This window comes from Patagioenas fasciata, chromosome 9 (assembly GCF_037038585.1).
Source record: "Patagioenas fasciata isolate bPatFas1 chromosome 9, bPatFas1.hap1, whole genome shotgun sequence".
Lineage (NCBI taxonomy): Eukaryota > Metazoa > Chordata > Aves > Columbiformes > Columbidae > Patagioenas > Patagioenas fasciata.
In genome coordinates, this window is record NC_092528.1 from 26,726,147 (window position 1) to 26,962,259 (window position 236,113).

Consider the following 236,113-nt stretch of genomic DNA (forward strand, 5'->3'; position numbering starts at 1 on the left):
ACATGACATGACTTTAGTGCGTGGCACAGAGAGGAGCTGCTGGTACCACCTGGCTGGCAGAGGGAGGGGGCAGAGAGGGAAGGGGCAGAGGGGATGGGGGCTCCTGTGTCCCCATTGCCCCATCTCCTGCCCTTGCAGGTGGGTGAGCTCCTTGCTCCTCAGTGCAGCAAGAGCAGCCTGGAGGGGCAGTGCGGGCCAGCCCTGCACAGCTGGGGACGTGCCATGGCCGAGCCTGAGCAGATGCCAACCGCCTTGCTTCGGCAGTAGCTGGGTGAGCAGGACACGGGGGTGCGTGTGCTCTCCCACTCAAAATGTGATCCCCCATGGCCATGCTCTCCCTGGGGCCATCTCCAGTGGAAATGGTGTCCATCCTCCATTTTTGGGGCTGGTGTGGAGCAGCTCCTGTGTGGCTGGAGGCTCTGCTCGCTCGGAGGGGTCTGCTCCCCTCCTCGCTGCCTGATGAGCAGCAGCTGCATGGCCAGTGTTCGCCCTCAGCAGCTCCATCTCAGAGGGGTCACTGCGGCTTCGTGGAGGCTCAGCAGTGCTGGGTGGGAGTGCGGCTGCGGCGTTGGTTTGTGTCGGTGGGGCTGGTGACCATGGGTTGTGCCACATGCTGAGCAGATGCGGCCTCGTGGGCTGTAGAGGTAACCAGGATTGTGGCACCGACCCGCAGGGTCAGGAATAAGCACCATGGGTCAGGTGTCCTCCTCAGACCAAGTAAAGGGGCAGCACAGCCAGCCTGCTCAGACCCACGTTCCTGCTGAACTGGGGGCTCCACACAGCCTTTCTGCACCAAAGCCCTGCTTCCCCCACTCCTGGCGAGGCTGCTCTCAGCAGACAGCTCAAACAGGGTTGATTGAGGGTGCTGTGAGGCCAGTTTATTGCTCTTCAGTTCTTTTTCTGGCTGAAGATTTTTGGCAAACGCAGCCTGAGTTTGCAGGGTGATCAAACCCCCTACTCCCAGCCAGCCAGCCCCTGGGTCTGACTCTGCTGTGAAGCCCCGTGGGAGCTCTGCAGGCACAGGAGGAGTGGGGAGTAACAAGTCCCAGCTCCTGACTCTGGTCCCATGCTTTAATGTCACCCTCTGACGCGAAGGCTCTGACTTATCCTCGAGGGGATCAGGCCACTGCTCAGCACCACAAGCTGGCCATTGCCCGGGTGGGTGGGCTGGAGGACCGGCAGGTTCCCTGGTGCCCAACCCCAGTGCTGGGGCAGCGTGAGGGGCACAGGGACAGGAGCCGGTGCCGCTGTCCCCTGCGGTGACGGTGATGCCATGTGGGTGTGAGGGATGCTCATCTGTGCTGCCTCTGGAGGGAGAGGAGCAAAGCTCTGAGGGTTTCCAATGGGTCAATACCAGACTCAGATCTTTACAATATCAAATCAGCTAAACTATATATATATCTGTATATATATATACACTATATTTATGTGTGTATATACATATATATATATACATACACATTTTTTTTCACCTATCTGGCTGGAAACTTTGGCTGAAGCAGGAGAGCTGGCAGAGAACTGGAAGAAGCCATCCCAGAGGCCTCAGCCGTGCTGGAAGGAGAGGAGGGGTCTGCAAACCCCGGGGACCAAGGTGACCTTGCAGGCTGGTGACAACCTGTGCGGACCTGCCGGGGTGACAGCACCTCCCGTCTGCACCGCCCTGGCCCTGCGGGGACCCCGGGAGAGGTCCCTGCTCAGCCCCCGCAGGAGATGCCCCAGCCGGGGTGTCTGACCGGGGGCACCGGCCTCAGCCCCTCTGGAGGCTGCGGAGACCCCCGGGTCCCCCTGCCCACCCCCCACCCAGCAGTGCCCCCGCAGGGCCCATCCCGAGGTCGGTCCCCAGGCCCGGTGCCGCACAAGCGGCCCCGGAGGATGTCACTGGAGGCCGCCCGGGTGTCTCCCCGCCCGGGGACCGAGAGGCCGGGGCTGCGCTGTCAGGGAAGGGAGCGAGCGCTTCGCGCGTGAGGCCTTCTGAGCCCTGCCGCGGCCCGTAGGCCGCCCCTGACCCGGAAGCGGACGGCGGGGGCGTTGGGACATTTAAACGGCGCGGCCGGCGCGGTGGGGGGAGCGGTGTGGCCGGTGAGTGGCGGGACCCGGGGCCTCTTCGGCGGGACCGGCACCGGGGGCCGGGCAGGGAGCGGCTCCCCGGCTGGGTCCGGCGGCGCTCAGGCCCTGTCAGCCCCGCGTTAGGGCTGCAGCGCGGGGCCGGGCCCGGCGGTTTGCGGGCTGGTGGGGCGGGCGCCGCCGGCTCCTGTCCGGGGTGCCGCGGCAGGGCGGTCACAGCCCGGGGGGCGGCGGGGGCTGCGGGCGGGAGCGGTGCTGGTGGTGCCCGGCGGGCGAGGGGGTGGTGCCGCGGGTGCGGCCCCGCAGCCCCATCTCGGCCGCGCTGCCGGTGCTGGGGGCGGTTGTGGTGCTGGGACACCCCGGGGTCGGGCGGGCGGGGGAGCCCGGGGCCGCTCCTTCCAACCGGCCGGGGGAAAACAAGCGGGGTGGTGTTCATGTCGGGCCTCGCTGAGCGAGCGTCTCCCCCCGGCGCTGCCGTCCGTCCGTCCGGCTGTGCCCCCCGGCCCCTGCCCGCCGGCTCTTGGGGAACGCTCCGTTCTGGGCTGCCTATGGAAAATGAAGCTATAACGTGTGGGGGCTTGTAATTCCATCTCCCCCTCTCCCCCCTTTTATTTTTTTTTCTGTCTATGCTCCAATTCCAAACTATTAACATAATTAAAGTTGCAGAAATTACAGCGGAGGCGAGGTGCAAATGTTTATTCTTTGCTTGTAAATAAAGATGGCAAACTTCTGTATCCCAGAACCAGTGTTTGGAGAGTAGTCCTGCTGGCTTTTATGAATGTTATCTACTTCTGTTGGCAACGGCAGAAGGTGACGTTAAAAGCAACCTCACTGTGGACCTACCCGCGTGAGGGTTTTGTAATAGCGCTGTAGCAGGTCAGTCTATTAGAAGAGTTTAGCTATTGGCCAGCACCGATGGAAAATCTTAGGAACAAGAATCACAAACCACACAAAGAATTTTTCCTATGTATTCAGGGATTTTTGATTTTTTGCTTTGTGTTACAAAGCCTATTCACATCCGTGCTCAATTACTTAGGTAAATCTCACTGCAGCATGTGTTGTTTCTCCGAAAGGGCCAGAGCAGGGACTGTGGGGAGGAGCTGGTGCTGCGGTTCTTGGTCTGTGTCGATTAATGCTCCGTTCCTGGGCAACATGTGCATGGAGCAGACTGCCTGAGTGCTGGTCTCTGCAACTGCAGCAGAGGGGAGAAGAGGGCTGGGTTGGGTTGAAGCAAAATTCCGAGCACGCTGGGATTGGAGAAGGGAATATAAGTTTCTCATCTGTTGGACTCTGTATTCTGCCCTGCCAACACCTCTGTGCTTGCAGAAGTGAAGAGAGAGAAATTTAATGGACAGTATCCTATATTTTAGAGTCCAGTGCCCCTCAATTCTGGCATAGAAGAGATGATGGTGAGCCCTGAAGTTCTCAATGTACCAGCCAGGGCAAAGTTCAGCTTCAAGCCTGCCTTGAAAATAAAAAATGAGGTGTTTTTATGAAAACCTGCACAAGACAGCATTTGCACTGGGCTCCACTATCCGTATATTTTTATTTTGCTCTTGATGTTAGCTACAGCAAAAGACATTGCTTTATCCTGTCCATACCTATAATTACCTTAATAGTAGCTGAGGATAATTTCCTACGTTGTTTCACTCCAAAAACTTAGAAGTTAGAGCAGATTAAACAGGATTGGAAGATGCTTGCTCAAGTTCCACACTTGTGTGGCAAAGGTGGAGGCGTAAAAACCACCTACAGAAACTGGTGCTGGATGTGGCAGCAGCCAGTGTGTCTCAATCACTAAGAATTATGAGGTCTTGCAAGATATTTAGCTGTGCTAGGGAATTTATTGTATGTCAGTTGCACCAAGAGTGAGTTTATGGCTAGAAAGACGTGCTGAAATGATTGGTCTTGGTATTTGAAGCAAATGTTCTATATAATCTAAAAGCATCAGTCACTGTTGGAGGACAGGTGGTGTATGCTTTTCATGGCAACGCTGAAGCCCTTCAGTAAGGATGAGGTTGTTTTTGAAGACTCCACCTTGGACATTACAAGATTTGACTCCTGATGACTGCTAAACTGATGCAGCTGATACAGTCTGTGAGTCACTGCCTTAATTTACCCAGCTTTTTCAAAGGCATGGGAGAGTGGATTAAAGGAATCCCTTATATTTGGGGTGTCTGCATCAGGACAAAAATCCTTGTTGTGTGTGGCATGTGGGCAGGTACGGCTTACGGGCCATGGTCACTGATGGGGATTCGGTGTGGGACAGATGATGAGCACATGGTGAAACCCCTTCCTCCGTTTGAGCCCAGAATTTCTGTGAAGGTCAATACATTCTCATTTAGTACATTTTTCTGTCTTTTAGCATAATCAATTATTTGACACTTTATTCCAAGGAAATAATCCTTTTTTCCCCCCTGTGTCTATTTATAACTCTTTGAAGTCTGGCCCTTTTACTGCCCTATGGATCAGCCGGGGTACGCAAGAAGTTCTCCTTCTGCCCAAGGTGCCAGAGAGGGGGTGAGCAAGCCCGCTGCTCCCCAGAAGAACGCGTACGCCAGGCTTGTGCAGAAGCACCACAGCAGCCGGTTCCGCTCCTATTTGAACCACATTGCGCAGAAGATGCAGCTGGAGGAGAGCACGTCCAACGAGCCCAGCTCGGATCTGGACTCACCCCTGAGGAGAGGCCTGGGGAAGGATAACCCAGCCAGGAATGGGTTGAACATGCATGGTTACTCACCAGTCAGAACATCTCACCTGGAACAGCCCATGCCTGGAGGATTTGAGAACGATAAGCCCCAAACTGCTCTGAACAGGTATCCTCATAAAAAAAATGCAATTGTTAGCCCAGAAGGAGACTTGGAGGTGGAGGAAGATGACTATGTGCATCAGCATGGAGCTGCAGCTGACTTCTTAAGTATGAGCGACGCCCTGGGTGGGAGAGTGTCGAACAGCCTGAGGCATCGCGCGGCTCTGCAGAAGTCCTCCGGTTCTGATGAAAAGGAAGAGGAGGACACATGGAGGAGGAAACACAAGAAACGAGGCAGGTGTCCTGCCAACACAGATGCAGCAGCTGGACACTTGTTGACTGAGCAGTTTAGTGAGGATGTGCCGGCAATAAATTCCAGGAGGAACAGTCACTTGTCTCCAGGTCAAGTTCAAGGTGAGTTCCTGCTAATGAACTCTTTGGTCCATTTGCTACAATGACTGTGGGATTGAATGGGATGTTTTGGTCATGAGTGAGTTAACATGAGCCAGTTCTACTCTGTCCAAGTTAGTCAGCCCTTAGTTACCTGTGGGTGGCTTTGTCCTGGTTTACAAGTAAGCCGTCGGCATGTGCGAATGGCTTTGTGTGGAGCCAGCTCAGTGCTGGCAGGACCTAATCCCCTGGCCTGGGCTTTGTGAATGTGGCTGTGCTGCTTCCAGGATCAGCTCAAGACTAGGAGAGCCCAATTTCTGTGTTGTAGAGTCCAAATTAAGAAGACTGCTGACTCAGAGCAGAGTCACGCTTTCCTCTGTGCTGCCTCTTTGTATCTGGAGTGCTGGTTTGCCTTTGTGGAGGGTCCAAGTCCATCTGTGCTCAGGAGCTAAGGTGCCTGTATAATATCTAATTCCTGATACAGAGTGTTGACTCCAGTAAATTTTGCCGCTAGGAACGAAGAGACCACATTTTGCAGTAATAAAGTGAATGTGTCTCTTAAATGCGATGTTCAAGACAAAAAGCCCACTTATGAAGAGTAATTAAACCCTTTATTAAAACAAACAAACCAAAATCAAACCCCCAAACCACAGCATCAACAAGCAACTAAAGCCAATTTAAATTGGATCTCTCAGTGCGATGGGTTAAATCTGTCTCTGAATGTTGTTAATGGTGAAATACTTGTATAGCCTGATCTTATGAGCTGCTGCTGAAGGAACTCATAAATGTCACAGCATTGAATTCTCTGTAACAAGTGGAAAAGAGATCAATTTCTTAGATGGGTACGATGGGCCTGAGGCGTATTACAGCTCTTGGATTGGAAATCAAGTAAATCTTTAACTAAATCAATCTTACAAGACTATGCTCTGTCACTCAAGAGTGGCACGTAATGTGCTTTTTACAGGATTTGTGGCATTTTTGAGGCTGTGACAGTAGATTATGTGCTACAGTTGGTAAACTTTCACAAGTTCCTGCAAGACAGATCATAGAGATTTAACACAAGTAGGTTATGGTGTAATTTGTTGATGAGCTTGATTTTTGGGAGGGTTTTTTTGGCATGCTTTACTGTAACACTGTTAAACAGACTTTGCTACCTTTCCCCTGTCAGCTTTTGGAGAGGAGGGAAGAGCAGCTGACAGAGGTGGATAGTCTGCAAGGCTTACAATTTGTAGGCATGAAAATGAGAGGCACCTACATGGCTTTTAATCTAAAATAGAAATACCCTGGCTTTCAAAAGCAAGCACCTGCAGTTCCCTCCTGCTGTAGCTGGGAGTAGGGTTGCACAAACCCTTTGAAAACCAGTTGTTTGTTTAGTGTAAAGACCTAGAGCAGAAAATGTTGACCCTCATGTTTGACTTCCCAGGTGGAAAACTCACACTGTGTGGAAGGTTATTGGAAAATTATTTGCTTAAAAGTGACACCCTTCCTCTTCTTCCCCCCCTACACTCCTGTGTAGCTGAGACTGGTTACTCTCCTGAACACTCGCAGGGACATGAAAACAGTTTATTGGGGATGAAAGAAATAGGAAAACAAAAATGTAATTCAATTCAGAGAAATGTCTTTTCTGCTGTTCAGTTTTAGTATATTTTAGTGCTCCTGTTCAAGTGAACTGAAGGTTTTACAGTATGCAAGCTTAGGTATAAGTACTCACACATCACAGTCCCAGATTAATATTTTCTGACTTCAAAGGTTGTCTTTCTCCCTTGATGCTGATATAAGTCATATTACTTTGCACAGGCAGGTGTCTGGTTTGATCAGTTTAAATCAAGGCTTGTGAAGCTGCGACGGCAAGCATCACTTCTGTCATAGCGGTGAGGCATATAATCTTTTCAGCAGTGACATTTCCTCACAAATTAACTCTGTTCAGGCTGTTGTAGGCTTTCCAAAAGGCTCTTTGAGCTAATCTCAAAGCCAAGCATCTCTCTTTATATCGCTTCTTTTCATTGTCCTCCTCTTAACAGCTCTGCAGCTCAGGCTTTAACCATGGTCAGGTTTGCAGCGATCCTAAAACTGAACGTCCTAAAATTGAAGGCGAATGTGGAGGGCTGAGAAACGGCTTTGAGTGCTCTGGGTGGGCTGTGGGCTGCGAGGGGCTGAGAGGCTTGGAAGACAGAAATAATTTCCTAGCAGATAATGAGGAGATTGGCCCTGGTGGTCCCTGCTGGTGTTCCACATAGTAACTGCTTTTAGTGACTATTGCGAAGTTTGCAGTTGAGAGAGCTGAGTGTGAACAAAACTCCATTGTCCCTCATCTGAAACAAGTGGCACAGTCATGAAACTACGCATTGGATTCCCTGTGCAGCATCAGCACTCTGAGATTTGGGAGGATATAGGTACGTTTTGCAGATTGTTGCTCCTTCCTGTGCAGCTATAACCTCTGCAAGGAGAATTGCCATAAAGCCTGCTCTTCTGAAGTTTCTTCTCAAACAAGCCCCAATAAGACAGAAAATAATCCTAAAATGCCGATTTAAATTATGATGCTTATAGTTTTTCATCTAATACAATTTCCCTGCTGGTACTTTTCCCTAAATCTCCAGTCCTCTAGGTTCTTTGGGTGTTAGAATTCAGTTAAACTTCCTTAACAGTCTTTTCTGAAGTCCCCTGGGTTGTTTTCTGGTTTTGATGGAAGTCTCTAAGGGTTTTCCCACTTCAATACAGAGTTAGTCATCGAAATCTCTTTTCAGACTGACTGATGTTTCTGTTGTAAAAGAGCTTAAAACTGCCTTTTCCTTGAGGACAGAAGTACCGACTCCTTCTGTGGCATCTGTCTGTCACATGCTAGTAGTTAGGATTTGCATGGCTGCTAAGTGGAACTTCATCTTAAATGTCTGTGGTGCGTTACTTTATCAGTAAGTAGTTTAGACCAAGCGATGTGTTTTATTCGGGGCAGCGCAGTTTTAGTTGCTTTCTGAGTATGTGAGCTTCTCAGCCTGGTTTTGGAGGAACGTTGCTGTTTGATAGCACAGTCCTGAGCCTGCTGGAAAGCCGAAAAACCAGACATCTGCAGAAGAGAACTGTCCTCTGAACATGGAGCGCAGCGTGGTCTTTGGGAACACCACCTCCTGGCCACGCTGGGTTTCAGAGGATCTCAGGAGGTGGAATAGCTGGGACTGAGGTGGCTTTGTTGATGCTGAAAATTTGGGTGGAGCAGGACGCTTGTGAAGGCGGGTTGCTATTGAAATAGGCTCAGGTTTTGCAGGGCTGGATATACAGTCTCAGCCTGTATCTGCAGACATCCTCCTTGGGAAGAACACACCACCAGCTTTGCTCGGTAGCCTCCTGAGGCTCCTCTCGTAAGAGCTTCGTGGGTTCATGACGTGACACAGGTATCTTGCCCAGCTGTCAGGGTCAGCGTGCCCCATGAGCAGAAACAGATAATTCCTGGGTAACAACTCTGAAACAGTATAGGATTTCCATGGCTCTTTCTGATTTATCGTCTGACACATTTATTTGCCCAGCCGGTGGTGCTTAACCCACTTGGGCAGCTTCCACGGAGCAGTGTCGCTCGCTGGCAAGCGGCGGGTGTTGAGCATCAGAGCTTTAAAAACAATCGTTGCTGTTGGATGGTGGTGTTGTGTTTGTGGCTGCAACCCTGACATTGGAAGGTTCAGGGTAGGTAAAGGCCATGTCCTGAAATGGCTTTCCTGTGTGCTTGATGGGCACAGCTGATTAAGAAATACCAAGATGAAGAGATGACAAAATGCTGGGGGTTTTGTCTTTCCATTGTACACTGCAGTAAATTTTGGATTTGCCTTTGTTTCTCTGGGGGAACTTTGGAGGAAGAGCCAGAGCTTCTGATTTGCTTGTAAAGCAAATTTCAGATTATGCTGCTTTTTAGTGACGAGCCTTCCAGTTCTTGTGTGGTGGAATTCATACTTTAAAATGCTGTTATCTCCCTATCTGGCACCAGTAAATGTGAGCCAGCGATCTAGTGAAGGCTGCAGCTCAATAAATGAAGAATGCTGGTTGCTGTGGAAATCTTTAAATCACAGTTAATCTTGCCAGATCCAATGTAACGTTCCTTAGATGCCGTTAATCATAGTAATAAGGTATGGGAGAGGAGGGAAAACTGGATTTACTGTATGCCCCGTCTGAGAAACACATGAAAAACAGAATTCTCCTTTCTCTAATGGTTTAGCAATGTCATCGCAAACATAAATTTCTCTTGTTTTTGATAGAGAAAAATGTTGCATTCCTGAATCTTGCGCAACCAATGTTTTTTGGCTAACATCGGCTATAGTATGTGAGTTAATATCTGATGTATCCTCTCTTGGGGAGATGAGATCCTGCCCTTGGGTTTTGTATGTGACCTAATGAGTGTCTTCCCTGCCCGGTGCCAGATCCCTGAACACACTGCGGTGCAGCGGGACCGAGTTCCAAAGCAGGAGCCCTCGCACTTGGCAGCAAAGCTTTTATCTCCATGAAGCAGCTTCCTTCATGTGCTAATGCTCATGTAAACATGCTCATCAGTGGAAATGCTTGTTGCTGTTAACCTGCTATTTTGTTTTTTTTAATTAGTTTTTTTTACTTCTCTTTGGCTCCAATCTCTGAAGTTAGACCCCCATTCTGTAGCTCAGGTAACTACGCTTGTCAGTGTGATGTTGTTCCCAGGAAAATAATAGGCTTCTAGAAGAATGGAATTAATTTTTTAATTAGTTCTAAAGATTTTCTTTAATGCAACATGTCGTCAAATTATGCAACAAAAGGTCCCGTTGAGCTCCCTTAGTGTCAGTTTCTTATGGGATTAGGAGTTTGGTGATAAAGGTGTGTGGATGCTGGGGTATTAGCATAATAAATTCACAGCACATGTGTAATGGTTTAAAAGCTGTTTAGCTGAGCTAATTAAAAGCAGCAATAAATTGAGAATTGTTACCCACAGGTGTGTCTGGTTCCCACAGTGTCGTATTTTGACTCTGTGCTATTTAGTACTTTTGTCAGTCATCAGGGAGAAAATGTACAAGTAGGACTGAAGGCGTTTTGGGATGACTTGGAGACCACAGGGAGTATTGAATAATGGTGGCAGTTACTGGAAGCCGTCTGGATCACTTGGTGGACTGGGAGCAGGCAAAGCAAAATCCATTTATTGGCCCAGCACAGATCCATGCTGATGGTGCGAGGAACCCAGTGTGGGAAGCAACAGCTTGGAAGAAAAGTTTTGAGGTTTTGATGGATTAATCAGCTGAGCATCCACCTCCTGTGAAATGCAGCCAAAAGCGTAATGTATGAGCATGGGAACTGGAAGATGGAGCATGGACCGCGTGTGTCTGGCACGGCAGCAGCTTCTGCAGCCCCGTATCCTGCGGTGATGCCCTCTGTTCGGGGCGGAGTGATGAATTGATGAATACTCAGAGGACAGCCACAAGGAAGATTAAAACACTGGGATCGTGAGTGAATGATTTGAGGAACCCTGCTTTACTTATCAAAGAGACGCTTGGTGGAAGGGAGCTTTCAGTAAATTGCCTACATGGGGAACAGATGTTCAATAATAGGCTACTCAGCTGAGCAGATTATGATATAACGTGTTTGAGGCTAAACAAATCCAGGCTTGAAATACAGCACGATTCAGCGGTGAGGGTAAATGACCATTGGAACGGTTTTACCAAGGCTTGTGGTATGTAGGCTGTTACTGACACATTTAAAAGCCCCGATAACAAATTCTACCCCCAAAAGATGCTGTAATTTGCATGGGAATTAATATAATAAAGCTGTCCGTCCTCTGCTGTGGGTGAGGTCAGCCAGCCTGTGCACCCCACGCAGCTCCGGCCCGTTGTTCAGATAATCTCCGAGGTGTCTCCTTCGCTGTGGGTACCCGGGTGGGTAGGACAGATGTGTTGCAGCTGGTGCCAGTGGCTGATGGTGGTTCCTCTCCAGGCCATACCTGCTGCAGGGCTTTCACCGCTGCCCTGCTCTCCAGCCCACGCTTCTGCGTCTCCTCTCCATGTCCTGGTGTCTACTCCTGCCCTCCCACCCCAGCCCCTGCTAAGAAGCTTCATGAAGTGCTGTGGGCTACATGTCCCTCACTCCCTCTTGTGGGGAAATCCGAGTGACAGGAGAGTTGAAACTTGGCTGGGGCAGGGTGGAAAACAAAATGTTGGGATCTCTTGCATAAAATAACGTCTTCTGCGACAAAAATTAAAGTTTCCAGGGTGCTGAAGGAAAATGACAACACCAGCAGCTGCAGCCCACAGATGCATGGGGTAGGTCATGCCTTGGAGAATTCTTCAGGCTCTCTACAGATAGAAGCCTTGCAGCAATAATGTGTTTTTGTTCAGTTTGTGTGTTTTTAGGCATTTTCCCCGCATAGTACTAAGAGTCGTGAATGACATACATACTACACTGAGTGAGCAGGACAGCAGTTCATCAGCAAATTGTCTTGTTCTGCAGCACATTTGGTAACCTCAGAATATGTATTAATCTGAAAGCAGTTCTTTCGTTTCCTGCGCTGTTAATGTCTTCTGGTACGTTTGCACTTGCCGTCAGGTATTTTGCCTTACAAAGCCTCTCGACTTCCTCTGATCTTCAAGCAACTTGCTTCCCTCAAACAAGCCCAGAGAAATCAAAAGGAGAACTTCTGCAGTATTGCGCTTTTAAGGTGTTTTTTTTTTTTTGAAGAAGCCTTTTCATAGCGTAGTTGCTGGATAAAACCAACAGCAGAAGGTATTGAGGGGGCAGCGTGGAGCGGTGCAGTCATCAGGCGGAGCAGGTAGTGAGGAGGTCAGGAGCAGGGTGGAGCAGGTTCACAGAGAGTCCTGAAAACCAGAAGAGCTGTATCCCCTCCCTGACAACGCCGCTGCGCTGCTGCACGCAGCTGGAGCGCAGTAACTATTTTGATAAACTTTTAGTCTATTGCTACTAAATGAGTTTCGTCACCAACCCTTCGTGCAGAGCCTGGAATGGTATCTTTGGCTCTTTCACTCCTGTAGTGTTCCTACAACACAAACCCTGCTGAGGAGTTGAATAAAACTGCAATTACTGTCTGAGTTATTGAAGTCAAAATCCTGTGAGCATCAGGATGCTTGGAAGTGTTTTGGAAGAGGAATCGTCGTGTCGTGGGCACATGATCTTGGTGATCAGGAACAGTTCCCACAGCATTGTTTTCCACAGCAGAAAGAATCCATTGTCCATTTTCCTTCATTTCAGTTTTTCAAAGCATGGGCCCTTTTACAAAGCTGAAGTCAGCAAGAACACTTTCATTTTGCCTAGTTCATACTGAAATCTAGGGGCACGCAGCACATGGGTCTGGAAAGGAGCATCTCTCTCTCTGCTCCTGACTTTCCTGAGTAGCCATGGACATGGCACTTCACCTTTTTGCTCCCTCCATCCCTAAATAGGAATGCTTCTTCCTCAACGTCTCATTGTGAGAATGTTGGATATCTGAGTCTTTTCCAACCAGCTGCAGTGATGTGGTCACCTCATGGCCCCATGAACTCACTCACAGACCATGACAACCTGTATTTCCCCATCCAGGAGTCACCAGCTGGGGGCCAGGCCGCCTTTCTGCAGCCAGCTTGTCCTCCATGCAGCAATAATCCCCTTTGTGCCTTTTTATTTGTGGACATTCAACTCTTCTGTGCAGATTTTGGCAGACTTTCTGCCGAAAACGTTTAGAGAATCGCCTTCTCCAAAGAGGCAGGGCCAGAGAGCTCTCCAGATTTGTTCCCGGGTGCACAGATGTCTCGCAGCCCCACCATGTCCTCATTTATGGATACATAGACAAGCTGCTGGCTGGCACGGGCAGAGGAGCCGTGTTGCATTGTGCCGAGTTGCTGGTAACCAGTTGGGCTGCTGCTGGAGGAACTGGTAGCTTTACATCACTATTAAACCCACATTTAGGAGCTGTGCAGACAGGGCTTCACTTTAAGCGCTGTCTTCTCACTTTATTTTGATTTGTCTTGACAGTGGAAAGCTACAGTTCAGGTTTGTGCTGTGACTGGGCTCTGGTGGCCCATGGAAAAGAGTCAATTAGTGGAGACTGATGGGCATGGGAGCTCGATCTGGCAGCTGGATTTCAATACATTATCCACTCAGTTCGGGACGTTTGCATAGAATTTACGTTTTGGCTGAGCCCGTGCATGTAAATGTAGGTCTGTGTTGTTTCTCTTCTTTGAATGACTGTTTAATTAACTTTAAGCTTAATTATGCAATCTGCCATCTGCCAAAATCCCTACAGTGCTGTTGTATCACTGTCCTATTCCACTTCTGACAAGATGTTCCCTTTCCCAGAAGTTTCCTGTACTTTTCAGTTATTGAGATAATCTCAAATCATTCACATCCTGGGTTATTTTTGAGGAGGAATCACAGCAACATTGTAGGAACTGCCTCTGTGGTCGGGCTTGGACCGAGCACACGAGTGGGCTGCAGAACCTCCAGTTCAGGATTCTTTGAGTTTACACTTCATCAGAGATGGGGCATCTCATTCTGTTATTTGCTCATGAGAAGGAAAATGTGCTCTCAGACTTTCTCTTGGACTCCAGATTGAGCATCTGAAATATTGCCTCCCAGGTTTATCTCCTGAGAGCCTCTTTGCTGCAGTGAAACCTCACTGAACTGATAACGTATCTCAAAGTCTTGCCTTTCCACTCCTACATCTCTAATGAATTCCTTCCCATGACATCCTCATTTCTCTCTATTGCTTTGTCTTTAATCTCGAGCCATCTCTATTGTTTAACCATTTTGCTTCAAGATACTGCAAGATGCATGGAGGTTGTTCTGTTCCAAGGCTATCGGAGAGCTCTGAACTCCTTTAATCCATGTTGAGAGTCGTGTTGAAGCGCGGCTGTTCCAAGCACGGGCTGGAGCGCAGCTGAGGATGAGGTTTGGTCCTGTTTGTGTTATTTAGGCTCTATCACAAGAGTTTTGCTTGAGATATCTTCCAAGGAGTGCCTTATTTCTTCCTGATACAACACTCTTTCCCTGAGCAGCTATACCGACTGCTGTCTTTATGTATTTCCTTTTAAAAGAAAATAGAACAAAAAAGTACTTGGCGGTTACCATTAGTGGGACATTTAATCTCGTAAATCCGCACAATATTTTGTGAAACATAAATAGCTAGTTACTTCTGGCCTGTCTATGGGCGGTGTTTTTTGTTGACATAACTTGCATTTGAGATCACTTTGGTGTTTGTTGGTTTTGCCTGTTGTTTTTACCCATGTGTGGTAATTTGATGCCAGATACTGTAGTAGTCATTTAAGCGCCTGCAGTTTCTGACTTAGTCACTTATATAATATGGCATATACTGGAGGTCACTGGCGAGCTGGAAATCAAAAACAATCTAATAAACGTGTTTTGGCTTTCAAAATTTGAGAGGAAATTACTTGAGAGGCTTCTTTGAGCAACAGAAAATATCAAATAGTGCTTAAATTGCCTGTTTAAGCATATGAAAGGGAAGGACACGGGGAAGTTAGCAAAACTGCCTTGATGTTAATGCGGTTTGTGCTGGCAAAACGCGCTTTTGCTTGTAGGGTTTATGTGGCTTTGGAGAATGAAACGAATAGTTGCCTGGTACAAGAGTATCTGCACTAGATCTGCGTCCATCCGGAGTTACCAGCCAGAACCGCATCCCCCAGCTCATCAAAGCGGCAGAGTTGGATTCACAGAAGTACCTGGAATGGGTTGTTCAGGGACTGTGTAGGTTTGGGGATTTTTTGGGTGCTAGACGTCTTTGCAAAACAGTTGACTAAACTCTTGTATTGAGACTATTAATATACCTTGTTACACATGGGCATCCACAGTGGCTCATAAAGCTGCAGGTAGAACTGCTTGGTGGGGTGGTGGGGAGTATTTGTTTGCTAAAAGACCAAAGCTGATGGTTTCTAACATTTGCTTTGCCAGTTCCGCAGAAGCCGAGGGCCAACCTGAAATTGTAGATCTGTGAGGTGATGCCTTGGGCTGCCAGATGGTTGGACTCTAATGCCTTGGGTCTCTAGCAAGGATGAGCAGGAACATGCTGTATTTAGCTTTTTTGCGATGCTTAGCCTAGTCTGAACTAAATGGGAGTGTAGGACTAAGCTGGAGTTGGCATCAGGGTAGTTCTCATTGCCTTTAGTTGGTTAATTCCTGCTTTTGGAGGAAAAGCTGCCTTCCAGCTCATGGGTGTATCCTTCCAGTGTTTTCTGAAGTGCATAGCTGGGCCGTCTTGAAGAATTAAATGTCAGGGAACCTCTTGGAAGGTTGGAAGGAAATTGGTTTAAGTCATTGAAATGTGTCAGCAATGAAATGAAACATTTTAGAAATATGGACAAATATTTAGTCGAGAGTGTCTCATTAACTGATAACAAATTGTTCTATTGCATGTTATCAGTTCTGGGGCTATGCTTCTGTTTCTTCTCACGCTTATGCTAACTGTAAAGCGGACGTATTTGAAAGATTCCTTTGCATATCTAGATCATGATCTAATGCTGGGAAGCAATGGAAAATCCTCTCAGCAATAGCAGAGTTAGAGGAGGTGTTGATGCCCAGCCATGGACGGATAAAGGTAAGTAGTAGATGGAAGTATTTTGTGTTGGAAGAGTTTGTAACGACACCGTTCCATCCAACACTTTCAACATCATTTTGTTTGTTTGTTTGTTTTTTGTTAAGATGTAAAAGGAACCTTTGCATGTCGACATAGCCATCAGTGGGGTGAGTCCTAAACCTGTAGAGGCGTCACCAGCACAAACAAGACCTCATCACTCTCTATAACTACCTGAAGGGAAGTTATAGCCAGGTGGGAACTGGTCTCTTCTCCCAGGCAGTTAGCAATAGGACAAGGGGACATGGGCTTAAACTCTGCCAGGGGAAGTTTAGGCTGGATATTAGGAAGAAGTTCTTTACGGAGAGAGTGATCAGGCATTGGAATGGCCTGCCCAGGGAGGTGGTGGACTCACCGTCCCTGGAGGTTTTTAAACTGAGATTGGACATGGCTCTTAGTGCCATGATCTAGTAAATGGGCTGAAGTTGGACCAAGGGTTGGACTTGATGATCTCTGAGGTCTTTTCCAACCTAGCCAATTCTGTGATTCTGTAAATGTGGTGCTCTCACAGTCCTGCCCACCCCAGAGAACTGGGTTAAATATAAATGATGTAGATGGAAGCTTAGTTAGAGGTAAAAATGCCTAGTGACAAGGTAGATACCCTTTGACAGCAAAGGGGAAAGCTGTACCAAGTTGTCCATGTCTTGGAAGTCACTAAGATTTCTCAAGTTAAACTAGTTCTTACTGTATCCTGGATGAGGGGTATCCAAAAGGGGATGAAAATTCAGTGAGGAATATTTTCCTTCTGTGTCGGTAGTAATCAAATAACTTGACAGGTGTTAGAGGGAAGTTGGAAATGTTTTAATTTTGGTAGACAAAATTGAGGGTCTTGGTTCTTTCTTGTGTAAAGCAATATTCAAATTTTTATATAAAATTAAAGACTTTCAGGCCTTGCTAACTTCATGTTCAGTTGAACATTTTAGTTGATTTAGTTGACCATCTAGTTGATAACTGACTAATAGATGTAAATTTAATTAAATGCAGTACTTTCCAAAACCTAAACCATAGAGTAGCTTTGTATAAATGATGTCAGAATACGCTGATTTAAAACATCAAGCCTCCCCTTTTGCTGCAAGCCAGGTCAATTATTCTGGGAAGCTGCCCGCCTGCATTTTTTTTCCAAAATAAGAAAAGATTAATAGGTACTTAGGTATAAAGACTAAAATGTGCCGTTGCATGATGTCATTGTTGTTGTGACAGAGATGAAGCGCGATGGTTTGGATTCTGGACCGAGCTCCAGCGGAGCCCAACCGGCCACTGCTGGACTGGGCTCCTGCCTCGGGGGCACCCCCAGCTCCGTCCTTCCCGCTCCATGTCCTGGTTGAGTGTTTCTGTGTCCCACAGGTGCTTCCCCTTCTGTAGTTTGAGGTGGTTCACCGCTCCATGTGTGCAACACCATGTCCTGTGTAGATGTTCCTCAGGCCTCCTTGCCTCATAGAGCTGTTGGGGTTATTTCAACCTGCGTCCCTCCAGAGGACTTCACATAATGAAGAGTCAACCACCTTTCCTCAAATTGTTACTCCTGTATTATTGGAAATGGGGGGGGTTGGTTGCTTCTCCAAAGTAGCAAGTGATAGGACAAGAGGAAATGGCCTCAAGTTGCATCAGGGGAGGTTTAAATTGGATATTAGCAAAAAGTTCTTCATGGAAAGGGTTGTTGGGCATCGGAACAGGCTGCCCAGGGAAGTGGTGGAGTCACCATCCCTGGAGGGGTTTAAAAGGTGTTTAGATGGGGTCCTAAGGGCCATGGTTTAGTGCTAGGGTTAGGTTATGGTTGGACTTGATGATCCTGAGGGTCTCTTCCAACCGAAATGATTCTATCATTCTAAATAACAGAATGTCTAGAAATCCCAGGCACGTGGTGGCTGCATCCACAGAGAGCAGCTCCGTGCAGCCAGACAAACGTTCCCACACACGTTGCGTTTGCTGTGCGTTGTAAACGCGTCTGTGCCTTGCGTTAGAATTGCTTCGCGTTCAAGCTGGAGTGGTTCTGCACATGCAGACGTGTTTGGTGCATTGTGGTTGCTTCAACCACCCCCAGCTCCCACTCACTGCCCCTTAGTCTCCCTTATACTGAAGTTATTTTTAATTTTTTATTACATTTACTTATTTATGCAGTCACTGATTATTTTAACGCCTAGAATGTGTTGTTATTTTGTGTGACATCTTACCTTAAAAGGTTTTGTTCTATATTACAAATCACGCAACCGTAACACTACAGAAGAAGTCAGACTTCTGACACGTCTGGTGCTGGAACAGAGTTTAACTAAGCTAGTGATAGCGGTTATTTCAGAAAGAGTAGTCTCAACGTATCCCCTGCAATCTGTAGAGCTGACAGGATAGAGTTTGCTTTGTGGAATAATGTCAATTTATCCATCAGAATATTAATGCTGGGCGATAGGAAAGCCCATCATGAGAAGTATTTCTGACTTCCAGTTTTAGGGGACAGGTGCATTATAGAAGCAAATATTGAATCTAGTCGAAACAGATGGCAACCTGTAGTTAGCTCTCTTTCTTTTAACAGGAGAAATACAAGAAATTAAGAGTCATGCAGAATTCGATGTGTTCCAGTTGAATGCTAATTGTGACAGTTGTCTGTGGCTTTGTAGCAGGGCTGGTTTTGTTTAGCTGTAAACATCATGGCCAAGGGGGTCAAATACTTACCCGAAGTGGCCGCGTGTGGCTGGCTCACAAACCAGCTCGATCAAAGCAGAGTTTGTTCATTTGAGTCAATTCTTTTTTTCTTTGGGTTTGTGTCTGAGCCTGAGCGGATGAAAAATCCCACCAGAGAGCAAGCCAAGGGTTTCAGTGTTGAAAACGGGCGAGCGCCTCGCTGCCTGTCTACTTTTCGTCACGGAAGATGCTTCTCCACCCTTCGCTGTTGCTCTGCATTATTTTTGGCAGTAGCGGCCCCAAACTTCTGACCTGATGGCCGTGGTGAGCGCTGGGCCAGCTCTGCTCGGTGGTGGCTAATTCTGGCTCTCAGCTCACCTCCCAACTCACGAGATGTTTTATTTTCCCTCGTTTAATTTTCTGCTGGTTTTCTTTTTTTTTGGCTCCTTCCTAATTACATGTTAAGATGTAGCCTCTTTTAATCCCAAGTTCTTCAATTTGTAGTAGTATTTTCTGTGAGCTGCTGTCATAGAAACGAAGGCTTTAGAGGGCCTTGCAAGCTCGTGTAACCCATTTCACTACCTCAGGGAAAAACCAGTCCTTTCAGACCAACTCTGGCAGACGTCTGCCTCACCTATTTTTAAGAACCTCCAACAAAGCAGATTGTGTGACCTCTCTGGGTGATCAGCCTAATGCCTTGCTCTTTTAATAGTGTACCCAATATCCCACCTATTGCAGATTAAGTCAGATTCCTTCACCAAAATGTCTCTGGTGCCAGTTCAAAAGCTGTTCTGCTCAGATCTCTCCAGTCCTTATTTTTACTTTCACTGGTTTTGAACTTCATCTCTTGACCCTTGGGGCGTTTGGAAATCAGTTCATTGAGCATTTGCGAATCGGTTAATTTTACTAACGGTTCCGTCTCACCGTGAGGTCCATACAGGTTATATTGCCTCATTCACATCGGTTGAAACCTACATTTGGAGCTGTGCTCTTGCTGTGTTTCAGCTGCAGCCTCCCTGGGACAATCTCTTCTCTGAAAGCACGGGCAGACTATGAGAAGTTTGATGACGTTGCCCTTATTGTCACTGAACACAGCAGCCCCCTCTTCATTTCAGTGTCCTATTTGGGGACACTCATGGATCATTTAATCTCCTCCTGGGCTGGTCTGAGCCAGCACCTCAAGTTGTCGCTCTGCCTGTCTTGGTGTCTCCCCTCCTGAATTAGGAGGATTCCTCCCTCCTTCTGCTGATTTGCCTGTTATTATATATGGAAGTTGGGTAAAGTAGCAGTTTTCTCTTATGGTATCATATTTTTTAAGATCTCAGCTTAAGTACAGCTTTTTAAACCTTTTTTTTTCACTCGCTGCTTTGGTGAGCAATCTGTGATTTCATTTGTGAACGATACCATACGTTAAAAAAAAAATAATTAAAAGAATTGCCTTGTAACTTGGATAGCCCCATGGCGAATAAGTTGGCATCTCGCATTTTCTGACTTGCAGGTACAAGCTCGGAGCCGGGGCGCGTAGCCAGGAGGGGCTGGAAGGCAAAGCTGTGATGACATGTTCGGTATCCAGGTGGAGGGCCAAGAGGGCAGCTGCGCGGCGCGGGCTTGCATTCCAATGTGCTGATCCGTGGAACAGCGTTGGCACACGCTTTGGAAGCCGCTGCTCGCTCTCCTGGCTGTAGGGAAGGGGCTGAGGTGATGGCAGGGAAGGAGGGGGTGAGTCTTTGCAGGATATTTTCATGTGATCGTGGCCTGTTCTGAGCAGGCGGGACATTTGGAGCCTTGGCATTTCTTTGTGGTGTCATCGTGTACCGTGGTGCCTCTGGTAGCTCCAAAGTTAATTAGTCCAGAGTGGATTGCTGAGATTTTTTGGTTTTTGTCCTCCGTGATTCCCGAACTTCTTAATTAAGTTGTAGGGAAGTTATATTTTCTCACTACTTGGGGGCTTAATGGGGTGGAAGTTTTGGAAACAGTTTCACAATTTCACATTTTATGTGCTCTAATGAATTTCCCAGGATTTTGGAAGGGTTGTATCCAACTTTAGTACTGTAATTTCCAGAGTTTTATTTATACTAAAAGAAGTCAGTGGTGGATTAAGAGGCACAAAGAGCCAATAGATTGCAAATGAACTAATGAAGACATCATTTCTTTTGGTTGAAGAGCATGTCTCTCAGTTGTGACTTGTACTGAAGTACTGCAGACCATGAGTTTCACCAGGACCACAAGCTGGCAATGTGGTTCCTCTTCCTTCCCCTGTTACTTCAAACCTGTGTTTGTTTTCAGGTCCAGAAAGGAGAGGGTTTGGAAGGACCAGAAACAACTCGGAATCTGCAAGAAGTCCCCAGAACTTCGATAGGAAGAGGCAACTCTCTGAATCACAGACAGAAACAATGAGCAATTCAGACAGCAGAATAAGCCCTAGACAACTGGGAACTCCCAGAGGTATTAAAGCAGAGTGTGTACATGCTTCAGGAATAAGCTGCCTTGAAGCCTGTGCTCAGCACTGTTAAAAGATGGGCTGGGATGAATGCTCTTAACTCTAAAACGAGCTGTAAAAGACTGTTGATTATTTGTAAAATGTGATTATTCCAGGCTTTTTGGTGCTCTGAAGTCGGGTGCCAGTATTTCTAGGCAAACTGTTCTCAGAAGTTCAACTTTGAACACAAAGCCTCCGTACAGCTGCTGTTAAGATATGTAGACAAGTTCTGTGGGCAAGGTAACACTTATGAATTTTTGTTTGCAGGAGGATCCTATGCTGCTGTCCCAACATCAGGTGATAGGAAGAATCGAAATAAACCCACACGAGGGAGGAGGAAGAGTATATTCGAAGCCTACATGTCAAAAGAAGATGTTTCAGCAGGACTGAAAAGGGGAGAGCTGATTCAGGTGCCTGGAACATAACACCACCCGTGCTCTTGTGATAAGCCTGTGGAAATCACAGGCCATTTCTGGAAATCAGTGTCAGCTGGTTGCATGACAGGGAGTTGATGTACTGCTTCTAGATGCTACAGGAAGATTTTCTTTCCCTTTCTCAGAAGGTTCTAGAAGTGCAGTTAAATCTTATCTGTTCAGCTGAAGTATAGTTTTTGGTTTGATTGCATGTTCTGTGAAATTCCACGATCGTGATGAATTGCAGAATTCTGTTTGGATGTTCTGCTAGCCATGGTAGTCATTATTGTGGAGACACTTGCTTTTACAAATGATGCTCCAAAACACAGCAGATGCTGGCGGCCTCTGTGTCTGTCAGTTTAAGTAGAAATGAATGCCCTTTGCAAGATACTTCTTGCTGATATTCCTCACAAAGATGTTCATTAGTCATCAGCAATGAGGTGCAGACGCCTCTGCGTCCAGTCTGTTCTTTTTTTTCAATCTATCAAGTCTTCCCAGAACTCTTCCTCAACAAAAATTAAAGGGAGAGTGATAGTGCAGGTAATAGTGTGGTCCCTGGGGTCTCATAGTGCTGTGCCTACCAGGACATTGCAATAACTTGTTATAAACTCTACTACAACTGGTTAAATTAATATCAAATGGCCAGGCAATGGCACTGGACCCTTGGTTTGCTTTGCAAACCCCTGAGGTCCTAGGGCTGACCCAGCCACTGGTGACAGTGTGTGGTTTACTGAGGTAAGGCTGGAGCTGAAGAGCCCATCAAGGTACAGAAAAGAATTTGCATGTATGTGTATGGTTATTTGCCTTGAACAGCTAGCAGCAAGCATGTTCTCATTTTACCAGTTCTGAAGATCAAAGATTGGACTTTGTGCTTCCATTTGGAGCAGCAAAACTGTAGCCATAATTAGGCAGCAGTTCTTCTCTGAATATTTAGCAAAATGTGTGGGTGGACCTGCCATTTGTGTGGGCAGCTGGATCTCTAAGAGTTTTGCATAAAAGCAGGCAGGGCTGAGGTTCACTGAGATGTAGAAGAGGACAGTGTCCTAGAACCACTGCTGTAGCACTGTCCTCAACGTGCTGTAATGTTCTTCTGGGCACGCCTGGTGTCCCAGTGAGATCAGTCTGGCTGGGGAAAAAAGGCAGGTGGAAGTCAGTGAGGGCATGAAAGACACTCATGCTGAGGCATCGTTTACCCAAACACACAACTGCTGCATTGCCATTTCATTAGTGTTGTAATGCTGATGAGGTGATGATACTTTTATCACTACATTGAAGTTGCAAATGGCATCACCTCACTTTTTGTCTGATTTCTTGTTATAATTGTATAGTAATTCTTGTTTAGTGATATAATGATGTAATTTCTGGAGCTGTAATGAGGATTCCATATATAAGATTGCCTGATTCTGTCCTGAAGACCAACCTGATGAGCTCTTAGCTTTCAGAAAAAAGACTATGTGGCATAACCCTGCTGATGATCAGAGTGGTCCACTGGGCTACCGAGACCTTCACACGACTGTTGTGGACATTCACAATGGGAAGAAAATGGTGAGGGAAGAAATGGGAACCTCAAGCTGTGACTTTTCCCCCACGGCTGTAGCAACATATAGCAGCAACTACAGCTTCTGCCTTATCTTCAGGAGTCTGTTTTTGGTAACGCAGCCTGATAGCATTAAGTGCAGCGTGTGTAAACTGCCGCTGAGGTCGAGTGCAGCTGTGGATGAGACAAACCAGACTATGACTACTACCTGAGAATCCCATTGAAATGCTGAGTCTCGGAGGACCTGTGATTGCATGCTCTCTGGCAGAAGAATCCCTAATTCTTGTAAATGCGTAGTGTCTACTTCAGGTCATGTGCTGCGTAACTGGAAGAGTCATACGTGCTCTCTTAGGCTGTATCTGTTTTCCTTTCATCCAGTTCCACATCTCAGGGAAGCAGTAGAAGCTGGACTTAATCATTTAGGGCTGAGTCTCAGATCATGAGCATCCCAGCTCAGTGTCTCTCATTGTTAACTCATTCATCCTTATGATCTCATCAAGACCATTCATCATTGCAGTCTCAACCAGGACAGATGAGAACCTGAAAGCAACTGTAGTGAATGGACAAATACTCAGCACTGTTCTGTGCAATGGCAAGAGACTTAGTGAATAAATACCTGTTGTGTTAATCTCCAAAAGCAGGGCGTTGGTCTGGCATAGTAACCTACAAAAATGCTCCACAAGAGCCTGTGGAAGAGGAGAACAAAGCTATTGGTCTGAATCTGGTGGTCCTGAGCAAACTTGAGTGCTAGTCAGACAGAAGTGTGACTCTCTGATCAAGGGCCGTCCCCTGGAGCATCATGGAAATGCTGGATCTGCATATATTTGTGTGAGAGCTTGAGAGATCCGTTAGAGAGAAGAGACCCTATCGTGAGCTCTGAGGATGTCGCCGGACTCTGGCAATGCAGCTATGCAACTGAGTGCTGCTGAAAGTCCAACCCACCGAAACTACCGGCAGACGTGGAGATCGCTCAGATAAAACACAAGTGCCACAAAGATCAAGCAGTCCTGGATCAGGAAGAACAAATGTCTTATCTTTATGGGTGCTGACGTCTGTCAGTAATATTAGTCTTAATGGCTTCTGGTACTGTATCTGACATAACTCAGTCTTTGATGAGCGGCGTGGAGAAGTGCGCCCTGCGGGACTCCTGGCTTCGTTTAATCCCGCGATGTGTGCAGCAGTGTCCTTCCAAAGGAAAGGGGATCGGAGCTCAGGTGCTTCGGGGAGCGCAGAATTCCCGCTTCCCTCCCAGTAAAGCGTCCTGCAGTGAACAAACTCAGGCATCTCAGGTTGGCTGGAATCACGTCGGCCGGTCTGAAGGCAAACAAGATGGAATAACTTCTGCGTAGTTATGTAAGCGGACGGTGTTGGCGATACACAACAGATGAAGTCAGATTGTGTATTAAGGAACGTTGACCCAAAGGACCGTAATCATCTTGTGAAGCACCAGCCAGAAACTCGTGTCTGCTTCTCAGCTCCAGCGTCACCCAGACCCTCCCTGCAGGGCTGCTGGGCGCAGTGGAGCGAGAGCGCGGCGTACGGAGGTGCAGAGCCTGCAGAGAGGGTGTTTTTCCTTGGAAAGCTCTTCTTTTGTGGGTGTGAAGGCTGGGGTTTCCCTGATTTTCATAGATTCTTTTTTCAAAGGTGCCCTTGGTAGCAAGCAGATGCTTGAACCCTGACCTCTTTTGGTATTTCATACGTAGAAACAAATCTAGGCATAAGTGTTGTGATAGCTGTTATAAACTGCTTGATTTGAGATGCTTGCAGTTCAGTCTGAGTGTTGCCTGCTGCGGTTCTAGCAGAGCAACTTGAAAAATCATGACCCTTCTGTATCTTGCTGGGGAAGCTCAATAAGATTGGAAACTATTTTGGCAAGTATGTGTGAAGCTGACTTGAATCATCAGAAAGTGTTTTAGAAACCTTCCTGCAAACCTTTGTCTTCCCTTTGAAAACAAAGGTCCTACTGACATAAAACCACTGATAAATATAGAAGCTATTATGTGCAATGTATTGTAAAATAATACAACATAAGTGTGACATCATGAGACTCCGCAACCAGATCCTCACCCCCTAATACACATATGAGAACAGTTGTTCATTGCAGATGGGGAGAGTGACTGGTTCCAGATATGATATCACAGCGTGAAATGTACAACATCGTAAATAGCATTTTCATAGGCACAGATAATAGGGCCCATCTGCTTTCTAAGATAAATTTTGGGAACTCCTTGCTTAAAGGAGGGAGCTGAAGTATTTTAATGCTGCTTGACGTAAGAATCCTAATGCTGATCATAATTAGGTGCTGCATATAAAATGTAGAGAAACAATGAACGGTAAACGTGGTGACACTTTGCTCCTCTTTGTGTTTGCTGGAGCTGGGCATCCATGTGCCTGTAGCTGCTCCGGCGCCTTCTGGGCCATGCACGAAACTCCTGATTTTTCATGCGTGTTTGCACCTGGCTGATTGACAGCTGTCCCAAACTATTCAAGGGGGTTCTGCAGAGTAGCACAGGATATCCCCTCATCTGCTTGATGCTGGTATGGGAATTGTTTGACTCGTCGTCAAGCAGAGCAACCATGCCTTTTCATTATTTTCCTTCCCCTCTGTAGCAGCTTCCTTTACTAACAGAGCATTGTTTTTGATGGCTGATTCTGGGAAATAAGGGGAGAAAAAAGACCATTGGGAGTTTTCCATCAGTGGGTACCAGTGCTTTTAGAGGCTGGTGACAGCGAGTTTGCTCTCACTTTGCCTCATCATAAAGTATCCCCAGGGTTGCTCCCAGTGGGTTGTCTTTGTTTTCGTGCTGTTGTCCTGGGTTTTGCCTATCGTGTGGGTAATGTGCTCGTTAATACTAGTTACATAAGGCGCAAAATAAGACATCGCAGCAAAGTACTCAAATAATGCCTGAAGAATATAGAATGCATGGTGGTGGTATTTCCAAACTCGAGCAAACAAAAACAACGGAAAACCTTCATAAATCTGCACATTCTTCATCAAGGCAGCAAAACTTCCACATGTAATCAGCCTTATTTTCCTATCGTCTGAGTGTTTCCCAGAATACATAAAAAAAATTATATGCCGCAGTAAATTTTTAAGGAAGCAATTCCTGTGAGAGGTTCCTATGATTGCCTAACGCAGAAGTACAAACAGATGGAATCTGGTCATGTAACAAATTGGCCAGCGTTGTTTCAAATACACAAGCGGAGAAAGTGTCACAGTTTCAGCCCAAAGCAGAAGCCTGTCTGAAGGCAGATTCCTCATTGCGCTTCCGTAAGAATCAAATGCTGACAGTTTGAACTGCAGTCGCTTGGATCAAGATTCCCAGGCCCCTCTTGGGATGGGAATGGCACCATTACGTAGCCTGTGAGTCCTTTCTGCCTTTTTCTTGACAGAGCAGAGCATGAGCAGCGAAACTGGTTGTTTTACTTTGGAGGGGTGATATGAATTTGCTGCAGGTGACTTGAGCTTGGAGTTGGCAGATGAAGCAGAAATAGATAACCATAGAGTTCCAAATGTATTTAAGATAGCTTGACTTCAAACAGAATTTAATCCTGTAGGCTTTAAATGTTTGGTTTTTTGGAAAATCCTTTTGATTCTTCTTTGGAAATGTTCTTTATCACAGAGTTCCTGGTACTGTCTGTTTGCAGGAACGGCCTAAGCAGCCAGAGCCCCCCGAGCCTGGTACCTGCTGCCATGTGAGCTCGGCAGGTCAGCTTTTCCTCTTTCCCCCCGCCCTCCAAAATAAGCAAAACCAACACTCTGCTTTTCCAAAACAGAGCAAAACAAACTGTTTCTATTGTCTCTGTTTGGTAACGAAGTGGGTAGATGCTCAGCAGAAAATGTGTGAAGGGAACAGATCACCCAGTAGCAGCAACAAGTAATGACTCAACATCTCTTTGATGACAGGCTGCACATCAGCTTAAGTCTATCATGGAACTGCCTCTTGGCTGGAAATTGCTTGGATGCTAAGTTGTCAAGACTTGAACTGTATAATGGAAATTTAGATGTATCTCCTGTTTCAGAGTAGATATATTACCCACAGCTCTCTAATTTAACTGATGTTATATAAAATTAATAAGATGCAGGCATAATCTTTCTCCTTTTCTACTTTTTTTTTTTTTAAGGGACCCTTAAGAATAAATCCTAAGAAGTACCATGAAGCCTTCATTCCATCTCCAGTAAGTGTAATTGTGTATTGCTTTAAAGTTCATAAGTGAAGGTGCATTAAGATAGGAGTTATACCGTGCACCAAAGGTCACTCAGAGGTGAATTGAGTCGGAATAAATGAAAGTGATCTAGATTTTCTTTTAAATCAAATGTTTCCAAACAAATCCTGCTTTTTCCTACCTCGAAGAACTACTTACTTAGCTTGTGGAGAAATTGGGGATGCTGCTGGGTCTCACAGAAGCCAGCTGAGTTCAGGTTTGAGGACCACCAGCTAATGTAATCGGAAACCCTTGGTTTATGGCTGCAGAGGTTTTATAGATTTTCCACTGATTTAAGTTAATCTTCCCTAAACAAATATGCTCTCCATTTCGATCTGCTGCATGAGCTAATTTGAAAAGTCATTCCAGAAATAATATGCGTGATTCCTTTTCATGTGCCCGCTTTTGCACGAACTGGATCTCGGTTGGCTTGGGATGTGCTTCTGTCACATGGGACTGGCTTGTGCCTCTTATTTTGACAGAAAAGAAGGGCTCTCGCGATTTCGGGGGCTTCCAGTAGGGGTGGTGACCTCACAGCTGGCACAGCCAAGGCTTTTTATCTGGAACCAACTTGGTCGAAATGTTGCCGTCAATGAGAGAGTTTCATATTGAGATGTTTTGATGGTGCGGGGGAGAGAAGGCAGAGCCTGCCCCGAGACACTGAAACACTGACTCTGTTGTCCCTGCTGCTGACAGCGCTATTGTTTTGGGGCTTGGATTGAAAATCTCGAAATTTGTGGTGTTGTCAGTTCACATTGTTGATTTGGGATGGTTTGGAGCCCGCTTTGTTAGAGAAGGCCGGCGTTACAGGGGTGGAGGAAGGCTGGGGGTGCACAAAGTAGATCGAGATTAACTATAGGAAGAAGTAGAGAACAGCTCTTGGGTACATCAGCTGTGTGTGTAAGTGAAAAACTGTGATTCTCCATTTACAGGTGTCCTTGTAGGAGTGCTAAGCGTGAGCTGTTACACATATTATCTGAAATTAAAGAATGCAAGGTTAAATGAGAAACCCAGCTACTCACATGAGTTTAACTGGACATTAGTCCAGTTAATTTACTGCTAATCACCCCCAGTGTCCAGCTGTTGCCGAGTGCAGTCGATTGCTCGCTGTTCTGCATGCAGGAATACGTACATTAAGGAGGGTTAGCCAAGGCTGTTATCTCAGCTATCTTTCTACTTTCCTGCCCTTTGTGGAGCTGAATACCAAAACCAGTCTTGTCTCTTATAACAAGCTGAATCAACACCTAGATGAAGGTGACACTGGCTGGTGTGGACACAAACCTCACTTTAAGACAGATGTTTTAGGGAGGTTATCCTTTATATAATGTTATTTGCTGTAATGGAGGGTTTGCAGCCCTCGTGTTCTGCAGGACTTCCCATCATTGCCAGATGCTGCAAGAGCTGCAGCTGTGAAAAATCTCCCGTTCTCTCCTGCTGTTGACTAGGGCACTGTATCCCTTTCTCTTCTTGGCTGTGGCTTCATGCAGTTCAAATGGCACAGCTGTTCACCTTCTAACACCAGAAGTCCCAGGGGGTTTCTTGCTGCAAATGTGCTCTGTCTGCTCGTCTCATTGTTGCATGAGGGGTTGAAGAGAATGCCCAGGGCCTTTCTCTCAAAAGCTGCCCAGAGAATGGACCCAGGCATTTAAATCTCTGCCTCGCATCTCGCGTCTTCCCTGCGCACAGTGGCGTGGTTTGAAATGCCAGCGTTGTCAATGTGAAGAACGGTGCTGCTGAGCGTGAGTGATGGAGCGAGTGTGCTGGGCTTGTGGAAGACACATCCAAAGCAGATGAAAACACTGCAGGGGATGGAGAGCACTGCTGGTGATGCTCACAGGTGGCCACGGAGCAGTGAAAGCCCCTTGTTCCCTGGAGGGGGCTGTAGAAGCCTCAAAGCCATTCTATATGCACCCTGGGGGCAGTTAAAGCTTTGCAAGTGATTTTGTTCTGTCCTGGTTCGGTGCCATTTTAATTGCACTGGTAATCTGAAGTGCCAGCTGTGTGGAGCTGGGGACACTGAAGGAAAAAGTGGGTGCACAAGTGTTCTTGGAAGTGCTTAACTTCATCTAAAAATCAGGACTCTGGAGCTCTAGACACAGAAGTGTTTTGTTCTGGAGAGAAAACAAAGCCGATTGCAAATTCACATTTACAGCTTGCGTGCACGTATTGAAACTAACTGCTGTAAAATAGGTGCGTGTACACGTATTTAACTGTATATATATATATATATGTATGGGTATGTTGTTTGAGAGTGGCTGTAATTCAAGACAAGGCCCTTGCAGAGTATGGAGATACAGCTTTACCTGGGCGGTGTGACCCATCAGGCACCTTCACAGGGCTGGGAGAAAGGGTCTGCCTTGTGTTTTCTGGGATGTAGGAGAAAAGGGAAAAAGTGTAGAACAACCAAATTATGAATACCAGACTGTCCTACAGTGCAGAGCAACTGCATATACGGACAAAAAAAATGCAGTCCTTAAAAAGTGACTTTGATCTTTTAATGTATGTAGTGGGTTTAGGTAAAGAGTTGGGGCAGAAGAGGGAGGGCGAGGAGAAATGAGGAATAAGGCCATGTGTAAAAAATCTGGCTTTCTGAAAAGAACAGTTTCCAATTTGAATTATGTTGGTCCAAGAGGCTTTGCAATTTTTCTGCATCTAGTCATGGGAGGCAGCTTTCACACAGCTGTTGAGCTGCTGCTGCTTTTCTTTCTAAGAGTAATTTGGTCTCTTGGAGGATGTCCGTAGTTTCACATCATGGCAAGGTTCTGCCGTTTTATTGTATTGGTATCTAAGCAGAGTAAGATATTTATGTGATATTAGGGCTTTGTGTTTTCAGGTTATAAAAGAAGTTTTTCTTGGAGACTGAGCACACCGGTAGTTCTGATTGGATTTACTCATGCATAAGAGTCTCAGGGTTGTGTATTTGAGAGGTGACTGAAGTTGCAATTAAGATTTTAATTTTGTGAGGCTGCTTTTTTCATCGAAAGACAATGAAATACTGATCTAAAGAAATTCATCCTCTTGTTGTACCTCAGAACAATGCAAAGATAGATATCTCTAGAAAAGCTATGTTGACTGCTTATGTTGATATTAGATGCTCACCTTATTTAGCGTGTTCATGACGTGTAAACAGACACATGAAATTTTTCATCTACTGAATTATGGGGAAACAAATGAAAGCAGCAAGAGCACTGTCAATAATTAGCCAAAATAAAAAAGGACAAAACTAGCAATCCTTTAAAAACTAAAACCTTTGTGTTGGCATCTTCAGGAAAGTTCATCTTTATTCAGCCCATGGAGAAAATCTTCCAAGCTAAATCTAGATGAGCCGAATGCCAAACATGTCTGGGGTGGATAATCATAGTGCGTACAATTACTAGAGGCTCTTGTGCAAGGTTGTTAACCCAGAGTCTTGAGAGAAGGTGTCCTAGCATGTCTGTTACAGTAAAAGATCTTCTGGCTTGCAGTTGGCATCTGTAGTCATCATTTTTTTGAACCTCTTCTAACACTGGTTGTGCCAAATGCAGAATATATGGTGTTAACTCATTGAAAAAAGAGGCTGCATCCCCAGCCATTCTCCAGGCCGCCTTCACACACCAACCTGCCGATCCCTTGTCCCCGCTTTCCCATCGCACCAGGACGGCAGCAGCAGCTCTGCATGGGGCGTTTTGCAGCAATGGTTTTGAAAACGTGTTCTGAACAACAGGTTTGAGCGCTGGGGTTGGGAACTGAACCTGTGAGGAGCTGTGACTGCAGAGAACTCCCTCCCCATCCCAAGAGCAGCTGTAGAGGAGCTGAGCGGAGCCTGCAGACAACACATATTGAAGGCTTGGCTCTCTTCAATAAATAATGTGGAACTACTGTGCTGGCACATACATAAAAAGGAGCTTATTTGAGCTTATTTGCTGAAAGGTATTGCCTGTTGAAGGGCATATGGTGAATCCATTTCATTTCTGTGCGCAACCGCAGGATGTTTGTCTCGGCAGGGTGCGTGTCTTTTTTGAGGACAGTGTTCTAAACCTCATAATAACTGTAATTTAATAGGTTTTGGTCTGGCATTTATTTTTCTTCCTCTTTCGCTAGGATGGGACTCGCGATATCTTTATTGATGGAGTGGTTGCTCGCAACAGAGCCCTGAATGGTGACATCGTGGTAGTGAAGCTGCTTCCCAAGGAGCAATGGAAGGTGAGTTTGGTATATTTTTCTGTGATTTGGCAGAAAGAGCTTTTTACCGTTTTATTCCCTAAACTTAGGGCCTGAGACAGAGAATTTCCTACAAATCAGGTTAGCTAAATTGCAGTCTATGCTGCTGTAGATGGACTCCATCCATTGCAATGTTTGGAAGCAGCAATACCTAAAATGTTGAAACCTCACTCTTTGCACAGAACGGCCTTTTTTGCCACTATGTGGAGAAGTCACACAGCCTCGATGACAAGACTGGTTGAAAGCATGGTTGGCGGAGGTGACTTCTGACATCTGTTATTTAGCCGTCTTCATGCTGTGGCATTTGATAGCTTCATAGGTGTTTGCAGTTGCTTAAATATTTGACAAGTGCTGTTCACAAAGCTTTATTAATGATTAATTCTCTCTAATCTGTGGGTCTTCAGTCCATGGAAAGCTTATCTTGTCACAGCTCCAGATCTTGTGGTAATACCCTTCTTTACATGAATGAAGAACGTGGGAAGTGACTGGAGCAGTGCAAATATGGGACAATACTTTTTTCGTTTTCATGTCTGAGAATTTCACTAAGATCACTCTCTCTGGGTTTTTTTCTTTCACTGATCAAGCTCAGAGCCCTTTCAAACATCTGGATAGGTTTATCTTGTTTGTGGGTTTTCTTTTGACACCTCTATGCAAAAACAAAGTCCGTACTGCTTTAGTTGCTGGGAGATGTAAGCTACGGTAACACAGGTTTTTACACGTAAGTGCAACAGAACTGTCAGAGATTGTTTTCCAAACATATTTTTGAATTCTTATTGAGAACTAAAAGACTATGGTGTATCTTTGGGACAAAAGTAATAACGAGGATGATTCCAGCAGTGTGGGAACTGGTCTGAACAACTTTGGGCTGATGCTTTTCAGTTGCTGTATCTGCCTTCTCTGCCTGTTGTTGATTGAAGTTATGTGATTTTAGTCTTGCAAATGCAAAATCTTAAGTCTGGTCATTCGCTGGAACTTCTACCATCTCTATTCAAATCTAACAGTAATTGGAATGATAGTTTGAAACATATTGGAACTTGTTTCTTCCTCTTAAATATGCATAAAATGAGTAAACCACCTAGGTATTTATTGACACAGGTAGGTGCTAAACTACCTTATGCAAAAGACAATCGTAAGTGGGATCTAAGGTATCTATATACAAACATAGGGAAGAGGTCTACTGCAATCTTTGTAACCTCTGAAAACAAATTTTGAGGGTGAAAGCAAAATTCCTTTGATAGCTATTCGAGAGTCCAAATCAGAGTTCACTAAAGCTGTGATGATTACTGTATGTTTGGATCACTAAATCCATAGACGTAAATTATCTTTTATGTTAGACTATTTCATATAGTTGGAAAAATTGAGTTGTTTGGGTGCTTAGATCCTTTGCCAGGACCTGCCAGCACAAGGGCTTCTTTGAAGGCTTGATAAAGGTTGCCTGAGCTGGAAGCTTTCTCTGTGGTTTTCCATTTATATCTGGCTCTAAACAAAGATAATGCCCCTCTCTCTCGTATATCCTTATTCCTTCATATGTTTAATAGTAATGCTTTTTTATGAATACAAGAGGAAAGGTTCAGAATATCCTCCCTGCCCTGGGCAAATGCTGTAATAAATAGAACCGGTGGAGAAGTGGTGTCTGACTGCAAGGAGACAATTCAGAAGACTTTGCTGTTTGTAGTATGATTGTGATTCTTTGGTGAATTTAACCTTGCCAAATGAAGTAGCTGGAACACGCCAGTCATGTTTTTCAGCCACTCAGGTGCTATGTAGTCTCATTTTTTGTTTCTTGCTATCAGCGATGACATCCCTTTTCCCTGTTCCCTGGATCTCTTGCTATGTGCTTGTGTTTGTGTTAGTTCTTTGGGAGAGGTGCCACTAAGTTGCACTGAAAGATATTGCATTCTGCCAAGTAATCCCTACTAATTAATGATAAACTGTCGCAATCTATTTTAGGGTTTTCCATTTGTTTAGTCTCATGCTGCTGCAAAGCTGCCACGTAAGTGTCTTGAGGGTTTTCTCCTTCCCATTGGACCTAAGCTGAACAATTTTCCTTGAAAAATGTAAATGTATGGCATAAGTGATGCTGTCAGAGGAGACTTTACAGGCTCTGTACCTATTGGTTTGTTGGGGTTGAGATGTGCGTGTGGATTGTTTTTATGGTTCGCTGTTCCCGACCCATTAGCCTGCGCTCCACCAAGAGCTGAGCTGGGTCTTTGGCTGATACACCCGTGTCTTGCACAAGATGAAGGTGCTGGTGGGTCTGTACCTGCTGAGGTTCAAGGACCCTGGGGGCTCTGGGGGAGACCTTCCTCCTGCTGGTGGAGGTGATTCCTGCCATGGACCTCATTGTGCAATGGGACACTGTAATGCTGCATCTCAGCAATGGCAGGACTTGGCTGGAACCTCCGTTTGATTTATGCTTGTAAATGGGAGGGGGAGAACCTGTGACTGATAAAACTGTGGGTTTTTAGATAGGGAAATCTGTGTGTTTGCTTGAAGAGTTGAAAAAGGAGCTGCCCTGTACCCGGTGAGTCACTTTGTGGGTCAGGTGCCTGTGGGGCAAAAGCACCGGCTGGAGAGCAGTTTATCCAGGGATATACTGTGTTCTGCTGCACCTGTAATGGCGATACCTTACACAGGTATAAATGCCACAGTGAAATCTAAGGGGATGGTGAAATACTGTAGAAGCCTGGTTATACTGTGTGTAAATACAGCAGTATTTTCTTCCTCCAGCCCTCCCCTTCCTGGCTCAGCGGTGGGAAATTTATCAGGCTTGAATTTCTCACCATGGTGTCCTTCCTTCCCAGCGTGTGCACCAAGTGCTTGGATGGTTCTCCCTGTGTTTATTCTGTCCGGTCTTCGAGCTGCCTTTGCTCATCCATCCTCCAGGAGAACCGCTTGCTGTTTGGTGATGCTCAGTTTGCCCAGTTCATATTTCTGCGCTTACGATTAGTTCTGATAGAGCGCCAGCGATTCCAGTGTGGCACCACCGGCTCAAGGGAGAGACGTTTTGTCCCTGAAATCTGTTCCCTTGCCCTCCTGAAGAAGGTGGCCGTGGCTTCGTGCCTCGTGGTGACCGCGTTCAGAGGGTGGATTTCAGAAGTTTCTCTCCTGTCCTCTTGTGTTACATCTTGGGAATATTGAGGTGCTATGGCAACTTTCAAATATTTAGCTTTTGCGAAGTAAGGTATTTGACTTAGACTGTTTTTCCAGGTACTTAACCTACTCTTAGCGAATGAAGTCAGAGTATTGCTGCAGTCGGCTAGACCGACCTCTCCTTACTTGAAGCTGTAGGGCTTCCCTGAATTTGTGCCTTTATCCTCTGGAAAAACATCGTGATAAAGGGTCACCAGTGACAGAGGATTTACCTCAGACCTTGTAAATTATTCTGATAAAGACGACAAATGGTGCTTTATTTCCTGACTGATTTTCACTGCTTTAACTTCCACTCATGGTTTCTTATTATATTTTATGGAGCTGAACTTACATCAATTTCAAGAGCTTCAATTATACAGTGGCGTAATTACTGGAAGGAGAAAGAAATGTTGATATGATGGTTACAGCAATATTTCTCAGGCTCATCAAGGAGGGAAGCGGCGTGTCAGTATAAATGATAAACCCAACCCATCTTTCCTCACAGCCTCTTTTTGCTTTTACCGGCTCCTTAATTGCCAGACAGAATTTGTTTAATTTCAGTTATCTGCTTTGGTTTTTCTTGCAAGATGTAATTTCTTTGGTGGAAGGAAATAGCATAATAAGTCATTTGATATCACTTGGGGCTTGGATTCTTGGCCCAATCTCTGGTAGTTTTAGAGTAGTAGTTTATAACGTGGAATGTTTTTCATGACAACCGTCTCACGCCTTGCATGCTATGGCTGAAATTTTAGAGTCATAGTCTGAAAATAATACACTGACAAGGACTTTTTGCTGCTCAAAACTGCCTGAAAGGGATTTGGGGGTCCAACCCCCTATTGCTTGCTACAATATGCAGGAGAAATCACCAGTTCTGCATCTGCTTGCGGTAGCGATGTATAAAAATAATAACAACATATACTATATATGTACATAAAATAATGACAGAGTAACCCTCCAGTTTCTCAGAAATCAGTGCCTGCAGGTCGTATCTTTTGTTGTTGTTTCATGAATCATTTCCTCCTCAGGTTGAAGTGCTCCTTTGCACTATTTTCAGCTGGTTCGTTTGATCTCGTCAGAAGGTCTTAAAGGGCAAGGATGTGTAATTCTTCATTTACGTACAGCGTGTGCTGCGGGATAATGGGCCCAGCATTTTAGTCACGAAGTGCCTGAAACTGATAGAAATAGTTATTCTTTATAGCTCCTGAAAGCACACGTTCTGCTCAACACCGAGATGTCGGATACAATACAGTGTGACGGGAGATCTTAGAGCTGCCTCTTCTCGAGCCATACATCACCGATAAATATTTAAATGCTTTCTCTACAGAAGACATAAATTGCAATTCACTCTTCCCGGCTGTGAGCGTTGTTGGCATAATTACGAACAAACGCAGAGAAGGAACATTTTGATTCAAGCAGATGTCACAAATATGACCGCGTATCGCTTGAACAGAGCTACGTATCCTGGCAAGTCACCACCTCCAAATGGTGGTGGAAACCTGTGAACCGTTAGTTGTCCGGAGGGATATGAGCTTTGGGTTTGCCCTGCTGAATAATTCACTTCCACCAAATTCTTCTGAGAGTCAGTTTCTTCTCAAAATCTCACAGCTAATGTAAGGATAACAGTAGCTTAGGAGGAGATGGGGTTCTTAGAGGGTTATCACAGCAATGCCGTTTGAGTCTAACAATCAAGAGTGTTGTTTGGAAATATTACATTCATAATACTAAAAAAAAAAAGCTTTGGAGAAGTCATTATTAAAATAGCAAATGTTCTGGCTCCTTGAAAGCATTCAAGTGCAATTCATGATATCCAGGAGTAGAATGGGAAGTGGGAAACCAGCTAGGAAGATGTCCAGAGAAGCAAATCTGAAAGGTTGATGGATGCTTAGGGAGAAAGGGTGGATGGTGGTGTGGTGTGTGTGTTGCTTTTATTTATTTCTTTTAATTTGTGTTTTGTTTTAATTTGTTTTGCTCTGGACTTTACACCGAGGGCTGTAAGTCGACGCTAACACACAGGTGCATGCGCTCCCTTCCCCATCCCGGAAAATCCCCACACAGCACACACGGGTGGGATCTGGAGAAGCTTCATTAGGTGCTCGCTTTGTGCTCGTGCCATTCTCCGTATGGCCTCACGTTCCACGCTGCTGGGGCCGATGGACCTTGGCTTTGAGCTGGTGTGGCTCTTTCCAGGCTTGGCTTAGCTCCAAACTGGCTTGATATGGAATAGCAATACAGTAGATTGATAGCAAAAAAGCTGATTAAAAAAAACCAAACAATAGAAAGTGTTGCTCGCTGAGACATATGTGGCATGAAATTTGCTCTTCCTGCAGATGTTGCTTTCACGTTTTGTTAATCAAATGTCACTTGAAGTGAATCAACCGTCGTCTTAAGACAGTGAGTTTTAATAGCAAGGCCTGGCATGCTTTTTATGGTATATAATGATAAAATTACTATAATGATCTAGGTTGCTAGATCACTATAATAATCTGAGATTGCCGTGGCCCGATGCTGCGTTTATCCCGTGCCTCCCTCTGGATGTGTAAAAGGAGGAGACAGAAATACAAGATTTTTGGATGTTGTGAGCAACCTTACCTTTGTGAAAAGGACCTTTCCTGTCAGTACCTGCCTCTTTCTCTTTGGGAAAGCCGAAACAAGTTTTTGAGCAATTTAATGTCCTTTTTATTCTTCTGCCTTCTGTGCTGGGTAGGAGTGATATTGCAAAGCAAATTGTTTAGGTAGGAAGGTGAATTTCATTCTATTGACTGGCTGCATCCTGTCCTACCAGCACAGAATTTTATTGCAGATGTGGTTTGGCTGCACAGATGCAAAATAAGATAAAAACGTTACCTTTAGGTCAACAGTCAAGTGCTAAATAAGCATTCATCTCACATGTGGTTGCTTGTCATAGTCCCAATGGAGCGATGGCAGATGTGTCCCTTGGGAGGGGGTGACTTCAGGCTGAGATGCCACTAAATTTCAGTGCCTGTTCCTGGAAGAGCTTCATCTTGAATGGAAGAAAATGCTCATGGGGGCATCTGATCTTGCTTTAGAATAGGAGTCAGGCCAACATTTAATACCTCATCTCTGTTCCTTCTCACTTTTTCGTGGTACTATTTTTTGACTTTCTTGGTCACATGAATATAATCTAGTACAGCAAATTGTTTCCTTTAACAACTACCTTTTCTTTAAGTGATTGTTTTAAACTCTATTCTTCCAAGTCTTCTGTAAATACACACACATCACAGTAGATTATTCTTAATCCAATCGCTTATGTAACCACTATCATTTTGGATTTTTCTTAGTTCTTGGTTCCTGTGGAATTAGTATTTCTTAGAAATGTTCGATTTTTGCCAGTTTGGAGACTTATTTAATGATATCACATGAGTATTTGGAGCCTGTACCTTAAAAGAGAGAGGCAGAATACCTGTTGTTGTGATGGGACTGCTTTTTGGAATGTCACACATTAAATTAATTCAACTTTTTATAAAAACACTTTCTCGAAAGACTGTCCAGATTTTCAATAGTCTGTGTTTCTTTCAGGGTTACAGAGTTAAGGATAAATTCAAATAAAGTGGACTGATAGTAGAAGTCCCATCTGCCCTAAAATTTGTACAATGAATGCTATAATCTGGTTTTTTTTGAGAAGCTTGTACCCCTAATTAATCTTGATAGCTGGAGAAAGGAAGAGCTACTGTGATGCCGAAAAGCTGTTAATGTTTAAAGTCCCTCGGTGAGGTGGTTTTGGATTGCATCCTGAGTTCTGAGGAAAAGGAGAAGTGCTACTTGTCTGTTTGCGTGTTTATTCTTGTTATCGGCTGGCAGAGAAGCCACAATTGGCTGTAGTGTTTACATGTGGTCAAACCTACTGAGATTGGCTCATAAACTATTTTCTCTTATTTCCTTAACTCATGTTTATTTTTCTTGAAGCCATAAATCAGAAGGACAAGGGATCTAGAATAGGGGTGGTTTATGTAAATGGAGAATTGCAGCGGCTGGAGGAGTGACAGGGCTTTTTCTACAACAGGATCTTTGGGGTGAGATGTGGGACCTCATTTATAACCACGTGGTTCCCGGAGATCAGGAAGATATTTGTCATCGGGGATGGGATGCCTTAAATTTGTTGTTGGCACAAGGTAATTTGTAACCGTCTAAGATAAAGTTGTCTGAAGCCTAATAGGTTTTGAATCAGCGTGCCGCCAGCTCCGGAGGGCTGGGATGGTGGTTCCTTCTCCCAAACTCTGTTCCTTTGCTTTCCTCCAGATGATGCAGAAGATAACCAGGCTGAGGACACATCCTGGCCTCCCACTCCCTCCTCTCCCAGCTTTTTGACGTTATTTGCTATGGGGGGATTCCCTTCTCTTCAGGTTTCTGAAGCTACACACAAGAACTGGGAACAAGTCTATTATTGGTGCGCTATCGCTCAGTGAAAGGTGCCCAGTGATTTATATGCATCAATAGCAATTTTCTTAATACTGCTAACATAAGAAGTCTGTCTTGCTTGCTACTTGGTATTATCCTTCACCCAATTAACATGCAAATCAACGCCCTGGAACCTCTAACTATGGCAGCACCTCTTTCTGCAGCATCTTGAAGAATTGCAAGTGATGCTTTCAACCAAGTTTCTTGTTTGAGAGACGCCACTCAAAACACTGAAAGATGAGTTAAAATTCATCCCAATTATCTTTTCCAACTAATTCCTCACTGCTTCAGCAGTCGTGTCATTTATCGATATGTGTTTACTGATAAGACAACTGGTGTTTTCGAAGGTCCCAGATTCTATCTGCAGTTTCCAGCCTTAACTACTTGGAAAAAAGTTTTGGTAGCGACTGTAAGAAAATACTGCAGGATAGACTGTTTCTCTGTTTTCCCGCTGTTTCTATTGTTTTATTTTTGTTTTCAGTGTTCTATCACGTTAGACAATAACTTCCATGAAAGTAGGTCTGTCTGTCTCTCTTACGAGTTTGTTAGGTTTGCAGTACGCTAATGATTCATCCGTCTGCAGCTGTATCATCTCCTGGGGCTGAAGCATTTCTTTGTTTTTAGCTTTGTCTCAATTATTTGAAAATAGAGAGCAGTGCCAAAACACATACTTTTAATTGAGCGGCTTTGGAAGTGTGAAAATGAAGACTTGGCGTGATCTAATTAGCGCTTGTGTATTTTGGGTTGCAAAAAGTGACTGATGAAGAATTCCCCAGACATTGTTCTGTCTGAAAAAAAATCCTGCATAAAGGTATATATATCCCACTTAGTTCTTGTTAGAGCTTGGAGGTCCTCACTGTAATGCTTTTGCTAATTAGCTGCTGCCAGGACTCCTTCTGTTCTTGTCCTCCTTGCTTTTTGCTTGTTTGCTGGGATGAGTGTTGGCTGGTTTTGTGGGCGTTTCATTTACTGTGGTCTCTTTAAATCCCCCGTGGCATCGTGTTTGCCAGGTCGCTGCTGTATGGGGAAGGTCCCAAGGAGCTGTGTTAAGTTATCTCAGCAGTTTCTCTTTCTTCCCGACCTAATGGCTGTTCAGGGCAGTGGGGAGGGCGGTTCTGGTAAAAGCCTTTAGTGCCATAGCTGGGTCACTCACCTCTGTGCCCTCCTTGATTTTTTTTTTTTGCTGTAAAGTGAATTTCCTCTAGGGATTTATCATCCCTTTTTGTGGCAGATCGCCTGATTTTTAATTTTCTGTGCAGACCAGGTCTGCAGCCCCTTGTAGCAGCTACAGCTGCAGTGATGATCTGGCTTAAGTTTGGACTTGTAGCTCTTCTCCCCTGCCTACCATGCTGAAGAGATGCACAGGATCACCCCCGCTGCTCCTGCGTGAGAATAAATAGAACTATAGAATCATTTTGGTTGGGGAAAGACCTTTAAGATCATAGAGTCCAACTGTTGACCTGGCACTGTGAAGTCCACATCTAAACCATGTCCATAGGACCCTCATCTATGTGTCTTTTAAACACCTCCAGGGGTGGTGATTCAACCGCTTCCCTGGGCAGCGTGTTCCAATACCTGACAACCCTCAAAGTGAAGAAGTTTTGCTTAATATCCAATCTAAACCTACTCTGGTGTAACTTGAGGCCACTTCCTTGGGCTCTGTGTGATTTTCTGGCTGAGCCAGGGGTGAGTGCTGTGCTGGCAAAGCCATTTGGTGCTTGATCTCCCCTCTTCGGATTGCATTGTACCGTATAGACATACACAAAGTTAATAGATGGCCATTAGTTTAATCTGATTTAGTTCGGTAGCGAGGATTCATGCACAGTCATAGCACTGTTCTGACATGACGGCGTTGCTTTATCTCCTGTTCCTGTTGTTTTTTCCCCATATTCCCGAAGCTTTCTCTAAAACTGTTTATTCTTTTTTTTCTTCTTAGTTGTTGAACTGTGGATGTAATGTTTATCAGCTCAGATTCACGTCTCGGAAACTTAATTTACCTTTTTATGTAATGCTTTATCAGTAACGCGCGGTAACATTTCCTGGCAGGATATGCGTTGTTAAAATCCATTTGTAGAAGAGAAAAAAAAACCCCGTAGAAACGGATGGCTCCCCTCTTGTAAGGTTCAAAAGTTTGTGAAGCAAAAAAGGAAAATGTTCTTCATGGTACCTGACATCATTTTGGTCCCACCGTGCTGCTTTCCCATGGGGTGACTCCTATCAGTGGCCAAGATACAGCAGAGGCCACAGGCGAGGTGTGGTGGCCACTGCTGTCAAGTCAAGGAAAGGCTGGGAGGGGAGCGCTGGCCTTGTCAGGGCTGTGTCTCCATCTGTGCAGTAATTTCCTATGAGCCGACTGGGACACTGGGCAGACTTTTTGTTAACAAAACCACTACCACATGTCAAAATGGATTTATCTTTTTTTTTTTTTTTTAACTCCATTGTCTTTTTGTCAGTGAAGGAGTCAGTGTTATCCAGTTATTCAACTGTCTGCCCTCCTGCTCCGGCAAAGCCATTCAAACCAGTTAACAACACTGGTTTCTTGGGGATGAGTGGCCGATTTCAATGGCCTGGGAATGGTCCTGGGGCCTGAGGGTTGTGTTTGAGCAATTAGTTGCTGTGATCATAAATAAACTGTTAGGCTGTGCTTCAGAACTCCAGTTCCCAAGCACTGATTTCTGTTAAGTGCTTTGTGAGAGAAAGAAAAACATTAAAACAAAAAAATCTGCAGTTCCACTGATCTCCACTAACAATGTGTAATGCGTTCTGAGGGCCAGTGCTCGAGGGAAGGGCATTGTGCACAATGACAGCAACATGTACATAACTCTTTGTGCAGGGCTTTTGTGGTAGTAGGAAATAGAGCTCCCAACGCTGGCGTCTCACCCTCTCTGATTAAACACCGTGCTTTCACCAGCTAAGGATCGATTACTTCAGGAAGCGCTAAGTATTTGTGAAATGCTCTTCCTTGCGATATTTCACATCTGGATCCTTTTGTCTTCGCCCCAACACCTCGGCAGGCTGGGTGTGCTCCCTCCTGGTGCCCAAATGCCATCCTCTGCTCCTTGCCTCAGCCTTAACTTCTTATATGAAAGCAGCTGCTTGCATAGGTTGATCATTTAGGTGAGGTGAGTGAATCCTCTACTGAGCAGCTCCGTGCCCTTATGTCTGTTAAAGAAAAATCTCTTCCCTTTTGCAGATGTGGTGTGAGGAGGCTCCTGTGTCCTAGCAAGAAAACCGAGGAAATGCTCTTTGTTTAGGCTGTATCAACCATTTTTAGGGTCAAGTATTTTTCCAGCTGAGTCCATGGCTGGATATACGGTACATTATAAGATTATGGTATAAAACAGAGTGATTAAAAGCATGAACGTCAAATTTTAAATTCATCATGGGAAATGCATTATTAGTTGCTGCCACCTTTTAGATTTTTTCGAGTCCCTTTATTTTCCAGGATTAGTTAGAATGGCATTGGAATAAATGTATTCCTGCCTGCGTTGCATCCCCTCAGCTCTGAAATGAAGAATACTCTGGGCTTAGCAAACCCTCCGCTCTTCCCCAAGATATACCAGGGCAAGCTTGCTTTATATCTTTAAAAGGTATACATAACCTTTTCTTCACAATAAAAACACCCCCACCCCCAGCATTAATTATCTTGGATGCATAATTGTGAAAAAAATTATACACAAAACCTGTCACATTTTGCCAGCACAGTCTTCCTGATATTCTCCCTGTGCAGAAGTAAATACAAAATAAATGAGTGAGTTGAGAATAGAGAATCGCAGTTCATGTGTCTTTGATAAATGACAGTGAATACAGACAGGGATGGTTTTAGAAGTTTTCACTGAAGAAGGTTTAAATCATACCTGAATACATTATACGTTACAGGATATTTATGCTTGTTTCAACACCATAGTTAAAGCTGAGGTTAGTCAACCTTGCTGTGTTACAAGCTTAGAGAACTGAGTGCAACCTACAGTAAAACCTGTTCTGGGCAGAAAACCGGCTTTAGAGGTTTGTTTTGAAGTTGGTGTTTTATGGACAAAATTTGGTAAGTCTATTCAGTGATTCTTTTCAAAGTAAAATACTGTGTGTTGAAATGGTTTCATTTCATGTTGTACTTGTGGAAAGACTTCTGTGAAGAATTTTCTTGTAGGATGAACTTTGCAGCCGATGATTCCAGGATGAAACTTGACAGACGTTGCTTCTGCTTGGTTATAAGGGGGGAAAAAAAAAACAAGAGGAAAGACCCAAAGTCTTTAGGATGTGTTTAAGCTTTTGGGGACTGCTTTGGAAAGGCTAATACTCAGTAGAGGCAGATACCTTTAGAAGCTAGGGACACTTCATCTTCAGCAGTTGTTGGCGTGTTAGACAGGAATGAGCCGCTCCCCGTGGAGGTCAAGAGTACGTTGGTATTTGTGTGGCAATTTGTGACTGTTCAAGGGTGGCTGAAATTCCCAGGTTACATGAACTATACCTTGCAAAGTTTCAAGCTACTATGCTGGAGCAACTCCTAAAAGCTCTGTGTTTTATTATTAAAGGAAAATAAGACAGACTATGTTGTGTATTGGTGGCTGTAGCACGCTTGTTTCTCTGTACCTCTGTTGCAATATCCATATGTTTTATATGACTTGCTGTGAAATATTTATACAGGTGAGAACGGTGTCTATAGTGAGACTGATTTGTGTATGAATTTACCGTCACCCCTAATTTTAAAGCACCATAGCAACTTTCTACTCTTCTTTTAGGTCAGGTCTCAGTGCTTTTAGAGCTTACTGATCCTGGCTCATTGTTTTGTATCATTGGCAGTTTTGAAGCTATTAAATGTTTATCTTTCAGTTGCAAACTCATCGCTTGCTTTGGTGCCATTTGAAGTGGAGTTTGGTGGGAGCAGCTCATAAAGTCATGAGCTGAGTGGTGTGAGAGTTGAAACCGGTTTCCATCCAGTTTTTGAAGTGTTGGTTTTGTTTTTAACTAGCCTGCACTTGATAAATTGGATGGTCTATGCTGGTCAAAGGAAGGAATATGCTGTTAAGAAGTTATGAAAGCCATTCATATTGCAGAGCTTGGATAGAACATTTTAATTGTAGTCATAGGACTGTGCATAATACAGTAAAATAGCACAGGTGTGTTGTTACGGAGTGGGAACCAGTCCCTCCCTGGAGCTGGAAGACGCGGTGTGAACTGGTAGGTTATCGATAACCTTGTGTATGTTTAACGAGACAAGTCCTTCCTTTTAATTGTTTCACTGTGAGCAAATGCTTATCACCGGATATTTTTGGACTTGTATCCCTTTTAATTTGTTTTGGACCAGGGACTGTAAAAGCTGTTTAATCATCTGCAACATGCAGCAAGAGCTTGAACTTCAGCAAAGGGCAGTGAAGGGGGGACGGGGTTTCTGGGGGTGCTGGTGCCACGGAGCAGTGCGGGTGTGCAGGGTATGGAGCAAGTATTCTCCAGCTTAGAATTGCTCATGCAAGAGCTGCAGTTACTCGTGGTTCATAATGTGCAACCTTCTGGTGTTATTTGACTCCTAGCGCTGTGTAACTAGGGGGTTATAAAGTGGTTTATTCAGTAGTTTGTGGGTGAGAATGGGTAGAGTGAAGTGGGAGAGTGTGTGCACGCTTCATCAGTTCACATGGCCGATCTCTACCCCTGTGTTACCTCCTTCATCTGCCTTTCTCTCCACGGATCTTCCAGTGCCAGGGCCCAGAGCAGCTGAACTGTGGAGGTGGAAGTGGTGACTTTGGGTCCCAGATTGAGAACTGGGCTTAGAATTTGGATCCTGAGCACAAACTGCTATGTGAAGCAGTTTCTTCTTCTGCTGACAGTGTCGTGGCGCAGGTATAGCAAATTAGCAACAGCGATTAGCTTGAAGGGTGAACAGACATTTCAAAACAAGGCAGAGAATTTAAGGAGGTATTAAGCAAAAAGGAAGTGGAGGATTTAGTGTTTACTTGGGAGGGCATTAACTTGCTTTTCACATGACCTCGAGGCAACTAGATGCTTTGGGTACTAATAGTCTTTGATGTAGTAACTGTCATGTATGGGTAGAATGGGAGTAGGCAAGTGGGAAGTTTGCCATGTCAGAGCTATCAAATACACTGGTTTTGCTGGTGAGAAAGCAAACGGAAGGGGTTTCCTAAAGCTGTGGCTGCCTGGGTAGGATATGAGAACTTGCCCTTCTTCCTATTCTGTTTTATCAGCTTAAGATGAATGGCGAGTCCTTGTGTTTCATTATTGGAGACTTGTCAGAAGAGTCGATTAACAATCCAGAGCATTTGGATAAAACTAATCATAACAAAAGTATTTCAGTGCCTAACTTGAAGCTGTGAAGAAAATCTCGTTATCTTAGGAGTGTGTGTATATGAAAGGGCTAACTTTTCCTTTTTTCACAAGATAAACACGAACTCGGTTGGTGAGTTGCAGAGCACGGTGCTGTTTCCAGAGGCTGCTTTCCAAACTTCCCCGTGATGAAGTGGAGCTGAGATTTAGTCCTGTCCCTTGTGCAGTGTCAAGAATATACTTCTCAAGGCCTCTTAAGCTGCATGACAGAAGGTGTTATGGCAACAGCGAATTGAATGATACATAAATAATTGTGCTGAAGACAAATTGACTGTCTTCTCAGTTTTCTGGAGTAGCCTGCCTTTTTGCTGAGTGCAAATTTGCGTTCTTTTCCCTTTGTCAAGTTACTTAAACAACTGCATTACAGTTTACTTTTGTAGATATTCTTGAAATAACTGCTTCCAGGTAAGGAAAACTGTTAAATGTCATCCCATACTTACTTTCACCCAGAGGGAAAGATTGAACAAGTGAAGATTGCTTTGAATTCAGCAGATTTGTAAGAAGCAGCTTTGAATTTACTGAGCTTGTTTAAAGTGAAAGCCCAGTGTGGGTGCCTGTGTCAGAGTCCAATAATTGTATACTACGTACTGCAAGGGGGAGATACTCCCTTCCTTTTGCTGAAAAGGACTAGCAATCTGTAATTTATAGCACTGAACGTTTGCAGGTAGCACAGTCCAGACTTAACGTTAGAGCTGGTTACCTTGTAAAGGTTCAATTTGATTTCCATGTCCTGTAATTTCCAGCGTTGAAGTGCGAGTTCTTGTTGGATGACTAACACATTTCAGCGCCGCTTAGCGCACTTCTGGAGACCCAGTGTTCTTCGTGTATTAAATGCTTTATTAATGACATAACCAGGTGTCAAGGGTTGTTCACAGTCACATGGTTTTGAGCCACGCTTCTGAATTTTGCTGTTCTCAGATTCATTTTGCAAGAGTGTTAGATGGGTTAACACTTGGCACTGTGCTACCCCTCAGCACCTCGGCTTTGTACCTCTTAACACAACTAAACGCAGAATTTGCCTTGTATTTCTACTTTGCATTTGCTGCGTGTTTGTTGGGAGAATTGGGAGTGTATCCAGAACATTAAGAGGAATATATTGCTACAGGTGGACACTGATTCTTTCAGTTTGGGGTATAACTCTTGCAGGCAATGTCACAGGTGGGTCACCACAGCTTTTGTGTCACCTATGAGGTTCAGTGTGTCACAGCGTGCCGGCATCCATTCCATTCCTTGCTGGAACATGAAGTTTACCCTGAGGCGGAGGGGAGAACTCGTGGCAAGTCACAGGGCAGAGCTTTAGTGTGTCAACAGGGGATTGCTGCATTTTGTGTGTCCGAGCATCACATATACAGCGGTGGGCTTCATCAGACTGGGCCAAAACTGGCAAAGCTCAATATCAGTAATTCCTGGGAATGGCCAAGCTATTGGGATTTGGAAGCACAATTCAAAGATTTTTCCAAGGTAGCCTGTGCTGACCGCTAGGAGAAGAGTTTGCCCAGGAGAAATGAGCTATAAAGTAATTCAAGACTTACTAAAAAAACCTCTTGCAGAACCAGAAATTAGTGACCGAGGTGCTGGCTTTATGCTGCCATCACCAGTGCTTAACTCCCCAGTATTTTTTGTTTGCACCTGTTTTACTGATCTCATAACTGGCCATTGTTACAGAAGGAACGTGGAATTTGGTTGAGACACCGACTTTTAGTTTTGGATGGGATGTGAACTCTATCACAATAATGTTTCTGCACTTGTGATTATGGGCACTGTCAGTATTTCCATTATAAATTTCTGGATTTTTTTTTTAAAGGAGCTTAAAACTCAGTTGTAAAAATTTGTTCTCGGCAGAAAACTTGTATACAAAAATCTCAGCTCGAATAAGGCTTTGTAATGAATTTTCAGAGAGGGAAAGAAAACCTGGACTGCTCTGCAAGTTGAGGTTACAGAGGAAAAGCATACACCGAAATCTCTTGGTGGTGGTACCCAGCTTGTAGAGAAGCAGTACAACAGAACCCCCCCCCCGTGTTAGTCCCTTGACCTGCATTAAATTGAATTATAACAATATAACTTTTGATTCGTTCTGTGGAAAAGCTTTTGATAAGCAGCATCCACTGCTAGGCAGGGAAAACAGACCAGAGGGTCCCAGAGAACTCTGTGGTCAATCCTGCTCCATGCAGGGAGAAGGTTCTTGAATTGCTTGTTGCAAAGGTGAGATGTGCCTTGTTTATGGTAACGGTAAATCTTATTCTGAAGGAAAGAAGTAAAAATACGCCATTGCTATTTACTGCATTTTTTGGTGCTGCGGGAGATGCTCAAAGGCCATGTTTAATCAATGTATGTTTTCACTGGGTTAAATAAACCTGAATATTGACGTCATGAAAATAAGCTGAGAAGCCTAGTGAAGGATGCTGATTTGTTTTACTCTTCTCATAAACACTACTTCGAAATTTAATGAAGCATAATATGTTGCTAAAGGTAAATCAAGCAGGCTGAGCTGCAGACATTTCACTTGAGGTGCTTGGTTTTTAATAAGATTCGTCACGAAGCAACGTGAGCAGATCCACATGACGCACGTGCCAGCAGTCGTTTCACTGCCACCATTTCAAGAGGAAACCTGGGGATACTGATTGTTTTCACTGGATGGAAAGAAAACACTGCAGCAATACGTGTCCTCTGTAAAACCCTGAGCATCACCCACCTGTGTCAAGAAGCGTCTTTACTACACCTTGGGCCTGTAGTTTGTTTTAACTTCCATTAAGATGAGCTCCTTTCAAAGGTGATCTGTGTGTAACTTCCTTGTTCTCATCTGTTCCCTCCTGTTAATTTGTTTGGTGTTAGCTTCCTAAAAGTTCTACGGAGCATTAACAATGTTGAAAACGTTTTGGTGCAGCCCTCGCTATGGTGTGTCCCTGGTTCTGACTGGGGCAACTGGACATGACTAGAAAACACATAACCCTGGGAAAGATGCGTTTTTTCGGAGGTGGTGATGTGTAGAACCTGCCCCTTCAATGGGCATTTCCTTGACTTCTTAGTAGGAGAAGACAGTGGAACCTGTTCCCCAGAGATACAGCAGTTTCTGTGTTCTTGTGCCTTTCCTTCCAGCTTGGCTTCTGTTGTGGCAAGTTTGTGACTCTCTTTTAGAAAGAGGTTAGTTCTTTGGTACCATCGCTGTTGCTTTTGTATAGATGGAGCTACGTGACAGGTCACAGCAGACCAGTAGGTATGGAGAGCACCTTGGTGAACTGGCTTTGGTGCTGGAGGTGAACTCAGTGAAGAAGTTTCTAATACAAATTTAGTTTTCTGTTATTGCGATAGTCAATTATCTAAACACAGAATCACAGAATGTCAGGGATTGAAGAGACCTTGAAAGCTCATCCAGTCCAATCCCCCTGCCGGAGCAGGAACACCCAAATGAGGTTACCCAGAACCTGATAATTTGGTTCTAAAGTAGTTGACATTTCATTTTTAAATGTTTTGATCAAGGTATGAACTAATTTTGGGAAGGCATGATTAACCAAATTGCCAAAAATTGTTATTAGTAAGCACCTGAAACCTATGGAGAGGGAGCAATGCTATGGTTATAATTGTGGAGTCATTAATGTCTTTGCTTCTGTTTTGCTGTTCTAATGATATTCCCAAGTGCAATACAACAGAGTGATGTCTCAGGTCATCTTTAAATAGGAATTCAATAATTGCTGTGATTAGCGGTAAGCTTGTTAGCTTTATGTGTAGAAACAGGGATTGGATTCCTGCCAGTGACAAAAAGAAGTGATGCTTTGCTTTTGGAACTGTGGGACGTTTGTTTCCATCCTGTCTTAATTTCGCCTAGCAGCTGTAAATTAATGCTGCCTTTCGTTCATGTGAGTGCCTGCTGTGGAAGTCTGATCTGGGGTTGTGAAGCCTGAACGTGGTCTGTGTGGTTGAGCCTCAGTCCCAGGGTGGGAAGACAACAGAAAACCTCCCTCCATTCATGGAAAGCTAAGTGGTGTGTCAGTGTGTCTGATAAACCCCTAAGGGTTAAGTAACTCTTTAAACCCAGGTGAAGTGTTTGGAAACATTAATCCTCGCCTCTGCACATAAACCAAGTATCATCCCCATTTTCTGAGGGGAGAAATACCCCCCTTGCTTTTTCCCGTGTCCCCTGCCTCCCCAGCTGCATCAATGTGTTTCTCTTTGACATGCTCTTGCTTTGATACCCATGAAACAGAGCCACCGAAGGTACTTCATTTATTAAAACTGTCAGGTATTTGTGTGTGTGGCTCTACCACAGCTGCTTTGCTATTTTCAGCCTTCTTTTCACACTCGGACTCTGCCTTGCTAACCGTGCGAAATTCAGCTGTAACATCTTCAGGACAGAATACGTAGCTTTGCCTAGCACAGTGTCAAGTAGCGAAAAACAGGCAAGATGGATTGCATGGCTTACCAAAAGTCAGGAGTGATTGAGAGCAGGATTGTTTTCCTTATACACTTCAAAAGGAATCTGTTGAGAATCTAGGATAGATGTGGAAGTCTGGGATTTCCTGGCTGTAATAGATTTAATAAGAAGGCAAGTCCCACCTGCGCTTTCTAGCTCGGCATTCAAGGACTCCTCTGTGTGTTAGAGTGAAACAGTCCCTAAGTCAGGAAGCCCAAGTAAATGGATTTGCAGCAGTTTTAGGTCACACGTGGGGAAAATTCCCTCTTTGAAAACATAGACTGTGTATTTGTGGGAGTCTTTGAGCAAAATGTGCTGCTGTCACCTCGCTCTTCTCCTCCACAGGCACTTTGGTTTTATGTTGCAGCGAGATGCTGTCCAGAGTCAGAATTTGCTGATATCAAATGTGATGGAATAAGTTTGGCTCACAGTCTTCAGAAATGACTTGGAGGGACACGGAAAGCTCTGAGCAGGAGAGGAAGCTGTTATCTTTTATCGCCGGTGAATAGTCTGATTTTCTTTTCCCTGATTTGCAGGAATTCTCTCCTCCAGTTCCTTCCCTCATCAGCTGCCCCTGGGCATTGAGCCTTTTCAGTGCCCATCTTGGGGTGACGGGGAAACTGCTGAATTCCCAGTGGTCTTGGTGTGCCTGACTGGAACTGGCAGCAGCCCAGTGTGCCAAAATATAGCTTAACCGCTGGTCAGTTGGTGTCTCAACCCATTTCCTAGAGGATGGAGTCGACCATAGTGAGAAGCCACTCTGGCAGATGGTACCTCCTGGCTCCTGTATGGAAAATGTAGTGTTAATGTGGACTTCTAGTCTTCTGCTGCTAAAAGTCTCAAAGTTTTCTGGCATAAGTCTCCAGCACCTGTTATGAAATCCCTTTACCTTCACACCAAAACATGACAATCTGCAGGGGAAGCACGGATGGTTTTTGTGTGGTTTACTTCAGTATTATCATGCTGGTATTGGGGGAGGCGGCTGTTCTTGGTTGGAACTGTATTTTAATACAATTAAAATCTGATGTAGGAATTAACGTAGGTGCCGGTTTCCCTGGTGTGACAGGGTACAGTCTGTAGGAGGAGGATCTAATTTTGCTGAGCTTGTGTGATGGGATTGAGTCAGGCGTAGCAGGATGCGCTCAGCTTTTGGCTTCTATGTCCTCAAAGGAGCAGTTGATCTCAATGTAAGTGCAAGAACGTTCCTGCAGAAAATAAAATGAAATAAAGATACGGTGGTCCACCTGTTGACTGAATCCAGCCATAAAGATGGGTAACTGGAAAGATTAAGGAGCTGAAAACTGCTTGAAGCGCTCCTGGAGTGGGAGTCTCGGTGATACTTAAGCGTTTGTTTAGGTTCCTGATGCTCTTCACCCACTGTGTGAATAAATAAGCAGACCTGGGCTGACAGAACACACCAGTCAAAGGAAGTTCCCACTGGGGCTTATATAGTCTGAAAACTTCCATAAATTGTTCTGTAATACGACAGTGTCCAATTATGGGTTTTCATAACAAGAGGCTTATTGGCAACCAGTAATGCAAGTTAACTGTGGAAATTTCTATTGCTTTTCTTGGCCTCCGTGCGCTTCCTGCACAGTGTGCGCTGTGTCCCAGGTGTGCCATTCTGCGCTTTGGAAGTGTGTCTGAACACGGGCAGGGCTGGGACCCCAGGAACCGGCACTTGGAGCCCCAGCGAACGGAACAAAATAGGAAGGTGAGGGGCTTAAAGCACGAGCACCAACCTGTTAACTCTCCGGTGATTTGTGTGTTTCCTGCCTCGATGAGTTAAAGTGCTGATCACCAGTAAGACATCTTTGTAGGCACGTGGGAAATGATTTTTACAAAGCTTCAAATCTCTATAGCCTTGGGAGGTATAGGTGTGCAAATATTCCGAATAGCCCTTCCAGTACATTTCGATCAGTTTGCCGTGTCAACCCGCTTTCCTCTTGCGGGCACGTGCGGGTGCAGGCTTGTTCGGTTTATGAAATGTTGAATAAGTCTTCAAAGAGGATCACTGTTTCCAGGAAATATGTTTTTCATACATACTTGTATTGTTTAAAAAAAAAAAGAAGGCAGTAATGGATAATACTTTGGGTTAGCGCGAGCCAACAGTGTGGATTTGCTTGGCATTGCAGCTTTCAAATGATACACACTCAGCACAAGTAGATTCTTTTCTGATTACATGCAAGCACTGTGTAATAATGACATCTTTTAAAATATATATTGATTCCTGGTATTGTCTTGAAGCTGCAAATAATCCAAAAGCCTGGCTGCTTCTTTAGATCAGATACAAACTAGGTATTTTTCTGCAGTAGTTCGCTGAAAATGCAGTGATTTCAGAGAACCATACCTTCGAAGACGTAACCTTGCGTTGCTCTCTTTCTCTAATCCACCCCTCTTGAGTGATTTATTCTAGGGACTGTGCATCATAGGTTTTGTTCTGGCACCCACTCCTGTAGTGTTGCGGTGCCTGTCCACATCACCAGAAAAAGATGGCTGGGAGACAGTTGTTTAAAGAAAAAATTAAACCAAAAAGAAAAGAACACACATGCAAAGAAAAGAAAGCCAGCTCCAGTTAGTAGAGAGGGCTTTGCTGCCAGTATGGATGGGGCATAATTTGATTTAAATGACTTTTGAAAAACAGTTCTCAAAATTGTTCCATGCATTTTCTTCCTGGCTACTGTTGAAAATATGGAGCCGAATATTTTCTGTGATGTTTCAAACCAATATGTTCTGGCAAGCTCAGCGCTGGGCCCTGCGCGTTACGCTCTCGCTTCCAGTTCGCTGTGGCCTGGAGTGCAACGCGCGGCTCATGAGATGCACCAAAGTGGGAGGTCTTGCGAGGAGCAGGCAGCGCAGAGACCCAAGGTACAGGGAACATTCCGCTGGGGTCCAGCAGGGACGCTGCCAGTTTTACGGGCCTCTTTTATGAAAAGAGTTTGCTCGTAGGAACTGCGTGTGCCTCGTCAGATTTTGTGAGCGTGGAGGAGATGGTCGATTCCTGGGTGGTGTTAAAGGCTGGATGCTGAACTGGATCTTTTGCACCTCCCCGGGGTGAAACTTTTCTTGCTAGTGAGATTTGCTGTACAGATGAAGAGCTATGACTAAATATCACTGCTCTAAGTGTGACAACATATACCTGCATAAAAGAATAGCGTGTGGGTCGGGAAGGCTGGGGCATGAGGTGTTTGCCATTCTGCTTCTGCTCCAGGGACACCTGTGTTTTGGGGAATGTGCGTGGGAAGGTTCGTGCAATAGCAGTAGGTATTCTGAAAATAGAGGCTGTTTTTTTAGCACCGAATCAAATCCCGGGGGTGGCAGAAGGAGTGGAAAGCGTAGAACAAGTTTGTTGATCTGGCTATAATAATACTCAGCTCTTTTTAACGCAGTTGGGAGTCCTCACCAGGTTGGTTTGTCTGCAAAGGAGATCGTACAGCGTTCCCCGCGAGCAGGCATGGGGACACTGTCCTTCCCATGTCTCCTTGACACCGTTACCCTCAACATGTCTAAATACCACAGAGCAGCTCTGAAGTGTGAATCTCCTCAAGCCCTGAGAGAGATCTCTGAGGAATTCCCGAGTAATCCTTGGGAAAGGTTGTTCAGACCTAGCAGGAGCCTGTTATGAGTCTTTACCAGCTCTGTTTTCAAAGCAACTCAGGGGAAAAAAGTCCACTTTGAGCTCAGATATTTCATCTGCAGGCTGCAGAGTGCTCCTGTTTGGAGTTTTGGAGTGGGGTGACCCACAGCACTTGGGGAACAAAAGGCAGGAGCATACAGGTGGAGCGGTGCAGTTTATCCCGTTGGGAGAACCAGGTGAAATGAACCCAAGGGAAGACAGTCCTGATTCTTGGACTGTGTATCCTTGGGAGAGATGGGTCTGGGGAGACCACAGATGCGGCAGGAAGGAGGTGAAGGCAGGAGTAGGCTTGAGCAGAGACAGGGACAGAAGCAACTGTCTCCTGCTTGGTGATAATGAGGTGTTGATAAACATGTTTGGAAGCAAAGTGTGGGTGTGGGATGCAGGCCAGGGAACGCGAGCAGGGAGCTTCCAGAGGCAAATGACAGGTCAGAGACCAGGTAAGGAGTGGAGATACATGGTGAGGAGACCTTTCTGGTTTTGGCTTTAGGATTCAGAAAGGTCAGTATTGAGAATTTTCCCTTTCGATGCTGTGCCACTTGTTGTTCTGGTTATTTGTGCAAGGTGGTAGGAGAAGGGCTTGAGCTGGACTCGGAGGGGACACGCTGTAACCTGTGATGTTTTGGTACAGCCTGAAGCACAAAGAGATGAGTGAACAGTTCAGGAATGAGGCTTATTGGTGGAGGCAGGATGAAGTGGTGACAAAAGGTGGCTGTTTTGAGATTTTTATTCTTTTTTCCTGCAGTTAATTCTGTTGCTTGTGCAGCTGCCCCACAAGCCGGGGTGTGGGGCTGTACCATGTCTGCTTGGGCTGGACTAAACCTGGATGCTCAGTCCCGTTACTTGAATTAACTCTGTAGTAAAAAGTCACTTTGCAGGTGAGTCTGAGCATAGAGGACGCAGGATGCTGGTGAGGGCAGGGGAGATGCATTTGGGGATTCAGTAGGTGTGGTGGGCACGTGGCAGGTCTGTCTCTATGTTGAAAACACACACATTACGTTTCATTTGTTTCTCTCCTGCCTCCTGCAATGGGAGTGAGTCAGAGAAGAGCTCTCAAAAGTCACTGTTTCCAAGAAACTTTTGCATGCACAATATTTTTTTTACCCCTTTGAATCCATGAGCAGGATGGCTTTGTAGCAACCGCTGTGACAAAACTGCATGTGACATCTGGGAACAGCAGAGCCCACTGGGGAGGAGCGAGTAGCCTTTTCCTAATCAAGAGGGAGAGGTTTTAGTTTGGATGTTTATATGGTTATTGCATCCACTGTGATGCCTGGAATGTAAACTATAATGTGCTGTTTAATATAAAATAGCTATCCTGTGGGCTGTTAGCAAGCCTTTCCAGTGATTTAGAATGAAAAGATTGTTAAAAAAAAAAATCAACTCGAAACCATGACAAAAAAACCCAGTCTAACCTTGTTTTTATTTTTAAAGCAATGCCGTAACTACTCCTAGCAAGACCAGTCATCCTTACTGAGCTGTCCTCTTTGCCAGAGCTGTTTGGTGTATGTGGGATTATAAAGAGAAGGAAGGGTGATTGGGACAGGTGTTTTTTCTCTTATTGGAAGTGCCATCCTTTCGTTATCCAAGCAGCAGCTAGAGCGAGCCAGCCGTTGTTTAGCTGCTCTTCTCAGAAAAGCAAAGCTCTTCCTTGCAATATTTATGGTAGCTTGGCTCTGGGACGTATGTATGAGCTGTGACAGCATCCTCATGTTAGCCAGGCTCCGTTCCTGCTCCCTCGTGAGTGAACATTAGCGAACTGGCTTTTAAGTGAAACCTGTTTAATATGGCAAAAGCTGGGAGGCTAATAGATGCAGGTGTTCGCAGTATCGGTATGAAATATGGTGTTTGTATTAGTGTTGTGGTAGCAACGGTCTTTTTAACGGTGCGGTGGTAATTTGGTCCAAAGCCCCTGTTTTCAGCTGTCTTCCTTTTGAAATAACCGCTTTCAACCTGTTTCTCAGGCTTGTTGCTTAACTCAGGCTCAGCTGCAGAGAGGACCGATGACTCTGGCCTAAACTTTGTTTCCTTACCCAATATTGAGCATAATAGCCTATCCATAGCTAAAGCAGGACCTGTGCTTGACCAAAGCATTTTTCTGCAGAAAGATGTATTTCCTTGGTTGCAGACCTCAGGAGATGGGCTTGTGCTGAAGACTTTATTTCCCTTATAGCTGTTCCCATGTTTAATCCTCCTTGTTTACTGTGAGCTCGCTGCCTGCTGGCCGTTTGTCTCCAGCTTCCATCACTGGGGAATCCTCTGCACCTTCTGTAGCAGCTTGAGGAGCCTCTTTGTGCATCGTACGTCGACCCCAGTGAAGAGCATTACCATTAATAGCTTGTCACTTCTAAAATCTTTTGGATAAGCTACACGTTTTGGGTTTGATTGCTCATTATGAGGCATTTTGCTGGATTTTGACTGACTTGGGGAGGTGTTGTGTTATATTGTCTCCCTTCTTTCCCAGTATCCTTATGAAAACACAGGCTGGACAAGGCTGACACCAGTGCAGGATTATAGAGCCAAGATTGGTTTTGCTCTTTATAATACTAAGAATCTTTTTGCCGAGATTCTTGTTCATTAGAAATCTTTCCCATTCTTTTCAGAGTCAGCAATTTCCAAGGCAGACCCGTTCACAGGCATGTGTTGCGTATTCTTAGATATTTGACTTTACTTTTGGCTATTCTCAAGCATTCTGGATTCAGATCAACCGCGCTCACCAATTGGACTTGACTACTCCGCAAGTCTTTGTCATCCATGAATTTTATTACCAGTGACTTAATATTTAGTTTCAGATTATGTGGAATGCTTGGCCCACTGCAGAACTCTGTGGAATCCCACCGAAAACCTAATACCCAGTGCATTGTTCTGCGTACTTGTGGGTTTCCTACTGTGTGTTCATTGCAAGGCATCCTTTGGGGGCTTTGGTGAATTCTGGAGTGGTAGGCAGGATCCCTCCAAAGGGATCTAGCTGACCAAGTTTGGCTAATGTGATAAATGTCATAAGCATACTCCTTCATTATAAAATCTAAACTCTCTTTTTTTTTTTTTAGAATGAGTCATGTATCTATTTGTTGTTTCTTTTCTAAGTGAAAGCAAATGCTGTGCTTGAATTTCTGTAGCAGTTCTGCTGTGGAAAAAAAGGGCAGTGAAAACTGGGCACAAGTTGTTGGATATTTGAAGAAGAGTTTAAGATACCTCAAGTAATAGTGATGTCCTGGAGTGTGGTCGGCAAGTTTGACCTGAAGAATCCCAGGACTGGTATGATCTAGTGGAAATATCTAAAATTCAGTGTTTTAGTCCCTCTTTTTAATACCAGTATTTTGCGTGAGATGAAAAATTGCACTTTTATTGGATCTGTGTCCAGCTGTAGGGAAGATGATCCCTCTTCCTTAGCTGCAAGGTGCTCTCAGTGAAGGAGCTCCCTTTGCACAACCTTCTCTTGTTGGAAACCGTGACCTCAGCCATGCAAGGTGCGTCCGTCCAGCTGTGTCTAGTCCAGCAGTCATCCGTGTCTCATCTTCAGATCTAGGAGGGTTCCCGAATTGCTTGTAAAGATCACAGATAATAAAGAAGAAAAGCAAACCTATCAGTACTGGGCTTAAACACTTTGGGAGCTTGGTTTATTTGTTGGAAAAAGCCTGGGGGTTAATGGCTCAAAGATGATTGAAATTACTGGTCTGGTTCAGTAGTTTGAGATTATAGACTAATGTATGAGTTGTTAAATGTTGCCATTGAGGAGACAGCAACAAAAACCCCATAGCTGATCTGAGAATAAACAACTCTCAGCTTTGTCCATGCGTGGATGTGAGGCTTAAGTGAAAAGCCTGTGAAAAGCTTGGAACTAACAGGGCAGGTATAAGATTGCTTCTGGCAGAGAAAGCTGTTTCTCCTGCAGCTCGGGGTCACCCTTTCACTTTCCGATACACGCACTCCTGGTCCAGTTTTCTGTTGAAACAAGTTCCTTCCAAATGAGGGCAATTGCTCGTTTGATGGCTACTTCAAGACTGGTCTGGATGCAGCAAGATAATCACTGTGCTCTCCAGATCGCACATATCCATGCCAGGCTGTACTTGCCCACTACCTGGTTTTTATTACATTTATGGTTGAAATGGGACTTTCATTCAAAGATCCTGTGTTCAGTCAGCTATGACTTTACAAACTGATCACTGTGGGGCAGAAACTTGATGCTTGTTCCGTGATAGATGTTTGTTTAAAGTTGGAAGAAAACTTATTCGCCTGCTATCTTAAGGATCAGATATTCAAATAAGCGACTGACTTCCATCACAATGCTTATTAAAATATTTTTTTAATTAAAAAGCATATGAAAATAATATAACCGTAAGGTTGATGTTTGACCTCCCAAGTCAGGGAGTTAAGGTCCTTTGAGGGGCTTAAACTGGTTTGCATGGTAGTGGGGTTTTGCATTTAATGCATCTGCAGCATGGAAAATCCCCTCCTTCTGTGTCCGTGCAGAATCAGCTGCACTGGCAAAGAACGATTGGCTGTTCTGCACATGTGAATATGTGATCGACTTGCCCAGTTGTGTATTTGATTTATTCTGCATCTCTGATACACCCCGATATATTCTAACTGTATGTGTTATGCCGTGTATGAACTTCAATAGCATAATAAGGAGTAGGAGAGTGCAATATCATCCGTTGTTGGTTTCCAAGATGCTGCATGTAAGAAATGCTTATTCTGTCATGGTCCGATTTGCTGCTGCTCACACACAGAAGGATCCTGCTTTTTGGAATCTGTGTGATGAGCTCATGCTGGCCAGCAACTCTGATCATCTTAAATGGAGTAATTGTATACGCTGAGCTCCTGATTTTGTAAATCCTTATGCAGCTTTCCAGTCTTGTGATCTACAGCTTCCCTGAATTTTTGGTGTGATGTAAGAAGTCTTGGGTGAAATTCCCGGCTCTGTTATGTATGAGGTCAGCCGAAATGATCTGTCTTGGCCTTAGAAAGAAAACAAATCCTATCGCCCATGCTTGCCAGCATCTGGACATTTTGCTGCTCTGCGCCGCATGGAGGTCGTGATTTTGTGGACTCTGGAAAACTTTACTTAAAAATGCATTTGCAAATCCATAAGGAAATGTGTGACTGGAGGCTTACGTAGTCACAGCTGGAGTATCACACTAGCTAGTGACAGCAGCGTGTATCTTCTAGCTTGGGGGAAGCATGGTAATTTGAGTATATGGCATTTAAAATTAAATCTGTATCTGCTGCCATCTTTAATGCAACATAAACTCCTCAAGCATAAGCTTTTCAGTGCTGCATCTTTAGAGAAGCGCTTCCTATTATTCAAATATATCCGATATTTGCTGCATTACATATAGAAAGCTTTGTAGTTTAGCACCTGAAACACATCTCTCGCTCTCCAAAGACCGACTTGGAGAGAGAGCGAAATTCAGGCAAAGCCTGCCGGGGTTGGAGAAAATGAGCTCCTGCCGCAGTTGCACACTTGCACACATCTGGTGCAATCGAAATTTAAGAGCTGAATATATCCACATCTGCCCATGGTAGGGTCCAGACATTACTGTTGACACTGGTTTACTTCTTGGATAGGCACATTGGCAGAGTCGCTAGCGTGTGGAGCCTTGTCAGCTCTCTAATCTAATAGACTGTTCTTGCCCAGACCATTGTGTGTCAGTATTTTATGTACCAAATGTAGCCAGGTTTAATAATCGGCCATTTTTCCACCTTCTGCCAAACTTTTTCCCTTTTTGTCACAATTTAATGTTTGAATCAAAATCTGCTATGGCAACAAATTGTATGCATATTAAAAAATGAAAATAAAGATGGAAAGCAGAGTCACAAAAGGTAACAAGAGTTCAAAGTAATGTCATCTGAGGGTTTTCTTTTAAGACTTGAATTCAACCCCATTTTAAAATTGATTTTATTTCTGTTATGTATTGTGAAAAGATTACAGAGATGTGGGTACTGTTAAAAAGCATGACTGTAGCTCTATATATGTAAAACGTGAAAGTCTTCCCTGTTCAGGTCTGATTTGATCTATTTGCTTTTTGGTTATGTGGAGCTTTTTGGTGATTGTATTTTTCTTCCTTGGCATGGTTGTCTTCAGCTAGGACCTATTGAGGCTATTGATGCTCATATCTCCTGACTATATCTATCAGATAAAGTAAGTTACCAGAAAGGTGTTGTTTTTAACTGCATTTCTTTAAAGGGCCCGTCACTTGCCTTGCTGGTGGCATGAGTTGGGTTAGTGATGCTGAGGACTTGGGGACCTTGGGGCAGCATCTCTGGGGAGTGACCTCCCTGGTGAGCACCAGCACCAGCTGGGGTGGAGCCTGGTCAACCAGTTTCTTTGTAATTGTAATGTTTAGTGGGTTATTTCTTATTCCATGCTGATTTGGATCTCTCACAGAAGTACCACAGCTTGAGTGAAGCTTAAACACTTTTGAAACTAAAACCTGGGTCTATGTTCCAGGGCCAGGTGGGTGATCGCAGCTCGCTGCTGGTGGCATGGAGAATGCTGGTAAAAGCATTTGTAGCCACTCTGTGAACCATTTTGATGGTTATAACCTGATGTGGAGCAGTTCCCGCCTCTGTTACATGCAATGCAAGTCTGGTGTCTGCTGTGCTGGGGCAAGTGTTCTTCATAATTTTGTCTGACATGATTTACATGTATGGTTTCTCCTTTCCATGTGCCATCGCTGCATTAAAGTGGGGACAAACCCATAGCAATGGTCAGAGTTATTTATCTGAATTATCAGTTAGTTAATGGTTAAGTAATTTGTACTGTAATTGAGTTCATTCCTCTTGGTAATATAATTAGCAGACTTGTGTAAGTTACAGCAGTAATTGAGTGCCTTTAACAAAAAGACCGGAGCCTAAAATAAATGTAAACCTTGGTGCCTCACCGAGCCGCTGCGGTCGGGTTCCTCCGCAGGTCGTGGGGCACCGTGTTCCTTCTCTGTGCTTTCTCAGCCTGTTCCTAATTGTGTGCGGGGGGTGCTCCCGGAGATGTGCTTTGACATGGACCCATCGTTCGCTGGAGCCGCTCTGCGACTTCCCAGGATGATTGGTGTATCTTGGTGAACAATGGTATAAGCAACTCATTAAATGATAGCGTTTCCTCCTCCCTCCCTGCGCTCGCTCCCGGCTTCTGGAGAGCCGATTAGAGGCTTGGCAGGAACAGTATGGTTATGCTCTAGATACGCTTTGGATACATTATTGTCACAGTTGAGGTATTGCAAAAGCTGTGTCATTCCCATCTTTACCCTAGCGAGGCACCTCTTTTGATTGTGCAATGTCTGTGGCTAATTACACGGCAATTTCAGCGTGCCACCAGCCACCCACAATTCATCGCCAGCTCCTTGGGGATGCAGATGAAAAAAGGAAAGATAATGTTTTCTTTCTTCAGTCCAGTGATTTAGCTTGCCTCTTTTTTTTTTAATCCCCTGCTCCTTCAGGTAATAAAGCCAGATGGTAGTGACAAAGAAACAGAAGCCACGCATGAATCAGATGTCCCCGAGGAGGTGTCGGGGCCTTGCGTTCCTCAAGAGACGATGAAAGGCGATGCTAAAAGTCCAGATGTCATTATAGAAGCTCAGTTTGATGATAATGATGCAGAGCATGGACAAGACCACTTGCAGGATACGTTGACTGATGACATCAAGAAGCTTTCCCTGGATACCAGTGAAAAAGGTGAGTAGATCAGGTTGCTGATTTAAACCTTTATTTGAGCGAGGTAGTGAAGTATTACTTTGTTGCCTTGCTTTGCTGCAAGATGTAAAATGCAGACATAAAAGCTTAATGCCTTATCACTTCTATCCCTTTGTGCTAAACTGCCTTCGTAGATTTGAATGGATATTAAGGACTGGGTTTTATGTAGTTTTGATGGATACAAGGTAAGTCTGTGAAACAGAAGTCACACCTTTAGATTTGCAGCAATCAGGGCTGTCTGGGGACTGCTGGGTGCTGTTAAATTCAAGATGCTGCTGTAGCGGTTTCCTTCATCGCAGCTTGGCTGGCCAATCTACGTGTCTCAGTTTGAGGATAAGAATATATTTCCTTGAGGGCAGTTTTGTTGCTGTTTTCAGACAGTTGAGTTATGAGCAACTTAAAGATTTGATCCATTTAAAAAGAAAATGATACTAAAACCTAAAGCCAATTATGAGATCTGTTTTGAAGGCAAACCTATTTCGTTCTGAATCTGAATTTCATCCAAACCATCAAGTATTGCTTAGGGCAGAATTAAAATAGGCTCCCCTGTCCCAAACTGTGTTTATGCTGCTCTTTGCATGTCCTTTCTAGTACTGAATCCCTTCCTGAAGAGCTCCGTGTTGAAAGGATACTGACAATTGGCGCATTTTAACATGTACCTCCAGCTGCTGGTGAAAAACTCCCCAGGCCAGGTTCTCTGTGTGTCTCTGATGTGTATCCCAGTTGTCCAGAACAGATGGCAGTAACCTTGGACATAAGTAGTTGTCGGTCTCTGATAAATCTCGGTGGTGGTTGTGAAACTGTTCTATGTAATACCTGTGTTTTCCTGTCGCTTTGGAAGAAGCACAGACCTCTGCCTGTGCTGTTGGTAGACTTCCATTTTTCACGCCCATCTGTTAGTAAAACAGGATATAACACGTGAGTGAAAGTGGTGTAGTTTTTATGACAAAATGTTGGTTTCAGCTCATGAATGGAGCTGCCACCTCCCCGGTTCATGGTGCTATTTCCTTCTCGGTACCTCCACTGTCTTTGAGTTCCTGCCAAGTTACGTGAACCAACTTCTGTCCCGTTCCATTGCTTCCCAGCATAGGGCTTGAGTTGGGAGTTCCTTGTCCTGGCTGTTGCTGTTTTATGCAGCTGCTTATTAACCCTGTCTTTTTTGCGGTCCCAGACTCTCTGTGATAGCTGCACCCTGTCGAGCTGCCACTTAGACTCGGCAATTCTAAATCTCACGTGTTACGGAATCACGCGTCGTGTCTCTTGCGTCTCTGGTTTTGCTTCTCATAGCAATGCCAAATGGAGAGAAATACCTTCCAGTTTGATACTGTCATCTAGAAGAGATACAGACTTGAGCCAATGTATTACTTTGTGTAACTGTGTGTTATTGTAAACACTTAATGAGAGTTACTTTTCTTGATGCCTCATTGTTCCTCAAGATGCTCTGGAGTGACCCGTTTTGGAGGTTACCAAGTTATCTCTCAAAATCTGTGTCATCTGAGTGGTTTTTTGCCATTTCATTCTATCTTTGGAGAAGGTTTGCAGGGGAGATGTTAGATCAGCTTATTGTCTACACAGTTGAAATCCAACCTACTTTTCCATTGAATTTCTGTGAGCCAACTATTTTCTGTTGTTTTCAAGGCCTTTCCGTGTTGATCCTTAACAAGCCCTGTGGTTGGTGTGAATGTGCCAGTTAGATTTCTTCTGAGTTTGTATTTTGCTATCGCCTCTTTTAATAGCTGCTTCAGTTTCTTTGGCCATATAACCCATATGGATTTTTCTCTAGTTTCTTCTTGCTCTGCTTTTTAATGCCCTTGTTTTTTATACATATAAAGTTTACGATACTGCATATTCTGAAGGTGTTTTTGAGCCGTTGATGATTGCTTTGGCTTGTTTCCTGTCTTTCATGCGATTTCTCATATCGTCACCTATCCAAATTTTAAGTCCTGCCTGGAAAACAGCTATAGTTATTCTAGCATCAGTGATAACTGTCATGAAGAAAAGAAAAAGATCCTGCCAAATTCAGCCTTCGCAGGTGTGGCTCAAAATGGTTTATTAAAGGGACCAAACATACAGTTTTCAAGGCAGAACTTAATTAAGGGCATCAGCTGGAACGTGGGACCGGCGTGGGGGGCAGAGAGCTCCGCAGGGTTGGATTGTGGTGAATGGAGGTGTCGTCCCCGTGTATCGTGGGCCTCCCCAGGAGGGCTCCTTGGCTGGGGCCGCCTGTTTAACTTCCAAACTAACGGCATGTGAGCCTTTTATTTTATGTTACATCCCTTCTGCTGGCAACAACTACTGCAGCAAAATACAGGGGGTTGGTGGGAGATGAGAGCCCATGGGGGGATGTCTTGAGCGTTGTTTTGTAGGGTTTAGTACACAAAGCCTTATGCACAGAAAGGAGCAGGAGAAATAATTAGTGGCCAGTGCAACCCTTAAATGAATGCTTGTGGTGGGCTTTCTTCTTTTTTTCCCCCTAATATAGGGAAGTCTGAAAGTTTCAAGCCAGACAGAGATGCCATCAGGGTATCGTATGTAATAAAATAAAGGCAAGAAACAGTCTGTCATGTTCTCATGTGCACCTTATGTATGTTTGTATATGCATACGTGTGTGTGCGAGTTGTGTGTATATATACAAAAAGATCCATATATGTGAAAGATCTAAACAAAATCCAAACTAAAGAAAAAACCCACCAGATTTCTGGGGGTGAAAAATACCCGTAGCTGCTCTTACAAAATCAAAAGTAAAACTTCACTCGCTCTGGGGCAAAAGAAGAAAGCCACATTGAGACAGTGCTCAAATATCGATGCGTATACACAAGCTCTGCAGATTGCTGCCACTCGGTTGCAAGATGGCTTTTGTCCCTTCTGACAGAGGAGCAGAATTGTGCAATGTCTCTGCTGGCTCGTTTGTTCTGCTGCTGATGGTCAGAAGGAACCACGAAGAATAAAAGCAGATGTGTCGTTCAAATAAGAGCGCTCTGCGTCACGCTGGGGGTGCAGGCTGTTTTGATATCTTTTCTCCCCTGGCCCGTGTCTCATCTCTCATTTTGACTCTATTCCTCTTCAGGGCACTGGTTATCCCCTCCATCTCTAGTTACACGCTGGGGCAAAGAATTTGGGGTTGGCCCTCGCTGTCAGCACCTCTGAAGCGTGAAACATTGTGTATTACGGCCCAGATTTGCATGGACTGAATTTCCCTGAAGTTATTGTGCGTTGGGCTTCCTATGCATTGGAGGGGCTTAAAGCAAACTGGTAGAAATTATCTTTTGTTGTCTCTTACCTCTTCCTAAGACCCAAGAAGGGATGGGATAAGCAAGAGGGAAATCCACAGCCTACTTCTCAAACCACGTACTTTCTGAAAGTTCTTGTGCTGATAAAAGTGCGTCGGTCTCGCTTTGCTCAAGGATATTTAAATCAAAGTTCATGACTGGTGTCGCTCTGCCAGCAGCCGTCCTGGTCAAATGAGTTCCCTCTGCTTTTCTGAACTCTTCTTGCAAAGAAGTTGGGTTAAAGATCATCTTCAGAAAAATCTCTGGTGTAGGAAGTGATGAGCCATTTTCCTCTCCAGCGTGCTGTTCCACACCAAGAGCAATATTGTCCTGTTCCAAAGTTAGATTGCCTTAACGTTTTGTTCATTGGAGGTAGGTCTTTTTTAGCGAAGTTGGAAATCTTTTTCCACTTGAATTTTCAGTTGTATTTCCAAGGTTTAAATATCGCTACATGCTGAACAAACTTTCTCTGTTTTTTTACTTTGTGAAAACTGTAAGAATTAACACCCCGAAGAAAGATTCTCAACTCCCTTACCAGTGTCCTTCAAACCCTCTCTGGGGTTTCAATGTTGCAATGCAGGCAAAGAGCAAAGCAAGAGCATCCTGGCACCAATCTGAACACTATTGTGTATAGGGAAAAGATTAATTCTCTGTGGTGCTTTGCATTGACGTGCAAGTCCTCTGTGTTTTACCCTGAGAGCTCAACTTATTCTGTGTCACCGTGTCATCTGCCACTCGCCATGACCTTTGCCAGGTCTGTGATTCTTTTCCTTGTTCCTCGTTCACGTTGACGGCTGCAACAGAGGTAACGCAGCTTTTATCTTACCACTTAGTACTGAGCTGGGATACATTCTTTCTGTGACTTGTCACTGCAGTGGAAGGATTTTCCTTATAATCTATTTCAATATGTAATAAAAAGGTAGAAACTTCTCTGTGTCCTCCCAACCCAGGAAAAGTGCAAAGTGTTCTGTACAGAATAGTTTACGATGATGTATCCCTACACAGACTTGAGTGTCACGTGAGTTTCATACAAATGTGAGCTGTCTCTTGTTAAATACTGGAGTCAGGTTACTCTGATAAAGCAGCATCAGCAATCAAACAGTAGCAACTACGTGTGCTCTTTAGAATGGCTGCTGTGCTCATAAAAGTACCTCAGCCTTTCTTTGCGAAAGGATATTCAAATAAAAGTTTATAAAACTGTGTCACTATGCCAAAAGCTATCCTGGTCAAACTAGTTTGCTCAGCTTTTTTCAGCTCTTCTCAGGAGAGATCTTACTTTACCAGACTCACGGAATATCCTGCTTCCCACGGGGTGGCTCACAGAAGTCATCAGGCTGGTGGACTGGCTGCCCTGGCAGCAATCAGGGAGTTGTGTTTGTTCAGGATTTCCACTTCCACCTACACTTCTGCAAGTCAAGAGTTCGAATGCATGAAAGTCCCGGGCTTGCTCACTGCCTTGACGTAATGAAGTTTGAATAGAAACAGCTCATTTACAGGCAGAGTAAACGGATGGAGTAAACTCGGCCAGTTGTGTGGTGGAAAATTGAATTGAATAGCTGATAGTTAATAGGTAGGGTCAACAGAATTTGGGTTGGAGCTGCTGCAGAGTTTGTTCCTGTCTCCCTGTCTGTTCAGTGTTGGCCAAGTGAATGCTGGTTGGTCTCTTTTCAAGTGTAATGTGACTGTCAGTCTCTAGTAGCACTGGTGAAGTTAGAAATTATAACCTGAAATTGCTTGCTGTCCATCCTGCTGCTGACTGGAGACTGGTATTGAGTATTTGAGGATTGCTTGGCTCAACAGAAGTGGTGGCATTTGATAACTTCACTGTATGGTTGTGTGATAACACATTAAGCCATTCTTTCCTTAAGATGATGTTCCAGAGTAAGTGCTTAAGAAGATTTTTGTATCCTGCTAGCAAAAGAGAAAAATACATTTATAATCTAGAGTTTAGTTTCTGGTTTGCACTTTCATGCCTTCTCATGCACTTCCATGCCCCTTCCTTTGTCTTCTTTTAAGCTTGACCAGATGCCCACCTGCCTTTTGTGTCTTCCTCTGGCACCTGGAGCCTTTCTGCAGTTGTTGGCGTAGGCAGAGTTTAGGAGATACTGCTATTCCTCTCTGTGGCCAAGCCTGGTAGGGAAAGGATGATGGTGACAAGAATCTGGAGCACACGCTGTGGTCAGGTCCCCCTTTCTTTCAGTTTAGCGACCATGGAATCTCTGACAGATTGGAGCCCACCAACATCACTGGCTGCTGGAAGGAACAAATGTTCTTCTCCCTGCTCTTCAGAGGCTCCCGTTCGCTCCCAGTGCTTTTAAGGAGCCTTCACGCTTCTTTCCTAGCCTGCAGCTTTCCGGAGATGGATCGTCTCCACCACGGAGCTCTTAACATCTAGGCCACAGCAGAGCGAAAGCTCACCAGGAAATCATCTCAGTTACATGGCTTTTAATAGCAATCCTTGGGGTGGAACTGTCAAAAATCAGATCTGTTTCACTCCGCTGAAGCCTGGAAAACCAGCAGAGAAGCTGGAGCCGTTTCAGCTTCTCGAGACAGCTCTCTATTAGCTTATCCTGAGTTCATGTTTGCGGGTCTCTGGATCAGGCTCTTCAGGTTGTTGCTATAACTTTTCTGAAATGAGAGCATAGATTTCTTGAAGAATAAACAGTGTAGCAACTTAAGCAAAATGTTCTGCTCGTATTGAACAAATTGGGCTTTAGGGTTTGTGTTGATTAAACGCTATGGGCTGAATAAGCTCCAGTTATTCTTCTGCACAGCTGAAGCCTGCAATGGAAGTTAATGTTGGGAAAGCTTATGCTGTTCTTCCCTAGTAAGTTATCTTGACCCTCAAATGACTTATTAAGTAAGGAAAAAAAAAAACCACCACCCAAAACTTATGCAATTAGGTAACAGGAATTAGATTAAGTTCAGCATATTACCATATGTTCCTGAATTCACCTGCGTTTCTCCTTTGAGTTACAAGTTTGGGTAAAATAAGTGAGAGGGCACAATGCTGAGAATGAATGGTGGGTGTGAAGATAAACATATTAGAGTATGGTCATTGTTAGCAGCAGGGTTTCCAGCATGAATCAGATTAGGATTCATTCAGCTAACATATTTTCCATGCAATAGTAAAATTGGACACACACACTTCAGGAACAAATGCACATGCAGGAAGGAAGAACATTAAGTAGATAGACAAAGTATTCAATTGAAATGTTTTTGTAACATTTTAGTTTTACTTGCTGTTAATATAATAAAACTGTATTTACATAGACTGTAACACCACCTGATTTTTTTTTTTTTTTAGGTTTAATTGTGTTGCAATAAAGCTTCCAACCTCCTGTTGACTGGCAGTTTGTCAAGGACATGAGGGAGCTGGGAGGGCTGAGTACCTGGGCTCTGGGGTCGTCCTAATGTCATCTGGCTACTGAGACAGCTACGATTTGATCTGTTGAGCTATATGGCAGCTTCCCAAAATGATGTTGAATCTTTGTTGTGGATCAGGTTTGCAGGGTTCTAAGGAAAAGTGACACTCCTGTCTCAACATACTGCTGTCTCCTCCATCCCTTCTTGCAGAGGTGGCTAAATATAGGTAAATAATTATATGCCTGGCTGCATTGGGTGTGTAAGGAAGCCAACCATACTCACCTCTTCATATTGCCTTTGCTCTGTGTTATTGCAGATGTTTGTCTCTCTGTTGTACACATATTATGCTTTTCCTCTCCCTCTCTGAGTCTCCTTCTGCCTGTGCATCTTCAAAAATCTTCTTCCTAATCATCCAAGTCTCCTGGTCCTTGTCTTCCATGAGCCCCTGGGCACACAGGTGTGTGAGCTCAGGTGTTTAGCATGAACAGCTGTGGCAGGGTGAGTCTGCTTAAGAGTATTTAAAATAAACATCTCTGAGGAAGTTAGTCCTGTTCATTAGACACCAGCTCTGTGATGAGACAGCTCGGGGGCGCTTTGCTTCTTACCTGCAGAGCCCTCTTGAATGGTGGAGAGCTCTGTGTGTAGAGATATAAATACTCACAAAATACGGCTTCTTGCACAATATTTTCCTAAGTGAGCCTTCTTAGAGCGTGTTCAAAATAAATTCTGGTTTTGGATAGTACCCGGTACCAAGTGAAATGGCACTTTCCTTCCTCCCTACCTTTTGGCCAGGGAGGAGAGGCTCTTCAGTCTGCCTGGTGAGACGTCAGACAGAGCTCATTTGGACCTCTGTACTGGGAAAACCTGCTGAGATCAGGAGAAACCTGGAGTTCCTGCCTCTGTAGGTACCGAAATAACTTTGTAGGAACTGAGATCATCCAGGTGTTTCTGAGGAAACCAGATCTGTTTGCTTTGATCCTCAGAAAATTACCTTTTTGTTTACTTGGTGAAGGGAGGGCCGAGTATGATGTGAACCTCTGGTTCCTACCATCAGCTTTGTGTTCTGGAGGAAGAACCACCACCGGTGACACAATATGGAGAGCACTTGTACTGTCTTCTAAAGAGCAACATGTTTTCTTCTCTTTGTTCCTTAAATGAAGATTATAGCAGAATAGTGTAATAGTGTCATCCAGGGCAAATCTATACCTGCATTTGTATCGTTTTTGGGTTGAAGTGAGTTTTCATTTCCACTACTCTTGTGTTGAACTTCCAAAAACACGAAATTTTTGAGTGTGACACACAATCCTTGAGATATTTATAATAAATTGGTTTGGGTTACACCACTTTCCTTATGTATTTGGTACTAAAACATAATATGCTGAAAGCTGCTTATTGAAGCAGACATCAGAGAACCGAAGCATTGTCACTTCATTAAATAAGTAGTAGCTTTGCTATTGAAAGGTTTACAGATGTGCTGGGATCTGCGCACTAAGGTGAAGAGCAGTGTTTTCTATTTTAAAAGCTTCATATCAATAATGCCTTCTGATGGGATTCTTAGATGTGCCTGTGTAGGATAAGCCAACTAACTTCTCAAGTAGATTATTTTCCTAGCTGAAGTAGCAAACATTGAATTGTTCTTTTCAAACACTTGTTTCTTTCCATCCAGAGAGGAATATGATTTTTTTTCCAGTGAGTTGTTTTTGAGATCTGAAACTGCGATATATTTTCATTTGCAAGTGGATATTGCATCTTTAATTGTATTCTTTTTGGACAGAGCTGCAAATTTCCACAGTGACAAATGCAAACCTGGTGCAAATAATTTTGGATCTGTCGCAAGTAATTAGAATTCTGATCTGATGACTTTTGGTCCGCTTTGGCCACCTTTTAATGTCGTGGTGATTTAATTGTAGAAAGAAATTTGGGGGTCTTTTTAAAAGAAGTTTGAGCTAGGAATGCCTGTCAGGCAAATCTAAGTGTGTGTTGAAGCTGCCTAAACTGATCTCATACATGGGGAGGCAAATTCCAAGTGTTCTGGATCTACTTTGTTGGTAATAACATAACTAATTTGAGTTGCTTTTTGTATCTAGTGCCTAATTTTTTTTTAAGTAAGGCTGTTACAGTTTTGGTTTGTCAGATAATCGCTGAAAGGAAAACACTGAGATTATAATGCAGTTTCACTGGATCTTAGCTGCTGAAGTGTGTTTTCACTGTAAGATAAGCTTATGAAGTGTTGCCCAAGCTAACATAGTAAATCTTTCTCAGAAAACATGTCTTTGCCCAGGGTGGAAATATTGAATGGTCATTGGATAACCACCGCAGTAAAGGGGTCAGGATAATTCATTTTTCGTTTGGCATAATACGAAGAGTTTTTTTCCCACCTCCCCTGCTCAGAATCCTGCTCCTCTCACAAGTTAACTCTCCTTTAGGATTGTCTCCGTGGCTCTGCCCTGCTGTGCCAGATGTTTGTGCCCTGATTCCTCCCCACTCTGCCCACCCAACTAATTCCAGTTTCATTGAAGGGAAGGGGGATGTCCAACGAAAGCCAGGGACTGTCAGGAGTTTATTTAGGGAATGCAGGTACCAGACTCACATGGCAGATTATTGCTGTTGACACTGAGGTCTCTGTGCATTAATTTCACAACCGAGCCAGGCGGACATTGGATCTGGACAGCTGTCCTTTCTGAACCCTCATTGCTGTAGGGCTGTAGACGCAGCCCTGGCACTAACAGAGTTTTAACTTCAAAAGGAGCAGCTACAAACTATACAGAATCCATGTCTCTTGGCCCCAAAAGTGCAGAGTTCCTCATGCATCTTCTTCCCTATCCCTTGTCTCCGGAGCATCGCCCATCAGTAAATGTACACTATGACCTTTTAGATACTGAAGTTGATTAAGAAAGATGGATAGAAATAAGTAGATGGCTGGGATTTGCTTCCTTCTTTCCTTCTGTTGACGGTAAAGTTGTAGATACCAACCTCTGCTGGAGTTTCTAATAGTCCTGGGAGGGGTACTGAAGCTGGAGAGACCCTTGAGGAAGAAGGTACTCTTTAGCCAGCCAAAGGCCCCTGGCTGATTTTGGCTGTGAAGGGAAAAAGGCAGGTTCTACCATGTGCTACAGTGAGAATTTAGACGCTTTCTGGTACCTGTACTGAGTTCACATGGGGCTCAGCTTCAGCAAATGGGGGACAGTGCCCCAGCCATGCGTGTCCTTCATCTCAAAGGAAGCTGTGGTGGCCCATTTGCTGTGCTCCCCCTGACAGCTCCTTCTTGGTGCTGCTGTGCTTTTGCATGTATGTGTGTGTGATACCTCCTGAGGACACCACTGCTGACTCCTTTTTGACAGGGGAAGCTGCTTCTGCGAAAAGATGGGAGCAGCGTCGCAGAGTTGGAAGGAGAAGTGGAAAGCAGGCAGTGCTGACGTGGGCACGGTCCTCGCCTGGCTCCTGGCGCTTGTCTCGCCCTTGCCTGTTGTCCCTTGAGTCGGTGCCGTCATTTCTGCGGCGCTGGGAAAGCGGCGAGTGCAGCTCCTGTTTTTTTACAAACACATTTAGACACATTTAAACACATTTCCCTTCCAACCACTACGTGCTGTTTGGTGGGAGAGGGCTCGCTCCAGCAGAGCCCTGTGCTGGTGGCAGGTGTGTCTCAAGCATGGCCTTTGGAAGGCCACCAACCTCCCCTCGCCCTCCGCGCCTGCCAGTGTTTCTTTGTTCCAGATCGTCCTGTTCTTTGTCCCAGCTGCCTTTATGGTTGGCACACCATAAACCCACGACTATTAACCGATGGCTTGAAAATTTTTAAGAAAACAAAGCAGCTCCTTGCTTTTATTCTTTGCTAACTGATCGCTTGATGTGACCTTTCGCTGGCAGAGATCTTAGAGGAGACAAGCAAATGAGGTGTGTAACTTGGGTATCCCTACTTTTTAAACTATTTATAGTCATCCAAGCAATGTTTTTCCTCAGCTTGTTTGTCACTGTGAAACTCTGGGTGGTTTTGTCCCTTAATAACCCTGTTTGTGGCACATCTGAATTTCAGTAGAAGTAAAAGAGAAAGGGGTTGGTGCTGCTGTTACTGCTGCTTTTTTGAGGGAAATAGATTTTTATTTAAAGCCCTGAATATCTGTCTGTTCTCCTCTCAGCCTTGCTAGCAAGTCAGCAAAGATAAAATAAAAGTCACTTAGATTCTTCTGAAAAAGATGATCTCTAGGGAGAGGCGAAGTCTGAAGAGCTTTGTATCAGAAGGCAAAGCTGGGGATAATTAGCAGCATATGAGAGCCAGAGTTTGTCATTAGAGCCGTCGCCGTCACTGTCAGACGACTGCTGGGGTAACGTTGCCGAAGGCAACCCAGCCCGTCCGCGGTGGCGGGACCATCTGTGAAGGTGCCCTGGTGGCGGTGGCACACAGCCGGTCCCCTCGGGGCAAGCTGCTGCCGCCACGGTGCCCCAGCAGCCGCAGCCTGGCCCCCGCCATCCGTCATGTCACCAGCAGCCTCTGCCGAGGATCCCCACGGGACAGATGGGTGTCATCTGGGGGCTGCGTGTCACCGCGGTCCTCCCGCGGGCTTTCTGGCGTGCGTGGGCGCCGCTGGGCTGCTGGAGCACAGTCCTCAGCAAAACGCTGCTTCATCTCGTGTCTTCTAAGGGAAACGGTGACAGATACGTCCCTTGAAAGTCGCAGTTGGTGCCGCGGTCGCTCTTTAAGAAAGCAAGATTTCTTTTGAAGGCTCGGGGCTTGGTTTTAGCACATGTGCTTGAGATGGATGTGATCGCTATATAAGTGGAAAAAGGCATCCATCCTCCGCGAGCCCTCCAGAGAAGAGCACGTGGATATTCCCATCTGAAGAATGCTCTGCGCAGAGATGCAGCTCAAGAAGGGCCCGGTCCCACCCTTCTCATGGCGAAAATCCCTTCGGATGTTTGTAAGCCCTAAATGCATTTGATGTGCCAGCCACCTATAGCAGATATTTTCAAACTGAGATACCTGAGTATTTAAAAAAATGCAAACTAGAAACTGACAGTTGATTTAAATATTCTCAGTGTCCGGTGAAGAAGTTTCAGGGAGAGGGAGCTGTTTGTCGTGTGTAGCGATTACTTTCAGAAGACTTTCTCATCATCCTGGTCCACAGACAAAGAGGGGCAGCTTAGTAGATAAGGTTTCAGTTTCGAAGATAAAAATTGATTTTTGTAACCTTGCATAGGGTTTTGAAGGAAATTAAGTGTTAAATGAATGATGTACTTAACAGACTATTTATATAATGTTAATGACTCCAACTAAGAAATGACAGGAAATTCATGTAGCTCTTAGTATTTAATAAACAGAATGTGTTTTCCACCATTTTGTATATTATGGCTGATGCAGTTGTACTAGTAAAGGTTGGATTTAGTTTGATTTTTTGTCATTTTTCAGCAGATCTACATGTTAGGCGAACATATATCTGTTCTCTGTGGTATTCTGGAGAATAATAACTGTTTCATGCTTAGCTATCCTAACACTTGGGAGATCTCTCTCCTTTCAGATAAATCAACTAGATTCACCTTGTATTGTAGTTTACAGCAAACGCCCAATACAGATTTGTGATGGGGATGTGCTACAGTGACTGTTGTGTGTGTTCGATGCAGAGAAGGCTGTTGGCATCGGCGCTGCGCACAGAGCAGAGCAAGATGATGGACCCAAGGTGAATGATCCCCGGCTCTTACCAGACAAGGTTCTCCAAAGGACGGCCAAGGTAACTCGTGGAGAGGGACAAGAGACATGGGTGTCCCCCCAAAGGCTGAAGGAGACTGGCCCTGGCCTCCTCGCAGTCTCCATCTGCTGATCTTTGCACCTCCTTCCATTTCAAAGAGAGTAGTTGTCCTATCTGATAAAAATCATGTGTCTTGTTATTTTTACCCATTATCCAGTTTAAATTCCCTCTGTTTGACTACTAATACGAGTGTCAGGATATCCAAAATTGTCAGAATTAATTCGTACAGGCTTTGGAAAGGGTGTTGGTTCAAGATTTGGATCAGTCTCTACATGCTAAGAGACCATAAGAGGACTACAGGGTCAGGTCTCTTCCTCGTCTTTTGCTTTCGCTTGCAGGCTCCGATTCTGGTCCCTGTTGTGAACTGGGCTGCCCTCTGGTCTCATCCAGCGTGGCAGTTCCAGCGCTGAGAATCGCACAGAGGTGCAGCTCCTGAAACCTTCTGGAAGGGCTCTTCTGTATAAGCTTAGAAAACCAGCTATAATAATACTGTTATCCAGTGATTTATTATGGTCTACAAAAATATAGCCTGAATGAACACCTCTCTGGAACAATTATTTAGTGATATTGCAATTTATTATTCTTTTCAAAGCCATCTTGTATAAAGGTAAAATAACCCCCAACTTCAGAAAGCACAGAGAGGAGGAGAGAGCTGCCAAATTCCCCACAGCACATCCTTTCCTGTGGTTAGCGTTGGATCTGCCAGCGGCACCGTTTCTGGACTGGCCTGTTCTGTGCTGAATGTCGAAATCACAGGCCGAGGATACAAATGAAAGATTTTACAGGAGTTGCTTGTATGTTGTGGCTAATTCCCTGCATTTGGAAGCGTTTGCTTCTTGTCTGGTTTTGTTCTGTAATCAAGAAAATTGCTGTAGAGAGCTAGCACTTGGAGGGCACTTAGCTCTTCTATAGCCATGAGCAAGATGGCAAGGAAAATACATTATAAATAGGCATTTGGTTAAAAAATGCACACACACATATACACATGCAGGGAAATCATGATATAGGCCTTGTGATTTTTCCGGATATTCCGTTAAGCCTCTGTGTATTCCTATTCTGTTAAAGAAAATAAGTTTCTCTGAAGGTATTAACTGTAGGAACCTTTGCCTCTTCCAGGTGGTCTATATTTTGGAAAAGAAACATTCCCGAGCAGCTACAGGCTTCATCAAGCTTCTGGCAGACAGGAACAGTGAACTGTTCAGGCGGTGTGCCATGTTCTCACCTGTGGACCACAGAGTGCCCAGGGCCTACGTGTCCTTGGCTGATTGCCCTCCAGACTTTGTGACCAGGCCTGAGGACTATTCGAGTATGCTCTTCATCTGCCGCATAGTGGACTGGAAAGACGACAGCAACTTTGCAACAGGGTATGTGGCTGCCATGGGAAGTAGAGATGACTGAGATTTCTTGGTTTCACTTAGTTTGATGCATACAATAGAATCATAGAATTGTTTCGGTTGGAAGAGACCCTCAGGATCATCGAGTCCAACCATAACCTAACTCTAGCACTAAACCATGTCCCTAAGAACCTCGTCTAAACGCCTTTTAAACCCCTCCAGGGATGGTGACTCCACCACTGCCCTGGCAGCCTGTTTCCAAAAACCCTTTCCATGAAGAATTTTTTCCTAATATCCAATCTGAACCTTCCCTGGCACAACTTGAGGCCATTTCCTCTTGTCCTATTACTTGTGAAATAGAGGCAGGAATCTTTTAACAAGATACGTGTCTTGTAGCCCTCTGGTATTTGGTGGGTAAGCTGTGATGAGATTAGTTGATCTCATGGCTACATAATGCTGGTTTCTTTTGGTGCTTTCTTCAGTGTGCCTGGACATCACAGCATTAATGAGCATACAGTCTTTGCTCAAAAGAGCTTGCAGTCTAGAGGGAACACACACAGGTACTTAGCCTGACCAGCACAAACACCATGAGGTGCTGGCAGCCGTTCAGTCTCTCCTGCCTTTGTGTAAGAAGAGTACAAAGTGTGCAGGCAATTCACTTCTTCTAGGGAGAGATCTGTAGCTGTGAGATTGATCTTGGGTTGCTAAGTCTTTACGGACAAGAAGTAGAAAAAATTCAGAGATTTTTGTGGTTTTAAATCTGCATCGCTTTGAGGAAGCATACTAGAAATTGTGGGGAGATTAATTCACTCCTAAAGTAGATGAGAAGGGCGGTGCACTCTGTGCTTTTCAGGAAGCACCATAGTCTGCTGTCCAGAGCTCCAATGGCAGGGACCACTGTGAAGGAGATTTTAAGCCAGGGCCACTCAAATGGCCTATGCTGGGCTGGATCCAGATTGCAAGTTCATTTTGCCTCTCCTTGAGGAAGATCGTGTAGTTTTCAGCATTTTCACTCCTCCTTGGGCATTGCGGCAGTGTGCCAAGCACCTGCCTGGAGTGGCCATGCTGTTTCCTATTGAGTGGGACTTGTTAAGAAATGGTGGACATTGACGCATCAGTTATCGTGGCAAAAATTGAGTAGTCCTGGTTTAGCTGGTGATCCAGAGTAGGTAACTCTGACCTATGGCAATGGTGTGGTCGAATTTCACAGGTGTTGGAGATCTGGATGTAGTCTGGAGCATGAGCAGTAGTGGGCATAAAGCCCAACTCTTCACCTTGTAAAGCTGTTTGATGAGGTAGCACAACTGATGTACAGTGTCAGCACCGTGGCTTTTGGAATCCTCAACTCAAACTCCTTGTAGAGCTTAAAACTTACATGAAACTTTTTTTGTTGTTGTTTGTTTTTTTTAAGAGTATGTTTGCACAGATTTATCAACCCTAAAACTAAAAGTAAACTCAACTGAAGTCCCTGGTTCTCTGAGTTTGAGTTCACTATCAGTTGTGGCTGTTTTGTGTGCCCAGTAATAGCAAGTTTCACATGTACTCCTTGAGAGCCGCATGAGCCATTAAGTCACTCACTATCTCCCAGCTAAACCATGGTGCATGAACTGGAGTGGCCCCACTTAACGAGGGGCTGGCTGTGCTGTGAACTTCACTATGATTAAGTTTCTTATTGGCAGAGATTTTCTTTGCCTTCTTTGACTCCAGCAGAGAAAAGACTGGAGGGCGATTGTACTGCTTGGCTTCTTGTCACGCACCACCCCCTTTTCAGCAGAAATGGGAAATTAGGAGGATGGGCTAGTGTCTTTTTTTAATTGGCTAATGTGTGTGTCTTTAATCTGACAATATTGTATATTCTCATCTGGCTGTTTTTATAGTTTCCGTGATGTAAAGGGTGTTGTCAGGAAAGAAAATGTCCATGATTGTCTTCATACGTAGCTGTTTCCTCTGGGACTTGTTGCACTTCAGTAAGTGCCTTGTGGGGATGGGAGCATAAAACCTTGATGACCCATTTTTGTTTTTAACTATAAATACATGCTTGTTTAAACACTGAAAGACAAGGAAACCTCTTGAAGGTCCCAAAAATTCCTGTTTCCTTTTGGACTGATTCGTAAGCTTTTTTATAAGCATGTTGCTAGTCGTGGCCCACCTGAAGGAGAGCAGAGCAGAGCAGGGGAGCTGCAGCTCTTATGCACTGCTTAGGTTTTTGAACTTTCTTGTGCACTGCTTAGTTCTGCCCAGAGACTTCATGTTAAGCCTTCAGCAGCACCACCACCGTAGTTTTGAAGGTATCTGGACTAAGAAACCCATAGTTTATCACTCTGCACCATCTAAATCTTCTGGAAGTACAAGGGAAACCCCCTCCATAGTTGACAGTCATTTCCCTTGGATGCCTTGGGTGTTTCCAGGTACTCTCCATCCTGCAACTGAATTCCCCCAGGATGGTCATGCATCTTCCTCAGCTTTCCTTTTCCCTAGGGAAGTTCAGCGCCAGGTTTCCAAGCACAGTTTGCAGCATGTTCTGGTCTTCACAGTGACCACACATGGCTGGAGCAGTGGGGTGTCCTGGCCAAGAGTTTGGTGGTGGCACTGACCACCCAGGGTGGTCACCTGCACTGGGCAACCTGGAGGTCCCCGTGGGGAGGGGGGTGTGTTTCTGTGTCGTGGTTGCCACCTGGTGGTCACCAGTGAGACGCTGTCCCCTCTGAAGGCCACCGTGTCACCCCAACTGTGCTGGGAAGGAGCAGGGAGGAACGAATGGCTCCGTGTCCCACTGGAGATGTCCTGAATGTGTTGTTGATCGACCTCCTGCATGAGAAGTGACTTTACCGTGGCCGTGTAATGCTGTTGAGTTGTACCTGCTTCAGGTAGTAGGTGACGCAAGATATCTCCACAATATTCTCCTTTTCCAGATGAAAATTACAAGTACTGCCATGTATGGTTATTTTCTGGGGACCTTTTCTCAATGTTGGGATCTGAGGTGGTTTGGAAAATTAGTCCAGTCCAGACCTCTCCACACTTTTGGAGATGGTTAAGGTGAAGTCTTTTTTCCCCCACATATGATGATGGATGAGACTGTTAGAAACAAATGTAGTAGTAGAATGTCAGGTCACTGATTTCCTCTGTGTCATGCAGGGCTTGTGACTTTTCTGCCTCAGAGCCTTAGATATTGTTCTGTCAAGGTGACAAGATTTGTCACGGCATTTGCAATAAAATGAAACTGTGAGACGTTCTTTTGCTTGACGCTCTTCCCAAATCCATCCAAGTGGCTCGAATTCCTTTCATCTCTGGCATTTTATTCTGTTATTTTTAATTCACAGAAGTATTTGGTGTGTGGGCAAATGACTGGTTACCTTGGGTAGCTCCTTGTAGGGCTTAAGGGAAGGTCTGATCCCCAAGCAGTGTATCTCTGTTGGAAAAACACCTTCTTGCAGGTGGGACCGTCTCTCAGGAAATGTGCATTTCCACGGCACAGCTGATCACTGCACCACTCTGAAGTGTGGGGTGGTCCCACCGTGATGCTCCTGCGCCCCCATGGAAGGAGCCCCCGCGGGGCCGTGGTTGGAGCGAGGCTGCGCTGCGCTCTCGGGTGCTCTCTGTCTCTGTGATGCTCGGCCCTGCAGACATCTCATCGTCTCCGCTGGGACTTTCTGGCTTTACCAAGCCTGCGAGCTCTGAGCAGCCAGGTGACCTTCCTTGCTGTCCCCTCTGTACAAGCTTCCTCTAGTAGCAGTGGCTTATTGATGTATAGGATGTTCTGCTGCTGAAAGAATCCCTCCATATAGGATGACTGTGGACAAGTCTGTTCCAGGAGATACTGAGTAAAGTTCTTAAGTTCCCGTGGAAGTTATTAATTCCCATTTGGGAACCTGCCTGGCTTTCCAAAGGAAACAAGCCTTATGTAATTATGCCTTGTCTTTTTGGAGAATTCTTATCATATAACCTTTGAACACGTTGTCCGGTTCCAGCTGAGTCTGGGGAGCAGAAAGGGCTGGAATGTTTGTAGAAATGGGCGTCCAAATAGATGTGGTCAGTGTCCCCATGAAGAGGAAGGTGGTAGCATGAGGGTGGCTCTGCCCCAGAGCACAGGGATGGGAGGTCGAGGTCCGGTGAGTGTGCAGCTCAGAGCAGTTCAATGATCTTGCAGCCATGGCTGTTTTGGAGAAATATCCATGGCAATACCCACGGCACGTTCCCGTCAGTGGACGCTCCCACTGTCTCTGACATCAGCCCAGGGGTATTCAAGGAACCCTCCAGCGTGCCCTAATGCTCCCCATCAACGTCACTGAAAAGAAATGTTTACGTCTGTGACCATTATATTTTTTTTTACCTTTTAACGTTAAAAAAAAAGGGAAAGAGGCACACGTAAACCTTGGTGTCACAGACAGAACGTCTCGCTGCCGCTGGGCCCTGTGCCTGTTGTTGTTTATAAGCTTCTTGAACTATTCTGCTGCCCTCGGTGCCCCATGAGTGATTTTGCAGCCTGGCTGTTACTGCGGGGCCACCGGTGATCCTATATGCCTTACCTTTGATCACATGCTGTCCTGTCAGATTTTGCTCTGATGCAAGTCATCACGTCTGCGTGACTGTAACATGGCCCCAATTAGAGTCAGTTGTACACTTTTTATTTCAGGGTACTTGGGAAATGTTCCCTGGAATGCTGTAAATCAAATGTTAATTACTATTAAAAAAATATTAGTCCTATATCAAACCTCTGGGTAAACCCCTTGAGGTTCGTAATCTAATTTCAGTAAACGGATCAAGAGAACATGGGTTTCAAGACAGAGCTGGAAGCACTCTGGCATTCAGAGGCCTTTCCATGACTTGTCTTGCAGACGTCCGGCCACCCTCCTGGTGCACTTCTCAGCTCTGCCCTTCCAAGAGAAGGGGCACCGGAGACTCAAGCTCTTGCCAGTTCTTTTGGTAGGGCAACGTGTCCTCTCTTCTCCATTCTTGTTAATCAGTCCATCCTTGGTGGTGCTCATGGGCTCGTCCTTTCTCAGTCTCCCAGCTCCACACCAGACGCTGGAAATGAAGTGGTGACTACTCTGGTTTATTGTTACCGCTGAGAGAGGGGGAGATAAAACTGATGCCTCATTTATTTACATTAAAATAAGGATCAGACTGGGACCAAGCTGCAGGAACAGAGAACGCAGCCTTGATGCCAAACATGCACGTATTTCTGCCATACAGTTTGTACATAAAATTGAAACAATGGAGGGAAATATCTTTTATCCTTGTTTTCATTTTTATTTTAAAGCTAGGCAACGTGAACTCTACAATTTACCACGCGGTGAAGCGCGCAGTCCTTTCCAGCATATTACACAGCGTGACAGGTTTATTGCACAGCCCTTCCCGTTGTCAGGAGGGCGAGCTTTGCTCCCATAAAGAAGATGGGGTTGTTTGTGCTGTGTGGATGGGGTTTGTTCAGTGGGTTTATGGCACATTTGAGCCCTGAGAGCATCTTGCTCATCCAAATGACAAGTGCACTGTTTTGGCCCCAATTTAGGAAAGTAATTAGTGCCTCTTCTCACTCATTGGAATTAAAGCAGAAGGATCAATATAATGATTGTGTATTTTATGCAGTGGAAAAACACTTATTAGAGTGGCTGGTTTTGCACTGTGTTATTACCCCTCTCTTTTGTATCATATTTTGATGGATTTGCTTTCATTTCAGCTGTAATTTTCTTGGGTCAGGAGTGTTATCTCTATTGGCTGTAATGTCCCATTTGGCCTAATGGCACTATATTAAAAACATAAAAGTATAATCTACCTCTGTGTACTGTAGAGCAATCTAAGGGTGAGAAAGGGGACAAGGGGATGCACTGTGGGACATAGGTTGTCATGTAGTATTTGTAACCAGGTAGGGAGGGGACAAACGTTCATGTGCTGGGTCCAGAAGCAACCGCTTGTTTGACACCGAAACACTCAGACAAACGCGTGCTGGAGTTTGCCCTGAAGCAGATGGAAACTTTCTCTCAGCATAGCAGAGCAGCAGCCTCATCCACACATGTGCAGAATATTTCATCAAAGACTATTAGCATGTGGGGGACAGTTCCCTCTGTCTGTGACTTGTTTCTGGATCGTTGGCTCCTCTCCAGCTGGCTTCTGGTTCAGAGGCTTCTGCTTAGCTAGGAGAGGAGAGACCAACTACTGGGAATGCTCAGGGCCTGGAAAATGGTTGGAAAGATGATCTGTGGGCATGTCCATGTGTGCGACTCCTGTAAGGTTCCTCGCACCCTACGATGTCTTCATAGGGCATCAGTTTGCTCAAGCAGAGGTGCATCAAAAGATCCCAAAAGGGTTGGAACCATCTCCTGCAGAGCCATCTGGGGTCTGGTGGGAACCCGTTCTCCATTTCAGACAGTGGGGAGCAAGTCATGTTTTTCAGTAGTGAGGAGAAGGAGGATCTGGAGGGAACCAGCCACACATAAAGCTAGAGCAGCCTGCATGAAGGGCTGTGCTTTTCTTATTCATATTAGATGTATTAGTTTTCCTAAAATTTGATGCTTTACCACTGCAAAAGCCTAATAATACGAAACATCTCTTTAAAATCAGGTGAATTGTCTGACTCATGTTTTGCATCTCCAGCAGACGGAAGTCATGGTGTGGTCTGAATTCCTGCTAAGTCCTCTGCCAAAACTCAGCGAGAAGTGAATGGGTGAAAGAGTGTGTTTTGAGGGCTCAGCATCCTCTCTGTGGGGACGGTAACAACACAATGGTGGTAATTATACACTAAAAAGAAGCATTTCTTTCTTTCTTTCTGCAGGCAGTTGGCCAAAAGTCTTGGGCAGGCTGGGGAGATTGAGCCGGAGACAGAGGGGATCCTGACAGAGTACGGTGTGGATTTCTCCGACTTCCCCCCCGAAGCCCTGGAGTGTCTTCCCCAGAGCCTGCCCTGGGTTATCTCACCCGGAGAGCTGGCCAGAAGAAGAGATTTAAGGTAAAGACAAAAAGCGCGGTCCGACGCTCCTCCTTGGGTTGGTGCAGTGTTATTTTGTTTTGCTTTCATCACACTGAAAGGCACTGACTCCATTATGTGTACCATGTTACCTGTGCTAGCGTGAAAAGAAACTGCTTTTGAAAATACTTACAAACCCAGAAGACCAGTTATTTGGAGAAGTATTTTGTGAGGCAAAGAGGCGTTTTCTCAAAGGAACTACTGAAAACTTGGTGTTTGGCACATAATCTGAAAGCTTTATGTTTTTGTCTGGAATGTATTACGTATTTGAGTGGTAGTTTTATAGCAGAGATTTTCTGAATGCCTGGCAGATCGAGTGATCTTGGATATCGTTACTTTGAAACTTAAGCGCAGGTAGAGACAGTCCTACGTTTTCCAGTCTAGTCTCAACGTTTGTCTCAGTTTTGAAGACCCAATGTGGAGTTTATGGCGGCCCTTGGTCAGGTCAGCAGCTGCCCAGTGCTGTCCCTCCATCACATCACCCACCCCTGTGACTTAGTGATGCCCCACTACCTTTCAGGAACTGCACTGTCTGTTGGGTAGCAGACACTGACACTGCTGGTCCACACAAAACGAGTGGATTTGTGATGCTCCAAAGTGTCACATTTCGGAGATGTCTTTACTAGAAAAGATTTAAAGACAAAAGAAAATTAATCTGTTTAGAACCTCACTTTGCAATAAAGAAAGGTGCAAGAAGTTGAAGCAGTAAATGCATTTCTAAGATGATACAGAGTTTTCCACTCCCATCCTTGCTTATGCTGGAGCTTCCTGACTCTGTTGGCAGATTCATTGCTTTCTTGCACATTGCTGAGGTGAAACAGCCCCATGAGCCTGATTCCCCCTGATGCTGCACTAAGCACCTGCATGTATGCAGCAAGTTTCTCTCCCTCTTTGTTTATCTGTGTTATTGGCATGGGTGTTAGCAGCTGGAGCGAATAAACTGATAAATGGCAGCTGTTTGTATCTGTACCTGCACTCCAGATGTTCCTTTGGACCGAATCCTGCACTGCAGCCTCCTTGGTGCTTCAGCTTTGCTGGATTTCCATTGCCACACAATGGAATAATTCAGGGGAGAATCACACTCCTGATTGACTGGTGGTAACAGTCAGGTACCAGATCCACACTGTAGGCTTCGAGTAGCTTAAAAAAGAAATTATATATGTATAATATACTGAAAGCTGCAGTTCAGAAGTCACTGGAAAGTGCATATTTTTATATTCCTGACTCCATTTCAGTAGCATTCTCTGTTTGTTCTGACCAAGTTCTTTGAAGCAAATAAGTAGCTTGACTTGTCTCCAGTGAGACAATTAGTTTTGGAAACAAATTCCAAGTGCGTTTCTTGCTTCTGTTGCTGAATTATTACACTGGGACTTATCAAGGTGATAACAGTTTTGCAGTTAAGCCATTTAAATCCCTCTCTGCCCCTTCCCGACCACAGTGCACACTACAAAGTAGATTTCCTTTTGATCCTCTCAAATATAAACATTTAACAGTCAAGGTTTTAAAGACAATTATTTGAGCTTAGTTTACTAATCCTTTTAATGTCAACTGCAACACCGCTGACTAACTAGTCTGTAGTCTAAACACATATGAGATAACATGAGGCTTCTCATTATGGAAAGTAAAATACAGATGGGTTGTCTTTTTTGTTTCCTCACAGTGAGAGGTTTGTCTACCCAGGAAAACATGAGTTTTATTAATAAATGGAGCATGAATTGTAGCTGAGTTGGGGCCTGTGGTTGGAGACCTGGCTGACGTCTCCTCTGCTCTCATCCATCAGACCTTCAGACACTGTTCTTGACAAGTCCCATGGCTTTAATATGACATTACGTGTTATATTGCTTTCATATTGTCAGCAATAAGCGTGTTGTGGTACAAACAGCTGGACAGACCGTCCTGGGATGGCATCCCGAGGAAGACACCTGAACGTGGGAGCTGTGCCTTGTTTTCCCGGGGAGCTCACCCGTGTTCAGTGGCACCGGCCTCTGTGGGTGCCCGTCCTTGCTGTACGTTGTGCGCCTTGGTCTGTGAGGCTCACAGGTACTGTACAGTACTCGGAGTACAATGTAAGATAAATTACAGTGAAATACAGGCTCATCTTTCCTCCTGAAGCACCCACGTTAACACTTCTGAGTAGCTCATCCTAATTCAGTTTACACATTGCTCACCTGAGTAAACATAAATTAGAGTTTGGCTTAAAAATACTTTCATCTATAGTAAATCCTCTCCAGTGCTGTAAATTTTCTAGGGTTGTGCATTAAGCCTTTGGGATTTAGAACTGAGACCTGAGCAAAATCTTGGGTTTTCTGGTGTTTCCTCTTCCTGAGATAACTTCTCCTTATTTCCTTTAACCCCGGGAGGTGACTTGTTCCTCGTCGAACAGTGACCTGTGTTCTGCTAACTGGTGTCCCCGATGTGGTCGGGTCTGACTGTGAGTCAGAGCACGGAGGTAGAAGTTCTGCACTGGAGGCATTTGTGAGCGTGGTTTTCAGTGGAGGTGAGACTGTGTTTTACCAAACTGCTGAGGCTGGGCAAGAAGAGGGAAGGATATTTTGTCCATGCCATCTTGTAAATATGTTCCTTGATCTTCCTGCAAGTCTTACAGTTTTACAGGAAGCCTGTTCTTGCCATGCACAGTCTGTTTGGATAGCAACTGTGATCTCACCTACGTAGCCTGCGCAGAATTGCTTCCAAGGGATCTTTTTTTTCCCTTATTTCTCCAGTAATGGCTTACAAAGAAAGGTTTACATAATATTTTAATATTACTTAGGGCAGAAAAGATCCAAACCTCGTGGATGGCTTTGAAACCTTTTAGGTGATTTAATTCACTACTCTGCCACTAGTGCTCACTGCCATGGACATCTGCTCTCTTACCTGCATGGGTTTATGTGTTTGTAAAATCAGGGACATATTTAATGGGCACTCCCAGCTTACTGGTTTGTAAAGAGCACCAAAACTTGTACTGAAAAGCACTAGGCAAGTAGTAGGGGTTGGCATTGCAAACTGCAGTTGTATTTTTATGGAGAACATGAAGTTTCGTAAAGTATCAGAACAGGTCCCTTCCAGGGACCTTAGATGTGATAATACAGATAGAACCAGAGTTCTCATTTTATTATTCAGGTTGACTGGAACTGGTATTTTTTTTCATGAGAAGTGTGTGGCTTCTGCTTTTAGAGAAACATTGGCGGATTGGTGTCACAGAGACAAATTTCGATGGGTGCAAAGTTTCAGCCATTTTCCGGCCTTTTCCAGTGTTTCAGCGTGTAATTTTCATTTCCTTGTTTGCTCTGCTTTGCACTTAGTGCTTCGGTGGTGTGGATAAAACACAGGCCGAGCAGCAGAGGGGTCAGGGCAGAGGAACAGCCGCACATCTCAAGGTGGGTGCGGGCCAGGGGGGCTGAGGAGGACGAGGCCGTTTGAAGAGGTGTAGCCAGGAATCTAAAAAACCCAAGAGCTATTTCTAAGAGTTGTTCCAAATGTTTCTAATTTCATTCATATCTTTTTGTTTCCTTTACTGCTTAACTGGGACAAGAAACTAAAGCCAGGAAAGTCCGAGCATAGTGGGAAACAAAAACCTAAATATTGGAGAGAGAAAAAAGGCCGTTCTTTGCAAAGCAGTTCTGCCTTTTGCTTGTCTCCCATTGTTGGTGTTACTGTGGAAAATGTATAACATCACCCTTTTGGAAAGCGCTAGAACCTGTTCAAGTGGAGATGGTTTATATAGTCTAACATGGAAGAACTTGAGGATATCTGTTTCTTTACCATTTGCCTAATAATAAGTGAGCCTGTTGACCTCCGCTGGACTATTACAAATGTGAAACTTGGCACTCAAAATTGCTTGCTCTAAATTTTCCAGTTGCTTTCTCTTTTTCCATTTGATGTCATCCTGCCAACTAGTGATTTTATTATTATAAACAGGACATTGTATTCACTTTTAAGAAGAAATATGAAGCTGAAGGTAAAATTACAAACTGCAGTTTCTCAGCTGGCAAAATACAAAACAATGAGCTAAAAATACTGAGCAGAGAAAGGGTGCTGTGGCGAGAAAATCTGAACTATCTGCAAGATGGATGTGGTCTGAAGAGCAGAAACTGACTGACTGCAACTGAGCAGCCCTGAACTCCTGAGAATCACCAAATGGTTGAGATTGGGAGGCATGTCTGGAGATCGTCTACTCCGACCCCCTTGCTCAAAGCAGGGTCAACCAGAGGAGGCTTCTTACGGCTGCATACAGTTGAGTTTTGGATATCTCCAAAGATAGAGATTCCTCAACCCTTTGGAGCAACGTCTTCTGGGGTTCAATTGCTGTTAAAGTAAAAGCTTGGATATTTTTTACCTTTAAGTGAAATTTTGTGCCCATTGCCTCTTGTTCTGTCACAGGATAGCACTGAGAAGACACTGACTCTGTCTTTACTCCCTGCCATCAGGTACATTTTCACATTGATAAGATCTCCCTGCCTGAGCCTTCTCTTCTCGAGGCTGAACAGTCCCAGCTCTCTAAGCCTGGCCTTGTAGGTCAGGTACTCCAATTCCTTAATCATCATTGAGGCCCTTCAGCAAATGTGGACCAGTATGTGGATGTCTTTTTGGTACTGGGAAGTCCAGAAGTGCACACAGCAGTCCAGCTATGGGCTCACCAGTGCCCAGTAGAGTGGAAGGACTGAAGGACTGCATCTCTTGATGTGATGGCAACACTTCCTAATGCAGCCCAGGAGGCTCTTGGCCATCTTTACTACAATGGTTCATGTTCAACTTGTCCATCAGAACCTCAGTTCTTTTTCTGCCAAGCTGCTTTCCAGCTGGTCGGTCCCCAGTTTGTACTGATGCACAAGGTTATTGCTCCCCAGGTGCAGGACTTTGAGCTTCATGAGATTCCTGTCAGCCCATTTCTCTGCGGAGGTTCCTCTGAACCGCAGCACAACTGTCTGTTCCTGCCATGAGGAGCCTGAGCGTTGCTCCTGGCTGCTAGAAGACCTGAAAGGTATCAGACCAGGGGACAGCAAGGATCCACAGCATTGGCAGGGGACAATTAATGCTCACTTGCTTCCCTTGCAGGGCAGAGTTAATGAGTTAATGAACTTTGCTCTTGGAGGCAAACAGCTCTAAGACCGCAATGAAGCTTTCAGCTAAAATTTGCATCTTGGTATTTCAGCATGTGACCTCAATTTCAGCTGACTTGAAGCTATCGGTCTAATCGAAGGCTAAATTGTAATTTTGGCTGCCCATTCAGCAAAGCAGCATCCTTCCTTTGGTTGATAAAGGAGGAAGAGTGGAGCTGAACTGCTGTGTCTCTGTGTCCACTGTGCAGGGAAACTCCACACTTAACACAGTTTGTAGCTGCAAAGCCTTGGCAGCGGGACAGGACTTGCGCTGCACTTCTGCCCTCTATTTATTTCTTTCTTCAGGAGTGTTACAGCTGGTAAGAGGGATTAGCAGTGCTTATAGTAAAGGTTTGACAACGTGCTCTTTGCTGTAGATGCCCAAGGAGATTATTGGTGGATAAAGGTGATGGTAAACATGGCAGCCTTGAGCTGTGCAAGGGGTGTTGGGGGAAAGCAGCCAGCCTCTGAAACAGATGTCTTTTCAAGGCAGGTGGACGGCTTTGGTTAGAAATGAGTGCGAGTCAGATAAAACATCACTAAACAGCTTGTTTCCTGGAGATTTTCCACTACAAAAAGCTAGCGTTAAGTAGAGCAAGACTTACTCAGCTATAATAGGATATGTAAAAATGCTCTGGTTTCTGATGGAAACTGAGAAATGACTTGTTTAGTGAATGTATAAGCAACATTGCTACAGACCTGACCGTTATCTTGGCGTAGAGTAGAGACACAAACAGGGCCAGATTATGATCTCTGCCCTTTCCCTGAGCTGTTCTGTGACTAATTTAATGTTCTCCATTAGGAGGCACAAGGCATACAAAGGATTACTCAGTGGTGTCTGAGGATATCAGATCTAGTCCCCCTCTGACAGGATTGATTCCAGAAGGTGGTGGTGATGGCTGTACCTGCTCTGGGTACTTCAGCTGTCCAGGCAGCCTGGAGAACGGTCTTGGATCGATGGGGAGAGCTCACATTAGCTCCGTCCTCACCCATTAACTGCGTAAGTAGAACTCTGAATAAATACGGTGCTCCTGTCAGAGCGATGTGATTCAGCTCCTTGCTTCTGGTTGGCTTCTTCAGGTCCTCCTCTGTGTTTTCATAACATTTTCTACTACACTATAGCTACGGCAGTTGTGGTGACACTGTTTTGTGCGAAATGATGCATGGTCTTTGCTCGCAAGTGCTGTTGTTACCAGTGGCTGGTGTACATAGACACACTGGCAACCTCACTGGTGTTTTTCCTTACAGGAAGGCGCGTGTGGTCATTGGAAGTGCAGCTTCGAGTGGAATCAGTGGTGTGCAGTTGGATGGGATTATTGTGTTCTGATCTTCCAGGCCATCAAAACTAAGCTTACTTAGTTAGGAATCTGTTTAGTTGTGGAAAACAGTAATAATTTCTGCAACTAAGTTGTTATATATACAGTCTTGTTCCTGCCTGGCTGCCTATTCTATGGAGAGAATAACACAGGGAGATGAGGGTAAAATCTTAAATCAATTTGAGAGTGTTTCCATTTTTTGCTGGATTCAACTGGATCACAAAGTGAGCTTTAACTGTGTGATGAGCAGAACAAAGTGCCCAATCTTCTCATATTTGTATATGTTAAATGACCTGGTTCAGGTGTGCCAAATACTGCCACTTTCCTTAATACCGCGGTGCTTTGCAGAAATCCTTCTCTCTGCAGGTTGGGTAGCATGGGGGTAAATAGGGATGTGAAGGTTCCAAGTACTGCTGTCAGCCCAGGATCTATCTCTGGTGATGTAGATGAAGAAATCCAGAACTTCTACAACAGGTGTGGTAGGATATCCCCACTGTGGTGTTTCGGGGCTGGTCACTGGGACAGGCTGGTCCTTACAAGGGGCAGCATTTTCTGTGTGGCTCCATTCTGATCCCGAACACTGGGAGCTGAGTGGTCTTGAAGCACTTTTTGACCTCTCCATCTGCACTGATGCTTATTTGGTGTTTGGATCCTTGTTTGAGGTTATTCTCAGACCCTCAGTCTCTGAAAAGAAATACAAATAATAATATGGATCACACATATGCAGGTATTCTGTATGAGGCAGAGTTGTACTTGGAGATACCAGAGCACAGATAAGAAAGGGGGCACTCTGGAAAAAAACTAACAAAAATATTCTGGGAGATGAGGGATTGATTTACAAGGAAGGATTAACTGTTCAATGTGCATTTGCCAAGACTGAAACTAGAAGTTTTTGAAAGACATAGTAGTTGATAGTTAAAATATGTGGACCGAAGTGAAAAAATTAGGATCATTTAAGGTGGTGGGAGGATAGAAAGGGGTGTTATGAGGACAAGTAAGGTAAAACAAAGAGGAAAGCTTTCCTGTTCTACCTAAAATAAGCTGTAGCTTAGACTGCTAAAGTAAGTGTTGGAAACTCCATTGCTAAAGATGCTTAATACTATATTGGAGAAAGTCCTTGTGAATGTATTGTCATGAGCAGTCTGGCTCTGACCTATGGGGGTTGGATGACCTAATGTCTCTTCCATTTCTAGCTCTGTGCATCTATGATTAAAGCAGTTTATATAATGCAAGTGCATTTTCAATTACACTCCACCTTCTTGCGTGGGACAGTGGCGGTGCAGAGACCTCATGATATTTGTGGCACAATTACAGCATGACTTGTAGGAAATACTGCTGGTACTCGGGCTCTCCGAGACTCTGATCTCATTTTATATATATGTTGGCTTTTCAAGCCGTTTAGGTATGTTACAAGGCTGCAGTGCTCTTGTTTTCATTCTTCCTCCTTATTGGGAGGCCGTAAACATATAGAAGGAATAATCGATTCTGGTTCGGCAATCCAGTGAGCAGACCTCGATGAAAATGTAAATGTTTATTGTTGAAGATGTGTAACACATTAGGAGTCATTGTCAGCTGCTCTCTTGGACCAAAGTCTGTTTTCTGAACCAGAACAGGACATCAGCTAAAACATAAACACAGGGAAATTAAAAAGAACAGTATTGGCTTGATGGAGAAAGTTGGCCTTTCAGTGCATTTTATGCTGTGCTGGATTTTTGTGGGGCTTATAACAATTAGTGTTTGGAGAGGGCAGTTTTTGCTTCCAATAATTTGGTAATTTCACTTCATTTTGAAATTTATGCACCATGCAAAAGGAGTTTTGTAATGTGTCAAGTATCTCTGTTGGTATGTTACAGGGCTTTGGGAGTGCCGTCAGAGATTTGTCAGGGTACTTCTGTTACATGCATATTTTTGTACCATATTCCCTTTAAGAGTCTGTCTTGGAAGCAGCCACTCTGGGGTTTTAACTAAAATCTGCCAGCATCAAGTGTGACAAATGTGGTAGACACTACACGTAATAGATGCCTTTTAGGAGTGGGTTGTTGAGGTCTCTAAAATGTTCAGGCACTGATTGTTCTCTGAAATTTCTCTTGGAGAGGAGTACTTCATCCTCATCTGAGTGATGAAGATCAGTGGAATTGGTCCCATGCTTATTGGCACTTTATAACAAACCTGCGCAGACGTTGTGGTTGAGCTGGGTTTACTTACGATTGAAGAATGAGATTGATTTTTCTGGTTGCCATAACAATTGGACTGTTGTGTGAAAAAATGTTAGTTGCGTTTGCTGGAGTGAGCTGACAGCTCTAGGATGCCTGTTCCCGAATTAAAACAATTGTTTCCAGCTCTGAGAAATGATGTCTGTTTAAGTTTTGCAAGATGGAGCTCAGCAGGGTCTTACAAATGACCTGAAGAGCTTAAAGATTCGAAAAGTGCCTTTGCTGTGCTTAATTTTAAAATGCCAGCTTTGAGCTGAAGTTAATAAGGGTAAACCAGGAGGCTGAGCCTTCACTCCCACCAGGCTATTGTATGTACTCACAAAGTGGAGAGAACAGGACAATCTAAGGAGTCCCTAGAAGAATGTAAATGCATTGTAAGTGTCTAGACATGCACTCGCTTGCACTGTAAATGTCTTAGCACTGATAGACTCAAGTTTAAAGAAGGCTCGTACTGCCTAAACTTTAATAAACGTAATGATGGCTGTTGCTGTCTCACCTCCAGGTGCAGCAATCTGGTCTTTGGAAAGAAGAGATTTATGGTGATGCTTCGGGAGCTGCTGGGTGACCGGAGGGACCGCACCAAGCCTGGGCAGGGCGGGATGGTCCGTGTGTGGGTGGCAGCCTCTGATACGCTTGAATTTTCAGTTGCGCAGTGGTTGTGTGCTGGGAATTCACAGGCAGCGGGTTTCAGGCTCCTTTTTCGTGCTAGTGAACACCATGGGTTCTTTGTTCTCTTTTGTAGTTGTTTTGGATGGGTTGGTTTTATGAGTGACCGCTAAACACTGCAGGAGGCTGACTCAGTTTGGGAGACAATCAGGATGGGGAGGTAAATAAGGTAATTAAGTTCAGGCACCTTAATTCTACCCAAGACCCTTTGCCTGGCTGGATCTCCTGCTGGAGACCTTAGGGGTTCCCTGCTCAGTGCCTTCCTCAGATGCTCTGGTTTGCTCACGGAGACACTCAGCTCCCTTCTCTCTTGTGAGACTTGGCAACCTGAATTGTACCCGTGACCTCAGCCCTGAGCAGTCCAGCTTCAGGTAAATGGTAAAGTTTGGGCTTCCATCTGAGTGACCTGAGTTGGTGGTGGCTGTGGCAGGGCTGGCAGGGGTGCAGCTCACAGAACGTGGACATGGTTAGGCTGCCCAGCTGGCTTCTGCTTGTGGTGTCTGCGATGCCCTTTCTCCATCGCTGCTCTCCCTGGTTCCTGCGTATCTGGCTTGTCCTCGCTTCTTTAGGACTCTGCCTCTCGCCAATGGTCACTTCAGCTGGTAAGGACAAAAATCTTAGTTCACCGAGGGTTTTCTGATGCTCTATTGGGTAGATGCATTTCTCTGAACGGTTATTTCACGGTTGTTGGCATTTGTTAGAGTGGCGAAAATCAGAGCTGTGGGTTGACTCATCTCTGTGCTGCCGGGGAAGGCCGTCCAGTCGTGTGAGGAGGATTTGCATGGTTGCACGGCACTGCTTTGTCTGCTGGTGCTTTTCTCCGTTAGCAGCACCAAGCTGCTTTCTACAGAAAATCACACTGGTGGCACCCAAGCTTTGCCCAACAACTGGCCATGCCGGGAACCTTGCCTCTAATACAGCCCGAGCCCATGGCTTACAAATGCAATGCTTCGTCTTGACCCAAGTAGCCTTCCACTTAGTGAGGACAGAGCCCTGGACACTGGGACTTGTGATCTCCTAGGTGTTTATATATTATGGCTAAACTAACTGATACATTGAATTCCGAACAGTTTAGCTGGCAAAAATAGATATATTGTACAAAACCTTGCAGTACTAACTGTATTTTCTCTGCTGATTCTTGCGAATGCCTTTGCGTAGATGTACGTATTTGCACAAAGAAAAACAAACTGCTGTTGCAGTCCTGTGATCTGTGAAGGTTTTAATTACCATGGTGGTAATTCCAGCTCACCAACAGACTACTTATCTTACCTCTGCTGCTGCATGAGCCATTTATTTTAGGTCGTGTTAAAGGTAAAAAGACTAACTGCTTTGCAGACACGCTTGTCCGCTTTAATTAGGCTCCCTTAAGCTGTGCAAAGAAGCACTGCACTTAATTAGCTTTCCTCAAATTGCGATTGATATACCAGCCTGTATATGTGCATGCCATCGTTACTGTCTAATAAACTAAGTGCTCTATTCTGCAGTTTTTCCCCCAGATGGTTGGTTTGCAGGCTGGCAGGTTGCGTGGCACCTGCTGTCCTGACTCTTGCTCCATCACACTCGGTGCCAGCCGTCCCCTGGTCCTCCCAAACCCCTGCAGGCATTGCCTGGCTCCGGTGCACGAAACCTCTGGCCATGAGGAAGAGAATGTCTTGTTCTTCCATCAACAGAAGCTCCATGCCAGAGCAAGTCCACCTCTGTAAACCTGCATTAAACATACGTTTTGGACTAAGAGCTTTCTGTAGAAAGGGGAAGTTTCCACGCTGAAATGTTTATTTTTTGATCACTGCTGGGGGTTTCTGAAAGGCCCATGTTTATCCGTAGTCCTTCCCCACATAAAGGCCAGAAAATCTCTTAACTCTCTGTGTGTCTCTATCTCCTAAACCAGTTTCCTTTAACTAACCGAGTTGTGTGTATGTTGGAAGGAGTGGGCTTGGAACATCACGTTACTTTTACAAAGTATGTTTTGACAATTCAAAATGAGTAAAACAGATTTTTATTAGGTGTAGTGACAATGAAAGATGGCACCTTCAGGGCTTTTAAAGAATGGGAGGGGTGATCAAGCTCTGTAACCCACCAGGTCACCTTGGTGGCCTTCCAGAAGCTGGAGACAGCTGCCAATTTGTATTTACCTGTAGTCAGTGCAAATGGACGTACAGTCGCTGGGCCATTTGCTTGTACTTAAGCAACATCTCTGTTAGCAGGTGCATAAAAAGTGCTGTTGCTTTGAGGTTTAGTCATCCACCCCGCTGCAGTTTGGTTTGGTTATCGTTTACGGTCAGAAATGTGGTCTGATCTCTCCGAGATCCCTTTTGCCACAGCCTTGGGGCATTGTACAGCCAGGCGGTGTGGTCAGGGGAGGAATTTGGACGGCTCCTTCCTCTGCACGGGGCGGACTTGCCACATAGCTGGGAGCAATGTTATTTCTTCACCCAGATGGTTTTTGTCAGCTGCCTCCTGGAGGTTTGCACAGGAGCGGGTGCCAAGGGAGGGGACAGCTGGCAGGGGACAGCGCCGGGGCACCCAGCCCTTCCTCCCTTCGCTTTTCGTTGCCTTGTGCCGGTTCTCTCTGGGATGAGAGGTGCAGCGTGCTGGAGGTTAAAGGTGATGGTGGCAGGGCTGGAGGAAGAGCAGAAGGAGATATGAGAGGTGCCTTCCTCGGGGACCTTGCCCCACGGGAGCGTATGTGGGTGCTGCGCCCCCATCGCTCGCTGCATTGTTTTCTTTCCCACATGCCAGCCGCGGTTCCTATAGCTGTCTGAAACTTCTCCAGTAATAAAAACCAAGAACCCGAAATATAATTCATCACACTTAATAAATGCAGTTACTGGCAAGTGGGATGCAGTTAGAAAACTTCAGCGAGGTGCACTCCCGTGTGCCGGGATTATCGCACTGCCATCAACTTTGAGCTCTGCTTGCAGATCGGCTTCTCTTGTCCCATTGACTACCTGGCCACCGGCTCTGCAGCACTTCTGCGGAGTCCTTATGCCAGGGAGGATCATTCCGTGAGTTCCTTGCTCAGTGACTGTCTTACCTCACCTTGCAGTCTGTGCCCAGAATAAACTGCCTGTGACAAGCTACAAGTCCAAGTCCCCTGAGTAACTTTAAACAAGTGGATCTGAGCCTGATGGTAAAACACAGCCCAGCTGTGCTGCACATAGAAATGCTAAATCAGTATTTGTCTGGACTCCTCTTCAGCTTCGCGTCTGTGAGTTTAAGCATCCCAGACGGCAAGCTGTCTCTGTGCCTGCAGTTTGCGTGCTCAGAGGCTGCTCAGAACCCGGCCAGCGTGCCCCGAAGGGCCGTGGGCTGTGCACGGGGGCCTGGAGGCCACCCCGCCGTCCCCCCAGTTTGAGATCACTGAACTGGGGCCACCGCTGACCTCCGCGGTGGATTTCACTGGCCAAATACATCTCAGCAAAGCAGCCCGTTAGTTGCTGCCATTGTATAAATGTGTTCAGAATTTGGCACCCGTGTATTTATGCTCACTTCTTTCCAGGGCAGACTGCAAATATGCACTTCGTTGAAACCAATCTGCTAATTTTTGAGCTGCCTGGAGCTACGATTCGCAATGGGTGGCAGATGCTTGTGGTTGCAGGCCTGAACATCTGGGATAAGCTATCGATTCTCCTGACACAAGAACCCTCATTCTCTTTGAAGAAGCTCTTAAATCTTTTTCTCGCTCGCTTGTCAGATAATGCAAGCCATTAGTGTCTGTTCGGTGCTGTTTGCTCTTTTAAATTAAGTAACTTAAAGGAAGATTTACTAGATGTGGCTGGGGAGCAGTCACAGTGCCAGGATGCTGTTGCCTTTATAGCCTGTGAGTTGGCGGGACCTGGTGTATCAATACGCACACAAGCCTATGTACTGCTTGTGGTATAGGTGTCTGTGTATCCGCATACGTGTGGCTCCCTAAAGAAAGTTGCACAGTCCACTGGAGTGGAAGTATCCTGAAATTCCATCCTTAGGTGGAATTTTAAGGTATATTTATGCAAGTAAGATTGTTTGCAAGCCTTTAGAATTCGATTCCCAGTGCTGGATGGCTAGGCAGCAACTGATCAAAGTCCTGGTGTAGTTGGAAAGATTTTATATCTTTCAGCGTCATGATCTCTAATTTGTTTAGATGCACGTGAAGCATCAGAAACTAATGTGCATCTGGGTATTAAAGCAGCTTTGCCGTCCGATCTGAAAGCTAGAATATTCTAAAAAAATGTCAGGTCTCAGAGGCAATGAAGTGCTTTACTGATTTTTGTGTCTTTGAAAATCTCTATTTAGTGTGCCGGGTGGAATTATATAAATACGCACCGCCAGCTGTCTGACACCAACCGATACCACCCAGAGCATCTAAGTACCGAAGTGATAGGCCTGCGAATATAGACACATTGCTCTTGATGTGTGGGCGGCCGTGCAAAAAGACTGAGACCTGCTAATTCCATGTGACACTTGCGCCTTTAAAAGCGCTGTAATTTTTCCCCTCCCGCCTCTCCTACCCCAGGAATATACGGGTGGTTATGCAGTGAGAAAAGTTATCTGTGTTTTCATTGTACATCTCTAGAAGGGAGTTACCATCATGATACGAGACAAGAAGAAGCGGTGTGAGCTCTGCCTCGGCGCAGCCCCAGCCCGCACCATTGTGCTTGGGGATCTTTTAACTAAGGAGGGGCTCAACACATTCTAAAGGTTGAGATAAAAGCAAAACAACCCCAACAGACCCATTCCTTTGCTGTCTTCACCGCTCTTCAGCTCCAGTCCCATGTTCCATGCATGTCTGTAGCCCAGGGGCCTGGGCAAGGAGTTGCTGTAGGGCAGCCAAGGACAGGGAGAAGCCCTGGAGCTGTTTAGGAAGTTTTGTGTATCGAGTGCTTCAGATTTTGGGTCTTGCTGGTGCCGGGCCCCGCTCTATTAAACATGAGGATTCTTGAGTGAAATGCTCTCTTCTGTCTCATCTCCTTGGCCCTAGACCATTTCTGTGATCCATCTTGGTGTGTTCCTGGTGTCCCTGTCCCCCACTGCTGTCAGGTGTATGTCTGTCTGTCTGTCTGTCTGTAAACCTTCCAGGGCAGGACTGCCTATTCCAGCTACCACATAGAACAGCGTACACAGGGGGGATTCAGCTTTTCCTAAGCACCAAGCTGATTTGCTAGCTCTAATTAGCTGAGTTGGGGCTCTTTCATTCTACAGCTTTTCACACCGTTTCCTATTGAACCCGCTTTTCCCTTTGGTACATGACAGGCAATGTGGGTGTTAGAAAGTACTGCACCTCTCGGGTGTCTTTGCTGAGACCAGAACTCTTGCTTTTGTTATTATTCAGCGTGTTTTGTAGATGTTCCAGCGCCTCTGCTCCATGCCAGCTGGGCTCGTGGGGTTTCAGGTGGTGAGATAACTGCTCCTATGCACGGGCTTGGGGGTTATTTGTGTTCCATTTAGCTTTGCAATTAGGAACAATCTATTTTTACTCTAGCTGCAAGGCATCAAGACTCTTTCGTGCTTGTTTCTTCGGGGTGAACTTGATGGCTAAGTTGTTTAGTTTTTGTGGAGGAAAATCAGTAATGAGATGGAAGCTGTTAAGAGCAAGCAGTTAAACCAAAACGAATAAAAAACCCTCACAAAACAACAAGGAGAGTCACTTGTCTAAAGGCCTTATTTATTTTAAAATTAGATTTACTTTCAGATCAGATTGGAAGATGTTTTAACAGACGGAATCTTCTGAAAACATGGCTGTTGTTGTCTGGATGTCTCTGATGCTCTCTGTGTTTTGATATCTTCTTCATGACTGGAAGATAAATTTCTCTTTTCTTCTTTTTCCCTTGGATAGGAAAGAATGCATTTTTACCATCGACCCATCAACTGCCAAAGATCTTGATGATGCTTTGTCCTGTAAACAACTCCCTGACGGTATGAGATATATTTTATGAAATAACTTCTCCGTGTTTATGTTCATCTGTTGACACATTCATATATATAATTTGTCACAAAGTATTCTTTAACAAATGCGAGCAGAGTAATAAACTAGTTTTTCTCTTGTTGTTTTAATTGCCTGTTTTCAGAAACCTTAGAGCAGATATCTTCAAGCTGCACTCCGAAGTAGTCTTAGTAGTCTTGGGAAATGCAGAACCGTGGTGTTTTGCATAATCAGAGCTGTAATTTGATTTGAGCAGATCTCCGCTGTCTCCTGTCGTTCCAGGAGTTACAGCTGAATAGCTGATCTGCCACTCTTGCAGACTGAAGTCTAGTGAGACTTTGACCTTGAATGCACCGTCACTGGGTGGAGGAATCCAGTTTTTTGAAGGTCACTGGCTGAATTGCTTTTTGGAGTTTATAGGATGCTGGGAATTGTCAGATGAACACAGTGTGCCTTGTAAGTTGCGTTATTCTTCTCATTGCCTTTTAAGCTTTCTGTTCTGCCTTATTTGTACTTTTACTATGCCGTAAGCCAACAGAACAGAAAGTAAAGCTCCAGAAGCCAAATCTTGATGATTCTGACTTAAGGAACTTCCCTTTTGCAAGCTCACTCTGCTATCCAAGTTCTGCTCATTTAGTTTGATGAGATCCAGTAACAGACTTGGTTTAGAAATAATGCATGATTTGATTAGCCTATCCACCACTAATAAAGAAGATAAAGTGACTTTTTGGGGTGTGTTTAGTTTTTCTTGCTCTTGTTAATCATCACAATATGATGATATCATATTGTCAAATGTCATTCTCTCTTTTGGGGTTGATTTCATTCTGTGCAATATGGCCAATGAATTGTACAGAATAGTATTACAGGGCTATAAAACTGATTAAAAAAAAAAGAGAGAAATGAAAGAAAATCTGAGGCAAATAAAATTATTTCTAATTATACTGTACAGTAGCAGTTTTGAGGCAAGATTAAGGAGAAACTGGTGTTCTGTTTCACATAAAATTTAAACTTCTTGAGAGATCCCAAGCTGGACTCTGTTCTTTCAGCTTCGTCACTTGAATTATCTGTAGATTTATGGCAGTGTTGTGATCCCACAGCCCCTCAGATCTGAGGTGTTGAAACTCCAGCTTCTGAGCCTCTACTGTTGACATACACGTGGGTTTTAGATGCTGCGCGACACCATTCACAGAGCTGGTTTGTGGTGCGTACATCTCCGTTTTCCTCTTCATCCATAAGCCATTTGGACAAAGCGTTCAAGGAAAATATCTGAATAAGAATTCTTCTTTCCCAGTGATTCCACAAAGCCAGTGCAGGGCTCTCGCTCATACTTGGCACTTGTTGATAAACCTGCCGGTCAGGGATGTGACCCCGCTCTGCCTGTGTCTCCGACCCCAACTCTAGAAAATGCTTTATGAGACCTCTTTCTCCAATCTATAAGGAGATGTACCGGTGCAGAAGGGATCCTCTACTTGTAAGGTCCAGTTCTAGGTGTTACTGGTACATTACTTGATTGCGAGAGCTCCGTAGCATCACTGCTGACAATCCCCACGTGGTGCAGGGGAGGGCGGCTGCAGCGCTGCCTTGTGCCCCATAAAGCCTCTTGGGAACAAGGTCCTTCTCATGCAATCCAGCCGAGGAAAACAAACGAAAAACACCCATAAAAACAAATAGATATTTTTAAAAAGCTGTCTTCTGAGTGGATTTCATTCATGTGCTTTGCCAGTCTTCACTGCTTTGTTGCTTTTCGCTCTTCTTTGTCCAGACGTGAGGCACAGGAGACAAAGTGAACACCCACGTCCTCTTGGCCTCTTCATTTCGGACTCGTTCTTCTCCCAGGGGCTGTGTCAGGCCTGTGCTGGCTTCCCAGAGCCCCCACGTGAAGGTTTTCACGGTCATTCCCTCATCTTGTGTGAAGGTTGCGAAATATACAAAAGGGTCATGTCAAAGCCAGGCTTTCGGGGATTGCCTGTACCCGTATAACACAGGAGCAGGCGCAGTTCTCTCTCCCAGGATACCCTGTTATTTCAAAGGTGATCTCTGATGCACTTACCTGAGTGGACGGAGGATGCTTCTGCAGTTAAAGATAACACCTCCTTTTCCTAGGAAAACCAGGCAGCTGGGAAAGCGAGGTAAAATGGATCAAACTACAGGGTCACTCTGCGTAGAGCTTTGCAAAGCTTAATTTTTCAAATAGAGCGAAAGTGGAAGGTGCAGGAACCTTTCTCCTATTTCAGCTGCCCGAAATAAACTTCACAAATGTGTTTTAGAAGAGATACGAAGGAACCGGGAAGGAGTAAGGGACAGGTCACAGCTGTTTTCCTGAGAATAAAAGTAAAGATTTGCTTGGCTTGTATCCAGAATTTATAGGATGGGAAATCCAGTGTGGGTTTGGTGCTTTTGAAAGTTTTACATCCATCTCAGATCATTATACACCCCCACCTTTCCTCCAGATGAACCTCAGATGAGAAAACCCAAGGGGCAGACAAGTGAGTGCACCTTGGTGGCTGTCCCTGCTCCAAGGCCTTTGTTCACCCCCACGTCTCGTTTTCCATAAACCGTTAGGTGGGAGCCTGCTCACAGCGGCCCTTTGTGTGCCAGGTCTCCACCTTTTCACTGGAACTGTGTGTCCTGCATCACGCTCGTTCCCCCCTGGACTCCTCTCAATGAATGAGAAGATGCTCTGAGCCGGAGCCTTCTTTGAGAGCGATTTTATCTGTGCCGGTCCTGGGCATTGTGCCCTCTGCCTCTCCTTTGAGCATCCATGAGAGCGGTGCCCACGCTCCGCCACAGCCCAAGGGAAAAGCCAGTTTTGATGTCCCAGAGTGTCCCAGAGACCATTTTTTACATCATTGTGGAAAGAACCGCCACGGAAATACCCTTTATTTTGAAATCTGTGGTATTTATTCTGAGGAAGCCTCGTGGCTCAGAAGGAAGTGCAGGCAGGAAGACAGGTCTGGTTGGTTTTTGATGCAGTTAGGATCAGTTTGGGAGGGACACGAGGGTCTGAGCGGGAGCGAGCGGCGCAAGGAGCCTGCAGGAAACCCCTCCATGTCCTTCGAGCGGGCAGGTGGCTGGTGCAGGAAATCTCAGCGCTGTCTCTGTGCTGCAATGTTTGTTTAAAACATGAGATATCTCTGAAGAAGAGATGTCCAGTCTGGTAGCTGGAACTATCTCCACTTTTAAGGCTTCTGATTGTCATGCAAGGAGATGCTTGCAGAATCTTTTTAGTGAAGATGAGTAATAAAAGCAGCCAAGAACCATACTGATGGACTCCTGTCTATTATCCTCCCAATGTGCTGCTGTTTGAGGCAAAAGCTTGATCCAGCATTTCATGAATCTTTCCTCGGCCAGCTATGCTTTGGTGTTGAAGTGTGAAATTCCCAAGGTTAAATTTTTCAAATAACTTCCTGATCTGAAGAATCCGATCAAAACATTATTTTGTGGGCCTCCTATAGGGGATATCTGTTTCACACGCAGTTGGCAATATTAGCTATATCGTTTCTAAGGTGCCACCTTGGAAAGACAGCTGCAGAGCTTATTGCTCAAGAGACAAGGTGCTAGATCCTCAACCAGCATCACACAGTGTCTGTTCCTAGCAGGAAAATGTAGCAGAAACCTGTGCGTTTGTATTACCTGGCATATGTACTCTTCACTGCTGTAGTTTTGCATCATGGTTGGGCATTAGCATTGAAAGCCATTAATAGTTAATTACCATTGGCCTGTTCTTGGATGGGCTTGGGCTCTACCCAGCTGGGGAGGCTCTTCAGGTTCCAGCACTGGGGACTCCAGCTTGTCCTTTGCAGTTGGCAGGAGACATCCAGATCCATCTTGTATCACAAGTTCCTGGGACGTGTTTTTGCATGCAAATTGAATTTCTGTGGATTTGTTACTTTTTTGGCTCACTGTGAGCTGACAGCTTTACTCAGTGATATTTCAGCCTGTGGTTCAGTGGCTACTATAGCACTACATAGATAACTATTATAGGCCCATGAAGTGCAGCTGGCAAAAGCAGAGGTATAAAACCATCAGAGTATGTGAGATTTTAAAAGATATCTGTACTTTGACTTCAAATTTTTCAGGAATTTGCAGATTTAGAAGGATCCAAAACCAGCGCGGGGAGCCCTTTGAGTTCACTTCTTAGTGTTCACTTGCTTGCAAAGCTACGGCCATCCTCAGCTCTTCTGTGTTAAAAAGAGTCCTTAAGGGAACCTCAATCTTGTGCTTAATAAAGCCTCTTGGTGTATTTTGGAGGTACCCTGAGGATTTCTGGCTTTAAAACTTGCTATGCTAGCTGCAATTGTTATGACAGAGAGTTGTTCTAGAGGTTAAGAGCTTATCCAGGGCTGGCAAGGCTGCGTCTCTCACGAGGGAAAAGTTGTGTTAAGAGTTAACGCTGCTTTTATTCCAAATGTAAACGTGGTTACAAGAAATTATTATTTTTCCATCTTTTTTTTTTTTTGCCCATATGTAAAACACTTTAAGAAGAAAAAGAAACAGCACCAAAAAACCCCAACACGGACAAACCACATACCCGACATCCTCATTGGGTCAGGTCATCTCCAAAAATCAACAGAGAATGCAGAACCCAGTTCAGAAAACGCTTCTCTGTTGGTGCGTAGCACCCGTAATAACTACAAGAAAGAAAACACTAATTGTTTGCACTACTTCTATCAGACAGCTGAATCAGTGCATTTCAGAAGATTGTAAAGAATGAAATTGTCCTTGTCCTCGAGTGTTTGTTGCTCATTTATTCAAGACTGAGACATTGTCTTGAAGGCTCTTAGGCAACAAGCGGAGAGATAAGGGACAGTTTTTGCACCTTGCTTAGTTTTAGAAGTTCCCAGTGTCACCCTTATCGGTTCCAGTCACTGGATGAGGACTTGCCCACGTCACCTACTCAGTAAAAGATGGAAAGGAATTTTCTGCAGAAGTAATCCACAAATCTCTGATGAAGAAACACCCGGTAGCAGAGTCGCTAGCAAATGAAGCATGGGGGGGTTTGTGGGAATAGCTGTATTTTTAATGGAGCTCACGTTAGGATATTGCAGCAATTGGAAACTTTTCAGGAATATACATCTTAAGTGGGCCAGTCTGGTTTTGAGAGGATTTTATATTGGAGTCTGCTTTTGATTAACAGTCGTGCTCCTCGTTATTGTTTAATGATAGCAGTAGGGAGGTAAGCTTGCTGCTCGCAGTTGTGAGTGTATATTTTAAAAGAGATCAGCTCCAATAAAGATGGAAAATAAGGTTATTTATGTAACAGCTGTAGAAGCATGAACAAATTGTACTCCATTTAGATGACTCGGCATAATCTTGGAGTAAAAGATGGATCTGGACTGCACCTACTTTCTGCAGCCTTTGTAGAGCTGTTTCAGGGTAGCTTGAGGTTTTTAGTGAGTTTGTTTCAGTCGATACTCTTTTGTGATGCTTTCTGCACGTCTCATAGCGAGTTACCACAGCCAGGAGCACGCAACAGAGCCCTTCTCCCTTTGTACAAATGTTGCAGATACTCGCAGAAAACAACCATGCTGCTTTCAGGCCTGCGTGTTTTCACCCAGGGTGCAGACTGCTGAAGATGGATTTCACCGTGTGAGAGCACCCCCGGTGACCCGCGTGTCCCAGTGGCACCGGGCGAGTTTCCCACACTTGCCAAACCTCTTCTGGGAATCGCTGGCAACTGCTGCTTGTATTTCTGGTAATGTACACAACCTATGGAGTTGTGTTTGCAGGCTGCTTACTGGTAGGAACAGAAATGGAATTTGACATATATAAGGGCAGACAGTTCCATCTAAGTGAAATGTGATGGGAAAGAAGGCAGCAGGTGCTTTTCTGTGGGATTGTCTTACCGTGTGCAGGTCTTTTGATACTGATTTAAAGCCAGTACTTTGGGCCCTCCTGACAGAGCTTCTGTGCATCTTTTTGTGTGTTTGTTGGTGACTAACACGGTTATCGCTGTTGTTTTTCATTCCTGTATCCCTCCAATCTTTCAAAAAGTAATTTAAGTAAGGAGAATCTTATTCTAGGAGGAATTGTTGTACTGCAGAATAGAAACATATTCCACAGGCTGTTTGCCTTGGGTTTTATGTCCTTAGCGACATTGTCTGCATTTTGGAGCGAGGTCATATGTAGGTACATTCATTGAATCTTCCCAGTGTTTACCTGATGACCTAAACAAATGAGTGTTCTGCCGTGCACTGCTCCCTGGTTTTCCCTTCCTTTTAAATCCATTCAACCCGATGGTGAATTTAAATCAAGGCCAGGCAGGACGGGGCTCTGAGCAACCTGATCTAGTTGAAGATGTCCCTGCTCATTGCAGGGGGTTGGACTAGATGAGCTATAAAGGTCGCATCCAACCCAAACTATTCTATGAATGAGGTGAAAGCCTTCAAACACATTATGTTTCTGTAAGTGTCGTGAAAATGGGGTATAAGCAAAGAGGAGACCTTCTCTTAGTGACCCAAATCTGGGAAGAGTGCAGTGTGACCTTTCTCCCTCAGTCCACTGTGGGAATGTGTTTCAGAAACACATCTGCAGAGAGTGAGGAATTGCATCTCTCTCTTCAAGGAGCCTATTTCACCCATTTTGGCAAAAACAACCAATGTTTTACCAAATATTGGTAAAATTTTTCCTTGTCTACTGCAAGCCCACAGACACTGGGCTACTTTTCTTAGACCTCGTGGACACCTTAGTAGACATCCCTCAGTGCATGAACTCCAGTGTCTTGCACCAAAAACCACTGGTAGAGCCCTGGTAGCCCCACAATGTTCTCTGCCGTCTCAGGTGACATCCCACTCTTCCTCTCCTTCCATCTTTGTTCTTTCCTGATGTAGGTTGCAAACACTCGGGTTGTTTTCATTTTCCAAAGTTGTGTGCACTTATTTTGCTTTGAAAGACGTAAATGTTCCCTCTTCTATTCGATTTTGTCCCTCTGGCCACTTGAGGACTGTCGGGTGCAACTTGCTCTGGCAACATGTGGTACAGGACCTTTCAGCTAATCTATTTGGTTCCTGTATAGGAAGAGTTTGTAACTGGAGACATGTTGGGCTGACTTGCTTAGACTAACACTGGAGAATGGACTAATGTTGAATCAAAAATTGCATTACGAAATTACAATGCTTCCTTCTTTCTAAGATGTTTAAGGTGAACAGATACCAGACTTAGCTTAGAGAGAACATGACAGAAACCCAACTTTGATATATGAGTCAAATGTAAAATGACTGTAAACGGCAATTTACTTAAATTTGTTGCAGGAGTCAAGGGAAAAATAAAGAAGACCTACAAGGAGTGGGATTGTGCATAATAATTGGTTAGTTTTTGCTTTGGTATCAGATGTAATTAGCTCTCCTCTCCTGTTACCTGCTGATTAATCTGGTGGCTTTTTGTTGTGTCACTAGGAAAGTGAAAAAGACATATTGCAGTGATTAGAAACAGGTACATATCCTTTCTGTTGAGGGCTTGCGGTTGCAGATATTTTGAAATATGCAAAATATACTCAGGTCTATGCCAAATCCAGATCCCTGCTGTGTCCCATAACGTAATCCCATATAACGCTGGGGAACTGCAGCGTGTACAGGATATTTTGCCTCTGCATTTAAAGTAACGTGGGGTTATGTGGAGAAACGCACATCACTTCCAATTTCCCCGTGCAGGACTGAACAGAATCAGAGGGCTGGATTGCATTCCTCTTCCTCCATCGAACATCTATCCTGAAATCAGTGAAACAACTTGACAGCACAGGGCTCCCCTCAGCTTGAGCTTGTTCCAAACCAACAGTAGTTGAAAGGGAAACAGGCTGAGCCTAATCCCCAGACAGTGCATTAAACTGAGTGATAAGGTATTGGGGTGGAGATTAAATAAAGTTTGGATTTGATTGCAGCATTGATTGCTGGAACATAATTTGTTAAAGCATTTCTTGCTACTTGTGAGAAGATTGGTTAAAAGCTTGGTTAAGCAAAATAGGCAGGATTTTTATTGATATTCGTATTTATTGCACTGGATTTTTGTATCAAGTATAGCTGTTTCATGAAGATTCCATTCTTATCCCAAAAGCTTTATTTTTGGCAGTACACAAAGAAAGCTGTAGGGGAAAAAGACACAAGATTAATACAATACGAAAGGTAGTTTGTGCATGGAGGACTAATCCAATGAAGACCATGGCTGCACAACATGCGGGCAGATGTGCAAATACCAGTGGAATTACTCGTAAAAGTGAATTTAGTTTCCTGCAGGGAGGAGAGATGCTCCGGGTGAAGTCGCCTTGCGGATCGTTTCAGTTCATAAATTCAGGACCTGGGACAATTCCCCAAAGATTTCAAGGCACAGGATTTTGTCTTAGTGCCATTTGTGGATATGGACTTAAAAACAATAGTGTCTAATTGCATACTAAAGAAAAAACAAAACTAAACAAAAATGCCTTTAAGGAGCTGGGCAATGGGGAGAGAATCCCAACATTCCCATACAGAGTGATTTAAAAGCATTTTGTCTAGCATTTCTGTTCACTGAAATGAACCTCAGGGACCAGGAGAGTCTTTAGAGAAGAACCACAAGTGATAGGTGATGACCAGATAGAGCTAGACAAAACAGGATTTTTCAGTAAATTTAGCAAATAAGACTCAGAAAATGTGTGAGGAAGAGAAACATTAAAAAGGTGCAAATAGCTAGGAATAAATTCCCACATGGTTAACTTCAGTTGTACGCTCTGTTGCGAGCAGGCAGCAAAAAAGGTACTGCTGTATATATTCTTTATTATCGACTTTCTTAAATGACAGGATCCCCCAGAATCACTGTGCTATTGTTGTAACTTTTGATTCATTGCAATGCAGGGGTTTCAGAACCCAGCTGAACAGGAAGAACATCTTCTTGCAGCACGATTCATGGCAGTATTTCTCAATTGTTGAATATAATGCTAGTTACACAGAAAGAGTAAAACCAGGTGCAGATGGAATTATTTTGGAAATGCTTCCAAAAATAAACAAAAAAGTCGGATGGCTAAAAGTGAAATCTCAGTGACCGCCTTCTGTTCTCAAAGAAGTTGAAATGTCAAGGCTATTGGGTGGAAGTACCTGTGTGTGTTTGGCCCAGCACTAAATCCCAAGGTCTCTTTGAATGCCTGGGAACGCCTGCCCAGCCTTGGGTTGCTGTGTTCAGTAGAGATATCCCAAAAGGGACTGACCCAGTGGTAGAGACACGCTGGTCCCTCCCTGCTTTAAACCTTCCTTTCAGGAACAGGATGACATCCTACACCCACAGCGATCGTAATTCATCTTGAAAGCTGCTGGGTGCCACTTCCCATCTCTTTAAATTCAAAGGCTGCCGATTTCCTGAAAGAGTCAGCCTCTTGAATGGGTCTTGGGATAGTGATAGAAACAATGCATTACATAAATATTAGAAATTGTCCTTTTACTTTCGTCATGTTGGCTGGAAAGCTCACTGTTAAGAGAATGCTTGAGAGATTTCAGCACCATTTACCTTGGTGACTTTACCAGCAAAGAGTGCTTTCCAAGGTAGGAATCAGAGTCCACAGCCTCACAATTGTTACCTTGGTGTCCTGCTTGACGTTTTGTCTTGGTGAAGGGTTGAAGATCCATCTGCCAAGTGTTTGCGAGTAGCAAAGATTCGTGTTGGTCTAAGTCATAAGTAGTCATCTAGAGGTTCTCCCAGAGATGTAGTTGGTGTTTGTAACTCCACTTTGCTCATCATACCCAAATCTCACAAAGAAATCAATACAATTTATAAAACCTCTAAGTGGAACTTGCTGTTTTGGCACCTCACAAAGTCTGCTGGGTGCTTGTGCAGGGACAGAGGGAACCAGCTCACCGGTGTAGGAATGGGGAGAAAACCCATGTGGGTGGTAGTTGGGACACAGGTGCTGCTGCATAAGGAACCATTGTGTCTGGTCTCAGTCTGCCAATGTTGGACACGTTTGATCAAAGAAATTACACATTCTCTTTGTTTTCCATCCTTATACTGTCTGTCCCCAACTGTCCTCTGCTCTGACTCCTGCTATTAAAATACTCGTGCTCTGCTTTCATTTGTATTTTCCTACTTGCGTCTTGCTCAGCGATGTGAACAAATCTTTATGCAGCATGCCTGTTCTGTTGATATCGTTCTCCATGTCCTTCAGTCTGCAATTAAATGTTTTATCTTGTACATGCTGTTTAAATTCTGTCCTTCTGAGTATTTAGTGGAGTTTTTTTCCCCTCAGGAGAATTCCTTCGTTGTGTAAGTATCCAACTTAATGATGCAGTGGAACCACCTGCACAGAAGAGCTCTTTCATTCTCCTCTGCAGTTATTACATCGGGTTTGAAGGTGGTTTTCAGGAACGGTGTAGGCAGTAGGTTCATTCTGGATGGCAGCATCTCCTGTCACAAGGTGATGAAGAGCTGATCTGGGTTCACTGGCAACCCACAGGACAGGACACTCTTGCGTTAATGTTTCTCTGCCTTGGTAACGTGATCTGGAGATCTGACTTGTGACCGATCACCAGCTTAGATGTTTCCAGCTTGTGGGAGCTGCAACACCACGGGGAGGGAGATCAACCCCATGTTCCCATGGGAGGGTGGACTCTCCTGAGAGCCTGGAAGGGCCTTGTGCTGACCAGGAACCATCTCTGAGCAGGCCCTGCAGGGCTGGGCAGCGTGGGGAGCACCTTCCTTGCGAGGGCTTTAAACAACAACCTTAGCCAAAGTTATTTGAAACTGTGCTTAACTGATTTGGCTTGTGCTGGTCTGTGTGATGCATGAAGTGCCACATGATGGAGGTGTCCTGGTTTGTTGGTTTTTTTAGGTATAAAAGGTAGCTTTTAAATTTGGTTAAGTTGTTTTAGGGCATCGCTGAATTTATTAGCTGCTACAGACAAAAACTGTATGCAATTCGCATGGAAGACTTGGTGCCGGTGTTTAATTTGCTAATAGATAAAGTCTCCTCTTAATTCTGAAACTACTTAAAGAATTGCCGGTGGCACATGGAAAACTCTGGAAAGTATTCTGCTTAGGAAGGGTTCCTTTCCTAGTGTGTTTTTCTGCTTCTCATCTTCATTTGTCCCTCATTGTGTTTAGTGAACACAAGAGTTTTGTTTTGTGCATTACCTTGAGCCACTCCCGAATTGGTTTGTAAAATCATAGTTGTCTGCATCACGTTCGGTTGATGCCAGAGACAAAATGGCCAAAAGTCAGGGCAGTTGAGACCTGATTAAACAGTGCTTTAGAAGTCACCGCAAAGCAAGGGGGAGTTATTCTGATTTTAGACTCATTGATGTCTCACATTGACCTTTTAACTTAAGAAAAAATAGGATAACAAAAAAAAATATTATGCTTTAGTTTTGTAACATGCTTTGAATATTCCTTGATTCTCTCAGGGTCACTGAAAGCATCGCTTTGCAACATCACTATTCCTGTTAGTAGTTTCTCAGGTAATTCCAGAAATCCACACTTTCAGGATGGGAAGAGTTAATGTTTGAAGATGTTTTTATTTCTAGTTTTGTTTCCCTTCCCCTGTGATCTCAGCCTTTTACTCATTTTGGAATAGCTGGGGCCAATCTCGGTTCTGCTGACACCGAGGATTCGGTCCCTCTTGCCACTCCGGAGTTTGTGCAGTTAAATGAGAAAAGTCACAGATTTTATTGTCTTTACATCAGCCCAGCTCCTGAAGCAAAGAAGGTAAATGAGATCTGTTAAGGCTAAAGAGTGAAAAGGTTGAAAGGAAGCAATGGTTTTAATTGTGATTTAAGAAGCAAAGCAGAAGCCCAGACCCACCCAGTGCTTTTGCTGGTTCCAGTCGGACGCAGCACTTGGAGTGGCCGCTCAGAAGAGCCAGGGGCATGGCTGTGACTGCCTTGCCAGGTGCTACAAACCCAAAAATGAGTGAGTAAGCAGAGTTCAGCTACCTTGAAACCTCGGCCAGGCTGCTCCTGCTGGTCTCTCTGTGGCTGGTGGCTGAAGGGGGCTGTTTCTGAGGACATCTACAGACACCGCCTGGTAGCATGTAGGATTTTGTGGATTGTTACCCTTTAGCGATGCTTATTGTTTGTTTGGGCAGACAGGTTTTCCTCTTTTGAAGTTGTTGCAACATTTGCTAAAGTCATGTTTATGCTTGGATGGAGAAGTTGCTGCTCTGTGCCCCGGGGACTTGTCCTGCTCTCTTGAGATACAGAATCCTGGCTCCCTTTGCCAGGGTCTTTTCGTAAGGTTATGTCAAAGAAGAGACCTTTTGAGAAGGGAAAAGCTATTGAATGCTCTAAGAAGGTGTAATTAGTTGCAATTTGGTTGGCTAAAGGACCATCATGTGATAATTTGAAAAATTTGGTTTCCTGGTAAACAAGTTAATGGATTTATGCTCGGTTGCACTGCACTTTCAAAAAGCAAAATGGCTCTAGGGCACATAAGTAAAGTTTAAGCTCTTTCCTTGTTGTTTTAAAATAAGTAAAAGAAAACACACTGTCAGATTTTCTGAAGAACAGCTTGGCTCCCTGCTGTTGATAAGTAACCTCAGCTTAGAATTAAAGCCACCCACCTTTGTCTTCAGGATCTGGAGCAGACGAATGACTCGCTTTCCCTGTGGTTCCACTTTTATATTAGACTTTTCTCCGCTTCTCCATCTTGCTCTTTTTCTGCTTCCTCGCTGTTTTCTCCCACTCAGTCGTTCTCTTTTCTCTCCCTCTCTTCTCCTCTCTCTGTCCAAGAGGGACACTCCCGTCACACTTGAACTGTGGACTCAGGTCCTTCATTGAAAGACATGTGTTAAAGTTCTGTGACGACCTCTCGCTAACTCCAGCAGCTTCCCCAAGTCTCAGTGCCATTTTCTGCCTCAGTGCAACTTATATTTGTTTCATGTCCACTGCTATTACTGTCTGCAGCCCCTCTGGCCATCCCTTCTGTAACTGAGGCCCTTTGTTGTAGACGTCTCCTTGCCCATTTGCCCACAATAACACAAGAACCTGAGCCTTGATGAAGACACAAACTCTACTGTAGCCCTGCTAATAGCAGCGGAACGTGCATGCAGGTTAAAGGCCTCATTTGTCTCTCTTTATGCAAGTTTTTCATAGTTTTGCAAGGCATTAAATCTTGCTTTGCAGATAAGAACAGCAGCGTGGTACCCCCAGGGCAGGGAAGAGGGGAAAAGCTGTAATTATCTGCTGCAAGAGTTGGGTCTGGCCAGGAACAGCCGCCTACCTTGTAGTACTGGCAGCAGGGGGTAATTGGCTGGTTTTTGGTTAGAGCAAACACTTCGCAATTGGCTTTGAACTCTTCTGTATCTCCCTAAGTGAAGGGTGAATACAATGTGAGAAATAGTGGTTAATATAAAAATACCTTGGTATTAGATTTTAAGTTGACTTAACGCTCTTGCCATGTTTGTCTCCTTTCCTGAGAATGATAATGCTTGAAGGTGAGGTGGAAATAAAGTCAAGTGTGTATGTGTGCTAGAGAATTACCTTCTGTGGTTTTATCCTTGAAAAGTTGCATTTTTAAGTTGCACGGTCCTAAAATGTGCATTTACTTGAGGTATGAAGTGAACTTGCTTGCTCTGTCTCTGCATTTGTGCTGGGACTGACGAGGGCTGCCGAAGACAGAGGAGAGGGCTTTGCTACCAATGTGTTCAAATACATTCAACTCAGCTTTCTAATTCCTGGGGCAAATACTTGATGTGACTTGCTGGGCTGGCAGTTTTTATGTAGCATTTACACACTAAAAAGGCCTTTTCCATCTCCTCCAGCTCTTTCTTGCTAATCCTTTTTTGTTTATAATTTTCCTCAATAAAGACGGAAGAAAAGTTCTTTGAACTGTATTGTCGTAGAGAATGAGATCATCAGTGAAAAAAAAATACAAAAAAAAAGGAACAGCTGGTTCTTTGTTCTTCTGCAAGGTGCCACCACTCTCCTTTGATTTTATCATTGTATCAGTGTTATACACACAGGGTTTTGGAGTGGGTTCAAATAGACCAGGTTCTCAGGTCGAGGAGCTGAACCTTCCGCAGAGCTGCTGTGCACCCAATGCAGCATCGTGCTGGGGGACACCTGCCGCTCATGGCTCTGTCGCCTGGGAAGCTCCGAGAGAGGATCCAGGCTTCTAGAAGGCTGGAAGAATCACAGAATCCCAGAATGTCAGGGGCTGGAAGGGACCTGGAAAGCTCATCCAGTGCAATCCCCCCATGGAGCAGGAACACCCAGCTGAGGTTCCACAGGAAGGTGTCCAGGCGGGTTTGAATGTCTGCACAGAAGGAGACTCCACAACCCCCCTGGGCAGCCTGGGCCAGGCTCTGCCACCCTCACTGAGAAGAAGTTTCTTCTCAAATTTAAGTGGAACCTTTTGTGTTCCAGTTTGTACCCATTACCCCTTGTCCTATCATTGGTTGTCACCAAGAAGAGCCTGGCTCCATCCTCCTGACACTCACCCTTTAGATATCTGTAAGCATTAATAAGGTCACCCCTCAGTCTCCTCTTCTCCAACTCTGGAGCCCCAGCTCCCTCAGCCTTTCCTCACACGGGAGATGCTCCGCTCCCTTAATCAGCTTTGTTGCCCTATGCTGGACTCTCTCCAGCAGTTCCCTGTCCTTCTGGAACTGAGGGGCCACAACTGGACATGATATTCCAGGTGTGGTCTCCCCAGGGCAGAGTAGAGGGGCAGGAGAACCTCTCTGACCTACTGACCACCCCCTTCTAATCCACCCCAGGTACCATTGGCTTCCTGGCCACAAGGGCCCAGTGCTGGCTCATGGTCACCCTGCTGTCCCCAGGACCCCCAGGTCCCTTTCCCCTACACTGCTCTCTAGTAGGTCAAAGAAGTACAGATCCAGTATATTCTGCCATTCTAGCAGCCTGCATGATGGTAGACAAGAAGGGAAATTGTCTTCTGTGCGTGCATTGCCACAAGGGCATCAGCAACTGTGTTGTCTGCAGTGAGGTGGCAACAAATCCTGTCCCCCTTGCACAGAGCATTGGCCCAAGGGGAACACTGGTGGCTGAGTGCCCAGCCCTTTCCCTATTTCTACTTACAGACCTTGGGAGAAGCGCTTCTCTTTGTAAAGGACCTCATTATTGGGTTTTGCAATGCCACAGTGCAATTTCAAATAATACTCCTGTCTCCCATCCATCTCCGTTGCCGTGTCTCTGTATGTGCACAGAGGGGTTAGTAGGGTACAGCTGGGTAATAAAACATGTGTTACTTGATTCTAAACTGCATTCCCTGTTGCTGAACATCTCCTGTATTGCAGCTTTTTTGTGGCGGAGTTTGAATGGGATGACAATTTTGCACCCACTTTCAGATAAAATGGTTTTAAATCCCAGAGGTCCTGAGTGAAAGAGGCCATCCAAGTGCCTTCAGCGTTTTTCATCACAATAAGATACGTCCTTCAGCTCTTGCTTTGATTTCGGCATATGAAGTGTCTTGTTTAATCTCTTGTACATTCTTATGTAAATTCAGATTTTTAAAAAATATGTCCCTAAACTGATAGCGTATACCTCGCTTTAGGGGTTGTTGTGCAGCTTTAGCTTCACTGTAGGAGGATTTTACATTTGGGGTGAAGCAAGGCTGTGGTTTGTAAAGTACTTGTTTCTGTAAGAAATGTAGGTTATAAAGTGCATCATGGTGGAGAGCTACATGCCAAGACTTGAAGTCTCTGTTTGCTGGAAAAGTAGATTTCTTCATCAAAATGAAGGTGGAGTAAACCATGTGTAGCAATCTGTGCTGTGTGGTCCATGTGCTGTCCACCCTTTCCCCTTTTTCTCTGCTCTCTGACAAGACTTTTTCAATACATGAGTGCTGGTTTAACTGTCTTTTCTTTCCTTCAGGCCACATTTTCTTTTTTCCTTGGGAAATAACACAGGAGTTACAATGTGAAATTTTCCTTTTGTGACTTTGTTATAAGAATTAATGAGACTAGAAAAACTGTTTGCGGACCTGGAAGAGAATCCTGGTGAATAGTATCTATCTATCTATCTATCTATCATTCTATGATTCTATCCACAAATCTTTTTCGTTTTAATCAGCAAATAAACCAGGAGAGAGCAGTAGGCAGGTATTTCTGTGCAGGCTTAGGCTGGTGTTTTGTCTAATACATTCAAACACAGAGATTTGAGAGAAGTCAGATTGGTTGATCGTTATGCTATATCTTCAAGTTCTCTTAATCTGAATTTTTTGGGGGTGATGGAGATAGAGTGATTCATACTTGAGCAAGACAAACCCAAGAGCTGCCAGTTTGCATTATGTCAATGTATGTAAGAAAATATTTAGATAGAATTTCCATTAAAAGTTCAAAAGCAGGGGGCTCATGCTGACCCCAGCTTTTAGAAGCTCTGGTGGGAAACCTGAATGAAACTTAACTCCGCTCAATGTGTTTTCGTTGGCTAACTCTATGTTTTATTATCTCATGCAATGAGATCTTTCTTGGTTTGTCGATTTTCTACCGAGGACGAAAAGTTCATGTATGTAACAGTGCACATATTGAATTAAAGTACCATTAAAGACATGATGTAATGACCCTCTCTCCTTTTCCTTTCATCAATATTTGCCTGCAGGGTCAATACATTACAATATTGACTTCAAAGTATTCAATATTTTTTTACCTTTTGAGTGTGTTGGCTTCGAGTACATGTAATATTAGACCTGTTGGTTGAACTGTTGGTCTAAGACTTACTGTCTAAGTAGTTTCAGGCTTGGATGCCTAATCCATGTAGAGCGGCTTTCCAGGCATGTGATAATATCACAACACAGCTGTAGGCAGCTTTCTGAGGTGAACCATTTAATCTGCAGCCGTTTCTCCCAGCTTCCTAACGAGTGGTGGAATTTGTCCCTTGGTGTGCGATGGGATTATTGCCCTGTCCCCCTGCTGCTGTCGTATTTACTCTCTGCAGGACCCTCCAGCGACTGTAGGTTATATGGACAAATCTAAACCCCAGCACCCCAATCTTCCATGTGCATTTCTGTCACCTTTACATCTGTGCTCGGTCGAGTGCAGCTCAGAATGCAAGATAATACTTTACGTACTCAAAGTGCCGTGCAAACGTGGCTTAGTAAAGCTAAGTTTAAATTGTTCCGCATTCAAACGCTTGCACAGGGCGGGTTGGTGCTCACTCTGGGCAGTTCTAATAGGAGCTTGAACCTTCTCATGTCTCCTCTTCACCTGTCTACATTTCCATTCCCACTCTGCTGAGATCTAGCACCGATACCCATCCCATGGGCAGAGCTGGGCTGCGTAGCAATGGCAGCTATGAACCATTTATCCATCAAAAAAGTGGCACTCTAGAGAAATGCTTTGATAATATTCTCTGCAAGGTGTATAAACAAACAGGATTGTCACCCGTGTGGTATCTTATTACTTTGTCTTTTTAAAAAAATTAAAGAAAAAATATTTATAGATACCAAGAAGTTAGTGAATTCCTCTACAGAACCAAATGTTATAATTAGGAACCCGCTGCACTTAGAACTATTCTACAAATAAGCATCTCAAATCTAGTCTAGTCCTTCCAGAGAAAACAAAGGTCAATAGGCTTCTTTGAGGACTAGCAAACCAGAATTTCTTGGACCAAGGTACTAATTACTTCCAAAGCTGAGGGTGAATGCTACTTCCAAATCCAAATGATTGCCAAAACCTCATGATAAACCTCAGTAGTACTCCTCTCTAGCCTAACTTTTGAATTAAGATACTTCTAGACTGAGCTCTAATTAGAGAATAAATGGCCTGATCTGAAGGGAAGGCAGGATGACAGGGGGAATATTCTGTTTGTGGAAAGCTGCACTTCCGGTCCAAAGTCATTGAAGAGTTCCCGGGTCGCCAGCAGCAATTTGGGCTCAACCAGGGTGGAGTGGAAACAAGGGCAGCTCTGAGAACCCAAAGGTGTGTGTGACCTGATGCTCCACACCTGGGAACCCATGTCCTGCATTGCCTGTCTGCTTCTAAGGTGGGACCCCATATTTCTTGCTTACTGTGGTCTGACAGCAAAGGGATGAGGACTGGGCTCACTATTACAAGCTCCTGATTGGAAAGACTTCTCCGCATGGTTTTTAAGGGGTTTCACATACCCATCGCTGTGCTGAAGATTCACTCGTGTGTGTATTGACTCGGATGTTGTACCAACAGTGAGTTTGCTAGTGTGCTGAGAGACCACAGTTTTCATATCAGATGGAAGAGGGGAAAGAAGAATCATTTTTGAGAGGTCTAAGCATAAGGTAAAAAGGCTATGGTAGCAGTGAGAGAGGGGTCAGAGTTAAACGTGTCAGCGTTTCATTTCTACCTGCAGCTTACTGACTTCTCGTGCAATTTCAGGGAACTTCGAAGTGGGTGTTCACATCGCAGATGTCAGCTACTTTGTACTGGAAGAAACAGCACTGGATAAAGTAGCGAGTGAAAGAGCAACCAGCGTGTACCTAGTGCAGAAGGTAAGGGCGACTTTTCCCTTTTTCATGACAACTGTGTCTTCCGTTTACCGCAAATTCATTTTAAAGGTTTGTTTTCAGATGCCTGCAATCAAAATCTGGCTGTTATTGCAGCAAACCTATAAAAATGAGTAAAGTGATGCAAGCACAAGAGCTGCTGGCTACCTTGGAGCTTATGGAGAGAGCACGGGGAGATGCAGCAATTCCTGATCCTGTGCCTGCGGGCCGAGACCCGGCTGTGCCAGGACGTGCCAGCTCAGGAGCAGCTCCGTGTAAACGGGGCTCTGCTGCTCTGGACTTAGTTCAGGGCCCAGAGCTCCATAGCTACGTTTGCACCATGCTGACCCTGAGATAAACGTGACAGTTGCAAGCTGGCTCGTTTGCTCCACTGCTGAGAGCTTGAAATTTGTACGTCTAGTGGTAGAGGTGGAGAGTTTTGTCTTTGTCTTCGATGCAGTGGTACTAGCTAATCCCTTCCAGAAGTGGATGCGTAGCAGAGTAGGGCGTAAAGCACCCTGTGCGATCTCACATCTTGAGGTACAACCGTATTTCACAGATTTTTATCTGGGTATCCCAAATGCTGGAGAAATTATAGAATCATAGAACAGAATCATAGAATCATTTCACTTAGAAGAAACCCTCAGGATCATTGAGTCCAACCATAACCTAACCTGACTCTAGCACTAAACCATGTCACTAAGAACCTCATCTAAATGCCTTTTAAACATCTCCAGAGATGGTGGCTTATGTCTTTTTATCATGTAGTGAAAAGACATTTGAAATTGTTCAGATTTTAGTGTAATGGAATGAAATGTTAAAGTCAAGTTTAAAGTTGACTTCCACACTTTAAAAGTGAACAGGTTCAATTTTAATGTTAATGGAAAGGAAGCATCCAGGTTTTTTCTGTGCCTGTGTCATTTTCAGTTGAATGTGCAGGAACGTTTCCTAGCCCATCCGATCCTGCTGGTGCTGAGCGTGCGGGGAGCTTGGCTGTCGGTGTCCTGTGTTGGACTGAGGCATCGGCCGCATGAAGAGGAGTGCTGAGGCAGTCTCATCGGAGCAGGTTACTTTGCCTCTCCCCACACTCTCATTCAGTCAGGCTGGAGTCTCTGCAGCCCTTTCCCAGATGACAACATGTGTTTTGTATAATAAATAAACATATCCTACTCGCTACTTAGGATTAAGGAGGATTCTTCCCCTCCCTTCCTGGATGTTCACAGAGTTGCTATCTGAGCAGGATCTTGTAATGACGCTTGTTGCATATGATAAAATGATTTATTTTTATGCTATTGAAATCGGATTAGTGGTTTGATGTCAAGCTGTTAACTTCTAGTAGCTGTTCCATAACTTTCCTTGGGTAGAAACAGCAAGTCATAGCTTCAGGGGGGTCTCCTGGTGGATTTTAGGTCTCTATGGGTATGGGTTGCTTGGAGTAACCATGATAGCGATGCAGAAGTGCCCCGGTTGGCTCGGTGGCCACCAGCCCAGCAGCTCACAGGTACAAGGACTGGCTGTGCTGGAAGACACCAGGTAGCAGTGCCTTACTGTTCTCCAGGAGTGGGAAGCAATGGGAACAGCAGTTCTGGCACCAGAGCCTTCCCAGTCCCGCAGCCTCCCCAGGGATAAGCCCTCATCTTCTGCAGCGCTCTGCTCGCCCCTCTGACACACAACTCAACGGCCGTAGCTCGGGGGTGTCACTGCGGGGCAGCAAAGCTGGAGTCCAGCAAGTATTTCCAAGTTAAAATACTGTGGTTTGAAAGCATGTGACTATTTTTTTTTAAAGGGCAAAGGAAGAATTTCATATAGAAAGGAAACATTTCATGAGAAGCGGGTTGAATTCGAAAAGCTTGTTGAATTTTCTTTCAAAGTGCTCTTTCCCACCAACACTACCAGTCAGTCGTGTACGATGCAAACATATCTATTGCCCTTAATCTTCAATTGCTCTTCCACTACCTGTGACCAACAGTCAGGATTAGTGTTTTACCCACACTTCTGCCCTGCAGAACATATATTTTAAGAGCGCAAACTGGGTTAGATGATGAAATGGTCGATGTTTTAATTACAAGAGATGAAAAGGAGAGAGGGGATGGGCAGAGGAAAGCAGCCAGGCTGTCTGATACAAGATGGTAAACTGACTCTTGTAGAAAATATGCTTCCCTTTGATGGAACTGTTTCCTAAGACAGCTGTGATTCTGCTAGAGGTTAGCACTGTACTAATCCTCCCAAAGAAGTTAAATAAAGCCACATATTTAATTTTCCCAAACCATGTTTCCAGGAGGGGAGTTATTGTATAATTGCTAGCAGTCTACTTAATAAAAGTCAAAAGTTTTTTGAAATAGGAGTGTATCAGGTTTTTAGAAGCAAGAAAACATAAACAGTTTCCTCTTTTTTGGCACATCTTATAGTGTTATTTTAGGTGTGAAGCAGCTCGAGTGAGAGGTCAGCCATAAATCCCTGAAATATTTTACTGGTCCTATTTTATACTGGAGATCAAAGATCGGAACTGTAAGCCTATCTTCACGTTGAGTCCAAGGACTTCGAGACATTCACTTTTGACACCAGCAGGTTGTCAGGGTGTTGATGTTTTGATAATCTCAGGCTGAGTAACAAAGAGTTGCTCGACATGTGAATTCATGGAAGTGTTGATACAAGCCTTGAGCAGAAATCTTGGCTCACAAACAAATTGCCTATTTCCTTTGAGTATCTTTCAGCGTGTAAGCAAGAAGTTTGCTGAGCCCACCCCATTGTTGGACCTCGGTGTCCTCCTCCCAGCTCTGGGCAGAGCAGCTGATGGAAACTCTCAGTTAACACCGTCCCTCCCCATCGCACCGGTGATGGGAGAAGGGGTCACCCGGCAATCAGCTGAACCGGTAGCCAAAGCAGGGTGCCGGCAGAATGGGGGTGTGAAAATAAGGGGCTTTCCTAACCAGAGTTTGTTCCCATTTCACTTTTCTTTCACTGATTTTTGCTCTCTGTTCCTTCCTTGGAAACCTGCTCCAGCGAGTCCATTGGTGACAGCCACCCTGGCAAACCCACTCTGAAACTGCAGCAAATGGTTCTGGTTTTAAAGGGAATGGGGAGTTTTATCATCCCAGTATGTGTGTGTTCCCTCCCAGTGACCGTCTCCCTAGGAATGAGTCTGGGGCTGGAAACTTGGTTTCTGGAAGGACTTTATCAGCCAAAGAGGCAAAACAAAACCAAATCAAGGGCTCTCACGAGCAGGAGGTGAGATCTTCCCATGTCCGAAGCAATTCCAGCACGCAGAGGAGCCAGCTGCTAAGCAGTGTGACTGGCCATGGTTACAGGCCCACGTGTTCTATAACCCCAGGACAATGATGTGTAGGAAGACATGAGGAAGTAATTTTTTTACAATGAGGGTAGTAAAATGCCACAACAGGTTCCTCAGAGAGGTGGTGGATGCCTCATCCCTGGAGACATCCCAGGCCAGGCTGGACAGGGCTCTGAGCAACCTGAGCTGGTGAAGATGTCCCTGCTCATGGCAGGGGTGGCACTGAGGGAGCTTTGAAGGTCCCTTCCAACCCAAACTGTTCTGTGATTCTATGAAACATTGTTCTGTGATTCTATGAACATTGTGGGTATCAGCCTTTCGCTCAAAGAAGTGCCCTTTGCAGGATCTCTTGGGCCCTGCTGGGCTTGTGGAGAGAGATGATGTCTTTTATTAGCCTGACTGATAGAGAGGGATGAAAACCAGACAAGCTCTCACCACCCAAGCCTTTCTTCAGCCCCGGTTTCTATGATACATTCATTAGAAAAGGTTTCCTGGGGGCCGCAGGTCCTTTTTTTCATTGTGAAAGCTTCTTCCCTAGCCCTGCTGGATCTCTCCAACTGCATTTCTAGAGCCAACTGAGTTTATACACACCCGTTCCAGTGTTGCAATCCCAGTATAAACCCAGGTGACTACATTTCCACCTGCAGTAAAATCAAGCTGAATGACGCGATCCCCAACATAGTCACAACCGTAGCAATTTGCTGGGGAAAGCACGCTGGAGTTGATCTCCTCAGCAGGGCTTCATTAGCTGGATTTCTGCGTGCCCTGGCACTCCAGGGCACCTGGCAGACCCTGCTGTCTCGTGGCAGACGGTCACAGGAAGGGCAAAGCATTTAAAAGGTGCCGGGCAACCTTGGGATTATTTGAGGGAATGCTATGCAACCCTGATATTTTGCAAATCTAGGCATTGAAGATGTACTTAGGGAAATCTCCTCTTATCCTCCGTCTCCTTCAGAAAGAGGTGGAGGTAATCCTATTGCAGAAGTTCCTTCTGGGCAGCCCCTGGGTTACTCCTGAAACATCTCGCTCTCCAAGTGTGACACGATGGTGACATCTTTTTATGTTAAGTGCCGGGCTCCAAGCTACTAAGAATCCTTTCAGCCTGTGACTGTGTCATGTTAAGGAAAAAGGGAATTTGTGCTTAAACTTCTGTGCTCTGTGATGGTTGATTCTCTGTGTAGAGTGTGAAGAGGAATCGTGATGTTAAAGCAGAAGGAGGCAGTTAGCCAAGACTGTCATGATGTTGAAAACAGGTTTCTTTTACTTCAGGAAGGTAGATACAGTTGAAATACCTTCAATGCAAGGTGACATTGTCTTGCGTTATGCGCGTATTTGCTGAGCCCAGGAAAAGGTTGATTGAATTCTTGCCCTCCTGTGAGGCTTCTTCCTCCATGGGTTGTGTTAAGTTACTTTGCCTAAAGTTTCTCTCCTGTAAAACAAGAGTAATGTGGGTTGATGCTTCTCTATTTAACAGTAAGTTTGTTACAGCTAATTGCTTGGTGAATGTTTAGTGCCGTAATTATGATCTGAGTTAAAGCTTTGCTTGTGTTTCACATCATTGAAAGCCGTTCCATAGAATTATAGCCTCTTGAATCCGATATTAATCCTGCTCAAGTACACTTAAAACAAGCATCCTGTTGTTTCATTCGGGCTGTTCTTCCCGGATGGGCTTTCATGTTTCATGTAGGCATTTTTCTAGCAGACTGTTATTGCTTCAGGAGATGTGAAGGGAAAGAGGATGCACTAAGGCACAAAAATATTCAATAAGTACAGACCATTATCAGATAATCAATCACAGAGGGAGGGAGAGAGAGGAGAGCTAGGAACTGCAGCTTTTAATTTGGGTGAAAAAGGACACGGGAGCTTTTATTAAATTACTAGCACTTTGTTCACTGTGACCTGAACTTCAGGGTCTCACGGTGGCCATGGGCTATCTTGGGCAGACAGGGATTTCCGATAGTCTATAAAAGCTATTTTCTCTCCTTTCTGGTATGGGTTGGCACCACACACGCTGAATTTATAACCCCGTGGTGTGGGTGCTTCCAGGCAGCATGGCAGAGCTCACGTACTGGATCTGTGAGTTATGAACGTACCAGTATTGTTAATGTACTGTTCACAAATGGAATAACAGAGTTGACGGCCTTTGTGTTGCGGGAAACAGCTTATCATAATCTGTGCCCCCGTGACCTTCCAGCCAAACCAGTGCTGCCGTTCGTGTTGTGAGTGACTCCTTGACAGTCGCAGACCATACAGTTAACCTTTTGGCATTAATATGCGCTGTAATTAGGATGGATTTATGGCCATCCTCTGATGCCAAACCACAAATGTGATTAAATATTTTAAGAGTCTTTCCTTCAAAGCGAACGGGAAATAAGAAATATGTGCACTTGAGGAGAAAATGGACACCTGAGACTGACTTTTCTTACTGTTTTGAAGAACGATTGTTCCCGTGGCATCCAGATAGAAAATCTTATCTCTGAAATCACCAAATCGGTGTCTCGATGTTTGGAAGAGGGGTTTGCATGCCAGTTGGCTTGCTGCTGATCCTATATTTACAAGGTGGCAGAGCAGAACAATCAACACAGAAACCAAATTAAATAGCTAACATATTTTATGGCAACTCAGTAGAGCATTTCTCTCTGTGTTTTTATGGGTTGCACACCCCACTCAGCATAAACAGGTAGGAGATCATGGTTGCTCTTTGAGAGCAGTTACTGCTTCTTCACAAGTGTAAATAATGAGAAGGGAAATAAGAAGGTGCAACTCTAATAATTGGGTTTGCTTCATTAAACCTCGGCTGAATGTTATCTTTACTGGGAAATAACTAAGGGGTGGTAGAAACACTTGGAGCTGCTCAAGTGTGCTCTAGTGTCAATATGGTCCAAAACTGTTGCTTTGTTCTGTAATCAGGTGTGTAACTGATGGTTTGGTAATTCAGTGTCCAGCAGCAGAAATATTGATTGGTTATAAGGAATTAACACAGGTTAAAAACTCCCTGCCAAAAATTTCTGCTGGCTGACATTGTGTTCAAACAGAGCTGAGTATAGTAAAATAATAATTGTTCTCTCTCTGTTTGCAAACACCATGTTCATTAGCAATAAAACAGGTGCTTTTGTTTATCTCACCTGCATCTACACGTTCCTGTCTGTGCTGCAAAGCTTGGCTCAGTCTTTATTAAGCCAAGCACCACTCCGCTGATGCATGGGAGGAGTTTCAGTTTTGCTTTGCAGGGAGCAAACTTGCATTACTTGCCTGGTTACACAGTCGTCAGTGGCAAAGGAAGAGACAGTTCCCAAATCCACGCTCTTCAGCTCCTGATGGCCAGGACCATGTTTCTTCAGCATTAAGTTTCCTGATGTGCTGAGCCTTCCTTGTTCTTCTCAGTGTCAAAATGGCCGTGAGGAAGAAGGGGGAAAGCGACCAAATTTTGTGACTGTAAAAGCTGCAGAGTGAAGTGTTTGTGTAACCAAGGGTGCAGGATTCTCCAGCATTCTGTTCCTCAGAGGGGAGCGCTGGGAATGGTTCCCAGGCTGGAGGCTGACAGCTCCCTCCGGTGTCACTGAGGGATGGCGCTGATGCGAGTGCCGGTGGCCTCAGCAGTGTCTGCCTCTCCTTTCAGAGGACCTGAGTCGCTCGTTCTGTGCCAGCATGCTGTTCACCACGTGGTGTAGCTCTGGCATGGGTGATGCATCCCAGAGCTATGACACGACCACAGAGAACGTGATCCTGAAGGTTTAACGCATTTTCTCCTTTTGTGCATTGTTGAGCCTGTCTTTTACCAGCTGGCCAGGGAAGCTTGGCCACAGACAAGTCTCTGCTAAAAGCCCATATCTAACCAAGACTCCCTTCTCTTCCAGGTGATCCCGATGCTTCCCAAGCTGCTCTGTGAGGAGTTGTGCAGTCTCAATCCCATGCGAGATAGGCTGACGTTCTCTGTGGTGTGGAAGGTGACTCCAGAAGGCAAGGTACCTCAAGTAGCAGACAGTCATCTGCTAATCACTTCTCCCTTGGTGGCCAGTCCCTACTCTTGCAAACAGAGTGGTAAAAATGTCATCCCTTAACACCCAGGTAGACAGCAAAGGACTTGTCGGTGAATAGTGGACCATGTAGAACTATCCCTGTGTCTTGTCTCACTGATGATACCATGGAACTTCCAACTGGAATGATCTCACAACATGGTGGGGAAAGGAAGAGTATTTGTATGAATATCAGGACCAGAATTGCCTGCTTCTTGCCAGGTCACCCATTGATTTAATGTCGTACCTCCAGCAGCAATTCAAAGCTAATGCTTTGGGTGGGACGAGCTGTTGACCCCTGATTCCAACCCTGCCATACTCTCACAGGCAGTTGTGCAATTTGGTGGATGTGGGCAGTATCCCTTTGTGGCCTCTCTGGTAAAACAGACTATTTCAGCCTCTTCAGAGCTGCTAATTACATCGATCCAGATAAAGCATGATGGGTCTTCAGCACAGGCACAGCTCCATCCTCTGCGTGTGCTATTTCCAGGGAGCGGCTGCGGATGCTGCCTGTGTGTGCAGCAAGCTGCCCCCGCTCCCTGCCAGCTCTCCCCAGCTCTTCGTTTCTCTGCCTGTTCCTCTCCCACACTTTGTAACCCCAACATTCTACTCTTTGGTGATCACAGCGTCCCCTTGCTAATTGAGGAGGGCTCAAGACTGCCAGTACCAGAAGACTCTCTGATCTATGAGAAATACGCTTTTTGTACTCAGAATCGTTTTTCTTTAACCGGTGTTGTGCTTATACACATCTATCTCTGTGGAGAGTATTTCCTGTGCAAATTTGCTAATTTTTCACAAAGATTAACTTTGCTTCCTTATTATTGTCCCTGCTGCTCTAAAGGATACTGAGTGTTGTTTTGTGCATTAGTAAAATATCGTGCAGTCCAATGTCTCAATTACTCCAGCAAGTCCCTGCTCTGGCACCAAGGTGAGTTTTATTTGTTCGCTGTGAAAAGCGTTTCGCTTCCTATAGCGACAGCATGATTGCTCACAGGGCCTTTTAATAGTAGCTACTTGGTGGGCCTTTTATTGACTCTGAGTGGTCTTTGAACAGCTAATAGTCAAGTCTTAATTAAAATAAGCTTTTAATTATATCTTATGTCTCATACCCTGCAATATATACGTTATTTGCTTTTCAAACAGTGTTCAGACCAACCCTGTCTGACCAGTGAGGAAATGGAGGAGCTGCAGCATCTGCCTTACACCTGCCCAGGGAGCTCATCCCTGCAGGAGCTGTGCCCTTGGAAAGCAAACTGCCTATGGCCATCTGGGTAAAATGCTTCTCCTAGGAGCCTTTCGGGGCTGCAGTCGTAGTGGAGGTCACTTGATTTGAAAATCGGGCGAGGGCTGGAGAAGAATTTACTCCGTCCAAGAGGAAAAGAGGTTGTAGGGTTTTTACCCAGCAGGTCATTCTTGTCAGAGCTTATCTGTGAGTTGGGACAGAATGTGTCTCCTGTGTTTCTAGGTGTCACTCTAGCCTAATCGCAGTGTGAACAGGATCACCTGCTCTCCAGGCTCTGCTGGGTGAAAGGGAGGTGTGTCAGAGGCCCCCACATGGCCTTTGAACCTCAACCGGTGGTGGTGAGACATGAGAACGCTGACACCGAGGGCAGGACATTCCTCGGTGGGGGATGGACGGGGCCGAAGGGCGCTTGGTTGCACCCCGTGTGCGCAGCAGCGTCGTAACCTTGGGCTTGCAAAGCGGAGCCCAACTGCACCGCTGGAGGTGAGACCCGCTCTGAGCCGCCGCTGTTACTGTTCCAAAGCAAATAAGTCTAGAGCTAATGCATCTCCCAAGGAAAAGCCATGCAGATTCCTCACTTGAATGTGACTATTGATAAGTTGTTGGGATTTTTAATTCTTGTTTTTTTTTAAAAAATAATACCAGGCTCAGCCCTTTCTGGGAGACAGGCACTTTGTTGTTTCTATTGCTTTTCGGTTCTGAAGTTTTTATCTTCTAGTTTTCCATAAGCACAACAAATTATTGCCTGTGCAGCGCTCCACAAAGCTCAATGGACTCCAGTGGGATAGTGTGACATGATCTGAGAGGATTTTCCAAGGGCAGAGGCGTTAACAGTCTTGTAGCATCTGTGCTGTTCTTCAGAAGCAGAGCTGGGCATTTATAGGAGCAACGTAGCACGTTCTTGTTCAGATGCAGTCAACAGAAAGATATTTGAAAACAAACGATGCGACTCTCCTTATAAAGGTATTGCCTGCTGATGTTTGAAGCACAGCCCTGCCAGTTCCTTCTACCAGTGAGGAAGAGAAATTGCTTCAGTTTGAAACAACCTTTACAAACAATGTGTCTTCCAGACTCAAAACTGTTGTCATCAGCCAGGACGTGATATGGACGCTGCCTTGCATAGGGAAAGTCCTCAGCCTCACGCACAGCTATGTCTCACCCTCAAAGAGACCCGTACCGCAGGGTCAGTGCTGATGGAAGGGTTTCAGCTGAGCCACGCTGATTTTCATCACACGATGTGCTGGGGACTACAGCTTTTTCTCAAAAGCAACCCAAGCTGGGGAAGGGAAGCTTTAACACTAAAAATATCTCAGATGGTGGTGCTCTGCCTGGGGACTGGGTGCACCAGGTTTGCTGTGATGGGGGAGACCTTGCAAACCTGTCTTGTGGGCTGCTTGTAACCTCCCAGTCCCAGTTCACAACCCCAGGCGCTGCTCCTCAGCTCTGCTTTTGCCCATCTGTCAGCTACTGGTACCTGGATCAGCCAGGCTTGTGGGCTTTCCCTGCAGAAACGAAGCTTGCCCGTTCCTCTGGTGGGGCTTCCAAACCAGGGACAGGAGGCTGTGGTTACCCTAAGTCTGCTCAGATGGACGCTGAAGGCAAAGACAGAGGACATTTCCAGCAAATACTTGGACGGTGGGCAGAGTTAAGTTAGCGTGCCCTGCAGCAAGGCCGAGTCTGGCAGCTCTGCTCACTACACACAGGGACTACTGGACTGCACGGGGCAAGATGCATCCAAAACGCCATTCCTTGCCTGTCTGAAGTGTGTTTAGTGCATCCAGGCAAACTTGGTGAGAAGGTGTTTATTGGGTACGTTAACAGGAGACCTCTCAGGGTTGTCACTGTCTAGTTTACACCTGTTAGAGCCATTGCAGAGTGGAAATTGGATGCTCTGCATCATGCTACTTGGTTGCTTTTAGAGAGACCAAGAACAGAAAAAAGGAATTGGGAAAACAGAGAAATAAAAGAAGTTTAATGTCTGCTAGTAATGGGCTGCTTGTCCTGACACTTTGCCCTGAATGTAGCCTGCCTGAGATTTGAAATTCTAGCTATATTCTGGGAGGCCAATATGCTGCATCTCTTGGCTTGCAGGGAAGGAGTGGAGTTCTGCAATATTTGGCCTTTTCTAAGGAAGCAGAAAAATGAGATTTTGTTGAAAGCTTCACGTTCAGACAGCGAAGTGGAAATCTGGTCTGTTGCCTCCTGTGAGGGACAGAGCAGCTCTTGGGAAGCCAGTGGCACAAAGCACCATGCAGCCCCAGAGCTGGTGGTCAGCGCTAACCCGGGGCTTGGGGAAAGTGCTTCTCTTTGGAATTACCCTTCTGGATTGTGCCCAGTTTTAACTCTTTAACATGCACGTACATGATGAAATTGACTCACTTTATAAAGTACAATGAGGGTAGCATAGTACAACAGTGAGGGCCAGAACTCCTAGTGACCTTTAATGCAGAAATTAATAGCTGGAGATGGAGGAACTAGCAGGGAAATAGAAGTTGTGTCTGAAAACATTTGAACATCAAACTGAAAGAGCTGCCTCTTACAACCAGAGGGTCTGTAGAAGTGCTCAGTTCAAATGAAGGCTGCTCAGCCTTGCTCTGAGATCATCTCGACAAGGGACGATGCCTTTTTGGTGCCTGGGTACCATCCATGCATTACTGAAGTCTGACATATCCTTGTTACCAACTGGTCTTCAGCTTCAGCTCTTCATTTAAAGAGCAGTGCAGCCCCTTCCACACTACAGATCATGCTCACTTAATATCAGGAGGTTTTTTGGGTCCAGCAGGTTTCCTCATATGTTGCTGACCTGCCAGATATGGATCCTGCATCACCGCAAGAAACTGGACCACACTTAACAGGGTGCAGCAGAGTGTAGAGCAGATGCTGCCAGCACTGTCACAGCATCTCTGTCCAGCTTTGTGACTTTCTCTTCCTTTCTTTCTCTTTGGCATAGAAGGAGGGGTGCACAGAATAACCATGAGCCAAGGGTCAGAGCAGTTTACATTGCAAGACATCACTTGCTGCATCTCCGCTATTAGGACATTTTCTAATTAGAGATGAGCTTAAGCGCCCCGTGACTTTCAGAGCTCTGAGCTGCAGTTACACCGCACGTTTGTTCTGTGGGGCAGAGCGAGGCAGCAAAGGTATCTTGAGGATCAATCCTTTTATTTTAAGAAGAGGGTTTACCTCTCTGAAGCAATGTCCTTGCTGAGTCTGTCTGAGAGCGAGCTGGCTGTTCTCCCCAGACACTGTCACTTGCAGAATTTACCTTGTTCTGTTGTTGTGATGAAGGGGTGAGGTGACACTTGTAGCTAAGGCAGAATTACGGTTCTCCGTTCATTCTCTGAGCACTTGAGCTCTGAATGGTTTATCACAGGCTGCAGCCATCTCCAGAGCCCTTGTGCCAATGCTCTTGACTTTTCTGAAGAACCTTCTGCCCTTTGTTCTTCTGTGCTTTCTCACTGGCTTGGTGAGCTTTTGGGCTCTCTTACGTATCTCAACTGAAGGTAGATTTTCCTTTCTGCTTTAAGAAATAATTCTGAGTCGCTGCTTCTACGTTGGTAGTCTGTTACAGAGCTTAAAATGGGAGTGGCTTCTGGTTTAAAATAAAACAATTTAATAGATGATTTATTGATCATTTTCCTCTAGATTCCAAAATAGTTTGGAAGCCCAGAAAGGCTTGAGTTTGAGCCTAGGGCCATAGACACAATCAGAGCAACAAGGGGTCAGTGACTCGTCATCTCTCCTCCAGACCCACCAAAGTCCTACTCAGACACTTTCACGAGTGCTCATCAGACACTGGTGTTCCTGCAGTACTCCTGAAAACAGTATTTTAGGGCCAGCCGCTCGTGCCCTGCTGGCCACACTTTAATTGAAGAGATGGAACACAGTCTGCTCTGTTTTAGATAGGGGATCCTTTCCTGCATCTCTGCATCTGCCTGTTGCCGCTGCTGCACCTGGTAACCTTTGAGTGAATCATAGGACCACATTTCGGTTGGAACAGACCCGCAGGATCATTGAGTCCAACCATAACCTAACTCTAGCACTAAACCATGTCCATAAGAACCTCGTCTAAATGTGTTTTAAACCCCTCCAGGGATGGCAACTCCACCACTGCCCTGGGCAGCCTGTTCCAATGCCTGACAGCCCTTTCTGTGAAGAACTTTTTCCTGATATCCAGTCTGAACCTCCCATGGTGCAACTTGAGAGCATTTCCTCTTGTCCACTTGCTCCTTGGGAGAAGAGACCAAACCCCTCCGTGCTCCAACCTCCAGCTGCTTTCAGCTCCTGGATGGGCTGTAGTTCTTTGAGCTCCATGAAAGAGCGAAATCATGTAGAGGAGGGTGATCCAAGCAGTTCCCTATGTATATGCACAATACATTGTACATATACATGCTCCTAGACACTAGAGAATCTGTATGGACAGAAGGCCTGATGTTCCCGGTATGAGAAGATCTTCACTTGAAGATCACGGTCAATTCCGAGGTCTGGTGTCATTCCTTCCAGTGTTAGTACAACTTCCCAAGCCTTTGTGCACTGGATAAATCCTCAAATCAATTAACATTTCTCAATTTTGCAGATCCTTGACGAATGGTTTGGGCGGACAGTCATCTGCTCCTGCGTGAAGCTGAGCTACGACCACGCACAGAGTATGATCGAAAGCCCCGGGAAGGTGTTCTCACCTGAAGAACTTCCCCCTGTCTCCCCTCAGCACTCAGTAGCTGAGATACAACAAGCTGTGCTAAACCTGCATCGAATCGCCCAGCACCTCCGCAGACAGCGCTTCATCGATGGTGCTCTGCGCCTGGACCAGGTGAGTCCAGCCCTTGCCGGGGTCTCCTGCTCCACAGTTTCATGTTGTGCGCCCTAAGCATTTCCTCATCAGTCTGAAAACTCAAGGGGGAAAATAGGACCGAAATAGAAAGGCAGGTTTGTGCGCTAATGTCGTCGGGAAAGTGGCATCAAATGATGTACCAAAAGCACTAAGTAAAGTAGGATCAAAGGAAAAAAGTTCCTGTTTTTTAAGGAGTGTTCTATCTTGCAACATTTTCGAAATCCTAAAACCCTGGTGGAGTGGGTAAGTAACTTAGACGGTGTAACACATCATGATGGTGTCATTCATTATCAGGCAGTTCAGATGTCCTTAGTGCACTTTTCACTGTGAAAGGCTTTTTCTTCACGTTTATTTCTGTGCTTGCAATGCTCACGTTTTCCACATCTTTCATAGCAGTTCTCTGGGCAGGGAAAACTACTGTATGTTATCTAAGCTAATGCTTGTAAGCGTTGGGTGTGTTTCAGAGGAAGAAATGCTACTGAGGAGGCTTTCTGTCTGGGGTGATTTAAATAATCTTGTATCAGTTGTGGTAGTGTCATTTTTATCTTACAAGTAGATCCAGTTATTTTATATTATCACAGCAAAAATACTTTTAGATTTGAGGTTCAGCTTCTCAGAGGTGGCTTGTGACAGTTTTTGTGGATAGGAGATTCCAGTAATTTACAGAACCCTGTGGCCTTCCTGAGCAGGAGACAAAATAATCTCTTAATATAAGGAAGCTCCATTGTTTCATTTTGCAAAATGAACATGAGTCAACATAAGGATATTGCTGAGATATGTAAACAGGACTATTGTATGGAAGAAGTATGTTGTAACCCTTCCATTTTACTCAGCGTTGTAGCGTTGCCTCCAGTTGCAGGAAAGTCTAATTTTAGAGAAATCATTGCAGAGCAACAAGAGCAAGAGGTGTCTATAATCTGTGACCTTCCCCAGCAGAGCACACGGCTTAGTCTGGCGGAGCTGCTGTGAAGAGGAGACAGTGTGCTTTTCACCATGTCCAAGGTGGACAGGATGAGACATTTGTATCTTGAGTTACAGTATAGGAGCTGGGGGTTATACTTTAGGATAAACTTTCTGGTGTAGCATTGTGGTGTCTGAGGCTATCTTGCTTACATCTGTTGTAGGAGGACTTGGAGAACTGGTTAGGCAGACATAAGTGACCCTGGAGCAAGGGCATTTGCTCAAGGTCCCTTCTTGCTCAAAGGAAATAATCGTTCTTAAAATGATATTCAAATACTTTTTGGAAATCAGACTCCCACTTTGAAGTTACGCAGAATTTTCTTAAAGCTCTTTTGGAACAGAGGCCTCCCTCTTTGAGATTTATCATACAATGGCTAGTAAGCTGGGCTTTTGTTCCCAGGCATGCTCTGAATGCTAGAGAAACATAACAAACCTAGCCGCTGCACTTGATGAACTAACTGGGAAGCCTTGGAGATGCCTGGGTTGCAACAGCAGTCCGTGGTGACTGGGAGCTGTGGCCCAGAAGGGTCACCAGTGGCATTGCACAAGTCACACAGTGCAGTGCTGAGTGGTCACCGAATGTGCCTGAGTTGAGTACCTGCTGTCAAACTAACCTCAGAGGAAATATGTTTTAAAACAGCTGTGACATTTTCAATGGGAAGGTTTGGCCAGGGTAGCATCCTGCTCCAGTGATACCCCGTAAAAGATAAGTGGTGTTTTGTTTTGCTCTGTGATGTTACAGAGGAACCATTAAAGAGAACGTATTGGAGCATCATTTGTGAGATGAAGGTTAAAAGTCACTGCTAAGGACACCAAAGAGGGCTGATTTCCACTCAGCCTTCTTCCTAACCAACGTGATAAAGTGAGTTATGTCTCACAAGTGGCACTTTATGCTGAATCTCTCTCCCCTGGCAAGGGTGTCAGAGCAAAAGTAATGGTCTTGGAGAAGGAAGTATATTTTAGTTCAAGGGACACTTTCAACATACTTACTCTTTTCAAGTGCTGCCTTGATAGTTGGCGTTTTGATAAACTACACCATCCCCAGCGCATGGAGAAAGCAGTTACTGTAAGGCCTGAGCACGAGCGGTGTGTGAGGGATGGGTGTGTGGACGTGGTCGGTGCTGTGTGGCTGGACAGAGCCATCTGCAGCTTTCAAAAGAAGGAGATGAGTCCCTCTGCCTTTGCTCCCCCACTTCCCTGAGTTCCCATGGACTCAGATGTGCGCTGGGTCTGACCTCCAGCCCCAGGCGAGCGAGCGAGGGTGGGTCCGAATGGGAAACACACCTTTCTAATCGCTGGACCTCTCACCGATTTCCTGTTGAGTAATGTGAGTCCTGAACAATGGAAGAGAGACTCCAGCAGGAAACTGGGGGCAATGAATTATCAGATTCCAAATAAATATGTGAGCGAAGGAAATGATCATCCCACAGTTTTACGGGAGGGGGTGGCTGGGCAGGAATGACTCCTGTGCTTTTTTTCCCAAGGGATGCGAGCCCTCTTCCTATATGTTTGAGAGACTCTCCCTTGGGGTCACTCCTGATTGAACACTGATACCTTTTTATATTTTACTTCCACCCAACCATATTTCAACCTGATGTGCTCTCGTGCTTCCTGATGGTATTAAAAAGATCATTGTGGGAAGATTCTCCCATCTTGCTTTGCCAGTGGCCGTGGTCACTTTGGGCTGGTGCTCTCCTTGTCTGCCTCAGTTTCCCCCTTTGAAATGATATTGCCCTCCCCCATAGTATCCTAATAACTGAGGATTTATTCCCCAAAACTAAGAACATCTCTCTCGTGAAGCCATTCATGGGCATAGATTTATAACAGCAGAAATACTGGTTGGCCAGGGAACACAGGATGGCTCTGGTCAGATGCAGCAGTGTCAGGCTGGCTGTGCCGTGGTGAGGGGAATGTCTCCCATTTGAACATCGCTGCTGAATTTTTATGACCTAGTGTGAGAGCAGCATCTGCTTGCCCATGGTTTTATTTTTTAGCAGTAATTTTAGAAAATTAAGATTTTTTTTTTTTTTTTAAATAACTTGGGAATTACATTTCTGGGTCGCACAGGAGACCTTGAGACAAATTACAGAGGTAGCACACGGTCCTGAAAACTTAGGATTTGTGGGTTCAGTGTCAGTATCTCTGTATCTCTTTGGGGCTGTGTCATGTTGAATTCCTGCCCCAGTTCAGTCCTGGCCATGACAACCCACGTCCCTGCCTCTCTTTGTCCCAGTTCTTTTTGTGCCTCTGTAGGTGAACCCTGCTGCATTGGACCTTGGGGCTGAGGACCTTCTTGGCAATTAGAGCCACACATCTGTCTCTACGTGGGATCTTGCTGTCCCCATGGGCCCCTTTTGTGGCTTTTTCCCTAGAATATGGTTTCCTGTGCTGCTTGCTGGCTTCCGAGCTCCAGAAGACATCTGAGAACTGATTTTTAGAAGTTCAAAGTCTTTGCACCTTCAGCAGCTCAGGAGCTTATGAAACTTTGTCCACACAGCCAGAGATGAATGTATTTCTTTTCCTTCTCGTTTGGAGCTGCAGCTTTTAGATGTAAAGGCAAGAGGTGCTGTGCACTGTGGCTTTGTGAAAAAACGTTCAGATATTTACAGTATTGTCTTCCGTGCCGCCTCCTCGCTGCCCAGGACCGTGAAATGCCACCCCTGTGCTGTCCTCTCACAGCTCCCGCTGCACCCGCACTGTAAATTGGAGCAGCGATCTGACCTGGTTTAGAAACCAAAGTGAGCACAACCCTCAGCTTTCCTTTTTTTTCCTGGCCAGGTTACTTTGAAGCTGGATCACTTCCCCAAACCACAGCTTTTAGAAACACGAGCCAGAGAATCAGATAGAAACTTGCTTTCAACAAAAACCATCAAGTTTGCAGAAAAGCTCATTAGCTCAAGCTTGCCTAGAGGAGACCTGCTGATAAATGGTTCTCTTTTTGGCCTCAGCAGATTATAAATGAATCACGAGGACGGACGCCTACAAGAAGACAGGTTAAAAAGGATTTCTGTGCGTATTTAAAAGAGAATACCCCGGGATGCTGATTTGTCTCTATGACAACTGTTTGTGAGCTGAGCGGTGGCTTTTGTTGTGCCGGTGATTCCACCTTCACCAGTGCCCGTACACCTGGGTGCTCAAAACGTTGGCATTCACCAAAGTTCATTGTGAGAAGAAACCAAAGGGCATTTACGTTTAGACCGGTTAATGGCATTTAATTGTTTGCTAGCATAACTTCTCTCCTTGTTTTCTGTACAACGGACATTCAGCTTTACAGGTGTGTGCGAAAAGGGAAGAGAAAAAAAGGATTAAAATGGCAAAGATGAGAATGTTAGGCAAATTTAAGGGTTGAATTGCTAGTAAAGCGGTCTTGCTTTTGCTTGCTCCCAACCTGCGTGCCGTGCCACTGTCTTGTCGTCTGAGACAGGGTTGCTTTTCCCTGTGGGTCTCTATTGTTTTGAGTAACTTAAAGATAGTAAAAATTGTATTATTGTAGCTTGGTACCACACTGGAGACCTTCCCTATGGTCTGCCCAGTGGCTGCTGGGGCTGAGGAAGTAAGAGATCTTTGAGAATAGCTTTTTGTAATTAAGGTTGGCGGGACTCCTGTAGTAATAAAGTATTGCTACTGCTGCAGGAAACAAGCATAGCGACTCCAGACCCCAGAATGTGCACAGAATACCAGCTCCAAAACACCCAGGTGTGTGTCATACTGGATATATTAACCAGCTCCGTGTAGTTTTTGAAGCTCTCAGAACTGGCTCTGCCTATGGATGCAAACAGCTCTGAGAAGTTGACTCAAGCCATCCACACACAGAAAACCAGGAGGGAGAAAGACATTGTACGTGCAGGATGTGCCGTTGTATGTTGGGAAATTTCGTGCTTAGTTGTGGCTAATGGGCTAGGACAGAAACACATTTTTAGACAGTAGATCCTGCTAATGTTGTTTAATTGGAAATCTCATGAGCTGGAGATTAATTACTATCACCATTAACATTTTCCGATATGAATGACTACAGGAAATAATTATGGGAAGTTGTTACGTCATATTTCCTGACTCATATCTGTACAGAAGGCATTCAGGTCTTCTCCTCTTTTTGCTGTGTGGAAGCAGTAAGTAGTTCTACTCTGGTTAAACAGACATGGTATGCAAAATAAAATATATTAATATAAAAATGGAAAGCGGTTCAGGGTGGAAGAACTGTTTAGATGGGGCAGCAAAGGCCTATAATATTGTATAGACCTCAGTTAACAGAATATACATATGTTTTCCCTACTAGTACAATCTGAATTTATGTCTTAAAATGCTCTTGGGGCAGGAAGGACGTCCTGGCCTGAGCACCCCCTGGTGTGATGCTGAGGTTTGCCAGCCACAGCTGCACTCTCAGTGCACGCACCTCTCTGCGGAGAGGAGTAAATGGCTTTGCTCCAAGCCTTGACCCTTGGCCGTCCTCACGTCTCCCCAGGGAGCGTGGCTTTTGTTGGGTTTTTGGCCAGTCTCAACGAGAAAGCCCTGGTGCTCATCTTCCAGGTTGTAACATTGGTACCAGATTTATCCGGGATTTGGTTCCCTCGGGGTAGATTCAGGTGTGTATCCCGACACTTGCTCTGATCCGTGAGAAAACCCAGCAGACCCATTTATAGAATCCTGAAAACTGCCACGATACCTCCTGAAAGAGGCTGTTCCAGCAGGAGCGCATGGACGTGGCAGCAGGGGCAGGGTGGGCTGTACGTATGGTACTCTAAGATAAATGGAAATGCAGACTGACAAGGAGCTTTCACTATTCACTTGCTATCACAATTCCACCATTGTCTGCTCCTTCTCTTTGATGTCTGGTTAAAGAGACATCGCTGATACCCAGAATGGGGACAGCAGGTGCTGTACGATCATTATGGACAGTTGCTTATACTGTGTGATACATAAGACAGCTGGGGGGAAGTTGGATGTATTTGGAGATTAATTTCCTTTGGGGATTTTATGTCTTTTTGCATAGCCCCAGTTAATATGTCAAAATGGGCATCTGAGGCCGCAGCTTTGTGCTTGGGCAAACTGCTCTTCCCTGCAGGAGTGATCAAAGTGCTTTTGCAAAGGTGTGTTAGTGAAGTAGGAGTGATTTTTTAATTATCTTTCCTACAATTCTGCAGGGAACGTGATACTTTGCAGGCAAATATGAAATGTCATCGTTGTCATCAGGATCAGTAAATGGCTCAGGTCGGGCAATTTGCACACACACCAAGGATCTGCGCAGGAAGGAAGCACTGAGTGGTCTGTGTTGGCTGAGCATCCTTCTTCTTGCATGGAGATGTTTGCATTGCCAGTAGGTTTTAAAATATTTTGATTAAATTAAGGTTTTGAGTGAAAAGTCCTCAGAATCTAATCTTTTGCCATGGGACTTTATTAAAGTCCTCCCAGGGGTGTGAGTAGGATTGATGTTCTTGCACATGTCCTGCCGTTTCCCGATCGTTCTTTTAGAGCAGAGCAGCTGTGTCCCAGCAGGAGCAGGTGGTGAAGTGGTCGAGCTGGCTCTGGCGGGAGGGGGGACTCGGACGCTGGAGCACGGGGTTCGGCTGCGGAGCATCGTGCTGGGAGCCACCGCAGCCAGATGTCTCGGCAAACAGGGCCGGGAAGGAGCTCCCCACACAGTGGTGCTCTGGTGTTAATTTACCATCAGTAACGCAAGAGTGGGTTAGGACTTTATTCGTCCTGGAGTAAGGATTCCAGCCACTCGCTCAGATATCCACGTTCTATGGTCATGTACAAGTGTTTTGCTTCCAAACAAACACAGCTTAACCCTTGAGTTTTATGTAACCCACCATGGACCTGCGAGCTCAGAAACTTCTCCAAAACGAAGGGATCTTATGTTTTAATTTGAGATGCTGTCAGTCACAGCAATAGCTTTTTCCACCTGCGAGCCCCTAGCAAGTGTCAGAGGGAGCCCGGCTCCATCCTTCCAGGCGATGAGAGCGGCACCAAGAGGTGAAGCAGTTGCCAGAGCTGAGGTGGTGAGTCGGTGGCAGAGCTGGCAGGATGAGCCTTTTCCTGATTCCCAGGCCAAATCCAGGGCATTAGGCCAGCGCTGACCATTCTCTTCCTCTCACGTTTATTACTGGAAGCTATTCAATAAGAATTGGTCCTTTTTTGTTTCTGCTGTTTATTGCTGGCCCAGTTAAGGTTATTTTTTTTATACCAACTCCCCAGCAGGTTCTTCTCATGGTGCAGAGCAGAGAAACGAACCACATCAGCACGAAGGGCCAAACCGTGGCCAGCACTTCTCTGCAAGAAGCGATCAGTGTGGTTCACAGTGGCCTCTCTCCCCTATCCTTTCAGCTCTCAGCCTTGGCCCACATGAGCCGCTGTCCCACGGACGTCTCTCTTGCTCACATGAGACAGAGCTGCGATGGGCAGTACTTTGTCATACCTCCCAAATTGCTTGGCTTTTTCTGTTGATTGAATCCAGTTGGTGATCGGTTGTTGTAGAAGAGGGGTGAGCTGGTAGTCGCCATGTGCTGACCCACAAGTAGAGTTGAAGGTGGTTGCAGGTGCTCCGTGTTCACACATGCAGCAGACATCTCTTGGTTTCCTGGGCTAGCTGGACACAAATGGGTTTTGCCCATGCTCGTGTGTTGGGCAGCCTGGGGTCACTTCCTTGCGGGGACTTCAAACAGTGTTTAATAGCATCTCTAGGGGAAAGAGAGCACATGACAGGTGGTGGCTTAGTGTGATGGAATGTGTCCCAAAGGTGAAGCTGAGAGCTGAGGGGACAGAGTTCAGTGCTTGTTCCAGCTGAGTAAGCTGCTCGCTGGTATTTTTGAGGTTGGTAGGGAGAGAAGTAGTGGCTTCTGAGGTTCAGGATGGGAAAACTGGTTCTGAATGAAGCAGAAACAACTGGCTCTTCATTGTCTCAGATAGCAGGATAGATAAAACCCAGGAAGACACGTTTGTGTAGAGGTGCATATGGGCCGAAGGCTGGGAGGAAATTCTTACTTTACATTTTCTACTGAGGAAACAATCCTTGCTCTGTGAGTCTTGCCCTCCAGTTGATGGTGTTTTTCTTCCCTGATGATGAACAGACATCATCAGAAAGTCTCTTGTTGTTTCAGATTCCATTTATCACATATTTGAACAGAGACTTGACAAGTTTGGTTTGGGTTTTTTTTCAGGTATTAATTATAGCTGACTGCATGGCTAATCCATCACTCTCTTTGGATGGGGCCACTGGGTGCTGAGTGATGTAACTTCAAATGTGATCAGTCTGCCATAGGTGGAGATGGAGCAGCTCTTTGTCAGAGCCAGTCCTGTTTCACCTAACAGTAAATGGAAGAAAGGCTAATTGTATAATGAGAAAAGACAACGTTTGGAAGGAGATGAAAGATTCAGACATTGCAGTTCTGTGATTTCTCATTTCAATTCCAAAGTGAGAGCAGAGGAAAAAATTCTTGCTTTCTATGACCACAACTCATTTTATCAGGTGTCTCTGGGCACAATAATTCCTCCAGAGTCCTGGGATCTTTTCTCTTTTCTCATCTATAGCATGCGGATGCTGAAGTACAGAGAAACTCAGAGAGCACCTGTGGTTTCCACAGCCCCTTGGAATGAGGCTACAAGAGTCTTTGCCAAAATCCCAACAACTGAGCAGAGGATGGAGCTGGTCCTGCCCCATCTGAGGGAGCCAGGCCTGATGAAGTTGACGTTTGGATTTGTCTTTAAACGTTCAAGTCCAAGCCCATGACTCCTGAGATTACACGATCTGCTAAAGTTAGTTTGCAGTGGTCCATTGGGAGAACGTTTTGTTGAGCAAGCTCTTGGTTTTGTTTTGAAAGCAAGTGGCTTTGAATCTGTCTTTATTAGTCTAGACTATCTTGCCCTTCTCTGCATTTTGTAATAAGGAAGTTCTTCAAGCACATAAGCGTAATTCAGAGCGTAGATTTCCCCTGAATATGTAATTGCGTAAAATGGGAGCCTAAAGCCTGACATCTCAGAGAGGTTGTTGGTCCACATTGCACTTTATTTCTGAGATTTGTCCATACTTGGGGTTTGAGAAAGATCTCCTGCTTGAACGTGCTCCTTCGTGCAGCGCCGTGTTCATTTGTGGGAGACACTGATTCCCTGTTGCTTGCTACTCCCATCCTGAGACACAAACACCCATCTCTCCCCAGAGATACGTATTCACAAGTTGTTGCATTGTCGGTGCTCTAAAACCTGACAGCAGTATTAAACTTTGCCCTCTGAAGGGAATGCAATCTCCAGTTTGGATCTAGGCTGGTAGCAGATATATTGCATTTATGCTGATTAGTTACCAATCAAGCTGCTGACAGTTCATTGCCCATCTGCGATGAGGTACCATTGAACTGATGGTCACTTGAGAACTAAGCAAGAGGCAGCAAGAAAGCAGCTTTGTGAGTTTGTTGGACTGGAGTGGTCTGAGAGACTTCAGACATCTGGAAGAAACCAGCCGTGCAAAATCACCACGGAGGGGTTTTGTGGGTAATGCCTTTAAATGAACTTGAAAAACTTGTTTCTGACACATAAATACAAACTAACCAAGCAGTCGCTATTGTTTGGGTTCTTTAAGAAAGCCAATCTAGCCTGAATACAACAAAATTTAATTAGTGCCTTCCTTGACAATTGAAGTAAACTGGCCACGCCGTGGGGCTGGTCCCTCTGTCCCGCTGGCCCTCGGGGGCTGCAGGGCGGTAGCAAATCGGGTGTCCCATGGCAATGCTGCCGTCAGCCCCGCGACTGAGGAATTCTCAGCCCCGTAAATCAACACAAGGTTTTGCATTAGCTTTAAGGCTGCAGTTTCACCTCAATTTCAAGGTCTCTGTTTTAATCTCCAGACTCTCCTCTTCTGAGAAGAAACCTCATTGACTGAGCTAGCACTTTGCTTCTGATTAGCATGTTCAAGTAGAACCTGAACCCACAATACTAGGAAATAGAATGTTTAAATAGCTAGAATGGGATTTTAAAAAAAAATGCAATTTATTAAATGATTTCTCTGTCAGTGATGTGTTTAGCAGGTATAGAAGACAGAGTGAACTAAAACAGACTTTGGCATTTCAGAAAGTGAGTCATTTTTTCTGTTGCATCATGTATAAACTTTTCCCTTCTCATGTATGTATGGTTGAAATTACTTTGAGGTTTTGAATTTTCACTTCAGCGCTCTGTTTTTTATTATTTTCAAGCATCACTGAAAGTGATGGTTGGTAGTCTTTAATACTGCATTCGCATTGCTTTGCTCTTTAGTTATTTTTTTATTTAAACAAGCCAGGGGGCAACATAGAGGTGGTTAAGTGAGCTGAGGAGTTACTGTTTTCTCATGTTTAGGTGGGAGTAAGAGGTGGGTGTGTTGATGGATCCATAATGTGGTGCCAAGGGGTGCTGCTCTCAAAAAGCCTTTAACAGGGAGGCAGCCTTAAAATCCTTGTGCAGCGTGGTCATCTCATTTCAAATTCTTAAGAAGCATTTGTACAGGTTCCTTGAAATCAGTTTAAAGACCGTGAACACGAGTCTTTTCTTAGAAGAGTGCAAAACGCTGTGTGATGAGCATCTCACTCACAGGGTGATCTTGCTCTTGGGTTTGTTTGGTCCTCACCTGAGCTCTGATGTTCACCATGCTGAAGGAATGCTATTGCTCAGTGTCCCGGGAGTTTTAAGATGAATTCTAGAACAGACAATGAATACTCAGAGAGGCCAGATAGAAATACGGCATCTAAATGGAGTTTCCGTAGGTCCTGACCTGCGTGGAAGCTGGTTGGTCTCCACATGCCAAGGCCAACAAAATGATGTACATGCTTCTTGGGGTGAAGAAGTCCAGCAGGTGGAGGTGTGTCAAACCTGCCCTTGTGTGCCCACATTGTAGGGAGAAAGTGGCTACTCCTTAGGAGGCACTTGATGACCTTCTTCCTCCTGAGTTCATAGCTGAGCACTGCAGGAGAGGGAGGACTCATCCTCACCCCACGCAGTTGGGCAAAGTAACGTTATCTGGGCTTCATCCCTTCAGGAAAATTGTTGGAAGGCTGGCAGCTTCTACACCCACTTCTTTGGGTTGGTGAGTTTCTTGCAGAGCTTCGTCTTGCTGTGTTGCAGGACAGATTCATCCTTGCTCTTGTTGTTTGGCATTTTGCTTTGGACCCAGCACTGAGGATCAGTGATTTTGCTACAAGTAGCTTTTGTAATAGTGGTGGCATAGTGATGGTACAAAATACAATTCAACTTGCTCAAAAGAACTTAAACAGCCAAGAAGTTGTGCCATCACAGGCACTCCTCCCAACCCTCGTTAATTTTCATTTTGAAAAAGTTACCTTTGGGGAAGGATTTTTTTTTATTTGTCTAAAATAAAAAAATCTTTCCTCCTTCGTGGAGCTGCTGCCCCAAATGTATTTAGAACTAGCGTGCAGCTGCCTGGTCTACCCTGTTTTGTTAGAAGCTGCCTTGATCTTCAGTCTTGGCAGATCCCGTGAGAGCCCGTGAGATATATGAGGAGGTGACTCTGGGTTATGAGAGGGCGGCATTTCCCAGCCTGTGAATGTCAGCGGTGACAGCGCGGCCCCTGGAATGTGCTGTGTCAAGGCTCGAGCTGCAGTTATGGCATCCTGGAAATGTAAAGCTGGAAAAGGCTTTAGGAGACGATCCTTTCCTTTTCCTGGCAATAGCAGGGGCTCAGCTGGCACCGTCCTGTGCCATGTTTGCTCTTGCGTTGTCACCGAGCCTTGGTAGCTGCTGGGACCTGTGGACACAGAGAGAATCCCTCCTGGGGTTGTCTCCTTGACTTTGACCCACTCGGCCATGCGAAGTGTGTGGAAGGAGTTTGCCCTTGGGCTTGTCCCCGATTAGTCATTGCCTGGAACGTGAAATACTAATGGCCTGCGGAAACCTTGCGAGGGGCTCGGCCGAGCGTGCCAAGGTCCTCTGGGGCAGGGTTCAGCAGTCTGAAGGGCTCACCTGATTATAGCAAGGTGCTCATGCAAAGTGACTCACAGGAGATTATCTTTAATGTCATCGAGCGTTTCTTCTCATTACACTTGACCAGACAACCTGCTGGCTGCTGTTGTGATGGGGTTTTACTTGACGTAGCTGCAGTGTGGAGAAATGCCGGGGTGCGAGGTGCACTCTAATGCAATCCGGGCTGTGCAGCTCAGCACCGGGGCAGCTGGGCGATAACCGAGTGGGCAAAACCCAGCAGGGACCTTTGCTCTTCAGCCTTAAGTGGGGATTTCAGCCTTAGGTTGGGTTTATGGAAAGCAGCGTGAGGTTTGGTTTAGAGGAAAAAAAAAAAGTCCATTTGAAAAGCAATTTGTTTCTTCTTTCTGTGAGCAAGGCTTCCAAACGGACTCGGTCAGTTCTGCAGTACAATCGACAGGACTGGAAAAAAATACCGAGTGAAGTAACACGGTGGCTGTGGTAAACATGAACTGAGGCCTTGGAAGTAGCTAATGGCATACCACAAAAGAGTCTCCTTTCACCCACCGCGGGCCGTGCCAGCAGCGAGCGCTGCCAGCGCTGGCGTCTAGCAGAGGAAAGCATCATTTGGCTCCCTTTTGGATTTCATTACTCTTCCTGCACTCCCTCCTGCTCACAGCAAAAGCCTTTCCAGTTGTAAAGAAGAAGTTGAATTAACTCCCTCCATGTCAGTGATGGATGAAGCTCTTTCTCCCCTTCAAAGAGGCGAGCCGTGCCGGTGAATGCGGGCCAGCGGAGCTGAAAGGTCCCGGCGGAACAGGGGAGCCCGTGGGGTGACCCGGCTGTCACGCAGGACACCCTGGGGACGGCTCCCGACGGTGCCCTGTGGGCAGGGAACAAAAGCCGCTCTCAAAACGCTCTCCCGGCCGTGAGGCTCATTTTTTTGTGTGTGTGTGTCCCACTTTCAATGGACTTGGGCACATCCCTTAACACCCAGCAGCCGTTTGTGCGGGGTTCAAAGCCTCAAAGGCTTTCGGAGGGTGCTCCTCCGCCCCGCACAAAGGAGGGTTAGCACGCCGGTGCTTGGCAGATCTGCTTTCAGGCGTCCATGGCTAATCATATTAAAGGTGACCTCGTGGGCAGCGCTTTCCATTGTTGCCATATGTTTTGTCCAGTGCTTGAGTGATGTTGCGCATTGGAATGTATTCATGCGTCGCCTAATTTAATCACCAGGCTTAATCCTCTCTCCTGTTCTACACCCTTAGAATTTACTGGCTTCTTTCTAGCCTCCTGTGCATTGTCTGGGTCTCCTTCACAAGCTAATACTGATGCTTGGAGATATTTTTATTTATTTATTTACTTTCAGACTGTATTTAAAAGAAATAATCTCGACAGCAAACCCAGACGCCTTTCCAGAGAGTTGAGCGAGCGCAGTGGATGCTCTAGGAGGCTGATCCTTCATCCCTGTGATCTTTTTCTTCCAGCTTTTCCATAGAGAAATTAAGGATTAGGCTCATGGGTTTAAAGAAAAAAAAAAACAACAAACCAAAATACTACAAATGGAAAAATGACTGAGAAAGTGCTGTGTCTCCTTTTAATATTGTTGGAATAAATAGCTAATTTTAAGAACTTGACTGTCTCTATAAAATATGGTGTTGGTTTCTGCCCTTAAAACTTACCACTTTGGTATGGACAACTCCAGTTCCAGAACTGCCTGGACATAATTAACCCGACAAAGCCCTCAGTCCATCAGGAAGGGAAACGGGGAAGTTTGATTTATGCAGAAGTACCACAAAACCCGGAGAGCTCTGCAAGAGCTGCCGTGCCCTGCAGAAGCCGGGCATTTCCCAGGAGCAGTGCTCTACAGACTGTCTTTTAAGGTTGAATTCTAAAGATTTGTCTAAGACTTGCCTGCCCCAGCCAACTCTGCTGTGTGTGGGTATGTTAAAAATGGGAATCAGAGGGTGAGTGTCAGGAGGATGGAGCCAGGCTCTTCTCGGTGACAACCAATTGTAGGACAAGGGGTAATGGGTACAAACTGGAACACAAAAGGTTCCACTTAAATTTGAGAAGAAACTTCTTCTCAGTGAGGGTGGCAGAGCCTGGCCCAGGCTGCCCAGGGGGGTTGTGGAGTCTCCTTCTCTGCAGCCATTCAAACCCGCCTGGACACCTTCCTGTGGAACCTCAGCTGGGTGTTCCTGCTCCATGGCGGGATTGCACTGGATGAGCTTTTGAGGTCCCTTCCAACCCCTGACATTCTGTGATTCTGTGTGATTCAGTTGTGTTGTGATTTGCTTTAGGAGTGGATGGGGTCAGTCCCGGCAAGGAAGGCAGTGATGAGTTTTTAGGGTGATACATGATCAGGTTGCTGGTACCCTGAATTCCCAGGGGGAGGAGACCTTTTAATTTCCTTACACTTGCTGAGGCAGATTGCTAAGTAAATACCTCATGCTTTGATTCAGCTCTTAGATTCTCCTTCTCCGCACTCAGCGTGCTGGTACCCACCATTCTAAACAGGGAACTACATCCCGGATATTTTCAAAACCTTAAACATAGCTTGTACTAATTTAACTGAATTATAGCTTTGAGTTTCCCTCTGTGTGTGCGTGCTCACATGTGTTTCTTGCAGCTGAGTTCTCACACATGAGCTTGCTGGTCTTCTGTGACTGTGTTATGGTTTGGGTTTGATAGGAGGAAGGAGGAATGATGTAAAAGATTGCAGATTTGTGACTGGTTTTTAAAATAGGTTTAAAAAATAATGTATCTTCATTTTGAAGAAATGCAATACAGCTTGGAGACCACAACTACTGAGCATAAACCATGTTGAGCCCCTTACATATGTTAAATAACAGTGCGGAGTAGAGGGTTATAAACAGCCTGCTGTGCATTAATACTGGAAGATGATGACTGATCCTACCCTCGTGCGCTCCAATCCGGGGATCGACAGCAGCGTCATGGGCTCTGACATCAACTTGGCCCTACAGAAATACTTCACGTTTTACACGGCACTTTTTTAGAGCAGACCTTGTTAGAGCCCTTTCTGAAGCGTCTACATGTAGAAATTGCTTCCCGCTGAAGTGCAGCCGTGTTGGAGCTGGAGGAAGATGTCTGGCCATGGGTTATCTGGAGGGCAGGGTGCCTGCCCACTGCCAGTGGGCTTGGGGCTCATTGGGACAAGTCTCCTGGCCCCCGTGCACTCCTCCTTCCTCCTTTCCCTGTGACAGAGGAGCTGCGAGTCCCCAGGAAAGTGAGCAGGAGCAGGTCGCTGCCAGAGGAATTCAACCGAGCCACCGCCAGCCCGTCCCTGGGGAGCCCAGGAGCCACCGGTGGTTGTGCCAGTGGCAGCAGCTCTTGCCATCTGTGGGAATCAGCAGGGATGTTGTTGAAAGGCTTTGCTGCTAACAGCACGGGGGTAGAAGGTTTGGCCAAGAACACAGCACAGCTGTCTACAGCCCCGGCAGGTTGTAAAAAGCCCCAAGAGAGTCCACATTGTCCCCAGAGAATGAGCAAAGCTTGAGTCAGCAGTGCCAGGGCTGGACTTTGGGACTGCCAGGTGGTATATTTCACAGCAGCACCCCAAAGTGGGAGAGAGTGCCATGGTTGTCAAACCGTGATCAGCGAGGTGTGATCAGGGCATTCTGCACCTTCATAGTCGCAGCTCCTGTTTAATGGCTTGCAGATACAGCTAAACCTAGAAATCCTGTTGTGATCTCTCTTGTTACCTGGCAGAGCTCTTATCATGTCGGTGCAGGGGCTGTTCATATTTTAATGGGTTTATCTCTCGTGTGGAGGGTATTACAAGCTTTCGTCTATCTTCCAGTGCAACTCCACGGAAATCCCTCCAGGCACAAGGCAGTACCTGGGTGCTGAATTAATCTGTGCTTCTGGGTTCTTACAGCTCCATTAGTGGCTTAGCAGGGGAAGCAGTTAGCGTTAACAAACTTAAGAAAATAGGATTTGCTGTGTTTGATCTGCCTTGGGCTCCTTGTATCCTCCCAACAGCAATGACAAAGACTGGGCACATTATGGGAAGACATAAAATAATCATAGGGAGGACACAAAATAGGCTGAAATGTAAAACGTGTATCAGCATTCTCTGAGGCTCTTGGGGGGGTGTGGAAAAAGAATTCGTGCTATAGTCAGGTTCAATAAGAGACATGGAACCATTTTTCCTCATGCCACATGCACAGACACATCTGCACCCACAGCTCTTACCTTGGCTTTCCCCGTGGCTCGAGCCATGTGAAGACAGCGCGGTGTCCCGTCCTCCTTCAGATAACCACTGCTTTGGAATCTGTCGCTGGCATGAGGCTGGAGCAGCTCTCAGAAACCACCCAGCACTTTGTGAAGGGCCGTTTGTCCCCTTGCTTTTCATGCAATGAATATTTACTGTCACTGGTGGTTTTGTTCTGTTTTCCGTTAAAGAAACCATCTGCAAGCTGCATGTCCTGTTACCCTCGTGGCGTTATGTTCCTTAGCAGAGCTGTGCATCCATCGGTGGCTGGATCTGCCGTCTCTTTGGGAGCCACTGACATCTACATCGCTGTTCTCTGCTGACTGCTCTCGTGAAGTAGCGGGGCCAAGCACGAAGCTAAATTCATGCTACTTGAAACTAGGGTCAGTAAGTTGAGTAAGGCACGCGACTGTCAGGGGTCTGAAATAACAACACTTGGGGATAATGACCTGTTACCTGTATCACAGAATGTCAGGGGTTGGAAGGGCCCTGGAAAGCTCATCCAGTGCAATCCCGCCATGGAGCAGGAACACCCAGCTGAGGTTCCACAGGAAGGTGTCCAGGCGGGTTTGAATGTCTGCAGAGAAGGAGACTCCACAACCTCCCTGGGCAGCCTGGGCCAGGCTCTGGCACCCTCACTGAAAAGAAGTTTCTTCTCATATTTAAGTGGAACCTCTTGTGTTCCAGTTTGAACCCATTACCCCTTGTCCTATCATTGGTTGTCACCGAGAAGAGCCTGGCTCCATCCTTCTGACACTCACCCTTTAGATATCTGTAAACATTAATGAGGTCACCCCTCAGTCTTCTCCAAGCTCCAGAGCCCCAGCTCCCTCAGCCTTTCCTCGTAAGAGAGATGCTCCACTCCCTTCAGCATCTAGGACCCTTAATCATGTAGGACCCTGTAATAACGACATACCAAGTGGTGAGTTTAGAGAGGGTTTTCCACTTGGTTGTGTCACTTCTCATCTAAAGCAAGTGTGGAACACACCAATTACTTTTCTGAAGTCTTTCAGGCTCTCACATACCATTTTGGGACAGAAATGCCTTAGGTGTCCCTTTCTGATCAGGCTTTACTTTTCTTTATCAGACGAAAATAACATATACAGGGACTTCCATACTGCCCACCCTGTGAAAAAGCTGGTGTCAGCCCCATGGGTCCCCTCGCATCCGGGGTACAATGACCCTCAGGCACAGAAACGCCTGTCCCGATGCTGAGACTTATCAACTTAGGGGAAATTTTACATCAGCTGTATGCTTAAAGCTTTTCTCCTTGTTAATAGTGCGAAATATTTCCTTTTTTTTTTTTTTTCATGGATGCTTTAACTCAGTTGGTCTATTTGCTCTGGGATTTTCAGAGGGGTTGGATGTATTTGCTGCTCTGCCAACCCCTGGGCTTGCCGGAGAGCCGGGGGATATGAGGCGCAGGGTCTCAGTTGTCCTGGGTGTCCGTGGTGGGTGCTGCTGGTGTTTTGACTTGGCAATAACCCTAATGACTTTGAGAAGGGTCAGTCCTACCTTTCCATGAATCTTGGGGCTTGTTTCAAATTCCTGATTGTAATCTAAATCCAGCCTTTTACTAGACCCTTGCTCATCCTTCTCTCCCAAATTCCTGCTTTCCCAAATGAGTTTCCATATCTCCCAAGTGAGGATGAGGCTGGTGGCGCTGGGCTGGACCTAACTGTTCCCCTGCAGCCTTGTGAAGCCTGTAAGTCATCATCAGTCTTCAAAATGCAAGAATTTCCTGCAGCCCCAAACCTCTCGTCTCTATTGAGGCTGGTAAAGCCCAGCTTGTGAAGGCTCTGAGATAAAACCAGTGAAATTGTCTTTTGTTTGAGCACGGCAGGGCTGGGAGAAGCGCAAGAGCCGGGAGCGCTTTAAAGAGAGGCTGGGAGACAGGCCCTGAGTAACGTGAAACGGCCAAGTAGTGAAATTTGGCTTGTATCTTGTTAGTGTCACGGTTTTTTATGTGGCATTTCCTAGGGATGTTTTGCTTTTATTTTAAAATTGATGTATGTGTAGAAAATACTTTTAACTTCATTGACAGTTCCCTAGTGGTCTAGAGCATGCGGTGCGGTGTCACAATTTGTTAGCTTCTGGAGAAGGTATTTTTAATCCACCAACGTAAACCCTTTGCAATTGTATAATCTGTATTTTAGTCCTGTGGTTTCCTAATCATGCATCTAGAGAATGAGCTCATCCAGTTTATAAATTATGAAGTGAACGGAAGTATCCAGCTCTTCTTTCTAAATAAATCTGGATGGGTTTCTTGGTGGATTGCGTACTGTGTTTGAAACCTCCAACGCAGGGAAGTGTGAATGTTTAAAAACATGCTCATTTGCAGTTTGTGTTTTTGCCAAGTGGTGGAAGTTGTCTCCTGCCCCTTCTCTCCAGAAAGGATCTTCAGCTTTGACTTGCAGCTGTGAAAGAAAAGCCAAAGGGATGACGCAGCGGGGGCCACTGGACAACAGCAGAGCAGCCCTCGTATGTGCTAGGGAACAAGGCAACGTGTTTGCTCCCATGATGGGAAGACCCCAGGGTCCTCGCTGCATCCCAGAGGAGATATTTGGAGAGCAAGACCTGCTGCAGCCTGTGGGATAATTTTGTAATAGCTTATTTTGACTTTGAGTCCCAGCCTGGGAGGTTGGTTTAAGAAAGGGGAAAAGCTATCTGCTGTTTTCCATCATCCCATGTCAGAGATTCACTGGCTTTGCATATATTTTATGCACTTGTGTAAAGCAGGCAGCAGCATAGGAGTAACATTTGAGTAAACTGGGTGATTGTAAAATAGAAATGAGCAGAGGGATTCAGGCTGGAGTAATGGCCTAAATGAGTTTCAGCTCCATTTCTTTGGCTGTATTGAGTTTCAGGTTGACATTGTCTTTTAGCCACACGCATGGATCCTGTAGCCTGTTAACAGGGGTGGTTTGTGGGTTAGTGTCACGAGAGGGAAGACATTAGAGGAAGGTGTTGCTTGGGTGGTGCAGAATGAGTAAAACCCAAGATGTAATGCAGTGTTGCAGCAGGTAAGACAGAACCCTTCTTCATGATAGACCTCGAGATGGGAAAGCAAAACAGGAATGGAGAGAAGGTCACACCCTCCCAGATAAGTCACCGTTTGCTCTGCTGCCTGGTTGCACCCAGTTGTTCTTCTCTCCTGTGGAAGGGGACAAAGCTGGCAAGGAGTTTCTGTCAAACACAGCACCATCGTCTCACACCCAGGAGCTCCAGGATGGGCTTTGGTGTCTGTGGAGCCTGCTGGGCACCCAGCAGCATCATTGCCAATTCCCTCCTGTGCCTGTTCTGCATTTCAGTCCCATAACCTGGTGCTGAGGTTGGTCAACCATTCTTTGTCTGCAAAGCCAAAAGGGAAGGATCACCCCAACCCACTGTGAGAGGTAACTAGTCGAGCTGGTAGCAAGTTTTCTTGTCTTTCCTCTGTTTCCACTGTAAGACTTTTGGTCTCTCCTTTATTACCCCCATGCTGCCCTTACCACATGTTCTTCAGCCTCTACCCAGGGTCTTCCTCCAGCAATTCTGAACTGCAGCACGAATAGAAAAGCTCGTGGAAGGAGAAGTGCTTCGGTCTCAAGAGCAGCTTCTTTAAGTGAAAACACAGCTGTGAGGTTTGCAGCCTGCGCTTCTGTAAGGGCTCGTCCAGCCGGCACAGCCAGCACCGCTGCAGCCCTTCCAGCACGCAGGAATTGGGAAATCCATTGTGAACAAGATTGAGTTTGATAGCCTGCGTGGAGGCAGATGGATGTATTTTTAAGGGACGAGGTGCCAGAAAGCTCTGTGATTACGTTACTGGAGCATGGCTCGTTGTTTGTGGTTTTAAAAGTGAGTGTCAGGACTTCAGGGCTATTTTTCTTTTGGGTCAAAACTGAGGTTTGGGCGGGGCATAAAAACCTGCTTGATGACTAAGTTTATTCTTAAAAAGCTTTCTAGAGCTTGCTGGAGAGGGGAACCTTTATCCTGAGAGGGACCTGATAGCAGTCTTTTTCAACTTTTATGCAGATGGAGTTAAATTTGAATGAGTGCCAAGGGTAGAAAAGAACCTCTGCCTTTCAGGAGATGGTTCTCAGTGTAATCTTTAGATCCAGTTCCCTGTTTTTTTGTCTTGGAGGCTTGTGTTTTGCCTCTTCTTGCCCTGGGCGAACTCTTTCTGCTTGAATACCCCAGCACATTGGTGGAATTACCTTGAACTGTTACAACCAAGGCTGGCTGAAGCATGCCCTTACATTGCCCCAGAACTGGGACATCTGAAATCTTTGACCTGATTACAGGACTGAACCAATAGTACCTCTCTGATACAGTGCATGTGGAGAGAAAACTTTTCGTCTAATGACGGAGGTTTGCTGCTCAGAGCCAAGGCTGGGAACAGGGGGATCAAAGCCAAACCATTTACTCAAGGGGCATGCAGAATTTGCCCAGTCAGGTCAATATAGGTACTGGCAGCGTTTCAGCAGCCAGAAGGCTGCTCCTCATGTTCTCTCCTTGCTGGAGCTACCAGGCTTTATCGCATGACTGGGCCCCTAATTGCTGCAGATCTAAGACTTTCTTTAAAATGAGGACAGCTGCTGGCTGTGCTGAAGCCCAGGCAAACCTGGAGGTCCATGGCAGCATTAAGCACTGCTCCCTCTTTCTGAAAAGCCTCTTTTGTGGCCTTGGTGGAGGAAGCCCCAAGATGTACGCAGCTTCCCCAACACCCCCCAGTGAGGCCTGACTGCCTGAGCGGGACTTTGGGTCCCCATGGGATCAGGGAGCACAGAACTGTCAGGGCACTGTGGAGCCCTTCTGCTCTCACTGCTGTCCTGCGTCTGTCCCTGTCTGTGTGCTGGTTTGGTGTCTGCTCACCGCTGGCAGGGGAGCGTGTGGGAACCTTTGGGTGCCCATGAAGCGTGTCAGGGTCCGATGGATGGAGGAGCAAGGACATCCCACTATATCCAACCACTGGATTTAAGGATGTGGGAATAGAGAGTGGGAGGATGTTACCAATCTAGAGAGTGGAGCCATGGCCTGAACAAGTTTTGGGTGCACACAACCCCCCGTGCCCAGTGACCACTGTGGACAGATGACTTTCCTTGAGGTGACTTTCCTCAAGGAGGTGGCGTTAGCTTCACCTCAAGCCTGCGATATGTGCCACCAAACTTTACCAGGGATCAGCCACGTGTTATGACAACGTTCTTCTGCTCCATCAACTGCTCACCAGGTAACATGCCCACTCCTGCTTGTCACTGTGGGTACCACAGATCCAAAAACCTCCTGCCCAATCAAACAGCCTGCCCCGGCCCCTTTGAATTTCAGCACCCTGCTCCTCTTCTCTTTGGGTGCATTTCAGTTGTGTCTGGTGGCGAGCGAGCCTATCCATCACTGTATCCACACAGATCCCAATTACTCCTTTTGACAGCTCTTATTCACACACCTCCCTGTGCCTCTGACATCTCAATTATTGATGGGGCTCGCCTGGTAGGCAGCACTCCGTTCTCGGCATGGCTATGTTCCAGCTCCCTTTCCCATTGAGTTCACGCACGCACCATGCCGAGCGGTTCTTTATGTGCAAAGCTATTGAAGTGGAAAGGGATCTTTATTAGCATGTGAGCTCTGGGGCTACGCTACCGAAAGGGGCAGTGCAAGCCAAATCACACTGCAGTACAGCGCTGGGAAATTTCCTCTCCCCCTCCTCTCCCAGGGAAGCCCAGCAGTGTATTGTAAAATTAAATGATCTCATATGTTTAATGCTGAAGATCCCTTGATCTGATGAGTCTTCCTTGTGATGGGGTCACCCTGCACTTGCATTTCTATAAGAAACCTCAGTCCTCTGTTGCCTCTGCAAGCACAAAAGCCGGTGTTTTGAACACCATTGGCCTTTCCTTTGTGTTGGTGTTAGTTTGTTTGCTGGCTTTACGGCAAGCCTTTACATTCTGACAAGGAGAACTGACATGCAAAAAAAGGAGCTTCAAAGCAGCATGTGGTGTTGGAGCAATGTTGTCAAATTGGTTAAGAGGTAGAGCTGTGCCAAAGGGAGGATTGCAAAAGCCGGCTTGTTCTCTAGGGGGCTCGGTGTGTCTCGTGACATTGCTGTCGCAGAAGTCAGATAGGAGGAATGGTAAAGTGGTCGATCAGCTCCTGACATCTCTCCTACTCCCAGCCTTGCCCTGCAACCTTCTTTAATTCAGAAGTAAGCGGAGGTTTTGTGACGTGCTTAGTGAACAAAGGCAAAAGAGAAGGGTGGCTGGAGAAGATGGGACCAGAGAGAAGCAACAGTGTAGGGTGTGCAGAGCTGGGAAAGGCTTCTTGAGCTTTGTTCTTGGAGATCTGTGGCAACAGGTGCCTCATATGTAAGTTTTATGTGTGTAGCAGACCCTCCACAGCACCGTGGTGCCGGGCAGCACGTGTGCCTTTGCAGTGAGCACGGCCGTGAGGACGTGTCCGAGGGTGGCCGGTGGAGCACTCCTGTGGCTCCAACAGCAGAGGGGACCCAACCGCATGGCATCACGTGGGTGTGGACAACCTTTGCAAGCTTAGCAGGCAGCTTGCAGTCTGCATCCCAGTTGGCCTCCCGGCAGTGCTCGGCTAGTCCTCGTCTACCTGCCTTACCCGCTCTCTTTCCGCCCTGTGATGAGTTTGGCCTGGTGGCTCCGTGCTCTCTGCAGAGACCAAATGCCACCAAAAGAGCAAAGGCAGCTGAAGTGTTGCCCGTGGCCACGCAACCAGAGCTTGGCTGTTCATTTGAGGTCTGTAAGGACCCCTGGCCTGGCGAGGATCGCAGGTCCCCTCTTCCCCCTCCTGGCTGGCGGTGACACTGTGTCAGCAGGGCAGGTCAGCACAAGAGCAGCTTTTGTGCATCAGCGACAGCACAGCTGCCTTGAGCTATGGCTGCTGGAACAGACCTTCAGTTACATGTCTCTCTGTGTGACACCCTGATATTTATCTGAGTGGGGTCTTCTTGTCATTGTGGGTGACAGCAGCATCCTGTTGCCTAACATTATTGCCCCGGATGGTCAAGCCATGGATAGCCCCCATTACCCGGGCCTTGCTGGCACTGATGTGTAGCAGAGATGGCTAAGCCTGACAAGCAGGGTGTGTTTTATTTGTCTGGAATGCCATAAGCAGACAAAGAAGGGTTAAAATAACAGAAAGCTGAAAACCCGTTATCTTTGGGAGCTGTGATTTTTCCTTTTTGGGTAGGCAGGTTCCATGGGACCCTGTCCCCCCCAGATAGTGGAAAGGTCACCCTCCCATACCTGATTTCCACGCAGCTTTCCCTGGCAGCTTGTCCAAACAAGGCTGTTTTCCTTCCCCGCCCTTTTCCTTCCTCCCCTTCCCCTGCACTTGTCGCCTTGCACAGATCTGGCTCAGCCCCGGGCGGTGCTGGGGCCCCAGAGCCCAGGTGAGCTGTGACCAGAGATGCTCAGTTACCACAAGCCCAAAGCCTGCTTAGCTGAGAGCTGCAAACAAGAGGCTCAGGCATTCCTGACTTTGTCCTGATCAGAAATATTGTTGAAAGTGGCCAAAGTCACACTTTTGCCTGGTTTTGGACTTCTTTTGTGTTTCTTCTCTAGTGATTCTGTGATACGGTGCCCATTCCTCAAAGCACAGGATCAGTTGGAGCTGCGTCTGAGATAACCGCTGTCCCTTTTGCCTCTGAGGTGCTTTTTCATACTGTAGTGGGAAACCTTTGGAAAACCTGGCCCAAAAAACTTGGGCAGTTTCCAGTTCCTCCTTCAGTTCCCCAAACCAGGGCAGCTCGCTTAGGGGACTCTGGTAGACAAGTAACCTTTGCCCATGCCACAGCAAAGTGATTGCTTTCCTCCCTTGGAGAGGTTGCTTGTTCCTTGGTGACCTCCTGCTGCCACGGGGCAGCTGCAGTGTGCCATTGTAGCATTTGGAAAGGCCAAAGCCACAAGCCCGGCTTTGTGGACCTCATCCAGAAGAAATGTCCCTAGGTGGCCCTGATAGTCCTGCCTTAGAGACACCAATCTCCAGAATGGATCTGAGCTATATGCTAAGCTGTAGTAAGATCAGAGCTTGCAGGAAGGGGTAGTTGGGTTGTGTTTGCCATCTGGACAATGGTACAAATCGTGATACTTGTGCCACGGACGTGTGTTAGGTGCCGTCACAGGAGCGTGTGTTTCAGAACAGCTTACAGAGTTAGGGACACAGACGTCAAGGGAGATGGGCTGGATTTGACCTCAGCCTGGCACTCAGTTCTTAACTTGGGATCCAAGATGGTGAAATTTTTGATGGCTTCATGATATGCAGTTTTATTTGGGTCAGTGAGAGCACAGCGTATAACTTTGCTACCCTTTAGGGAAGGAAAAATCAGTACACCATCTAATGATTCAGCACACAGGGCTTCTTAAGAGCCTACAGGAGAAAGATGTTTTAATTCTGTGTTCAATCCTGAATAAGCTGTTAATTTGAGTTAGCAATTTCCTTGGAGCCCAAAGGAGAGGAGCCTGTGATCAGAGTGGCTCAACACTGCTTTATCCTCCTTTCCCTGTTTACAAAGGTTGGGCTCATCATAACAAACTGCCTTTGACTTTCAGCCCTTGCAGTGGTTCTCCCAAACAATTTCAAGAGTCCTGCACGACCCAGCACTGGCAACAGCCCTGTGACCCCCCAAAAAGCCAGAGTGCTCTGTGCATAAAGACTGCAGCTGCCTCCTCTGAAGGATGCTGCCCCTCTTACCCAGCCTACTGGCTCCTGGTCGGGCTCTGCAGCCCTTTTGCAGAGCACAGGGCCTGCACCTCGTGGCTACAGGAGCCGGTGGGACATCGGTCTGGGGGCCAGCAGCCTTTCCTGGAGAATAAGGGGCTGCTTGGATATATAGGGCTCAGTTCTGTGCTGTTTTCGAGGCAGTTCAGCATATAAAATCACTGCAGACATTTTCAGCAAAAAAAAAGTCTCCCTGCAGAACCATTCTGTTGCTTGTTGAAAGAGGATTAATTTTTCCCTCTTAAATAAAATGAGCCATGTTTGAAATCCGAAAGCCCTTGCCGAACGGCTTCTTGGAGCTGCAAAGAAAGCGGCTTCCAGGTCACATCATAGCCTCCTGCCGGACGCGGATCCAAACTGCAAACCCTCCTAACAGCTCTTTAATAACTCCGCACAGAAGGAAAAATCTGTCACCTTTCCCTCTGTGGTTTCTTCTCTGTTCTAATGCACTGGAGGAGCGAGATGGAGCCGGGAAAGTTTTCAGAGAAAGACTCGTGGGAACTACAGCTGCCGATGGAGAAGACTCATTTCTTTAGTGTCTGAGGGGAACCGCAATCGCTTTGGTGAAGGGTGGTGTGCGTGGGTGGGTTTGGAGGGGTGAACCGTTATGACCCATGCATTTCAGAAGAACCACAAACACTTTATAGTAACAAAGGGTGGAAAAAGCGAGAGGTTTCTGCAACGCATGTGACTTTTCCCTGAGGTTTGGAACCCTGCGATATGTTCCAGGCCATGGTGTTTGCGTGTCAGTCTCGGTGAGTTAAGCTTTCTCCCACAAGCCTCGCTTGAAGTTGTTGTGATGACTGAGAGCCTAAAATGTTGCTTCTTTTTTTTTTCCCCTCTCTCTCCTTTCTTTGTTCCCCACCCCCTCTCCTCTCTGCAGCTGAAGCTCTCGTTTACCTTGGACCAGGACAGCGGGATGCCTCAGGGCTGCTACATCTACCAGTACCGGGACAGCAACAAGTAAGGTTGCACATGGCAGATAGGGGAAGGTGCATTGAAAGGCAGGGGGATCACCACTGGTTCTGCCACTTAAAAGCAGATTAAAGCAGGCTTCAGGCTCGACCTGGAACTGGGAACAGCTCCTCTAAAGGCCAGATCCTTTCAAATGCACAAGGCCCTGCAGCCCCCCCTTGTTCTGCAGCATTTGAAAAGCTGCCTACTGCTTTTCTTTAGCTAAAAGGCCAGCTCTTGGATACCACTGTGGCAGAACTCACCCAAGCTTTGCCCAGGGGAGTTTGCAGCTCAGACCCTGCACTGTTTGGTGACTCTGGGAGTGTGGGCTGGGGATAAGCCATTGGAGACTGGGCAGCCCTCATCTCTGCTCAGCTAGAGACACACAGCACCCCGTTCTCCCTGCTAAAGCACATGCGTGGGTTCACCGAGTGGCCTTTCATTTGTGGTACTACAGCCCCCGTGCAGCCACACGCTCTGTTTTTATGAGGTACCTTGTGATATTCAAGCTTTGAATGTGCTTGGAGCACAGAGTCCTCAATTTCTAGGTATTCTGCCTATTTTTACTAGCTGCTGTAGTGAATTGGCACCCAAGATGTTTTTATTTCAAATCACATTCTCATTATCAAATTGACAGCAGCAGCAGCACAGTTCAAGATATTTCTGTGTTTGCGCTGGGTTACTCTGCCTGAATACCAGCATGCCATAAATCCGTAGCCTGTTACCTCCACCCATATTGTTCTGCTTCGTGCCAGTTATTGAAGGCTAACCTAAAAAAAGGAGAGTAAATGAAATTGTCAATGAATGAAACAGCCTGTAATTATAATAGATCTGCTCTGAAGCTCTGATGAGAACAGTCCTGAGGAGAGGGCGAGGGGCATCTGCAAATAGCACCTGCCCCTTCCTAAGATGAGAAATCTCAGTGTTTAAACAAGAAGGGAGATAATTTCTGGGAGAATCCTTCCCACCTGTGGATGGGAGATTAGCACACTGTACACAGTCCCATCCTGACTATCTCAACCCCAGAGGCATGGATGAGGAGAGCTGATACCTCCAGCACCACCGAGCTAGCTAACGGGGAGTCGTGTGGTTCAGCGGAAAAGCCTAAAGTCAACAAGGGAAGAGTGTTTGTTTTTGAGGCTTTAAAAGGCGGTGGAACACAATGGACAGCGAGGAAAAGAAAACCCCCAGACCTATTGGGCTTTGTTAAGGATGTTTATAGATCCGATGTTTCTAATTGTGTGGCGTATATCAGCAGCTGCGTTATTTTCTGCCACAGATCCTCCTCTCGCTGGGCTCCAGTGGGTGTTTTGTGCCATTGTTTAAGGAAACTCCGGCGACGGGAGTGCAGCTATTTTGTTTAGCGCTAAGGCCAATAGCAATTCCGCTTGGAAACCTTGCTTTTAGCTGTGAGTGGTCCAGCATGTGACAAAGTAGCTGTGGCACATTGGCAGCTGTTGATTTAGAGACGTATGGCTGTGAACAGTGCTTTGGCAAGCGTGGGAGCTGAGCCACCTCCAACCATGCCATGGAAATATACGGTGCGGGCAGGATGAGTGGGATTGCAAGTAAACCCAGACTTTGTGCGTGTCTGGCGAATCCAAACTGCAGTTTTACCTCCCTGCGGGGGCCCTGGTTTGTAGTTTATAGCTTCCTTGGCCAACCTGAGGGGAGCAGGATCCCAGTCCCTAGGGAGAACCTCGCTAAGTTTGTGGATGCGTTTATCCCCCTAAGCGCTGTGCATAGAGCCCAGCGCCTCCGACAGTCCTTGGCTGGTGAACTGAAGCATGGAGCTGTGCTACAGCTGACATATTCTTGCAGGTAAAGTGCCCTTGAGTCAGCCATGTGCTCGGTTCTGGTTGTGCCATGAGCGATTTCGGAAGAGCTCACATGTGCTGCAGCTTTATTGGCACCAGAGGATTGTGTTTGAACAGCCGATAGTGAAATGAAACACCAGATGTGGCTGCTGCTCAGACAAGCAGAGACTGTACTTCTTAAGCGCCGGGTCTTTTATAGGGTTAATTTGTTATCCATACAATAGCAGGGCAGTTGTTGTGATAATTTTTCCCTAGCAATTTCCCAGGGTAGATTGTAGGCCTTGTGTTCTCCCACGCCTTGTCAGGCTTTGACGGTACTCATCAGGACCTGAGGGTATAACAGCTCTTCTGCATTCTTCCAAAGATGTATCTAGAAGTTAAACCAACGTAATGAATGTGTCTGCACCATGTTTTGAAGCCGTTCACAGCCCAGGGAAGAGATGCTGGCAATATGCATCCCTGCAAGCTCATCCATGGGCAAGACTGGATGTGCACCCCGGAGCCCAACATCCTCAGCAGAGCGTCGGGGCTGGGACCTGCGCTGGGCACAGATTCATGGCAGGAGCGTGGGTGGCTGAAGCTCTCAAGCGGCAGCTTGAACAGGAGGAAGCAGAGGTGATCCTGGTTGATGGGAACCCATTCTAACCCGGGCCGTGTGCCCGGTGCCCGGGAGATCTGTGAGAGCGGGGCTGTGCATGGCAGGGCTCAGTGCCACCGTGGTCACCAGAGCAGTGTCCCTTCCCTTCCAAGTGGCAAATGCTGTTCCAAGCTGCAGCCAGACGGGGCCACCGGAGAACAGCAGATACTGGCCTCCTGCTCCCAAAACAAAGGACCGCAGCATTGCTGGAAGTGTAATTACCAGAGCAATTAAAATTTCTATTGCTTAGGCTAGAAGTGCAAGTACCATGCAGGCTCTTACAAGGGCAATCAATTGGAATTTGTTCCCTTTAAAGTGATAAAACCCTGCTGAGGGATTTTTGCCTGCTCCTGGTGGCTTCCCATTGCCTGCCTGCCTGCAGCAGCATTCGTGGGCACAGCGCTCGCCAGGCGCCCGCTCCGCTATCGCACCCTGGGTGCTGAGCACTTTGGGGAGATTGGGCTCAGTGGAGCCGGGGCTGAGAGCAGGAGAGGTGCTGAGCAGCCAGCTGCTCGCCCCTCCACCCCCCGCTGTAATATATGGGCATCCAACGGCACTTGATCATCCCAGTAGCAATCCAAGTGCTGTGCTTGGCACTGTGTGGAGAACAGAAGCTGTCACTGCCCCTCTGGTCACAGGAGGGAGACCAGGGGACATCACTTCTCTTTTTCCTACTCAGAGCCAGATACTTTCCACCCCTTGGCTGCCAGTTCTTCAGTCCTTCTTGGCCCCGGATGAAATGACTTGACGTCACGCAGAAGCAAGCAGTCTGAGCTCTCATTTTTAAGCCACTTTACTTAAATTCTCCCTAATGGGGATCAGTCAGTTTAATTGACGGAGCACCGGGATGCTGTGGAACGGCTGTCCTGCGATGGGAGCACTGTGCCGTGACACGGGGGCTGCCAGTGATGTGTGCTGGGTGACATTCAGAACAGGAGCGTATGGACGTCTCTCAGGTGGCCCCCATGCTGTCACTTCCAGCAGGGACAGCTCTACCAACCATTCCGCAATGTGGCTGCAGCACGAGTTGGGTGTTGAGGGTTTCTGGCTGGGTTTCTCTGACCCTGCAAAGGATCCATTTGCAAAACCCCGCCAGGCAGTAAAAGATCATCAAGGCCGTTCACATCCACTATGGCTCGTGAATCCCATCTTACAACACACAGTCGCTGGTCCCAAATCTCGAATATGAGCCCGGCTGCCGGCTCTGAAGCCGGGCTGCATGGTGCGGCTGGTCCTGCTTCTGTGGGCTGCCCAGCAGTGGAAGGATGAGATCAGTAAAGGTTACAGGTGATCATGAAATGCTTCTTCCAGCCCAAGTGCAGGAAGAGCCAAAGCCAACTTGAGATTCCCTGGAAGAAATTAATTGTGACAAGTTTAGTGTCTTTTGTCTGGATCCAAGAAATAGAAGATTCAGTCTGTTTTCTGCATTCACTGTTACTATCCAGACACTTCTCCTAGGCTCTGCTCACCCACCCACAGCAAGTCTGACCCTTCAAATGCCTTTGTCTTCCTCTCAAGACTCTTTTAATTAGTCACCTTTCTCAAGTGATGCAGTGCTCAGGGTCCTTGCCATCCCAGACCCACCAAGGAGCCATAAATACCTGTCCAGATTCACCCTGTTACATGGGCCATATCTGCAGGGTGTTGTGATGCTGCCTTGTCCCCAGCTGGTTATCCTCCAACATGGTTTTCTGCTCCCTTAACCTCCAGGCACGGGTCTCTTCTGTAGGTCTCTTCCTCACGTCACAGACGCCGCCTTTGCCGATAAACCAGCTTGCCGTTCGCCAATGCATTTAATTTTAATTCCTTGCTGCAGCTGCGGTTTGTGTCAGGATTATGAATTTGCAGTGGGGGCTTTCATGCTCTCTTCAGAGTAATTTCTAAACCCAGAGGAGCAGCATCTCGCATGGAAGCACTTAAGAGGCCTCTTAGTAAGGCAGCGTTGGAGTATTGATCATTTTATCTCTCCGGGGACCTGGAATGCTACAGATAGAGCTGCTGTGCAGTGTAGCCACTTGCGGGCAGCACCACACAACTCTTCAGGATGAGAAGTGAAAAATAGCTCCAGTTGAAAGGAAAAGTGGTGCCCCCTTTTATATAGAGATCAATGATGCCTGGTACATTGGATTATCACTTAAAACACCAGGACTTCAAATGCCAGGGTGCATGCACTCCTGATGCTGACAGGCTAGTGATAGATAATACTGTTTGGGTTACCAACCGAGCTCCTCTCTGCAATCTTTTCATAAGGTGAATGTAATATCTGCAGTGATGTACCCAACATTACATCAGGAGAGCCAGCCTATAATTATGCTTGAATTGTCTGAACGGGTTATTTGTCACAAACACATTAGCTCACTCCATTTGTTGCTACTGTTCAGGGTTGCAGCAGGTTTGGTGTAAACAGAGCTTGGGTAGAGGTTTGGGGGGGGGTATTTTTCTGAATAGAGCAAAGCAAAATTGTTTGGGGTTTATTCTTTATTGCTAGGAGAGCTGTAGACTGGTAGTGCTAGGAAGAAAATAGGTAAAGCAGCTGACACAGCTTAAGTGATTTGTTTTCAGATGTACTTCCCAGGTTCATGTGTTGGACTTTAGCATGGACGTGGTTGCTTTGCAATGAGCTAGCAGGTTTGTCATAGTATGTTTTGTTCTTTATGATAAATTGAGGCTCGCAGAGTGGGTTGTTGCGCAAAGAACCGCCGCACAGCTCACACCGTCACTGGGTACCTGACCTGCCTTATTACCCACTCGTTCCATGGCATTGGTCCCAGAGAGCGGCACTGCCTGTATCGGTGTAAAGGAAGTAATTGTCTCCCCTAATGGCATCTGATCTTCTGGTCAGTGATCAGCGAAGAAGTGCTTGGGCCTACCCTGACCTGCATGGCCAGGGAAGACCCTGAAGGTGGCATCTCCTCTTGTTCATCTTGCCTGGCAGGTGGGGATTTCATGGGGGAAATCCAAATACATGTAACCCCTTGACATCTCGGGCTTGGGTGGACACTGTCTAGGAACAGCTATTCACCTGAAGCTTATGAAATGCCTTGTTTAGATTTCAGATCAGAATCAAATTAATTCAATTTCTAGAAATGATCTGCCAGCCAATGTCAAATTCTCCAGGGTGAGACTTTTACTTCAGGATGCCCTGTTGGACAAGCTGGCTGAGCTGGGACCGGGCATGTCCCGCTGCACCACAGTCAGCACTGCAGAGAAGATACCAGGGTATGAAGGGATTGAGAGCAGCCCTGCTGAGAAGGACTTGAGGGTGCTGGTGGTTGAAAAGCTGAACATGACCCAGCAATGTGTGGTCACAGCCCTGAAAGCAAACCATGTCCTGGGCTGCATGACTAGCAGGTCAGAGAAGGTGATTCTGCCCCTCTGCTGTGGTCTGTGAGACTCCACCTGGAGTTCTGTGTTCAGTTCTGGAGCCCCCAGTGTAAGGAGGACATGGACCTGTTGGAGAGGGTCCAGAGGAGGCCATGAGGACGATCAGAGGGCTGTGAGGAAAGGCGGAGAGAGTTGAGGATGCTCAGCCTGGAGAAGAGAAGGCTTGGGGGGACATTGTTGTGACCTTTCCATACTTGAAAGGGACGGATAAGATGGGGCGGTGACTGCTTAGCAGAACCTGTTGCAACAGGACGAGGGGTAGTGGTTTTGAACTAGAAGAAGGGAGATTTAGACTAAATATAAGGAAGAATTTTTTTACTATGAGAGTAGTGAAACATTGGAATGGGTTGCCCAGAGAGGTGGTAGATGCTCCATCCCTGGAAACATTCAAGGTCAGGTTGGATGGGGCTTTGAGCAACCTGGTCCAGTTGAAGATGTCCCTGCTCATGGCTTTAACAGTCCCTTCCAACTCAAATGATTCTGTGATGTTTGACGAAAGAGAAAACTAAGCAGGTTGGAGTTTTCCTTATGATATCGTGTCTTGTTTTTTGTTTGGCTAATTGTCACTAAACTTTACCCAAGTCAGCAGGTGATGTATATCCTTCACCTGCCAGAGAGTAAGCATTGGAGTGGGCCAGTCGAGGGTGGTGAATTATTTTGTCACTGCATGCTGACATAAACCAGACATCCTGGTTTTGGCATTGGTTCAGTGTAGGGTGAATTGTCCAGGAGAATAAGTCTGGAGGTTGACTTTTAAAACTTCGAAAGATACGTAATCCTTCCTGCCTAAGGTAAGGGCTTGGCTTTCTGTATGCCACAACCAGAGGCTGCTGGGCACAAAATAGCCATTGTCACTTGAGACTTTGAGAAGCGGAGAGTTGTTTTTCCTTGCAGAAGGGACCCTATGGCCCTTTCTAGGTGAGGAAGAAGGTCTCCTGCAAAAGACTTTGCCCAGGTGCTACTTAGCTGCTTTTCTTGACACAGACCTGCCTCCTCCTGCCACCCTGCTGCTAATAACAGGTTTCCAATCCATCAGTGCTGTAGAAATAGTAACTGCCAGCTCCCTGGAGTGTCATGCGATGTGGGGGCTGCGAATGGAAAAGGTGATCAAGGAAACCTGCCTTTCCCCTCCGCAAGCAGATGGGTTTTGAAGATAATCTGACCCCTTCCAAATGAAGCTTTCTTTGGTGGCCTACACAATATGCCACGTTGACCAGTGGGTCTCACTGAACCCTCAGCAGGGTACCAGAGCAGTCTGTGTGCTCCCACCCTCACGGAGGAGGAAGAACTGGGCTCTTTAACCCGGGTGAGCACTGGCCCTGCCTGGGTTGAATCAACAGAGTTTGTGGTCTTGCCTGTTTCAGAGTGTGCTTGGAGAGGAGCTGCAAAGCCTCCTTGTGTAGTGTTAGATGTCTGGGTATTCAGTGGCAGTCAAGTAGGTGAGAAAATCAGCTGCAGTTGTAATTGAGTCAGAGATGCTGTCTCCATGTGTTATCCCTGAAGATCTGTTTATATATCCATTTGCTTAACAATATGTTTGGAAGCCCTCACCAGCATTTCAGTATTATTTCCCTGGCCTATATAGGCCTGACTAATGCCCAAAGCAGTGAGCTATATCTGGACTAGAATTGCTAACCAATGGATCTGGGTTTTCTTAGTGGCCCTAATTCAGATGAGTCTCTGATGAGCCCTTAGGTGCACAGAAGAGGACAGGTCTGATGTGGGAGAGAGTGAATAATCCTCCTTCCACAAGAAACACCTCTCAATTTCACCCTGAACCAAAGTTGCTGCATTGATTTTGTGTCCAGGAAGACCCTCTTCTGAGCAGAGGTCTGGCTAGGAAATCACCAGGGCCCCCAGCCATCCCTCTGGCAGCAAGATTTCTAGGCGTACTTTTTCGTAACAAATAATGGAAAATGAGTCCTTGTTTTGGCATAGTCTCTGTGTCCTTGAATGAACAGTCGTAGTGCAGAGTGACTTCTCTGCCAGGTGTAGGTTTTGCTGTTCACTCTGTGATGTTACCAGCAGGGAGCACTGTGACCAGTGGGCAAGTCTTTTGCTTTGGTAGGATGTGCTTTAGGTACAAGCTGACAGTGTGAATCTGCATGGAACTTTCCAGTGGCAGTGGAGTGAGGCCAAAGATGATGAAGGGGATGCTGAGCACTCGGGAGCATGTGTTGTGCTGGTGGTGATGAAGGATGCTGTGCCTGGAGATGGTCCTTCCAGTCTTGCTTGCCAGCCTGCTGTTCAATCTGTGCTTTATGCCTGGAGAGATCCAGGGCTTTCAGTTTGCCCTGGGCAGGACCTCTACGGTCTGCTCAGCACTAAGTACCTTGATTCCCCAGGGGATCGGCAGCGTAAGCTGGAGTAACCGGGTGGATTGTCAGCCAGCTGGGATTGCTCTCTCGTAAAGAGCTGCTGGCTGAAAACTGAAGCATTCCAACTAGGAATAAAGGACACATTTGAAAGGCAAGAGAGAGATTAATCACTGGCAAAATGTCCCAAGAGAAGACCAGGGAATTCTTCACCACTCAAGGACAAGTGCATTTCTGGAAGGTACTTTAGACCCTACGTGTCAGTGGGTTTCATGGAGTGATAGCTACCTGAAGCCCTCCAGGCACAGGTGATCAGCTGCTGGAATAATCCTCCCAGTCTTAAATTCCTGGCACACTGCTCTGTGTTAATGTAGAGGATCAGCTTTGCATTGACACCACTGTCTTCTTTGCAAAGCTGGGTTTTGCCAGCTGCTGGGCCTGGAAGAACAAAGCATTTGCTTTGAGTCCTGCTCCCTCTTCACATACTCTGCTTGAAATTATGTCCTTGCAAATCAGAAGGTGAGAGAGGAAGCATCTCTCCTTACACCCTCCCGAGCAGCAAAGGTGAGCAGTTCTACTTTTCCAGCTATTTTCTGTGCTTTGCTCTGAGTCTTGCTGCTTTTTAACTGTTTTTCCACAGCTCAGAGCAGCTAGATCAGTCTGGCAATGGACTCTGTTCCCTCCACATCTCCCTACTTCTCCATTGGAAAAAGCAGCTTTGAATCACAAGCATGTTTTGTGTGCTCAGCTCCTCGCGGTGTCAAGGTCACCCTGAGTGGGGGTCCTGCTATAGCTTAGCATTTTCACCTCTTTCCATTTGCCATGCATTAGTCAATCTGGAGCCTAATGGATTTGTAACCTGGCTTTGCCTGTATCATCTGAGATGTTCCCAGCAATGTAAGAGGATTTGGGCACAACTTCTTTCAAGTTAATGGAAAGATCTTGCTTGGAAAGAACCTGCTTGAGGATCTGAGTGTGCTTTGCATTAATATTTCTGTTAATTTTAATGGGAGATGGTTCTAAATTCCTCAGATCAGCTCTGAACATCTTAAATTTTGTGTCCTTCACCGGCCTCATCTGAAACAGGGCTGATGAGCAGAAGCACCCTTAAACAAGCAGCATCATTATTGACCAAGACATCCTGCAAGTTTTTCTACCTCTGTTGTTACCTCTGGAAATGTCCTGTTCCCTGTGACCCCACTGGACCCCTCACCAGCTCACCATGCAGAGGGCAGGAGGTCCAGGGTCAGCTCTCAGCTCAGAGACCGTGCCCTGTGGGGTCCATGACAAGTCACATCACCTATCTCTGCTCCACCACCGTCTGAAACAGAAAAGCGCAGGAGTCCTCTGGGACTTTTTAATTAGCGTTTATAAAGCACTTTGGGATCGTCAAATAGGAGGGAACAGAGGGAAGTGAACTTTTATCGTTACCACTCAAGTCTCGGTTACTGCAAAGAGGGGCGGTTCGGCTCTGCTGCTCTGGGTGCGATCACTTGCAGGCAGCGCAGAGCCCAGCCTGGGTTTTAGCCTGGATAAGGTCCTGCGTGATTTTACTGCTCCTGTGGGGCTGTGTGACTCTCGGCACTGGTATCATGAGCTGAGCAACTCGGCATCCCCCGCGTCCCCTCCTCTCCCTGCTCTCTGCCCTCCTGCTCCTCCATTAACTCTGACGCTTGAGCGCAGCAGTGATTAACTGTTATTGAGCATCTCTTGCTGATGGATTGCTGCTCGCTCCTGCCTCATTCAGCAGAGCTCTTGCCTCCTTCTGGGCTACTGGTAGATGTTTCTTTCCATCTCCGACTGAGCGGAGCAGAGACCAACAGCATAGTGAAAGCCGGCCCTGGCAGAGCTCTTGTACATGTTGTTCCTCTGGCATGACCTTTTTTCGCTCAGACAGTCCAGGTTGAAAAGGCAGATTTAATAAAAGAGTTGATTTAAACCCTACTCTTCTCACCATCATCAGGTTAGCAACACATGCAGTTGTCCTGGCAGATAACAGAGGCCACACAGGCTTGTCCCCACTGAGAATACCCGTGGGAAGGACTTTGTGGTCAAATAGGACCTAGAGAGGTGGGGAAGCAGCTCTCTTGCAGTAAAACAGGGCATCTGTTGGAGAAGTCACCTTATGAATGAGTTTTTAATGCTTTATTTATGCCCAGTGCTCATTTGCAGTCTTGCTGCCAGACAAGCACTGTCTGGTGCGGTGCCGCTTGCCTGGTGACGTGGTGCTGGGCACAAGCGTCAGGGTTGCAGGGGAGCAGGCAGGGTCCACCACACTCAAGGGGATCTGGAGGGACTTGTTTGCAGTGTGAGGCAGGAGGGGCTGTGAGCAGCCTGCCCGTGCTCGCTCACTCCCAGCTGGGCCAGCCTGGGGTCAATTCCAGCCCCCAACAATTAGCGAGACAGATTGAATCTAGATTGATCTGTCTAGTTGTGCAGAGCAAGCCAATTCCAGCTAGAAATTCTCCTTTCCCTCCGTCTCCATGTTAAAGGGAAGGAGACCTTGTCAGATTTCTGGATAAATGGGAAGTACAGGGCAAGGTAGAAAGAAATGTTGTGCTAATGCGTAGGAAGAATCATTAGGAGAGAAAGACATCATCGATGCGGCCAGGCTGCAGCTGATTTGCATCGCGGAGCTGAAACTCTGCATCGTGATATGGCTGCTGCAAAAGGCAGAATTCAACAAGAGCTCCGCTATTACATTTATTGCACGTTTGCAGAATGTGGCAGGGGAGTGCAGAGAGGCAGGATTGGGTTCAGAGCAGGAGTTTTTGGCACGGATAACAGCCTGGACCAGTGCGGCGATATTTGCTGCGGGGAATTCATAGGAATTGCCTCCTGGTGCAGTTATTTGACAGATGCACTTGGATCGCTTAGATTTTTACAGTCCCTGTCTCCATCGAGAGAAAACTGGGGTCAAGGGACAATGGAAAAGAAGGGACATGATGCTTCTGAATGTACAGGAGCAGGAGTATGATGCTGAGCTAAGCTGGGGTTTATGTGTCTCTCTGGGATGAGTTTTTGGGAACGTGAATGAGACAGTGAGGAGCAGGGAATCAGTCCTTGGTAGAAGCCAGTGGAGAAAGATGAAACACCTGCTCCATGCTGTGTGTCACACCAGCCATTCCCAGGCCCCACAGCCAAACTGTGGACACTGACAGGAACACTTAACTCAGACATGAGAAAACTGGGCAGGGTATTTCCCAGCAGGGCAGTTCAGTCTGAAGGGTGCAGCGCTGTGATTCACAGCACAGCTCCACAGGCTGCTCCGCCTACTCAACGAGAGGGAGACCTTTGCAATGAAGGGATCTCTCTTTTGCACCCGAAATGCTCCGTTTTTCAAGGACAGCATAGAAAGCAGCCCGAGGAGTAAGAGAACAACGGCCAAGCTGGTTTGGCTTTGCACCACTTTGCAGAGAGTAGCATGCAGGCCTGGAGAAAACAACCTGCAAGCTGCCTGGCTGCTCTAGAAAGCAGAGAGAGCCAAAGGATGCTTGTCCTGAGCTCCGTGGTGAGTGGAACCATCCCCGAGCTCCCAAAAGCGCAAAGGGATGCTCTCTTAGCCGGCAGAGCAGTGTGGCTTTGTGCTTGTTTATCCAGGGCTTTTGCCTGCACGGTGCCAGTGCGAGAGCTGCTGCTTGTATTTGACAGCTCAGCTATTGTTGCAAAGTATGATTTAATAGCAAGACTTGATTACAACATGCAAATGTAGCTGCTGGGGGACTATCTCTGAGGTTTGTGGAGATTAGCTGTTAAATTGGCCAGTGCAAAAACATTATTAAGCAGAGAACATAATTACTCATCTTGTGCTTCTGTAGTGTATAGAAAAGACAGATTTGTTTAAAAGCCAGCAAGTCCTATATAGAAAAAAGCCTTGTGTAAATGCCACATCATGTACCACTGTATGTTGCGGCATATTTTATTAGAGAAGCAATACTTAATAACAGTGTTTGGGAACTTGTGAATAAAATCCATTATATTATTCTGCACCATAAAAGCAAACCTAATGCCTAGTCTGTACGAAGGCTGTGCAGATATTGAAACATCTCCTTTTGGTGCTGGTTGATTGCTTTTATGGAGATTGTATCATATGGATATAAACAAATCCAGCACTTGATGTGAAATCTGGGAGCAGGGTTTTAGACTTAGGCATCTATCTTCTATCTGCGTGCGTTCCCTCTGAAATGCATCAAGGTTCCCATTAACACCTTAAACGTGGAAAGTAGGATTAAAGTGAGACTGTCAGCACATACAAAATGAACATCTAGGCATGCACTTGCTGTTAAGTTTTCCCTTCCAGCCTTAGGGTAGTCTGTGGGGTTACTAGAATAAAAAGCTTGTATGTGTGTGAGGATGCAGGGGAAGGACAGAGGTGTGGGGAGGTTGTTAGTGCTGCAGACCCTGTTTTTGGAGCAGGTCATGGTTCAGGGGTTTCCTTCTGCCCCGTGGCTCGGTTGCACAGGCTGGGCTTGCAGGGAGTGGTGTGGTCACAGCTGAGGTCAGATTTAAAAGTGCATTTGCTTAGTCAAAGCCCCAGACGATTTCAGGAATATTTTCTTTAATAGGGGAGTCAGGAGGGCCAATTTAGAGGAGCAGTTTGTCCGTAAGGCAGCGTAGATCCTGCAGTCACAAGGGCTGGCAGGGGCGCAGGGTGGTGCTCGCAGGGTGACCCTACTGTGCTGCAGTGGCTGCTGCTCACCCCTGATTGTTGTCACTGGATGTGTCCCCTCCAGCATCTCAGGGCCCCCAACAGGTGCTCTGCTGAGGCTTCCCCTGTCTAAGCAGGAGGAAGTATCCTCCCCAGCTTAAGTGGGGGAGATAAAGACTTCAAGGGTTTTTGATGGGATGCTCCTCTCTGTCCTTTTGTTGCAGCTCAAGAGCATTTTTACACCAGTAATTGCTCCCCGGCCTGGTTCCTGTGTGACTCAGAGCTGAATGTGGAGCTGCTGCTGTGTGAATCTCAGCATCCCAGCACAATATGTCCCAGTCACTCTAAATTTGAATTTCCAGCCAGTCCTCCTTCCTCCTTCACGATCTGTTTGCACATGCAGGCACATCGCCTTGCTCCTTACATGCTGTATACTGGTAAATTTGGAGTCATCAGTTGTTCTGGGCAGTGAAGGGGGTGAAACAACTGCCATGCTTGTGATAAGGCTTGTTTTCTGCTCAGAGCCACAAAGCACCTGAACCCTGAGTCAGCCACTCACCAGCATCTCCTGGTGTGACCGCGGGGTGGCAAGAAGAGCTCTGACCGCGTCCAGCAGCAGCATCTCCCTGCTTTCCTTAATCAGTGCCAAAGGGTGATCCTAAAAATACCTGTGAGTGATTTTCAAGCCACCAGAGTCAGAGCGGGCAGCTCTGCAAAGCTCTTGTGTCACCAGGGAAGGGAGAATGATGCATCTTGTCATCACTGGGCACAACAGGACGGTACCTGCAGCTGGGAGCAGGTGTGAGTCTGGTGGGCAGAGGAGCAGGAAGGGACGTGGGGGCTAAAATGCTGAGCTGGGGCATGCATAGTCCCTGCACAGGCACATCTCAGATACAGTTATTTTTTTATAATGATCTTTGATAGTTTGTCATGAAGCCAGGCAGTGGGAGAAACCACAAAGCAATATTTCATAATAATTTTGCCCCAGTTATATGTGGGCTGTGTGCATTCAAGCTGTCTGTGTCTCCCTAAACACAACATGCACACTTTCAGGCTGCAAATCCAGTGGCCAGTACTGATAAATGCAATAAATCTCATGGGGTGGTAGAGTTATAGCAGGAGTCTCTGACAGCCAGAGAGGAGGCAGAAGTGATGTATTCCTCTGTTAAACTCCTTTCGCTGTGTGCGTATGGCTTAGTTGTACAACAGATCTGCCTGTTAAATGGCTGTTAACCTGTTCCTGTAGTCAGGAGTGCAAGAAGTAGTTTGTGTGATCCTTCTCTCTGGCAGTAGCCGTGCTACCTGTGGGAGATGTCCTTACCTTCAAACTATAGGACTGTAGGAAGAGTTGCAGTAGGTCTTGCTTCCACAAATGACAGAATTTTACTGCCCTGAGCCGAATTTGAGCACAATTTGAGGCAAGACCTGCTCCTAACTGGTCCTAAGAATTTGCCACTGCTGCTCTGAAACCCTGGGCTGGAATAAAGCTGTGATAATTAATGGAGGTTAAAGTGCTCCTTCTGCCTGTGAGATGGTTGGAAATGGAAAAGAAGAACCTGTCACAGTTGTGACTGGCTCTAAACTGCTGTCAGGCTCTCCTCCTTCCCTGCCCCAAGTGGAAAATTGTATTGGAAAGCAGCAGTTAGAGCACTTAAATCTTTCCACAGTTCATTTCAAGCTCCCTTTCTTCTTCCCAGCCATTCCCAGGCCAGTTTGGGGCGCGGATGGGAGACTGCGTCTCTGGCTGAGACTTGCAGGATGTTAAATAACAATGAGAGAGTGGCTTTCAGAGAGGGTATAATGTGCCTGGATTGCACGTACCATAAGCTGTATTTCCCATGCTTTGACATTCAGCCCGTCCGTACATCGCTCCTGAACCGTTTCCTTTCCGTGTGGGATCTGTCTCGGTGTGTTCTGGAGCAAGCTTGGGCTGAAATGGGGTTGGTACCTGTCCTGATGCAGAGGGTCACGCTTCCAACACAGGTTGCTGGTGTGTGTCACGTCCAGACAGCAGTAAGTGAGCATGTGAAATGTGGGCAATAGCAGAAGCAGTTGTACCTCCTGTTACCAGGTTCACATCATCCAGGTGGGTTACCAGGTGGGTTACCAGGTTCACATCATCCCTGCCATTTCCTGGGTACTTGGATTGTCTATTTTTACTAGTGTTTGTGTCCCCTTAACAGCTCTTGGTGTGGTCATGTTGCTGCTGCAGGCAGTGGTTCCAGGTGGTTTTGTCCCCTGCTGAAACTGGTCAGTGAAGTGCATCTGATGGAACTTCACTGGCCTTCTCCCTGGCTGTCCAGATTTAACGGGAGGAAGCTCACAAAGCTTTTACTCTGATGTTATGGAACAATTCCTGGTAGAAAGCTGTGCACCTATTTCGGTGTCAGACTCCAGGAAAGACATGGCACTGCATTTGCATTCCCCGGGTGACCTGGATGTGTTCCCACCGGTGTGACCAGAGCATCAGGGACCTGCTGGGATGCAGCAGTCATCACGGCCACTTGGTCTTCTCCCGTCTCACAGTATCTTCAGGGCTTGTGAAGGAGAAGGGACCTCTCTGCTCAGTCAGTGCACCCTGGCCATGTGGGCTGCTTCAGGCTGATTTGCAAGTGATTGGCCCAGTGTGTAGATCTGGTGGCCAAACAGAGGCCTAGGACCCAAGACTGCTGAGTGTGTAGCCACGACAAACTGGGTTGCCTGGAAGGAATATGGCTGGTGAGGATCCAACCACCATAAGAGATGCAGCCACTGAGGTCCTTCCGTGCCAGGGCTGGGGCCACTGTTCTGCTTCCAAGAGCAGAGTTCTTGCAGGGGGTGACCTGCCCTGGTGATTCCCAATGCCGGCTGACAGATTTGGGCACAGGGAAAGTGGAGGGCATTGCTGTCCAATCCAGGAGGGTGATTTACAAACAAAAGGCAGATCTAATGTTGTGCTTCCTTCTTCTGAATGTCCAGAGCTACCCTGTTTATTCAAGGGTTAAGCAGTCTGAGAGGTGCAGAATCCAGAGCCAGGTATCTGTCAGGCCTGGACTGGAAGCTCACCAAAACATGAGGATATATGGTTTTATTTCTGTTTTGTCATTTGGAGTTTACTACTCAATGTCTGTAGGACAAGAAAACTCCAGGGCATCTTAGGATATGCCCCGTGCTCCAAGAGAGGTTGTTGTTTTGGCTTTGCAACACTCATATGCAAAGGCAAGAACTGATGCCTGAATTGCTCCTTTTCCAAAGATTAAAAGGCACTGCCAAGGCTCTGCAAGATGACCGTGTTGCAAATCTTGTCACGATCCAGTGCTGAGATCCATTGGTTTCGGCAGCACAAACGTGCTGACAGATCTGTGTGTCTGCTTTTTGGCCATGATAGATTTTTTTCAGAAGGTTGGTCTGTGCTGCTGAACTCTGGTTGTAGCTTCCAGCTCAGGGTCTGGAAAGCAGCATTGTAAGAGCTCTTCTTCATCACACCTGTGTCTTCATTTTAACCAAACTTCCCTCGATCCAGTAAGACTCTGGCCCAAAGGAGTGGTTTCAGGGTGTCGTTGTGGATTTAGCTTTGGTTCCTATGCTCTTAGATGCAGCTGAGGGACCCATGAAGTCGATGAAGGAGGAACCAGGTTAGCTTGCTGGCTGTGACAGCCGGGGACTGAGATATTTGCTGCCGTCACCCAGCAACACATGGGGTTTTGCAGACCTCAGTGTGGGCAGAGCTCGTTCTCCCTTTTATACGATCTCAGCAGAAGGACCGTGATGTGAAACAAAATCCTTTCTTACAAATCCAGCTCTGGAGAGTTGTCATATCCGTCTCTGGCCTTTAGGGCCTGATTCTTCTTTGCTTACAGCAGCAGGTCTTATGCCACCCATCCTTACCTGTTATGGTCTCGTTGGAACTACCCCAGCTATCCTCATCTGTCTGTCTGTCTGCAAGTAGCTCCAACTGGAGACAGACATCCCTCTGTCGCCACAACCGTGTGCCCTCCTCTCTGACATTCAGCACCCGCTCCCCCACCGCTTGGCTTTCTCTGTCATGTGCCAAACTCCAGTAGGATGCTTAGCGGTTTCTTCTCAATCGCATTGCGTAAATGAGGCAAATACCAGCCTGCCGTGATGTGTGGGCTCGCTGGAACGTGGCTGTAAATCCAGACCTGACCATTTCCTTGTAATGGACGGGATGGTGCGATTGCATTGCTGCCTTTAACCTCAGGATGTCCTTAGACCAAGCCAGACTGTTCACAATCCCTACATCGGTAAATCAAATAGCTTTTGAATCGGTGCACGTAAAAGTCAAGAGAGAGAAGTTACAGATGGAAAAGACCTGTCGTGCCCTGGGTCTGTCCCGCTGCAGGAGGGGTAAGGCGCGCTCAGGAATTTTGGGCATCGCTCCAAGCCTGCTCGCTGAGGCCATGCGGGGTGAGAGTCGTGCCTGGGGAGACGTGGGCTTGGGGGAGGCTGCCTGAATTTTCTGTAGCGCTTCCATCCTGCTCATCTCTGTGTTTCATTCTCTCAACTTTATCTTTGGGAAAGAAAACTGTTGTTGATTGTATATTCAACAAACCTGATATGTTCATGCTGCTCATTGTTTTTCACTCAGGACTATGCCTGACTTTTCTTTAGAAGCATGTTTTTCTCACCTAATATTTAGTTTAAGATTGTAGGAGCTGGATGTAAAACCTTCTGGGATGTTTTAATCTGCCAAGAGGCTGCCTGAAAACAGAAGTTATCCAGAGTATTTTGGTAGTCCGTATTTAGAAAACATCACCCCCAAATCCTGTGTTGCCCATTTCCCTTTCATCCCTTAGCCAACTTTTATTGGTTGTTTTAACCCCAATCTGTTGTCCATGTCCCCCATGCCTCACTCCCCTCCCCAAGGGTTTCCATGTCTTTGAAAGTCCTGGTAACCAGAAGGTTCATGTGTTGTGCTTCGCCATCATTTCAGACCAAGAATAATACAGCCAGAGCCAGCTGGATCCCGCTCTCCGTATTGATACAACTATTCCCCTTAACCTGCCCACACTCCGTGCTACAACTGCAAATCCGAGGTTGAGCTGGAGCGGTGATGGACGGCGCTGGGAGCCCTGCTCCATGGCCACAGCCCGGCCTGGAAAGCAGCACCCCCAGCACAGCGTCCTGCTGCTGCATTTTGGGCACCGTCCCCTGAGGATCTTGCTAGGTTGAACGTGTTTTCCTGACACGGATCTTCTCAGAACCGGGGGTCCTGGTGGTCTGTAATTGCTTTGATCTGCAGCTGGTCTCTCCTGCTCCGACAAGGCCCTGGCTGAAGTCTGGCCAGTCCCGGTGATTGCTTCTCCTGGAGGTCTCCTCTTATGAGCCCAAACAACACTTACGAGTGTGGTTAAGGACTGGAACAGGGACCCAGGGGGCGTGTGAGATAGTTGTCCTTGGAGACTGCTGAAGCTCAACTAGAAAAGGCCAGCCTGATCCACTTTTGAAGCTATCCTGCGTTGTACATGGGTACATGTTGGGTTGTCATGCCACCACTGCCTTTGACTGCCGGATTATTTAGATTACTTTCTATGCTTATGATCTTTTGAAGATTTTTTGCTAGCTTTTGTTGCTCATCTTCATAAGCTTCTGCAGGCTCCTGCTTGTTTGTCCCCAGGTCACCTACTGGTTGGTGCACGGATGCTCTCCTCAGTCGCTGGCCACCTCAGGGTGTGCTTCCAGTCTGGGATGTTCATCCCTTCTTCTTTATTTCCCCCTTGTCTATCAGTTTGTCTCCTGCTTTGGAAGTAGTCAACCCTTCAATGCCAGATAAGCTTGTTAAAAGCAAAGCCAGAGACTGTAGGGAGAAGCACACACAGGGTGTGAACGTCTCCTCAGCTGGTGGGGAATGTGGTGCAGGAAGGCTGGCTCTAGCGGGCTGTGACTCCCTGTGGTGCTATCAGTTCTCTGGGTGATTAACTGTTTGTTTCTCCCTTACTGAAAACTTATCTCAGATTAAACCAGTGTAATTGAAAGCTCAGGCTCTGGAGAGATCCCAAATGTAGGTTAATATTTACAAGCTATCGACTTCAGGTTTTATGTCCATCCCTTGCTAGCATGGAGATAAAATCCTTTCAAAAATCCCTTTTTTTGATGTTTCTGGTTCATGACATGGCTTTAATAAGGCGCTTGCCATATGGAACTGGCGAATGTCTTAAGGGAAATATGAGTTTTTCTCATCCTTTCAGGGACAAGGAACAGATGAGGAGCTCCTACGTATGCAGGGGTCATGGCTTTATAATGGAGCAAAAGTGATGGACAGTATCTCTGCAGGATACTCGTGCTAGGAAATGTCAGAATGTTATTTCTGCCTCGATGGCTTAAGATCATCTGTTTACCTAATGGACTTACATTTGCATTTTGCAGGTGTTGTGTTAATATTAATGTGTTGTCTGAATTGTTAATATTCCTTCACTTCAGTGTTACATTAATGAAGGCTGCAGGGGATGGAAAAAAAGACCTGACTAATTAATTAAATGGGCAAAAAGCATCTTTAACTTTCCATCATGCTGCCCTTTGCTTCCACCTAATGGGCCTTGGCATTTCTGGTCAGCAGCCATGTAACACATGCTGCTGTATGGAGCACTCAGCAACGGACCTGCTAATTTTTCTGACCCATAAATCACTTGTGTAAACTTTTAACGGCGAGGAAAAGTGCCTTTCATTCCTGCTTCCTCCTCTCGGTGGGAAACGCAGCCTGATAACAGGCGGTGCTGACCTGATGTGTGGGGCCGAAGACTTTGCCGTCAGGAGAGGGGCTGTCTGCATTTCTTCAGGAATTCTTTCCATTCCCCTCTTAGCTGAACTTTGGATGACATTAATATTATATATCTTGTCATAAGCTCTGCTTGTGGGACCAGTCACGTATCAGGCTGCAGGTCTCAGGAGTGTGGGCTGCCCATCCTGCTTCGGGTGCTGTTTGTGGGGTGTCTCTCCTCTCCCGTGCACTGTTCCAGACCCAGCTTGGCTCTGCCACCCACCAGCAATTCCCATGGGCTGGAGAAAACTGTCTTAGGTCCATCTTCTGTCCCTGGAGCAGCACCACTTCTTGGGAGCATCCTAATGCATTCCCAAAAGTCAGGCTTTCCAGATGATTGCTCTGTGAGATCTGTTAGCATTGAGTTGTGAGCATCAGTGGTCACCGCTTAGCCCTGGCCATCGTAACTCCTTATCGGAGGTGAGATCTCAGTGGATCCGTGATTCCCTGGAAAGACAAACTGCATCTGATATGGGTCCGTGAGGGGCTGGAACAGGATTCCCAACCGTGGGGATTGCAAACCCTTTCCAGTGCTGCCGTCAGCTTCCCCACGGATAAATGTTTAGGCAGAGTGGGGTGTGTTTTAACGGAGGGTTTTCGAACAGCACCATCACTTTGTTGCCGACATCCAACACAAGTGGGGATGATTTTTCTAGACCATTCTAAGGTGGTGTGGATGTGGGGCGATGTGAGCACGCTGGGCAGATGGCACTCTGCGGGCTTCTTCGGGACCCATGGAAAAACGGGTTTCTTGACCCTCTTCCTGGAGGGAGATCTTCCTTTGTCTGTGATGCTGGGGGTGAATTCCTCTGCCCTAGGCTTGAAAATGTGGTAGTCTTGAGAAAATCGTGTCGAACGCTGGGACTGAGGGAGCCTGCTGAAGTTTTGCCTCCGTGTCCTGCATGGCTCAGAACGTGGGCACAGGTCTAAGCTTTCATCCGTGGCCCGCAGCAGCTGAAGATGCTGTTTTGGCATAGAAGGGCGCTTCAGCTTCATGCCAGGAGTCTGAAGGTTGTCACCAATTTGCATGAAAAGGAGCAGACTGCAGTCATATTAACATTTTATGAAGAGGTGCAGCCCACAGAGACCGCGTCCTCTGCAACGTTTGCTCTTCATGTTGATGGTGTTTCCTTTGCCACTTGGATCAAGATGGGATGGAGGGTGGTGGGACAGGCGGGTGTTGACTTTATCCCTTCCATACGAACCACAGGTGAGGTTGAGGAGCTCCAGGGCGGGCAGGAAGTGTTTGCCATCCGTACAGCTGAGCGCCAAAGGGTGCTGGAGGCTTCGTGGCCACTCGTGCTGTCTCCAGTATCCTGATGCCTGGCCTGACGTCCTGCTGCCAGGATAAGTCAGCTCTTTTTGCGTATGATGGCTGCCAGGTGGTATTGATAATATCAAAGGAACTTAGGCAAATGATTGAGGTTTCTCTAGTGATTTAAATCCCTGTGTGCAAACCCAGTACATCAGGCTTTAAGCAATTAATTCCTAATCATGCTAAATCCTGCAGTAGCCCAGCGTTAGTATTGAGAGCTTAAAGCGGTTTTCCACCATACCGTGGTTAATTTGGATAAAGCAAAGAGAATGGTCTCATGGCATTTCCAGCCTCAAGGTGTGAGAGTGGCCAGTAAGTGACATTTGTATTGAGAAAACCCTCCCATGCATTTGTGTTGTAGGCATCTATTACTGGGAAGTCACCATAGCTAATAAAAAGGTCATTCATTATACCCCAGAAAGGGAGTTCATTAGAGGGAAAAGCCATTCTAGCTTAGTAAAAAATGAATCTAAAACTGCCTCAGAGCTGCTATTCTCATCAAGTTTCAATGTTAACAGTTTTAACCAAGAGCTAATTGAGCAATATCAGAAAGTGCAGTAATTCCATTATTCAGCTCTGCTTTGTTCAAGGCTACCACTAGCTGCGAAAGGAGCACAAATGACTTTCATCGAGCCAGAAACCACCAGTTTTCTTGCTTTTTACTACTTTTTCTTTCAAAAAAAAAAAGAAAAGGTAGGGCTCTTGGGCTTTTGGCAACTGTTGTTGGCAAAGGGAGCTCCACACCAGTGCTGCAAGGCTCATATGTAACACTGCAATCCAATTTTTTGGATAAAAAGGGGATTTGATTTTCATAACTCTTGAAGCAGCAGTGCTGTTCTGGAGTGGGTGGCTGAAGATGTTTGTTGGGTAAGCGGAGTGTCACCAGGAAGACCGTACACCGTTCTTGCAGGATTTTGCATGGAAAAGAGCCATCGCAAGCGCCGGTCCAGCTGCTCGCCAAAGAGCATGATTCTGTCATTGGCTGCGCTCTCGGGAGATGTGGGATTAGCTAATGTTGCTTTTAGAAGAGCTTTTATAGAAACCTCTCAAGTTCCTTTGCTTCATGGAAGAGCTGTAATCAAAAATAAACGTACATGATTTAAAGAAAAGACGAAAAAGTCGTACCGCATCCAGCTTCTTTGGACTTTGGAGAGGGTATGTTGGTTGAACTGCGGTGCTGTTTCTTCGCTGTTCTCCTTCAGCTGCTGCTGCTGGACGTGCACAGGACTGTTAGCAGGCTTTTGTGGAAGGTGACTTTCTCTTGGTGAATGCAGCAGGATTTAGAGTCCCATTCCCAGGAGGCGGCTGTAGATCTCTTGTTTGTTATGAGACTGCGCTGCAGCAATAATCCTCTTCAAGCCAACAGAGAGCGAGGGCTCTCAGCCACGTACTACCCTTAGCAAGGGGATTTCTATCCATCAGTGTCTTTAGAGCCTTCTCAGACACAAACACAGAGGCCAGGGCTTCCTTTTCTCAGCACTAGGCTGGTGTGGCACTGTTAGGTTCAAACACAAAGCAAGCTTGATGCTTTCAAAGCTCTGTTGTGCTCTCCCTGTTTGGACCCAGCATGGAGCTGGACACTCGAGGCAGACATGTGGCTATGGGTTGAGAAACCAGAGGCCTTGGCTGTGGGTTGAAGCACAAACCCACGCTGAACTGGTATAGAAAACCCACCTGGAGACAGAAAGGAGTTTGAACAGCAAAAGCCTTGTTCCATGTGCAGGAGGGAGCAAGTGCTGTGATGGGGAGACAAGATGGAGAGGAGCAGATGGGATTTTGTAATGAAGCAGGGGAAAGAAGTTTCGCAACCTTTGCAGAAATTATTTGGTCGCATCTGGCTGAAGATGTTGGAAGTATGCTGGGATTTACCTGGTGGCAGCTCACCCAACCGGGTAGACCACCATTGGAAGGGGAGCTCTGACTGTACCTCAGGACAGTTCAGCTCCGTCCCTTTGGGAGCAGGTTTCCACAATGTGAAGAAAAGACCAACTTCTCTAGCCTGTCAAAAGCAATAAAACCTCCAAACCCTGCCATGGGAGAGCTGCGTGGTGTTTCAGGTGCATTTCTGAATCTGTGCCTCAGCTATGAGAACATTTCCAATGTGCTACACTTAGCAGTTACATCTTGCAGAAAGGGATGGAGGTGAAGAGGTGGCGTGGGAGAAGGGCCATACCCATCAGTTTGTTCAGCTCTACCTCCCCACCGTTTGCTTTGAAACCTACAGGCTTGTGAACTGGTGGAACAGCCGATGTTTTAGTGTCGCTTTGCTTTAGCCAAGCTGCCTGTTTCCTTCCCGCACTTACTGGATTGCAGTCTCTCTTGCTTGTCTCTCCCTTGCAGCGAACATTGCTTAGCTAATGTCATTTGTCAAGTTAATCAGGGAGAGTGGGCACTTCGATGGCTGCTGTATAGCCTGGCTGCATTGCCATGGAGACATGCAGCCAAACAGGCGTTTCACTTGCCCTGCTTTGCTGTGCAGAGATGTGGTATGAGAAACCAACATTTTATTTGCCATCAACCAAACAACTTGCTGAGGATGTGAGTACTTTGTCAAGGTTGCTGTCAAGAGATCGGGAAGGGTCTAGCTCACCTTTTACGGAGCAGATAGTAATGCTGCTACTAAAGCAATTCTGGGGTCTGAATGTGCAGCTCCTCTTCCTGTGTCCCACAGGTGTTTGGCTCTGGTAGGAGCTCTGTGAGAGGAGTTACAGCCCAGTATCTCAGGTACGGGGCTGCCATCATCAGTCCTCTTCAGCTGGATGGTTATTTGCTTACAGGAGCTGTGACCATCATTTAAGATACTTTGAAAAGCACCAAATTCTGTGTTTAGCAGCATCTCAGGAGTCTGAAATCTCCCCAGCAATCAGTGGGATTTAGGAACCGGCATGCCTCGATCACGTTTCAAAATCAGAAGCGAACGCTTTTGAAAACGTACACTCCGGCTGACCTCTTGCATAAGGCTATAGAGTTTCACCCACTAACTCCCTCACCAAGCCCATAACTCATAAGCAAAATCTGGGTATTGAAAGAGCCGGCAGAAGATGCTTACGCATGTTACAGAGCTCGCGAGCCGTCCCGCTCCTCCCTCTCCTCCCTCTCCTCTCTCTCACATGTGCACATGTTAAATGATGCATCGAACAGGTTTGGAAACGCTCCCTCCTGCAGCCCCAGTGAGCAGGATGGCCGGGAGCCGCAGGCACCACGGGGACGAGCAGCACCTGCTCACCCCCAGCCCTCTCACAGGACAGCGGAGCGAACCTCGCATCGGCACAGAAAGGGCAAAAGTTCAGATCAGATTGTTTATGGGATTTTATGGAGCCGGGAGCCAAGGATAGCTGAACTAATCCAGAGGAAACTGTAGCGATGGCGTTAGAATGCATTTCGCATGGGATTCACTCAGCGCGCCTTCACATGGACCAGTCTCTCTGTCTCCATTTTTTTAGCCATGAAATGTTTTTCTTTGCACTCCCATTTGCCAGACGCGCTAAGCCAAACTCCGAGCTACGCTGTTTTAAGGGAAAAGAAAAAGCTCTTGTCGTTGGACATGCCGATGAGTTAGCAGGGGCTTCAGCGCAGCTCCAGGTGACACCAGCACCGGGCACTGGTCTGGCTCCAGCCGCTGCCAACCAGCCTCAGCTCCTGTTGCCTCAGCATCCATTGCGTTTTTCCAAGCATGGCGTAGGGCTTGCCAAGTCGTAGCCCTGGTGAGGATGCTAGCTAAAAGTGCAGCCAAAAGGCCACGTGGGGAGAGGAGGAAGGCGGCAGCTTTGCCGTGCCCTCCGGCTCCTCAGCACCCAAACCTGTCCCAGCCCTGGGTCATCCTCCTGAGTCTCCAACATCCCACGCAGTCTCAGCATGAGCCCTCTTGGGAATATGGTTTTCTCTTTAGGTGCGGTGAGACTGGCACGCTGAGCTGTTTGTTGCAGGCCTTGGCTCCCTCCTTGCGTCCTGAGCCACAGACCCTGTTTCTCTGCTCAGGAGCTGACCTGGCTTTACCCCAGGCACGGGTACCAGCTCCTTTGCATCCCCTCTGACCCCGGCAGGCTCTCACATAAAATCATAGAATCGTTTCAGTTGGAAGAGACCCTCAGGAGCATTGAGTCCAACTATAACCCAACCTAACTCTAGAACTAAACCATGTCCCTAAGAACCTCGTCTAAATGCCCTTTAAACCTCTCCAGAGATGGTGACTCCACCACTGCCCTGGGCAGCCTCTTCCAATGCCCAACAACCCATTTTGTGAAGAATTTTTTCCTAATATCCAATCTGAACCTCCCCTGGCGCAACTTGAAGCCATTTCCTCTTGTCCTATCACTTATTACTTGGGAGAAGAGACCAACCCCCTCCATGCCCCAACCTCCTTTCAGGCAGTTGCAGACAGCAATAAGGTCTCCCCTCAGCCTCCTGTTCTCCAGGCTGAACAGCACCAGTTCCCTCAGTCACTCCCCATCACACTTGTGCTCCATTCCCTCACCAGCTCCATTCCCTCCTCTGCACTCTCTCTAGTACCTCGATGTCCTTCTTATGATGAGGAGCCCAAAACTGAACACAGGATTCGAGGTGCAGCCTTACCAGTGCAGAGTGGCATGATCACTTCTCTAGTCCTGCTGGCCACACGATTCCTGATAGAAACCAGGATGCTGTTGGCCTTTTTGGCCAAGAAATCCACATGCTCTGGATTAATCCAGCTGTATCTTCTGGAAGCTGCTTTTCTCTCCCTGGGGACTAAATCCCAGTGTTTAAACAAACCTGTCTAGGAGTCAACATGGAGCAGCCCCATGCAGTTCATCCTTTTCACGCTTGCAGGGCTGCTGCAATGGGCTGCATGTGGGGAGCAGCTCTGTGACCCCCAGGTGATCCAGGACCCTCCGCCCCTGCAGGGTGTTCTGGCCTCAACTCACAGGGCACTGAGCCTTCCTGGGCCACCACGGTTCGTTACCCTGAGCTGACACAAAGCTGTTCCTGGGGCTTCATTTCCCCTCAGGTGCAGGGGAACCTGTCCAACCTCATCTGCGTTATCTGCTCCTTGGAAGCCCAAACTACAGCCGTGCCTCCCAAAGCCTGCCCCTGCCTTGGGGTGAATGAGCAAGATGAGTAACTTTGTCATGGGTGTGAAGCTGCTGAGTGCTTCCTAATGAGATTCTCCTGCTTGTGTGATCAATCCAACCATGTGTTAGTCTCTCCTCTTGATGTGGGCTGTCTTGGATGCTATCTGGGGGCTGGTGTTCCAGGTATGGACGTGTTGAGGAGAGAAAGACTGGGGTTTTGCAGAGAAAAGTGGGAAATGTGTGCTGGTAGTTTTTATTTGTCAATAAAAGTATCCCTGGCAGGAGGCTGCTCAGGTTATTACCTTCAGCTCAGAGCTACCTGTGAAATCAGAACAAGGATGACCCCAGGAAAATGTAAAAGCCTGGAGCTCCAAAACAGTAAAACAAAATACAGAACTTAATAGTCAGGTGGAAATTGCATCCAGCCCAAAGTGTCGCTGGAGGTAAGAAGTAAAAGCTTCACAATGTAGTGTGCAACAGGAGCAAGAGCAGTAGGGGCTGCTTGAGCACTCCCAGTGTTGTCCCTAGGACATGAGATAAGCACATTGTGCTTGTGACAAAGAGGAGATGCTGTTCATGGCTGTTTGTTGCTCTGTCTTTAAAAATGAATTTGCACCTCATTCTGTAGAGGTCCCATTTCTAGGAAGGCACAGGGAGCTCCATGGCCAGCCTGTGCCCACCTGTGCACCTCTGTAGCTGGAACTGGTTTTGCACCAAAGCCCATGGGAAGGGAGGTGCTGCCTGTTACAGCCCACACTGTTTGCTGTGCCTTGCTGCAAGCTGGCTTGGGCAGAGAGGGCTTACCAGGTATGAGTGTGGTCTGGCACAGCCTCACACGTGTCCTCAGGCCACCGTTCCCCATGTGCCACCTGCAGGCACAGCAGCTGGGTGAGAGCTGGTGGGTCCATCCGCAGGCAGAGATGGGGATGGTGGTGCCATAACCCGCTGGGTGCTGCTCCCTGCCTGCCACCCCTGGGTGCGGCTCAACTGGGGTACCCAGCACCCTTGGGCCATGCCGTTCCTCAGCCCCCCGGTGCTGGTGGCCATAGAGGGACCGATGTTGCCATCTGCTGGCTTAGCTGCACAGGAGCAGCAAGAGCTTGGCTCAACCCTCTTGGAAGTCTCCCGTGGGATGGTGAACAGGTGAACAGACCCTTCTCCCACGCTGTGGGCGCATTGCCCACCCGCTGACCCAGCCCTTGGCCTTCTGGCAGCATCTGTCCATCAGCAGGTATTTTAGGGGACGGGGTGGGTGGCCCGTTCCCACTGAGGCTGTGCTGCTCCCCACCCCTTCCTGCATGTGTCTGTGAGGGTGTCCCTCCTGCCCTGCCCGGGGGTCTGAAGTATTGGCCTCTGGCACAACATGCTGTGGGAGAACCCACAAGGCTCTTATTAAGGGAGCTCCTTCCCATTAAAGACAAACATTTCCCCTGCTGGTTATCACCGGCAGGTGCTTATTCCTCCTCTGGGCTTGTCTTTATTTGCTTTCTCTTCGGAGTACTTGGCAAATGCTCCCAGGCTGGGGGTGCATTGCTGCTGTAGCAAGCACTCTGGGGGCGCAGCCCCCTGCACATCTCCCCTGGCCAGTGCCCCCAGCCATGGCTGGGCTGGGAGCTGCAGGACCACCAGCCCCAGCCCTGCAAAATCGCCGCTTCACCTGCAAGAGTGATGAGGCTGAGCCGGCGCAATCAGTGACGGCTCACTTGGGCATTGCACGTAGGATGAGGTTATTTCTGTAAATCTATTATCTTTTCTTGCAATTAGCACTAGTTAGGAGCCCTGGGAATACATGCAGCAAATAGCAGGAAGCCCAGTTAAGCACATCTCTCTGCTTATCTAAGCCCAGTTAAACAAGTCTCCTGTGGCACAGCCCTACAGCTGGTAACACAACCCATAAATGCTCCAAAAATGATCTCTAGCACTGGCGTTGCTTTTCTTCGCAGTGCGTAGCTCCGGAGGTTTCCATTCAATGCATGTACGATCAGAGGTGGAAGGGGGGTGCTCAGGCCAGCCTGGGGTGTCCCCAGCAGTCTGCAGGTTCCACAGAGGAGCCCCCAGAGCCCTTGCATGGCCTGGATGCTGGAGGCAGCCCCAGGAGCTGTGCTGCTGCTCGCTCTGGGTGGCAGCCTGACATGACGGCAGGGCTCAGTGGCTGGGCTTGACCACACATGTCGAGCTCGGGGTGGGGGAGCGAGCGAGACGCTGTTTTCTCTGGCCCAGGAAGACAGCGATGTGTGTTTGTTTTCCATGCTATCTCTCGCACAGCGTTTGTTTTGCTTGTCGAGCATTTCAGGAGATAAAATGACCTAAAGGGAGATTATTTTATCCTAATTTAAGCTGTCAATTTATCACTGACTTCTGCTTGTCTGCACCAGCAGGACGGCTTGCTCTGAGTCCCTGGGGAAACCTCAGCTGGAAAGTGAGAATTTGGGGGGGGATTTGCTGCAGTCTCACATCTAATCTTTGCTTATAACAGCAACTACAAGCTGCTCCACAGTCCCCCCGTGTCATATTAGTTCCAATCGCTATGGACTGTCTTGGCTTCCCAGGGGACTCCCCTCTCTAACTGGACTCTGGGGTTGTTTTTCTCGTGCTACAGGCTGGTGGAAGAGTTCATGCTGCTCGCCAACATGGCCGTGGCCCATCAGATCTACCGCTCCTACCCCGAGCAGGCCCTGCTTCGCCGCCACCCCCCGCCCCAAACCAAGCTGCTGAAAGACCTTATGGAGTTTTGCAACCAAGTTGGCCTTGACATCGACTTCAGCAGCGCGGGGACCCTGCATGTGAGTGCACTGGCCTGGTGGGGAGCAGGGCTGTGGGGGAAAAGCAGGGGCAGCTACGTGATGGCTGTTTGCAGCAGTGTGTGGTTTGTTCCCTGTCCCCCTCTGCCCGAGCAGAACTGACAGCTGTGCCAAAATAAAACACCTCCCTCACTCACTCTTGGCCCCACCAGCACTGGGCAAGGGTGACCCAGCCTTTCGCGGGCAGTTGAGGTTGTGCACAGAGCTTAGAGCAGTGTGAGGGACACCTTGCGGGTGACCCCAGTGCTGCCCTCTCTGCAATGGGAAGGATGTTTCAGAGCTGGGGCACTCACTGGAACACCCGTGTGCCCTTTCTCTGCCTTCTCAGCAGATCCCGTGCAGGACACTTGCTCTGTACTGCAGGAGAAGCAGCTCTGCAAGGGGATGTTTCTGTCTGGGCTACCAAAGGTCTCAGGGTGGGGAGTGGGGTGACTGGGAAGGACCAGAGAGCGGTACTGGGAAAGGTCAGACGCAGCCAGCACGGGAGGTACTAACCGATCGTCCGCTGAGCGTGTCCTGAGGCTGAACTCCAGCTGAACAGCACAGCACAGGTTCCAGGATTTTCTTTACTCGCCGCAACCCGACTGCAGATAATCCTCTGTTAATCCCATCCCCGCTGGCCTCCCGCTCGTCCCTCCATCGGCTGGGACCGTGTTCCCTGCTCACTGGCTGCGCCGAGGCTACGTCAGCAGACACGGGGCTGCGCACTCAGCTCCTCTCCTGCACTTTGGACCCTCCAGCCATTCCTCACCACAAGCCCCAGGCAGTGACCCCCTGTATCCACGTCTCCCCAGAGTCCCATTAGTCCACGTACCAAAGCTCTCAGTAGCGGGGTGGGAGCCAGGCAATGGTCAGGAGATCAGGAGAGGGGTTATGGATGCTCTCGCACATCTGCGGACGGAGCCAGCGATCCCCATGCCCCAGGTGCTCCTTGCCGTTGACCCTGAGAGGTGGGTCAGCGCTCAGGACTCTGTGTGTGGTCCTGTCAGGGTTGCTGGGACCAGAGCAAAGCCCAATTTCATGTGCACTTTTTGGCTTATGGGGGGATTTGCAGAGAATGGAGGAATTTGGCTATGGCAAGCGATTGTTTGCCCCACGAAGGTCTACCTGGGTCCCCTTGCCACCACAGCCTGCCAGCACTGAATGTTGTCTCTCTTTTCTCCTCCAGAAAAGCTTAAATGAAACATTTGGTGCTGACAAATACTCCGAAGCCAGGAAAGAAGTGCTGACCAACATGTTCTCCAGGCCCATGCAGGTGAGAATAGCACTGTGCTGTCAGACATGTCTGGCCGTACCTGTCTGCGTGGCTCCATCTTCAACCCTCAGCCCTTCTACTTTACTGTAGCTTGTCATTATGTAGAGGGAGAGTCAGTGGACACTGAACACGGTGTGGGGCTGCCAGCAGCTTCCCCCAGTGCCTTCTGGCAGTGGGGCTGTCTCTTGCACAATAGAACTTCACAGGATGGCAGAGTCAGGCTGAGCCTCTCCTCAGCCCCCACAGTGTCCCTGCTATTACTGGTTGGGATGATTCACCCTTGAAGTTGCATGTGGGATCTTCGCAGACTCCCAAAAACCTATCCTGCTCCATCAAGAGCTGGTGGTGGGCTCCATTATTCATCTTAGTGCCATTTCCTCATATCATAGTGTCCAAACTGGTCCAAAGAAGGAATCAAGAGTGAGGTTGATGTAGGGATATGGGACTGTCCATAAGCACAGTCTGGTCCCCAGACGTGCTCTTAGCGGGGAAGCTCTAGAAACCCTTTGGTCTCCCTCCAGACCAAGAGATCTCCCCTGAAGGTCTCTGTGAAGGAGGCTTGTGCTGCTCACACTGATTGTCATGTTTGGTGCATCTGCAGCTCAGGACACTTGTTTGGGTGCTTATCACCGTTAAAAGTAGTTTTTGTGAAGCATCTGCCTTTCCATGTTTCCATAGCACAGCATCTTCTGAGGGAAGCCCTACCCCACAGGGAGAAGGAACACGTTCCCAAAATGGTCTCTCTGCTGTGACCTGCTTATCACTGCAGGAATGAATCGTCTTCCCAACATCACTCATTTGACTGTCACTCTTCTAATTAGCTTATTTGCTCCATTTACTCATTAGCAGTTGCCTGAAGTCTTTCTGCACTTTAGTGACTTAATGTTTGTTTGCAAGTGGAACTGGGGACTAAAGCCATTCAGTAAGTCACCCCCTCACGTATGTGTCCAGCTCAGGAGTGCTGCTTTGTAAAGTGCAAGAAGTGTCCTTTGGAGCAGGCTGTGTTGTCCCAGGTCCCCTGTCCTGCTTTGGCTTGTCCTGGTCCCTTCTGTCACATCTTCCTTTTCTGGTGAGAGGTGCTAACAGGTGACTTCACTGGTCACATGCATTCCCTGGGGTCCCTCTCTGGTCCTGCTGACTGTGGCACAAGCCTGGACTTTGGCAGCACCAGCACTTGGAGCAAGCCTGGCTGTGGGCCAGGAGGGATGAGCAAGGAGAAGACAGCTTGGTTCTGCAGCGGCACGAAGGAGGAGATGAGCTTTTTGGGACCCACTGACTTGCTGAGATTTTGCCTCTTTGGTCTCCCGAGGCTGTGGTCAGAGAGGTGGCGAGTGTGCTTTGAGATACCGCCCAGTCGCTTTGGTTATGGCTTAACCCTGTGAATACATGTTAGATCTGTATGTGAAAGAGGCATCAGGATTTTGAGGATGAAGTCTTCTGCAGAGTAGATACCAGACAGAGAGTTTGGGGGAGGAGAAAGAGGGACTCTTAAAGGAGATATTCCATGAGACGTGATTTTGGCAGGAACTCAATTGGTTTTGTGGTCAGAAGACCAAGGTGCCCATGTGTTCAGGTGTGCTGTGCAGTCTGCTTGCGCCTGGCAGTCCTGCTGTCTGGCACACTCCCAGATTACAGCTGAGCCCATCAGCCCTGCAGAGCAGCCTGGCTCTGGGTGCTGAGCAGCGTTCCCATCTGCTGGTGTTCCCTGGCAAGATGGCACTGCCATGCGTGGTGGGGTGCTCTCATTATTGGAAGTGGTGCATGAGCCAGAAGCAGCAGGAATCTGTCTTGATCCTGGGGTGAGCTTATGCAGTTGCCATTTGCTGAACTGTTGTGTAGTTTGTAAATGGAGTTTCAGACTCGCCCAAGACTCTCCCCTCCCATATTGAGGGCTGTTCCTGATGTGCTTGCAACGGTGGATCCATATGACCTCCAGTCCATAAAGAAGGACCATGGCTCTGTGGGAACTCTCTGTGGTCTCTGGTCCCTGACCACACAAACTGCAGGGTGGGCTCAGAGTTCCCCAAAATCCTGAGCAGTTCAGATTCCCGCCATTGTTCCTGCAAAGCACAGGTAATGCAGAGCCGTGTCAGAGCCCCTTGGAAAGGGCAGACAGCTACTGAGTGGAAGGAGCTTTCCTTGTGAGGAGGATTTTTTGCTGTTTGCCACCAGCAGATGGGAGAATCAGCCCCATCCTGCCCATGTCCCCAGACACCACGGTCCCTCCCCAGGGAGAGGACAGATCTGAGTGCTGGCAGCTGCAGAGCACAGCCAGGCAGGGTCTGTGCCGGTGCTGAGGGCTGGGCCACCGCTCTGACAGACGGCATGGGGACCATGAGCCCAGGGCACGGAGGAGTCACCGCCATCCCTGCACACATCTCAGCTCCTGGTGATAAAGCTGGTGTTTCAGGGACAAGGCTGCAGTTAGATCAGCCAAAACGAGATGCCCACAGAAAACCTGTGGTCATTCCAAGCTTACGTCTTCTATCTTTTCTTCATCAAGACATCAGACTCTTGGAGGCGGGAGATGGGAAGCAACTGGTAACACGTGTGTCTGAAGGAGTGCCTGGATTGCCATGCCAGGAGCCTCGTAACAGATGAAGGAGCAGCGACATATCATTTTTCAGGGGCTCAGTCACTCGGGGATTTAATCTGTCCGTGAGAACAAAGCTGCCCCTGGTTGACTGGGGCTGATTTATTTCACAGTTCTCTGGGGATTGCAGCAAACCCTGGAGATTGGAGACCACTTGTGAGTCAAATCTGTTAACGAGAAAACGTCTGCTTTATGGCAGTGTCCCTGGGTAGCGCTGTCATGGTGGCAAAGACAGGTATCAGATACGTGTTAGACTGGGTTCCCTGCAGTGTATAACCTTACCACAGCCCAGACAGTACATTTGCTGTGCTACCCGGCCTGATGCCAACCTCGGCGAGGGTCATGAGCTGCCAACAGAGTGTCAAAAATGGTGCTGGACACAGCAGCAGCTGGGTTTGGCCAGCACATCCATCAGGAAGAACTGCCCCAGCAAGCAGCGCAGGACCTGCAGCAGCTTTTCTAACTGAAGGATGAGCCTTTCCCAGTGGCTTTCTCACAGCAAGGATTTTTGACCTGTGCCATCAAATGGGTACGTTCTGCGCTCTGCCTGCCTGGCACTGCGGAGACCTTCCCCTCCTCTGCCCAGGAGCCTGCCATAGGTGCTGTAAGCCCTGTAATTTCATGCTGTCTGTCTGCACAAGGGCACTCGTCTTCTGCAGCAGGCTCCAGCCCTCGGCGTCTCTCCCCGCCCAACCGCGCAGAGCCTCGTTCGGTGGGAGCCGAGCTAATTGAGTGGAGACCGTGCTTCACGGAGTCCATCAGAAACAATTTAATTCTGGGTTGTGGAAATTGGCAGCTGCCACAGCTCCTATCCCAGCTCTTGGGTCTCATAATAAGGCTGGGACCGATGCTGCTTTTTTTAACCTGCTTTATTTACTTGCCCGGATCAGTGCATTGCTGCTCAGCAGGAGCTGGCTGTGCCACTGGGCTGGAGAGTGGAGGATACAGCTGCCCAAACCGTGGATCCCAGGACGGCTCCGTAATCAGAGCTGGCTACTCCTGTTTTCTTTCAATCACTTGCTCTTATTTTTAAGCGGGTTCATTCAATCGCCACTGTGCTGTGACCCCACCACAACCCCCCTGACCTGCACAGCCTCCCCTCCCTGCCTGAGCTCCGGGCTCTTGTTTTCCCAGCCCCGAGGGCTGGTGTTTCACAGATATAAAAATAAAAGCTGTAACATGTGGGATAACAGGGACAGCGCAGCCAGGAGAGGTTCCCGCTGAAGAGGCCGTGGGGCCACGACAACCCCAGTGTTGCTTTAGCCAGGCAGCCCAGCCGCTCGGCTTCCCAGCTGTCGTGGTGGGACGGAGCATCGGGGGTCACAGCGGGGAATGGGGGAGCCCCTCATCCCAGCTCCTCCCAGCCCCCAGTGCTCTTCCAGCAGGTGCAATGGGTGTTTGGAGCCAGAGCATCCGTGGCAGGACAGGACAGTCCTGGCTCTCCTTCCCCTTGACGACAGGGGGGTGGTGAATGAGCCCTGAATCCTGAGCAGAAGCAGGAGGCTGCTTAAACCCACGTGTGATGTGAAGGCTGGTGCAAGCCATGGAGCCAGCCGGAGTCAGCAGCTTCCTGCAGCGGCTTTTTCCCCATTGTCTGTGCTCTGGTTCCTGCAGCACCCACCTTGTCCCCACACAGCCCAAACATAGCAGCAGGCGAAGGGCCGTTGCCTGTTGGAACTCTACCTCGCAGACACAGACCCCTCCAACCTCATGCAGGGTCCTGCCACCATCCTCGCTCACCCATTTCCCTCTCTTCTCACCCCTTCCAGATGGCTCTCTACTTCTGCACTGGCGTCCTGAAGGACGAGACCCTCTTTCGCCACTACGCCCTGAACGTGCCCTTTTACACCCACTTCACCTCACCCATCCGCCGCTACGCAGACATCATCGTGCACCGGCTCCTCTCCGCCTCGCTCGGTGGGTGCTCCCCGGTCCCTGCCTTGCCTGACACGGGTGCTGGTGCTTGGGGGCTGCGTCCCACGGGGCAGTTCCATGGCATGTGGGTGCCCTCAGCTAGCAGGGATGTGGAGCAGGAGGGAGCATAGGCACGTCATTGTCACGTGTCCCTTCCCCAGGTGCCAGCTCCCCGATCAAGATGAAGAAAGAGGCCATCCAGAAACAGGCAGACCACTGCAATGACAGGAAGATGGCTTCCAAGAGGGTGCAGGAGCTCAGCGCTGACCTCTTCTTCGCCGTCTTCGTCAGGGTGAGAGCCAAGACTATCTTCCCCTGAGGCCTCTCTGGGTTTCCCCATGAGGCCTTAGCCTAGATGCCACCAGGGAGAGGGCTGCATGACCAGCGGGAAAGCAGAGAGGGGACACACTGAGTGACTGTCACCACCAGAGCTCCAGGACCTGCTGACATTGGCTCCCCTTAGGGGACAGCTGGATGGGGGACACTAGTATAATGACAATTCTGTCTCTTTGCAGGAGTGTGGTCCTCTGGAGTCAGAGGCCATGGTGATGGGCGTCCTGAATGAGGCCTTTGATGTCCTGGTACTGAAATTTGGAGTCCAGAAGCGCGTCTACTGCAATGTAAGTACCTCCCACTGAAAGTTCCAACACCGCCTCACCAGAGAGGGCTGCCTGGTGCCCTTCTGCACCAGCCCTGCAGCTGGCGGAGCTGCTCCAGAGCCTTGCTGGGGTTTTCCCTCGGCCCCAAGCAGGTACAAGGGGCTGGGGGGTCTAGAGCAACCCAGTCTCTGAGGACCAGCTTCTCTCCCTGCTATGTGTTGGGGCGGATCTAGTCTGGTTAAAAGGGAATAAAAGCAGACTCAGGGGGACAGAAGGCAACAAGGAGCTGAAGCGAGGAAAGGGAGAGAGGCTGGTTTTCATTTCGTTTAATCAGACGGTATATCTGGAGCTGTGACAGCAGCACTGTAGGCCAGCACCTGCAGTTAGTGACAGCATCTTCTCTTAATAACCTGGTTATATGGCTGGCAATGACATCTTTAAACAGGACATATAGTGTGATATATGGGCTGTTTGTGTATCGCAGCAGCCCCTGATTTACATGCTAGGCTCAGGCTCACAGGCTGCTGCATCCTGGTTGTTAAAGAGCTACGGAGGCAGCGTGCTGGGCAGGAGCAGCATCATCCCCATCCACAGGTGAAGTGGAGGGGGAGAGCTGAGCGGGGGGGGTTGTCAGGGCCACGGGCTGTTCCCAACACTCTCCCTGCCCACAGGCATTGCCCTTACTGGGCTTCCACTTCCAGAAGGTGGGGAGGAAGCCGGAGCTGACGCTGATGTGGGAGCCGGAGAAGCCGGAGCAGGAAGCTGTGCCCCAGGTGAGACACCTTGGCACGGGACAGGCTCCCAACACCACGGGGCTGGTGTGGAAACTGTGTACAATGTGTGGATCCCGAGGTCTCCACAGGGGTGGATCTGGGAGGCAGGACTGGCTCACAGGCTGTTGGGTCCTGCAGTCCCTCCGTGTCCGCTCCCCAGCGAGCCCGGCCTGAGCCTCAGCCTCCTCTCCCATCCCGCCCCTCTCCCTCCTGTCGCTGCCCTCGCCTCTGACTCCTCCACGACCTTCAGACTCTGCCCTGCCTCCCAATTAAGTTTCCTTCAGGAACTGAATTAACATGCTGTTTACTTCCTTCTTCCAGATCATCAATTAAGATATTAAGTAAGATCAGGCCCAAGGCACCTCCCACTGAGAACCTTCCCCCATCTGGGCATTCCTTGCCCCCTCCCTGGCACAGCCTTTCCTTCAGGTTTCCATCCCCGTGACAGAGTTGAGACCCAATTAGGAGGAATTTTTTAAGTCAGACTTTGTGAGATGCAGTGTCAAATGGTTTAACAGCATCTAGAAATCTTTCTCTTGTGTCCCTGTCATCTATTAACTTGGTAACTCAATCAAAGGGAGCAATCGCATTTGTCTGGCTTGATTAAGTGGTGCTTCTTTGCCAACTTCTGTCTGGCGTCGCTATAAAATCACAGCTGTGTTGACTGCGGTGATCCCTGCCTGCTGCCTGGGCGGGGATGGGAGGGCTGGATTCCAACCTGCTCCACTCCGAGAGCTCTGCACTCCAATCTCATTTCCAGTCAAGCCCAGCACAACCCATGCTTGTCCACCTAGGGCTGGATGAAAACTACTCCTGATGCAGGGCCGGGCTGACCTGGTGTGATGTTTGTCCTGGGGAGTCCTCTCCTTCCCAGGGGAGATGTTGCAGCCAGAGCCGACTGCTGCAGGTGTTTCTGCAGCCCTCCCTCCCTGCCTTTGAAACTGAGCTTTTCTTTCTCAGCTTGGCTCAGAGAAGCTCCCTGGACACGACCCACAGTGGCCTCAGTTCCTCCTTTCTTACAGGAGCGGATATCACTTACACCCTAGCAGGGACCTGCATGAAAAATGATGCCCCAGCATGAGCAGGGCCCGTTTTGGTTAAGCAAATACTCAGCAACAGAGGAAACTCTTCCATGAACCCTCCACGCCTCCTAAGAAAACACCGGAGCCCTCCCCTGGGAGCAGGTTCTGAGCTGTCCTCCAAGCCAGCAGATCCCTGAGTCGATAAATCTCCAGCCCTGGGATGAGCCAGCTCCCATCGGGGCCATGCTGAACCGTGGGAGATGTCACCTGGACACCCCGTGGCACTGAGCCCCCCTGCACCCCTCCTGGCCCTGGCACTTGGCCTCTGCTTCCCGATTTGGCTCAAACCCCCCGGGCAGCGGGAACTCGGGGCGGACTGGCTGCAGGGAGCTGTGCGGGGGTCTGGGCTGGCCGGCCCTGCCATGGACAGGAGGTGTTGCCCCCATCCCTCCCTCAGCTCCAGGAGACGGCCGGGGCCTCAGTGGGCATTACTCATAGCTTGAATATGAAGTGGATCTAGGAAGTGGGTGATCTCATGCAAGATCATGCTGTTCTGCAGTGATTCAGCAAAGGGATGAGGCAGGATTGCTAAGGTAGAACCCTGATAATCCCTATTGGACCCCTCCAGATGTGGGGTGCTGCCCCATGGCCACTGCCCCATGCATTCCTACCAGCCGTGCAGGGGACTGGTGCTAGACAGCCAGCAACTACCTGGGCAGCTGTCTGTGAAAGGATTTCCCTGTGGTTTGCTCCTTGTTGCTGCTTTGGTATGTTTAAGTCTCAATGAGATTCTCCTGCTGTGAATGATTAATCTGGAGTGACTGGCGCTGGATGAGCTGGGAAGTGTTTGACAAGGTTATGCCAGTGGCTCCGTGCCCGCTTCTGCGGGCCAGCCCTGAGCAGATGGCCCCGTCCAGCCCTGCTGTAACGCAGGGTTTGGGAATGGGCTCCAGCAAGTGGAGCCCCCAAATGCCCGACCATGGCCCTGGGGCAGCCCCTTCCCTGTGTCCCAGCCAGCCCGTTAACTGTGACCCTCACGGACAGACCTGGTAGATGCTTTGTGCTTCTAATCTGTGTAATTGCACAGAGAGATGGAGTCAGAGGAGTGGGGAGGTGGCGGTTGATTGATTTCTGGGGTCTTTATTCCCTTGCACTTGTCTCCTCCATCGTGCTCCCTTCCCGGGTCTCCTCTAGCTGTGTGGGCATGGGGAGGTTGTTCCCTCCTTGCGGGATGCTAACAAAATGCTCAGCATCATGTGGAAAACCTTCCTCACTGTAGCTTGCTGCTGGCACTTGACCAAGCTGCTTCATTAAGGGATGATGTGCATTCTGCAGCTGGAGAAGGGAGACTTGGGCAGGTTTTAGGGGAGGTCAGGACCCAATGCCAAGGGCACAGTCCACACCTTCCCAGATTGTGCAGAGAACAAGACCGGGGTCTGATCTGGTGAAATAAGTGTGGATGTTCTAGGGGGCTTATTTAGGTCAGTTTGGGATCCCTGGCTGGCTTTGCAGCCCAGCGGTGCTGCCCTTGAAGATGCTGCATCCAGCCCCAGCCCTGGGAACACCCTGGATGCCAGCAGAGCTGTCTGCAGCCATCCTGCCCTATTCCTCAGCTCCCAGTGGGTGCCAGCATGGCTCTAAGCGAAACCTGGTCTGATGCCAAGCCACCTGAAAACCTCTCATCTCTCTGTCTTTCCCTCCATCACTGAAGGTGATCACCATTTTCACGCTGGTGGAGGTCGTGCTGACGTCGGACGGCGCCCCGCTCAAGTACAGCGCCCTGCTCAAGAGACCGAGCTCGGAGAAGTGAGCACCACAGGCTGCGTGTGCTCCCCGCTGCCGACCTTCGCTCACCTCCCAGGCCCTGCACCAGCGCCCACCGGGGACAGAGGGAACCCACGAGGAGTTTGGGGTTGGGAGTTTTAAAAGAGAAGCTGTTTGATTTTTGGTTTGGATTTTAACTGCGTCTGGGAGTGGGGCTCAGGGTTTTGCCCCAGGCAGAGAATTTCTACTCTCAGATATTTTTAATTTGAGGCTTGCCTTTTTTTTAATGCAGTGGTGTCCATCCCCAACCACCTTGGGTGCCCATGGTGAGGGCCGAGCAGGGATGCGTGTCCCTGGGACTGGAGAGAAGCTGACTCCACCATCCTGGTTGAGATGCAGTGGGATGCAGCCGTGGGGCCAGGCAGGAGGGTTGCTTTGCAGGGTTGTGTGTCATGTAATAAAAGCTGGGTCAGCAGCCACGTGGGGATCTCGTGCAGGTTTTATTTTGTCTCCTCTGCATTCCTCCAGTTGGGAATCCCAGCAATAACTCCTCTCCCAGGCAGCCTTGTGCCTTCCCCTGCCTGTCGCTTCCCAGGTGCTGCCCCGGGGATGTGATCGGCCATGATGCAGGGGCTGCTCCGGCAGCATCTGCTTCATCACCTCCAAGGGCACAGGCAGCCAGGAGCGGCAGCTGGTGGAGGGATTGATGTCTGGTTAGGGGTGGATCCATCGTGCCATGCAGGGAGGGGGCCCTGCTCAGGATGAGGGATTGGGCCATGGGGCAGGTCAGGGCTGGCACAACCCACTCCCCTGGAGCTGGCAAGCCATGAAAGCCAGCAGGGTCATCTGCAGTCCCCAGGGGTTGTGCTGCTGGCAGCGTCCTTCCACGTGAGGTGGTGCAACCACGTGTGGATATCAGCTGTGGATGTGGGAGAGGGTGGGAGCAGCCTGTTAGTCCCTGGGTCTCCCACTCCTCGCTGGGTGCTGGTGATGCAGGGCCGTTCCCTGCTGCAGCTGGGACCTTGCTGTGAGCCCTGCTGGCACCGGCTGCCCCAGGGCCTGACAGGTAGCATGTGACATGTCCCCTGGGAGAAAGGATCTGAGGGCACTGACACCAAAGGGCAGATGTCCTCCCTGCTATCCCTCAGCTCAGTGTCCCCCTCAGGTTTGTCTTGGGGGAGACAAGGCAAACCCAACCTGTCTGCAAAAACAGCACTTTGCCCTGGGCCCTCCTTCCCTGCTGCTCCCCAGGGTCCCACAGTGGCTGCCAGAGCTGGGGGCCCCGAGGTGTCCCGGTCCCCAGGGAGGGGCTAAAGTTCCTCCCTGGCTGCTGGGGGCAGGGATGGCCCCAGGGAGGGCTGGGGGCCCTGGGCAGGGCTGGGAGATAGTCCCTGAATGTTATCAGCCCATGGTCTCAGCCCTCTGGCGGGAGAGGGCAGGGCCATAAAGGGCTGTCCCCCCACCCTGGACACAGGCAGCATTTGGGGAGGGAGCTGGGGTGAGCAGCATGGGGTGGCGGCTCTCCCCTGGAACATGCCTTCTCCTCTGCCTCCTCGCCCGGCCATCTGCTGCTGCCTCAGGTGACAGCTGGAGCAGGAACATGTGGTACCGGGGGTGTGAGCACTTGGTGGGGGTACTGGGGCTGGTGCCACTTCTTCGTGAGTCTCTGGGGACGCTGTCACCTCCATGTGGGATACCAGGGAGGGCAAACCTTCCTGCCCACCTTGGGAGGTTGGGGTGGTTTGTTACTCTCTAAGGCTCCTACAGAGGCAGCGCAGAGCAGCTCACCCTGCTCCCCCGTGGACGGGATATTCCCAGGGACCCTCCGGGTGCCCGGTGCCCCCGCATGCCTTTGGCTCTGCTCTCGCCTCCAGACGCTGAGGAGACCCCGGACTACTGGAACGAAGGGGCCAGGAGGAGGCTGGAGTCAGCCCTGGCCTTGCAGCCAGTGGCACAGCGGGCCAAAAACATCATCCTCTTCATGGGCGACGGTAGGTCCCGCAGGTCCCAGCCGCGCCCCACGGCTCCACAGCAGCCAAGGGACATGGCTGGTGAGAAGATGGGGCTGGTGCAGGTCCCCTCCTGTCCGGCTGGCCCCAGGCAATGCCTGGGGAGGGCAGAAAAATCCCTGATGCCGACTCCTTGCCCACCCCATGGATCTGCCATGTCTGCAGGTATGGGGCTGTCCACAGTGTCGGCTGCTCGGATCTACAAGGGGCAACTGGCTGGTGGCTCAGGTGAGGAGAGTGTCTTGGCCATGGAGACTTTTCCCCACATGGCCCTGGCCAAGGTGAGTGGGCAGTGCTGGGGGGGGCGGGTGGCCAACTTGCCCCTGCTCAAAACCTCAGTGCTCCCCACTTGCTTTCAGACCTACACCATCGACCGGCAGGTGCCCGACAGCGCTGGCACGGGCACAGCCTACCTCTGCGGGGTGAAGGCCAACGCCAAGACGCTGGGGCTGAGCGGGGCGGCCGTCTACGGCAAATGCCGCACCACCTTCGGCAACGAGGTGGACTCGATCTTACACAGGGCCAGGCTGGCAGGTACAGGGCAGTGGCAACCCTGTCAGATAGTCTGGCAAGGACAGCCGTCCCATGCCGTACAGGGCTGGATGGGGTTTCCATAATCCCTTGCCTACGCTGCAGGCAAGTCGGTGGGCATCGTGACGACCACACGGGTGCAGCATGCGTCCCCTGGTGCAGCCTATGCCCACTCGGCCAGCCGGAGCTGGTACGCCGACACCAACATGCCCAAGGAGGCCTTGCGGGACGGCTGTAAGGACATTGCCTACCAGCTGGTGCACAACACAGACATCAATGTGAGCCAGGGAGTGGGCATGGGAGAGAGGGGACACCAGGGACGTTGGGAGGCTCTGCTGAGCTGCAGGGCTGTGGTGGTGCCGGTGGTAGCTCCTCACTCCCTGGCAGGTGATCCTGGGCGGTGGGCGGATGTACATGACCCCCAGGAAGACTCCAGACCCTGAGTACCCAGAGGATCCGTCCCAGAACGGTATCAGGAAGGACGGCCTGGACTTGATTGCCGAATGGCTGAGTGCCAAGCAGGTACCGTGCCAGGGTGCAGTACACATGATGCCGGGCACGGGGGGTGTGCCATTGGCACCGGCTCTGTTCTCGCTGGCAGGGTGCCCGCTACGTCTGGGATAAGAAGGGCCTGGACGCGGTCGAGGATGACTCTGTGAGCCACCTGATGGGTGAGAGCATCACTGGCTCTGCCATCGGCAACGCCTCCCCATCCTTCCTGCTCCTGGGATGCTGGTGGGGGCACAAAGCAGCCCCAGCATGAACACCTCCCGCCCCACCCTCCCAGGCCTCTTTGAGCCCAAGGACATGCAGTATGAGCTGAACCGCAACGCCTCCACAGACCCCTCCATAGTGGAGATGACGGAAAAGGCCATTCGCATCCTGCGCAGGAACCCCAACGGCTTCTTCCTCTTTGTGGAAGATGAGTAGCCCCGATGGGCAGCGTGGCTGGAGCTGGGGTGGGATGCGGGTCTGGGAGCAGGTGGGTGTTCCAGGGAAGCAGGCAGGGGTGACGGCCGCGTTCCCCGTGCAGGTGGCAGGATCGACCACGGCCACCACAGCGGCCGGGCCAAGCAGGCGCTGATGGAGGCTGTCATGCTGGACCGGGCGGTGGCGCGGGCGGGCGAGCTCACCTCCCCCGCTGACACCTTGACCGTGGTGACGGCCGATCACTCCCACGTCTTCACCTTTGGGGGCAACACGCTGCGTGGCACCTCCATCTTCGGTGGGTCCCCGGGAGGAGTGGGGAGAATCCCTGTTCCCACCTCTCCCTTTTGCTCCCACCGGAGGCTGAACTGTCCAAGGTGGGTGTTGGGGAGAGGTGCCTGTACAGGACAGGGAGTGACCAAGAGTTTCCCTGTGCCAGGGCTGGCCCCCAAGAAAGCCAAGGACAAACGGGCATACACCAGCATCCTCTATGGCAATGGTCCCGGCTACAGTATCCGTGATGGGGGCCGCCCAGCTGCCAACCTCCCTGCTGCAGGTAGGAGCCTGGGGGGCACAGGGTGGTGTGGGCAGCATCCCCTGAGCATGAACACTGGGGTGCACGGGGTCCCGATGCCACCATGTGACTCAGGAGTCACTTGGGTGTGACTCATCGTTGTGCCCGGGTAATGCGAGCTGCACCCCCCAACCCTACAGCGGGGAGGTGAGCCTGCTGCCCCCAACACCATTTCTCCTGTGCCCTGCAGAGGACAAGGACTACAGGCAGCAGGCAGCGGTGCCCCTGGAGACGGAGACCCACAGTGGGGAGGACGTGGTGGTGCTGGCCCAGGGCCCCATGTCCCACCTCTTCCACGGGGTGCAGGAGCAGCACTACATCGCTCACGCCATGGCCTACGCCGCCTGCCTCGAGCCATACGCCGCCGGCCCCCAGTGCGGGGCAGCCCGCAGGGCCTCTTATGGCACCCAGTGCTCCCCACAGCCCCTGCTCGCCCTCCTGGCCCTCTGTGTGGCTGCCCACGTAGTGGGGAGCTGAGAGCCCCTGGCTGAGCCCCACTTCTATCCAGGCTGCCCAGCCATCCCCAGCTGCCACATCAAGGGTCTTGACAGCCAGGTCCACTGTGGCTGGGATCAAGGGATGAAATAAAGCATAGGTTGTTTGTCTTCATCTTTCGTGCGAGGGTTTGCAGTGGCAGCAGTCACCTCTTAAGGCGGTTCCCTGTGACTCAGTTGCCCCAGAGGGTTGTGATTTCCAGCTCCCCACCCTGGGACCAACACTGGAACCACTGGGGTGAAGGAGGTTATGAAGTACAAGCGAGGGGAGTCAATGTCCCTCCCAGCTTTGACGGGCACAGGGTTCATACCTCACCAATAGGGAGCAAAGTTTTAGTCCACATCAGTGTAAAGTACTGGGCAGAGATAAGGTCTACTCAGGGCACAAATGAACGCAGGTGCTCCCAATACCCCTGTTGCCCCAGGTCTGATGCTCAGGGCTGACTGTGGCATCCAGAGCCAGGGCATCCCCCTGTATGGCACTGCAGTACCGTGGCCAGGGTGGGCAATGACATCTGCCAGTTTCTGCCTATCCTCTTGCCCCCCAACAGCTGTTTGTACCCCAAATCTCACTGTCCATCCAGCAGCAATTAGGTGATGAGCCATGGAAGTGCCTGAGCCCAGCCCCATGGCCTTTGTGCTGGCTGCCTGCAGGACATCAGGCTATCAGAGACATGTCAAACCGCTCCACACACCCTGCGTGGGCTGGTCCTGGTCCAAAGTCCCTCCCCAGATCTATTAAATTGTGGACACTGCCAGTGGCGTTGGGCTACCAGATCTCACCATGCAGCTCCTGGCACTCCTCGCCCTCTGCCTGGGCCTCTGGGCAGGGCTCAGCACTGCTGTCATCCCAGGTGGGGATGAGGATGGGGATGGGTGCCCAGCGTATCCGGGCACAGTGAGGGTTTTGGGAGGGAAGCAGGGTCTGCCTGGCTCTGCAAGGGTTAATGAGAGTTACCCCTGCTTTTCTGGGGACCTTGATCCAGTTTTCTCCTGGGTGGGCAGGTTCCTGCTTGTTTCTGTGCTAGAGGTCTGGGGACAGTGCCTATAGCCTCCTGTCACCATGGATTTGGCTCCATCCCGCCACCCACATCATGTCTCTTTTTACTGCCTCAGCACCCTTGAGCCAGGCAGTGGGTCCGAGCCCAAATGGCCTTTCCCCACCCCAAACTGCACCCTGACCCACTGGGTCCCAGTCAAAAGAGGCCCCAATATGGGGATGCCCAGGGATGTGGGTGCCCCAGGGATGACGTGGGAACCCCAGAGACGATGTGGGAACCCCAGAGACATGGGTGCTGACAAACTGGGACTGACGGGTGCTGCCTTGTCCCAGTGGAAGAGGAGAACCCGTCCTTCTGGAACAATCAAGCAGCCGCAGCCATCCAGGCCTCCTTCAACATCCAGCCCAGGATAAGAGAAGCCAAAAACCTCATCATCTTCATGGGGGATGGTGAGTCCCACTGATACCCGTGGTGGGCAGGCTGGTGTCACTGCTGCAGAAAGAGCTGGATGCAGTGAGAACAGCCAGTCCAGATGGTGACCAGGACCTTCTTTCCTCACTCAGGCTTTGGCATCCCCAGCCTCACAGCCACCCGCATCCTAAAGGGACAGCAGGAGGGACATCTGGGCCCCGAGACCCCCCTCGCCATGGATACTTTCCCCTACGTGGCTCTCTCTAAGGTAAATCCCCACCACACAGGGCAGGGAGCAGGGTGATTTTGGGCAGGGGACCAAAGCGCTGCTCGTGGGGCTGCTGGCACAGAAGCACCCCAGGGATGCACTTACGGAGTGCACAGGGTCCCTGCCCATCCCACACTGGTCCTTGGAGGAGTGAATGAGCTCACGGGGTGCAGCTCAAGAGGTGCAAGTGGAATGGGGGCCCCCTGCCTGCTGCTTCTGCCAACCATTCCCACCCTAAGCCTCGTATTTGTCCTTGATAGACGTACAGTGTGGATCGTCAGGTCCCTGACAGCGCAGCAACATCCACAGCCTATCTCTGTGGGGTGAAGACCAACTACAAGACCATTGGGGTGAGCGCGGCTGCCCGCTACCAGCAGTGTAACACGACCTTTGGCAACGAGGTGATCTCAGTGCTGGAGCGAGCCCGCAAAGCCGGTAATGGGGGACATGGGGCAGTAGGGCTGGCCAAGCTGGGGGAACCCTCCAGGGACAACGGGCTGCCCCACCATGAGCATCCTGGGGCTCAATGGTGAGGGACCCCATGGCCTGCCCTGCTCACCCTTCATGGGGTCTCATGGGTGGGGGGATTGCAGGGAAGGCAGTGGGCTTCGTGACAACATCACGAGCACAACATGCGTCACCCTCGGGGTCCTACGCCCATGTGGTGGATCGCAACTGGTACGCGGATGCCAGCATGCCCGCGGAGGCTCGGAGCCAGGGCTGCAAGGACATCGCCTGGCAGCTGATCCACAACGTCGACATCAATGTAAGTGACCATCACTATGGGTAGAGCACGGACAGACCTTCTCTAGGCAACCCTATAACTGATGTGCCCATCTTATTCTCTCCAGGTGATCATGGGGGGTGGTCGAATTTACATGACACCTGCAGGGACACCAGACCCTGAGTATCCCAATGATGAGTCAGCAAGAGGGATTCGCGAGGATGGGAATAACCTCATCAACATGTGGCTGGAGGCACGGCAGGTGGGTGACAAATGGTGGGATGGTCTTCTGCCCACCAGCCCCAGACACAGGACTGTACATCCATAGACCCAACCCCGGGATTTACTCACAGGGTGCCCGCTATGCCTGGAACAGGTCAGAGATGCTGGCTGCTGCTGCTGACCCCAACGTGAACTATTTGATGGGTAACAAACGTCCCACGTGCCAGAACCTCACAGCCATTGGGACACATACAAGTGCTGAAGCTGTTCCCACTGTGTCCCCTCCCAGGTCTCTTTGAACCCATGGACATGGCGTATGATCTGGTGCGTGACCCCATCCTGGACCCATCCATCTCTGAGATGACTGAAGCGGCCATCACCATCCTGAAAAGGAACCCCAATGGCTTCTACCTCTTTGTGGAAGATAAGTCAGGACCGGTGTTCTCAGGGTGGGCAAGAGGGGAGTCCCACATCCCAGGGTGGGGGTAAGGGTTGGGGTGCTGCCGGCGGTCCCCAGCCCACCGCAGGTGTCCGTCTGCAGGCGGTAGAATCGACCATGGCCACCACGAAGGGGCAGCCCAGAAGGCGCTGACGGATGCGGTGGCGTTCGACCGGGCCATCGAACGGGCGGGCATCGTGACAGATGAGACAGAGACCCTGACTGTCGTCACTGCCGACCACTCCCACGTCTTCTCCTTTGGTGGTTACACCCTGCGCGGCTCCTCCATCTTCGGTAAAGCTCTGTCCGGCTGCTGAGAGCAGGGCACGGCCCCGTGCTGGGCACTGCCAGCTCTGGGTGTCCTGGCTGCAGCCAGAGGGGTGACACGGGGGTTTCTTGGCTGATTCCTCCCCTTCATTGCCCCCTCCCCAGGTCTTGCCCACAGCGAAGCTGCTGATGGGAAGAACTACACGTCCATCCTCTACGGGAATGGGCCAGGCTACGTGGAAGGCAACCGGACTAATGTGGATGAGGCCACAGCCAGTGAGTGCACAGAGACCATGGCCGGGTGGTGGGATGGGGCTGGGTGTCCCTGCAGCTCCCCTCACCTGCTTCTCACCCTCTCCAGTGAATTTCAACTACACACAACAAGCAGCTGTGCCCCTCAAATCCGAGAGCCATGGTGGCGAGGACGTGGCCATCCTGGCCAAGGGGCCCATGGCTTACCTCTTCCACGGGGTGCAGGAGCAGACCTACATCGCCCACGTCATGGCCTACGCCGCCTGCCTCGAGCCCTACACCGACTGTCGCCAGCGCATCTCTACCACCAGCTCTGCCACCAGCGCTCGTGCTGTCCCCCTGCTCCTGCTCCTGCCCACCCTCCTCCTGCCCCTCTTCCACTGACCCCACAGCCCTGGGGCACCTCATGGGGCCCCCTCCCCATGACTGCAGCACCCATAGGTGGCTGGCAGCTCTTTGGAGCATCACTGGTCGTGATGAAACAGCCATGGGCAACCAAATCCCGAGCACAGGGGGACCCCACATCACCTGCTCAGGGTGCTCAGTGGCTAATAAACGTGGGGTGTGACACTGGTGGGACAGAGCTGGGGATGTTTCCTGCTGCTCACCATCCCTACGTGTCCCCCAGCCATTGCCTCTTGCATAAAACCCGGCGTATTCAGTGGTTTATTGAGCATAAACGGCGACGAAAAATACAGCGGGTATCCATGTCCCCACATTCCTGAGGCAGACTGGCATCGCCCAGCCCTGAGCCCAGCTGATGGTGTCACCTGCTGCCAGGGCTGATATGGGGACAGGATGGGGCTGGCATGGGGATGTGTTTGTCTGTCAGCACCTGCAGGTAGATGGACTGGGACCGTTGCTTAATGCACCAGTTCTGTGAGGAGAAAGGACCCCAAGGATCAGTGGATGGGGCATCCCAGGTCCCAAACCCCATCCAGAGCCTGCAGGGTACTGGCACCCACTGGGGCATGATGGCCCTTCTGGCTGCTGGAGCACTAGGGCAGCGATGCCCTGGTTGTGTTTCTTATTGTGGGGTCTCCCAGGAGCCTGTGTGTGCGGTATAGAAGGGTTGGGACAGCACAGTGGCATGTCTGTTATTGTAGGGTCTCCCAGGCTTGTGAGCTGCCTGGCTGCAGGATCATGTGCATTTTTTACTGTGGGTGTCTGGAGGTGATGAGGGGGAAACGTTCATTATTGTAGGGTCACCAGGAGCAGTGGAGCTGTACAGGGTGCTCCTTGAAGGGCTGAGCCCCATATCCTGCCCTGGCACCCCCAGCCATTCCCCTGACTTCAGCCCCTGGGAAAGGGGATCTGAGGACACTGACACCAAAGGCAAGTTGTGCTCCCCAGACCCCTTCAGCCCGGTGTCCCCCTCTTCAGCTTTGTCTTGGGGAAGACAAGACCAATCCAGCCTGACGCAGGTCAGCCTGTCTGCAAAAACAGCACTTTGCCCTGCGCCCTCCCTACCGCTCCCCGGGGTCCCACAGCAGCTGCCAGCGTGGGAGCTGGGGGCTTTGAGGTGTCCGGGTCCCCAGGGAGGGGCTAAAGGTCCTCCCTGGCTGCTGGGGGCAGGGATGGCCCCAGGGAGGGCTGGGGGCCCTGGGCAGGGCTGGGAGATAGTCCCTGAATGTTATCAGCCCATGGTCTCAGCCCTCTGGCGGGAGAGGGCAGGGCCATAAAGGGCTGTCCCCCCACCCTGGACACAGGCAGCATTTGGGGAGGGAGCTGGGGTGAGCAGCATGGGGTGGCGGCTCTCCCCCACTCCCTGGCAGGTGATGCTGGGCGGTGGGCGGATGTACATGACCCCCAAGAAGACTCCGGACCCTGAGTACCCAGAGGACCTGTCCCAGAACGGTATCAGGAAGGACGGCCTGGACTTGATTGCCGAATGGCTGAGTGCCAAGCAGGTACCGTGCCAGGGTGCAGTACACATGATGCCGGGCACGGGGGGTGTGCCATTGGCACCGGCTCTGTTCTCGCTGGCAGGGTGCCCGCTACGTCTGGGATAAGAAGGGCCTGGACGCGGTCGAGGATGACTCTGTGAGCCACCTGATGGGTGAGAGCATCACTGGCTCTGCCATCGGCAACGCCTCCCCATCCTTCCTGCTCCTGGGATGCTGGTGGGGGCACAAAGCAGCCCCAGCATGAACACCTCCCGCCCCACCCTCCCAGGCCTCTTTGAGCCCAAGGACATGCAGTACGAGCTGAACCGCAACGCCTCCACAGACCCCTCCATAGTGGAGATGACGGAAAAGGCCATTCGCATCCTGCGCAGGAACCCCAACGGCTTCTTCCTCTTTGTGGAAGATGAGTAGCCCCGATGGGCAGCGTGGCTGGAGCTGGGGTGGGATGCGGGTCTGGGAGCAGGTGGGTGTTCCAGGGAAGCAGGCAGGGGTGACGGCCGCGTTCCCCGTGCAGGTGGCAGGATCGACCACGGCCACCACAGCGGCCGGGCCAAGCAGGCGCTGATGGAGGCTGTCATGCTGGACCGGGCGGTGGCGCGGGCGGGCGAGCTCACCTCCCCCGCTGACACCTTGACCGTGGTGACGGCCGATCACTCCCACGTCTTCACCTTTGGGGGCAACACGCTGCGTGGCACCTCCATCTTCGGTGGGTCCCCGGGAGGAGTGGGGAGAATCCCTGTTCCCACCTCTCCCTTTTGCTCCCACCGGAGGCTGAACTGTCCAAGGTGGGTGTTGGGGAGAGGTGCCTGTACGGGACAGGGAGTGACCAAGAGTTTCCCTGTGCCAGGGCTGGCCCCCAAGAAAGCCAAGGACAAGCGGGCATACACCAGCATCCTCTATGGCAATGGTCCTGTGTACAGCCTTGCAATGGGAGCCAGGATCAAGGGATGCAGTAGAGCATGGGTTGTTTGCCTCCATCTGCTGATTAAGTGTTTGCAGTGGCAGACGTCTCCTAAGGTGCTTCCCTGTGACTCAATTTCCCTGTATTGTTGTAGCTGCCAGCTCTCCACCCTGGGACCAGCACTGGAGGCACTGGGGTGAAAGAGTTGATGAACATTAGGTGAAGGCATTGCATGTGCCTCCCAGCTTTGACAGGCACCAGGGTTCATACCCACCCAGGAAGGGCTGAGCAATGAACAAAGTTTTAGTCCATATCAGTGGATTTATTGCTTCATAAATTGCTGGGCAGAGATAATGTCTGCACAGCGCACAAGTGAACGCAGGTGCTCCCAGTACCCCTGTTGCCCCAGGTCTGATGCTCAGGGCTGCCTGTGGCACCCAGAGCCAGGGCATCCCCCTGTCTGGCACTGCAGTACCACAGCCAGGGCAGGCAACGACAATAGACAGATTCTGCCCATCCTCTTGCCCCCCAACATCAGGATGCACCCCAAGTCTGTCCTTTCCCCCCCAGCAATAAGATAATGTGCTCGAGGAGGTGCCTGAGCCCAGCCCCGTGGCCTTTGTGCTGGCTGCCCAGCAGAACACCAGGCTATCAGAGACATGCTGAACCCCTGCATGTACCCTGTGATCCCGGTCCAAAGTCCCTCCCCTGATCTGCTAGAATTGTGGACACTACCAGTGGCGCTGGGCTGCCGGATCTCACCATGCAGCTCCTGGCACCCCTTACCCTCTGCCTGGGCCTCTGGGCAGGGCCCAGCGCTGCTGTCATCCCAGGTGGGGACGAGAATGGGGACGGGTGCCCAGTCCGGCTGTAGTGGGTGTCAGGGAAGTGGGACACTCAGCAGGGCACGAGCCTGGCTGGGCACAGTGAGGGTTTGGGGAGGGAAGCAGTGGCTGCCTGGCTCTGCAAGCGCTGGTAAGGGTTACCCCTGCTTTTTTGAGGACCTTGATCCAGTTTTCTCCTGGAAGACCAGTTTTCTGCTTGTTTCTGGGCTGGGGGCTTGGGGGTCAGTGCCTGTAGCCTCTTCTCAATGTGAATTTGACTCCATCCCAGCTGCCAGGGAACTCCCCCCTCATGTCTCTTTTTGCTGCCCCAGCACCCTTGGGCCAGGTGGTGGGTCCAAGCCCGAATGGCCTTTCCCCACCCCAAACTGCACCCTGACCCACTGGGTCTCTGTCAGAGGAGGCCCCAGCATGGGGATGCCCAGAGAGTGAGTACCACAGGGATGTGGGTGCCCCAGAGACGATGTAGGTGCCCCAGGGATGATGTGGGTGCCCCAGGGACATGGGTGCTAACAAGCTGGAACTGAGGGGTGCTGCCTTGTCCCAGTGGAAGAGGAGAACCCGTCCTTCTGGAACAATCAAGCAGCCGCAGCCATCCAGGCCTCCTTCAACATCCAGCCCAGGATAAGAGAAGCCAAAAACCTCATCATCTTCATGGGGGATGGTGAGTCCCACTGACACCCATGGTGGGCAGGCTGGTGTCACTGCTGCAGAAAGAGCTGGATGCAGTGAGAACAGCCAGTCCAGATGGTGACCAGGACCTTCTCTCCTCACTCAGGATTCGGGATCCCCACCATGACAGCCACCCGCATCCTAAAGGGACAGCAGGAGGGACATCTGGGCCCCGAGACCCTCCTCGCCATGGATACTTTCCCCTACGTGGCTCTCTCTAAGGTAAATCCCCACCACACAGGGCAGGGAGCAGGGTGATTTTGGGCAGGGGACCAAAGTACTGCTCATGGGGCTGCTGGCACAGAAGCACCCAAGGGATGCACTTATGGAGTGCACAGGGTCCCTGCCCATCCCACACTGGTCCTTGGGTAAGCAAATGAGCATGGCAAGGGGTGCAGGTGGAATGGAAGCCCCCTGCCCGGTGCTTCTGCCAACCACCCCCTGCCCTAAACTTGCTGAATGTCCTTGACAGACGTACAACGTGGACCGTCAGGTCCCTGACAGTGCAGGGACAGCCACAGCCTATCTCTGTGGGGTGAAGACCAACTACAAGACCATTGGGGTGAGCGCGGCTGCCCGCTACCAGCAGTGTAACACGACCTTTGGCAACGAGGTGATCTCAGTGCTGGAGCGAGCCCGCAAAGCCGGTAATGGGGGACATGGGCAGTAGGGCTGGCCAGGATGGGGGTACCCCACAGGGACAAGGAGCATCACACTGGGGGGCTGCCCCACCATGAGCATCCTGGGGCTTTATGGTGGGGACCACGTGGCCTGCCCTGCTAACCCTTCATGGAACCTCATGGGTGGGGGGATGGCAGGGAAGGCAGTGGGCATCGTGACGACTACACGGGTGCAGCATGCGTCACCCTCGGGGACCTACGCACATGTGGTGGATCGCGACTGGTACGCGGATGCCAGCATGCCCGCGGAGGCCTGGAGCCAGGGCTGCAAGGACATCGCCTGGCAGCTGATCCACAATGTCGACATCAATGTGAGTTGCCTATATAATCATAGAATCATTTGGGTTGGAAGAGACCCTCAAAGGTCATCTACTCCAATCCCCCCTGCAATAAGCAAGGACATCTTCAACTAGATCAGGTTGCTCAGAGCACTGTGCATCCCACCATGTCATGGGAGGAGCAGGAGACCCTTCCTGGTTACCCCTGCTAATACTGCCTATCTTGTCCCTTCCAGGTGATCCTGGGGGGTGGTCGGATTTACATGACCCCTGCAGGAACACCGGACCCTGAGTATCCCAACTCTACTCTCATGAACGGGGTGCGCAAGGATGGGAATAACCTCATCAACATGTGGCTGGAGGCACGGCAGGTGGGTGACAGATGGTGGGATGTTCCTCTGTCCACCAACCGCAGGCACAGGATTGGACATCCATTGACATCCATCATTCGTCTATGACTTGGATGAGGGACTAGAATGTACTATCAGCAAGTTTGCTGATGACACAAAGCTGGGAGGAGTGGCTGACACTGGAAGCTGTGCTGCCATCCAGAGACCTGGACAGGCTGGAGAGTTGGGCGGGGAAAAATTTAATGAAATATAACAAGGGCAAGTGTAGAGTCTTGTGTCTGGGTAGGAACAACCCCAGGTTCCAGTATAAATTGGGGAATGACCTATTACAGAGCAGCGTAGGAGAAAGGGGCCTGGGGGTCCTGATGGACAACAGGATGATCATGAGCCAGCACTGGGCCCTTGTGGCCAGGAAGGCCAATGGTACCTGGGGTGGGTTAGAAGGGGGTGGTCAGTAGGTCAGAGAGGTTCTCCTGCCCCTCTACTCTGCCCTGGTGAGACCACAACTGGAATATTGTGTCCATTTGTGGGCCCCTCAGTTCCAGAAGGACAGGGAACTGCTGGAGAGAGTCCACAAAGATGCTGAAGGGAGTGGAGCATCTCCCTTATGAGGAAAGGCTGAGGGGGCTGGGGGTCTTGAGCTTGGAGGAGACTGAGGGGTGATCTTATTAATGTTTACAAATACATAAAGGGTGAGTGTCAGGAGGATGGAGCCAGGCTCTTCTTGGTGACAACCAGTGATAGGACAAGGGGTAATGGGTTCAAACTGGAACACAAGAGGTTCCACTTGAATTTGAGAAGAAACTTCTTCTCAGTGAGGGTGCCAGAGCCTGGCCCAGGCTGCCCAGGGAGGTTGTGGAGTCTCCTTCTCTGCAGACATTCAAACCCGCCTGGACACCTTCCTGTGGAACCTCAGCTGGGTGTTCCTGCTCCAGCGGGGGGATTGCACTGGATGAGCTTTTCAGGTCCCTTCCAATCCCTGACATTCTGTGACTCTGTGATTCTGTGACTCAACCCTGGGATTTGCTCACAGGGTGCCCGCTATGTCTGGAACAGGACAGAGATGCTGGCTGCTGCTGCTGACCCCAACGTGAACTATTTGATGGGTAACAAATGTCTCACATGCCGGGAACCAGCATCCACTAGGACACATGCAGGTGCTGAGGCTGTGCCCAACGTGTCACCTCCCAGGTCTCTTTGAACCCATGGACATGGCGTATGACATGGTGCGTGACACCAATCTGGACCCATCACTTGCTGAGATGACAGAAGCAGCCATCACCATCCTGAAAAGGAACCCCAATGGCTTCTACCTCTTTGTGGAAGATAAGTCAGGACCGGTGTTCTCGGGGTGGGCAAGAGGGGAGTCCCACATCCCAGGGTGGGGGTAAGGGTTGGGGTGCTGCCGGCGGTCCCCAGCCCACCGCAGGTGTCCGTCTGCAGGCGGTAGAATCGACCATGGCCACCACGAAGGGGCAGCCCAGAAGGCGCTGACGGACGCGGTGGCGTTCGACCGGGCCATCGAACGGGCGGGCATCATGACAGATGAGACAGAGACCCTGACTGTCGTCACTGCCGACCACTCCCACGTCTTCTCCTTTGGTGGTTACACCCTGCGCGGCTCCTCCATCTTCGGTAAAGCTCTGTCCGGCTGCTGAGAGCAGGGCACGGCCCCGTGCTGGGCACTGCCAGCTCTGGGTGTCCTGGCTGCAGCCAGAGGGGTGACGTGGGGGTTTCTTGGCTGATTCCTCCCCTCCATTGCCCCCTCCCCAGGTCTGGCCCCCAGTGAAGCTGATGATGGGAAGAACTACACGTCCATCCTCTACGGGAATGGGCCAGGCTACGTGGAAGGCAACCGGACTAATGTGGATGAGGCCACAGCCAGTGAGTGCACAGAGACCGTGGCCGGGTGGTGGGATGGGGCTGGGTGTCCCTGCAGCTCCCCTCACCTGCTTCTCGCCCTCTCCAGTGAATTTCAACTACAAACAACAAGCAGCTGTGCCCCTCATCTCTGAGACGCATGGTGGCGAGGACGTGGCCATCCTGGCCAAGGGGCCCATGGCTTACCTCTTCCACGGGGTGCAGGAGCAGACCTACATCGCCCACGTCATGGCCTATGCCGCCTGCCTCGAGCCCTACACCGACTGTCGCCAGCGCATCTCTACCACCAACTTTGCCGCCAGCGCCCGTGCTGTCCCCCTGCTCCTGCTCCTGCCCACCCTCCTCCTGCCCCTCTTCCACTGACCCCACAGCCCTGGGGCACCCCATGGGCCCCCCTCCCCATGGCTGCGGCACCCATCCCTGGTCCTGATGCAGCAGCCATGGGGCATGAAGCCCCAGGCACAGAGGGACTCTGGACTCCTGCTCAGGGTGCTCAGTGGCTAATAAACATGGGGTGTGACACTGGTGGGACAGGGTTGGGGATGCTTCCTGCTGCTGGCAGTCCCCACGTGTCCCTCAGCCATTGCCTCTTGCAAGAACCCGGCGTATTCAGTGGTTTATTGACAATAAACAGCAGCGAAAAATACAGCGGGCATTCGTGTCCCTGTGCTCCTGAGGCAGGCTGGCATCGCCCGGCCCTGAGCCCAGCTGGTGTCGTCCACCTGCTGCTGGGACTGATGTGGGGACAAGACAGGGCTGGCCAGGGGTGCCAGGGTTGGCACTGGGCAAGGGAGTCTTTTGGCACAGGACAGCCCTGTGGCATCCCTGGTTCACTCTCTGTGGTAGAGGTGGGTGAAGGGTTTGGGATGGGTGGACAGAAGAGGGGGTACACAGGTGCCTGAGGGGGTTGCCCTGCCTAGTTCCTCCATGGGGACTCAGCTCCCCCTAGTTTGCAGGGCAGGGGGTAGGATGGGGTTGGGCAGTTGGCAGCTGCCTCTGGGTGGGTGCTCATGCCCACCCCAAGTCTCTCCCCACTGCCTCCATCCCTCCAGCGGGTGCCTGTCTTTGGAGAGTGACCCCTTTCATCACCCAGGGTGCCCCTTTTCCCTGAAGAGTAGGGGGAAAGATGGGGGGAGGCAGGGATCGGGCACGGGGTGGCACATGAGCAGGGGTGGGAACCGGGGGGTGCCAGGCTGCCAGGGAGGGGATCGGCCTCACCACACCGAGCACTTGTGCGCCGGGTTCATGGGTGAGTTCTTGGGGCAATGGAAAACCCGTCCGAACTCCTCGAACTGTGAGACGCTGCCCAGGACCCTGCCAGGAGAGGGGGACAACTCAGAGCCAGGTACCCCCTGCCCTCCCTGCCGCTGCCATGCACCCCACTTGGGGCACCCGCTCACCCCAGCAGCACTCCAACCCTGTTCCCAGAGATGAGCACTCAGAGCTGCTGGTGTCAGCACCCCAAAGGGTGCCCACCTCACTTTGCACAGCACCACCAGCCATTGGGAAAGCTGGCACACCCCATGCTCCCCCCATTTCAGGGCCGGTTGGTACCTGTAGTGCTCTGGGGCATGCTTGTCTGTCAGCACCTGCAGGTAGATGGACTGAGATCGTCGCTTAATGCACCAGTTCTGTGAGGAGAAAGGACCCCAAGGATCAGTGGATGGGGCATCCCAGGTCCCAACACTCACCAGAGCCCATGATGGCTCTTCTGGCTGCTGGAGCACTAGGGTAGCAATGCCCTGGTTGTATTTGTTATTGCAGGGTCTCCTGGGAACCTCTGTGTGTGGTATAGAAGGGTTTGGAGAGCATAGGGGCATGTCTGTTATTGTATGGTCTCCTGGGGTTGTGAGCTGCCTGGCTGCAGGATCACATGCATTGGTTATCGTGTTGTGTCCAGAGGTGATGAGGAGGACACATTTGTTATTGTAGGGTCACCAGGAACAGCGAGGCTGTGCAGGCTACTCCTTGCAGGGCTGAGCCCAGGACCCACTGATGGAGCTGAGCCACAGACCCCACAGAATGTGACCCCCCACCCCAGTTCATGCCGTGTGGGGAGGGCAGGGACTCACCTGGGCAAAGGCGATGAAGAAGAGCTGGTCGTGGGTGTATTTCAGGTGGTGCAGGGGGTGCTCAGGGCCATGTTCCCGCACCCACTTCTGGTAGGCCTGGAGAAGAAGGGGTGCCCTCAGAACCGCCTGGACACCCCTCAAATCCCCCGCCCAAGCAGCATCATTCCCAGTCCCTGATACAGGGATCAAGATAGGGATGGGGGGGTCTCCTTCCCATCCAGTGGGAATGGCATCAGCAGCCACCCCATGGCCCTGCTGGGGCTGTGACAGCCTAGCGTAGGGGGACACTTACGTAGTAGGCGAGTTTGAGCCCCCCCATGTCCGCAATGTTCTCCCCCAGTGTGTGTTTGCCATTCACCTGCAGAGAGAGATTAACAGAGTGAGCAGAGATGTTGCCCTCAGTCAGGCACCACCCCTTCCCCACCCTGGCACCAAGGATGTGCCTCAGTTTCCCCCACCCAGGGCCCTGAGGCATTTCCAGGTTGAGGTGTGATGAGTTGTTGGTCTCAGGGCAGGGCAGAGCTGTGCTGTCCTGCGGGCACCCAGCTCCAGCGATGGAGCAAGCAGAGACCCCTCATGGGGCAGCGTGTACCCGGGCATTGCCCGGTGGGCGAGAGGCTCTCACCCGCTGGTTGTAGACGGTGAAGTTGTCGTAGAGGTTGACGATACACTGCGCCTTCTTCAGGAACTTGCTGTACGACCTCTCCGTCCACCAGTGCACCAGGTTCCCGTGCCTGTCATACTGTCCTCCTGACAAGACCATCACCTCCACTGGTCACACTAAGGGACCCACACCCCTGCCCATCCGCCTCCCGCCCTGGCACAGAGCAGGGGATCACTCACCCCAGTCATCGTAGCCGTGGGTCAGCTCATGCCCAATGATGGTGCCGATCCCACCATAGTTCAGAGACCTGTTGCGGGGGAGCAGAGGTGAGAGTGGAGGGCATGGTGCTGGCAGGGACATAGGTGGTCCCAGGACCTGGCACCCCCATACCCTACCCTGGCACCCCCCACACATGCTGCGGCCCCACACTCACTGTGGGAACTCTGGGTCGTAGAGGGTGGGCTGCAGGATGCCCGCAGGGAACACTGGGGACAAAGAAGAGCATTGCATTTGGGGGTGTCACCCTGCCTGGTGCCACCTGTAGAATCCCCTGACACCAGGAGACCCAGCACTGTGCTCCCCTGCTTGGGCTCTCCCCACACCCCCTTCCCTGGGGGTGCTGAGCCCCAGGGGCCGGACGATACCTTACCCATCTGGTTCTTGTTGGGCAGGTAGTAGGCGTTCAACGCTTGGGGAGGCAGCAGCCACCTGCAAGGAGAGACAGCGGTGCCAGGCTGTGGGGACATCAGGGGACACAGAAATGCCACCCCCTCACACAGCTGGTAGACATTCCTGGCTTGCCCTGTGCCCTCCTGCCTGCACCCTGTGGGGTACAACCAGACATGGGGACGTGAGGCATCGGTGGGGCCATGCAGTGCCCCCAGTAACCCCCCAGGGCAAGGGGATACCCACGCAGATTTGTCCACCTCCTGCCGGATCTTCTTCACCGAGAGCCTGATGCTGAAAGCAATGCTGTTGAGGATGTTCTTGAAGTAGGTCTTCTCATCCACATCAAACTGGGGGGACATGGCCCTGTCAGGGGGATGCCAGCCCCAACGGTGTGGGGAGTAGGACTGGGGCACCCCCGTGAGCTTTGGAGACTGAGGGTGTGGGGTTGTGGCCCTGGGCTAGATGTGGCGTGAGCGCGTCCTTATGTCCTGTTCTGTGTGCCCACGTGGGTGGCTGCATATGCGTCACCTCTGTGGGGTCCCTGGGGCACAGAGGGTTAGAGGCACCCTCAAGCCCTTGCTGAGGATGGTGATGAGTTCTAGGTGGGTGCAATGTGGGGAAGGGGACATCATGCAAGACCCCAGGGACAGCATGGTGACTTGTTTTAAGGTAGCATTTACCCACCCTGGTGTCCACAGACCCTGAGGCAGGTGGGGGAACCACCTCTCCCCTCCATGTGTCCATACCCCTGAGTGGCCCTGGGCCACCACTTGCCTCATACTCCTTGTCGATGGCCTCCGGCTTCAGGAGGAAATCAGGGTACCCAATCATCACCATCATGTATCGGAGCTGCAGGCAAAATAAGTAACAGATAAGGCCCCCAATCCCCATGCCCCCAGGCCATGGTGGAGAGAAGGGCAGGGGTCCATGCTGGGGGCCACTACCTTGGCCCTGGCTGCTCTCCGTGTCTCTTCGTCCATCCAGTCCAGCTCGTCTAGGCGCTGGTCCAGGATGTATTTGATGTCCTCCACCAGCTGCTGCACCTATGGCAGGTCATCACAGGTGCTGGCACAGCATCCTCAACACCTATCACCCTGCCAGCCAGTCCTCAGGGGAGTGCTGGGTGGTGGCAGGCACCTCAGCAAGAGGACAAGAGGGACACAGTGGCTTCATGCCCACAGGCAGCATCACCTACCTTGGCTTTGCTGGCAGATGAGAAGTGCTCCTCAACAAAGAGGGCACCCAGGGCCATGCCGAAGTGCTTGTTGGCCTGGCTCAGGCAGATCTTGCCTGGCTCGAGCTGCTTCTCGTTGCCCTCCATCTCCTTGGAGAGTTCATGGATGGCGTCGCGGAAGGGGGTGGAGAGGTGCTCGCTCAGCACCACCACAATACGCCACAGCATGTAGTTGTGAAGAATCCTGGTAATGGGGGACAGGATCAGGCTTCTCTCCACACTGGGCATGTCCCCAGGCACATGGGGAGGGTGGGGACCTTGTGCCTGGGTAGGGACACCGCTGCTTGGGGACCAGGCAGGCCATGGAGGGTGACCATGTCTTGTGGGGGCTCAGGGATGGGCTGGCACCATATCCCTCCCTGCTGTGTGGTGAGTCTGGTGACACCTAGCATGGCGGGAGGTCTCAACAGGTGGTTGGTCACAACCAGGGTGCTGTGGGGCCCATGACAGTGACCTCTTCCAGGGGCTTTCCCAGGAGGCCCCATCCCCAGCGTGGCTTCCCCAGGAGAGTGGTGATGGTGGGGGGACCAGCCGCAGCCAACCTGTGCCCACCCCATTGCCAGCCCCCTGCCAGGCTGGGAAAGGTGCCAGGGTTCGAGGGTGCCAGCTCCCCCTCACCTGCTGGGCGTCACACGGATGAGGTCGGACACCTTGTGCATGTAGTCGGTGGCCAGCAGCACCACCTCCTCCTCCTCCGAGAAGTTGTCATGGAAGATGCGGTCCAGTAAGCGCTTCCACTTGAGCTGCCAGGATGGGCACCGTCGAGGGAAGGCGAAGGACACCCCCCAACTCCATGCCACCATGAAGAAAACTCCCTCCAGGCTTTCCAGCCTCCCACCAACCCTTCCCACCCAGGTACGTGCATCACGATCAAGTGGACTTTTATGGTTGGGAGCAACGAGGATATTTCTGGGACACTGGGTGTGCTGGGGCTTGTGCTGGCTTACCCAGGGTGCAGGCTGGCCCTGGGGACATGGGATTGGCAGCAAGAGGGGACATGGAGCAGGGAGACAGGGACAAGTGTGGGGTGCAGGGCAGATGGGGGATATGGGGTAGCAGGCTGGGTATTGCAGTTACTCACTGTCGGGGTGATGCGCTGCAGCTCGCCCAGGGTCACTTTGTGGTACATGCTGCTGACATCCCTCCGCACATCATCGTACTCGGACACCGTGATCTGCACAGGGTGGGCACAGCTGTCACCATCCCGCTGCCTGCCTTGGGGGGTGGCCCAGGGATGGGCACAGGTCTGGGGCAATAGGGGCTTCTGACCCACAACCCTCCCATCTTGCCGTCACTGGGGCCCTGAGGGCTGCGCTTGATGTCCTCAAGGAGTTGGGATACCCAAGGGCTGGGCATAGGGGTCCCCCAGGATTGGGCATTGGGTCCTCAAGGGTGTGGAGTGGGTTGCCAAGGACTGGACATGGGGCTCTCCAAGGGCTGGAGAGGTTGTCCTAAGGGCTGGGACTGCGGGTTCCCAAGATGTTGGGGCTGCGGCCCCTGGGGCTCTGCCATGGAGACTTCAAGGGGCTGAGATCTTCAAGGGCTTCAAACATGAAGGTCCCCAAGGGCTGGGAGCCATGCCCAAGGGGATGGAGATGGGGTCGCGAAGGACCAGGCATGGAGATTCCAAAAGTTCTGTGACTGGGATGCCCAAGGGCTGGGCAGGGGTACCCCAGCGCCCAGGGCACCCCCCTCACATTGGCGAGGTGTTGCTCCAGCTGCAGGATCTCCTGGGCCTTCTGCTCCACATGCTCGGCCCCCAGGAGGCTGAGTAGCCGCTCCATGAACACCCGGTATGCAGCCAGGATCTGTGCCGAGAGAAGGGACACTGAGTGCCATCCACAGGCACCCCAGCCCCAGATCTGATGATGGTGGGGCATCCTCCATCTGCCACCCTTCCTGGGTGCTGTTCCCTCTCCTTGTGTCCCCATGCCAGCAGCATCGGTGGTCACCCTCACCTTCTCGCTCTCCTCATCCTGCCCCAAGTAAAGAGTCCGTTCTGGCAGCGTCAGCCCATCCTGGTCGATCTGAAGGGAGATGGGGACAGTAGGTGAGGAGCCAGGGGCTGCTGTGCTGAGCAAGGTGCACCCCCAGCCTGCCCTGGCAAGGCACCCTCTGCCTCCCCCATATCGTAGGGTGTCCTAGTGACTCAGGATCTGTGGGATGGCAGCGTGGTGGGTCAGCCCTGGGCTATCCTGTAGTTACAGGCACAGCCTCTAATACAGGGGTGTCAAACCCATTTTCACGGTGGGTCACATCAGCCTCGTGGTTGCCTTCAGAGGGTCGAATGTAATTTTAGGACTGTATAAATTTAATTACTCCTACATTTATACAATCCTAAAATTACATTTGACCCTCTGAAGGCAACCACGAGGCTGATGTGGCCCCCGGTGAGAAGGAGTGTGACACCTCTGCTCTAATACATACGTATACCTGAACACACACGTATGTAAACACAGACACTTTTCTCTGTAGCTCACTGTTCATGACACACACCTGTGCATGCTCACCCCCCACCTCCCTACACATGCACCATCTAATTTACCCCTCTTTCCATGCACACACACCCCCTTTTCTCTCTGGCTCTCCCACCCCACCGTGTCCCGCCGCACCAGCCTCCCCACGTGCACACCCACATGTACCCCCAGCCTTTCGCCACACCCTCTCCCCTCACCCCCCGTTTGGTTTCCCACAAAGGCACTGCCACACATACCCTCCTCCCCAGCCTCCTCACACCCCCCGTCACACTCACCCCGCGCACACACACCCCCCTGACACCAGCCCTGTCACACCCACCTGCCCCCACGCCCCCCGCCACACCCCACGCACACCTGCACCTCCCACTCAGCCTCACCCCCCTCCACGCCGTTCCCTGTGACACTCGCTCCCTCTAGTGTACACACGTGTGGCCGCCAGCACGGCCTCGCACACCTCTCACAGCCCCACCAGCTCACAGCTCATCCACTCCACTGTGTCCCCCCCAGCGCCATCACCATCCCCACCACCTTGTCCCCACCATGCCGCCACGTCCCCGCTGTGCCCACACCCCGTGTCCCCTCCACGCCCACCCCACTATGTCCCCCACTGCTGTGCCATCCATCATGGCCCTCCATGTCCCTCACTGTGCTCACCTTGGCATCCCCACCAGGTCATTGCTGTCCCCCCACCATGCCAATCACCACAATCCCACAGCCATTAAAGGTGCTTGAGGCTTGGACACCCAGAAAAAGCCCTGGTGGCACTATAGGATGAGGGACATGGGCTGGCAGGGGTGCGGAAGGCTGACAAAGCCATGGGCAGATGCCCTGGCACCCTGGCACAGTGCTGTGGTGCTGGTGGGCAAGTTCCTGTCACCACCGAGGCTTTGCCCCCTGTGTAAAGACAGCAGCCACGATGCCAAGGTGAGGGGCTTGGCTGCCAGCACTCCAGAGACCCTGGTGCCCTGCTAGGCTGCCTGCAGCACCCAGGTGGGCTGAACTGCCCTGCCCGTGTCCCCGACCTTGTCTCTGAGGTTGTCACCCTCACCCCAGGGCAGCCTGACACAGAAGTCCCATAGTGGGGAGATGATGGTGTCCTCAGGGACAGGGCTGTCCCCAGCCCAGTGGCTTGCTGCAGCCAAGCCCACACACAGGACAAGCACCCAGTGCCACCACAACAGGGACAGTGTCACTGGGGGGGTCACCAGCACAAGCAAGTGGCAGCGGGGAGCAGCCCTAGGGACAGGGTGCCCTCACCCGGATGACGTAGCGGGAGGTGTTCCTCTCGTCCAGGCTGACGGTGAGGGAGAAGAGCACAGCGGCACTGTAGACCCCCTGTGTCTTGTAGAGCAGCTCATTGAGGTCCCCACGGCCTGGGGGGGCATCCCAGCCACCGCACTCCCCGATGACCTCCAGCATGGGTCGCGGGCCCAGCCGGTCGATCTCAGCGCGGTCCAGGCACGAGCGGAAAAACTCCTTGACCTTCCTCTCGGCCGAGGCAGGGGCTCGGCGCCGCACGGGGCGGCTGAGCAGCGCCTGCAGCTTGGCCTCGTTCTGCTCAGCGATGGCTCCGATGGTGCCGTACACCAGCTTGTCCTCGGGAATGCCGTGCCGCCGGAGCCAGCCGCCGCAGGCGAAGGAGTAGAAGTCCTGGCAGGGATCAATGGTGGCATCCATGTTCGCGCTGAGGAAGCGGGATGCCCGCAGGAAGGCCTTCTTCTCCTGGCACCCCTCCAAGCAGTAGCTGTCCCCTTCAGCAGCCAGGTACTTGAGGACCAACATGCACGTCAAGATGACGCAGAGCCCAGCAGCGAACACCAGCCCCGAGAGCAGGCAGACCTCCCGGCGACTCCAGCGCGGCAGCCCTCCCCGGCGCTTCTTGGTCCCGGTGCCCAGCTGAAGGGTGAAGCCGTTGGGCAGGGTCCCGCTCTGGTACTTGCTCACATACTTCACCTCCTGAAACTCATCATAGTGGGCCGTCAATGAGTAAGTCTTCTCCATGGCTGGGGACTGGGCTTCTCGCAGGCAGTACAGGTGGAGGGGACTCAGGGCAGGCGGGGGACAGGTTTGGGTGCCCCACGGTTCATGCTGAAGGCATACCCACAGCGGAGAGGTGGTAGAGGATGCCTGGCTGTGTCAGGAAGATCCTGGAAAAGGCAGAGGAGGTGGTTGAGGGGGGTTTTGGGAGGAGCAAGGTTCGGGGGGGGGCGTTTGCTTCTTGCCGTCATCACCACCTACATTGCCAGCCCTGCCTGTATGCCCTGCTGGTGCCACTGGGACTGGGCCCAGTACTAGGAGCTCAGTGACATCTCTACCCCATGTCCCCTCCGCCGGTCCCTCTGGTCACGAGGCAGGGTCCTGCCTGCATGACCCCAGGCAGGTTTCAGCCCCTGACACAGCTCCATCCCACATACCCCATGCCCACCCAGCAAAAGCACCCACGCCGAGTGGGCATGGGGGATGGTCCAGTGAGCCCAGCCTCACACCGCACCATGATAGCCCTTCCCAGTCTGGGGAAGCCACGGGGCTGTCAGTCCGTTTGGGTGGCTTACAGAGGGGGTGAGCAGCTTGCCAAGAGTGGCTTTGGGTAGATTTACAGGGCAAGGCATTGGGTTGGGGTGTTGCAGGTTGGATGAGGTTGCATGGCCCTGCACCGTGTTGGGTTGTGTTGTACCGTGGCAAGCGGCGTTGCATTGTGTTGGGTTGGGTCGTGGTGCACCGTGTTGCATTGCGTTGTGTCAAATTGTGGTGCGGTGCATGATGCGTGTGCAAAGTTAATTCCGGTCTGGGGGGGCGGAACCTGGACACCACAGACATCTCAAAGCAAATCCCCCCCCACCATCCATGCAACCCTCTAGCTGGTGCCTGATGGGCACAGATTTCTGGCAGGGGTGCTGTGCCAGGGAGGAAGGGGTCTGCCCAAGGGATAAGGAGGGTGGGGGCATGGATATGTTGGGGGGGGTGGTTCAATAGTGGACCCCAATCCTTGCTCAGTTCAGAATGGCATCTGGATTTGCAGATGGGGGAGGACATGCTGGGGACAAAGAGCTGCTCGGGAGGTGGCTGGTATCCCCGTGGCGGTGCCCCCCAAGCCCAGCAGCCCCCACTCCCTTTGCAACTTGGGCAAAGTTGTGCCCCGGTGCCGCAGCCCGGCATTGCTCGAGCCGCGGAGCTGCCGCCGCCGCCGGAAAGTTTGCGGGGCCGGCAGCGGGCACGGTGCGGCGCGGTGGGGCGCGGGGTGGGCGGGGGGGCTGCCTGGGATGCTGCGGCGGGGCTGCCCGGCGTCTTCGGGAGATGCTGCCCGCGATGCTGCCCAGGAGGCTCGGGAGCACCCGGGGAACGCTGCCCAGGATGCTCGGGATGTGCCTGCCTGGATGCTCGGGAGATGCTTGCCGGGGTGCTCGGGAGGTGGTCGGGAGCTGCTCACCGGGGTGATACCCGTGGTGCTCGGGGGATACTCGAAGGTTGCTCGGGGGATGGTCTAGGGTTGCTCGGGGGATGCTCGGGAAGTGCTCCCTGGGATGATGCCCGGGATTTTCAGAGGATGCTCACGGGGTGCTCACCGGCAGGCTCAGGGAGTGCTCCCCGGGCTGCTCGGGGGATGCTCACCGGGCTGCTCACCGAGGTACTCGGGGGATGGTCAGGGGATGTTACCCGGGATGCTCCCCAGGATGTCCGCGGGTGTTCGGGGTTCCCTCACCGCTTGCTCACCGAGGCACTTGGGGGATGCTCCCGGGATGCTCGGGGGACGCTGCCCGGGATGCTCGGGTACGCTCCCGGCGTGCGCGGGGGATGCTCCGGGGTGCTCACCGGCTTGTTCGGGGGATGTCAGCAGGCTGCCCGGGGTTGCTGGCTGGCCGGTCCGGCGCTGCCCGTCCGGCTGCGCGCCCCGCGCTCCGCTCCGCGCCCCGCGCCGCGGCTGGCGGAGCTGCGGGGCCGGAGGGAGGCAGCGGGGCGGGGAGGGGGTGGCGTCTCCAGCCCGGCTCTCCCGCAGGCCAGGCTCCATTAACGAGATTATTATGCAAATTGAGCAGTCCTGTGCCACCCGCCAGCCTTACCTCATCCCCGCCGGCGGGGAAGCAGGATAAGGGGGTCCCCGGGCACCTTCATCCCGGGGGGCTGGCACAGGGCTGGCAGTGCCAGTTCGCCTGGCACTCCCCGTCCGGGGAACCTGCTGCCACCCCCCGGCAGCCTGGCACCCAGGAGGGGCACAGGTGGGTAAGGCTGGTGGCCTGTGCCAGGCGCATCCCAGCGGCTCGTCACCCCCTGCCGTGCCTGGGCACCCTGGGGTGCCCGTCCCGTCTGTCTCGCCGGGTTGGGTGCAAGAGGGAAGAGCTGTGGGCGAGCAGGAGATGGAGCCTGGGAGGCTTCGAGTGAGAGGGTGGGCACTGGGGTGGCACAGGTTGGCATGGGGAGGGGGCCATGAGCTCACACACAAATACACACATGTGAAGGTCCGGGAATATTAAACTGCATTGCAGATAAATCCCCAACATAAATATCGTGAGCTGCTCTGCCACGGGGGGGCTCAGCAAGGAGATTTATAGCCCAGCTATTCCCACCCCTCACAGCAGCCCCACACAGAGGCTGTGTATCCCAGCCCCACACAGCTCTCCTGCCTGTCGTGCTTGGGGTGCCCTGCCAGCCTTGCCCACCGTGCCTGTGTAACCCTGGGTGCTCAGAAAGGTCTCTGGGTCTTCCTGGGTGCTGTGGTGGGAGCCCCAGGCAGCTCGTACTGGGTGTTGTGCTACAGGTAGCATGAGGACCCTGCTTGGCATGGGACAGGTGACTCAGCTGATGTGGGACCCTCTGTTTTTGTCCTTTGCGTGCCAAGGGCTGGTCTCAGTTACAGCCCTCACTGCCCGGGCTGGGACAGGCTGCGTTTTCCAGTGCTGGAGTGCCAGGGTGCTGGGTACGGCCTGGGCAAGGTGCCTGCTGCAGCACCAAGATGTGCAACAGCCCACACACAGGCAGCGGCACACGTGAACGTCTCATACACCCGTGCACACTGACACGCACGAGTACAGATACACACGCTGTCTATCCCCTCACACGCACACGTGAACATGCACTGCCATCCAGCTCCCGTTACAGGCACAGGGACCCTGGCACGCTCACAGACACACTTGGGCATTATAGCAAAACATTCCTGGGGCACGCGCCAGGACAGAGGGGACCCTTGAACCCCGCTAGAGAGACTCCCCTCCCTTGGGCACCCTGACCAGCCAGGTACAAGGGCACCGGGACCCATTCTGCTTCATGGGTGGGCACAGGATGCCAACCCTGCCACTCACCTGGGGCGATTGGCTGGAGGGTGGGGGCACAGGGCTGGGTGCTACACACCAGCCTCCCCATACCTGCATTTACCAGGCCCCCAGTCTCACTTGGCACCTTGGTGGGAGCATGATGGATGCACATGGGAAGGGGGGGGGCTGGCATTATTAACAGTCCTGGGTATTGCTCCAACAGGACTGTAAAAATCAAAGGCGTGTGGATATAAAATAATAGATAAATCTGAGCCAGCCAGAGAGTGCTGCGGCATCCCACAGGAATTGGCATCTTGAGAAGCTGGAGTATGGCGGGGGCAGGATGGACACCTGTGTGTAGATACGGGGGGTCAGGCAGTGGCTGTGCCCTCTTCCAATTGTTGTCTCTCCACAAAAATCTCCACGGAGTGCCCCGAGGGGAGGTGCAGGCAGTGCCAACCTGAGGAGATGGCGCTGCGAGACAAGCAGCCGCCCCTGAAGTCAGGCTGGCGGGAAAAGGAGTTGTTTGCAGACAGGGATGGGGGCGCAGGGCATTTGCTCTGGGGTGCCTGCAGGAGCTGCCAAGCCCTTGCTGGTGCCGATACAGCCAGGCTTCAGCAGGCTGCTGTGACCCCCGGGTCTTGCCCATCCTGTGGCCCACAGCTCTGACACTGAGCAGGACATGGGGCAGCACCCACCCCTTCAGCCCCACTCCACCCTGTTCGTCCCACGGGCCACCCCGCCAGCATCCTCATTTTCCCTGAGATTAGCGGCGGCGCGGGAGCCTCCGCGCACCGCCAGCAGGTGACAAATAAGATTTTTCCACTCTCCCGAGCACCCGGCATGGGTCTGTCATTGAAAATGCAAAGCAGCGCCGTGCCAACCTCCGCTGCCTGCCCCCTCCCTTTCACCAGTCCCTTACTGCCAAGCATCTGGCCAGTTGAACCCCACCATTGCTGCTCGACCCCCCCACTACACCCTCCGCTCCCCCTTGGCAGTGCCAGCGTGCTGGGCACGGTGCCCCTATGCCCAGTGGCGCAGGTTCCTGAGAGGTTTCTTAGAGGGGTGCTAGTCTGGGTTGTCACGTTGGGTGGGCAGCGTGGCCTATGGTGTCCTTTGGGTGCAGCTACATGGGAGGTGTGCAGGGGGATCCTCACCACATTGGGTATGTGTACCCCAGGGAGGGTGCCAGGCTCTGGAGTCCATACATTGTGGGCTCACCCCAGTGTTAGGGGGCAAGGGTTTGCCCTTGTAGGAAACATTTGGCCCAGGATGTACCTGCTGGGGTGGGCATCACCCCATAAATGCCAGCTCAAGAGACTGAGTCTCCCTCCCCAGCATCCAAGAGGGGAAGGACAGAAGCATGCCCCCCCACAGCTGGGTGCATCCATCCAGCACCCCCAGCCCTCACTCATGGACCCAACCCTCCCAAACCCCTCATCGCCCCCAAACCCCTCAGTCCCCCCAACCCTAAGCACCCCATTACCCGTTGTGTCGCCAGCCCAGAGCAGACACCTCCCCAGTAGCCCCCAGCCCGGCTCCCCCCCCGGCCGCCGCCGCGTCTCCCCTCCACTATTGTCAAAGGGTTGCCTCTGCCTCTGTCTGCAAAATTAATTCGGAGGTGGAGAGGGAGAATTATGTAAAGTGTGGTTATTCTGGAGCGGCGGGGGAAGCGCGGCTGATGGCAAAGTGCCTTTTTGTGTGTTTAATATGCATTTTTTTCCAGCGGTGCATTTTCAGGCGGGTAATTTGCTGTCTTTTCAGACCCCGATCAGTATCATTTCTCCGGCAATGACAGCTTTTATTTGCACTGAAATGAATGCTGCAAAATTTCCAAGAAATAGCGAAGGCCCCGTTGGCTGCCCACCCCCGCAGGCCGGGGCACGGGCACCCGCGGGCACCTGCCCCCCCAGCCCCCTGGCTGGGCCTTGCTTGCAGCCCCACTTGGTGGCAGTGCCCAGGGTCTTGGGCACACGCGTGTGACAGTTCGCAGACCCTTGTGTTCACAGGTGCGTGTGTGTCTCCGCTGGCCCCCCCACCCTGAGCCCTGCGTGTACATCAGCGCATCACACCTAGGGGAAAGTGCCTATACACTTCGATGCATGTGCACATATAGACACCCCACTGTGCACATATACACTCCACAGCACAGAACCCTCCTTCTGAGTACACACACACTCCTAGTACATGTGTAACCCCCCTTAATGCATATATTCACACCCCACACGCCCCACACAGTGCCTATGTGCCCATGCTTGTGTGCCGGGGGCCCTCACCCCCACTTTGTATCTCCCAGACCTCAGCACAGCACCTCTGACGCAGGGCACCCACCCACCATAGGAGTTTGGGGGTGCACCCCTCTCCCCCTCAGCACAGTTCCCTTCCTGGGGAAACTGAGGCACAGAGGGGGCAGGCACACATGCGATCTCCTCTCCAGGCACTGGCAGCAATGGGTGGGAGCCTGGAGAAGACACAGGGCTTGTGTCTGTCTGTCGGTTTGTTGGGAAGGAGGAAGAAATGCTGTTTGTGTAGGTGTGTGCCGTGTGGGCGTCGTGCACCGGAGCTGCTGTGCCGACGTGCAATGGTGTCTTTGCAGCAGGTGTGCACGCTGCGTGTGCACAGCTGGGTGTGCATGTGTGCACCCGTGTCAGCCCCCTGTCTGCGTCCTGGTGCGTGTGGCGGTGCGTCTGCAGGGGCAGTGTGGGCACACAGGTCCGTGCAATGCTGTGTGGGCATCTCCAACCAGAACAGCATCCCCACATGTGCAACACCGCGCGTGTAGCTGGGTGTGCCCAGGTGTGATGGTGTTGGGGTGCCCACGTGTGTGTGGTGCTACACGCCCCAGCCAGGGGTCCCCAGCTGCGGTGGAGCTGGTGCCTGGCACGGCCAAGGTTAACTCTGCTGGAGCCTGTGGGCACGGTGCGGGGAAGCTTTAATTTAATGAAGTGTGAGGCTTTTTATGGGCTTTTAATTACGTGGTGATAATTAACATTATAGGCCGCTGGGTCCCGCTGGTGCCCGGCTGCCCTATGCCAGCTCCCGCCTGTTTGTAAATAAAACCCGCGGGCCACACAGTGCCCATGCCAGGGCACCCCCTCCTGCAGAAGGCAGCAAAGCCAGCCCCTGCTCCCCCCGGGCTGGGGATTTAGATACAACCCCCTGCAAAATGTGGGGAGCAACGAGGGCTCCCCCACTTTGTCCCCCCAGCCTCGTTTTATCCAGCTCTCCAGCCGAGCAGAGGGGCCAGCTGGCAGTGCCAGGCTTGGCGAGAGCAGGTGCAGGCAGCAGTGTCACACTTGTCCCCCCACATCAGCGCCCAGCCTGGCCCAGCACAGCCCCCCCGTGCCGGGGCTAATAGGAAGCGATCCATCAGGAAGCGCCCAGGCGCGCTGCCCGCCTGCCAGGCACCCGCGGTATTTATCACCCAGCACACAGGCAATTTCCTGCCCTCCCCTAATCAATAATAATGGGGGGGGGGGGGGCACAGGGAGCAATGCCAGTTCCCCCATGTGGGTCATGATGGGTGTGAGGAGGCGGTGATGCCCATGAGACAGGGCCCAGAATAAGGCCAGGGGGCCCAGAACTAGGCCAGGGGACACAGGCATCCAGGTGAGGCCACTCCCCCACACACACATAATTTCCCCCTCCCTGGCAGGATCAGGGGCTCAGAGACCACGGGGGCGCTCTACAAATTAAAACATCTGGGTGACCCTCTCCCAGCAGCACTGGGGGTGCTGAACAAGAGCTGGGGTGCTGCACCCCACAGCCATTAGGGCCAGCACCCTTCTGCTCCCCACCCCCTAGCTTCCCACTGGGAACCCAGGCATCTGTGCTCCCCTCCCCCACCCCTTCCCATTTAATTTTTCCTAATGAAAGGCAGGGAGGATGGCGGGGAGCTGGGGCACCAAGGTCGAGGCTGCCTTTAATCAATCCCCGCTGCTGGCTGGGTGCCCGGAGGAGCCGGCGGAGGAGAGGCTGGGGGCTGCGGGAGGGGGAAAGCACAGGAAACAGGGGTGCAGGGTGCGACCAAAGGGCTCCCAGCAGTCAACAGGGGCACCAGGTGCTTGGCCCCCTCCTGGGACCCTGCTATTCCCCACCACCATCCCAAAAAAAAAAAGGCACCGTGAATGCACCGCACTGCCCGGCCGGGACCAGGGCAGCTTTAATCACCACCCAAAAAACACCCTACCCCCCTGCACACAGCCCCCAACCCCTTCCTGCCTGCTGGGGTGGGGACACCAGCACTGGGGACATCCCTGGGCTCAGGCTGCTAAAGGCACTGGGTGAAGGAGGGTGCAGGGAGCCAGGGGGAACCCATAAGGTGACCTAGAGCTGGGTGCTGGTGACGGCGCTTACCCCGTGCACCAGCACGGTGGGGCCCAGCCCACGGGTGAGCAGCTCCAGCTGGTGCAGGTACAGCGGGTACAGGCCGGTGTCGGCCGGCGGCCGCGGCAGGTAGAGGAAGCGCACAGCCGGCGCGGGGCTCTGCTCCAGGACCAGTTTGTTGGCGGCGCAGACGTACTCATCCGACACTTGGGTGGTGTTGGCCGGGAAGTTCACAACCCCTTCCTCCTCCTCCTCCTCCTCTTCCTCCAGCGGCCCCCCCGGGGGTCCCTGTCGGGTTTGCCAGTGCAGGCGGGTGACAGCGTCCCAGGGCACCAGCTGGATCTGGGCCTGGATGCGCAAGTCCTTGAGGAGCTGGCGTAGCTTCTCCTCCTGGGCGTGGGGCATGGCGCCCGCCTCCACACAGAGAAAGAGGCGCAGGCGGGCCCGGCGCCAGGCCCGCGCCATGTTGAGGACACAGGCCATCTGCAGCAGGAACAGGCTGCAGGTGTCGGCGTAGCGGGCGCTGTCGGGCCGCAGCAGGTTGACCGGCCAGACGTGAATGGTGGGCGGGGGACTGGCAGCTCGCCGCAGCTCCCAGGCCTTGTCCAGGCTCTCCAGGTCCCGGGCCAGCAGGACGTTGCGAAGCATCTTCAGGGCGTCAGCCACGATGCCCACGTACTCACGGGCCGACAAGAGCTTGGGGGCAGCAGGCGCCCGCAGCAGGGGGAAGCCCAGGGGGACATCCTCGCGGGCGCTGGTGAAGGCAGGATGCCGGGCCAGACCGTCCTGCGGTGCCGCATCATCGTAGAAGCCCAGCACCAGGGTGTTGGGGCGCATCCCGCCTGCCAGAGACACCCCACCAGCCTGGCTGAGCGGAGGTGGAGGGCTCCACCAGCCCTCCTGGCACTGCAGGGGTCAATGAGCCACACCTTGGCTTTGGCATTGCTCACCCTGGTGACTCCAGACCCCTCAGCATCATATACCCAGACACTCCCAAGACCCAACTTGGCTCTGGCATTGCTCACCCAATACCTCTCCAACCTCCAATTTGGCTTTGGTGTTGCCCACACCACATGCTTCCCTTGGTATTGCCCATCTAAGTGTCTTCAAGCTCCTCAATATTGCCAACGCAGATGCCTCCAAGTCCCAACTTGGCTTCAGTATTGCTCATCACGGAAGCCTCTAAGTCTCATCTTAGCTTTGGCATTGCCCACCCAGGTGCCTCCAAACCCCGTGGCACTTCTCACCCTCCCCCTCTTGAACCCTCACCTGTGCCCAGCCCAGGCACCACTCACCAAGGCCAGAAGTGAAGAGGAGCTGCCGGACTCCATGCCGCACCGAGGGCGCCAGGGTGAGGCTGACGAAGGCCTTGACGTTCAGCTTGTCCACCAAGCTCAGCCACGAGTCCTGCTGGGGCTGCAGTGGGTCTGAGGGCAGCGTGTCTGGGGTGGGGAGAAAGAGCAGCATCAGGGGGTCGCCCTGGTGTCCCCTTAGCACCTCCCCCTGTAAAACCAGTACCAGGCCCCATACCCACCCCAGCATTATGAAACAGAGCTGGGAGGGTGGAAGCAGGTGCTTCCAGCCAGAGATAGGAAATTATACATAAATATATAAAAAAATATCCAGGCAGCCCCATCCCCCCTCCCCAATTTCAGGCCATTAGTCACCACGGCAACGGCGAGGGGGGAGCAGAGCCCATGCATGCGCTGGGGGTGGGGATGGGGACAGGCACTGCGTGTGTCAGGGAGCACGTGTGTGTGCAAACCAACACACAGAAGGGTGCAAACGCACCTGAAGCATGTGGGCGCACAGCAGAAGGCATGGGGTGGGGATGCACACAGGCACACACATTTGCAAGGCTGTGCAAAACGCTCACACGTGTGCTGAGTGTGAACAAGCATTGACCTGTGCAACGGGACCGTGCTGCACAGTGGCCCAGAGGAGCCTGGGTGGTGTGTCCCACATGTGCACACCAGCACCAACACCTGCACACGTGGGGATGAATACTTGAGCACATACAGGTGCAAGCTTGCAGCACATGTGTACAAGCATGTGTGCAAGGAAGCATGGGGAGAGACACAATCACCTACATCCCCTGTACCAAGCCAAGCCCAAGGCATCACACACATGTGCCCAAAATGCTGACATTCCCCCACTGTGCCCACCCTGCCAGCCAGGAGCTGGGCAGCGGCATCACTCCAAAGACTCTGGAACCCCCTTGGCACCACAGTGAGAGGCAGAGACCACCAGCACCAGGGCCACTGCAGGCTCTCACCTAAGTCCTGTAGCTCAACGTGACCCAGGACATAGAGGCCACTCTTCTTGAGGTCATTGACAAAGTCAATGAGGCGGGAGCTGCCTCGTGGGTTCTGGACCATCAGCAGCATCTGAGGGCGCCAGAACTTGACGTGGTCCTTCCGCACATCCAGCATCAGCAGGTACTTCCTCACCTGGAGGGAGGAAGAGCAGCCAGTGAGGAATCTCTGTTCCTTCAATGAACCACCCTGAAAACACACTGCTCAGGACAGAGCTGCCACAGGGACACTGGCTCTCTGCCTCATGAAGGGACAGCAGAGAAGGACAGGGCTCACCTGGTGGAAGATGAGGGCCTGGCTGATGTAGCCCCAGGTGCTGCTGGGTGAGAGGTAGTGGAGGGCAAGGAGAAGGATGAGGAGAAAGCCCAGGCTTGCGGAGGCCGATACGGGGCTGATGAGGAACATCATGACGCAGCAGCCCGCGATGCCCAGCAGGCACGTGTGCCAGGTGAAGTATCGGAAGGTGGGCCTGGAGTAGGGAGGAGGGGACACCCGCTACCACGCAGCCCTCACACCAGCTGCAGTGCGGGCACAGCAAGGGGGGCTGTACCAAGGTGCCAAACAGCCACCCCGAGTGAACCCCACTGTGTCAGCCCCTGGCAAACAAGGGTAATGACAGTGACAGGGCTGGGGCTGCCCCGGCACACCTGGGGGGCCAGGCAGTGCCGGGCAGTGCGTGGCAGCACCGGCGGCCGTGGAGCCCGCTCAGCCTGGCGCAGGGAGGCGGAGGCAGGGAGGCGAGAAGCTGTTATTTTCTCTAATTGTTGTTTTTCCTGAAAGGTAATTAAAATCATTTTCCGCTGCGCTTGATGGAGACCTCAGTATGGGGAAGGAGGGGCACCAGACGTGGGTGGGCAAGGGGCCCATTGCCACCCACCCCAGCAGCCTCCCCCCCAGGCACTGCTCCTGCCCCATCCGTGCCTGGCCAAGGCAGCAGCTGGGGGGGCTAAACCCCAGCCTGGCACAGACACCGGCTCTCTCTTGGGAGCGAGGTGCCCTGGGGGACCCTTGAACAGCGCTGCCCAGCCCTGCTCGGCCATTGCCTCTGCCCTACTTGCAGCACCCCCTGTTTCAGAAGCACAGCACCCTGCACCAGGACAGTGGCATCACCCAGGAGGGACATGAGGCTCCTCCCAGCCACTGAGCTGTGACCCCTCAGATTTGGGCAGCTCTGTCAGGTCAGCCCTGTGTCAGGGTACCCCATGCCCCCCACCCCAGGCTGGGGCTGCCTACCACACACACTCCTCCTTCCTGGAAGATCTTCTTCTCCTCACCATCCAGAATCTCCCTCCCTCCCCCTTCCCCATTAGTTTAATTAGCACTAATGGAAAGTGGGCTCCATCACCGCTTGGCAAGCTGCCTGGGGGATGCCGGGCAGGCACAAGCTATAAATTACCTCCAGAAAGCCTAAGGGGAGGGGGTAGGTGGTACTCGGTGGTGCTGGATTTATCTGTACCCAGTCGGCAAAGCGGTGCCAGTGCATGGGGACTGTGCCAGGCCAGTGCCACACTGGCACCTGGACCCTTCTCCCTCCCCAGGGATGGAGGTGTCTCTGCTCTCCCTAATGTCCAGGAGAGGGCTGCTCAGCATCTCTGCCCCGTGGAGGGGCGGCAGTAACAGGGATGGCAGGGGAACTGCAGACAGACAGACAGACAGACAGATGGGTGCCAGCCCAGGGTGCAGCCTCCCTCCCCTGTGCCAGTGGGGTACCTGAAGTTGGGGGCCGATGCCCACTCCAGTGCCAGGCAGGCCAGATTGACAGTGGCGTAAACCAGAAGAAAGAAGGTGGTCACGACTCCCGCAATGGTGTTGAGCTTTCCGGAGAAGAGCACCAGCTACAGAGAACACGGAGAGGGAACAAGGTGAACACACCCCCAGGGGGTGGCAATCCCAGAATGTGCCTGAGCCGGCCCTGCCAAGCCCAGGTCACACCATGGTGGCGTGCCAGGAAAGGGTACAGGCAGTGCCACACAGCCATGAACCCCTGTACCTTGCTGTGATTTATCCTTCATTTATGGGCTCAAGAAGTGAAGGGCACAGCTGCAGTTGGACACCCAGGGTAAGGGGTGTCCCCAGGGGCACGGGGACATACCAAGCTCCGCAACATCCAGCCCAGGTGCCAACCCACCTTCATGTGGCAGGGCTGGGGAATAAGCATAGCCGGCAAATTCACCTGCACCACCAGCCAGGAGAGGATCACCGCCATCACCGGGTTCCCGCTAGCAGACGTCTTCTTGGCCAGCGCCAGCGCTCGGCCTGTGGGCAGAGGGGGCAGGTTGGGCTGGGGCACCCTCGCAAGCACCAACAGGCTCGGCCACCCGCCACGAGTCCTGTCCCCATCCTGTGTGCTGGGGCATCGACAAACGCCAGGGCACACAGGTGAGCCAAGTGGGCACAGGCCAACCCATAAAACACCACCCTCACACCAGGAAGGGGGCTCCCCAGTGCCAGGGCTGGTACCCGGCAGGGACAACCTGCCAGGTGGGCACTCACCAAAGAGATCATCCCGGGCCAAGGCGTAGAGGATGCGGGACGCCCCGATGAGGTTGCTCATGGCTGCAGACAGGGTGGCAGCGTAGATGCCCACTGTGACCAGGGGCGGGAAGATACTGATGTCACGCAGGAAGCCATAGTCTTTCTGTAGGAGGGTCCTGGAGAGGGACAAGGACATGCTGGCACATGCCTTACTTGTGCCCGCATGGCCTGGCACAGCCAGGCACTGATGGCACCAGTGAGGGGACAGGTGGCTGTACCTGTCACAGGTAGCACACATGAGGAAAGCCAGCAGGTTGTAGACAAGGTAGGTGAAGAGCACAGCGGAGATGGTGCCTCGTGGGATGGAGTAGCTTGGGCGCTTCAGGTCACCTGCGGGCAGGAGCAGGCAGCATTAGTGCCCCCGGGCACAGCACCCCTCTGCTCTCCTCCGGCCTCGGCTCCTGCTCCTGGTGCCACACAGCCCAGCTCCCCCTGCCTGTACCTGACATGTTGGAGCCTGCCATGATGCCAGTGCAGCCGTTGAACATCACCGCGAAGACAGAGCTGAAACTCATCATCTGCCCGGTGGTGTAGTCCACCCCGTACCCACCTGCAGGACACACAGGCGCAGGCTGTGATGGGGTATGTGACACCCTCTCCTCAGTGTCCCCATACCCAAACCACAGAGGAAATCATGCCATGGGATCTGTTTTGTGCCCACAAGCTCCACCCTCACCCGTCGGTAAACCCCTGCCAATGTGGAGGTGACAGAGTCACCCCGGCACAGGTGCCACGGTGGATACGGTGGGCAGGGTGGGGAGAGCTGCTCCTCACCGCCCAGATTGTTTCGCAGGGTGGTAAGCGAGAAGCCGGTAAAGGAGCCGTTATCAGTCTCGGAGCCGTTGATGTAAGGCAGACGGATGGGCACCCCGAGAGGCCGCGTGGCGAAGAAGCTGACGAGGATGGTGCCCAGCACACCCACGACGATGAGGAAGATGAGGAAGGTGGCCTTGGCGTAGATGGAGGCACCCACCAGGCACACGAGGAGGCAGAGAGCCAGCAGCACGGTGCCGTAGAGCAGCTCGTACCAATAGCTCTGGGGCAGGACGTGGACACCTGTGCCCACTTTTTGCCCTGGGCAAAGAAAAGCCAGAATCAGTGGGGCTGAGCAGGCAGCATCGGGAGCCCAGAGCTACCAGCATTGTGCCAGGCACAACACACACCAAATCACCTGCCAGAGGGCTGGGCGAGTTGTGCTGGCTATGCTGGGCATGGTGCTCAGCACACCTAGCAGGGCACTAGAACTACTCGTGTAAGGGACACCCTTGTCCTCTGCCACCACACGCAGGGGTACTCACCAGGCGGGATCCCAAAGCTGTCCACCACCGCCTCCACCAGCCCCAGCACGTAGAGGGCACTGCCACACACATTGGCCAGGAAAAACATGATCCCGATGCTGCCCCCAAACTCTGGGCCCAGGGCACGGCTGATCATGTCTTGCTTGAGTCAAGGGAAGATGTCAGCAGCCCAAACCACCGTCAGGTGACCCCAGCCCTTCCTCCCACGCCAAGGGGGTCCCATCCCCAGCATGGCACCCTGAGGCCACTGGGCAGTCACCTGATTTTGGCCCACATGCCCTGCGGCAGCAGCACCCGCAGCAAAGGATACAGTAGGCTCCTCCAGCATCCAGTGCCCCGTTGGTGGCAATGGCACACACAGACAGCACCGTCATGCCGATGATGAAGTACGCCACCGCAAACATGGCCAGGGCTTGGTACAACCCGGCGTGGCCCACCACAAACCCTGACAAGCATTGGGGAGAGGCCGGCATGCCTGTTAGCTGAGCACGGATCACCCCCAGACAGGGTCTACAGGCACAGCCACCACCCAGAGCTTGTCCTCACCAAGGCAGGTGGGCTGCTCCTGTCCCCCTGCCCACAGCTCCCCCCACCATAGCTAGCAACACCCCCACCCCATGGTGCTGCCACCTCTCACCTGCAGCAGCACCCAGGGCCAGCCTAGCTGGTGCCTCCCACCTCAGGGTATCTCCATCCTCCTGCCGTGCAGGCATCAGGCCCAGGCACACCCTGGGCACGGGCAGCTCAGAGGTGCACACCCAAAAAGCAAACAAACAGGGCAGAGGACCTGCTGCCCACCCATCCCTGGGGCACTGCAGGGGGTTGTGCTGGGACTCCATGCCCTGCTGGCACCCTCAGCCGTCAGGCGGTGTCGTGTACCCCACTTGAGGCACCAGGAGCTGACGGGCTCCCCGTGAGGTTTGCATTGCAGCCCTGCTCACCCGCTGCAAAGCAGGAAGCAAAAGCAGTGCCGGGGCATCTGCGCCAGCTGGGGCACCGCTCCCTGTTCCCCCCGGGACAGGGCACCCAGAGCCCCCCAGCCAGGCACAGGGCACCCAGAGCCTCCCACAGCCCTGCCCAGGGTGACGGGCAGCATGCCCAGCCAGCAGCACCGCGGGCAGGAAGGGGCCGCCTGCGGCTGCGGGGAGATGCCCGATCTCAGCCACAAGCCAGGCCGCAGCCATGCCTGGGGGCAGCGAGGGAGGTGCCAGGGCATGGCTGGGGCACGGGCACGGCAAGGAGGCTTTGGGGAGACCCGCTGGGTTTGGGGGCACCCCCTGTGATCTGTGGAGGGCTGGAGGGTGCCTGAGTGCCAAAAGCTGGGAAGGGCAAAGGGGGAGGAAATGAAGTGGTGTCCCAAAAGTAGTGTGAGGGTAAGCAGGAGAGCTGCTCATTCTGGAGATCTGGGGGGTGTTTGAGGTGTGGGAGATGCAGGGGGCTGATCTGCGGAGCCACGGGCCCCCCCATAGCGGGATGGTTCCTCTTCCCAGCAGCTCCCCCTCCCCCTCTGCCCCACACTTCCCTTCCAGCCCCGTGGCCCCTTGGGGTAACCCCAGTACCCACTGGGGGGTAGGAGTTGGTGTTTGGGGGTGCAGAGCCTGTGCGAGGACCCCAAGCAGGAGGGTGGGAAGCGGGTGAGTGATGTCAGGCCAGAGCTGTGCCCCCAGCCCACAGGTCGAGGGGTCCCTTGGCCGGGGGAAGGAGCTCAATGGGCCCCCGGAGCCTCCCGGCCCCCCGGGCACACAGCCAACTCCCGCCCTGTGCTTTCCGTGGGCGGAAAGTGAAAGAAGAAAATCCTTCCCTGTTCCCGGACCCAGGCGGCTGCTGCCCGCCCTGGGCCCCTGCCTGGTCCAGGACAGGACAGGACAGGGCATCTCCCCTTCCCAGGGCCCCCAAAGGGCCAACACCCTGCCCGGTTTGTGATCAGCCTGCCCCTCTAGTTCTCCCAGATTGTCCAGAAACAGACTCATAACCCAAACTGGGAGCAGAATGGGACCAAATCTGTGCCCTCTGAATAGCAAGGCGGGTGCAGCTGGGTGCCTGAAGGGGGGACACGGGGTCCCATGCTGGGGACACCATGTGGGAACTGGGAGGGAACTGTGGTGCTGGAGACCAGTCCTGGGAGATGCCTGGGAAGCAGTGAGGTCCAAAGAGTGGGGGATGGGGGGGACATGAGGGCACTGGGATCCCACTTAGGGAAGGCACTGAGAAGGCACAGGGGTCCTGTCCCAGGGACACTGGGGCTTCAGAGTGGGGAGCCTTACTGAGAGTACTGAAGGCCGTAACTGGGTTCCTATCCTGCAGGTACAGCAGGAGCCCTGGGGCCCCAAGGTGGAGGGGTCAGGAGGGGACACACAGCACTAGGGAACATCTGAGAGGGCACTGGGACTCCAGCCTGGAGGACCTGGCGAGAGCACTGGGAAGGCACCAGGGCCTCAGGCTGGGGTGAGCACTGCAGCGGAGCACTGGGACTCCAGAGCGGCAGGGTCGGGAGAGGACACTGGGGACCCGGACTGGGGGAGCTCAGGGAGGAGCACTGGGACGACAAACTGAGAGGTCGGGGGGGAGCAGCGTGAGGCACCGGGGCTTCAGCTTGGGGGGGGTTGGGGGTGCGCACAGGGGCTCCAGATGCTGGGGGCTCTGGATGCGGGGAGGCCTCGGGAGAACACGGGGGTGCCGGGCAGGGCTGGCGAGTCCCTGGGGTCCCCGGGCCGCGGCCGGGAGGGGGGATGGGGGCGCCCCGGAGGGCAGCAGCACTCACCGAGGCGCAGGAAGAGGACGACGCTGAACATGGAAAGCAGCGTGGGCACCACTACGCCCAGGAAGGTGGGCAGCTTGCGGGGGGCGGCGGCGGCCCGGCCGCGGACGCGCTCTCGGCCCCGCTCCTCCTCGACCGAGCCGCCGCACAGGCGGTACGTGAGCAAGGCGCTCCGCTCCGAGCTCGCCATGGCCCGGCACGACCCCGGCCCCCGCCGGCCCCAAAACGCTCCCGGTCCCGGTCGCGGCCCTGGCCCGCCGGCCCCGCCCGCCGACCCGGGCCCGACCCGCCGTGCCCCGCCCACAGCACCGCCCCTCCAGCCTGACCACGCCCACGGGCCTCGGATAGGCCACGCCTCCGGATCCGCCTCGCTGGATAGGCCACGCCCCAATCTACCGGATAGGCCACGCCCAACCCCATGGGCAGGCCCCACCCCCTCGCCCGCCCAACCATGTAGGCCACGCCCCATATAGCCACACCTCCTTGTTGGCCCCACCCACAACCCCTCGCCCGTACCCGACCCTTCTCACGGCCCCAAATGTGCTCCCATAGTGGTCCCTCTCCTGCCCCCCCATCCAGTCCAGACGTGTCCCACTCCAACACCCCCATAGTGCCCCCAGCCCCCGCGTCAGCCGAATCCCCCCCAGCCCCGGTCCTCCCGGGGTCTCCTCACTCCTGGTACCCGGCACTGACCCCCCATCCCGAAACTCAACCCACTCCTCCCGGCACCCCTAAACCTGCCGCCGTGCCACTGCATCGCCGCACGCCCCCTGCCCCGACACCCCTAACGGTGGGAGTCACCCCGTAGCCAGCACCCCGATACCGACCCCGACAGCCCCAGCCTGCCCCCCAGGACCCCGGTGCTGCCCCCGCCCTGGTGCCCGCTCCCAGCGCTCCGCCTCCGGTGCCGGCCGGGCTCGGCTGCCCGCGCCAATTACCGGACAATCGAGGCCCCTGGGGGCGCCGTCCCTCCCTCCTTCCCTCCCTTCCTCCTCGCCGCCGGGGCTGGGATCTGCCCGGGCCCCGGGGTCCCACTGTCGCCGCCGCCCGGTGCGGCCGAGCGCCTCGCCAATTAGGCTAATGGGGTTGGCACTGGCACCGAGGCCGGCGGGGGGGTCGGGCCGGTGGGCCCGGGAGCGAACCCCACGCCGGCCTTGAGTACCCGCGTGAGCGCTGGCTGCGGTCAGCAGAGCGGTTGACCCCCATGGCGGGAGCCCGTGTCGCGAGTCGGGGGGATCAGTGCAGAGACTCCGCGGCGGAGCGCAGGACCGCTCCCGCGGTGGGATGGCGCTGCCCCTCCACCCGTCCCCGCTGTCTCCCGTGGCGCAGCGTGCCCCCGCGGTGTCCCCGCGGCCGAGGTGGGAGCCCGGCGGGGCCGGAGCTTTCATCTGCGACGGGCCTGTCGCCGTGCCAGCCGCGGGCAGCGCCGCGCCTTTGATGTGCCACTGAAGCGGCATTGTCCGCGTCCCGCTGGCGCAATTAGGGCCTGGGGGGGTCCGGGCGGGGGAGCGCGGCACGGCCGGGGCTGCGGGCACGGAGGCGCCCTGGCCCCTAACGGGGACTGGCATGGTGGCATGGGAACCCCTAAATGGGGATGGGGACACGGGCACCTCCTGCAGCTAATGGGGACAGATAGGGGGGTGTGGACACCCCTAAGGAGGAGACAGATGAAGCTACGGGCATCCCCTGTACCCCAAAGGATATGGGCCCACGAGTACTCCCACAGTACACAGATGAGCATGGGGACATGGACACCCCCCTGCCCCTAACAAGGACAGAGGTGTGGACATGGGCATCCACACCTACCCTCTTACAGTGAGAGAAATGAGGACATGGGCACCCACCCCTTGATGGACATGGGGACCCAGGCACCCCCTGCCCCCTAACAGGGACAGAGATGGGAGCACGTACACCCCCTGCACCCCGAAGAGGTGGTGGGGATGTGGCCGGACCCCGCCCTGCCAAAGGAGCTGAGCCTGGGCCCAGAGGCACACTAAGGTGGCAATGGGCGCAGGAGCATGGTGTGGGCACTCCAAAAGTGCAGGACCAATGACAAGCCAAACTATAGGCACTGGGGGGCACCCCTCCAGC

At 49.4% G+C, this 236,113-nt stretch overlaps 7 protein-coding genes and 1 long non-coding RNA gene across 11 annotated transcripts; 5 read left to right on the forward strand and 3 right to left on the reverse strand.

The window, feature by feature from the left end:
* Positions 1-1,994: 1,994 nt before the first annotated feature.
* On the forward strand, positions 1,995-193,337 carry DIS3L2 (DIS3 like 3'-5' exoribonuclease 2). 3 transcript variants are annotated; one of them, XM_065844959.2, is made up of 22 exons: positions 1,995-2,079; positions 4,505-5,224; positions 20,670-20,828; positions 21,130-21,272; positions 26,938-26,991; positions 31,099-31,200; positions 60,587-60,821; positions 73,091-73,197; positions 74,332-74,579; positions 81,319-81,492; positions 96,620-96,699; positions 114,966-115,078; positions 122,222-122,329; positions 128,200-128,433; positions 154,146-154,225; positions 182,737-182,920; positions 184,107-184,193; positions 188,556-188,703; positions 188,862-188,992; positions 189,216-189,320; positions 189,971-190,072; positions 192,806-193,337. In XM_065844959.2, the coding sequence occupies exons 2-22, from the start codon at positions 4,525-4,527 to the stop codon at positions 192,902-192,904; spliced, it is 3,393 nt and encodes a 1,130-aa protein (XP_065701031.1). In that variant the 5' UTR covers positions 1,995-2,079; positions 4,505-4,524; the 3' UTR covers positions 192,905-193,337. The 3 variants fall into 3 exon arrangements, with proteins under 3 accessions (XP_065701031.1, XP_065701032.1, XP_071668818.1); XM_065844960.2 differs by lacking the exon at positions 4,505-5,224 and having other exon boundaries at positions 2,018-2,079; XM_071812717.1 differs by lacking the exons at positions 1,995-2,079; positions 4,505-5,224 and adding an exon at positions 19,956-20,102.
* On the reverse strand, positions 155,413-183,683 carry LOC139828655 (uncharacterized). The gene is made up of 2 exons (XR_011740549.1): positions 183,434-183,683; positions 155,413-158,019 (listed from the first exon to the last, which is right to left on the reverse strand). It is a non-coding gene; the product is annotated as an uncharacterized lncRNA (long non-coding RNA).
* A 902-nt stretch (positions 193,338-194,239) lies between the features above and the next one.
* On the forward strand, positions 194,240-197,506 carry LOC136105056 (intestinal-type alkaline phosphatase-like). Its single transcript, XM_065844584.2, is given in 12 exon segments — positions 194,240-194,438; positions 194,733-194,849; positions 195,033-195,148; positions 195,227-195,401; positions 195,504-195,676; positions 195,786-195,920; positions 196,000-196,069; positions 196,186-196,318; positions 196,430-196,623; positions 196,765-196,857; positions 196,860-196,881; positions 197,090-197,506. Coding segments are annotated over 12 exon segments (1,602 nt in total). The 5' UTR covers positions 194,240-194,365; the 3' UTR covers positions 197,391-197,506.
* Positions 197,507-197,575: 69 nt separating this feature from the next.
* LOC136105067 (intestinal-type alkaline phosphatase-like) lies at positions 197,576-201,483 on the forward strand. Its single transcript, XM_065844615.2, has 11 exons — positions 197,576-198,247; positions 198,727-198,843; positions 198,958-199,073; positions 199,334-199,508; positions 199,667-199,839; positions 199,925-200,059; positions 200,151-200,223; positions 200,309-200,447; positions 200,547-200,752; positions 200,891-201,001; positions 201,087-201,483. Exons 1-11 carry the CDS (start codon positions 198,178-198,180, stop codon positions 201,359-201,361), a joined length of 1,590 nt encoding a protein of 529 aa, XP_065700687.1. The 5' UTR covers positions 197,576-198,177; the 3' UTR covers positions 201,362-201,483.
* Positions 201,484-202,593: 1,110 nt separating this feature from the next.
* LOC136104840 (alkaline phosphatase, placental type-like) lies at positions 202,594-203,295 on the forward strand. Its single transcript, XM_065844084.2, has 3 exons — positions 202,594-202,887; positions 202,967-203,036; positions 203,153-203,295. Exons 1-3 carry the CDS (start codon positions 202,720-202,722, stop codon positions 203,293-203,295), a joined length of 381 nt encoding a protein of 126 aa, XP_065700156.2. The 5' UTR covers positions 202,594-202,719.
* A 1,178-nt stretch (positions 203,296-204,473) lies between these two features.
* LOC136104973 (intestinal-type alkaline phosphatase-like) lies at positions 204,474-209,087 on the forward strand. Its single transcript, XM_065844392.2, has 11 exons — positions 204,474-204,618; positions 205,175-205,291; positions 205,406-205,521; positions 205,772-205,946; positions 206,118-206,290; positions 206,494-206,628; positions 207,641-207,713; positions 207,799-207,931; positions 208,049-208,242; positions 208,381-208,491; positions 208,577-209,087. The coding sequence occupies exons 1-11, from the start codon at positions 204,549-204,551 to the stop codon at positions 208,849-208,851; spliced, it is 1,572 nt and encodes a 523-aa protein (XP_065700464.1). The 5' UTR covers positions 204,474-204,548; the 3' UTR covers positions 208,852-209,087.
* ECEL1 (endothelin converting enzyme like 1) lies at positions 209,079-219,458 on the reverse strand. Of its 2 annotated transcripts, none has more exons than XM_071812719.1 (18): positions 219,355-219,458; positions 216,802-217,691; positions 215,026-215,094; positions 214,765-214,875; positions 214,149-214,241; positions 213,686-213,810; positions 213,029-213,251; positions 212,778-212,876; positions 212,608-212,682; positions 212,077-212,180; positions 211,814-211,872; positions 211,598-211,649; positions 211,404-211,471; positions 211,186-211,310; positions 210,853-210,918; positions 210,561-210,656; positions 210,043-210,119; positions 209,079-209,802 (listed from the first exon to the last, which is right to left on the reverse strand). In XM_071812719.1, exons 2-18 carry the CDS (start codon positions 217,543-217,545, stop codon positions 209,703-209,705), a joined length of 2,286 nt encoding a protein of 761 aa, XP_071668820.1. In that variant the 5' UTR covers positions 217,546-217,691; positions 219,355-219,458; the 3' UTR covers positions 209,079-209,702. The 2 variants fall into 2 exon arrangements, with proteins under 2 accessions (XP_071668820.1, XP_065700463.1); XM_065844391.2 differs by having other exon boundaries at positions 219,256-219,458.
* Positions 219,459-222,570: 3,112 nt separating this feature from the next.
* On the reverse strand, positions 222,571-234,275 carry SLC12A9 (solute carrier family 12 member 9). The gene is made up of 13 exons (XM_065844943.2): positions 234,026-234,275; positions 231,575-231,709; positions 231,265-231,402; positions 230,741-231,040; positions 230,409-230,516; positions 230,185-230,296; positions 229,925-230,082; positions 229,605-229,687; positions 229,142-229,266; positions 227,708-227,900; positions 227,392-227,566; positions 226,412-226,558; positions 222,571-225,958 (listed from the first exon to the last, which is right to left on the reverse strand). Exons 1-13 carry the CDS (start codon positions 234,210-234,212, stop codon positions 225,117-225,119), a joined length of 2,703 nt encoding a protein of 900 aa, XP_065701015.1. The 5' UTR covers positions 234,213-234,275; the 3' UTR covers positions 222,571-225,116.
* Between the last annotated feature and the right edge of the window lie 1,838 nt (positions 234,276-236,113).

What these genes read in the sequence shown, in the direction of transcription:
- DIS3L2 (XM_065844959.2), top strand. Translation starts at nt 4,525, where the DNA reads ATGGATCAGCCGGGGTACGCAAGAAGTTCTCCTTCTGCCCAAGGTGCC. An exon ending in AAGCCTTCATTCCATCTCCA is followed by an intron (nt 26,992 to 31,098) that starts GTAAGTGTAATT and finishes CTCTTTCGCTAG; the next exon opens with GATGGGACTCGCGATATCTT. An exon ending in CCTGGATACCAGTGAAAAAG is followed by an intron (nt 60,822 to 73,090) that starts GTGAGTAGATCA and finishes TGTTCGATGCAG; the next exon opens with AGAAGGCTGTTGGCATCGGC.
- LOC136105067 (XM_065844615.2), top strand. Translation starts at nt 198,178, where the DNA reads ATGCAGCTCCTGGCACTCCTCGCCCTCTGCCTGGGCCTCTGGGCAGGG. An exon ending in TACCTCTTTGTGGAAGATAA is followed by an intron (nt 200,448 to 200,546) that starts GTCAGGACCGGT and finishes AGCCCACCGCAG; the next exon opens with GTGTCCGTCTGCAGGCGGTA. An exon ending in TGTGGATGAGGCCACAGCCA is followed by an intron (nt 201,002 to 201,086) that starts GTGAGTGCACAG and finishes CACCCTCTCCAG; the next exon opens with TGAATTTCAACTACACACAA.
- LOC136104840 (XM_065844084.2), top strand. Translation starts at nt 202,720, where the DNA reads ATGGGGTGGCGGCTCTCCCCCACTCCCTGGCAGGTGATGCTGGGCGGT. An exon ending in AATGGCTGAGTGCCAAGCAG is followed by an intron (nt 202,888 to 202,966) that starts GTACCGTGCCAG and finishes TCTCGCTGGCAG; the next exon opens with GGTGCCCGCTACGTCTGGGA. An exon ending in CTCTGTGAGCCACCTGATGG is followed by an intron (nt 203,037 to 203,152) that starts GTGAGAGCATCA and finishes CCACCCTCCCAG; the next exon opens with GCCTCTTTGAGCCCAAGGAC.
- LOC136104973 (XM_065844392.2), top strand. Translation starts at nt 204,549, where the DNA reads ATGCAGCTCCTGGCACCCCTTACCCTCTGCCTGGGCCTCTGGGCAGGG. An exon ending in GGCTTCTACCTCTTTGTGGA is followed by an intron (nt 207,932 to 208,048) that starts AGATAAGTCAGG and finishes GTGTCCGTCTGC; the next exon opens with AGGCGGTAGAATCGACCATG. An exon ending in TGTGGATGAGGCCACAGCCA is followed by an intron (nt 208,492 to 208,576) that starts GTGAGTGCACAG and finishes CGCCCTCTCCAG; the next exon opens with TGAATTTCAACTACAAACAA.
- ECEL1 (XM_071812719.1), bottom strand. Translation starts at nt 217,545, where the DNA reads ATGGAGAAGACTTACTCATTGACGGCCCACTATGATGAGTTTCAGGAG. An exon ending in GGAGAGCAGCCAGGGCCAAG is followed by an intron (nt 212,683 to 212,777) that starts GTAGTGGCCCCC and finishes TTTTGCCTGCAG; the next exon opens with CTCCGATACATGATGGTGAT. An exon ending in TCTTCATCGCCTTTGCCCAG is followed by an intron (nt 210,120 to 210,560) that starts GTGAGTCCCTGC and finishes TTCTCCTCACAG; the next exon opens with AACTGGTGCATTAAGCGACG.
- SLC12A9 (XM_065844943.2), bottom strand. Translation starts at nt 234,212, where the DNA reads ATGGCGAGCTCGGAGCGGAGCGCCTTGCTCACGTACCGCCTGTGCGGC. An exon ending in CGTCCTCTTCCTGCGCCTCG is followed by an intron (nt 231,710 to 234,025) that starts GTGAGTGCTGCT and finishes AATGCTTGTCAG; the next exon opens with GGTTTGTGGTGGGCCACGCC. An exon ending in CCTCTTCACTTCTGGCCTTG is followed by an intron (nt 225,959 to 226,411) that starts GTGAGTGGTGCC and finishes TGTCTCTGGCAG; the next exon opens with GCGGGATGCGCCCCAACACC.